Below are 288,358 nucleotides of genomic sequence, written 5' to 3' on the forward strand. Positions count from 1 at the left end.
TCAGTTACGATCACTTTAGCTCTTGCATAAACGATTTGCTGAGTCTGCCCTTCATTTCCTCTCCAGAAATATTTACCAAGTACAAACCAGAGGGACGAGCTTGCGAGCGGGGGAAAATAATTATTCTGCACATACCATTTTGTTGATATGCAAAAGTGGATGGTAGCATCTTAATTGTGGAATCGAACTCCTCGGAATATTAGGTTTATTGAGGAGTATGTAAAATTCAGGAAATAACTAAATAAGTTTCTATCTTTGAAATAATCGGGGAAATTACCCTTTAATGTTACTGTTTTTATTCCCCTCTATAAGCCTATTTGTCAGACCTTTTTTCTTGCTTTCTTGTCAACTCTTGCCTCACGCAGCTTGTAACTCATTGCCATGGTGCTACCTGTTGGGTGTAAGTCTACACTTTATAAATATGTATAACATAGTAGAACAAGAAAGCACAGGGCCAGAAGGAGTATATTATATTGGAAGATATTAAGGGCCACATTGCAGGTTTGGTGGTATTCCAGTGGCAAATCTGCTTGAATACTGCCAAATGGATTTACTGTTATTGCCACTTGGTGGCAGATCACAAGTGGTGATATGGTGGTGTTAGCCCCCATTTAGGGACTCCATAGGGATTTCGGTGGAATTATCGGCAGCATAAATTCCCTTGAAGTAGCCGCTTTTGTGGTAAGGCAGCAGAATTATCTCCAGCATTTTGATGGAGGTTTTTCCTCCACTTCACCACCTAATCTATAGCATCGTAGTGTGGTAATACGGCAGTAACAGAGTTGCCTCCATTTTACAGCCATTCTTTTACCTCACTGCCATACTTGCAATGAAGCCCTACGTTTGTAATGCAATTTATATGAACTTTAAGGAGGGAATGTGGATTTCCCAGACACATTCATAAAGATGAATAGAGAAGGGTTTCAGTAGGGACACTATCACACATGCATGTACATCTGTAAACCATGTGAAGGGAGAGCCTACTATTGCCCAAATTTAAACTAAGATTTGAGATACAGGTTTATGGCCATCTTTTTGCTATTCAAAATCAATGCATAGACTTTTCAGACTTATTTCTGACTCCCATATATTTGAATCCACAGTCATACAGAGAGAGCGATAGATTAGCAGTAATCATTTGTATTATTTATTTTGCTGAGTTTTTTTTATTGTACATAAATATAGTTAATCATATGTAAAGGCAATATGTATGTTTGTCTGAAGTTGTCATGTGCCTGCTTCGTCTGTTACAACTGCTAAAGGGAGCTGTTGCCTCATGCATAAAATAATAAGACTTCAAGTTCATCTTGCAGGCAAACAAAATGAGTATTTCAACAAAAATGTATATTTCAACAATAGAAATGGGATTTCAATGTGTATTACAACAACAACATTTTATATTGCAATAATAATACTGTACAATTAGCTACAAACAGAAGCCCAAGAGAGGGATACCACTTTAACAGCATACTTCAAGTTGCATGAAGAGAGTCATGCTGCACATGAATTGTATTACTCTGACATCCCTCAACATTATGTATTTGAGTCCAAAACCCATAAGTGGAATCCAAGACAATGAGGAGCAGATACAACAATTGGCCATATGCACTATGTTGAACTTTCAACAGATTCTGGGAGAATTTGTTTGCGGTTACTACTTCTCCACATAAAAGGAGCAAGATCCATCAACATTTCTATTAACATATATTTCATGAAAATACACCGCATAATATATTCACACTCTCAAAATGTGTTCATTTACGCACATTAGCCCGTATACACAGGCTTACATGGCCAACCTTATCCTCACACATAATCTTGACTTCATTGCCATTACAGAAACGTGGCTCCACCCTGCCTCCAGACCACTTCTCTCCCTAGTCATCCCCACAGGTTACACCATCATTAGAAGCGATTGCCAGTCAAAGGAGGCGGCATTGCCTTCATTCACAAACATTCTATCAACCTCCGTATCTCTACTGTACATCAACTCATGTCAGCGGAAATACTTACAGTCAGACCATCACATTCCAAATCATCTACAGACCCCCTGGTTCTATCTTGACATTTGCAGAAGATCTGTGTCACATTCTGGCCGGTAACACCAAAACTAAATCTCAAGTTATCGTGCTAGGTGATATCAACCTGGGCCTTCAAGACCCCAATGATGCCCCAGCCCTTGACCTCAATAACTTGTTATCCAACCTAGGCTTGATGCAATTTATCGATGAGCCAACACACTCAAAGGGAAGAATCCTTGACTGGATATCCGGCCTTAACTGTGAAATCAATGTCGATTCCAACCAACCTTGTGCTTGGACAGACCACCACCTAATCACCTTCAGCATCCCTACCAAAATTATTCATACCACTCCTGACATCGCACCTGCTACCTCCACTAGAAACAAGAGAGACATAACCTGCGAAAAACTACTCCTGCTTATCCTCCCAGCCCTTAATGAACATGCATCCACAAGCTCTGATCCAACTGTCTTGGTAGACATGTTGAATCAAACTTCACTAAAAGCTTTAGACCTCATTACACCCATGAAACTGAGAAAACCTAAATCACAGGCTCACCTCAACTCTTGGTTTACACCTCATTTAAGAATCCTACGCAAACAAAAGGGGACCTTGAAGCACGATGGAAAGGCAATCCCACCGATACGAACAAAGTGAGCTTAGCCCTAGCCATGCAGAACTACAAAGAGGTTATACTTCAGGCAAAAAAAGACATTTATAACAAGCGCATTGAACAAGCCAAATCAAAAACCAAAGAGCTCTTCAAAATTCTAAAAGAACTGGAATCCCCAGTCTCCTCTCCAGGTACTTGCATTAAAGATAGCTCTTGGTGCGCCAATATCCAAAAGGCACTCCTTGGAAAAATAGCCACCCACCAAACTAAAATTAATAATAAAAACATCAGTTTGCAGCTTGACCCACAAGACAAATCTCATCAGACAAGAACTAATACCAACCCCCACTGCCAGAAACCATTTAGCTTCTCACCCCTTACTATCACTGAAGTAGAGAATAGTATCAACAACCTTAAACCTTCTATCTGCCAAGGTGATTTATGTCCTGGCCCTATTATCAAGGAGGCTTCCCACAATCTAGCAAGCTTCATCACCACATTCATAAACTCTTCCTTCAGCACAGGGATCATCCCCAATAACCTGAAGGATGCCTGGATAATCCCGCTTCTTAAAAAACCCACATTGGATGCAAACATACGAACCAACTACAGGCCCATCACTACAGTGCCATTCTTACTAAACATCCTGGATCGAGCTGCCTATTTGCTGATCCAAGATTACTTGGAAACCAACAAACTCCTGGGATTTAGGCAATCGGGGTTCCGTCCATGTCATGGAACCGAAACAGCCCTGACTGATCACAAAACACAGATTGAGGACATTAAAGATTAGGGCAAACTCGCTCTTCTACTCCTACTTGATTTATCTGCTGTGTTTGACCTTATAAATCACCAAATCCTCTGCCGACACCTCAAACTCACTGCCCACTTCTCTGACAAAGCCACAGCCTGGATCAGCTAATTCCTGGACAATAGGTCTATGAGGGTCTTCTCCCCTTCAGCAGCTGGTGACCCCTCACCTGTCCCATGTGGGATACCACAAGGATCGTGGGTCTCCCACACACTCTATAATGTGTTTACAAAGCCACTTTTCGATATCTTAGATTATCTGGGTGTCACCTACACCCACTATGTGGATGACACCCAGATACTCATACCCATCACGGGTGACCATACAACTGACACACTTGCTGTCAACTCCATCTACCAAGTCATCCAAGCATGGATGGCGCAACATGAACTCTGTCTGAATGACGAAAAGACAGAGCTCCTCATTTTAGGCACCCATCAAAGACTTAACAAACTTGACCATGCGTTTAAATCCTTCGTCATCGATGGCCACATCATTAAAGTCACTAAGGACGCTAAAATCCTAGGCATTTACATTGATTCTACTCTCTCCCTCTCCAGGCAAACCAACTCAGTATCCTCCGCCGCAGCATATAGCTGCAAACTCATTACAGCCTGCCGTCCTTTCTTATCACCAGCCAACTGTACCACTCTAGCAAAGAGTTTGGTCATGTCTAAAATGGACTATTGCAATGCCCTCTATCTTGGTACTAACCAAGGCAACCCTAACAAGCTAAAGATTATTCAAAACAATGCTATCAGGGCTGCACTAAACCTACCCAGGAATCATCACATATCTGACACCAGACAGAATCTCCATTGGCTATCAGTAACACAAAGAGTATCACAAAAAACGCTAACACTCACTCACAAATGCCTTGCCAATCAAGCACCCAGTTACCTGTCCAACAGATTTACCATTCACACCTCCAACAGACCTCTCAGAAGCGCTCAGTCTAACTGCCTCTCGATACCCCACTTTAACCTATAGAGATCCGGAGGGATAAGTTTCCCAGTCTTGAGGAGAAACTCTGGAATTCATTACCCAATCCTCTCAAAGCAGAACCTTCCTTCCCAGCCTTCAAAAGGCAGGCAAAAGCATGGTTATCTGCCCAAGATCACCCCTGGAGTCAGATTGCTTGTTAACTACCGCTATGCGCAGGCCGAATTAATGTAATACTTATTCTCTGCTGTACATATGTAACTTTGATATCCAAATCTGTGTTTTTGTATCCTTCCTGTAATCCTGTTTACTATCTGTTAATTTGTACTACGTTTCTCTTTGTCAAGTGATGCGCCCGGATGCCTTTGGGCCAGGTGTGCTATATACAGTGTCTACCTAGGTGCCAATAAAGCCATTTTAAATATATTGCAGATCATGCAAAACAACGCGCTCAGAGCAGCATTAAATATTCCCAAAAGAGAGCACATATCAGAAACCAGAAAGCAACACAAGTGGCTCTCTATACATGATAGAATTGACCTTAAAATGATCTGCCTCACTCACAAAGCGCTTAACAACAAAGTCCCCCCCTATCTCACAGACAAGTTCACATGGAAAGTGTCCAACAGCACCACTAGATCATCCAACATACCATGTCTGGTGGTACCCAGATAAAATTTAAAAAGAGTCAGTGGCACTAGCTTCCCGGTATTAGCCGCCCAGCTATGGAACACCCTCCCTCAGAATATTCAAACGATTCAAGCATTCAACAAATTCAGAAGCCATGTTATCACATGGTTACTCAACAAAACGTACACGCCACAGTTTTAGATACCACTGACCTTGGTGGGACTGCATAATTTGTACATATGTTGCCCTGTACTATTGCTATGACCTTAATGTTTGACTGTATGATATGTATATATCTACCTTGTAATCTTACCTTTGACTGTTTAAACTGCATCTCTCATGTACACAACTGTCCATACTATGCCATGTAACCATTAATGTCCTACCAGCGCCAAATTACCTCTAGGTCAGGTGCGCGATATAAATAAAATAAACAAACAAACAAATAAATAAATAAAATACAAAACACAAAATATAATTAAATTTAACTCTGAAAGACAAATCACCTGCTCCTAATCCCTATTAATTTTTCACTGCACATACCTAACCTCATTACTACCAAACTGTTCAAATGTTCACATATCTGCATAAGACCACCCCTATTGCCTACTCTGTAATTGATACATAATATCATGCATTTATTTAATCCTTTCATATCTACAAAGACACATGTTATTGCCAGGCATCAAACCTAACTCTTTTGTTCAAAATTTCTCATCAATGCCTTTTGCCAGTCAAGCAAACAATTTTGTGGATTTTTGAAAAAAATATTAGTCAGTTTTGCAATAAGATGAGATCTTGAAGGAAGATGTGCCTAAAATGTTCCTAAGATTTTCCCAAAATAACTTATAGTAGATGTCCCATTATTAGGCAAACAATACACTATATTTAATTGTATAAAACAGAATTGGTGAGATTTGTCTTACTGTGGCAATTTGTGGCTTTTTTAAATGTATACAGTGTTAAGCACAAAAGAATACATTACAATACAAAGGAGTCTATTATTGGTCGTGAACATTCAAAATTAATCATTTGATCAACCGTGGGACACAATTTATAATGTATATATCTTAAAAGTGAAGATCTTTGAACATCTGAGAGCAGAGCAGGCGACAAACACCTACAAATAGTTGGAACATTTTTGGTTGACGCATACTAAATATTTGCAGATGTTGCTCATGTACCAGAAAATGAACAAGGTGAATATGTATTTGGGACACTAAAGAACTACTGTTACTGGAATTGTGCATTATGAGCGGTTTAAAAGGGTCTGAACACAGATAATGAACAACACGCATTCCTTGGTGAAGCATGGATTTTGAGATAAGAAATGTTCTGTATACGGTGATAATGTTGCCATGAAAAAATGCACCCTCCAGACAATCAAACATGTTCCCCAAATATTCTAGGATTGGAGGTAATAATATATAACTATACGCCTTCTAGAATATTAGGAGCAAGAATATTAGGGGTCAGGAAAAAAAAGTTGCCTCCCTAGTGACTTTTTCATGGCGACATATTCACATGGAACCAAATTGTCTAGGTGCATATCCCCCAGAACCTTAATGTTTTGATCTATTCTCACGATGAAGGTACTACAGAGTTTAATAATAATAATGCGAATAGATGTCACATTAGAAAATAACAGTGCACTGTTTATTATTTCAGACATCCATTTTGATGTATTTTAATTTGTATAATAAGTTCTTATGTATAGGTGATTACTTCATTTGAATTCTATTAATTGTGAATCTTAAATTAATTGGCACAGTTATTGCATAGCCATGAAATAATAATGCTGTAAAGAAATTGTTCACGTTCTGAACCACTGGTCGAGACCTCTTAGATGGCTTTAAGTGACGGCGGTTTCACAATGGTCAGCATTGCCGTCGGTTGTGGATCGAGGAAATCGTCTGACTCGAAAATGTCCTTTAAGGCTGACGTCAGTAGATGCTCATAGAGGCATTTCTCCCAGCTTCTTAAATGGGATTGTATCATACTTTTAGCTGGACGGGCCACAGCTGTGAAGTGTGTTTCAGGCAGCAGCCTTGTTCTTGGTTGTAGGTTAAGAGACCTTCTGGCACTTCCTATCCAAGAAGCTTGCTGCAGTGACGGCGGTTTGACAATGCTAAGTGACAGCGGTTTGACAATGGTCAGCATTGCCGTCGGTTGTGTATCGAGGAAATCGTCTGGCTCGAAAATGTCCTTTAAGGCTGACGTCAGTAGATGCTCATAGAGGCATTTCTCCCAGCTTCTTAAATGGGATTTTATCATACTTTTAGGTGGACAGGCCACAGCTGTGGAGTGTGTTTCAGGCAGCAGCCTTGTTCTTGGTTGTAGGTTAAGAGACCTTCTGGCACTTCCTATCCAAGAAGCTTGCTGCAGAGCCCACCAGGGTATGTTGTGTGCTGGCTGGGTAATTGTTTGGAGCGGCTGGAGGGTCCTCTGAGTTCCGTATCTCCCTCTGTTTCCTGGGAGATCTAGGAGTGGGATCTTCCTTCCCTCTTTGAATATCCTGTCCTTCCTTCACTGGAGGAAGATGTAAGGCAGGCTGTACCTTCAGCCAGGGTCCAAGGTTGAATTCTTCATACTGACTTCTTGTGAACTTTTCAGGTTATCTGCTTAAAGAGGAGCTCCAGCCCTCTTTTAAAGCCAAATGAGCCACAGTGATTGGTGTAGGCTAAGCCTACCTTAGTGAACCAATCTTGTCATCCCTACCAACAACCTCCTGTATGTGTGAGGTTATAACCATTGTGCCTTACAACAGGAGGGGTAAAGGGGTGAAATTAGGAGCAAGGTGTGCCCCAGAACTAAAATGGCATAACCCTTCTCTCACAGAAAGAGCTGTGGTCTCACTCCCGTGTGCTACTAAGTCCCACCCATCTGCCTGTCTGTTTTGTTGAACAAGTCTCTTTGGTCAATGGTCCTTACTGTGTGATCCCTGTTAAGCAGCAGGTCTACCTTGAAGTTGTGGTGAGACAGACTCTCTGGCTCCTGCAAACCACATTATCATAACTTATGAATAGGGTCCCCCTAGTGGGATGGCCTACTGTAAACAACAGATCCAAACATGACAGTTCACTTCCCTTAATACTGAGAGGCGGGAGCTTGTTTCAGGTTGACACAGTTCCATATGAAAGGTTGCTGAGTTTCCTGTTGTCATTCGTTAACCTCTGCAGCCAGGCCCCATGTGGGCCTGTTTGAAGTACACTCTGTCGGTATGTTAATTGCTGCCACCAGCTCTAGGGCCTACCTAAAGAGCAGGGTGGATACATGGAGCCTTTGTCAGTTAATCAGGTGGACCATGACAGAGGGAAGGTTGGTCCTTCCCCTTCCTGGAGATGACATTGTGTACTCCTTGCTGTCACATTCCAATTAAATATGACAGAAGCAGACTGCGCCTGTATGCTGTGCCCATGCCAGAGTTCACAGCTCTATGCTTTTTTCATGGTGTGAGCATAGTATAATGTGTGTGGATTAGCCCCACACTTTTTCCTGAGGTTGGTCTACTCACCAACCCTGTAATTAGTGAATGTTCAAGAAGGGCTTTAAAGAGCCAAAGGAAGATGCAAGAAACAGCAGTTCATGAGGAAAGCTCTTGGTATTTTACTTATGTTCCCCCTGGTTTCACTACTACAAAACAGTTCTAGGAATTGGTCTCTGATCTCATTGAAAGACAGTCACCGGTTCTAGGTATTGTCATTTATCCTCTCCACATGTGCTGAATCAGACGTCTTCTCAATTTGGCTTTCTAATCTGTGTGCAGAAGCATTTCCAGTTGTACAGGTTTATATGTCTACAAAGTATCCTGCTGTATTAGGCTGGGATGACCAGCGCCTATTGGAAATCAAATTAGGTCCCTGCTTTCACAAATAGGTGTTTTCAATGCAATGCATGCCAGTCACAGACCTTCTGGGAGGCCAAATGACCTTTTTTGATACACCACTGGCATTCTCAAGCACTATGTCCACAGGATTGTACTGCATCAGCACGCCTTACCATTAAAACAGAAAGTTTGTCCAGTACCCCTATCTCCACGCTCAGAAGTCAAGCAACTTCTTCTATCTCCATGCACAGACGTCAAGCAACTTCTTCTATCTCCACACTCAGAGGTCAAGCAACTTCTTCTATCTCCATGCATAGAAGTCAAGTAACTTCTTCTATCTCCACGCACAGAAGTCAAGCAACTTCTTAATGACTTACTGAAACAAGGGAGCATCAAGCCTGTTGAAACCACAGAGTGGTGGGATGAATCCTAAGGAATCCTCACAGAATCCCAGCCTAGAGTCTCCTCCCATGTGGCCAGGAGAAGGCGGTTGCTAGCTGATCCTGGCTCTGGGGGTGGTATTAGCCAGGTGGGTCACATGGGAGGGGAAGACCATCAAGTGAATGGACTCAAGGGAAGCGCAGTCTTTATCCTCTTTTGAGGATAAAGGTTCCCTAATGCCTGAATGGCTGATGATGGCTTGTTATGGTTCATAGTGACTGTTTCGACAGTCACAGTTTCGAATGACAAAAGTTCTGACACAAAAGTGTCGAAAAAAAAAGTTTCTAATTTGTTTTTTGTTTTTTTATAGGGGGGGTCCCAGGGTCCCACCCCAAACCCCCTTTCAAACCCCCGTTTTTTTTAAGCACTTATTTTACCATACAAACTTAAAATAAACCCTTTAATATAAAAAAATACATTCAAAACTTTTTTTTCGAAACTTTTGTTTCAGAGCTTTTGTCATTCAAAACTATTGTTTCGAAACATTGACTGGACACCCTTGTTATCATAGTAAAGCTTCCTCTCCCTGATTTCTTCAAGATATAAAGAGTGAAAAAAGCCTGTGGTAAACAGGGAAATGAAATATGTAAAAGTCAATGGATGAATACTACTTCTGATTGTCATAATTCTGCAGTATGTTTGAATTGTGAAAGCAAGAAACAACCATTAATGTCTTTGAGGACTTCCCCTAAATATATATCTTATGAACCATTTAACCAAAGTTAATTGAATAAGCCTAAAAAGAATACAAACAATATGGACTCCAAGTCCCATAATGCTTTGAAGACTGAGGTGAGGAGGAGGAGTGCAGAGGTACATCATTGTAGTATGTAGTCTAATGGTCATGATGACCCACACCTGAGTGGGACCTTTAAACGTATAAAGGCCCTTCAGGTGCGTGCGATTAAGAGAGAGAAGCCATGGAAGCAGCAGGAGCATGAGGAAGTAGTAGGAGGCAGAGCTGACACTGTTTTGGAAGTGGGACGCTGTGTCGAAGTCGTCACAGAGGTTGGGAACCCTGATGGATGCAGAGAATGCACATCAGGAAGCGGCCCAGAAATTAGCTGTCCCATGGTAGAGAGAAGCTCTCCTAATCCTGCGTGCTGTTACGGTGTGTGGTGTTCACTGGAGTGCGAGTGCAGCAGGGGCAGCTCCAACTACAGGAGGCATAAGCAACAGAAACATTACTGGAGCTGTCAAACGCCTGGGTTCCCCCGATGACAGAAAAAACAGGAGCAATGCGCCCAGCGGAGGCGCAAGGAAGGACCAGTGAGTTGGCCTTTGTAAGGTGACCCCAGGGCACTCCGAAACAGACCGCTGGCTCAGATAGAAGGCTTTGAATACCTAACTAATGAATTTAGGCAATTTTGGCACAACTCTTATCTAAAGAGTGAGATGGAAAATAAATATTGTAAAGTCAAAAAGGGAACTATTTAAGCAGAGTGAAAATAAATATCGTAACTACCATTGTAAAGTCAAAAGGGGGCAATATTTAAGCAGAGTGAAAAGAAATATTGTAAACACCACTGTTAAAGCCAAAAGGGAACAACATTCAATCAGAGTCAAACAGAATATTATAACCACCATTATCAACACCTAAAGGGAACACTATCTAAACAAAGTTAATGGGATTCACTGAAAAGAAGATCATGTATAAAAGAAGATAAGCATTGCCTAATCCAAAGAAAGGCAGTTACCAAAACCAAAGATGGCAGAATAGAAGCCCTCCTTATAGCAATTGTCAAGAGGGATAGAAATAGAAATCTGCATTGCCTGGGGCAAACAAACCAGTGTGAGAGACATTGACAATGTGTACTGTATCTTGCTAGAAGACGTTATAACCCTCTTGTGGTTGTGGAAAGTCAAAAGAGTCATTCATGAGGCAGTTGTTGATTTAACCTTCAGCATTAAAGATGTGAATGTGGAAGGATTGAAGCAATCCTCACCACAAAGTACTGGTAGTAGTGGCAGGAGTTTTTATATTGGCAGGTGAGTATACCAGGAAAGGGACATTTAATGGTTATTCCTGGCAGGTAGGTGGATCAGGAAGAAGAAATTGAAGTACTGTGATGTGGTAGGAGGTTGTGTTGGAAACACAGTGGTATATCCATTTATATTTATTTATTTTTGTTGCTTATATGGCGCGCCAAGCCCTAGGGCATCTGGGTTCTTTCTTACAGAGAAGGTTACCATTGCTGATCAGGTTACAAAGATACAGTGGTCACAGTACATGTAAGGCATAGTGAGAGTATTTCAAATGCATTGATATAGATACAGTATTTACAGAATGTCATGTGGGAAAGCATGTGTGGGTGCAGGCTTTAATTGCCCATGCCTAGTGTGAAGAGGTGCGTTTTGAGTTGTCTGCGGAATATCGAAAAGGATTCTTGTGCTCAAGTTGGACCGGTAAGATATTCCATTTCTTGCTGGCAATTGTAGGGAAACTACTCCCACCTGGTTTTTGGAGCTTAAATCTTGGGGTTGTGAGGAGGTGCAGCTGGGCTGTTCTTGTAGGTCTTGTACGATAATGGGATTGTACACACCTGCCACCCGGTAAAGACTTGTGTCTGTCAAGGTTAGTGGTTTGAATGTGATTTGTTCTTGTACCGGTAGCCAGTGTAGTTTCTGTCTTATTGATGAGATATGCGCTGATCTGGGATGTTGAGCGTGGCTCTGATGGCGTTATTTTGCAGGACCTTGAGTTTGCAGATTATTTGGATCTTGGTGCCTGTATATAAGGCGTTACAGTAATCGATTTGGGACAGGACTAGGGCTCTGACCAGAGTGATACAGCTGTCAGGAGATAGGAATTGTCTGCATGCATTGATGAGTTTGCAGGTGTAAATTGTGGCTGAGGTGGTAGCGTTTATTTGTTTATTGAGGTTAAGTGATGAATCCAGGTAAAATCCTAGTGTTTTTACCTCGCTGAAGACTCTGATCGCATTGCCATCAATGCTAAAAGATTTGAATGCATCATTTAGTTTGATAAGTCTGAGTGGAAATCCTATGAGGAGCATCTCAGTCTTATCGTCATTCAAGCATAGCCCGTGTTGTGTCATCCAGGCTTGAATGGTGAGGTAAATGGCATTGAGAGTGGCGGTGTCTGAGGTGTGGTCTTCAGTGATCGGTATGAGGATCTGGGTGTCATCTGCGTAGTTGGTATAGGTGACACCCAGATCATCAAGTTGGTGAAAGAGAGGCTTTGTAAAGATATTATACAGGGTTGGGGGGACACACGAACCTTGGGTTACTCCACAAGAGACTATGGGGGGTGGAGCTTGCACTTTTGGGGAGAAAACGTTCATTTTTCTGTCTGTTAGGAATGATCTTATCTATTGGGCTGCATTTGGTGAGAACTGAGTGTTTGCAGAGGATGTGGTCCACAAGATTGAATGCAGCCGAGAGGTCTAGGAGGAGAAGAAGCGCTAGCTTCCCTTTATCTTTCAGGTTGTCCATTTGGACTGTTAAATCAAGGAGTGCTGTTTCTGTCCCATGTTTTGGACTGAATCCAGACTGTCGCAGCCCCAGGATGTTGTTGGCTTCAAGGTGTTTATGAATTTGTAGATAGGCTACTCTGTCTATCATTTTAAGTAGAAATGGTACTGTCTTTATTGGGCGATAGTTCATGGGAATGTTTGGATCGAGGGTAGATTTTTTTAGTAGAGGTAATACCCAAGTTTTCTTTAGGTCCAGGGGATGCAGCTGTTCTTCTGCATTGTAAGTGATTTCAATCCAGCACCCAACCAAGTCACGCCCAGCGTGTAGTGCACAACTGAAAACCTTATTTCTTTTATCTATAAGTTCAATATACTGAACGATATACCACTCATATCACACCCTTCTCCTGAGAACCCCCCCCCCCGGTCACATTGAACCAGGAATCAGGCTAGTTTGCAAAGGTAAATATTTATTTATGTATTTAGAATTTAATCACAATGTATTTTAATAGGTAAACAACAATCCCCAATGGGGTGACAGAACACTGAATAATACCTTCAATACACTAGGAATCAAAATAATGAACACGAAAACAAATGCAAATGCAGCACATTGGTATAGATAGCACTATGGTCAAGGGGTCCCCCTGCAACACCCCTCAACCCCCAATAGGCAATTAAATAAATGTGAGGAGAGAGCAGCTATTCAGGAATAGCACAAACAGAATATCACTCCCACTTATCCCCTTCAAACCCAAGAGAAAACGGAATTGACTTTTCACTGTCAGAATGGCTTTGCAATTGTCTTTGGAATTGGCTGAGCAAAAACACCAAATGTGGTCAAAAATACTTAAATTATTATAAATTCTTATGGGAGCCGCTTTGAACAGTTGCAAACAAGCACAAGCAATGATTTAGACAAAAGAAAATTTTTGAAATCTCAAAGTCCAAGTGGGAAATAAATTAGAGCTATTTCACATGCGTACATTTTCTCAGGATGTAAAATCACTGCAAATTTTTCCTTGTGCTATATTCGCTATAATGGGAGAATCCCATGGCTTGGGGTCCTATGGATAGCTAAGGATGTTAGGTACAAGTAGGAGTTGAAATCTCATTTCTATCATACAAACTGAGGGAGTTATAGAGGTTTTAGTGAGAGGCGTTTTTGCAAAATAGGCACGAGAATGGAAAACAGAAATGCACTTTGAAAATGAAAGATGGGTTTGGTTACACTATATTATGACTAGGAAAAGGAGGATGCCACACATGAATCTCCACAGTTACGTGGCCGGCATAACCCTTCACGTAGTGAATACTCAATTTCTTTCTGGGATTCACTTTAGTTACTTAAAATCACTAATGACTTATGATTTATCTAATAAATGGCAAAAAATCAGCGCAAGAAAGGTTCTGACAATACTATGATTCTGAATTACAGATAGGATGGGCTGAGATTTGGATAAAACAATGCAAATAAACTATGGGTCACTGTTCTTCCTATTAATACTTACAGTATAAGTTATTAAATTGGACCGTCAGTTCTGGTCATGGATTCGATCTGGTCTAGGAAGAACAGCACATCAGGCACGGGAATGGATCAGCTAGGCCGGTCCCAGATTTGCACAGTATCTGCCCTCCTTGTTTGTGGGTATTTCAATCAGCTGGATAGCGAGTTCCTCAGGCAAGCCTTGTGGTAGCAAGCCAGAGAATTTCAGCATTCTGGTTCAAAAGGCCTTCTCACACCACAGCGCTTCACTGGGTTGCAAGAATATGTTTGAGGATTAGGCCTTGCAGAAAGTCAATAGTTGTCTACTGCTTGCAAGAGTCTTGACATCTGGATCTGGAAGGATGTTAAAGCTGGATGTAGAATGCTGGATCAGAGTGCTTCTCCGGAATCAGGAACATGAGTGGATCAGTGAGTCCCTATGTGTTGTCAGCTGTCTCTATTTATCATTTCAAATGACATCACAAAAAGGGTGTCTGGGCCAGCTTAGCTAAGCTTGCCCCTGTGAGCTGGGATTGGATCAAAACTTCATCTCCGCCTTGCATTTGAGTGATTGGATCACGGCCGGGTGATGTCCCATTTTATGGTTTGCTTTACATTTTTTAGAAACCTCCCTTTAGCCACTAGTCTCAAAATCAGATTTTATTCTAAATGCATATTTCTACATTTGTCACCTCTACACAAATCACACACAAAGATTCCATATTTTATGTAGCATCTGTTCCTCAAAACCCTGCAGCTGTGTGATCTTGTTTCAACTTTCTACAGACTTTTGTCCTTTTCGCTATGAACACAATTTCCAAACTTTATGCACATTTCCACAAATGCGTGTGTTTAACATAGGGATGTGTGTGTACATTTTCACAATTCTAGGATTAAGACATTTCACATAAAACCACATATATTGCCATTCCTGTCCAGAACATGTCACACAGTTCTACCGCCTTTTAAAACGTGCAGCCAAAAATTAGACTAACAGATATGTCCTTGGTATATTTTTCACCACTTTGAATCACAAGTTATGAGTCTCTGAAAATTGTTCATTGTTCATTCTTAACAGAAAATGGAACGACCCTTTTTATTTCCCTGGAGTCCAGGAGCATCCCACACCTTGGGAAAGTTCCTTCCAGGAGCCATTTCTGACCCTCTCACACCTCCGTTTCCTGGGCTGAAGGGTCTGCTATTGTTCATTCTCTTTCTGTAGACAAAAGTCTGGGTTAACCCACAATTATTATCTCCCCCGTGAGTTTCTGTTGAGAGAATGTCCCTCCCCCTGGAAGAAACCTGTTTGTCCACTTCCAAAGGGTTGCAGCTCAGCCAAGCTAATTTATTCTTAATTAAAGATCCAGGAAAACCCAAACTTGTTGCATCAAACATAAATACATTACTTTCTTAGGTTTAACTGTGTGGGATAAAAAGCAACTGAGATCTGTATTCTTTTTAAACACAATACTTTTTATGTTTGCTAAACCGGCAGATTTTTAGTTTAGATCACTTTAAAGTTTCATCAAAAGCCTTTCTGACAGCTGTCCTTCACAGGTGGCCAGGGTACTGCACCCAGATTCTGACAGGGGCTGTCAGTTTACAGACAATCCAGTTTTTCTGAAGAATGTTTTGCTCTTAACATTAGGACTTTGTATGTTCGCAATGCTTCATTAGATTACATGAATTTTAGCGCCAAGCAAGATTTTGAATATTGAGAAGTGTTGTGCTATTTTGAAGTTTTTAGCAACAAAGCAAATGTCATTTATAGGCACATTTTGGAGTTTCATTGGCAAAGCGCTGCTTCTCTCTTTGCACTCTGTTTGCTGGTCATGGTGCCCACTGGCACATTTTCTGCAGTGTGTGCTTTATTCCACCACACATGCTCCATGGGTGTCCGGTTGTGCATCCATCTTTTTGTATGTTTGAGAACGCGGTTTTTGTAGGTTTATGGCGTGCACAAGAGTTTTGCCGCATTGTTGCACTTCCTTGCACCGTACTATCAGAGTGATGCCGCATAGCATAGCGGAGTGCATCAATGCATCCCACAGCATTGATGAAGTTGGTGATGAAAAGAGTGAGTTGGGGTGTGCAGTCTTTAATGACTGTTGGTGGGCAGGGGTCACCTTGGCACCTTGACGGTTTCAGGTGTGAGAACATTTTGAGGATTTCTGCATTTGTGACCTCTGTGAATTCAAATTGAGGCACTTCATTTTTGTTGGGGACATTTTGAAGCTGTTTAGGAGGATCAGGAGGTTTAACTAGACTTATTCTTTTAGCTTCGATTTTAGACTGGAGATGAGTGATTTTGTTTTGGAGAGCGTTCTGTATTTTCAGACACCAATTTGCATCCTTATTGCAACTTTCCACTGGGGGAATCAGGGTTTCTAGTTCCCTAAGGATAGGAAATAGTTCATTTGAGTTAGAGTTGGCCTTGGGGATTCTGTCATTATATAGCATACTTTTAGTGAGGAGCACTTGTTTTTTGTATTCCCATGCGGCACTGTGAAAGTCATTTTTATTTAGTGCAGTTGGTGATTTCTTCCAAAGGGATTCAGCCTTCCTTTTAGCCTTTCTTAAAGCTATTAAGGAGGAAGTGAAACACAGTTTAAGTGGGCAGGTTGTTTGTCTTTGCGTAAGGCAAGATGAGCACATTTATTTATGGCTGTGTGTATGGTGTCATTATACTTTGTGGCCATTATTGTCGGATCAGAGTTATTCGTGAATTGTGATGCAAGGACAGGTTGAAGTAATGGGAGTAAGTTATTGGTCGTGATATTCTATTTGTTTCTGGACGGAGCACCTGGGGCCAGATTTGGGAGATTGATCTTGCTGATCTTGGTATCGATCTTGAAAGTTATAAGATGGTGAACTGACCATCGACAGGGAGAGTTTGATATGATGGCCAAGTTGCAGTTGATATCCGCAAGCCAGTCGAGTGTTCGCCCCTTCACATGAGTGAGATTCTGGATTCTATGCGCGTATCCAAGTGCTGACATGGTGTTGGCTAGAGATAGAACGTTTTTGTCAATGGGTCGTTAAGGCCTAGGTTAAAATCACCCAGAATGATAGTTTGTGATTTAGGTTTGGCATCGGAGAATAGGATTTGAGTAACCTCATTCTAAAAGGCGATTACAGGTCCTGACGGTTTGTAGATGAGGTGGATATTTTGGTTGGCAGTTGGAGACAGGGCATTTTTACTCATAGAAGTTCACTTGATGTGAGAGGAGTGACAGGTGTCTCTCTCATGTTCAGGGAGCTTTTGCGATTTTGGCTACTCTTCCACCTTTGTCCATGAGTCTGTCCATCCTACAGATAGAGTAGCTGTCTGGGACGTTGAAAGAGAGGGCTGGACCAGCTGCGGCATGAGCCAGGATTCTGTTATGGCTAGGAAGTCTAGCTTATGTGATGGTGTCAGGGATGTCTAGAGCATGAGCGGGTAAGGATCTGGCGTTGATAAAGGCTCCTAGAATCTTGCTGTCAGCGTGCAGAGGTTGGTAGGGTGGTGATTGGGTGGGTGTGTGATTGTACGGGTCGTTCTTAATGTTAGGAGTGAATTCCTTCTTAGGGTGGTGAGGGTTTTGGCATGGGGGTGTCTCTGGTGGGCTTTGTTCTGATTGCTAGGTTGTTGTTTCTAAATATCTGTGGGCATGGGTGACTGGTAGTGTGATTGAGGCATTGGTTATTTGTCAAGGAGCCCAGTCTGAGCTTGACGCTGTGCATAGGCAGCCTACGGCTGGATAGGGTGAATACATGACTTGCATGAATAAGATTTTTGAGTAGTGTGGTGGACATGATGGTCAGGTGGTAGACAATAATGTTTGCAAGTACTACAATGTGTATCGATGGGGCAATGGGGCAAGGCTGCATATAGCATTACAGATCATTTCGCAATTTTAGGCGTGAATGCACATGGTTATCACACGGTTAACACAGTTCTACAATCAAGGCGTGCCTCAGTGTCTTTTGGGTGATTGCGGGCGACTTTAAATAATAGGGCAAGGCAGCATATACCGATGCAAATCAGATCAGCAGGTTTTTCAGCATGATGGTACATGGTGACCACATAACAGGACACAACAATCATATGGTTATCATATGGTATTAATACCCCATTCCAAGGGCTGGAACAGGGGTTAACAGCCCAGCAGCCCAAGTTATTGGCCCGGGAGAAGTGAGGGCGGTTAACATAGATGCCTGGCCGTTGACCACCCCCCATTCTAGCCCTTGGAACAGGGGATTGGTTGAATTAGCTCCCCAGGATGCCAAAGCTGTAACCCGGGGTGCTGAAAAAAAAAGTATTTTCCTTCGTACAACGGGATGCACGCAGCGTCCCGTTGTACAAAGGAAAACACTTTCCCAGGATGGCCAACATGGTAAGAGAAGAGGGGCTCCATTATGAGCCCCTCTTCCCTTTCCATGGCAGCATGCAGGAGCGGAGAGGAAGGTGCAGCGGCAGCAGGGAGTGCTGCGGCCACAGAAATTCGATAAGTGGGGATGGGAGTTGGAGAAAAACAAAATAAAGGGGACGGAGGGTGGGGGGAAGATGGCAGCAGGTGAAGCCGGCCATCAGGTGGGATGGACTGCTGGCTTTCACTGGCGGTTCAAGCCGCTTCCTATCCACCTGATTGGCTGGCTCCCCCCACCAAGGGTGCTAATGTGTAGTAAAGAACTATTGTGGAATCATGCTGACAAAACTGTGTTGCTTATGAAGAAGAAATGTGATTAATTGAAAAGTGATTGGCCTTTCAGAGGAGAGAATAATTATATTGCTTATAGAATTGATATATGATGATAAAATATTTTTGGTTTGTCGAACAGCAGTTGAAGAATGAGAATTGTTACTTGAAACTAAGCCAGTTGTATTGCCAAGTGAAGGACCTTTGTGTGAATTTAAATGTTCTTTTATGAGTTTGAACAACCAAATAGCCCATGTGTGATTGTATTGTATGTATGAGGGTGAGGGACAGAGCTCTTTGGATATTAGGCCATTTTCCTTTAGCCTTAGTTTGATAGGGAGGGAAGCCTTTGTTAGTTTTGGGAAAGATAGGCGTTTGTCTCACCCTTATTCTTTAATAAAATGGCTACTTGTGAGAAAACTCTATCTACTTATCCGTCTTGCATGTCTGCCCCCTCACAGGGGTTAAACCCAGTTGTACTTACAAACAAACAAGGCAGTCAGAAACTGTGACTGTGGACTGCCCTATGCAGCCTAAATAAGCGCATGCTCATGGACTCATACCCTCTTCAGAATATCACAGCACTCCTACGTTTAGTGCAAGATGCGAGAGTGCTTACCAGCAAATCCAACTGCATCAAGAACCAAAAGCACTCACAGCCCTCGTCACACCAGGGGGCACTTTCCAGTACACCAGAATGCTATTGGCGCCTGGAAGCACTTTCTGCTGAATAGGCGCCATACAAATGTTCAATAAATAAAATAAATATTCAGGCTGTCCTCAGCCACAGCTGTCTTTCAAGGACTCATCGCAGCCCTACTAAACAACATTTTGAGCTTAGAATGTTTCCAAGATTACATCGTAATATATGGATGCGATGCAGAATCACATTGTACAACCCCTCAGCAGAGTATTAAATTGGCTAGAGGACAGGACATATCTTCAGAAAAGAAAAATGTGAGTTGTACATGTAGTATACATGATTTCAGCTGCTGGAATGCATCCTAAACTATGGTTAGTAGATGCAATTGCAAAAGCTACCAGGCCCACTAATAAAGAGCAAGTGAGATCATTCATGAATATTATGCAAAGTTCATTGAGGGCAGCTCATTAAAATCTGAACCGCTTCGTACCATACTAAAAAAGAACGTGTCATATGAGTGGAATACATGCATGACAATCTGCATTCGACACGACAGAGGAGAACATCCTGAGTGCCCCATGTTGAAACCATATGCTCCAAACAACCCCACCATAATACCACCTCCAATGCCAGAGTGTATGACCTGGGCAGGGCCATGCTGCAAGAAGATGAAAAGGGCAAGTAGTTGCCTTGGCCTCTCACGTGCTCGTGCCTGGGCCAACGGGCATGGGGTCGGAAATTCAAGCTTTGCATCAACCATAAACCCCTTATGCCCACCGTGACATGGCGGAACACATAAAGTAACATCGTGACTGGCACAACTCACAGAATATCTACAGGAAACTCATATTTGAAGGTGAGTATTCCGGAATGGCAAAACACTCACGCTGATTGCTTGTCATGACTTCATTTGACACAGAAATCCCATGACTGGTAGATACAGATGATACGCATAGTAGCGGCAGTACACAATGCTATTTCCTGCATATCCACGTCGGACTGGCAGCAGTACATTTATCAATATGCCACACTGCATGTTTTAGCTAAAACACAACGAATGGATAGCATCCTGAGAAAGGCCAGACTTCACAGTTGTTCAAGGTCAGTACAGCTAAATCTCTGCCGAAGACGGCTTGCTGCGAATACACAACAAACATTTTTCCTCCCTCCTCTCACATCATAGCGCTGATGTCTCCGGCACATGAAGCCCGCTTAGGCAGTGCCTTGTGTAAATAGCGATTGCGAGACTGCTGTTGTTGGCCAGGCATGGACAGTGACACAGCGAGACACATTGCAGCATGCTCAACTAGCAATGAGACAAACTAGAGGCTTGTCGTACGTACACCTGCCGATGCAATCAGTAGAATGAACTGGAGTTCCATGGCAGAAAATTTGCATAGACTTCATTAGCCCAATGGAGCACATGCCTCTGCAGCACACATGTGCTCTAATTATCAGAGGATAGGAGTAGAGTATATGAAAACAATTCCGACAACCACTACAATTAAATCTTAGACAGACATATTCCTAAATGAAGTTGCCCAGAAATCCTAGTATCAGATAATGGGGTGCAATTGTTATCAAATGAGATGGTGGTTTTCCTTAAACGAAACGGCATTCGTCATTCAAGAGCACAGTGTACCACCCAAGAGGAAACGGACAAATAGAAAGACCCAAGAGGATGATGATAAAGGAATCCATACAAATAACCATAGATTATTGATCAGACTACCATGAAGCAGGCCAAACAACACTGTCAGCAAATGCACAACATCATTGAGCTGACCAGGCTGAAGCCCCCCACAAATGTTAGCTGAGGGGCGGGGCTTCTGTGCCCCTTTAACATTTGAAAGGATCAGGAGAATACTTCTGGGCGCATTTTGTTTCTTCTGAGGCAAATCTACTATCTGCTCTGCTCGGATGATCAAGCACTGCATGTTTCCCGGAGACACAGCCCCCCGAGACACACAGGTTGCGTCCCTGGCTCTGCAGCCAGTGCCCTGATGAACTCGACAACAAGTTTCTTTTGTAGAGCCTTTCTTATGCATGATGGTGAATTTCCAACTGAAAGACCACCAGTCACCATGCAAATCTGTGACAGTTAAAGCGAGCAACACAATAAAGCACCCTTTGAAATATTTCACTAACGGAATTGGTCCCCAAGCACTCAGGTGGATCTGCAAGCGAGAAGGCGGGATGGTAGTAAGATGAAGAGGGAGTAGGATAGTGAGAATAGTGGTGTCCTGTTGGCAGCTTCAGTTCGGTATACACCGTGTGCAGAGCTTTGGTGCGAGTATCGGATCGATGTCAGTCCATGTGTGCTGTTGGTGCATCTTAAGTGTTGTTTGTTTGTTGTTGCGGTGTGGTGAAGTGGGTGTGGCATGCTGGGCGAGAGGTGGTTGTGTCAGTCTTTGTGTGAATTAAGTATGCAGACATTTTTAGCTTTTTGGTTATTGGGTTATATGTCTCGCAGCTAACCTTTGCAGCGTGGCTAAATGCCTAGATTTGGGAATCCTGTGTAGTGGGGGGAGGACCAGTTCTCATTATAAACTACACTTCACCATACAATAGACAAAGATATAGGCCACACTTAGATTTGAGTGTCCTGCAAGTGGTGAAGAGACCTAGGTTTCATAATACTTTACGTTTCACCAGATAGTACGCAAAGGTGGAGGCTATTAATGTTCACTCTAAGCTGTGCGCATGTGCGCTTGCCCAGCTCCCTTCTGGATGCCGCTCAGAAGAATTTAGCCGCGCACACAGACAATTCCCACCTATTCAAATAAGATTTAATAAGGCACAAGCCACAGAAGTTACCTAATATTTGCTTTCTCTCAAAATGAAGCTAACTTATACTAACTATTCTTGATCTTCTGGTGTAACCTATTGACATTGCCCTACTATGGAAGCTTGACCTTAAATACCTAAATAGTCTAAAACTAGAATACACCCACACAAGGTTAAAAATGAATATGAAAAAGTGGTTCCATGAACAGAAGATACAACTAAGATATGCCTGCGCACATTAACTAAATTATCTTCCCTCCCCACCCAAGATCCTATTCTTGACTCTACCACACTTATACCGTATGACTCGAACTCTGCCCCAGGCCACATTCGGATATTACCAGACAACCTTGACTCTGCCTATCTTAGCTCAGCAAAAGGTTACCACACTCAGATGCAAGTCTTGGTTTATGTTATAATATAAATTACGTTCAAGCACAAGAATTTCTGTTACTCATGGTGCCTTAGTAAAAGCATTACCCACATTATGTAACCCGAGTGTCAGCTCAAATATCGTGTACTGACTGTAAGCAAGCAGGCTACTAGGCTATTTAAACTCATCCCATGGTTCCTATTTTTTGTACATATGTCACAAAAGCTCTTTGAGGAGTCCTCCTTGCAAGTTAACGCATTGTAAATCTCAAATATTAATTTTTGCTAACATTACCCTATGATTGGAGAGCAACATTGCCATATCATTCACTTGGTATATAAGGGCTAATTGGTATGGACTCTGTCTGGCATTATTCATATGTACAATTAGGGCAACAACATTCAGATAACTAGAATGCTTTTCACACAATTTGCAAGCTTTCAACATTTTCAGAGTTCCATGGGGGACAAATGGTAACTCACTCCTATACAAAAATGGTTTCACTGAGAGCTTGTCAAAACCTACTTAACAATTGGAAGGTGGGGTAGGGTGCAGCCAATCGTGTATGCACTTCATAGTAATTTTGCACGTGCAGATTTATGACATTTTCTTAAACTGCACATAATATCATCGTGAGGCTTTACAATGGATTTGCTTGCAAAGTATTGTGGGTATGCAAATATCCCAGTAAGAGTTTTACTTCTACAATCCCTTACTTTTTACAGAGCCCTGTAGCTAATATTGGAGGCTAGCACAGGAGCCCGGGAGGGGGACGGATGGAAGGGAACAGGAAATCCTTCAACGAGGCGCGAGAAGAAACTGTGTTGATTTTTATCTTGGCTGGGGTGAGGAAGGCTGAACAAAACTATAGACTGTATTATGTGCCCTGTAATTTCACTTCCTATGTCAGGGTAACAATCAGGGCTCCGATACAATTTTACTCCATGCTTGGAATGAAAAGATTTTTCGGAGAGTAAGAAAGTAATTGGCTTTGCCAGTAGGGATATTTCATACTTATTAAAATATGTTCTTTCCACTTGGAATTCCTCTTGAGATCGGGCAGTAATATTATTTGAGTTCCTACCAATGACACTGCTCGCTGATCACTGATTCGAAAAGAGATCAGTGAAACTTTATGGGTAGAAGCAGGTGGTAGATTCCTATATCTTCATTGTTTCCTGTTTTTGTTGGGTTCATTGTCCTGTTTTTTGTAAAATAGTATATGCCTCCAAGCTGTAAGGCTGGTTTTGAGTAAATGTCACAACTCACAGAACAACATAATGTGGATAGTAAGCAGAGGCCCAGGAATTCAGATCCTCATATTCTGTGGTGCAGTTATTCTGATGCAATTATCATCCTTACATAAATTATGAGAAGCATTTTCTCCTGGCCCTTGAATTACTCCATTAAAGGGGCACATGAACTCCTAATGACATGTTTTCTGACACATTCCTTTCAGTTGCAATTATTCCATTTACAAAAATGGTATAATGTTTGAATTTTTTGACAATCACATCAGTGATTAGCGATACTTGTTTTTTGTAATAAACATGAGTTTTTTCCAAATGGCATTACACACTTTCTGCATTGTCTCTGAGCAGTGTTGATAAAAGAATAGCCACAACTAAACCTATTGTTTATCCTGAGCAGGCAGAGCATTTTTGTGCACACACGGTTTTCTCTCTGCGCAGGAGAACTTTTGGTAGGTACTAGGGCATATCTTGAAGTCTTGGACTGGTTGATGAGCTCTCTTTATAATCACATATAAAATATTTGATTTTGTTTAGCCTATATGTTTGGAAAAGGAATTGTAAGATGCTCCTTTTAAACTCATTTGTAAAGCATTCCGGTGGTTGGGAAGGGGAAATTTAATTCCAAACTTTTCGGAGATGGTATCTCACTAGCTACGCATCCTCACAAGGTGGCTCACATCATTATTCAGTTGCGCACCTGTAAAATAATGTGCACACAAAGGCTAATCATTTCCACACACAGGGAAAGATTATTAGAGGGAACATTGATGTAGAGAGGCAGGGCTTTCTGGGTAGAGTGATTGCTCTACTCCCCACCCATGCCACACTTACTTTGGCAGTTGCTGCTGGCCACTGGCTTCCCCTGCTGACATCCGAAGACACAATCTGGAGCCGCCTCTGTTGGAGCTGCTCTTTGCCATGGGGCCCTTAGTCGCAGGGGCTGAACGGGCAGGGGGCTGCCCAGGTCAGGTCAAGGATAAGGAGGAGATTAACAAATGAGGGCCAGGGGGAGGGTGTGGGAGGCGGGACTAGGCAGGGGAAGACTGGAACGCGGAGTCCAAGGGTACGATGGTCACGCTAGATAAAGAAGCACAATGAGAGGAAAATGGAGGGCAGGGGGACCACCAGACCCAAGCTCACCTGTTTGCCAAGAGGGAAATGGCCCAGGGAGCAGGGGTGCACAGGGTTAGGCCCTTGCAACACCAACAGACAGATTAACCAATGAGGGTCAGGGGGAGGGTGCAGGAGGTGGGACTAGGCAGGGGAAGTCTGGAACGCAGAGTCCGCGGCCGCGAGGGACACACTGGATAAAGAAGTGCCATGAGAGGAAAATGGAGGTCAGGGGGACCACCAGACTCAAGCTCACCTGTTTGCCAAGATGGAAATGGCACAGGGAGCAGGGGTGCACAGGGTTAGGCCCCCGTAACACCCATGGACAGATTATGCTAAAAAGTAAAGTTTGCTTTGATGTCCTTAGTTGAATGTTCTTAACACCATACATACCAACAGGCTGGATGTTTGTGGCGAATCTCCTAACCTAAGTGAGTTTATGGCACAATTTATTTTATTGTGTGTCTTAAAGCGCTGAAAATAAAGTGGGTAAGTAGATGTTTTGCCTTTTGCATCTTATAGTTTTCCATTCAGGATGTGGAAAATAAAGGTACACTGATATTATTTTGGCCCAACATGCTGCTATAAGGATTTACATGTCATGATGCTTTACTATGCAATTTGTGTATTTTTAAAGTAAAATCTATAGGACAGTATTATTGTAGGTCTTGACACCCAAAACTTAAATAATTGTTCCAAGTAAAGCATGGAAGGGAGCTGAGCCCAAACTGCAGAGTGGGTTAAAAACCACTGCTTTGCTGTTTAGCCTAAGTGTGTCATCCCAGACAAACAATGTAATATCACCCTGACTTCAACTACACAAATTGGAGTGCTTATAAGTGATTACGTTTACACCCTTACAATAGGACAGTTTTAATATGTGTAGGGACAAATTGGTGGACCCTGGTGCTCCTCTACTAATGGCTCCAATACTGTCACATAGAATTGCATTATTGCTGCGCTGACCCTCCCCCAGTCTCGTAACACTTGATTTGACAGGCAGGCATAGGGCCGAATTCAGAGAAGTGTTTCATAATGGCAATACCCCATTGGAGAACGTTCTGTGAACAAGGGCCATGGTCTCACCAGCCAGTCAGCGCACCAGAGATTCTAGCATACTAACTGTGGTAGAACCAACATTAAATGTTCTCCCCTGTTGCTCTCAGCCCCTGAAGTTGCTTGGGCCTTCTAGAGCACTGCCCCACACTGTTATGTTATGGCCTGGTATGCTATGATATTGAGTCTTTCATTGGACACCATTTGCCATTTTCACACTTTCTAGGACCTTCAGGATCTGGAATAAAAGTGTGTTTTCAGACTTCAAGGAGAGAGTTACTGATTGTAACTGAGAGTTAAAATTGTATCAAACTCGTCAAGATTTGTTCAAACCAAACTTGGGCTCATAAGCTCCTCCTCGTTCAACTTGAACAGAAGTCCCGGTTTTTCGCACGAGCCTGTTGTGTTTTTGGAAAGTCCGCCCTACCGTTCGGACATTTTTAAATTGTTGAATTTCTTTTTTACGGTGATTTTGTATGCAATGCTTATTGTAAATGCTTGTAAATATATGACAAAACACATGAAAAAGGCACGTTAATCAACACTGCCCTCCTGTGGCCCTTTGTGAAAGTGCCTATTGCAGACTGACGAATTCCTCTATCACTGGGTTCTGCAGGTCGGAGCGGGTGCAGCAAATGTACCACATGATGGAATGATGGCTGTACTTGTAGAGTTTAGGGGTGCTATTGAAAAGGTAGCTGAGCGCCGATAAACATGGGCTGAATACACAGCGTTGATTAAGTGGGCCAAACGCTGCACGGCAGACTCTAATATTTCAATAACATGTGGTGCGCCCTCCCCATCCTGTTGAGGCGCGTTGACAGATCAGTACTGGATCAGCAGGGCGTGGTGCATGTTTCACTCAACATGTCAGGAACGCGGTGTGCTTGTTGCTTGGGGTGGGTCGAAATGCACATGGGCGTAACGAAACTGGTGAAATTTGCCTCCAACTTCCATATTTCACAATTTACAACCTTTAGGAGAATATCTCCCCCTCCCCAAAGAAGTGTAATTTTTTTTGCCCAAATTGTTTTTTTTTGTGTAATTATATTTTATTCCACGACATTTTTGTTGTTGTTGCCTGAATGAGTAAAAAATGAAATTTTGTGCAAAACTTGAAATTTTAGCCAAATAAAAACAGCTGAGATGTCACGAGAAAAGTATAGTTGTGTCCAGGAAAGTATTTTAAAATGGCCAATTTCGTTCTGCAGGCAAAATTGAAGAAGCTGGCGAATTTTGCCAAAAATGTGCCTTTTTGTCTGCAGACCCAATTTCGAACATTTCACCGCCCTTGTTTGTAGAGCTCTGTGTGAGCCGAACACTGTAGCATCGGGGAGTTTGGGACAGTTGGGAATTGTACTTCATGCAGTGTGGGCGAGACCCAGGCAGAGGGGTGGCGAAGGGAAGTGACGGGGAACACGGGAAGTAGTCAGTATGCTGTTGGAGTTGAAATAAAGAGGAGGTAGGAATTGATACTCTGCTCCCCCACCCCCGTCTCATTGAGGGATATGCCGTGAGGACTGTGTGAAGGCAGGTGGTCCCAGCCACAGGCAAACTACATTGGCGACGAGCTGACAGCTCGCGCGTGCAGTCTAAATACGGAGACCAGAGTCGGGTCTGAGAGGGAAGGCCACACCGGGCAGTTGGGTGCGGCAGTGACGGGTGCGGCCTACATACCGCTGGAGCACGTGGCCCCAGTGAAGGAAGCATGGCAGATGTTCTGGCGCCACGGCTGATCCATACAGTGCACAACCTACCAGTCGCAGGCACACGTGTTCCCCGTTGCCGCATCAGTGATTTACGCTGCAGTGAAGATGACCGCGGAGGCCATTAGACGGCAGCGTTAGTGCCAAAAGGTGGCCGCCATCTTGGAGACAATATGCTGCTCGTTCAGCTCAACGGTGAAGGAGGGAAGACCCCACATGAACTGTTTGTCCATACTGCACCCTATATTCACTGATACCACACCAGAACGACAGGTGCATTAAAAGCCTTGTGTCATCAAGGCAGGTTCTGTCTCATTCACCGTGTCTGATCTAGACATTCCAGACACAGTCCCAGTGACCCCACAGATTCAAGCACAACAGAGAATGCAGGAATTTACAATTGCCCTAGGTATTTGATGTCACTGATAGAGGCTACATGGGGCCCGGTGGGCTAGATAGATCAGGGATTTTAACCTGTATGTGGGTGCCATGGGGCCCATGGAAGACAATAGACAACAATGTCTACTAAAGCTTGCAGCAGGTCCCGCCACCAGGGAAATTATTGATGAGCTACCACCTGACTCCATAGAGACAATTCAAAGGCTCAAGACAGCGCTAGGTGCATACTTCACGCCACACACAAATGTGAATTACGAACAAGTGTTTCACACTACACGACAGCACAAGGGTGAAACCATGGATAAATTTGTAATGCGGCTGCGCATTAAACTGAAGCACCGTGATTTCAATATTCAAATATGGTGGCTTTGCGATCCCAGATCATAGCAGGGTGTGTGTCACAAAATTTCAGGAGGAAGCTACGACGTTGGAGGAAATACTAATGCTGGCCAGAGCGGAGTTGGTTGTGGAATCCCAGGTGGGAGTCATGGGCAACCCGAAGTCCACACACATTCATCGGGAAATGATACACATGCTGATGGAGGTGCAGAGAATGCAGGGAGAGCCGTCCTGTTACAGATGTGACTATGAATGTCCCTGTGAAGGCACGTGCCCAGCAATTGGACAGAGGTGCTCTGCCTGTGGAGAGGAAACCCATTTCATGTTGTTGTGTCAAACGCACAGAAGTGGAGGGAAAGGAGATGGTGAGGGAGGTGCCTCCACTAGGTTCAAAGAGAAGGTGTCAACTACAGCTTGTGAAGCATCGCAGATTGAACCTTAGGTATATGGGAAACTTTGAGAAGGGGGACGACGTGACCACAACTCAAGGCGGGGGGGATCTGGGAAAGACCGGAGAGTGGATAAACCAACGAGGAGGAGATACCGCATATGATCCACAAGACCAGAGAGACGACCCAGACGTCATGTAAGATACTTGGTGGAATAGTCCCCATTGGAGACACAAATGAGCTCATCTGAGGGAGAACAACAGTGCAAAGGATATCTATATGCGCTAGGTAACAAGCAGGCCACAGAACACAGTCCCACATTGCGCATGCATCTCAACAAACGGCAAACAGAGTTTCTGATAGACACATGCACCACCGTGAATGTTATAAGTGAACAAGTATACCGAAACCTATCCCCGGCATCCAAGCTTCGCCCAGCTGGAGTGGGCATTTACCTCTATGGGTCCAAAGCTCCTTTGATGTGCCTATGACAATTTGAAGGAACCTGCCATTACAATACACAAGAGAGGAGAATTCTGATACATGTCATCTCCATGGCAACGGAATGTGGGTGTATCTTAAGTTTCAAAACCGCTATTGACATGGGTCTGATCCATATTCAATACAGACTCATGGTAAACAAAAACATTGACACCGTGGACAAGATTGATCAGCTATTCCTGACCCTCTTCAAGGGCATAGGAAAACTATGCAACGACAAATAAAACTTCACATTGACGAGGACATACCACCGGTGGCACAGCATTATAGGGGCATCCCGGTCAACATACAGCATCAAGTGGAAGAAGAACTCCACGAGTTACTGGAATAAGACATCATTGTACCAGTGGTGGGGCACACGCCTTGGGTATCACCATTGTACCTGTCCCAAAGAAAGGCTCAGAAGCCATTAGGTTGTGTGTTGACATGAGCAGACCCAATTAGGCCATCAAAAGGGAACACCACCTGGCTACCCACATCACAGACATGCTCAATCATCTAAATGGGCCCAAAGTATTCTCAGAATTGGACCTGAATAAAGGTTATCACCAGTTGGTACTAAACCCCAAAAGTCAGTATATCACGACCTTTGTAACATACTTAGTATTATACTGTTATAAATGGCTAAGCTTCGGGGTCAACTTGCAAGAGTATGCCTGACCTTAGAGGAAGAGCATCTCACCTTGAATCAGGAAAAGTGTGTGTTTCCCATGGGGACCCTCTGATTTTTTGGGCACATCTTCTCAGAGAAAGGCATGACCCCAGACCCCGAGCAGATTGCTGACATCAACGAGATGCCTCCTGCAACCAATGTCTCAGAACTTCACTCTTTTCTGGGACTAGCAAGTTACTGCACCAGATATATCAAGGGCTCCACTACCATCAGTGAACTATTGAGAGCCCTCACATAGCAACAGGTGCCTTTTTTTTTATTTGTTTATGGTTCATTTACAAAAATGTAGAACCTTTACAAAACACAGTTTAAGAACAATACAATATTTAGATTTACATTTACAACAAGTAGGCTTTACATCCTGTTATAACACAACTTGAGATATAGGATATCACGTCTAACGCTTTATCTCCTCTAAGTCTTGAAACCGAGAAGCAACAGGTGCCTTTCCAGTGGTGGTCAGCATGCCAACAGGCGTTCACCACAATTCGTGATCGGATATCTGATAGGCAAACATTTGGCATACTTTGGTTGCTGGGAGGGAAATGTAACTCACAGTGGATGCAAGCCCAGTAGCTTTAGGTGCTATATTGGCCTAAAAGGCACCGGATGACTCCCATCAGAAATGACTCATCTCATATGCCAGCAGGAGTTTATCAAAAACAGAGCAGGCATATTCGCAGGCCAAAAAGGAGAGCCTGGCGGTCGTCTGAGCCTGTCAACATTTCCATCTGTTCCTTTATGGCAAACCGTTTACTATCATCACGGATCACCGGGCCCTGTTGCTCTTATATGGAAATCCGCAAGCGAAGATGCCCCTCGCATTGCTCGGCGGGGCCTATGGCTACAGGACTACGCATTAAAAACTGTGCACCAGCCTGGTAAGGAGGAGAATCCAGCTGATTTTGTCTCACGCCATCCGACAAGGGTGTCTACTCCTGAACCATCTGTGGCAGATAGATACATCAGCTATGTGGTCCAACAAGCTACACTGCAAGGGATAGACATGGTGAAGCTGACGCTTGAGGCGGAGAAGGATGTGGCCATTCAGATCATTATCGAAGGTTTGAGGTCGGGAAGGTTGAGGAAAGCCAAGGAAAGAGGTTGGCTCGAGTCGATGGACATACGGAGGGACGTGGACAGTTTTCTACAGGTTAAGGAGGAGTTGACTGTGTCAGAGGATGATGCGTTGCTAAAAGGGAACAATGTTGAGGAAGCAAGTAGTGGAGTTGGCCCATGAAGGACACCGGGGCATGGTGTCCACTAAGCGGATGTTGAGACAGAAAATATGGTTTCCCCTTTGATTGATTGATTGATTGTTTATTTATATAGCGCCTATACACAATGTGTTTCAAAGCGCTTCAAGGAGGGAGGGAACATAGGAAAATACAGTTACATTCAATAAAAGTCCTTGAAACAATACAGAATGTGAAAAATAACTATTGTAATGGCCTGATGACATTTCAGATAGTGCAAGTGCATAGAACAAATAAGGCAAAGAGGGAAAGGAAAAGAAGGAGAACAAAACACGCAGTAACATTACTATGTCTGACGACAATTGATGTAGTGCAAGAGGTAAACAAGAGGAGGGGTGGGAGGGGTATACGGGGGGGATAAGGGAGGGGAGAAAGGGAATAACAAGACACGCTACTGTGGAAATTTGTCAGTGACAAATTAATAGAGCAGGGGAGGGGGGAGTAAGGAGAAGACAAGGAGGGGAGGAGGGGAGACAGACAAGTTGCTATCAAAAGTCACGGGAACAAATGATAAGAGTAAGTGCTAAGTGGGGGGAAGTAAGAGAGGAGCGAGAAAGATAGTGGGGTGAGGTGTAGGAAGGTGGCGAAAGAAAAGAGATTAGTGGAGGGTGTAAAGGGCAGAAAGGCAGTTTAGGGAGGCAAGGGGGCACACAGACACTCACAGTGGGGCAAGGGGGCACACAGACACTCGCGGGAGGGTAAGGGGGCAAACAGACACTCACGGGGGGAAGGGGGCACACAGACACTCGCGGGGGGTAAGGGGGCACACAGACACTCACAGGGGGGTAAGGGGGCACACAGACACTCGCGGGCGGATAAAGGGGCAAACAGACACTCACGGGGGGATGGGGGCACACAGACACTCACGGGGGTAAGGGGGCACACAGACACTCACAAGGGGCAAGGGGGCACAAAGACACTCATGGGGGTAAGGGGGCACACAGACACTCACGGGGGGCAAGGGGGCACATAGACACTCATGGGGGGCAAGGGGGCACACAGACACTCACAGGGGGTAAGGGGGCACACAGACACTTACGGGGGGTAAGGGGGCACACAGACACTCACAGGGGGGCAAGGGGGCACATAGACACTCACAGGTGGTTAAGGGGGAACACAGACACTCACGGGGGGCAAGGGGGCACACAGACACTCACGGTGGGGGCGAGGGGGCACACAGACACTCACGGGGGCAAGGGGGCACATAGACACTCACGAGGGGCAAAGGGGCACACAGACACTCACAGGGAGCAAGGGGGCACACAGACACTCACGGGGGGCAAGGGGGCACACAGACACTCACGGGGGTAAGGGGGCACACAGACACTAGTAAGAGCTCATCATACGTGATGTCATATTGTGTGGCAAATAAGAAAAACCTACGGGGGATTGTGGTTGACTCAAAGGGAACATCTAAGTATACTTTCTATAAGGCGTCGGGTTGTGGTTGGGTCTCTACAGTCCGGTGGACAACTCATGCCCACCCCTAGTGCAAGTCATCTTCATCAGTTATTAGGAACACGCTACTCCATTGGCTCTCAAACTATAAGGCCCTTTGTTATACGGCCCTCTACAATTGGTTGGCACGCTCGTGCCCTTCCAGAACATTCGATCCACTTAGCAGCATGTGAGCTCAGACCCAGGTGCCAGGAGGTGGACTTGACTGTACCTCCCCACCCAATTAGCCCACCATCTTTCATCACCCATCTATTGAGTCCTTCCAGATCTTTAGGAAACATGTTATCGGTTGGCTCCTGAACAAAGAGCAACACCCTAGATAGGAAGTCACACATCCCATTACTTAACCATGTCGGTGAAATTTTGCCAACTGCTGTATCCTGTATTTTTGTAAAATGTTTATCTTGTAATTGTATATATCACAATATGTAACGATCTTCTTTAAGCGCCCTTCTACCATTGGGTTTGGAGCGCTATACAAATAAATAAAACAAACAAACAAACCCATATCTTCTGCCATGCCACTGTCTCTGGGAATATAAGGGAGTGTGTGCACACACTTATCAAAGTTCTGGACTGCATGCCCAACTCTATTCACATCCTTAGCTCACGTGACAGGAGACCACAATTCGGCCCACTTTATAGCATTTAATTGTCTTGAATTAATAAACTTGGCACTCATGGTGTTCTTTCTTTGCACCTTCACGAGGGATAATTCAGCTTCTCACGCTCACTGTTCTTTGAGCATAGATAACCAGTTCTTGGCTGCCTTCAGTCTTGACACCTGGCCAGACAGCCCTTCTCCTTTCTTCTATACTCCCAGCTAATTATTTGCTGCAACACAATGGCGGCTTCTTCTGCAGTCTGTTTGCTACGTATAGCCAGTTTCTATGCTCACGTAGTCTACTTGCGATGCTGCATCTGTACATTTATTAAATGGCTTGCATTTTCTACAGTGTTTTTCACTCGATTCTTTACTTCATCATCAGTTTCAATAAGGCCCAGCCTTCTCACGCTCGCTTCTTGTGACGTCACCAACTTTTCTTTCTCTCTTTTTCATATCCCATCGGGGATCTCCTCCAAGAGATTGTCATCTCTTCAGGGATACATCTGATCGAAAACTCGACGCGGAATAGTCACAACTGCTAGCGTCAAAAATGGCACTATTTCAGGCTTCCAACATACAAGTAGTATGGGGGAGGGACTTCCTGCAGAGGCAGTTGGATGCTCCTCTACAGAGAAAAAGCACCTGTGTAATCAATATGTACCTGTTTTAAAAAAAGGGTGTTACAGTTGAGATGCTCAACCTTTGACACTAAATACCAATAAAAATCATGTTAATAGTACAAATAAATCATTAAAATACATAATTCAATCAGTATTACTTAAAATATATCATGATTGCTATTTACGTGCTTTTATCAACACTCAAAGCCACACATTTTTTATGCAGATACTGTGGGAATGGAGGCAGGGGGTGGATGGCGAGGTCAGGTTAAAGGTGTGGGGAGGGGCAAAGAGGGGTGAGTCCTAATTTTATGTTCTTGGCTGTCCAGTTTTTGTCTTGGAAATCCTGTCACCCAAGATATGTGTGTGGGCACATGTCTGTGCTGCAGACATGGGCCAGGGCTCCAGCCTGAGAATCACATACAGCATCTGGGCTGAAATAATGAGATGGTCTTCTCTCCAACTCTTAAAAGTGTTTTTTACCACATGCATGCTACAAGCTGACACTGCCCGCTCAGTGAACAGTGACTCTACAAGAGACCCAGTCGCTCAAGCATGCAGGCCTGGCCACAGCGAAACACTCAGTCTCATCAATGTTGTGCTCTTCAGCACGGCCCTTCTCCCCAGTATCACCTTAAAGGAATGAAGCGGCAGTCAAGTGCACAGCTGAGCCATGTCACTGGCCAGAGTGGCACAGGCGATTGATATGTCACGCAGCCAGAGCTTGCAAGAGAATTGCGAGCCAATACCAGGAGTATTGGAGTATAGGAGCTCACCTTTTGTTGAGAGTTGCAGAAGACCTGAAAGCTCCATCCACTGCATTCCACATTTGCTGCTTCATATTTTCTAAATTCAGTGGACCATATTACAAGTATGGTTTAATTTCAAGTAGACATAAACTCAGCAGATGTAGGTGGCTGCCTCGTGTTCAACCACTACCAGATTTGATATGATATTATAGGTTATTTATAACGTGCTTAATACCCAGAGGTTTCTAAGCGCGGACCCGGTAATCGAACCTGTGTTGCTTCGTGTCATCTTGCTTCCAAGGTGAGCACGTTGCCGCTGAGCTATCCTCCCGAGACTATATATGCTGTGCCGAATGCATGGCAGGTCGCACCTTGAGGGAGTGATTCAGATATTTCCTAGCACACTGAAGCCACATCAGGGCAGCAGCTTGCTGCCCACGCTGCCAGTGCCTATGGCTGCTCCCCACAGTGTTGACATATTTGCATAGCAAGCACCAGACAGCAGGTGTAGTGCATCAGACTCATGAACCGCCCAGGAAGGCAGAGGCATATAGCCCATGCACACTGCTGTTTCATTGTGGTTACTTCCACTGACTCACCGTTAAAATAATAAAGTTATTAAAACACTGTATCATAATTAAACTGTATCTGAGAAAATGAGTCCCAATGCTCAGAAATAAGCCCCGGTGCTCAGCTCTGGCAAACCCCTTTACAAATTAAGCACTGCCTCTGGGGTCTCTCAAGGCTTCCCCAGCCTTGTTTTTTTAAATACCTACCTGGTCTCCTTCTTTAACATCATAAGGACACATCCAGCTTCCATTCAATGAAATGCTGATGTTACACAAGGCGCTATCACCCCATTACTGCACAGACCATTACTGCACAGACCATTACTGCCAGGTAGAAAACCTCGGTGTAAAAACAACTAATTTGGCTCCCAGAATATACAAGGGCAATGGGTAGTGGTATTTATTAAAATGGGAGGATGTGGCGCAGGTTGCGGGGGTCTCCTCTCCGCATGTAAAATACCTAAAATGGGTTGTTTTTAAATTCGAAGTTTTCGAACTCACAGTAAAAAATTCGATATTTTCACATAGATCCCTCATCAGCTGCTGGCGGCATTTCAAAGTGATGCGGCATAAATAACGAGGCGAAAAGACACTTATCAGCAGGCACCACGAGAGAGCCTGAAACATCCCGTCAGTTTGAAGGGGTCCCCTCCTGCCCCTCGTATCCCCGCAAGAAAATATGTTTAAAAGTTGTTCTTTTTCTAGTTTGTTATAACAGACAGTTCTGAAAGGGAGCACTGCCATACGCCAATACGATATGATGGGTTATTTATAACGCGCTTAATACCTAGAGGTTTCTAAGCACGGACCCAGGGATCGACCCTGTGTGGCTCCATGGCGTCTTGCTTCCCAGAGGAGCACCTTGTCATTGAGCTATATTGCCGAGTTGAATACTCCAGAGCCCGCTACAGTACCCAAAGCATTATTAATCCGCTGCAGCAAACGCTGCCCCAGTTTGTAGACTGCCCCGAGCAGTAACACACATGCCTTTGATATGATATGATATTTTATTTATAGTGCGCCCATACGCAAGTGTTTCAAGGCGCGACGAGGCAAGGAATCGGGAACAGAGGGGGGGGGGGGGCAAGAACGATCTTACTAGCTCCAGTGACATTGAGATCACGCAAGTGCAGGGGAGAGGGAAGGGGGGAAGTGCAAGGGGCAGGGGAGGAGGAGGAGCAAGTGCAAGACATGACAGAGAAGCACAAAGACGCAAGCGCAGAAGGAAAGAGCACGGGGGAGGGACAGGAATAAAGAGGAAAAGTATGCAAAGAAATGAACTGTACATTTCTGTATATATGTTTAAGTTTGAATGTTAATGTTATGTATTTATGGTTGAAAATGCAATAAATATGTAAATACAAAACAAAGAATAAAGAAGGAAAGTATGCAGATGTAGAGGGGTCAGCGGCAGTCAAAGATTCAGAGAGAATGAGAACATGTGCTGGTGTGTGTAAGTACCTGTACATATATGACCAAAAACACGGAGCTGACTCATTTAAAATGCAAGGGGATAGTTTTATAAAAAACTGTTTATTTCCTGTATACTCCTCTCAACTATTCACTACTTGAAATGCATACGTGTGAAAGAGGTAGCAAAAGGCAAAAGATATATATATATATATATATATATATGTATATAGACACTGTTTATAGCACCCATTAGAGCTACATTTAGGGTAGGCAACTCTGAAATGCATTGGGTCAGACCTTGATGGAGAAAAAACATATATTTAGGAAGGTACATAAAGCCTCATCCTACTGCTGCATCTATGAACTTACCTCACTAAGAGCAATACTATTAATAGATACGGGTTGGCACGGGTTAATGGGTTTCTTGTGGTTTCAGTGGGGCATTCTAGTGGAACTCATTCAAAGCAGATTCGCATATCTTTCACACAATCTGTCTACCATGACTTACATACAAAGACATGTGCACTGGCCTGGAAATGTCTATAATCACTAGTGCCAGCAGCCATCAATAAATATAACTTCGCGTCCAAGAAAAAGAATAAATGATCCAACCTAGATATGACTGGTCTGAAACTGACAGGAAGACTATTGGAGAGGAAATGATGCCATTCCAGGTAACAGAAAGACGCGGTACCCTTGCCAAATACATGCCACAGGCTACAAAGTAGCCATTCAATGAAGTAAACCAGAGTGATATGCAAATATTGTAGAGGAGCCACCCAACAAGACAAAAGAACTCTTCTGGATACCCATTGAACTAGCCACGTCATACCAGGTAACTTCACACATCCATCTGTCTCCCGAGAGCAGAAAACATTGCAACCTATTACAAGGAGAAAGCCACGTCAACCCAAGCTACCATGAACTCCCAACCCAAGAACCCATCCCTCATAAACCCAATGCCCAATTCAGAGTATTTAAAGACCGATCTGGAAACAAGCAATTGAGAAATCATCAACATGGTGAGAATGACAAACACTCAGACGAACGACGCCCATTCAAGGTAGACCAGCAGTCCTCATTCGACTGTCCAGATGTGCCAGAGGTGTGGTAAAAAGAGGTAAGCCACACTTGTGCCAGTTTTTTCCCCCGGTTGGCCTCTAGGGGTTCCTGCATGAGAGTGCGTGCGCGCGTTGGACCGAAGCGCCTCAGTTTCCTGGGAATGAGGTAAAGGACCATAGCCTGAGCTTGTGTTGGTATCAGGTAATAATATCCCCATATATATGGTCGCCGTAAATAAAATCGCCGGGAAAATGTCCTGGCGATATTATTTGGGTGACCATATATATGGGGAGAGGGGCAAAAAAAAAAAAGTTTGGGGGTTGCGGGGGTGTCCCCCGCATGTTCCATGCAATAATGTCGACATAAAAAAATGGCCATTTTACGGCAATATTTTTGCATGGCGAGATTTTTGTGGCGACATTATTACATGGAACCCTTGTGTTGCCCAGGTAACATCTGTGAACACATTTCTGGCCTGGATAGTGGAATAAAGAACTTTAGCGCAAGCAGCGTGCAACTCTCGCATTGCCCAGGCAACATTTATAAACACAGATCTAGTATTCATGATGAGTGAAGTGTTCAAAGGAATTGTTCGCACAGGCTTAGGAAGAGCCTAATAAGCTGATTAAACCTAAGAGTGATTGAACATGTTTCGAAGCAAAACAGTGGTTGGACATGTTACACCACTAAGTCATCGTTAATCCTTGAACTAACTAGTCTAAATAATTAAAGTAAGGAACTCCCCCAGCAATTGCCTCCGGGCCTTGGTTTTGTTGCACTTTACAAATTTAAATACATAAATACATACATTGTCACACAGCTGTGAATTTCAAGTCTGAGCACCAAGCTTTGCGGAAAACTACCCATTCCTCACTATGTAATCTCTTACAGTCCACACACCTGAGGGTTTTTTTTCTGAATCCAGGTGAGCCCGCCATTTCTTGGGTGGAATGGAGAGAAAATTGGAAGATCTGCTTAAGTGCAGTAGAACACGAGCGACTGTGTACGGAAAAGACGAAATCCTTTCTTCTCCATGCCCGCGGCCCTGAAGGACAAAGAACGTTTAGATAACACCACCTCATTTAACCACCGACCTCGGTGGAGGAGACACACATTTTTATGCAATGGCCTTTAAACCGCTGGGCACTATTACACATCAAAATCTTTTTTTTACAATTAACAGAAGGACTTTCGATTCAAGGAAGCAGAAGCTAGAAGGATCGGCTGATGAATAGGTTTCGACTCTTCGTACTATTTCCATTGACCGTTAATTTGGCGTGGGCATAACAACTGATGCACTCATTAGGGATCAAACCCAAGAGCAGCTATGGATGTGTGGAGACCCATCACTAGAAGAAGCTCTGGTTGTCATGGAAAAGGTTGAGCACAGTTTCCTCACACCGTGCAATCACAAATTCTCAAGCTGTGGCCTAAAGAGACATTTTCGCTGTGGTGTGCCAATGGAAAAAGAAGGTGGCAGCTGTACAAGAAAAGGCTCGCTCAGACGAAGAATGAGTCATGGCAATCGGAGGTCCAATGGAAGACCATGCAGCCTGAAATGACCCACTGTAATGTTTACATTGACTGCTTTGCTCTCTCAGTGATGGTTGACAGTTGTTCCCCTCAGTCCATTATCGCCAAAACCAAAAGATTGGGAAAATTAAAAAAACGAGGTCTCAAGTAACATATGTGTAAACTGACATTAACATCAAGGGGGAGGAGGGTTGAAGGCAGGCAAATGAGCTTCCTAGAATATCCACTGTCAAGTTATACATGCACAAAAAGCGCTTTGAATTGTTGGAGTGGAGAGACCAAGCCGCTTTGAACTTCAATCGGGATCCTAACAAGGAAGAACCAAAGTTAAGCCTAAAACCAGAAGTTTCGAAGATTAATTGCTACAGGAGATATTCCCACGATATTATCCTCACATCCAGGGCTACCTTTATAACGCACATGCCAAGAACCTTCCCTTAACAGTGAGAACAGCGTAGGGAAGGAATCGGAACATCTAGTAACATTAGTGAGCCTATAAAGTCAGTGGAATAGATAAGCCTAGGTGAAAGTGGATCTAGGTCCTGTGGCTATGCCCCACCCACATATCAATCACTGCTAATCTGTTGGTGGCTTCTTGTTTTGCTACCCTTTGCCCTACATAAGCAGCCCTCCAGCCTCTTTTCCTTTACAGTTGGTGAACAGGTGCAAGTGGATTTAGGCCACATGGCCCAATCCACACCCACCCACCCACTCGTCAATCACTGCTAATCGGTTGGTGCCTTCTTGTTTGAACGCCCTTTTTCCCCACTTAAGCAGACCTCCAGCCTCTTTTCTTTTACAGTTGGTGAGCAGGTGCAAGTGGATCTAGGTCTATGGGGCTAAGCACCACCCACCTTCTTTGCCCCGGCTCTTTCTTTCTGCACTTACATCTTAGATCAAGGGCAATATCTATTTGGACCTGTTCAGATTAGGAGGAACCCGGCCGGAACCCCAGACTCCTTGAATATGTGTTTCACGGCTCTCTCTCAACAACCCATTCCAACCATCACCACTCATCGGCAACCACACTGCTCACCAGCAATATCATGTCACCAGAGATCCCATCACCACTCCATCATCCACCATTACACGAAAATGGATGCTCATCAAAGTCCGCTCAGCAATCAACCATGCAGCTGACATCGCCAGCCTTATCACCACACATGAATTGGATGCCATCTTCATTACTGATACCTGGATGACATCCACCTCCACCCACATCTTAGAAGTCCACACCACCAACAGCTACAGAATTCTACAACAAGACCATCCATACAAGATCGGTGCAGGCCTCGTCATCATTCTCAAGGCATCATAAGCATGGACCCAACTAGACGTCACCACTTTGTCTCTTTTGAAAACCTATCCTGTCACTAACCACTCTGCCCAATGGACACAGTAACTTTTCATCATCTCTACAGACTACCCAAGCCCAAAACTTCGTTCATCAAAGACTTCACAGATTTGGTCACTATCATGTATCTCACACATTCCAACAGCATCTTCCTCAGCAACCTCAACATCCCTGGCAGCCCAGCAACCAAATCTTTGAAGAAAGATCTCCATTGCCTACTTGACACACTCAACCTCACACAGCACACGTGGGAAGCTACTCACAGGAAAGGTAATAAACTCCACCTTATCATCACCACACTGCCCACCCTTGATCACAGCTCTCCTATTCCACTCGACTGGTCGGACCATCTGGCAATCTCCTTTGAGATTAGTCACATCTCAAGCAAATCCATTGGAAACTAAGTAATCAAGCCTTTAGATCCTACAAGAACTTTCCAGTGGATGCTCTCACAGAGGATCTCACCAAACCACACCATGGGCTGATGTACCTCTGACGAACCAGGACTCGCTTCTCCAAGAACTCAGCACCACCCTCACAAACAACATCCACCACCATGTTCCAGTGAAACGGTGCACCCTCAAGCCTAAACCTTCAGCACCCTGGTACACTCAAGACTTCAACAAACAAAACATCAGAAAACAAGAAAAGAATTGGCAAAACTCCTGCAGCACATCCGTCCTCACCCTGCTCAATGAACTTTGCTCTACATACAGGTTACTGATCAACACTGCCAAGGCCAACCACTACCAAAACACAATAGCCAAGGCGAACAATGAAAACAGAGCCCTCTTCAAAGACATCAAGCACTACATCAACCCTCTGCCCCACCCACCCGTAGCACATTCCATTGAACAATCCACTGCCAACAATTCTTTCTTCATCAACAAGATTAACATGATCCACCAACACACAACCAACGCCACAACTGACAGCACACTACACATCCGGTCTCGCAAACCACAACTACCTGGACAACTTTCAAGACTCTAACTATGGAAGACACCTCACTGCCACCTCAGCATCCCTCAATGCCACATCATATGGGGATGACATACTGCCATCCTCTTATTCAAGACCCTTCCGAATGAAGGGCTCCTCCCTTACATCACAATCACCAACAGCTCTTTTACTGAAAGGCACCATCCCCTCAACCCTCAAAACTGGACAAATCCTCCCACTTCTTAAGAAACCAACACTGGACCCCGATGATCTCCGCAACTACCGCCTCATTACCCATCTTCCCTTTCTAGGTAAAATCCTTGAGGAAGCAGTAGCCACACACATCGAAGCCACTAACCTCCTTCAGTCCTATCAGTCTGGCTTAAGACTCAGATGCAGCACAGAAATGGCTACCATCAAAGAGATTGACGATGCCCTTAAAATCCTCAATGTCCATCCTTGCCTCCTAGTTCTCCTTGACCTCCCAGCAGCATTTGACACAGTAGACCACGAGACACTCAACGACAATCTACATCACCGCATGAGATCAGCAAGATCATCCTCAGCTGGTTCAAATCTTACCTTGCAAACTGCCACCAGTTTGTACAAATGGATTCTTCCAGATCACCAACTCTAACCATCACCTGTGGAGTTCCACAAGGATCCATCCTGTCTCCTGTGATCTTCAATCTTTACTTGTAACCGCTCGGAAGCCTCCTCTCGTCACACAACATCCACATTCACCAATATGCAGATGACACGCAGCTCTATCTCAAGGTATCCTCCATCGAAGACACCCACATTGATCAAGTCCTGAATGTCCAGTGCTTACCTGAAGGTCAACCGCCAACAAGACTGAATTCTTACTGCTGACCAACAACACCGAACACCCTAACATCAACACCTGGCTCTCTGCTATGAACCTTGAAGGAGTCACATTCCCGCTGTCCCTCTGTGCCAGTCCCTTAGGTTCAACATCAACAGACACCTCACATTCAAAAAGCATATAGCAAGGAAGACACAAACAGCCTGGTATCAACAATCTCTCCTGTGGAAAATCAAGCCCTTCATCACAGAAAACAACGTGATGGTGGCAATGCCCTTTTGGAAGGCCTTCCAGTGACTACCCTGGCACCCCTAAAATTTGTTCTGCTTGCTCCAGCAAAGCTCATTAAAGAACTCTGCATATTCGACCACATCACCCGACCCTCATCGAACAGCACTGGCTCCCACTGCAAGCCTGTATCATCTTCAAATCCTGTTGCATCATCTACAATGCTGTCATCATGAAGTCCCCAAGTTACCTTGCAGAGAAACTCAGCATCTCCACAGGCCACCGATCCACCAGAAGTAAGGAAATGTGCAGACTTGAATCACGACAGTGCAGGAAGGATAGAACCAGAAGACAAGCCTTCTCTGACTACGCTCACAGACTCTTGAACCTTCTCCCAGACAACATCAGATTTGCCCCATCTCTTCAGGAAAGAGATCAAGAACTTCCTTTTCAAAGAATGGCTCCTCCCAAACACCTAGGTCCACAGGCCTTGCACTCCCCACCCAACATGAGACTTGGTGATCTTCTCCCCACTGTCTTCCCCCATGCTGCCAATTGCCAACCCTCCCCTGTTTGCTCCCGGCTACTTTTGCTTCCCTCACAGTGTTCTTCCCCCTATAATTGTAAAGCACTCCGTTACATCCTGAAGCTACTTCCACGCTCAATAAATACCCTAATAATAATAATAATAATAATAATAATAATAATAATAATAATAATAATAATAATAATTGTGGTGGTTCTAACATCGAGAGCCAGTGTAGACCTGAGAAACGTAACAAATGGATTTTAGTGGACAGGTTAGCTTTACAAATCACCATCACCATCAACATATGTTTTGGTTTTGGCTGTACCACCAAAAAAGTTCTACATCAACCGCAATAATAAAAGAGCATACAAACTGCAAGAGCCACGTCAGGTGAAGTAGTGAACAAATAAAGTAATAAAAGCAGACGTCACGAATGCAGAACTGTGCACATGAAGCAATCCCATTTACTACTCTAGATCGTTTTACTTTACTTTACTTTATAATATTTATAATGCGCAACCATGGACCCGTAGGCTTAAGGGCGCACAATAAAACACTTAAAGACTAACGAGATAACATGGACTATAAAACAAACGTCTCGGGAGAAAAAGACAGGCACTGGCAGAGGAGTCTACGAAAATAGGAATGATTTCAGTCTTTTCCTAAAAACTTCTGTAGATGGAGAATCTCTTAAATCCAGCGGGGGGGGGCATTCCAAGCCCTTGGTGCAGCTTTATCAAAGGCCCCTTTCACAGCTTTGCTGGTGTTACATGTAGGAGCCTTCAAATTATGCACATTTTTAGATCTAAGAAGTCTGAAATTGTAATTCTCAATAATCAGTTCCTGCAGATAGACTGGCATCCGTCCTGCACGCCATTTAGAAATGACTAGTTATTTATAAAAGATCTGTCTGTGGCATATCGTCAAATACCTCATATATTATGTCCTTCGGATTATATCGTTATCGCAGAACGCTCTTCGTTTGGTCTGGCTTTCTGCTCCAAAATGTACGCAGAGATATGCAGTACAACTTGGTGGCATAGGAGAGTATGATTGTATGACATATTAATATCTTTGTTCTCTTCATTAGTTGGACATCTGGCCAGGTTTATTGGGCCGTGCAAAGTTAACAATATCATTTTTAATGGGTGCATTTGCATTTTAAAACTTGCCATGAACCTGCGCATCTGATCAGCTCAAAAAAGAATCTGTCTACCCTGTTGCAAGTGGCCTGTTCTTTAGTACACTTTGGCCCTCATTACGACCCTGGCGGAGTGGGTTTACGCCAGCGTTATTCGCGGCGGACCCGTCCGCCCTACTACGAGTTCCTGTAGCGCCATGGAGCGTTTTCCGCCTGGTTTTTCCGGGCGGAGAAATCCATGGCGCTACGGGACCTTGTTGTTAATTACGCCACCGTATTTTACGGTGGCGTAATTAACGCCTTCCCCACTCCCATTATACCCTATGGGGCAAAAATGGGAATGGGGAAGGGTAAAATGGGGGATGGGGATTTACCGCCCCGCCAAGGTCGGCATGGGGCGGAAAATCCGCCAACCCCCATGGCGCTATCGGCAGCTTTCCGCCGTGCTCCGCGGTGCATTTAGCACCGCGATTTCCGCCAGGGTCGTAATGAGGGCCTTTGTCATTTTCTTTCCAAAGATATGTTCAAAACACTTCCAAAAGTTGGGATGGATATTGCTCTGAGATTAATCTAAGTTCGTGTTATTCGATCCCAATACACAACACAATACTTTGCCATGTACATAATAGGGGATATGTAACTCAAAACACATCCACTTATCAGTAAGCACTGCTACATTTAAAAGCAAGAAACGTGTTCGTTTAGAGAATCATAGGTGCCTTTCTGTTCTTTGTATGGCATCTTATATTTATCTTAAAAGATAGCAACATGCTGGGAAATCCTGGGATCACTTACTTAACTTTAACCTTCAAAAGAAATGTTTTTGCGGCACGGCTGGGTTCTTTTGCTAATAATTACATTTTAGATATTTACGAACTACAAAAAATCTACTCCAAAATGTGTGTGGAAGATTAATGAGAAACCGATAAGAACTAGTTTGATGCTACAAATATTTGGGTGTTCTAATTGACGATTCTCTGAAATGGACCTCCCATTGGGAACATACCAAGGTCAATTGCATGTGGATCGCATGGACAATGAGCATATTTATTAGTAGACGGGGGGGATATTCAATCAAGACTGTTCTGCAGTTGTATACTGCAAAGATTGTGTCATGCATACTTTATAGAGTGGAAATATGGGGGAATACATATAAGAATGACTTGATCAGGCTGGAAGGGGAACATCTTGCGACTATTGTTAAGAATGCCAAAGACTTAACTGTTGAATACATATGGCTTGAGTTTGATCTGATGAGCATTTGGGTAATGACCCTCTATGTGCTATGATAAATTGTTAAGTTTGAAAACGGCACCATAACAGTTCAGGTCTGCCAAGCCTTCTGGGGAATGTGTGATTGCGAGCAGTGTGGCACTCTAGGTAGACTGCTGGGAATATACAAGACTTGGATGGCTGGAAATGAATTAGGTGCTAACATGCCTTATGTGGGGTCATGAAAGAGGGCTGCTAAGCAGATGCTAACCCAGTATAGCTATGAGGCTGACACGATGATGTTAGCCTTGAATGTTAATAGTAGTCCTTTTATACATTATAGATTGGAGTGAAGCCTCCCCCCATATACATTGAGGATTATCCCAATAGTAATACAGTCAGGCAATACCTTTTGATCAAATTCAATATGACCCAGGTTTTAGAGATTGTGGGGGCGAAATTAAGAATACCAAGGAGGGAATGTTATTGTAGGGTTTATAGTGAAAAAACCGAATTACAAAATCTCGAAAACAAAAATCTCGAATCCAAAATCTCGAAAACAAAAATCTCGAATTTTTTTTTTAATGTTTTTATTTCGAAATGGGGGGGTTCCCCCCCCAACCCCCCTTTTTTTTTTTTTATTTTACCCTTTTTTTATACTTACCTGAACCCACAAATACATATAAATAAATAAATAAATAAATAATTCGAGATTTTTTTTTTCGAGATTTTGGATTCGATATTTTGTTTTCGGTTTTTTGACCGACCACCGTTATTGTAGACTGTGTGGAGAAATGGTTATTGAATCCACTGAACACATTATGTTTACTTGTGGGAGCTTGGATATTATAAGAGATACATACAAGTAATGTATAAAAATAAGATGATTTGTGATGATCGGCTGCTTTTATGTCGAATTATATTAGAGGGGAATAATGTACATTTTATGTACAGATATTTTAGGGGAGCTGTCGCAGGGAAATATTTAATGATTGTAAGGTGTCTTATTCATGGTGTTATTTATGTGGTTATCAATGATAGGACATTTATTTTATGGTTATGGTTGAGCTACAATGTTTGTTTGTTTGTGTATATACAAAACCTTGTTCTGGTTGTAAGTATATTAAATAAATAAATACATTTCAGATATTTGGGCCTTTATACTCCTTGGATGTGTGGCTCCATTGCGCAATCACAGTTTTACTATTTTCTGTGCTACCTCTCAAGGGAACAATTGAGTGATGTAAATGTATATTTATTTAAAATAATGGGTTCTTACAGCACCACTATTTTTACATTTGAGCCAGTCTCCACGTCTTGTGTTAGGTGCAGTTCATTATAACAGTTTAATCAGATGTGTCAGACTTGAAGAAGCAGTGCAACGTTTCAACACCTCTCCCAGTATTCCCTCGCATGCTTCATTTGCCTTTGATTCTCCACAGAGACCGAGGAGAAAACTGCAGAGAAAGTGTTCCATCAGAGCTCAAAAATCTTTGTTTCTGCGTGTCGATACAAGGTTGTTATTCTTTCCTCACTTGATCTGTTCAAATACACCTGACCCTTGACTCAGTTGTTTTTGTTGTTTCTTTTATGGGCTAAAGATACTCAGACTCCCACCCATTTTCCTTTGTTGGGGCATGCGGTTGACAACCTTATCCGAGGCCAGTTTCTTCACTCTGCCACATAGGAGTATGGAAGGAATGCTTAGTTATTTAATTATAGAAAGGGGTAGAAAGGCTGGTTTGGTATGGCATAATGACAAGGTTTTATAGTTTTCAGCTCCCTTATTTCCTATTGTCTACTCTAATCTGTAGATCGATTTTCAAATACTTTTATTTTTGTTATAAACATTACCGAAATGTTCATCCCTTCATCTAAACATTCTTCTTCACCTTTTACATAGGTATCTTCTTGGTCAGAGGTTGTCTTAACAGGAGAAGGAGCTGATTCCTACATCCAATGGCGGGCATTCCAGGAATTGTAAGTATTCAGCTTGTTGACGTGGACCCAATGTTTCTCTGTTTGTTCCCCTTTTGGACTATTGATCTGCTATACAACAAGGGAGATCTTATCTGGGATCTTGTATGCCCTGCACCAGCTGGGAAGGAACTTTCATTCCTTAGCTTGATTCCTTTGGAAATTATAGAGGTAAACCTGATCTCCTACTTCGTACTCCTTTTCAGATGTCTGCAGATCATCAAAGGTCTTTGGTTTTACAGCAGAATTCTCCAGGTTCCTGTGCTTATAAGAAAAAGCATGTTGGTGTTTGCATATTTCCCATATATTCATGAGTGGTAGAGGCATTGATCAATGTCTGCTCCTGTGTTAGGTAGAACAGATGTTGAGAAAAGACAATTTTCCCACTGGTCATGAGTTCAAAAGGAGACATCTTAGTCACAGAAATGGAGGTTGATCTCTGGGAAATCAGGACTAGTGGTAATCACAAGTCCTAACTGGGTCCAGAATTCAACATTAATTTCTTTATGATTCCTACTATGGTTTTATTGTAACGCTCCACCCACCGACTGGATGCCGGGTGGTAGGCGATTAACATTTCCCGTATATTAGTTCTTGCTTCGCTGGTGGGACTCCCTGGTCAGACTCAATCTTTTGAAGGAGGCTGAAATGAGAAAAGATGTGGTTTATCAATAACATAGCTGCTGTTTCTGCCTTGCAATTTGTGGCAGGGACACATTCTATTCTATTCACTTGTTGAAGAGGCACATAATGGTCAACAAATATTTGCTGCTGCGTACAGAACGAATCACTGGTCTAATAAAGCCCATCGGAATGTTATTCCTCTTTTTTGGAGGGGAGCCCCATGAGTAAAAGAGCTCAGTTGAAACTGACTACACACCATAAACCCTTTTAGATAGATATTTAGGCCCTATCCATGTCTGGTGTAATGAACTCATGGTGGCAACAGTAAAGACAGACACAAGTGATCACAGTTCAAGGGCGTTTATTAAAGTGTAAATGCAGGGTGGCAAAATCCCAAACCTAAACCTAAATCTAAGATGGGATCAAGCATCGACCATCAAATGAAAATTAAGGCTGTCCTTGTGGCATCTTGTCAAAGTAAAAAGGCCTATACTAAAAAAAACTATTGCCAAATTCTTACAACTAATTGTAGAAAGAGTACGGGACAGGGTTTTCAATAAGTAAAGAAGTGTTCACAAATAATAAGTCAGGATGTGATTGCCAGGGGTCTCCCTTCCCCACGTTTTCAGCACGGGACAAGGTCGGTCTCCAGAGCACAGCACACACTCAGGCTTTCCCAACACAAGCCGACAGTTCCGTGCCAGCTATCAGGTTCTCCGATGGTTTAGTCTCTTTTCAATAAAAAGTCACTTGCTTTTGAGGGCCTGATATTTTCATTAAATAAACCAACACAAAGTTCTTGGTGCCCGTATGGCTTTGGGTGACGGGTTCCCCCATGGGTACACCTCTTCTGGACGCAGACCCCTCACAGTCTTACTCAACAAATAAATCAAACAATTCCTTTCTCAGTGAACTTTGGGTGTTGACAATCCATGCCTGGATCTCCCTTGGCCAGGCTCGGACCCTAAATGATAAGCGGGACACCACTTACCCTTATCTTGCAATACTTCTTGCTTACTTGATTCTTAATGTCTTTTTAAACAGCAGCACAGGATTCACTCCTGTTTGTCGGCCTCCCTCTGCCGGGTTCACTCTGGCCCCCTTTTGTAACACAGTTCCCCTTGAACATTGCTCGGTAGGGTTAACTTCTGTCAATACACTGCTCATAGGGACTTCAGGCTTTGCCCCTTTTTGTCAGCATCCCTCCGCCGGGTTCACTGTTGCCAACCCTTATGAAACAGTTCAATATGGGCCTTTTAGACTTTGCCCTTTCTCGTTAGCTTCCCTCCGCCGGGTTCCCTCTTGCCAACATTCTTAACACTGTTAATGCACTCCTTTTACCATGCAGGATGCGTTCCCCTTTGTTTTCCAACCAAGTCAAAGGGCCTCATTACGACCTTGGCGGATGGACCATGGTGCTAATAGCACCATGGTCCATGCCGGTAACTTTCCGACTCCGCCATGGCGGAATGGGGAATTACCACCCCATTCCGAGGTTGGCGGAGTGGTAATTCCCCCTTCCGCCATGGCCCTTCCCCATTCCCATTTTTGCCCCATAGGGCATAATGGGAATGGGGAAGGCGCTAAGTACGGTGCCGCAAATTGCGGCACCGTACTTAGCACCAAGGTCCCTTTGCGGCATGGTTTTTAACGCCTGCAAAAAGCAGGCGTTAAAATCACCAGCCCGCAAAGGGACCTTGTAATAAGGCGTTAAGGGTCAGCGCCGTTTACGGTGCCGTAAAACCCTTAACGCCTGACTTGTAATGAGGCCCAAAGACTTTCGACTGTACAGAGGATTTGACAAGACCCCTGTAGGACCACTTTGACCCCCTTCTGCCTTTTCCTAAGGCTTTCTGGTTACTGTAGTTCAACATCAGGGTAATCACCTAGCATTTCTCAAGTGACCACCCACGTGGCATTTGATTCTGTTATGCTGGTTTCCCCTCTCCTCATATCAACAGTTCTTTGTTCATTCAAAGTTCAATTAGCCACTTGCTACTTTTGTTCAGCACAGTTTGGTTTCTTTATCGGCTCTCCCCTCGACTCACCGGCTGTGATTAAATGCTTTGCTTTCTTGTCTTTAGAGTCAAGGCTGGTACCATTGGGCCATGCGTCACTCGCCGGCTTGGATGTCAGCAGAGGAGGCTCCTGGGTACTGTTGACATCTGCTGCAACACACAGTAGCCATTGTATGTGGTCTTACGATACCTTCTCTTGAGACTTCATGGGTCTCTGTCGATAAGGGCAAGGTCACTTCTCCCCTGGGTAGCCTCTTGACTTGTGCCGTCTTTCTCCTTCTCTTGAACTGATGTGCTGAGTGAGCTCTCATGTAGTGTTGTCTACCTTGCTTGTAGTATGCTGTCATGCTCCACCTTGTATCCCTGTGGGGAAGGGAAAGGGCCATCAGGTGTGTGTGATTCTGATCAATTGCCTGACTTTGCCTGACCCTTGTATTGGGACATGTCAGGTAAACGGCTCTGGTGTTAGTCCATTGTCATTCGTGCTGTTCAAAAGTGTTCATGTCAGAGAAGGGGGGCAGTGTTTTCGAATATCCCACATGGTAGGATGAGGAAAAGGTGTTTAAAGAAGGGGTATACCGTGTCTCACCCGTCAGTGTCCCACTCCCACTCCCCAAGGACCCCTCATTCAGGTGATCCTCCCGCACTGGTCCACCCCCAGGAACTGGATCCAAAAGCTATGGCCTTGTCCTGGCCACCTGGATGACAGATACCTGGGGAGTAGCCTGGGAGACACCTTCAGGTTTCTCACATACCCTTTATGCAAGGCGGATATACCTGTTCTTTTTACAGGTTTCCATTTGTTCGGACCTGAAAGAGAACAGGGATGAGAGATATCCGCGTACTCTCACATATCCCATTGTTTGGTGTTATTTGGTTTGTGTAGAGGTCTAGACATTTTATTAGTCTCTCTGCAGAAGCCTACAAACTGGGTTTCAAGGGTTATTGTTGGTTTCTCCCAGTCCCATGTAGGAGGATTTTGGGAGTAATAGTCTGCTTACCAGCTACTTTGGGGTAGAAAATCTCCAAATGGAGGTGGACAATATTTCACACGATTCACCCCGGATGTTAACAGGTATTGTGTGGTATATCTCGTTGTCGCCATGCGCACAGGTGACTCTAACTAGGGAGCCATTTACTAGATCCTTGGCTGAAACTAAATTGGCTCGGATAGCAGTTTGCTTCCTACCCGAGTCAATCAAGGCTTTACTGGTCTTCCGTTTATCCAAGCCTTCTCATAAATAAACTCTGTAGAGGTCTGGCATAAACAGATATTAAAGGTTTATAATTCCTCTTCGGGTTCTTCCCATTACTCTCCCTTTAGGCAACCTATTTCCATAGGTTCATCCCTTAGGTTCTTTGGTCAATATCAAGCTATATGTCCTGTTTCTCTACCTGTGAAACAGATAGGAGGAGATTGTCTACTCCCTTTTACTTCCTCCTTATTACGTTCCTCTTTGGCTCTGGGGTCAATTCTTTTAATCTCTACTCTTTCTCATGACTGCCCTTCTTTATTGTGGTATGATCCCCCAGTCTCTCTATTCCCTGAGGTGGAGGTCAATGTATCGGCCTATGATCCTTTCGTTCCTCCCAACTATATGTCGAATGGAAATGTTTCGCTGCATCTGAGTCGTTTTGTGCCGTTACGATGGCCGTACCCAGGGTAGGCTGGTTTAATTGTAGAACAGCTTTTGTAGAAAAGGGGGTAAGGAGTTTATACAAATGCTCCAGGGTGATAATTTCCGTTAGCTCGTCTAGAGATTTACTATTGATCTATAGGCCTACAGTATTTGTAACCCAATCTCCCATTTCTAAGGGGGTTTCTCCTGGGTTTTATAGTTCTTAATTTCTGCCGATAAAAATTGCATGTTTGCCCCACTGTTTTCAACAGCCCCTCTTTGATGGATAGAAAGGTGGCCCCTTGAGCCAGATTCAGTAGTTGATATGATGTTTGTAGCTCACCGTTCAATGGAGGGCCTAGATAACATCTTTTAAGGTTCTCCTCCCATCCCAGTTGCACAGCTATTTCTTCTAAGTTTAGGAACACATTTCCAAAGTCTTTGCCATCCAAATATGGTTGAAGCACCCCCTGTGGCAGTAGGGGTCTTGCTTGTAAGTCAATTAGTTTAGCCACATTTTCTTGGAGCCTAACCTCTGCTTGCATCTGATGGACCGCTAACTGGGCAATGACGTTGGCTGGATCTGCAATTTCCTCTGGGGTTGTAAGGGTCCCTTGTGTGGATGGTTCAGAATCTGAAAGACAGCAAGTCTCCATCCTGCCGGATAGAGTTTCAAAATCTTCTGACTCTTCTGAGTCTCAATCTGCCGAAGGAACGGACTTTGATAAATTAATCTCCAACCCTGATGGTCCCCCTCCAGATGGTGATGGTATTGGGGCATGTCAGGTAAACGGCTCCGGTGTAAGTCCGTTGTTTTTCATGTTGTGCAAAAGTGTTCGTGTCAGAGAAGGGGGCAGTGTATTGCAATATCCTACGTGGTAGGATGGAGAAAAGGTGTTTAAAGAAGAGGGATACCGCGTCTCACCCGTCAGTGTCCCACTCCCCAAGGACCACTCATCCAGGTGATCCGCCCACACTGGCAGGGAGGTCATTTAGGGGTCACCAGAGGTCACAATTGTGACCTATGAGGTCTCCCTTACGACCGCTAAAAAAAAAGTAGTTTTTTTTGTTTGTTTTTTTGTTATGCAAGCACCTGGGCTGTGGCCAGCACCATGTTGCTCTTTTAGTTCTGGAGTGGCTGGCTTGTTCAGGCTCCTTAAAAAAATAGGAAAAATAAGAACAAGAGTACCACAAGTCTAACACTTTCAGCACTGACTCTAAATAAGAAAGAATAGGAATACCAAATCACTTCCTGTGATGTCATCAGGGGGTCCAGGGTCGTGTGATGTCACTTCCGCTACCCCAGGCATTTTGGTGAAATGACATCCCTGCACACTGGTCCACCCCCAGGAACTAGTTCCAAAATTGATGGCTATGTCCTGGTCACCTGGATGACAGATTCTCTGGGACTAGACAGGGGACACCTTCAGGTTTCTCACAGTGGCCAATAAGTGACTTCACATAGGACCTCCATTGTCTTTTGAAATCCCTGATGGCCAGCTGTTGCTGCGTCATTGGCATCGATTAATGTTATGCTTCAAAATGTGGTAGGTACCCCCACATTTGATAACCAGAAAGGGGGTCTCCTAACCAAAAGACGATCTTGAATTTTGAACATTTTCTGAAATTTCATTAAGACTCGAAGATCTTCCTTTCACTGCCAATCTGTTTCAGATAACGGCAAGTATTCTGGGGCTGCCAACGATCAGATCTTCTTTTTGTGCAGTAATTAAACCTTGATTGAAACATCTCTATTCCATTGCAGAGTAGAAAGCTCACTGTCAGCTTTGGATTGTGATGAGTTGCTGTTGTTATTTTCATTTCTTCCATGTCACAGGATTGCTCCAGTTTTGCTGGTTAATCAGCCAAATAATTTCCTGTTTCATCAGGACCTTCAATTTTTTGAGTGATCCTTTATTTTCTTCCAAAAATAATGTTATTTGATGTGACTAAATCATCTATTATTTGAATTAACTTCCTAGGTCTATTGTTTACACAAAGCCTCCCTCTGATTTCCAGATGACTAAGCGCTAAAAAAAATCAATTTCATACATAGGTAAAATCAGTTAATATTACCAGTTCTTGGAGCTGATGATTTCTGGCAGCAAGAACAGCTTGAAATATGGCCATCAGTTCACCACCTGAGTACTCCGTGGACCAATTTTATAGCCTGCAGAGCTACCACCTTTAACGAAAGGGCTTTAGGGTTCCCTGAGCGACAAATACATATTCTGTGCTCCCCCTTACAGTCATTCATGCTTTGCCAACCCTTGACCAGTACATGTTACCATTCTGTGCTCATGACCATACACCTTCAAGGAGGGTGATTCATGTGTTCCCTGCCTAATGTCTGCGTCATGTCAAGGTAGGGCCTATGGCCGTTGGACGTCAAAGCTCTGCTGCTAGTGTAGAGTGACTTCAAACCTCTGCTGCCAGTGTAGAGTGACTTCAAACCTCTGCTGCCAGTGTAGAGTGACTTCAAACCTCTGCTGCCAGTGTAGGGTCCAGTTAGAGAGGTTTCACTTGCTCTAATGCTTGGGCACAGCATTCACCACCAGAATGGTCCCTTGGCCCTGTGATACACAGGAAGAATATATATATATATATTTTTTTTAAGTTTTGTTGGTTTCAAACTAAAAACATAGTAATAGCAAAAGAAACCTTTAAGAGGTTAAGAATTGAAATAACAGAAATCCACAGATTTTTCTTTCTTTCCGTTACTGTCGCAAAAAAACTGCGAGAGACATGGGATCAGATTTCCATCTAGCGACAATCAGATATTCTACTCAACATCCGCATCTTCGATATGGATCTCAAGACCCTAGATTTCCTTTATCGGCCGGGTCTTGGTGCCCCTATCCGATTTTAACCCAATTGTTGAGTCTATGAATTTAAGCGTTGCCAGCACTTGGCCTATTTTATGTCCCATACGGAGCCAATCACAACATTCTTCCAGAGTTGGACATCCAGCTCCCTCCAAATAACTTCCCATATATGGTGACCTTTCCATGGACAGTGCCTCACATTCCACTGCAATATGAAAATATGATTCCACCTGTTCCTTCTTCTTACAGAAGCGGCACAAGTTATTATCAACGTCTCTCTGGTGCCGTCTAAAATCTAGTTGACGCGTGGGCATGATGTTCAGGTGGCAATGCATGAGGAGGTCCCTATATAAAAGGCCTTTCTTTTCCACCCACCGTCTGAATGTTAGGGGGGCAATTGCTCTGGCTTCACAGGGGTTAATCCAGTCTGCCCTTTCCAATATATTCTTTACCTCGAGGGGATGTGCCCTTAACGGAAGAATAATTGCAATAAGGCAAGCCTCATTTTAGCGGAAATGAATAACATTATTTCCGCTGTGACTCTCCAAAATATTTGCCCAGTCCACTGACTTTCAATAGGCAGTTCAGGATGCCCAGGCATCCTGTGCTTGAGGGCCCTAGTACAACTTTAAAAGTTGAAGCAAAGCAGATGTTTGCAGAATAAGCAAGTTAGAGGAAAAACTCATGGAACCCCCTGCCACCTGAGGGGTTTTTTACTGGTCTGTTTGTTTTGTTTTTTTTAGACGGGCCGCCCAGCACATGTGCCATGTGGGATCCCTTTAAAACATTAGCCTACCTATAGTTCTGATCGGTGCGAGCACAGGGCCCTCTGTTGGAAACAATTGGATTCAGCCGACTACCACATATGAGAGTGTAAAATATATTACCTGCCTGATCCTGCCTCATCCTTGATGTGGCGCCCCATTGCCATTAAGGGAGAAGCACATGAAATCATTGCTGCTGCCCAGCATCAGGTATAGAAGGTGCCCAATTGCCAGCAGGGGTGCCACACTCAGGGCCGGCCTTAAGGGCAGCAGCGTCCTGGGCGGACTGGCAGACCCCCCCTCGCCCACCGCGCCCCCCTGGTTAACAGGGGGTGGGGCGGAAAGGGCGGGGCCAGGATGGGGAACTTTTTTTTTTTTAACCTCCTCGCTCTGGTTAAATAGGTGCCGTTAGCACCCCATTGTCATTGAATGAGCCCGCCATCGCGGGTTCATTCAATGACAATGAGGCGCCTGCCACACCTTCTGCCACCACGCCAGCTCGGGGGAGCGCTTGAAAGACTCCCCGCAGCTGGCGTGGTGGGGGGCTAATGGCACCTTTTCTTGTCAAAAGTGTCCACTGCGGCGGGGCCCATTTAAATGCACCCACCCCTGCGGGCACCTTTTACAGTAAAAGGCCGCCTGCTGCGCCTTGTCCCACAAGGCCAGCTCGGGGAGCCCTTGAAAGACTCCCCCGAGCTGGCGTGGCAGGGGCAAAAGGCGCCCTGTGGGGCGTGGCGCCCCGGGCGGTCGCCCGGCGTGCCCCCCCCAAAGGCCGGCTCTGGCCGCACTAAATGTCATTGCTGCAGCCCGGCCTTGCTGCTAGCGCTCCCCATGTAGACGGGGAGCGCTGCCGTATCTCTAGGGCCCCTCCATGCTGCTGCTGGCTTGAATCAGCCATCAAACTACACAGGAGCACTTTAAAAGAACTGATGCAGTCACGTGGATCCCGAGACAGCCCAGGCCAGGCTATCTTTCAACTAAAGATTGTTGTACATTTTCTTTAATATTATTATGTGTACTTTATAGATTCTATGTATTTGTCTGATGGGCTCTTATTTTTTTCAGATGCAGATTTGTGGGTAGAATAATTGTTTATAGTGTGTAGTGTGTTATCCCACCTTTTACATACAAATACTGAACTGCTGGTGCACGGCATACCCTGTAACACTTTACATAAAGCAGGAGAGCATGTTCCACCCCAGGAGAAAAGAATCCATGTAGTGAATGCTACCCAAGCAACTTCAGCGTAGCTTGCCAGACTTGGATCTCCTGCTCAGATGTGCATGCGTAAGACCTACAACGATTCCAAGATGTTGGACTGGCCTTGTATAGGCTCGTTCCAGTAGACGTCGGAAGACGCACAGTACTCAAAGTAGATGCATCTGTAACAGAGAATCAATTAGCAAACTTCCAATCCAGCACCAGTCACGGAAATCGTACACACATGCCAAGGGGAATGGATAGGTGCATATAAAAGCACAAAAACCAGAGAGTGCATGTGAATGGGTGTTTCCATGAGTTTGGAGGTAGGTGGAGGGAGGAGAGATTATAGACAAAGTGGAGGTTGGAGGTTAATGAAATAAAAGAGGTGGTGGAAGTTAAAAGATTTAAGGAGTCGAAGGTGAGAGGAGAAGCCAAGAAGTTGGTAGGAAGAGTAAGAGTTAAGGAGGAGGAGGTGAGAGCATTATTATTATTGTTATTATTAGTATTATGGCATTTATTGAGTGCAAACCTAGCTTCGAGAAGCAACAGAGTGCTTTACAGAGGTATACACCAATAGAGATACATGACGGAGCGCGTTACAGCGGTATGCAAGAGAACAGATATACAGCAGGGGTAGGATACCGAGGGGGACAGAGGAGGGGTATAGCTGTACCAGGAGGCGGGGAGAAGAGGGGCGGGCAATGTCTAGCAAGTCAAGTGGCACGGGAGTGGCATGATGGCCTAGGTGTTGAGGAGGAGAGACTCCTTGAGGCGGTGGGTCTTGAGTTTGTTTCTGAATTGTAGGAATGTGGGGGCAAGTCTGATGCTGACGGGGAGGTGGTTCCATAATATTGGGAGAAGGCTTGTTTTCGGGTCCTTTCCTTTTTTCAGAGTAGAAGCAAAGAAGGTGCTGGAAGGAGAAAGACCTATGTGGGTGGGAAAGGGAATGCTTAGTGGGTGGGAGTTGGCTGCAGAGTTGCTGCAATCTGCAGCAGTCGAGAAGCCCTGCTCGCTATCCACGTGTATACTGACTTGCCTGCAGTCTGTCTACCATTGTGACTGCTGAAGGAGGAGTTTTGCTCCAAAACATTTTTGCGCAGCGGCCGCGAGTTATTGCAGTCTACAGCAGTCGAGAAGCCCTGCTCGCTATGCACGTGTATACTGACTTGCCTGCAGTCTGTCCTGCTGAAGGAGGATTTTTGCTTAAAAAGATTTTTGCACCGCAGAGTTGGCTGCAGAGTTGCTGCAGTCTACAGCAGTCTCTAGCAGCGATGGCGATGAGACGCAACACGGAGGTCGAGGGCTGCCGTTTGCGCAGTTAATGTTCAAAAGGAGACGACGGCGGCTTGGAACACAGAAGCCCATTGAAATCCCCTGTGAGGACAAAAGGCATTTACAACATCAAGCCAATAAAGGTGAGAAGTCCATTAGAGTTAATGGTCCAATTGTTTTAGTAACAAACATTTCGGAACCTTCAGGACACTGCCCTTGTACCCCTACCGACCCCTGTAAGACGCCTAACATTAGTGAATTACGCAAAAGTGCATCCGACCAAACATCAGTAAAGAATATACTTAGTATACCTGATGATTGTGAGGTGGTGGATGTGGTGGAGGGATCTGGCGATCGCACAGAGGAACAAGGGAGACAGTGGGGGTTGACACTGTGAATGGCGTGCAAAGCATGAAGAGAAATGTGGAAGCAAAGGAGCCCAGCATGGTGGAAAAAGTCACAGCAAATGCTGAGTCTAGGACAGACTTTCTTCCCCTACCTATTGAGCAAATTAGCGAGACTCCAGTGCACGATTTAGTGGAAGACGACTTGTGCACAGACCCGGGGGTAGTTTTCTGTGAAACATCCCCTGTTCGATCCGAAGTGTCTAGTGGTCATCCACTTTCATTAAAAGAAGAGATATTACAACGCTCCACACTAAATTAAAATCGAACATCCTCGATCAGAACGAGGAGCTTATGGGCGTGTCCCATGACAAGCAAAACAATCTAATACAAAAAGACGTGAATGGGACCCAAAATAGAGATCAAGTTATCGAGGGAAGTAGTCTTAAAGTACTGGCACAAATCGAGATTAGGCCATCAGCGAGCCATGACAATCATAGAAGCCCGTCATCTCATGCCTTTGAGACATTGTGTAAAGAGACAACTGCGGAGAACACAGACAGTACCGGGCAAAGGGGGGATTCAGACACAGAGTTTCAATAAGTAGAAGATCAAAACGAATGTATGATGGATTTAGACAATCCAATAAATTCTACGGGCTTAGATGGCAAATTTTCTAAACCTGAAAAGAAACAACAAAGTGATGCAATAAGCAAGCATATCAAATAAAAAATCATAAAAATCTCCAAGCAGTTATTGAAACAAGGAAAAATGGGGGGCCTTCCAGTCTCCAATCAAAGAAATATTTTCCTAAAACATGGATCAAAGGAGTCCAAAACAACGAGAACGTTTAGGAACATAACATCACAAAGACGACCGACATTGTCCGTAGCAGGCTCTCTTCCATTCTTCTTTAAAAAAAACGTGCCACCAGCACGAATAAACCTGGGTGAACTCTCTGATGCTGAGATATTGGAGGGCGCTCAGGTCCAAACAACTGTAGCAAAAAAAGGGACACAGCGCTTTTTTTTGGTCTGGTATTTCTCCAACTTTAAGAACAAACTTGGATCACATGACAGGTGTTTGTTAATTTTAAACAGCAACAACAATATCGGGACAAACAAACTTACAACATAACTACTCTAATATCCATGACAAGAATCAAAGCGTCTATCCACAAAACCCATGATGATGAGATCTAGCCTGATGTTGTATCGGAAAATAATATCTCTGGATCGTTTAAAAATCTTTGAAATCATTTGTATGGAACTTCAGAAGAAAAAACAAACATCGCTCTTGTAGAATGGGCAAAGAAAAACCAGGCTAAACTGGAAGTAATACAATCAAAAGAAGAAGAATTGATAAATAACCCAACCAAAGTGAAAACTAAACTCAAAAGATGGGAATAGATATTGACACTGGAAAAAGCTGCAGGTTACAAACTGGCGTCTCATCTCTTAGTAATACCCCAAAAAAATCATGAGATGCGACCATATCTGGAAAAATTCCTGAAAAGAGCAATCCGGAACATCTTTATGAGAGCAAAGCTAAATCTCCTTCCGACTAATGAAATTAGGGCGATAAGAGGATTGTCGCCTAACAACAACTGTCGCTATTGTACCCTCCCAGAGAAAATCGAAACAATCAGACATTTGCTCTTATCTTATAAACGACGAAAGGATTATTTACATAGGCCATTTGTATAAAGACCCATGACTCTATAACGAAGAGCATTGGTGGCATTGATTAATGGGAGGAGAAAGAACGGGTGATGTTATAGCAGTAGTACAGTTTCTACAAAGGGTTAACCTGAAATAGGGAAAGACTTTGGCAGGAAAAGGAAAAATCCATGAATTTTCTTTTTGTAAAAATTGTTTGTACAAGTAAATCAAATTTTTTTAAAAAAAGGGAATGCTTAGATGATTGGAGTGAGTGGTGGAAGGAGGACCTAGAGAGAAAGAGAGGTTTGGGGAACACCAGAAGAAATTGGAGGTGAACCCAGAGAGAAGCACTAGGGACTAGCTCATATCAGGGCAGAAAGGACGTTAGTGAGAGGAGGCTAATGGTTTGAGGAAAGACGACTCTGGACAGGGAGGACATTGGAAGCCTAGACATCAGTCTGTGGAACCTCAGAACGGCCTCCCCTCGTGGTAGAGATTGTGGGCACTGCAGACTTCCTGTTCCACCAACAATGAGAACTGGAATCTGGATACAGCAGACAGTGAGGACAAAAGAAACAGCTATTTCCCACTTTTGAGGAATGCTTGGACAAAAGGACTGGGGTTGACATCGGGGAGAGACCGAGACAGACTTTTGAGAAACAGATTAACTTAGCCTAAAGGACTCGGAGCAACCAAATGAGATTTCCATTTTGACTGACTTCTTAGAGTTAGCCTTTGGCTGTATTTATTGTGCAACACTCCATTACAACATGGTTTTTTCAACTTATTATTGTCGCTATGTCATTTGTAGCGACCGCTCGACCACATGATAGTTAGAAACAAGTAATGTAGACTCTACTAGACAAGCACAATGTGCCGCTGATCTGTGCATATTCATCTTTTGAGGTACAGGGTTTCCATGATTTGCACAAAATTCAAATATTTTGATTACCTTTGGAGTAAATCCAGATCTACTTCCCTGATGTTTACAATGTCACTTTCACCTCAACCTGGTCTCTTGCGCATATGTGTATGTTTATGATAGACTATTTTATGTAAAGATTTGCCTCATATAACACTTCCCTGGTGATTGCTCTGTTTAATGTCTGGAAGGTATCGGAAATAAAATTGGAATTTGGTCTGGCTGTAGATAATTAACATTAAGATGTGGCATTTGTTTTTTTATAACTAAGCTGTATGTTTCACTTTTGGTCTTAAATGTGAATAAGTGGCATAAAGGTGTTTGTCCCTTTGTTGATTGTATATGTATATGTGAAATAGTACATTTGAACTAGTTGACACATTATATTAAATAAAGTAAAAGTTTGCACCAGTTACAAAATGCAGTAACATCATTTTGAACTTTTTTTATTTTGCTTGATTGATAGGGATTAAATCAATCCAATAACAGCTTTGACCATATTACATAAGATGTTAAAACAAGGCATACAACGCAGCAAATGAATTTGTACAATTATTGCTGTTTAGGAACGGAACTCCTCTAACATATGAGACAAGAGGGATGTTAGGCAAGTAACATGAGGCAGATGGGACATTAGGTGAACAGCAGACTCCTGTTCATCCATTTTTAACAGAGGTTAGTAGTGGGTCAGGTATCCTTGTGAAAATGTCTATAACACACGGTTGATCTGAAATAGGTGCTCCATGTTCAGAAACTCTTTCTTCAATTTTTGTCCAATTACAAACATCTTTATGCATTATTGACTGAAGCAGAAATCTCTTTCCTCAGTCAGTATCGTAGAAGCAGAAAAAAGGGCGCAAAACAAATCAGCACTGTTTTTCTCCCAGTGCAAACTTTATTTATTAAGACCCTGATATTGACGACAGCATTCCTTTTATTAGACTCAATGCATTACCAATTTAAAGCTTTCTTGTAGGCATCTAATCTAGGGGCTTGTAACCTTTCGCTCTCCAGATGTTTTGGACTGTAACTCCCATCAGCGCTAACCAATGTAGTCAATGGTAAGGGATGATGGGAATTGAAGTCTAAGACATCTGCAGACCCTGGATCTAATCGATGCCAGCACCATGGCTAGAAATGTATTTAGTAACTACAAAAAGGAGTCGAAAGGTGCTCGCCTCCCATCTATACCTCAGTATTTTAGCACATAAATAACAGAAGGCAGGTTTATTAACAAAGTTATTCCTAACGCTGAGTCCCTAACACAATTTAATTAGCCCTATCTGTGAACAATCTCGTATCCAACCTTTCCCGGCCCTAGTTAGTGCTGGTGTGCTGGCTACAAGGGGATGTCGAGATCCTAACCCTATCCTCTCTAAACCACTTTCCTAATGTCTAAAAGTAAGTGCACACCAATTGGGGGTCGGTATCTATATTCAATGTTTCCGCCTCCAAAGTGTGTGTCTTATCCATCAAAACACAAAAAGAAATAATTCTATGACGTTATTAGTCAGAGGAAGTATATAGAATTATGTAAAAAGCTCATTCACTCTATGTTATATGCAACTGTAGGGAGAATGAGTAATGATAACTCAGTTAGTTTCTTTATACGAGTCCTTTACTCAATATGTCAGGGTATCGGAGTATGGGTTATCAGCCAGTACTACTTTAGAAACAGTCAACCGGTTTCAGCGGGATTCATGAGTGGCCGCTTTCTTCAGGACGAATACTTTTGGATCTAGTATTCTTTTAATGATGTTCAATTTTATGAATTTTATGAAGAATCTTTTGAGGATGTCTTCAGGTGTCCAATAGGGCTATTTGGATCAATCCCTGAATGCTAAAGGATAAAAACAAGAGAGACAAAGGGACTATCATCAGTCTCAAAGTACCTCTAAACTCTACTTAATTGGGTATTTGGTTGTTACGGGGCAAGACTCTTCTTACCTCGTTGTGCCCAATCTCTTGGTCGTGCCTGGTATTCGCCGAGTGTATCTTCAACTCAGCTGCATCTATTCTTAACAGGAATCTGTAAAAAATGCGAGACACCTGCTATAGTCCCTTTCTGTTTGTTGTATTACCAAGTTGTATATAAATAAGGCCTAGTCTGTCTATTCACCTGTCTTCACTGATTCTTCCTGTGGCTGAGCGAAGGCAGTCAATCCCTTATTTTTTTCTTTTTTTCCGAAGTTTTCTTCCTGTGAGAGAAAGAGGGGTCCTTAGATAGTATTGTGTGTTGTTATTTAAGAATATACATTCTTCCTGCTGGTCACTCAACCATTAGTCATTATGCTCTCCATTATGAGGTGGCAACTGTGGTCATAGCTGTTGGCTGTGCATCACAGTATCTCCCAGCACACCGCTGTTGCCATAGCAAATATATGAGGCTTCTAAGACTCGCCACTGTTACCCTCTGTTTAAATGTGGTCCTATATTCCTATTCCTTTTCCAGCATAAATTTCTGCACGGGCCGGAATGTGACCGTTCAATGGGACTAAAACGCATGCCAGATAACACGTTATTGCGAACGCTTACCTTGCTGTCTTAACTCGTTGCCACCTCTCCTACCGCGGTCTGATTACGCGCCATTTTGGCTCGATGTTTGTTTATGTAGTTGCGTCGCGATCACATGATCGCGCGCAAACTACCAATCAGTCCCAGGCAGTGCTGGGCGTTGTAGTAGATAACCAGTGTTCTGCTCGATGTTTGTTTATAAAGTTGCATCGCGATCACATCATCGCGCGCAAACTACCAATCTATCCAAGGCAAAGCTGGGAGTTGTAGTAAGTGGCCAGTATTCTGCTATGTGTTTGCGCTCGCATTCCAAGTGTGGAATATTAGACGATTCTTCCTAATGTTTGGAATTTGTAGTTCCTACTTATTTACTTGTATTATGATTCTTATTTTTTTCCTTCCTTCTTTTGCTATTTTTTCGACTTTTGCTATTTTTCGAGATATGTGTGTATCTTCAACTCAGCTGCATCTATTCTTAACAGGAATCTGTAAAAAATGCGAGACAACTACTATAGTCCCTTTCTGTTTGTTGTATTACCAAGTTGTATATAAATAAGGCCTAGTCTGTCTATTCACCTGTCTTCACTGATTCTTCCTGTGGGTGAGCGAAGGCACTCAATCCCTTCTTTTTTTCTTTTTTTCCGAAGTTTTCTTCCTGTGAGAGAAAGAGGGGTCCTTAGATAGTATTGTGTGTTGTTATTTAAGAATATACATTCTTCCTGCTGGTCACTCAACCATTAGTCATTATGCTCTCCATTATGAGGTGGCAACTGTGGTCATAGCTGTTTTTTCTACCTTTACCCTTTCGAACATACACTTGAACATGCTCCAAAAAGGACTTTCGTTCGTACCAATATCTTCACACGATCCGTTCCAGACGAGAATTAAGATCATACAATTGATGAGGAAAATACGTCTCAAACAATTTTTCTCAAAGAACATCTACACAGGACCATCAGACGTAACAGGATTGCACAATAAATCTATGTATTATCCACCACCACATGCAATAACTGTGGAATCCCAGAGGTTCAAAAAATTGATCCTTAAAAAACTTGAAGAAATTGAAGCAGATGATAATGTTGGTAGTTTTCACAACATGACCAAGTTGGAAAATATAGCCCTAAAAGAACTACAAACAAATGATGATATAGTTATAAAACCTGCGGACAAAGGGGGAGCCATCGTCATTATGAATAGAACAGACTATGACGGTATGGTGAACACCCTGAATCAAGATCGGACCACATACCAAAAACTGGGAAGTGACCCAACAGAACGGTTAAGAAATATGATTAACCCTATCATCGAAGAGGCAGAGGCAGAAGGCCATATAAGTATAAAAGAAGCAGCTTTACTGAGCCCATTACATCCTAGGTGACCCGCCTTCTACGCACTGCCCAAAATACATAAGGGAATCCTCCCAATACCTGGACGCCCGATTGTATCCGGAATTGGTTCCATTCTAGAACCATTGTCTCAGTTCACTGACTTTTTCTTAAGGGAGGAAGTGAGTAAAATGCGTTCTTATACAAAAGACACAACAGCGATCCTGATATATCTGAATAACCTTACACTTGAGAGCCAAGACATCTATATTGTAACTATAGATATAGAGTCACTCTACTCCAACATTCCCCAAGGAGAAACTTTGAAAGTCATCGAAAGTGTACTACATACAAAAACTATCAATATGCCAGTTACATTGATAATGCAGTTGGCAGAAATAGCTTTAACTAGGAATTACTTCTTGAATGGAGAAGACTACTATGAACAGATAGCCGGAACGGCCATAAGCGCAACATTTGCACCCACCTTGGCAAACCTGTATGTCGCAGATTTTGAGGAGAAACATATATATCTTACAACCAATCCCTTTTCCAGCAACATTGTGAGCTGGCGCCGTTACATCGAAGACATTTTCTTACTGTTCGATGGAGACGGCGCTACTTTGACCAGATTTATAGAGTGGATCAATGGACTTAACCCTTTCCTTAAATTCACATATGAGGCAAGCAAAACAGGAGCAACTTTCCTTGACATGAAAATCATGAGGACTGGCCAGACATTTGAGACTTCAGTTTTTCAAAAACCCACTGATAGAAATTCTTTACTGGACTATACCAGCTTCCATCAAAGTTCACTAAAAGAAAACCTACTATTTGGTCAGTTTCTCCGATTTAGGAGGAACTGTACAACGCGATCCGAGTATGATCAACAAGCGGAAAGACTTTGTAATAATTTAAAAGAGAGAAACTACCCACACAGAATAATTAAAGAAGCCAAAAAGAGGGCGAGAAATATACCTAGAGAGATAACCCTCAACCAACATGGCAAAAGAAAGAGAGATGATAATACAATTACAGCAGTATTTAGTCACTCTCCAGTTATTAACCGCTTGAAAAAAGAGATTCGGAAAGCATGGCATTTATTGAATATTGATGATAACCATCTAACTGAGCCATTGTTTGCCATAAGAAGGAGAAAAAACCTAAGGGACTCATTGGTCCATACTTATAAAGATATAACTCTTACTACTGACACAACAACCCTGTGGAATACATCTAGGCCCTTGGGCCACACACCATGCGGGAACTGTACTGTATGTAAATTCACCCGATGCACTACAGCCATAGATATAGGCTGGAAATACCCCTGGGAGCAGCGGGATTTCACCAACTGCAATACCACCAATGTAGTGTATTTAATCCAATGTCCATGTAACAAAAAATACATTGGAATGACGACAAGAGCTATTAAGATACGCATTGGGGAACATAGATCCAACATCAGGACTAAAAAGAGAACCGCCCCATTAGTTGAACACTACATAGAAATGAAACATACTGAAAATTACCTAACTTGGACCATTTTGGAAAGGGCTAAAATACCTAAGAGAGGGGGGAACTTATCAGCCCTATTACTGAGAAGAGAGCAACAATGGATCTACAGGACACGTAGTCACTTAACAGGGTTAAATGAGGAAATATGTTGGCAAGCTCTGGCAGTCCTATGAAGACATTCTAAGACATCATTGAAGTATTGTGAATAACTAGAAAAACCTACACTGTGTGAGCTAGTAATTGCACAAAATTACCTCTGGAGTGCGACTAGACCACCACTGCATGAAGATGACCTTCTGACAGCAATTACAATCATGGCTCATAGTCTTTAGGAACACATGAGAGTATCTGCAAAATAGTGCATATATTGTGATAAAAACCAAGAGAACAAAATGATCATGAGTGACCAATCCTAATAATAATATCATTAGGAACTGCCGCGTAGTGACCATCTGGTGACGCAAACACATATATAACAATGACATGGCCATCAACTATAAGTCACTGGAGTAACACCTGTCCAGCATAAAACGATCAGATGGTAGATATTAGGACATGGCTCGTACTCACTAAGCATTTTTGTGACCAATTGCGAAATAACACACATATCTCGAAAAATAGCAAAAGTCGAAAAAATAGCAAAAGAAGGAAGGAAAAAAATAAGAATCATAATACAAGTAAATAAGTAGGAACTACAAATTCCAAACATTAGGAAGAATCGTCTAATATTCCACACTTGGGATGCGAGCGCAAACACATAGCAGAATACTGGCCACTTACTACAACTCCCAGCTTTGCCTTGGATAGATTGGTAGTTTGCGCGCGATGATGTGATCGCGATGCAACTTTATAAACAAACATCGAGCAGAACACTGGTTATCTACTACAACTCCCAGCACTGCCTGGGACTGATTGGTAGTTTGTGCGCGATCATGTGATCGCGACGCAACTACATAAACAAACATCGAGCCAAAATGGCACGTAATCAGACCGCGGTAGGAGAGGTGGCAACGAGTTAAGACAGCAAGGTAAGCGTTCGCAATAACGTGTTATCTGGCATGCGTTTTAGTCCCATTGAACGGTCACATTCCGGCCCGTGCAGAAATTTATGCTGGAAAAGGAATAGGAATATAGGACCACATTTAAACAGAGGGTAACAGTGGCGAGTCTTAGAAGCCTCATATATTTGCTATGGCAACAGCGGTGGGCTGGGAGATACTGTGATGCACAGCCAACAGCTATGACCACAGTTGCCACCTCATAATGGAGAGCATAATGACTAATGGTTGAGTGACCAGCAGGAAGAATGTATATTCTTAAATAACAACACACAATACTATCTAAGGACCCCTCTTTCTTTCACAGGAAGAAAACTTCGGAAAAAAAGAAAAAAAGAAGGGATTGACTGCCTTCGCTCAGCCACAGGAAGAATCAGTGAAGACAGGTGAATAGACAGACTAGGCCTTATTTATATACAACTTGGTAATACAACAAACAGAAAGGGACTATAGCAGGTGTCTCGCATTTTTTACAGATTCCTGTTAAGAATAGATGCAGCTGAGTTGTAGATACACTCGGCGCATACCAGGCACGACCAAGAGATTGGGCACAACGAGGTAAGAAGAGTCTTGCCCCGTAACAACCAAATACCCAATTAAGTAGAGTTTAGAGGTACTTTGAGACTGATGATAGTCCCCTTGTCTCTCTTGTTTTTATCCTTTAGGATTCAAGGATTGATCCAAATAGCCCTGTTGGACACCTGAAGACATCCTCAAAAAAATCTTCATAAAATTCATAAAATTGAAGATCATTAAAAGAATACTAGATCCAAAAGTATTCGTCCTGAAGAAAGTGGCCACTCATGAATCCCGCTGAAACCGGTTGACTGTTTCTAAAGTAGTACTGGCTGATAACCCATACTCCGATACCCTGACATATTGAGTAAAGGGCTCGTATAAAGAAACTAACTGGGTTATCATTACTCATTCTCCCTACAGTTGCATATAACATATAGTGAATGAGATTTTTACATAATTCTATATACTTCCTCTGACTAATAACGTCATAGAATTATTTCTTTTTGTGTTTTTATGGATAAGACACACACTTTGGAGGCGGAAACATTAAATATAGATACCGACCCCCAATTGGTGTGCACTTACTTTTAGACATTGTAAAGTGGCTTAGAGCGGATAGGGTTAGGATCTCGACATCCCCTTGTAGCCGGCACACCAGCACTAACTAGGGCCGGGAAAGGTTGGATACGAGATTGTTCACAGATAGGGTTAATTAAATTGTGTTAGGGACTCAGCGTTAGGAATAACTTAGAAATGTATTTACTCATACATTTGTAAAGTCTAAAGTTTCTTTCTGTTACACTTCGAAAGCATCGATCGTTCTTCACATGAATCTTTTTCTTTGATATGCAGCTTCTTTTTCGATATACAGTTTTCGATATACAGTTTCTTCTTCTACAATGTTTTGTAAAAATAATTAATTTGATTAAACCAACTAAATAAAATAAAAATAAAATCTAAACTTTCTAGTTTATTTTAGGTTGTACTTGCCATCAAGTCAGATGCCCATGTACAAGACAGCTGGCTTTCTTCCATAATTACCATCTGATGTCCTCCACTTATCCTATTTTATGTGTGTTTTTTAGCAATTCGTAATGTAGCACCTGCAAGTGAATCCCTTCTGGGTGCATTTGGCACCCATTCCCAGATAGGCCGGCATTCCAGGACCTCGCCCAGAGGATGAAGATATGTGCAATGCTAGTAACAGAACTGGGATTGTTCAAACTAAAGTCTAAGTTTGGTTCTACTGGCCCGGTTGAAAGGCCTTCAATCTAGTCAAAGGCATGTTTGAAATGCTCGATCCTGAGGGCCTTCCTAAACTTAGTGAAGTTTTCCAAGATTCTCAGCTCCAACATTAAATAGTTCCAAAGCAGGGACCCTTGATTGGAGAGAAGTCTTTCGTAGGTTCTTGGAGTCCTATGAACCCCATGGAATGGGGAACACCATATACTTACTGCCAATTGTAATCTTCCGGTAATTCCAGCAGACCAAGTGGTAGTAACGGTAATACCGTTTGGTGGTATCCTGACGGAATTACTGGCGGGACACCACCAAACCTATAATGAGGCCCATTAACTCTCAGAAGACTGCTTTGAAAAAACATTGGCAGGCACTGCGAGTGCACAATTTAATGGCAAGGCTTGATTAAAGCTAGCTCCAAGGGACTCCATGAGGGTGTGTTTTGGGCAGGGAGGGGCAGGAACTGCGTGGGAATGGCCATAGATATTAGCATGGCCATGGGCAGTCAATGGGTGGGCAAATAACCATACAATATACACAAAGTGTATGTCCCTCCTCATATGCCATTTCTGCCTATCTGTACTCTAATGCAATCGCAATAGTTTCCGCTTATAAGTGGTCCAAGCACCACCTAAAGCCCAAACTAAAAAGGGTCTCTGGAATCCAAAAAGCAAGAAGAGCTCAGACACAAAGACTGGTCACAACTTTCCATTCCATCTATGGCTACCCGCGCTTCAGTCTATCTCCTTTTCTGTTCTCTGGTCCACAAGGCATACCTCCCTGCAGTGCCAGGTTAACCCCTATTTGTGCTGGGCATGTTTGCTGCCATTATTCCATCCTAGCGATCTCTCGCAGCGGTGAGCCCTAATTGTCTTGTTGGGCATTTGTGACTGAGTGTGTGCTTTTACAACTGTGTGAAGTGAGCTTTCTGTCTGGAGGATATTGTTTTTGCCCAGTTGGGCTGTTCACCACACGAGACCTCGAACTTCTTCAAGATGGCCGATGCCACTTTCTCTCTCACATTCAGGCACAGGTGTGCCCCACCCCGCACACCACCTGGGCAGTGATTGACTACTCACCCCTTCTTTCAGCCCCTTGGTGAACCGGTAGGCGAGAGGTGGCCAACCAATCAAGGCCCAGAACTAAGTCTCCTGTCTGACCCTGTCCAGCACTGGAGGGAGCCCCTTCGATGCCGCCACACCTGCAAGCCTCCCAGCACTTGCTACACACAGAACAAACTAACTGCATCCCTGCCTTCAGGACCATGTGCCAACACTCTGCACTGGTAAACACGCCGGATCACCTGCCTTGATCCAAAACTCTCCTTTTGGTCACCTGCTATCTCACAGCATCACTGCTAACTGCTTCCTCCTCCGACTGGACATGGGTAATTTCTGTGCACCTAATTCATAGCCTGCTTCTGCTGCTTACTTGTGCCTCACCTATTTTTCCTCATAGAGTGCCTAAACTTCTTTATCCCCTCTTGTATGCTGCACTGGTGCTCTTTGGCAAAGTTAAATCTAGGTGTTCTTTTTAAATTGTTGCATCCTCCATTGTGTGCTATTTCAGTGCTCTTTGACAAAGTCAAATCTAGGTGTGCATTTAAATTGTTGCATCCTCCATGTTGTGCTACTTTAGTGCTCTTTGGCAAAGTCACATCTAGTTGTGTTTTTTAATTTGATGCATCCTCCATGTTGTGCTATTTTAGTTCTCTTTGGCAAAGTCAAATCTAGGTGTGCTTTTCAAATTGTTGCATCCTCCATTTTGTGCTAGTTTAGTGCTCTTTGGCAAAGTCAAATCTAGGTGTTCTTTTTAAATCCCCCATTACTTTTAGCTGCTAGGCCACCTGGTGAGTCGTCTCATGTCTGTGCAGTGTCTAATCCTATCCCTTTACTACGCTCTATACCACCTCTATGGCTCTCTCCATCTCTCCTATCTACTCCAACTGCTATTCAATAACCTATCCTCCCTCTCTCACAAAGTCTGGAAGGAAAAAGCTCAAAAGAGATTTCATTGCTTGAAATCCTGGCTTAACTATTGCAGACACCTATGTCAGCACTACTTCCAGAAAGGTTCTCACTGATATCCTCTTTTCTGTCCCCATCTCCAGACCTATGGACTCCACATCTGATCTCCAATCTCTCTTCTTTCTCTTCCTCGCCCGTTAATTTTGGCTCTAGATGGGAAGAACTCTTGGCGGGCTTCTCATCCTCCGAGTGCATCATTAATGTCTATCGCGATGGCACTATTATGGCTCAGGGTCCTCAACCCAATCTCCTCCTCTTTGACCAGAGCCTGCCGTCTCTCATCAACTTCCTTCCCACTCTTGCTTCCCCTCCTTCCTCTCTCTCTGCAACTCCTTCACAACCTCCGACTGGTGTACCACCCCCCGCACCCCACCTCAAAAAACCTTCAAAGTTGATTACCGGCTCCACTTAGCCATGCATAATGCTAGCTCTGCTGTCAAACACTCTTCTGTCACCTGCTTCTTCCGTCAAGACTTTGACCTCGACATCCTCGCTCTCGCCGAGAAGTGGTTCAATGTGTAACGCTCACGTGATTCCCTCGGAGGCGCAGGTCTGGCTCCGAGTGCTGATGCTTCTTCAATGGTGAAGCGCAGGACTCTGAAGATGGACAGGAAGGGCCCTCTACTCTGGCTTCTCCGGCTCGCAGGAATATTCCCCTGTGCGTGAAAAGGGAGTATTACCTACTGACTGAGTTATGCTCAATCCTCCCACTCTCTTCCAACCCTCCACGATACCCTTCCACGATTCCCCGTGAAGTCTCACCTTAGGGTCAGGAAGGATGAGCTCTCCATCCTGCTTCTGATGCAGGGGCGCTTTGAAACCCAGTTACTTCACTGGATTGAGGATTGGTGGGAGTTCAGGTAAGCTTGACTATTCAGGTAAGGCTCTGTAAAAGTTCTGTTGCAAGTTCAAAAGTCCAAGCTTAATAATAATGTTCATTGGCCCTCATTACGACCCTGGCGGAGAGGGGTATACGCCAGCGTAATGCATGGCGTACCTCTCCGCCAGATTAAGACTTTCCGTAGCGTCATGGTGATTTTTACGCCCGGATTTTCCGGGTGGAAAAATCCATGGCGCTACGGGACCTCTTGTTAATTACGCCACCGTAATCTACGGTGGCGTAATTAACGCCTTCCCCACTCCCATTATACCCTATGGGGCAAAAATGGGAATGGGGAAGGGTAAATGGGGATTGGGGACTAACCGCCCCGCCAAGGTCGGAATGGGGCGGTAAGTCCGCCAACCCCCATGGCGGAGTTGGCAGCTCTGCGCCATGGTCCATGGTGCAAATTGCACCATGGACCTCCGCCAGGGTCGTAATGAGGTCCATTGTCTTTTTGCAGCAAGCGCTAATGCTTATGTCTTTTTTCCCCTTAGGGGCCGGGGTTCGGAATGCCGGAGATATGGCTCCGACCCGAAGTGAAACGTGCTGTTCCAGTTCCAGTAAATGGCAGGTTAGTTCTGGATGAGCGCTCGGCAACTGTCTTTGCATACGCTCATTCAATGTCTTTGGCCCTCATTACGACCCTGGCGGAAATCGAAAAACGATGGCGGAAATGCAATACCGCCATCGAATAGCGCTCGGTGCGATTATGACCCGTCACCGTAAAGTACGATGCCATTAGCGACACCGTAGTGAACGCCAACGCTAACTGCACCAAGTACGCGCACGCGCGCCATGCCAAACCGTAATTACCACCATGGCGCAACGGTACGCGAATTCTGACCCTAGCGGACATGTACCTAACGCCATCAAGCATGGCGGAAAGTACCATTCCGCCATGGTGAGAAGTACGGCATCGCGAATCAACCGTAAACGGCCCTACTGAGTGCCTGTACACCACTCCCTGGCCACATTGCACAACTCCTCGTAGGTGCAATGAAGACACACAATGCAACCAGTGAAATGTACAAGTCACCCATGCATGCCAACGAACAAATGAATCCAGGGGCTCCAAGTGCCATGTGAGTGGGCATCCATATCTGCCATGGCACCATTGCCGCACTGATGCAGCACAGGCATGTGAAGGTCCAAGTACAGCAACATGAGCAGAAAAATGAGACAAACAAAAACAGGCCCCCCCCATCGACTGACACCAGTGTAAGGCAACATCCAAAGCAGTATCCTGAGTAAGACTGCACCAGCCCTGTACTCCTGCCAGTAAACAAACCAACCATCAGCATAAGCATGTACCACACAAGTTGGCAGAGTGACAGAGCAGCCAGGCTCATCTCAAGAGGGGCCAATGGGAGCTGCAGGGCACAGATGGCACGAATACAGAAGCTATTCCAATGGACATGACCTCAGTCTCCCTCCAAGAAACGCACGCAAACACAGGCACCTGTGACCAGCCATAGTCTGATAATCACATCATTCCACCAATCCACCTGGCTGACCGGCATCTGTTACACAAAAGCTAATCCCCCGCCCCTGAGCATGACATCATTAAAACAGTCATAATGGCAGCCCCTATCCCTGACCTCACTGGGCTTCGTAGGCAAACGCGGCCAGTACAGTACCACGCAACTATACTCAGAAGCCGGAACCCAATGCAGATCTCCTCACAATACAACCCTCCACCAATAGGAATATGCTACATTACTTGCAAAGAATAACGCCACACGGTGAATATCAGAATAGAAATTTAATGCACCACAAAATCACCAAGCCCATACAGCCATTAGGTCATGAACTCCAAAATACATTCCAGTATTGTGGGCTGCATCCGCAATAAATGACCAGCTCCTGCTTGTGTGATGCCCTGTTCCATCATGGTACACAGGGGCTACATTCACGTTCAAAAAGGCAACATGGAAGCGCCTAGAACTGCAGGGCCGTCCCATTAGGTAGGCACTAGTCCAGCTGAAAGGACGATATGTTGCTCCTAGCCACTAGTACTGCGTAAGGGCATGTGGCCCATTGGCGATCGTCCCATAAGATCGTAATGGTGCTCCACTGATTAACACGAAGCAGCAGGTGTCGGGAGTAAAAGCCATCTGCAGGAGTGGCATAAAGATGGCAGCGGCAAAAGGGGAGGAGATACCTGTCACCCAAATGAAATGAAAAAGAACAGTATGGCCATCAGAACTTCATTAGTATTACTCACTTCAATGATCACACTAAATCTACAGCCATATGCATGCTAGCCCACTCAAAAGGATTATTCCCACCCAAAAATCACTTGCGAATCACAACTATAAAAATCGAGGTGAAAACACCATTACAAACGAGTGTTTGTGTGCATGCGTCTGTTAAGACAGAATCCATAAGATGGGATTAGTAACGTGCATAGACACAAGTGTCTGAAGGCGCGTCGAGACAGGGAGGGTTCTACAAGGGCAGAAAGACGATGGTCCCAACATGGCAGCCCTGCATCACATAGCGCAGGGGAAGGGGATAGATTCCAAAAAGCCCTGTACATGGCAAACTCTCCATCAAATCATCTGTCCATGCATCCATACATCATTCCCTCATCCCGGAATGAAAACGCCTGATTATATACTCACATAACATGTGAAATTTCCATTCAGTCTGTGCGTAATGCAGTCTGCAAAATCCACTGTGCTCCAGGCCGGAATTCTAGTGTTGTGAAGTAACATGTATTTGGGAACGTCCTGCCTTATCGTCCACTACGCTATTGCGCATCCCATACTATTCATATCAATCAATGCATTCTCGCCATGGCCCCTGTCCCAAGGACATTAAACAATAGAACTTTACATCTGCAGTCAGACCTGTGGGCGTCTCCTCGCCGCTAGTTGAAAACCAAAAGCGCTGTCCTTCGAATTCCTCATTTGCAACATCACGTCGAAAAGGCATCTGTGACCGCTTGAATTCACAAATACATCTATGTAGTGCGGCAATGTGTGAAAATGCAAACTGGCTTCACTCACAAATGGGACGCCCCGCCCGTCGGTGAACCGCGGTACAGTGCTGCATGAGGGTCCACCGTTAATCGAGTACTACATTCCACTGACCCTTCACAAGTTTGTTCGCGACTGCAAAGATGGTATGTGAAGCAATGGGACCATAGCAGAATGAACATATGAACCAATATCTCACTGCCATCGGGATGAAATACATGATTGTAATGGCAAGATGCCATGCGTCGAATTGCAGCGTTGTGTGCGGGACGTGCTCGCCCAAAGGGGATTGCAGCTTGCACAGGTGGAATGAATCACCACAGGTGGAGGCAATACAGCTTGAAAACACATAAATTGCACACCCAACCCCCTCCCACAACTACACCCACTCCAAAATGCTACCGGCAGGACTAGCGATGTTGGCCCTGGGGGACCTGATAGCACTGCAAGTACTACAACTTCAAGAAGAAGACGAACGCCAACTACTACAACAACCGGCCGCACAGAGGAGACGCAGGAGGAGGAGGAGGGCAAGGCAGGGCCAGCAAGGGCCGCCAGCACAGCCACTACCACCACGCAGACAGCCCGCTATCCCACGCCTCCGAGCACATCCGTTCAACCTCACGGATGAGCAGATCCACACCCTCTACCGTTTGGACCGGGACACCATAACCGCCATTGTGGACATGACACAGGCTGACCTTGTCTGCATGATAGATAGCCCAACCGCCATCCCACCCCTACTGAAGGTGGTGTCTGTACTCCACTTCCTGGCCACAGGCACCTACCAGCACACAGTCGGACAGTTGCATGGCATTTCACAGCCAGTGTTCTCACGGACACTATTGCAAGTGCTCGATGCCCTCCTGAAGCACGCAGACGACTACATCTCTCTACCACGCTCGGAGCAGGAAATTACGAACACAAAAGTGGGATTCCATGCACTTGGCGGCATACCGGTTTGCATTGGTGCCATCGACTGCACCCATGTTGAACTGGTCGTCCCACATGCCATGGAGGCCCAGTACCGCAACCGAAAACAATTTCATTCCCTTAATGTACAAATGGTGTGTGACTCCAACAGGATCTTTACACATTGTTGTGCCCGATTTCCTGGATCAACCCATGATTCTATGGTCTTGAGGAACTCTACTATACCACGCTACATGGAGCGACACGCAGGGAACAGATCCTGGCTACTCGGTGAGTCTCATTTCATGCATGATAATGTGGGGTATGTGATGCGGCAATGACCTGGCAGGAAGGGGGGGGGTGCGTACGTATCAATGTCATTCCACAAACATCCTTTATTGTCCACATACAGGTGATGCCGGGTATCCACTGAAGAGATGGCTCCTTACTCCACTCCGGAACCCACAGAACCAGCATGAGGAGGACTACAACCATGCCCACTCACGTACCCGTGTAGTCATAGAACAGGCATTCGGCCTACTGAAGACTCGTTTCCGCTGCCTCAGCAGGTCTGGCGGGGCACTCCTGTACCGCCATGAGAAGGTTGCAAAGATGGTCATGGCATGTGTCATGCTACACAACATGTGCGTACGTAGAAATGTGCCCATGCCCCCTGACGCAGAACTGCAAGCACCTGAAGATGGTCATGATGAGGGTGGGGATGTGGCAGCACCTCAAGGAGTCTGCGAGGCACAGGAGGGCCGTGACATTCGTCAGATTCTCATAGATTCATGCTTCTAGCACTCACGCCTGGTGGCTGATACATGGACCCGGGACTTGTGGCACTGTGTGTGTCAGGAACATGCACAATATGGACTGTACGCCTATGAAGGCCTCGTACACAAAGATCAATGTCCACACATCTCATTGGATGATCGTGCATTGTTTATAGCATATGTGAAATTATGTTACACACCCCATCGACCCGCCACCCAAGTGAGCCCAACACACCCCCTCCACCCTCCTACCTCCCCCCCGAACACCAGTGTCCGAAGATGCTCATTGTCAGTGGGCAGACGCTATTGCAAGCCCCCTCTCCGGGTATCAGGGGCACCCCTGCCTGTGGAGCGCAGGTTCCTCCCAGATCTACGTTGGGGGCTGCCCTGGATGGAACTTGCAACGGATGATGTCTCTGCCTGCTCACGTCCATGCATGTCCCTAAGGGTTTGTGAGAGCTCAGTGAGCACACGGCGCACAGCGGCAAGTTCAGCACATACGTCTTTGGACGTCACATGCAGTTCCCCCCTCAGGCTCTCGGTGCTTCTCTCCATTTGTACTCTCAGGCTCTCGGTGCTTCTCTCCATTTCTGCCCTAAGTGTCTCAGTTGATGTTTCTATGGCTGCCTTGGTACCCCCACATTCATCAGCATGGTCCTTGAGGAGCGTGGCCAGTTGCTGCTGTTGCACGATCACCTGGTCGAGGGACTGTTGCCTCTGCTGTGCCATGGCCATTTGCGGTGGTGTCACAGAGGGGCTGGTCACCTCATGTTGCCTTGCCACAGGGCTTGTGGGGGATGGCCAGTCGTCGTCTAGTGGGTGCCCCTGCGTGGTATCCTCATGGTGTACGGGATGAAACAAACAGGGGGATTGAGACAGGTCATGGATGGATCTTACTTCGACATCCCCGTCTTCTGTGTCGGAGCATGCTGCCATTAATGGAGTGTCACCTATGGTGCTGCTGCCACCAGAGGCAGTGCCTTCTGTGGCATCCATTGGGGGGACCTGTGGTGGTGCTGTTGTGGGCATGCTGGCTGCTGGGGTGCCTGTTGATGTTCCCTCCTGTGTGCTGCCACTTGATTTGTGCTGCTGCCGTGTCTTGATGCGTGCAGCTGAGGTGGAGGGTCTTTGGCCGTTGGTCTTGGCCCTCTTTGCAAGAGTGCTGGTAGGGGTGTCCTGGAGCTCGTCGTTTGAGTCGGACCCTGTGGTGGAGTAAAGGAGGGCGAGCGTTATTAATGGGTCTGTTGAAATTGGAATGGCAATGTATCACATGCATTGGGGTGGTACCTGAGGGTGATTTGGGTCGGGGCCTTGGAGGTGGTTTCATTTTTGTGTGGAATGAGGATGCAGTTGTTTTGCAGCCTGCAGTTAGGGTGTGCCTGCTGCACGTGTAGAGGGTGTTTTTAGGATTTTTAATTATTTATGTATTTAATGTGAGTTTTAAAGTGCGCTATCAGGCCAATTTATGTGGACGTTCTCCTGGACATGTGTTACTGTTGCACTATGTGGACACATGGTACTTCACATGATTGGACATTGTGGATTTGGCATTGTTTTAGTTGGCCCACCTACCGGATTCTTCGGATGTCTGCACTCCTTTCTCCATCCCTCCGACTCCCTCTATGCTCTCCATTCCAATGGTGGAGGCACAGATTTCTTCCCAGGGGGTCAACTTGATGGGTGATTCCGATCCTCCCCCGGTAGCTGTGGCAATGTTGCGGTTGGCGGATAGTATGCTCCGTACGCGTATCCGCAGGTCGTCCCATCGCTTTCTGCATTGCTGTGGGTTGCGGGGTGCGGTCCCCACCGCACTTACCCGCTGTGCCACCAGGGCCCATATGGCCTTCTTGTTCGCAAGTGCCGTCCTGGTCATTTGCGTCGAGAAGACGACGGCAGCATTCTCCTGGAGGGTCTCTGTAAGCACGGTGAGTTCCTCACGGGAGAAGTGGACCTGCCGCTTGCGGTCGCACGCTTTTTTTGCTACTTTTCCCATTTCTATTGCTTTCACTAGGGTGGATGACGGGTTGGGATGTGTCTCAGGGTAGTATTTTTAATGGTTGTGTGGGAATTCTGATTTTATAGGTGTACGGCGTGCTGTTTCCCGTTCCGTGCCCATGTTTTTACTTCCGTTTCCGTATATTTACGGTCACCGTACTTTCCGGTTGCCGCTCATTACGGTGACCGCTAAGATGGGTGGCGGAATTGCACCTAGGGCGCCGTACGACGGCGGTGAGGGGCGTTTTGGGGTCATTTCCGCCGTCGCGGACTTTGCACTTCCTCCATGGCGTAGTGCTCGTGCCCGATGGGTCGGAATTAGCCGCACTTTGCTCCGTCGTGCAATGGCGGAAACGCTATTTACGCTATGGCGGTCAGGTCAGTCACTTTCCGCCAGGGTCGTAATGAGGGCCTTTGTCTTTTTTCCCCATAGGGGCAGGGGTCCGGAAAATGCCTGGAAGCGGCAAGACCCGAAATGAAATGGGAATGACCCAGCAGGTAAGTCTTATTCCCTTCCTTCTCTCACCTTTTATTTCTTGTCTTTTTCTCTAGGCTCTGGGAAGTGGCTGTGTATCCGGATGATCGCTGCTGAAGATGGAGGAACCCAGGAAAGGTGAGTGAAATGCAGCACTGCAGCGATCGTAACGAAATGCTTTTAAAAAATAATGTCTTCCCTTTCAGGATCGTTGGTGATGTCTCCGTGGTGCAGATTTAGCTGGTAAGGTCTCTTGTCTCCCTTTGCAGGTGACCCAGGATGCTGACAGGCGTGGCTGAAGTCCAGATGCAGGAGCTGACACGGTGAGCGTCCAGCTGCGAGGAGCAGAACAACGCGAAGCGTGAGTTGCTGATCGGGTGTGGTTTAAATAGCTTTGGAAGAAGTTCCCAGTGTGTATCCTTCCACCGATCAGGTATGTATCCTTCCCCGACCACACCCAGGTGGAATGTAGTCCCACAGGTACAGTAGTTCCATTCAGGCCTCAAGAGGGCCTGGATGTAGCAGCATGGTCTGCATCAGGTAAGTGCACATTAAAACACTTGAACACATGTCTAGCTTTATGAGCCTGGCGCCTAAGGCGCCAGGACAGGGGTCCAACATGAGCCTGGCACCTAAGGCGCCAGGACTGCGTCCAAAGAGCCCCAGCTTGGGCCCGCTGGCACTCTCCTGGGGGAAATGATGCCTGCCTCTGGGGTTGCTGGGTCGGACCTGGCTCCTTGGAGGTAGGCATCATGACAGTACCCCCCCTCAAGGCCCCTCCCAAGGTTCTTCCCTCCGGGGGTTTGGGCTTGTTCGGAAATCTCCGGTGAAACCTTTGCACTAATCGAGGTGCGTGGACATGGTTACTAGGCTCCCACGATCTCTCCTGAGGTCCATATCCCTTCCAGTCAACAAGATAGAAGAGTTTCGACTTTACCACCTTGGAGTCTAAAATGTCTTTAACTTCGAATTGTAATTCCCCTTCAATTTGAACTGGATCTGGAGGCTTGGACAATCGGGTTCCTGGTTGTACTGGCTTCAAAAGTGATGCATTAAAAACTGGATGAATACGCATGTTGGACGGTAGATCCAGTTTAAAGGCCACTGGGTTGATTATAGCTTTGATGGGATAAGGTCCTATGAATCTGGGATTGAAGGTTCGGGGACCCTTGAGGGGTAAATGTTTAGTTGCTAGCCATACCTGGTCTCCTACTTGGTAAGGAGGAGTTTTACTTTGGTGCAAATCAGCGTTTTCTTTATACTTTTTCTTGGCTTGCTGTAAATGAGTTGCAGCTTCTTTGAAGGTGTCACGGCTCGGGGAGCCTGGAAGCTCTGGAATAGGTGGAAGCGGCGTACGGATATCCCGATCACGCTTCCTCTACCCAGTGCAGCGGTCTAGTCTTTTCAGCAACGTATCCCGACACAGGTTATAGCCCGCCCCTTCCTGTGTTCGGGTGCGTTGCAACGCTCCTGTTTTTCGGCTGCTGCTTGTCTTTCGTGCTCGTGTCCCCTGCTACCGTTTTGTTTTCCGTACTCTAACCCCCCCTTCCTTGTTAGTTTTCTTGTACCTTCTCCGGTCACCCCGCTCCGGCTCTAGGTACTCTCCTTCCCAGGTTTCTCTTTCCGGAGCTCGCTCCGATTCTTGATTCCTCCCTCTCCCCCCTTTCCTCGCTCCCGTTCTCCATTCCCTTCCCGTCCTACCGCCTAACTACTTTCCTTCCTCCACTCGCCTTTTCTTGTTTATTGGCTCCTTCTGTGTACCGTACCCAGTAATACGCTTCGGATTTGCCTTGCCTAGCCCTCTTACCTTGTTGCTGATACTTCGGACTTCCGATTTCTTACCTGCCTCTGCTATTCCTCCTTGGAGGCCTGCTGCCCAGTTCTGGAAGAGGGTGTGCCTCTTCTCCAGCAGATACTCAGCTCCTGCAAGTGTCAAGTGCTTCCTACTACAGACGATTCATCTACAGATCTCTGGGGTTTTTTCAGCCTCTGGCTTTTTCCCCCAACTCCGCGGCCGCGGAGGGTCACCACCGCTCACCCTTGGGGTGTCGCGGTGGCGGCCTCCTTCGGCCGCTCTCATCTACAAAAAAAAGGGAAGGCCAAGCCTAAGGAGAACCAGACCCTGAACCTACGCCGGGGAATACGAGGTGAGGAGGAAAGGGAAGTAAGGGAGGCCGAGATCCTACAGGATCAAGAGGAGATTCTCGATACCCTTGACAGTTTGCAACGCCTAAATACCGCCATGGCCTCCCCTCAACAGATCCAAGAACTGATAGCTGCAGTTCAAAACCTCAACCTAGAAGTGCAAAATCTTAAAGGGGCCAATGCTACACTACAGCAACGGATCGCAGAACGAGATCTTCCGTCCACCGACCTGCCTCCCTTACCTCTTGTGTCGGGAAAATTTGATGGAACCCCCAAGAAACTCCAGGAATTTTTGGATGCATGTCATCTGCATTTTTCATTCCGTACACATACTTTCACCTCTGGTCACGCCAAGGTGGGGTTTATGATTACCCATATGTCCAGTAACGCCTTGGCCTGGGCCACTCCTCTAGTGAACAGATCTGATCCCGTCCTCCTAGATTACGAGGCCTTCAAGACTTTGATGAAACAGACGTTTCTACGTACCGAGAGTACCTACTTGGCATCCGAAGATCTGCTAGACATCAGACAAGGAAACAATGATGTTATGTCATATATCACCTCCTTCAAGCAAATCGCTGCGGAAGCAGGATGGCAAGAACAAGCACAGTATGCCATCTTTAGAAGGGGGCTGCGTGAGGAGTTGAAGGACGAACTAGCCAGGATAGAACGTCCTCTTACCTTTGCTGACCTGATCTCGGCTACTCTCCGGATAGATTTCCGACTGGCAGAACGTCGAGCAGAACGCCGCAAGACTAAGAGCAGTACATCAATACCCCCTGGCCCTTCTCTTTCCTTCCCCCCTACCTCCACTCGTCTCACAAGAGAAGAGCCTATGCAGATCGGAACCACACGTTCCCCTCTCACCGCAGAGGAACGTAGAAGAAGACGAGAAGGGAACCTGTGCATGTATTGCGGATCGCCGCTTCACCTGCTCAGGGATTGCCCCGACGTTCCACCCAGGCGTTCGGGAAACGAACACCCTCGGTAAAGCTGGGGACGCATTACCGAGGGAGCGAAGCTAGTCCCTTTGTCACCCTTTCTGTTACTTCTCCAGAGTGCACCGAAGACCACCGTCTTATGGTTATGGCTGTCACCTTGATCATCAACAAGACTACCATTCAGACACAAGCCCTGTTGGACTGCGGAGCCGCAGGCAACTTCATGGACACTCTCTGGGCCGAAAGGCAAGGCATTTCCCGTGTTGCCAAGGCCGAAGACCAAAAGGTAGAAGGCGTGGACGGAAGGCCTTTGAGCTCGGGTCTCATCACGCACACTACAGAAGTCCTTGCCTTACACATCATGCAACATTCTGAACGTTTGTCTTTCGACTTGATCAGGGCTGCTCACTTCCCATTAATCCTCGGGATTGGGTGGTTACGAAGACACAATCCTACCATTCTCTGGTCCGAGAACGTTTTGAGTTTCCAATCCACCTTTTGCAAGACCAACTGTCTACCTCAAACAGAATTCTCTACAGTACACACCTTTTGTGGTGAAGATCCCAAAACTATCCATTGTTTGCCTGCTTATCTCGCTGAGTATGCCGACGTAGTTACAGAGAAGATCCCCCTGGATCTTCCTCCGCATAGGCCAGAAGACTGTGCCATTGATCTTCATCCAGGGTCCTTGGTTCCGTTTGGTCGCCTGTACCCGCTAACCCTCCAGGAAAAACACCATTTGAAGGAATACCTGGACAAGAACTTAGCCAACGAACTCATTAGACCTTCTAAATCCCCTGCCGGTGCATCATTGTTTTTCATCCCCAAGAAGGACACCAAAGAACTTCGTCCTTGTATTGACTACAGGGGTCTCAACAAGGTCACCATCAAAGATCGCTATCCCATGCCCCTCATCTCCGAGATCATTCAGGCCGTACATTCTGCCACTGTCTTTACTAAACTGGACCTGCGCAATGCGTATCACCTGCTCAGGGTACAAACCGGAGACGAGTGGAAGACGGCTTTTAGGACACCTTTTGGGTTGTACGAGTACCAGGTGATGCCGTTTGGGTTAGTCAACGCTCCATCTATCTTCCAGCGCTTTATGGATAGGCTCTTCTCGGATCTCCTAGGCAACTCGGTCATCGTCTATCTCGATGATATTTTGGTTTACTCTCGCACCCAAGAAGAACACTGTCTACACGTAGGGGAAGTTTTTCACAGACTCCAGGACCATCAACTCTCAGTTAAGTTGGAGAAATGTGTTTTCTCAGCATCAACTATACCCTATTTGGGATACATTCTTTCTTCGGCAGGGATAGCCGTTGATCCACGCAAGGTCAGTTCCATTTTGGAGTGGCCATCCCCTGCTTCTGTGAAGGACATTCAGAGATTCTTAGGACTCTCGAACTTTTATCGGAAGTTCGTTCCGAACTTCTCCCAATTGGTGCTCCCGATGACCTCTCTCCTCAAAAAGACCTCTTCGCCATTCCGGTGGACTACCGAAGCAGAAAGAAACTTTCAGCTGCTAAAACAATCCTTCTGTGTGGCTCCTATTTTACGTCAACCCAATCAAAACCTTCCCTTTGTGGTGGAAACTGATGCCTCTTCAGCCGCTGTGGGAGCCGTCCTACTTCAGGAATTCCAAGGGAAGGAACACCCGGTATCATACTATTCCAAGACTTTGAATCCCAGTCAACGTAACTACTCTGTGATTGAGAAAGAACTGCTGGCAATGAAATTGGCCTGTATAGAGTGGCGTCATCTACTCCAAGGGGGAATGCACCCGTTCACACTCCGAACGGACCATAAGAATCTCCAGGTGTTACGCCAGTTTGAATGCTACAACACTAGACAAGCAAGATGGGCGCATTTCTTCGCGCAGTTTGACTTTAACATCACATACATTCCGGGCAACCAGAATGTAGTAGCCGATGCCCTATCATGACGTAGTGACTTTCTTATGGAACTGGAGACCAAGCCTGAGCTAATGTTTCCTGAGTCCCGTACCATAGGAACGTTATCCGCGTTCCTACAACAAGTCAAGGAAGACTCTACCGGAAGGTTTGAGGCCGATACCGGTCTAAAGAAGAAGAAGAATTATGTTATCCAAGACGGCCTATACATTGTGGACAAGAGATTGTATCTACCAACCCCTTCTCTCCGGGAAAAAGCTCTTTCCTGGTGCCACAATGCCAAGGTGGCAGGTCATCGTGGCATCCACAACACTCAGGAACTCCTACTGCGCCATTTCTTCTGGCCTCGAATAAGGGAAGAAGCCAGGCTATACGTCCAGTCATGTATTACCTGCCTACGCAATAAAGCCTCCACTCAAAGACCTTTAGGTCTGCTTGAACCGGATTCTATACCTACCGGTCCATGGACCACTGTCTCTACCGACTTCATCGTAGAGTTACCTGAATCCAGTGGTTGTACCTGTATCATGGTTGTCGTTGACTCATTCACCAAGATGGCCCATTTTTCCCCCCTACCAGGCATACCAACCGCTTCAAGTATGGCCGAGGTGTTCCTAAAAGACATTTTCAAACTGCACGGGATTCCTACTAAGATCATCTCTGATCGTGGCAGCCAATATACTTCCCGATTTTGGTCCTCTCTCTGCGAAAGACTAGGCATCGAGAGGGCTTTAACGTCCGGGTACCATCCCCAATCAAACGGCCAGACTGAACGTCTAAATGGTACACTTGAGCAATACCTAAGGTGTTTCGTCAATCAACGCCAAGATAACTGGGTTCAACTGTTGCCGACGGCCGAATTCTCGTACAACAACTGTTGTCATTCAGCCCTCGGTATGAGTCCTTTTTTCTGCACCTACGGTTACCATCCCCGTGCCTTACTTCCTTTGACCGGCATTGAATCCACAGTCCCTTCTGTAGAATTCATTGCGGAAAGCCTCCAAGAAGCTCATCGTAAGGCCAAACTAGGGCTCCAGGAAGCTCAAAACAGACACCGTTACCAGGCGAACAAACATCGGAGATCAGTTCCTGAATGGGACGTGGATTCCAAGGTTCTGCTATCAACCAAATATTTGCCAAGGTGGGTGCGCCCTTCCAAGTTGTCTCCCAGATACATAGGGCCTTATAAGATAACCCAGATAATTAATCCAGTGGCCTTCCGCTTACAATTACCCTCTCAATTACATCGTATACATCCCGTTTTCCACTCTTCTCAGCTTAAAGACTTTCATGAGGACAAATGGTCTCGTAGGAAGACTGCCTCTCCTGTGCCAAAAAGTCCAAAGACCGACATCTTTGAAGTCTCTCAGATATGCGATTCACGTTATCACAAGGGTCGTCTAGAGTATCTGGTCCACTGGAAAGGATACCCACGATCAGAAGACTCCTGGGAACCTAAAGGACATCTGGACTCGCCCCTCTTGTTACGCAAATATCATCGTAGTCACCCTGGCAAGCCAGGAGGGGTGGACCATAGGAGGGGGCATACTGTCACGGCTCGGGGAGCCTGGAAGCTCTGGAATAGGTGGAAGCGGCGTACGGATATCCCGATCACGCTTCCTCTACCCAGTGCAGCGGTCTAGTCTTTTCAGCAACGTATCCCGACACAGGTTATAGCCCGCCCCTTCCTGTGTTCGGGTGCGTTGCAACGCTCCTGTTTTTCGGCTGCTGCTTGTCTTTCGTGCTCGTGTCCCCTGCTACCGTTTTGTTTTCCGTACTCTAACCCCCCCTTCCTTGTTAGTTTTCTTGTACCTTCTCCGGTCACCCCGCTCCGGCTCTAGGTACTCTCCTTCCCAGGTTTCTCTTTCCGGAGCTCGCTCCGATTCTTGATTCCTCCCTCTCCCCCCTTTCCTCGCTCCCGTTCTCCATTCCCTTCCCGTCCTACCGCCTAACTACTTTCCTTCCTCCACTCGCCTTTTCTTGTTTATTGGCTCCTTCTGTGTACCGTACCCAGTAATACGCTTCGGATTTGCCTTGCCTAGCCCTCTTACCTTGTTGCTGATACTTCGGACTTCCGATTTCTTACCTGCCTCTGCTATTCCTCCTTGGCGGCCTGCTGCCCAGTTCTGGAAGGGGGTGTGCCTCTTCTCCAGCAGATACTCAGCTCCTGCAAGTGTCAAGTGCTTCCTACTACAGACGATTCATCTACAGATCTCTGGGGGTTTTTCAGCCTCTGGCTTTTTCCCCCAACTCCGCGGCCGCGGAGGGTCACCACCGCTCACCCTTGGGGTGTCGCGGTGGCGGCCTCCTTCGGCCGCTCTCATCTACAAAAAAAAGGGAAGGCCAAGCCTAAGGAGAACCAGACCCTGAACCTACGCCGGGGAATACGAGGTGAGGAGGAAAGGGAAGTAAGGGAGGCCGAGATCCTACAGGATCAAGAGGAGATTCTCGATACCCTTGACAGAAGGCTCGGGTTATTGTGGAATGCAGATGATTTACTGCGGGCATTTCCAGGTTCAGAGGTGGATCTAGGTCAGAGGTCCGAGGATGGTGACCATACAAAGTATAAAAGGGGGTTTGTCCGGTTCCAGAATGCACTGAATTGTTGTATGCATATTCTGCGATCCAAAGGATGTCTTTCCAATTTAACTCGGATTGGTGTAACATGCACCGAAGATATTGCTCGAGAGTCTGGTTGGTTCTCTCGGTTTGTCCGTCGGTCTGGGGGTGGTGGCTGGTGGATAGCCGCACATCTATTTGTGCTAGTTGGCAACACTTCTTCCAAAAATGTGAGATAAATTGACTTCCACGATCCGAGACTAATATGGAAAGGAAACCATGTATGCGAACTATATTCTCCAGGAATTCCTTGGCCAGGGTGGAAGCTGAAGGCAAACCCTTTAAAGGGATAAAGTGGGCCATTTTGGAGAATAGGTCCACAATTACAAGGATTGTGTTGTAACCAGCACAAGGAGGCAGATCTGTTATAAAGTCCATTGACATGGCGCCGGTGGAATATCCAAGGGTTGAAGTAGGCCGGCTGGCCTTTTCTTTTGAGCCTTGTTTTGGGCGCAAATTCCACAAGACAGTACAAAAGACTTTATGTCTTTTCTCCAAGAAGGCCACCAGAAGTGGCGTTTGATTTTTTCCTCCGTTTTAGCGATACCAGGGTGTCCTTCCATTAAAGATTCATGATGATGGGCAATAACAAGTTCTTGCAATTCTTTACTTGGCAGAAACAACCGCTCCTGGAAGTAGGGTAAGTCATCCTTAACGGTGTAATGAGGACCCTTTTGACTCCATTCCAGTAGGTTGAAGAGTCTAGAAGTTGTTTTACTTGCGTTTGGATATCCTCAATAGTTTGCAATGAAGTTAAGCCTAAGATTCTTTGCTCAGGTATGATGGGCACAGGTTCTAAGCTCGAATTAGGTTCTTCCATGCCAATCCGGGATAAGGCGTCCGCTTTTCCATTCTTGCAGCCAGGGCGATAGGTAATTACAAAATCAAATTCCGCAAAGAATAGAGCCCATCGGAGTTGTCGTGACGATTGAGCTTTGGCCGTTTTTAAATACTGTAAGTTTCTGTGGTCCGTAATTACGGTGAAGGTGTGTCTTGCCCTGAGTAGGTAGTGACGCCAAGCCTTGAAAGCAGATTTGATGGCCAGTAACTCTTTATCGGTAATTGCGTAGTTGATTTCAGAAGGAGAAAATGTTCTGGACCAAAAGGCCACTGGGTCTAGTTGGTTAGTTTTTGGGTCACTTTGCGACAGGACAGCTCCCATGGCCGAACTGGATGCATCGGTTTCCACTATGTACGGGAGATCTGGGTGCGGGTGCTTCAATACAGGTGCAGAGGTGAATTTGGTTTTCAGGTCCTGGAAGGCTTGTTCGGCCTCAAGAGTCCATTCGAAGCGTTTGTTTTTCTTTAGGAGAGCGGTGATGGGTTGGACTGTTCGGGAAAATTCCGGGATGAATCTTCGATAGAAATTGGCAAAGCCGTGCATGCTCTGAACTCCCTTCACCGAGCTTGGAGATGGCCATTTGAGGATGGTGTCCACCTTTCGCGAGTCCATTCGGACTCCTTGAGGTGTCAGGATGAATCCGAGAAACTCAACTTCTGTGGTATGAAAAACGCATTTTTCGAGTTTTGCAAATAATCTGTGCTGGCGCAGTTTCTCAAGAACTGCCCTAACATGTTTTCTGTGATCAGATTCTGAAGAAGAGTACACCAGGATGTCGTCAATGTAAACAATGACACAGTCATCGATAAGTTCCCGAAGAACATCATTCATAAAGTACTGAAAGGCGGCAGGTGCATTGCACAAACCGAAGGGCATCACCTGATATTCGAAGAGCCCAAACTTGGTGCGGAATGCAGTCTTCCATTCGTCGCCTTCTTTTATGCGCACCAGGTGATAAGCTCCTCGGAGATCTAACTTGGTGTACACACAAGCGTCTTTCACCTGGTCGATAACCTCAGGGATCAAGGGCAGAGGATAACGATTCTTAATCGTTATTTGATTTAGGGCGCGATAGTCTATACACGTTCTAAGGTCGCCTTCTTTTTTCGGCACGAAGAACAGAGCTGAAGAGACAGGAGACTTGGACGGGCGAATAAAACCATTGGCTAGGTACTGATCTAGATACTGACGCAAATGCAGGTTCTCAGGTTCCCTAAGAGCATAAATCCTACTACAAGGTAGTTGAGCATTGGGTACAAGATCGATTTGGCAATCATAAGACCGATGGGGAGGTAACGTGTTAGCCTGTTCTTTCTGAAAAACGTCTTGGAATTCTTGGTATTCTGACGGTAGCTGTACAGGGGTGGAAGTTGCTGAGGCTAGACCCATAGCTGGATTTCTTGAATAACAAGTTGGTTCACAATCAGGAAAACTTATCTTCTTTGCTAGCCAGTCAATTCTGGGATTATGTGTTTCTAACCAAGGAATTCCAAGAATTACTTGAAATTGTGGGGCCTTGATCACATCAAACACGATTGCTTCCCGATGTCCATCCTGACCCACCAGTGTCACTTTAACAGTGGAATGCGTTACAGGCCCTGAGGCTATTTCGGTTCCATCTACTGTAGTAATGACATCTTGGGTTACTTTCGGGCGGAGAGGAAGCTTAATCCTGGAAGCCAATTCACGGTCTATGTAATTTCCAATAGCTCCACTGTCGATGTATGCTTTTATAGCATGCAACTGCTGAGGCTGTTTTGGGTCCACGAGCACCATTGGCATGACAAAATGCGAGGTCAAACAGTTAGTTTTCAAGCTCGGCAAGCGGACCCCTACGCTTGCCGGGCTAGGTCGTTTCCCGAATCAGGTGTCACTAATTCGTTATCAGTAGCTCCAACCACCTTCTTAAGTGGTTTAACTGGACAATTCCGAAGAAAGTGACCGGAAGTCCCGCAATACAGACAAAGTTGCATTTGCCGCCTTCTCTCTCGTTCTTTCTGCGTTAATGGTCCTTTAACACCACCGATTTGCATAGGTTCAGATACGTCGGTACTCTTGGAGTTAGCGTGGGTTTTGATCGGTGCTCGGTTTTCATACTTGAACCGATCTGCTTTTCTATTTTGAAGTCTGTGATCAAGTTGAACCACCAAGTCAATGTAGTCTGCGCAGACCTGGGGTGGGTTTGCTATCTGAGCTAGAACATCCTTAAGCTCTCCGCGCAGGCCTCGATGAAACAATGTGATACTTTTGCTTTCTGGCCATCCAGTTTCCACAACCAGTCTGTTAAAGGTGGCTATGTAGGACAGAAGATCCTGATTACCTTGTCGTAAGGATAGCAGTTTGTTATCAAGGGCCTGTCCTTGAGAGTGTCGAGCGAACAATCTTTCCATGCTGGCCTGGATGCCCTGAAAATTCCAGAGAATGGGATCATCCTGATTTACCAATGGAATAGACCAATCGGCAGCACTGCCACTGAGGTAAGATAGTATAAAGGCTACCTTGGTCTGGTCGTTAGGGAAGGCTCCGGGTCTGCATAGAAAGTGTAAACGACATTGGTTCATAAAGATGGCATATTTCTTGGGATCCCCCGCAAAACGTTCAGGCGGGGCCAAAGGCATGTGTCCAGGTAGATTAATTTGTACCGGGTTACTCAAACCCATTGATGTGGAAATGTCTCTGGAATTAGGTAAAGGAGTGTGCCCTGCCTCGGCCTGTAATAACCTTTTGGCTAGGTCATCTGTTCTTTCCTTGGATAAGATCAGTTCTCTTTTGAGAGCGTTAGTCTCCTGGCGGGCTGAGTGCACCTCTGCCCGTAATTCCCCCAAAAAGCTGGGCCAGCTGGTCAGTCTCGGAAGTCTCCATAGCACCCGGGAGGGAAATTGTGGGTAGGCTTCGCGTTCTGTAACGCTCACCTGATTCCCTCGGAGGCGCAGGTCTGGCTTCGAGTGCTGATGCTTCTTCAATGGTGAAGCGCAGGACTCTGAAGATGGACAGGAAGGGCCCTCTACTCTGGCTTCTCCGGCTCGCAGGAATATTCCCCTGTGCGTGAAAAGGGAGTATTACCTACTGACTGAGTTATGCTCAAGCCTCCCACTCTCTTCCAACCCTCCACGATAACCTTCCACGATTCCCCGTGAAGTCTCACCTTAGGGTCAGGAAGGATGAGCTCTCCATCCTGCTTCTGATGCAGGGGCGCGTTGAAACCCAGTTACTTCACTGGATTGAGGATTGGTGGGAGTTCAGGTAAGCTTGACTATTCAGGTAAGGCTCTGTAAAAGTTCTGTTGCAAGTTCAAAAGTCCAAGCTTAATAATAATGTTCATTGTCTTTTTGCAGCAAGCGCTAATGCTTATGTCTTTTTTCCCCTTAGGGGCCGGGGTTCGGAATGCCGGAGATATGGCTCCGACCCGAAGTGAAACGTGCTGTTCCAGTTCCAGTAAATGGCACGTTAGTTCTGGATGAGCGCTCGGGAACTGTCTTTGCATACGCTCATTCAATGTCTTTGTCTTTTTTCCCCATAGGGGCCGGGGTCTGGAAAATGCCTGGAAGCGGCAAATGAAATGGGAATGACCCAGCAGGTAAGTCTTATTCCCTTCCTTCTCTCACCTTTTATTTCTTGTCTTTTTCTCTAGGCTCTGGGAAGTGGCTGTGTATCCGGATGATCGCTGCTGAAGATGGAGGAACCCAGGAAAGGTGAGTGAAATGCAGCGCTGCAGCGATCGTAACGAAATGCTTTTAAAAAATAATATCTTCCCTTTCAGGATCGTCGGTGATGTCTCCGTGGTGCAGATTTAGCTGGTAAGGTCTCTTGTCTCCCTTTGCAGGTGACCCAGGATGCTGACAGGCGTGGCTGAAGTCCAGATGCAGGAGCTGACACGGTGAGCGTCCAGCTGCGTCGAGCAGAACAACGCGAAGCGTGAGTTGCTGATCGGATGTGGTTTAAATAGCTTTGGTAGAAGTTCCCAGTGTGTATCCTTCCACCGATCAGGTATGTATCCTTCCCCGACCACACCCGGGTGAAAAGTAGTCCCACAGGTAAAGTAGTTCCATTCAGGCCTCAAGAGGGCCTGGATGTAGCAGCATGGTCTGCATCAGGTAAGTGCACATTAAAACACTTGAGCACATGTCTAGCTTTATGAGCCTGGCGCCTAAGGCGCCAGGACAGGGGTCCAACATGAGCCTGGCGCCTAAGGCGCCAGGACTGCGTCCAAAGGGTCCCAGCTTGGGCCCGCTGGCACTCTCCTGGGGGAAATGATGCCTGCCTCTGGGGTTGCTGGGTCGGACCTGGCTCCTTGGAGGTAGGCATCATGACACAATGCCAGTTCAGTCACTGCTTATGACTCCCTTCTCCCTGATAGCTACACAATCATCTCTAAGCCTCGCCCTAACCCTGCTGGTGGTGCGGTTGCCATGATCTTCCCTGAGTGGGTCCCTTCTTCCGCCATACCCACACATCCCTACTTCTCCTTTGAAAGCCTTGCCTGCAAGTTTGGCATCTCTCCTACTTCCTCTCTAGCCAATGCCACCATCTACAGGCTGCCCGGCCCTATCTTCCCGTTCTTCCCAGAATGGGATGATTTTTCCTGCTCTCTCCTGACATCTACCTCTAAACTCCTCCTCCTGGGTAACTTCAATATCCGCCTTGACTCATCAATCACAGCTTCAAGTCTCTTCTTTGATCTCTGCACCTCTCTCTCCCTCTCTATTCTCCCCTCTGGTGCTACCCACTCAGCTGGACACACTTTTGATGCCTTCATCCATACTGATCTCTTGTTCTCTGCCCCACTCTCCACCCCGCTCTCCTGGTCAGACCACTCCCCCCTCCCGCCCACCTGGGTCCTCACAGCCCTCTGACTGCACCTCCCCCAGCTCTGCAAGCCTCCTTCACGTACACCTGTCCAATGAAACAAGTGTAATTTGCTGGTTGCTGCCTTCGCCTCCACTTTCACCCCCAGCCCCACCTCCCCCTCCAATTGCTGACTCGACTTCTGACTCGGCTCTCAACAACTTCCATCTCGCCATCAGTAACATTCTCAACATTCTTGTCTCAGTCATGAGGATCCGCTTGAAACCTGCCACCAAGAGTAACACTTGGTACAACTCTGAGCTAGCAGCCCTGAAGAGCTGCTGAATGGAAGTAGCAGCCCTCATGCTCATCCTCTGACAAACTGGTCTGTGGCCTTCTCCAAAGCGAATATTGTCTCTCTTTTTGTTCTAAAAAGAGGACCCACATCCAGGCTTGCATCTCGGTAGCATCCAACAACACAGCTGAACTCTTTAAAATCTACAAGGAACTAGCCAATCCTTCTGCAGTCTCCACCTCACCTCTTCCCTCCCAGGCCCTCTGCACTGCCCTGGCCACCCACTTCACTGCAAAAACTCAGGGCATCATGAGTACTCTTTCTTCTTCCCTTTCCCCCTCACCTCCTCCCATCTCCCGGCCACCCCTGGCCTCTCATCCTCAGTCATCCTCTCTCTCCTCCTTCTCTCCTATCACATTGTATGAGGTCACTAGAGTTGTCCGCTCTATGATGGTCTCCTCCAAACATGTCTCCCCCTGTTCTTCCAGAACTATTAAGGATAACATCGGCTCCTTTGCCCCCTGCACTCACTGATTTCTACTGTAATCATTCTCTTGCTACTGTGTCTTTCCCCTCTTCCCTCAAGCACTCCCTTGTGAACCCCTCCAAAAAAGCCTTCCGCCGACTCCTCCTGTCTGGCTAACTACCACCCCATCTCTAACACTCCCTACCTTGGAAAACCTCTGGAGATGTTGGTCTTCCCCCAGCATACAGGGTTCATAGTGAAAGGGTTGAATGCAATAGTTTTGAAAAGCGATTGTTTTGAAACAAAAGGACGGAAAATAAATAAGAAATGGCCTTTTTTTTTTGGGGGGGAGGTTCCCTCCCAAGCCCCTGTTTTTTGGGGAAAACCCAGTATTTCTCCCTATACGAAAACCCAAAAAAATATATACATTTTAAAAAAGGCATTTGATTATATCTTTTTTTTGTTCCTTTTGTTTCTAAACTATTGCATTTCAAAACAATGTATTCAAAACTTTGACTCCAGCATACAGAGCTTGTTGGTTGCCTTCACAACCATTAATCTTGATTTCGAGCATACAGAGGCACAGAAAGTGCTCCCCTGAACATCTGTGAAGAAATGCTCACATCACTTGACTCTAACTAGCCCGCTGTTCTCATTATACTCAAACTCTCCTCTGCTTTCGATACAGTCAACCGCTCTATCCTCATAAAGCAGCTTCATGATACCCTGGGTATCTCGGAGCAGATACTAGACTGACTGACCTCCTTCCTCACTGACCGTACCTCCCAGGTTATCCTGGGTTCTTTCTCCTCCCCCGCATCTATCTCCACTTGTGGTGCTCCCCAAGGCTCTATCCTCTCGCCTGGTTCTTTAACATCTATCTTGCACCCCTTGCGCACCTTATCTCTACTTTCTCCCTGCACTTCCAGTGTTATGCAGATCACACCCAACTCTTTTCAAACTTCTCTCCGAACCTCTTCCCACTTCCTCTACTATTCCTAACTGTCTGCAATCCAGTCTTGGAGCGCCTCTAATGATCTCTTTCTTAATGCTAGGAAGACTGAGATCCTTCCAATTGGGACTCCTGTTCCTTCTTTCCTCGCTTCACTCTGGCCACCCTCTATAGGCTGCCCACCCGCTTCTTCATCTGAAGCCAGAAACCTTGGAATCATCTTCGACTCCTCTCTCTCCTTCCTTCATTAGATCCTGGACCTTGCCAAGATGGCCCATTTCCAAGTACACCTCCTCAGAGGTACCCTACCTTTCCTCACCTTTCCCCAGAAACTCAATGTCTATAGAGCTCTGGTACTCTCTAGGCCAGACTATTGCAATAGCCTCTTTCTTAATGTACCCTATTCTCCTCTCCGCCCCTTCCAGCTAATCCAGAATAGGGCCACAAGACTTATCCTTGGCCACAAGCCCAGAGACACCATCTCTCCAGCCCTAAAACCTATCCACTGGCTCCCGGTTGCTGCAGGGATCAAATTCAAATCCCTCTCCATCATCCATAAGGCTGTCTGGGGCCTGGGACCATGCTATCTACAACTTACTCTCACCAAATACTCTCCCTCCAGATCTATCCGATCTTCCGGCTCCAACTCTCTGCTTTTCAAGTGCTTCTCTAAGCTGCGAGCGGGCGGCCGATCTCTTTCCTCGACTGTCTTCCTCCCCTGGAACAGCCTCCCCCTTGCTCTCCTTCTTGAGCCGGATCTCCTCAAATTCCACAAGATCTTCAAGACTTTCCTCTTCTCCTTCTCCTTTCCCCTCTCACTTCTGTGTTAACCCTCAGTCGTTGATATTGGTGGCCTAGGGCATTATGTGTCCTTCTGGGCCCTAGCCTTTTGTCCAATCGCTTGCAGCCTCCGCCATCAACTTGCACTTGACTTTGGGCACCCACTGGCCTGTGTTGTCTCACAATACCGCACTTATTTTACCTGCAGATAACACTCTCCTACCTAGTGGTCACTGCCTTGCACTTACCAGTTGCCCTGCAACTGGCTCTCTGGCACTTCCCCCTCTGTGGAACATCTAGCACTTAACCCCCCTGTCCCTTCTCTCTCTCTGCATTTGCATGTTCTGAATGTTCACAAGCAGGGCCGGTCTTTGTGTCAGGCAGTGCAGGCGGCTGCCTGACGTGTGAGCCTCTAGGGGGCGCCGGCCGCACCAGCAGTCCAAGAGAAATCTCACACAAAAATTAAGTTAGTGAAAAAATAATGTTAGACTAGTCTGACTGGGCATAGAGCGCATTCATTCAGACAGCAGTGTCTGCATTCCATTCCGTGCTTGCGGTGCTCCTGCAAAGCCAGGCCGCACCATGTTGATTTTAATGTAATGCTAGCAAGCATCCTCAGCTCAGGGCAGCAATGGCAACAGTGTTACTTTCACTCCCCAGAAGGCGCCAGCCAGCCATGCCCCAGGCCTGGCCACACGTGCCCTCCTTCAGCACATGTGCTACACTAACAGTCACACAGGGGGTTAATTGATTTGGCAGCCTGCCCTGCTGTGACCCTGTGTCAGTTGGTGTGCAAAATTGCTGGAGGAATCGCGATCAAGGGAGGCCCAGCCAGGCAGGACGTAGGTAGGCAGGTGCCCAGGCCAGCCAGGAGGAGCCCGAGCCCAGAGAAGCCATCCTTGTGCCAGCTGCCAGTGCCACTGCCAAGATTGACATAACGGTGTTGTTGGTAAATAACTGAACTCTAATACCAAATGTATATATCCTATCTATTATCCTTACTGACCATTACCTCGATGAGGTGGTTGTGTCTGTGTGTGCCTGTTGTGCCACTCTCTGAATTCGTCCCAGATGGAGTGTCCCGGTCCCCTCCAGGAACCCCGGTCATCAACTTGCAATACCGACACCCCCACGCTGCCCAGCCCCCACATGAAGCCTGTGGGGAAGGTGATGTGGGTGAACAGCTGGCTGGCTGGCTCTTCTTCCCCGGCAGCCGCCTCTTCGACCAGCGCTTAGGCGAGGGACTCCTGGATACAGACCTGCTCCCTGAGTTCTCCGGCAGCCTCTTCCCTTACAGCCGCTTCCCGGGCATGCAGTTCCCTAGAGACTGGGCTATCAGCGGTACGTACCTTTGTGAACGCAGATTCGTCATCAGCAACGGGTAATGATATAATCTGTGAGTTCATGCAATGCTAGGCGTATTGATAGAAAGACGAGTCCCCGACCTTTTAGCCTCCCATCAAAGTTACTTACAGCAGTATTGACTAGTTGAGCTATACCACTGGGCTTCACCACATTGGTCTAATAGACGGTTATAGACACATCGCTGCAGCAGTGCATCAACCCATTGAGCTATATTTACAAATACCTCTGCCGGCAGTGTTTTAATTTCAAAGTTGTATAAATTCGAATAAATGGCATAAATTGTTGTAATTTTCTGCACTGGCTGTTTATTATCATCCGTTAATAGAACGTGCACTAGAACTGATTAGTGTCATGTGTTAAATTAATGGTGGAGTGGCGTCTATTCGTCTGGACGAAGGATAGATGGGTCCGGGGTGCAGAATCTGCCTTTTTCACAGACAACTCCATGGTACTTGTTTAACCCACTTTATCGACCTCAGGTGTATTAAACGTGCGAGTCGGCTCTGATGGGATGGATCCTGCGACATGCAGATATAGCTAGACATGTGGAACAAGGGCATTAAGGGCAGTGTTGTGCCCTCATCCCTCAATACAGTAGACCTATCCCAGAAGGGCAAGGCGTATCCCCCACTCCCTCCCCAGGGGGACGGAATGATGTCCGGTGGGGGTGGGAGGTCCTTCATAAAGGGAGTATAGTGTCTGCTTTCAATAGAAAACATGAGCAGATATGCATCTAGTAGGCAAAGCAACAATATTTTCACTCAGGTTGGGGCTCTGCACAAAAAGGTTTGAATACCACTGCCCTAGTGACTCTGGCCGGACCTCTGAATCACTGTGTCCAGATGGGTGGGGTGGGATCTCTTGACAGCCACACACCTTTCCCCCAGTGACGCTCCCAGTTTTCGCTCTAAGCAGGGGGCCCCCTATAATCATGTTGAAATGGGCCCTCACACATTTTCAGTCCGGCCTGGTTACCACAGTAAGAAAGAGCTACACTTGCTGCCCCAGGCCGGACTGAAAATGTGTGAAGGCCCATTTTACTTACCACAAGGCCACAGCATGACTTTTATTCTGGGCATCCTGTCCTGGACAGCAGTGTTTCTGTATGCTCCATGTCCCATTCTTGTCTGAATGTTGCAGGGAGAGGGTACAGAGTCATCATATGGGGGCAGGAACAATTGTGTGTCAGTTCAGCATTCATTTTCCAATGTGTATTTGGGGGTGGCAGGTAAGTAGCTTATTTTGGGCTTGTCCACCCCCCCCCCAATGCTGGAATGCTGGACACTGCCGTAGCCATGGGTATTGGGTCCAACTCTAATCGTGCACAGCCCCTGAATGTGGAAAAACAGACATGCCTGGGACAACAGGCACAAGGCCCTGCTCCTGCCCCTGCCAGGTGAGTACCTCTGCATCACTGTGTCCAGTGGGGTGGGCTGGGGTCTCTTGACAACCACACACCTTTCCCCCAGTGACGCTCCCAGGGCATCCGGTACAGTGTTGTCTCATCAAAAGTACAGTAGTTCTGCTTACAAGGGTTGGCTCTGTCCCATCTTTGAAAAATGTTAATACCCGTCCTATAAAATGTACAATAGAACTCCAGCTGGTTTTGACTTATTAAACATATTGCATCTGAAATACTACGTTCATGTCATGAGAGCATTCTCGATTAATGGAAGACTCGCCAACAGTAAGTTCTCCTCTACTTAAAAGATGGTATGCTTGTAAGTAGCTATAGGAAGAATGGATTTCAGAAAAGTGCTCTAAATGGTTTCTGAATGTCACTTGTGTGTTTATTGTGTGATGTTTTCTGTCTGTGCCATTAAGCCTCCAGCCCCCTGGTGCGCATTGTACATGGATTAAAGTAAAGGCAGCAGGGCAGGATGTAGGCAACAAGTGCCAAGCTAGGAGAAGCTCAGCCCCAGAGCCCAGAAGCCACCCTTGGCACCCGGGACAGCTGCCTCTGCCAAGATTGGCATAACAGTGTCAGTCGGTGTCAAGTTAACCATTATAATTGGTAAATTACACAGATTTGTACGGAATGATTTGCTCTCTGGAAAGGATGCACCCCTGTGTCTTTCATGCCGGATAACACAATTGTCAGTAATTAATAAACACAATCCTGGGGAGCCACTTTTACCCTTTGGACAAAGTGCTTCTTACTCACCGCAGTATGTGTGGTCTGTGGCATTTCGTGAAGGGGAAAGCTGAAGACTTGTGGTGTGTATTGCATGGACCCGTGGTTGGTGGCTTTATTTCTGAGCTTTAACAGTTTTCTCATTCGATATTTGGAGCCTGCAGCTTGAAGAGCTGTGTCTGCCATCTTGATTTTGGAGTCAGAGGGCACCTGCGCTGGATGTCTGTTTCCAGGAGTGGAGCCGCGGTGGCTTTGCTCATGAGTGTATGTTTCTGAGCCACATTGAGTAAGTGAGAGAGATAAAACAATGGCTGAGTTTTGTGTGTGTGCGTGTGTGTGCATGTAGGGGGACACCTGGCCTTGAATTATGTGTATTGGAAAAGGCAACTTGAGCAGCTTTACCGCATTCTTAAGCCCATTAGGGCTAAAAAGCCTTTTCTGTTTAAAATAACTGTCCCCACCTTGCTAGAGGAAGCTAAGTATGGGAGACCAGGGGACCCTTCCCAAACTGCCAGCAGTTCCATCATCCACTGCCTCAGGCAGGCCCCCTGAGTCACTCATTCCCCAAACAAGGCAGGGGACCCCACCACAAACGAATAGGAGGGTGCTATGCTACTAATGGAAGAACATCAGACATTATTTTCAGAAGGGCAAATATGTACATAAGCACGCGTCCAATGTGAAACGCAAATGAACGTGAGCAACGATTTTGAAAACGGCATACAAATAATTGAGGATAGGTGGTGGCCAGTGTACCAGATGTCATTTAGTGGACTTTTTGAGAAATCAATATGGTACGATGTTCAGTTACTAAAGGTCAGATTTAGAATGGCTTGTTCAGAGATGATCTGTTGATAATTGCAATTGTGCTGTGTACTTTGAAGCAGGTCACTGCTTTCAAAGGAGGTGGGGATCCATTTTGTAATGAACTCAGAAACATTGGCTTCTCTATCGTACATTCCCATGGGTGTCATTTTAAGGGGGGTAGAAATATGTTCGCCCCCCCAACCTTCATGGCACATCATTTTGTCCCCCTCATTTGGCAAGGGTCCCTTTTCATTGTACAGTCCCTTATTTTGCCTGGCTCACAAATCCTCCAGAGGGAAGGTCCATAATTTATTAGGTCCACAACTCTCCATACAAAATTATCAGGGGATTCCAAACGTGGACCATTCTGTGCCAAGAGAGACAGCCTCACCTGATGGGCAAGGAGATGAGAGGACCCTATTTATGATTCTCTGGGAATTGTCGCTGCTCTAGCACCTCCTGAAAGTATCGGGGCACTTGTTGGAAGCCATTATGGATTTGTTTGCCATATTCTTGTAGAAATTATGGTCTTTGAAGTTTCTTTGTGTTTCCTCAAACCATAGCCATTTTGTATTTATTATCACTACAGAATTACCCCGTCTTCCAGTCGTATTACTTAAAGGATAGTTCCGGGACTTTTTTTTTATTGTCCCTACGGTTCGGCCATGTGTTTTTAAGCATAAATCGGTAGATCGTAGAAAACTTTCCTATGGACCTTACCCGACTTTTCGTCCATTAACGCACTCGAAATCAGCCGCCATTTTGTGATAATCCTATCATTTCCCCCCATCGACCTGGCTCACCTGCGTTTGTGGCACTAAATCAAATCCCCCGCCCCTGAGCCTGACATCAGCAGACGCGTACCGCCCATTTCCCAACGCCAAAGCACGTTTCGTGTCAACAATCGCTGCGCCTCAGCTAATGAAGTGTCGCCATGGAAATGGCAGGACGCCTATTTCCTCAATAAGTATAAACACACCGTTTCACAACACACAGCAGCAGATTTTCGATTCCATTCCTCTCTCTGTGTTACTTTGAGTATTCTGTGACTCGTTTCTGTGCTCTGGTCAGCTACCTTTGCCGCTTCTAGGCCTTGTGAACACCTGTACCATCTCTGTAAATTATTTTACTTTCTTTACCACACAATGGCTAAAATAATGCCGTATATGTACGAGCCCGAGTACACCGAGGAGGAACTACTGGAAAGGCAAGCACGCGAAAACGATGGGGATTCGGACGGCAGTTGGGAGGACCAGTCAACGGATGAAGAGCCTGGACCATGTCGCATGGACGGCGTCTCCACCTGGTGCACGTGCAATCGGTGCGAGCTAATGCCAACTGAGGAGGAGAACTGCTGCTGCCGTGAAAATTCCGGGTGCTTGGCCTACATTTCGGAAGGCGAGCCAAGTCCGCAATGCATCACCGAGCTGCCAGAGTTCAGGGAAGCCTGCCTCTCACGGACCGTGTTGAGGATGATGATGGTGCTTATGCACGAACTTCGCGGCACTGTTCGTCCGCGTAATCCAAGTAACGAGTAAGTATACTCTGGTTGTGATGTCAGTGATGCCACTACTATTTCATGGTCGTCTCCCACATATAAAATTACATCTACATATCATTCGAACGCATGTAAATTGGTTCCATATTGTGCATTTTCTAGATAGAATTTTTTTCAAAGCAGAATGACATTTTTTACCTGAATCGACATTGATAAGAAAGTTTTGTCATTTTAATACAGTTTGCATCTTTCTTTTTCACAGGTGGTACAGGCTGGTGGCCTATCGTTGCTTCACTTGGTGGCTTCACGGGAGGCTCGGACACCGCGTTCGGAGAGTAATACCTGCCTGTGCGGTACTTGCCATTAGACAACATTTCCCCAGCGACAGTGGACAATACCGCGGATTTTCCCTGGATGTGCTGCAACCGGAACTTTACAATGTGTAATGTTTATTATTTATGTTCAATTGAAATTAAGATCTAAAATAAAACCCAACATATATTTTAACAATGGTTGTTTTGATTTTTTAAATGAATCTAGTGTGTCTCCATTGAATAGTCTTCCTGTGCCTTGTCTTGTCACACCACATGTCTCCGGCCAGCATCCTCCCTCACGCTGGCCGCCCACCTTCAATCCACATAAGTGTGTCTCCATTCACGAGTCTTCCTGTGTCTTGTCTGCACGACCACCGCCCCAATCCACCCCCCGCCCTATCAAAGGCAGTTCGCACCGGGGTACTTGCGCTGGCAAGTGGAGCTGTCAGGGTGCGATAAAGGCCAAGAGGTGCCAAAGACCATGTACACTTCAAAGTGGTCTATAGAGCATGGGTTGTTGTTCCCATGTCTACCTCCAGACCCCGTGTCTCCTGCCAAGCATCCTCCCTCACGCTGGCCGCCCACCTTCAATCCACATAAGTGTGTCTCCATTCACGAGTCTTCCTGTGTCTTGTCTGCACGACCACCGCCCCAATCCACCCCCCGCCCTATCAAAGGCAGTTCGCACCAGGGTACTTGCGCTGGCAAGTGGAGCTGTCAGGGAGCGATAAAGGCCAAGAGGTGCCAAAGACCATGTACACTTCAAAGTGGTCTATAGAGCATGGGTTGTTGTTCCCATGTCTACCTCCAGACCCCGTGTCTCCTGCCAAGCATCCTCCCTCACGCTGGCCGCCCACCTTCAATCCACATAAGTGTGTCTCCATTCACGAGTCTTCCTGTGTCTTGTCTGCACGACCACCGCCCCAATCCACCCCCCGCCCTATCAAAGGCAGTTCGCACCAGGGTACTTGCGCTGGCAAGTGGAGCTGTCAGGGAGCGATAAAGGCCAAGAGGTGCCAAAGACCATGTACACTTCAAAGTGGTCTATAGAGCATGGGTTGTTGTTCCCATGTCTACCTCCAGACCCCGTGTCTCCTGCCAAGCATCCTCCCTCACGCTGGACGCCCACCTTCAATCCACATAAGTGTGTCTCCATTCACGAGTCTTCCTGTGTCTTGTCTGCACGACCACCGCCCCAATCCACCCCCCGCCCTATCAAAGGCAGTTCGCACCGGGGTACTTGCGCTGGCAAGTGTAGCTGTCAGGGAGCGATAAAGGCCAAGAGGTGCCAAAGACCATGAACACTTCAAAGTGGTCTATAGAGCATGGGTTGTTGTTCCCATGTCTACCTCCAGACCCCGTATCTCCTGCCAAGCATCCTCCCTCACGCTGGCCGCCCACCTTCAATCCACATAAGTGTGTCTCCATTCACGAGTCTTCCTGTGTCTTGTCTGCACGACCACCGCCCCAATCCACCCCCCGCCCTATCAAAGGCAGTTCGCAACGGGGTACTTGCGCTGGCAAGTGGAGCTGTCAGGGAGCGATAAAGGCCAAGAGGTGCCAAAGACCATGTACACTTCAAAGTGGTCTATAGAGCATGGGTTGTTGTTCCCATGTCTACCTCCAGACCCCGTGTCTCCTGCCAAGCATCCTCCCTCACGCTGGCCGCCCACCTTCAATCCACATAAGTGTGTCTCCATTCACGAGTCTTCCTGTGTCTTGTCTGCACGACCACCGCCCCAATCCACCCCCCGCCCTATCAAAGGCAGTTCGCACCGGGGTACTTGCGCTGGCAAGTGGAGCTGTCAGGGAGCGATAAAGGCCAAGAGGTGCCAAAGACCATGTACACTTCAAAGTGGTCTATAGAGCATGGGTTGTTGTGCCCATGTCTACCTCCAGACCCCGTGTCTCCTGCCAAGCATCCTCCCTCACGCTGGCCGCCCACCTTCAATCCACATAAGTGTGTCTCCATTCATGAGTCTTCCTGTGTCTTGTCTGCACGACCACCGCCCCAATCCACCCCCCGCCCTATCAAAGGCAGTTCGCACCGGGGTACTTGCGCTGGCAAGTGGAGCTGTCAGGGAGCGATAAAGGCCAAGAGGTGCCAAAGACCATGTACACTTCAAAGTGGTCTATAGAGCATGGGTTGTTGTTCCCATGTCTACCTCCAGACCCCGTGTCTCCTGCCAAGCATCCCCCCCTCACGCTGGACGCCCCCCTGCAAACCGCATAATGCCACGACATATACACGTCATTCATTCACAAACACACCCCTGTTTCGAATTCTTTATAACCCACTTCATATTTCTAATGAGAACTTCTTTGCGCTTTGCTAGTCAACCGTGAAGGTGCTGGTTATCTGCTCTTCGTCTCTGTGAACTTCTGTGACCACTTCGAGCAAACTCGTCAGTTTGCAACCTGTGAACTGCTCCCTGTTCTACGACAAGAAACTACTCTGATCCCTGCATCTAACTGTTTGTTCGTCAAGGTAAGGCCATGTACCATAATCATTTTGCGTCCAATTTTTTAATTTATATCTATTTGCTAGTAGTCATCAAATTGCATCCATGTTTTCTTTTCGTTCAAGACAGTACATGCAAGGAACTAGTCACATGTTCTGAGTTTAGTCAAATTATTTTTCTACTTTTTAAAAGTTATTCAAATACTTATCCGCATGTGAATAACGTGTATAGTTCCAAGAACCAAAACGAACCTTGCATTGGACCTTTTATGTGTCATTTAATTTTTTAACACATTGGTATTCATTGAGAATTGTTGATCTTTACTTTTCAGAACTTTCCACAATGCCTGCCTGTTCCATTGGCGGTTGCCCTTCGAAGACCCATAATAAATCTGAAGGTACTATAATGCATGTTTTCCCTAAAACAATAGATCAGATAAGAGAATGGGTCCGATATTGCGGATATCCACCGTCTGAGCTTGAAAGTAGAGTCCTAGAAGTCTTTGCGGACAAGAGGGGTGATCGATACCGCATCTGCAGCAGGCACTTTAGCTCAGACATGTACTCCACATCATTGCTAATAAAGAAGAAAACACCGAGAGCGACGTGAAAATTGCTCTCAACCGCTATTCCCACTCTATTCGTCCACATCCCTCCACTGGTGAGTCAAGTTTACGGATTTAGCTCTCGGCCTTGCGGTAGTGTGTAGCATTAGCTAACAATAATTTCCCCATTTATGTATCCACTCAATATGAAGGCGGAAGATTCTCCATCCGTGTCGTTATTGCAGTCATCAGCCACTTCAAGCGCCTATCGGGTAATCTTACTTAGCTATTCTGCCACTGACTTGTTTTAGGCATGTAAATCAATAGTTTTAATTTATCGTGTAATTATTTTACCTAATGGTACACCCTAGTACTCGTCCTCTAGTCTTTGTTTTCAGTTATAATTATTGTTATCCAAAATAATGCAAGTACTGTCTTTCAGGGAGATGCTGAGGAGTCCAACGCATTGACGACAACCGTTGATGTCACTCAGATGCTCGAGGTACGTTTCCGGACAGTTCCATCGATGGAGAACATCAGATCTTGCATTCTTGTAGCGTGATTGTTACACACAATGTTTCTTTCGTTTTTAGCCATTGATATGTCCTTCTGTCGTCGCCCTCCTATGTGTCTTCTTTTTTCAATATTGTGTTCATTACTAATGAAAGTCCTATGTTTCAGGGAGTCGATGGAGCATTAGTCCAAGAAGAAGGGGGAGCATGCAGTTACGGGTCGGCGCAACAGCTTGCAGAAGTGTGCACCGCAGTTACAGCGTCCCTTGATGTTCTTATGCATTTCGAGGTATGGATACTGACAGTTCGATCAAGCGAGATCATATGACGTGATTACATCCGCTATACTTCCTTCTTTATTAACGCAAGTACTATGTTTCAGGGAGATGACGGAGCTTCTTCTACAAGAACATCACCCCTAGTAGTGGATGCAGATCTCTGGGTGGTGACACTTCCTACGATCGAGCAAATCGAATCATATTTAGATATCCATTATTTATTTTAGACAACTGATCATTTGTGCAGGTTTATTTAGATGAGCCGTTGACGCCTGCACAAAGTTTATGTTCTTTTTAACAAAATAGAAAACCATACTAATGCAATTACTGTGTTTCAGGGAGTTGCTGAAGCGTCATCTTCAATAATATCATCAATGGAAGTCTATGCGGAGCCCGAGGTATGGATCTTGACAGTTCCATCTAACTAGATCAACAATGCGTGAATAATTGTCGTTTGAATGTTCTACACAATGCGTTCATTCGTGTTTTGCTATTGAGATGTACGTGGGTATTGGTCCCCAAGTACATTTTGTGTTTTCAATATTATTATACATACTAATGAAAGTTCTATGTTTCAGGGAGTCGATGGAGCGTCAGTGCGTGATGGATGTGCTTATCATGAAAATATAGTCGTTGCAGCGCAAGAGGAAGTGGAGACATGCACACACGAGTCAGAGCAACAGCGTCCAGATGTTGAAGTTCGAGGCAAGAAAGTTTCAAAAAAAAGAAAGCAAAAGAAGGTTAGTGTCCTGGTCACTATATTATGTTGTTTTTCACTGTTAATAGTTCAATACTGTAAGTTGTGTTTAAACTGAACATCCCTTTTCCAATCGGTCCTCTAGTTGCGAGTGGGTGTACGAACTAGATCTACACAGACAGTGAAGTGAACGAGAGATGTTGCTTGTCAAACCTTTTGGCAGGGACTTGAGACTGGAGATGCATCGTGCCAATGGGAAGAATATGAAGTGATTGACAACGGAGCTATACCACCACCAGCCATTGATAGTGAATGTCCTCCTGGTAGTTCGGATGCAGTCGGAGATCAATTCACAGAATCCACACCCGCAAAAACTAAGACCGCGAGAAAGTTGAAGAAATTGTTTTATTCTCCCATCGCCGGAGAAGGAACAGATGTTGCAATGGAAGAGAATGAAATGGACGACAATGAAACACCATCAATATCACTGAACATAGCGGAAGACGATATCAGAGATTGTACCTTTAATGTGAGTGACATGTCCTCAACGTTACAGGCCGAACCAGCTGGGATGCAGAGTGACAGTATAAGGAAAGAGGCCAAATTCATTGTATTCGATAGTTGTTTGATTGATATTATTATTCGGATGAAATGTGGGCATTCGGTTGGTGGGGAAGTATGTGGGGAGCCATTGATTAATGTGACTCGTGCAATTCGAGGCACTAACCTTAAAATACATGCCACCTGTACAAAATATAATCCTTTCTCATGGTCTGCACAACCCATGCTGGGGCAACTGCCAGCAGGCAATCTACTTTGTGCAGCGGCCGCACTTTTTAGTGGTTCAAGTTTTAAAAAGTTAGAGTATTTCTTTCAGTTTGTGGGAATCCATTTCATTGCGAAAACTCAGTTCTACAAATACCAAACCGATTATCTATTTCCAGCCATTAGCGAAGCTTGGAGAATGGAAAAAATGTCTATTGAAAGTACATTCGCGGGCAAACGGTTCAGGCTAGCCGGTGATGGACAGTGCGACAGCCCAGGATTTTCAGCCAAGTACTGCACCTACCACTTTCAGGACATGGAAAGTAAGAAAATTGAGAGTTCGGTGGTCGTGCAGGTGTCACAAAGTACATCCTCAGAGGCCATGGAGAAAGTTGGCTTTGTAGCATCATTGCAAGAACTACAATCGCGGGGAATGGTGATCGACCTGATAGCCACGGACAGACACGTTTCAATTGCCAAGACAATGAGAGAAGAGTACAAAAATATAAATCACCAATTTGACGTATGGCATCTTGCAAAAACAATCAATAAAAAAATGTCGGCTGCAGGTAAAAAAAAAGATATGCAAGGTATTTCACAGTGGTCCAAGTCAATCAGCAACCATCTTTGGTGGAGCTCAAAAACATGTGAAGGGTCGTTGGAAATTCTACTGGAAAAATGGCGGTCAGTAATGCTACAATGTAGCAACGTTCACCGCTGGACCACAAACCAACATTTCCACAATTGTGAACATGGCCATTTGTCCACAGAGGAGGCACGGAAGAAGAAGTGGTTGATTCCTTCATCACCCACTCACAAAGCCATTGAAAAGATTGTATTTGATAAAACTATAACAAGAGATTTGAGGGGACTCACGGAATTCTGCCACACAGGAGATTTGGAGGTGTTCCACAATATGTGCCTAAAGTACAGGCCAACACGATTGCATTTTGGCATGGAGGGCATGATAAATCGGACTCTTCTAGCGGTCTTGGCACATAACCATAATGTTGGCCGTCAACAAAGTAGGACGACCGGAACTTTAGGGACGCTTCGCTACAATAAGGCCTTCACTAAAAGAAGTAAACAATGGGTGATCAAACCAGTGTTTCAGGATATGCAATATGAGTTTATTGAGAGACTTATTGTTGATGTCCTAGATAGGCACATACATGGAGTTGTGAACGAACCTGTGCAGGGGACAACTGCATTGCCACCCAACATTGCCTCTGTTCCATGTCCACCTAAAGCAGAGCTCATTGAGAAATACACATCACGGTTTAAATGATTGTAATTTGATTGTCTGTTCTCTCGAGTCTCCTCATGTTGCAGGCCCATTGAATATGTGTATCTATGTAATGTGTAAATAAAAGTGATTGCTCAGTGTACATGCAATGTGTCTCTCCACCCTTGCCCCTCCCTTCACCGTGCAGTAGTGCGAACCACCCGGGTGTCACCTGTGACTTTGCTCTCGAGTCTCCTCATGTCGCAGGCCCATTGAATATGTGTAGCTATGTATTGTGTAAATAAAAGTGATTGCTCAGTGTACATGCAATGTGTCTATCCAACCTTGTTCATTTGCGCATTAAATTAAACCAAACAGTAATATAAATCATTTTTCAAAAAATATAGAATGTCTCCGTATTTATGGTTCTCTGGGGCTGCAAAGCACGCAGACAAAATGCAAAGATGGAGTGTAAATTTCAAGTCCTGTGAGATGGCCTTACACTGAATGTAGCTAACTAGGAATGTGTGCTCGTTCAAAGTGAAGGTCAGCTGCTTTGATTTTTTGCTCGGGTGCCGGAATGGCCCACGACTCAGTATAAGGTTCTATTGTTATTTGACCTTGACAGGCCGGGACCATCCCGAAAGACTTCTTTTTGGGGGTGTGGTGCAATAACGTAAGAAACGATAATGAATAAAATTTCAGAAACGATAGCCATTTAATGTTCGTTCATTAGAAGAAATAACGTCGGCATAGAAGGAGTGGTATTTCGGGGCTGCCCTACGCACAGACACAATGGAAAATGCAAATATAATGTAAGTAACTCTTTAGATGAGTTTATACCGCAATTTAATTACTATACAGTAGCTTTAAAGACGGGTTAAGTTGTACTTGTTCGTTCTATGTGGCATATTGTTTTGTACCGCGCACTATCTTGAGGAGAACCATCTCCTTTTACGGAAGCACCTCAAAACCTTCCTCTTTGCTTCTGCTTTCTCTCTCCCTCTCCCCTGCTACAACTGGTCCACTGTCTGCGACCTCGGTCCTGGGCCCTTCCACTCTCCACCTGCACTGCCTCCCTGTCAACCCCTGCACTGGGGGACTTTCTCAGTATCCTACAGCCCCCCCTTCCCAGCACTTGTTCTGCACTTAACTTGCACTCGCCACCAGCTGGCCCTATGTATTTATTATTTTATGCTACTTACCTTGTACTCCACTTCCCCCTTCCCCTTGCACTTTTACCTTCCCCCTACCCCTGCACTTGCGCGATCTGAATGAGACCTGGCCGCGTAGGAGGATCGTTGTCTGTCTTCTCCTTGTTCACCCCCCCTCCCTGCCTCGCCACGCCTTGAAACACTTGTGTATAGGCGCGTTGCAAATGCCATATTATATCATATCAGTGACGAAGTGGTCCACTGGCGCTCAGGTGGCTCTGAAAAAGGCGGAGGAGAGGGGGTGGGTTACTGGAAATGACGTATAATACCCAGTTGCACTGTCCTAGCTATGAAATAATTTCCTGACCTAATATATAAAATGAATAATTTTAATAAAGATCTGATGGTGAGACTAATTTCATTTTTTATGTTTTTAAAACAGGTACATCCTTCATTATTGTCTGTGTCACGAGTACCAGACACCGGCGGATGGCTTTTACAACCGCCAGTTGCTTCTCCGCGTGAACAACGTTACCACCCTGACCATTTTATGGGACGATCGCCAAGTACAAGTATGCCCTTAAGCAGTACTAATGGCTAGATGCAACATACATACCGTTGTGGTGGCCTAGTGCCTCGTTGTTGGAACAGCCATGCGATTATCAGTGCGACCTAAGAGCTTATTTTATCGTAAACCAACACCCTGTGTACTGCACACGAACATCGCTTGCCTCAAGACGAACTATTTTGAATCGAGAGCAAAGAAAAATGCAAATCGCTGAATATTCTCTAAACATTTGATGTCCAATAAATGTACTTTGCCAAATGTACAATCTTGCGGTTTGATTTAAAAGTACAGTTTCATATTCCGAATTGTGGCGCGCTGTGTTGTGAGCTGATCTGTGTTGGTTTCCGGGTTCAGTGTGGAGTCGCGTAGAAGACGCCTGGGCGCGTTTGCCTACGCAGCACAGTCACGTCACGGATAGAGGCGGGGAATATGAATGTTTTGAAAAAGTCTGTTTCAGGGGCGGGGGATTTGATTTAGTGCCGCAAACGCAGGTGAGCCAGGTCGATGGGGGGAAATGATAGGATAATCACAAAATGGCGGCTGATTTCGAGTGCGTTAATGGACGAAAAGTCGGGTAAGGTCCATAGGAAAGTTTTCTACGATCTACCGATTTATGCTTAAAAACACATGGCCGAACCGTAGGGACAATAAAAAAAAAGTCCCGGAACTATCCTTTAATGGCCATTTAGGTGCACCGTTTGTGGCATCAAACATGCAGGCAGCCCTTTTTATTAACTTAGGCCTAGTACAATGTACTTACCGTCATCACCTGCACTTTCATCCAGGCTCGCGTTGCACCTTTTGTTTCAGGTCTGCTTGTCTGAACTGCCTCATCCCCCTTTCTTGAATCGCATATGGCCTAACTCAACAATTCATACTTCAGGGGTCAATAGCAAGCCTAGCAAAATGTGTTATTCCAGTGCTTGGCAATCAGGAATCTGGCATGAAGCGCTATACATACATGGGCTATTTATGTATCATTTCAATTATTAACACAAGACAAAAGGGCCTATTGGGTATATCAGTTCTCTCTAACACATCAGTCTTGCAATATATTAATTTCTCAATTTTCTTTCTGGGGCTTTAAATGAGCGCTTTGCAGCGCTTGCATTACGAGCTGCATTCTCTCTTCCCACTGGATATACAGAAGTGCCTTCTAACAATGCTTCCGCCACAACAGTCATTTGCTGACAAAGAAGGGTTTAGAGCTGTTCAGTGGGCATTTCGTGTTTAGGCTGCCCGGTGGCTGTCCGTCTCGTGATAATTGGTGGCTATTTACCTTATCTTTTTCACCATTGTAATGTATGTATAATGCACCTCACGTTTGCTTCAGACTGTTTTTACTTTGAGGGAGCCGCCAACAATCATGTTGAAATGGGCACCTACACATCTTCAGTCTGGCCTGCTTGAGTAGAGTGATCACCACCAATCGACGGTGTGGGTGCCTCTATTTCATAGTGGCATGACTCAGCCTTGCACGAGAGCACAGTGTTCTGTATGGAAGTTTTGCAAATGCAGTAATGATAATGATTTGGTGTTTATATAGAGCTAATTCTGTATCGAGTGCCCTATTTACAACATTTGTAACATACAATTTTTGTTTTCATTTTTGGGGGGGGTGCCAACGATGCTTCTTGCTTGGCGTGCAATCTGGTGTAAGACCAGCCCTGTTCACAAGGCTTAGCAGAACCGCCGCTGTCTTTTGCTCATCATTGTTATTTTATTCCATTGTCTTGTTTTGTGCCCTTGATTCCTCTCCTTTGCCCTGTGGCCGCTTTGAAACACAATGGGCCTCATTACAAGTTTGGAGGTAGACATGCCCGTAATACAAGCAGGCTACCTCCAACCCTGCGAGAAAATCCGGAACCCGCGAATGGACAATAACGGGCCATGACAAGTTTGGCGGACCCAGTAATTTCCCATTCGTGAGTGCTGGTAATAAGGGACTCTCCATCCACATTCGGCCCCACATGACTGATATAACGATAACGGTGCTACCATCATGTTCTGCTCGCAGGTGCCGGTACGGCCACTAGGTCAGACCTGGTGGCTGCAAGGGCACCTGTGAGCAGAATTCGTAGTATGGCAGTACGGTAGCAACGGTGCCGGTAGCGATACCGGCGTTGTCGTTGCTTTACCGCCATACTTCTAATGAGGCCCAATTTCCTGATGTATAAGTGCCTTACAAACGCACAATAAATAATCAAACTTCAATGCCGTTAGCCAATAGTTTACTAAGAATGCTTAAACATAATAGGCATTTAAATATTCAGATCAAGCATGACGGCCACTTACCTCTCCAGATTAGTTCAAGGACAACACTAGTGCATAGTCCCAGACATTATCACAGACCCCCATTACAGGGACCTGAAACAGTTGTCATTGCACAAAATACAACACATTCCATGACCCATTTCTGCCAATTCCCTTGAGATGCCTCCACAGTACATATCACCATCTCTCATGAGTCCATCCGTCATACTTCAGAATTGGTCTTTTAGAAATACTGTCAAATATAATTGACCCCTCTCTCAGGTGTCCTAAACATGAACCCTTATAACAGGTAAAGGTGAGCCTGACCTTGGACGCATCCCCTACGGTCTTCTCCTGGTGGGTGTATCATCAACAGGGGTCCCTATTCAAACAACCACTAAGCCTATTTGATATGATATGATAGGTTATTTATAACGTGCTTAATACCCAGAGGTTTCTAACCGCGGTCCCGGGGATCGAACCTGTGGTGCTCTGTGTTGTCTTGCTTCCAAGGAGAGCATGTTGCCCCTGAGCTATCCTTCTGAGACAAAACAGGAAAGGTTGAACTTTGGAGCTCTTAAAAGAGGCAGCCTCCAGCTGAATCTAAAAGAGGCCAAGGGAAGGGAACTATATTCCTGTTTACGACACTGATCCACATTCACAAAACAGAAACAAGGTGATAGACTACCGCGCATGCCTCATTATTATCCTAAAAAGGTGCTCTACTCAAAACTCTCCTCCCCTCCTATGCATTGCTGCAGCACCCACACTGCTGCTAAACGCCTTGAAGCCCATCCCCTCAAGATTAAAACCAATATCTTAGTGCACTGCTCTCAGGACACTGAGCTCTGTGTCTGAGGAGGAAACCCAAGACTAAATGACTTTTCCAAGATGAAAATAAGCAAGGTTAAACAAATATGCAGAAGCACTGAATTCTCAAACCACTGAACTCCGGGTCTCAGGAGGAAACCCAAAACTAAATTACTTCTCCTAGAGGTAAGTAACCAAGATTAAAACAAATATGCAGAAACACTGACCTCTCAGGCCACCGAACTCTGGGTCTGAGAAAGATATGCAAGACTAAATCAACTTGTCCAAAGGTGAACTAACTTCCTGGGGCATCTCCGAGCTAGAAGAGACTTGAATGTAAGAGGGGCTTCCTGCTGCTCCCCTCATGATTTAGTCACACTCATGCTGTTTCAGCATTCACGCTACGCTTCACCCAGCATGTTAATTACCCACCCACAATAAAGGAAGGACCCTAGATTGGGAGCTCACCCACAACATTACTAACAGGGAGGTTCTAATAAACCCCTGTCCCTGGTCAGACCATTTTTTGTGGATTGCAACATGACTACTCCAAGCTTTGTCAGAAGCAGATCTACCAAACAGTGGAGCTCCATTCGGAATTTGCTTAAACTGACTCCATTTGCAATGGCGCCCTATAGTTCCCAAATCACTGACAATCTATCTAATCTTAACTCAGCAGAGGAACTGGCTAAGGCATATCAAGATACACTTGAATCTGAAGTTCATAGCTTGGCCCCGGTAAAATCACGCCTTGTGGGCACTGGATGAAGCCTGGTTCTCGGCAGATATTTGCAAACTGAAAAAGGCAAAGAACACAGCTCTGAAACTACGGATAAAAAACAAACTCCCTCATGATAAGTTCACCTACTCTGTCGCCTCCAGAGCCTACAGAGTTGCAATCTATGAGGCTAGAAAATTGTATTTAGATCAAAGAATCTTTGCAGCTTCTTCCAACTCTAGGGAACTGTTCAGAATCCTTAAAGAAATGGAGGACCCCTGCCCTTGCCAAATTCAGATAACCAAAGACACGCGCGGGAGCACAAATATTCAGATTACCCTCCTCAGTAAGCTGACATGCATACAGATGGATATTGCAATAAAATAATCCCAGACATAACCCACAAAGGAGGAGTGGCCCCAGTGGAGAAGACACATCTGTCTACTAAACGTACATTTTAATTTCAGTCGGTGAATGAAGAGCACATGATAGAAATGATCAAACAGCTGTAAGGGGTAGCCCTGCCCGGCTTTCCTTGTGAAACCCTGTGCCCCTCAATTGATTTTGCTTATCACCAAATGTATAAATGCATCATTGTTAGTGAACCATGTTCCATCCTGTATTAAGAAAGGTTGGGTTTCACCATTGATCAAAAAACCCTCACTGAACCTCAATGTGCAAGGTAATTATCGGCCTATTACAAATGAGCCCCACCTGCTAACAATCCTCGATAAGGTGGCTCAGATACAAAAAGAGAATTTCCTACCCTAATCACAAGATTCTTGGAGAAAAACAATCAGGTTTTAGGTGTGCACATAGTACAGAATCCCCCTTACTTGACCTAACTAATAACAACTTTAAATCATTTGAGTCAGGCAATACGACATTGCGCATTTCCCTGGACCTGTCCGCTGCGTTCAATCTAGTGGATCACTCCATACTTACCGATCACCTGTATCATGCAGCCTCCTCTGCTCTATCAGCATTGGATTGGATAAAATCCTTCCTCTCGGATCGCAGGGCCAAAGTATTTTTCAAAGACGCCATGGCTGAAGAGTTCTCAGTAACCTGTGGGGTACCTCAGGGATCATGTGTATCACCCACATTGCTCAACATATTTATGTTACCATTGTTTGAACATCTGGATAGGGAAGGCATTGTGTGTGCTAATTATGCTGATGATACACAATGCCTGATCCCCCGTTACTGGGACCTTCCATGCTGACAAACTTCCCATCAACGCTATCCATGGCCAGTTCCAAACCTGGATCCATGACAACAGTCTGGCATGGAACGATTCCAGGACTGAGCTTATGATCATGGACAGCTCGGTACAGCTTGAGAAGCTAGGCCCAGAATTGAACATTTTAATATCACAGGTTGCAGCATTCCCACCAAAACTAAAATCAAAACGCTGCGAGTCACCCTCGATCCAAAGCTTACCATCTCAAACTACTTGCCCAGCTTGGACCATCTCAACCCTGCCAACTGTGATGCCATTGCACGTGCCATATTAGGAGTTAAACTTGATTATTGTTCAAGCCTTCTGATGGGCGTTGCTAAGAGTGAAGTAATGCAGCTAGTAAAGCTCTACACTGGCTCCCGATCAGCAGTAGAATCTCTGTAAAGTCCAGTGTAATCTCTGTAAAGTCCAGTGTAATCTCTGTAAAGTCCACACAAGCATCTTTATGGCGTGAGCCCAAAGCATCTGACCAATTGCAGATCCTGGATCCAGGCACGCAGGGTGCCGAGATCCAGTAATGGTTGCCTTGTAGACACTCCACGGGCAAAACTGTCCATTGCAGCCCAAAGATCTTACTCTTACGTGTCCCCCAAAATGTGGAATGCTTTACCACCAGGCGTGAGAGCCTGCACCACCCTCCCTGATTTCAAAAGTGGACTAAAAACAGCCCTCTTTAAGTGATCACCCGTGCTCCTGGGCTCTCTCTCCTTTCTACTGTCTGTGACTCGTGATGTCCTGTCCAGGTGCTCCTATGCCTATGGGCTCTTGTCCATGCACCATACAAATAAAATAAATAAATAAAATGAATAAATTGATCTTGCTCCCTGCAGTCCTTTCAACATGCGCCGCTGCAGGAAATTGAGCACACAAATTTTTTTGGGTCAAATCATTTCGAGGGTTTTCGAGGGTTTTCGAGATTTCGTCATATTACAGCAGCGTTGGGTACACTTGACAGGTTTTACTTTTTATGTTTGATCCCTCTTTTTTTGTCTATACAAATGCATATTTTAGTCAGTCGGAGTGCATTTATTGGGCCTGATTCATGGAAATGTGTATGGAAATCCCACAAGGGCTGCACGCCGAGAAGGACACTGCGAGAGCCTGCGTGCAGATTTAAAAATGCACGCCCCGCCTATTCATGGAATTGTTCGCGCAAAGTAACTGTATTCGCAAGTCGCGGCTGGAACGACGCCCACACGCACAGCATAAACAGCCAGATCCACCACCTTTGCGCACTCCACCGGGCACGAATACACGCACCATTCAAACAGTCAAGAGGGTCAGTAAGAAGTGGCTTTGCAAAGGATACCAAGTGAGGGCACCCCCTCAGGGCCACCTCCCTGCAGTTTAGGGTGGGGGCTTCACAATAAACTCTTCCCTCTCATAAAATGTGTGAACATACTCCCTAACTATGTGTGTAAAACTCCCTAGGAAGAGACTGAGCACCCCCTTCCCTCAGGGAGATCAGATCCACTGGGAGGACTTGTGATCTGCAGGTCGGAGATGCTGCCAAAGACTATACAAGCGGCGACAGAAGGATTCCTGAGGCAGAGAACTTAGATACTCTTCAATGCATCAGCCACCCACAGTCCCACAGTGCAGAATACTATTAACGCTAATAAAAGCCACGCACCTTACGCAGATGACCGAAAGGTTAAAAATGGTCCTGGTACCAGGCTCCCTCAAACGCGTATTATGTCTAAAAAAAGCCAGCTTATTTTAATAAAAAATAAAGGATCCCCCTAAATGAGGTCATGTTCTACACGCAATAGTATATATAAATATTTGGTCGACTAGCACAAAATTAGTCGGTCTAAACTACTAGGGCGCAGTGAAGTTGGTTTTAACCACATAGTACACTTTACAATGTGTGGTTGTGTTCCTGCCCCCAGAAGGGATGAGTCTGATATCACAGAATGAATAGTAATTATGCAAGAGACCATGAAAGAGGTTCCTAATGGAAAAGACGCATGGCTCCACTCGATGGCTCGAGGCAGGCGGATGCACTGTACTAACATCCGTGACACGAGAATCCGTTGCACCTGGGGCGGGCTCGTGCAGTAACACAGGCTCGTGACACAGAGGTGCTGCTGTAACCCTCATAAAAAGGGGTTATGGACACAGAGGTGCTGCTGTAACCCTCATAAAAAGGGGTTATGGGCTAATCCGTAGTCAGATACTGGGCAAAGGCCCTTAAAAAATGTAAACCGATGTGGCTGAGTTGTGTAGTTTAAAACCAATAGAATTAAAAATAAAGTTTCTATGTGGATTCTAAAAAAGCTTAAAGAAAGCAAACTCGACGAATTTCTGCTGGAATTCTGTTGAATTTCTTTCATGACTGCTATTTAAGTTATGTCATTTTCATTTGTTTTGCTGGTTGCTTTCTCCTATATTAATGGCTTTTTAGTTTTGGCTTTAGGTGGCACTGTACAAGCTGCATATACGCCACATCTGTTGGCACATCTGTTGGCATGGGAAGTGAACATCGGTGAGAGTTGGGATGGGCGGAGGGACACACAGCCTCTTGGTGCGGTTTGACTTTTTACCAACGCATTGATTCTGACCATTCAGAAGCACTGCCTGCCCCTACCTGCCCAAAGCACACACCTCTGGCAATTCTTTGAGCTGGATCTGTTTTTTCAAGGTGATGTTATTTCTGAAAGGTCATGACTTCATTTCAGCTGTAAACCAGCTCCCGGTGACATCAGGTGTGCCATCAGCCTTGTGTGTCGTTTTACTGCTCCTTCCATTCAAAAACAAACTTAAGTAATGGCAATTGTTTTAAATTATTGTGCCTCTAGTTCATAAAAACGTGTACACATCAATAAGCAAAACATCACAAAGCAATTCTTTCATGTTTGGCTTTCATATACAATCTGGTTAAAAATCCAAAGGTCACCCACAATTCATCAAATCCAAACAAGCAACTACAATAAATGACCAATAAAGCAACAAACACAACACACACTATAAAACATAAAACTAAAAACAAAAGTTGCAGTATAAGAAATTCCTATATACATAAGCCTATAGGTGCCCCTATTGAAAAGAAATTAAGAGTTATGTGCATTCTCACCCAAGAAGGAATGAACAGTTAATAATCAGGTACATCTGGTAAGCGTTTAGTAAACTTACCCAAAACGTTTCGCATGATAGTGCCTCTTCAGAATGAACAAAGCGCCTAAACACATTTGATTGCGCGTCGTACGTGGCCCTGCAATGAATCAAATATGTATCAGATTTTCCAGAGCCGACTTATCATATGTAACCTGCAGAACTTCCTGGCAGTTATGAAGTTTCTAATAGTACAGCAGATAGGTGAAACAAGTGTTTCAAGGCGCAACCAGGCAGGACGGGGGGAAAACAGGCGAGAACAAGACAAACGATCTTACAAGGCCTAGTAACATTTAGATCGTGCAAGTGTGCAGACAAGAACAGGGGGAAGAAAAGGGGAGAATTGGAACAGTGCCCTGGCTTAAGTGCAGAAGGCAGGGCCTCCAAGTGGAACATGCTATGGAAGTGCAATGAAGGCCAGGTGGCAGTGCAGGAGGGCCCAAAGGCAAGTGCTAGGGACTGGGAAAAGGGGGGGGGGGGCAGGTGTCCTATATGATTCAGAGGAGCATCTGGCAGCCAGTCAACGTAACAGCAGGAGGAAGGGAAGGGTATCAGAGAGAGTCAGAGAGAAAGGGAGGTGGGGAAAGGTAAGCACGGGAGAGGCAGAGAGAAGGATGCAGAGAAAAGAAAGGTCTTGAGGAGCTTCTGGAACTTAAGGAGGTCTGGCTCAAGGCAGGGAGGCCAATCCAGAGGGAGATACCGCAAGAGGAAAGAGATCTACCACCAAGTCTCTGCTTGGAGAAACGACTCACCCGTAGAGAATTGGAGGAAGACGAGCAGAGGGCTCTGGAAGGAAGGTACTTAGGAAGAGAGCGTTGGAGATAGTACTGGCCCCAACCCCTGAAGGCCTTGTGGACAATGCAGAGGGTCTTAAACGTGATCCATGCAGCCATCGGCAGCTAGTGGATGAATATCAGAGCAGGAGAGATGCAGTCCCTGGGCTTAAGGCCAAGGATAAGTGTTGCGGTCCTGTTTTGGATGAGTTGTAGAGGTGGGGATAGAGTTAGGAAGATTGAGAAAGAGTCTATTGCAATAGGCAAGCCTAGAGAGAACCAGGGCTCTGGAGACAGTGAGCTTCTGGGGAAAGGTGAGAAAAGGTAGAATACCTCTAAGGAGGTGCCGTTTCTAGTGGGCCTTCTTGAAGACGTCCATGATGTGGGGAGAGAAGGAGAGAGTGGAATCGATGATGACCCCAAGGTTTTTGCCTCACTAAAGGGTGAGGGTTCAGGGCCAAGGGAGGCCGGCCAGAGTGAAAGGGGAAAAGCAGGAGCAGGGGTCCCAATGAGATGAATCTCTGCCTTACTGGCTTTAAGGCAGAGATCATTAGTGGCACACCATGCCTGAATAGCAAAAACACAGTCAGGGATTGGCGAGGAGAAGGAGGCCGAGGGTAGCCTCAAAGAGAGCTCTGTGTCATCTGCATAACTCTGAAAGTTAGAGGAAAAGGTAGAGATCAGTTGGGAAAAGGGGGCCAGGCAGAGATTGAAAAACCAGGGCGAGAGGATAGATCCCTGGAGAACACCCCATGTGGAGAGTGTGATGAGGAGAGGAAGGGCCCAAGTTCAACCTGGGAAGGTCGGTCCAAGAGGAAGAAGGATAGCCATGCCAGAGCCTGATCCGTGATGCCCAGGGTTTCTCAGGAAACGGGAGATGTTGTGTTTCACTGTGTAAAAGGCAGATGAAAGGTGAAAGAGGATGAGGACAGAGGGAGAGTTAGAGTCAAGGTTAGAAGTATGAAAAAAGCATGAAACCTAGGGCACATATACTCCATATGGAAAGGTTTTGTTTTGGCTATGAGGCCATTCCAGATTTACCCCCTAACAGCATTGGTGGACATTCACAATGGCTAAGTTGAAAAATTGTTACTCTGCTCTTTCATATGTTATTTGATGCTGTTACTTCCATATTAAATGTGATTTTCCGTTACGTTATGTTATGTTATAAATATGTTTTCAAAACATTTAATCATTTATAAAAATGCATACAAACAACAAGGGTGCAAATAATGTGTAGTGTAATATTATAATTTCTTTTGTTCACAGATGAAGGAGTTTGTATGACAATTTAAGAAGAAGAGAAAGGACATAAACTGGTGAATACATTCAAACCTAATACTTCTAGACGAATCACAGAAACAGAGTGGAACAAGTGTTTCATCTGCAAAAAAGACGATTCAGAGGTTCTTTGCTGTCCAGCAGCGACTAAACGTGAATGATAGAGAGCTGGTTATCAGACAATATCCAATCTGCTTGTGGGGTTTAGTAGTGTTGGGTGTTTACCAAGTACAAGTAATCGGTCACGTTAGGTTGAAAGTTGAGGTATGGAGGCAACATTGGTACAAGGTAAAGCTCAGTTTCATGAATCATATAGATTGCACTTCAATAAAACAAAACTGCAAAGAGCTGAGAAAAGAAAGATATCACCAGCGGATAAGGCTGATAGTTCTGTGAAATCCACTCATCAGTGTTTAAGAAAAAAGTTCAATGTATACAAAACCAATATGGCTTTTTTTGTGACATACCTGCCCCAGCTGGACAATCATTGTGTACAGCATCTACATTCAGCCTTGACATTCGCGTTCATCACTGTGCCCTTAAAATAGAAGGCAAACCCCTGCTTGATAAACTTAGTACAGGTGATCTTATTACAAAAGATCCTGAGCTTATGGCACTTGGAACGTGCATCTATAGCTGGATGGGATTGGACCAGAATAATTCTGACTCCAAATAACCGGACAAACTCAAGAAGATGGCAAGTTGCTGTTTTATTAGCAATTATCTAAAACAGGGAGGTTACAACGAACATCAACGACGTACGCTCAGTCTCTCAGTGATTTCCACAAAAAATACTATATACTTCTTTTTGTGTTATACTACGTGGCAATATTGAAAAACCTGTGAAGGGTTGGGATTGGTTAAGGGGCACATCTAGCTATACAATCATAAAGGAGCTAGGTCTGTTAGTGGCTGTCCTATATCAGGTGGACAACTTATACCTACCTCTTCATACGTGTCATTTAAGAGAAATCAGTTACACTGTGTTGCATTGGTTTCTTAAGCTATAAGGACCTTCGTAATACTGACTAATACAATTGGTGTGGCACACGTGTGCCATGTCTGGAACATTCGGTTAAATTAGCAGCATGGAGGCCAAGACCCAGGGGCAAGTATCAGTGCCTTAATGCCCCCCGGACACGAGGCTGCCCTATCACTCAATTAGCTCAGCATCTCTCATCACCAATGCCTTCTGCCATGAAATTCTCTTTGTACTTGGCCTTGCAGTGTATTCTCATCCTGCGAATGCAACAGGAGTGAGGACATTCACTATCATATCTGGAACTTCAAGCTCAAGCCCTATTTCCATCTTTGACTCACGTGACAATAGACCACAATTCTACTAATTCTGCAAGCTTTTAAATGTTTTAAATTCATTAAAACTTGGCATCCTTTGTGTTCTTTGTTGCACGTTAACATGAGAGGATTCATCCTCTGCACACTCGTTCTTCTTCAGAGTAGATAGCTGACCTCGACTTCTCAGTTCTTGAGTTCAGGCCAGACAGCCTCCCAACGCAGCTCCAACAACCTGCTATTCTATTGTGTCACAGCCTTCGATTTATTCCCCATGATTCTTTGTCTTATTATTTCATGATACCAATGTCTATTTTCTGTCCAATGGTGGCTTCGACTGCATTCTATTCACTACTTATACCTAGACTATATGATGACTTGATGTATCTTGCGTTTCAGCGCATGTATATTATTCATTCTTCTGATTTCTGCAGAACTTTTTACCATGTAATCATCTTCTTTTACACCTTAAAGTTCACCTATTTACTTCGTCGTTACTCCTCTAAGATCCATACATTGCATTCATTTAGCATTTCAGGACATTGCGCACTCTTTCTTATGACATCATCAGTTAATTTTCTTAGCTCTTTCTCATATTCCTTCAGGGAGTTAATCCTGCAGGCTGTCATCAACTCGAAGATACATTCGGTATTGTTGTCTTAATGGATACTGTCTTCCATATGCTTGCTGTACTATTGGTACAGTAACTGAGGTTAGACTATGCATGGTCTCATGACTCCAATACAGGGGAAGTTGAGGGGTAGGATCTCCTGCGGATATGTACGTCTGCTCCTCTACATTCCCCCCTCTGGTCAAGTCCTTGACCGGCTCCTCAAGTGTGTCTGCTTCTTTGAATTTTCTCTTGAAGAAAGGTTTCTTTGGTATTCATATCTTCATCATCCTCCACAGGGTGCCTGCATTTTTAATATGAGCGTTCACACTCCAGGTCATGTAACTACATTCTCCACTCGGGGTACAGAAGACCCAATATCCCATGTAATTCTTAGGATCTCTTCGATACAGGAACTTCATTCCCTCAGGTGCCACCATCCTTGCTTTTATTCGGTCTCTAATAGTACTTGCAGTCACTGCGTTGTCTTCTGTTTCACCCTTTACATCAATCATGATCTTCATTCCCACAATTATAGTGGCACTCTGGATGCAGTGATGCAAGGCAGTTTGTGTGCAAACAAGCTTTAGCAGTTGCTGCTTTTGCAATAGAGAACATTTCTACTATTGTAATGGGCTGTTTAGTAACATTGTATGTGAACCATTCTTTGTTTGCTATTCTACCCTGACTATGCAAAGGTTGTCTTATTAAATCTAATGGTGGGAATCCCCTTCTTCATAAGCATCTGGGGTAAGGACTATCACATATAAACCAAAGGTGAAGCCATATGGAACTAAAGCATTATTTTAACATAATAGTAAAGAACACTAAAATGTGAAAGCCTGGACTGCAACTGATAGACAAAAACTTTATGAAGTCATTCAATTTTATTAATATATCATTATAAAAACATCAAATTTCAACAATAAAAAATTCAATATAAAAAATACATCAAACCTATTTATACATATGTTGTTCAAAAGAGCTATCACTTCAATTAAAAAAACATTTCATTGTGAGGGACATTTTTATACAACAACAAGGGGCAATATGTGCAAATTGTGCAAAATTAATCCAGAACATTTTCGAATTACAATGTTGCAGTAGTCTTAATCTGAGTGGTGAATCCACTGCGGCTACCCACTCGTAATAATAGACCTGCTGTCCATACTTCCAACAAATAACTTTCACTAATAAATATATGGGGATCAATTTACCTATTTTATGCTCTACTCAAACTTTAATAATTAAATCTCTGCAACAAACAATTTGCATTCTCACTTTTCAATATATACGAGATGCAATTCACCTATTCTTATGCTCTGCTCAAATCTTCATGAATGAGTCTCTGCATTAACTGACCCATTTCCATCCATGCATTGACATTTCCATATACTTCGGACAAATCAATAGTCGAAGAGGGAATTAATTCCATTTAGAAAAATGTTAAAAACAGGTTGCCAGAAACCCAAACCTTGAGTCAACCAGGCTGGAAGCATTTATATTTTAGAGGGAACAGTTGTTTTCTTTTATAGACGTATTGCCCAAGGTCGGAAGATGGAGCGGAGGGGGATACTAGCCAACTCGTATGGATGTTAAATTTAGACATCAATAATTTTATGCCACCGAACGATCAGTGGTGTACAATACTTATTATTTGAATAAATGAGGAACCCTGTTACACAACGGAGAATAAATGCATCTGCTCCCCGCAGTAATTCGTATGTAGAATAGCAGTAGTCTTCCAACTCTCTGTGTGCTAGCACGATTAAAGTATATCGGTCTAACAAGGAAAAGAAGATTCTGTTATTAGTTGCGGTGCCGTAGATTAATACACACCAGAGCCACTCAAATTCAGTTTATGCCTTAATTTGGAGTATGAGGCCTCTCAAGCAGCAAGACTTAAGGCCTCATCACGACTTCGGCGGTAACCTTTAAATCCGGCGGTAGCTCTGAGCTGGCGGGAAATCTGCTGAAAATTCACGCTATTACCGCCGGCAGGAAATCCGCCGGCGGTATTAGCGCGAAGATTCCCGAATGGGCTCAGTGAGGAATGGGGCATTCCCGAATGGGCTCAGTGGGGAATGGGGACTTACATTACCGCCAAACTCGTGATCCGGCGCTATTAGCGCCGGGGAGTTCGGCGGTAGGGCTAATAGCGTTACCGTTACCACCCAAGTCGTGATGAGGCCCTGAGTTGAGTCTTTTCCTGTAGCATTTCTTATGCAAGATGCCTCTTCTCTTCGTGCTCTCATCATATCTGCGGACTGACTGTGCATGATTCTAACAGAAAGAGAGGAAGAGACATTCTATCTTAGAGGAAAACATGAGTTAAATGAGCCTGCAAGAAGCTCTCCTGTTTAAGTAACGTCTCGTTGTCCGTCCAAAGTTCCAAACGGTTTAGGTTTCAAATACGAAACTGCTCTGGTGTTTTTCACTTAATTAGAAATCGTGAAAAGCATCATAAAAACGTGACTACCTCTTGTGTATAGCAGTCATAGAAAAAGAACTTGCTCCCAAAGGTACCTCGAGGCTACCTCTTATGTTTACTAATCATAAAAAAGGAACTTTATACTGACTGAAACGGTCATAGAAAAGAAGACTACCATAATGACTGAAAAAACAATCATAAAAAGAGCTTCATTGCATAAAAATAATCCATAAAGTATTATAGCATTATTGCCTATGATAATAATATCTATTCATTTATTTATCTGCCTGAATATTATTTAATCAATAGCAAACCTCAATATGCTTTAAACTCTGATGGATGCTCATCAAAAATAAAGCTCTTCCATAGATATTATCTAATACGCTGATTCCACTCTTCTTGTAGGATAAGACCATTCTTATAACTCTGAGTATGTATGGTAGAGCCACCATTGTTCTCTTTGAGATAGTCTAATGGCAGTCTTAAATCGTCACAGCTGTGATTTTGCTCAATATAATGTATAGCAAAGGGTGCATTCATTTGTTTATTCCTGATCTTAGATTTATGTTCTGTTATTCTCAATTTTATCGCACGAGATGTCTTCCCAATATACGTTCTTTCACATGGGCATGTTATTGCATAAATAACGTTGTTACTATTGGAAGTGGTATGATTCCTTAATATCCATTTTCTCTTATTATTGATAATGCTAGTGCAGGCTGAAGTGGAAACACAATTGCTACACCCTCCACATGGGTAATGTCCCAAAATAGGCAGCATGCCCCACGTGGTGGTAATCTTAGGTTGCTTTTCTTGTATACAATTCCTGCCGCTTTGGACACCCAATCTTTGAAATTGTCTACATCCAGTGTGATGAGAAGGTCACAGCTCGTATCATACGGTAGATATTTTATTTCTCTGATGACGTCGGTAGTATCTGCAAGGTAAGTTATAGTCTGTCTTGCCAAGGGTTTAAGGAAAAAATTTAAGTATTGCCCAAAGGGACACAATAGGTCTACCAGGTGGATTTGTAGAATTCTTGTGTATTTTCGGCAAAACATAGATTAATGGCATTCTAGTTTTAGTTAGAGTAAGGAATGTTAATTCTTTCTTAGTGAGGATCCCTCATTCTAAAGCTGCATTACTAATCCTCTGAATTTCCTTTAATATGGTATCCTTTAAAATACTACCTTTCCTCTCCTTCACACACAAAACACTCACCATCGTCGGCCTCATCATGTCAAGTATCGACTATGCAAACAGCCTCTACCTCGGTATACCGGAATACCTACTGAAGAAGCTACAACGGATCCAAAACACTGCAGCCAGACTACTCCTCAAACTATCCAGAAGAGACCACATCACCCCGGCCCTAAAAACACTACACTGGCTCCCAGTAAAACAGCGTATCATCTTCAAAACAATGTGCATAACGCACAGGGCAATCAGCGGACAAGGAGCTGAATTCCTACAAAAAAAAATAACAATCTACAAGCCAACGAGACCACTCAGGTCAACCAACGAAATCCGACTGGAACAAAAACCTTACATCAAGAAGAAACTCGGAGGCACCGCTTTCTACCACCTAGCCGCGAAAACCTGGAACAACATCCCAAAATTAATAAGGAACACCAAAGACCACCTTAAATTCAGAAAATTACTAAAAACCTACCTCTTCAACACCGGAGAATAAAACCAAAACAACAATAAGACAAACGAATCATCAAAAAAGGACAGTGACAAACCGCTAGAACCGACAGAAGTACCCGGGGCACCAACAGGGCTGACGCTGGACACAGGGGTCCACCCGCGAGACACAGAGAAACGGATACAACTACTCCAGCCAACCCTTACCATCCCCCACCGCCCTTACAGCCACAACTAGGTCCCACGAGGCTGTGGAACAGACAATATACCACCAATCACCACACAACCGGGTGTATGGACACTAGCAGCGGCGCTAGTCATGTGGAGGGGGGGAGGAGCATGCAAGGTTATTAAGGGAGCGGGCGGAGGGGGCAGCTAGATCCCAAACGGCCTCGAATGGAAAATCGGGCACATACCTCCTGAGGCTCAGGGTGTACAAGCATCCCGTCGGGTAAGATTACACGGTTCAGTCCAGGATAGAGATGACTAACGAATACCACTAACAATTTCCTTCTCTGCATACACCTCTCAAACTCCAAACCAAACACAACCACAAACCTCTAGCGCAGCAAACCGCACGAACTTCACTACACTGCAACAACAAAACAAAAAAAACACATAGACTCGCACATCAGCACACGACGACTACCGGCCGCATACACCCCAGGCCCAGCCGACGGAACCACCGGGCTGAGGCTGCCAACAGCACATCACTGCAATCTTGCACTTTTCCAGCCTCCACCCACTAACCCACCATCCCCCCCCTCTTTCAGAGCCGCCAGAGCGCCAGGGGACCACTCCGGTGGTGATAGTGCGCGGTACAAATGACCTTTAACATTAACATTAACATCTGGCGGGTCTCCTCTTAATTTAACATAGACATCTGTGTTATTCAGTTGTCTCATTATTTCATGGTCATATTTTATAGCATCCCAGACCACTACACCTCTCCCTTGTCTGTTTTTCATTACCACAGAGTTATCTTCTTTTAGATTATTCGAGACCTTCCACTCTGTTTTAGAAAAATGATAGCCTTGTGTCATGGCCACAGGCCCGAGAACACAAAAACCACACCATCTAGTGATGGGGGCAATGGGTCACTTGACTCACTTATGTCCCTTGGGGACCTATAATCACAGGGGCCTTGGCGGGACTCAGTCGTGGCGCCTTTGGCACCAGGCTCATATAGAGATGTGAGCAGGAACATTTTATTTGGTGTGCAGTCATAATGTCAAAAATAAAAAGTCGAATGACAAAAATGTCGAAAAAAAAATGTCAAAAAAAAGAAAGTAGAATCTATTATTTTTTTATTTATATGTATTTTTTGGGTTGGTAAGTATAAAAAAATGGGTAAAATAAAAAAAAACTAAAAAAAGGGGGGTTTGGGGGGGAACACCCATTTTGAAAAAAAACGTATTGAAAAATAAATGCGACTTTATTTTTTTACTTTCTTTTTTCTACATTATGACTTTCGACATTTTTGTTTTCGACCAAATGACTATAAACCATTTTATTTCAGTGCAGGAGTGCTTTTATTTTACAAGAACTTCACAGGAGCTGAAAGCCTTTATTCCAGAGAACTTCCTCATGTGCTGACTCATCGGGTGTGGCTCCCTAGGCCTAGTCTTCATGTGCTGACTCATCGGATGTGGCAGGCAGGCTGAATCTGGTGGGCGTGGCTTCAGAAGCTCAGCTATATAAGCTGCTCCATCCTTAAGGCCGGTGCTTCGCATTACTGTGCACTCACGTGCCGCTTGGACCAGTTCACTTACCTTTGAAACGAGGCGTTCTCCTGCATACTGACTTCCAGGATCCCGGTGCTTCATCGCTTCATCTGCAGACTCATCTCCTGACATCCAGTGATCTTGATCTCGACGCCGCAGCACCGCACTCCACATCCATTAACTCGGACCCTGTGAAGAAGAAGAAAGACAAGGTTAGAACATCCGTCCTAGGGCCGTGCTGCACTGGAACCCTGCGCGCCCCCTAGTTCACAACTTACCAACTACTGTACCACTGCAGCTTTGTTCCTCATTCCCTCTGGCTGTCGCCTCGAGCTCCGCAGCTTCTGCCGGGCCGGCAACATCACTTGCAAGGAAAGAAAGCAAAAGAGCAAACATCAAAAGTGGAACGGACTGCAATACAAGACAATGAACTTTACAATGCAACAAAAACAGACGAGGAAAGATAAACAGGAACACTTACCTGAAGTATAGTGGCTTAGCCGTAGCAGGACTGGACTACCACGTGCAAGGGACCAGTGAAGGAACTCAGTCCAGATCATACAAGCACCCGCATCAGGATGGAGTGCTCGCCAAAACTAATCAAAAGGTGAGCTTTCCAGGGACAGCGCATCCCACGGGTACCACGGTTTGGGAGAAGGAGTCTGGAAGGGGATAAGGCGCACAAGCTGGCCTACTCACGCCCCCTATTCTCCACGTAGGAGCAGTCCCAAGCAGCATCACCTATTAGCACCAGTCACCACATAAGCTCAGAGGGTGAAGTCAGACCCGAGTAACCTCACCCCCGGGAGGGCTGCAACCGTGCCCCAACGCCTTCATAGAGACCAGGTGAGCGTAACACTTTGTATTTATTTTCCTTGTTCATATCGTCATAGATTGTATTAAAATCTCTCAAAACAGCTTTCTCAAATGTTGCAATTTCTTTTGAGATCAATTGTAACGTTGGGGTAAACACTGATTTAGGTTTAAATCGTGTAATAGGTTCATTAAGACCTATATCTATCCTTTCTGATCCAAAGAAGTCCTTTAGTCTTATTTTGCGGAAGAAAGAGCATTGCTCAATTTCAACTACAATCCGACTGGGATTCCTCATTGGAATAAAAGAGAAACCTCGCTATATAAAGGTTGTCGGCATATGAGATCAAAATCGCTAAACTCCATATTCATGTGGTTAGGTGTAAGACAGTGAATCCTGCCACCTTTTTAACAGGCACGCCTACTACAAAGGACCTGACAGTGCACAATTGCGCCACATTTGAGGAGGAGGAGGACGACGATACTCCCAAAGTAAGGGACTGTGCACTGATAGAGGGTGAGATATTTCATATTGACAGGTCATCCACAATTGATCAGGAGGATGGACAGAGACGGACAGGGCAGCAGTGGTATAAATTGAGGAAGGGGAGTACAAGGCGGTGGCCATGAAAATGTTTCCTATGCATTATTCTACACAAGAGTCAGAACCTGTGGCGCTAATCGAAGCACTGTGAGCATTGCAACGGCGTTATATCATGATATATTCATACTCGTCGTACGTTACAACGATGGTACACACCGGTCTCTCCTGTTGGAAGAGAAGGGGGTTTTGGTGAGCGGATGCATCCCTAGTGTAGCATGCAGTGCTGTTAGAAATGCTGATAGAAGCATTATTGCAGCCATCTGTTATGGCGGTCATCTAGTGTGCCGGCCATACTCACGAGACAGACAAAATATCGAGTGGGAACAGAGCCGCCGATGCGACAGCCAAAATGGGGCCGTATCTGCCAAATTAAATGCCCATCTCCCAGATTATTGAACTACAAGGAAGGGTACACGAGAGGGAGAATGAGTTATGGTTATGGAGAGGGTGTAAGCAATCTCTGACAGATCTGTTATGGAGGCAAGAGAGCTCTGGGAAGACAGTGATGCCCCGGGAACTGCTTGCAGTAGCATTTGACCAATTGCACTACCCGTCTCACAGTTTGAAACAACACATAGCCGCAGACATGCAGGAGTGCTGGTCCACACCAAACATCCACGAAAGAATTACTGATATGGTCTTACATTTCACCACATGTCAAGGTTTTAGTACACGGATGACACTAGAGACGTTTCGGGGCACTTTTGCCCACCCTACAGGCCATTCCTTGAAATACACATAGACTACGCTGATATGGGTGAGCGTTGTAATGGAACCAGGTATCTCATTGTGGTGGTCTGTCCTTTCTCAAGGTGGGTGGAGGGTGGACCCTGTGCGCACCAGGATGCCATGTGTGCTGCAAGGTTTCTGGTGCAGGAAGTTTTCCTGCACTGGGGTGTTTGCGAGGTTTTAAGGTCAGACAAGGGCACACATTTCTTCAGTGCGTTATTACAACATGTTACTGCACTTCTGGCATCAAACATCAGATGTGTTCAATTTATCACCCACAGGCCAATTGTGTTGTGGAGAGAATAAATGGCCTCCTCAAGAGCAAGTTATCTAAGTTGTGCACCACATTAAAGAGAAACTGGGTTTACTGTTTTCCCCTGGCCCTTTACAGTTTATGCATGCAGCCAAATAAACATCATCATCTGTCACCTCACGAGGTGGTCACGGGCAGCCGTATGCATATCACCATATCCCCTGTGAGAAGGGCTTCTGATGCACACAGGGATGCAGCGGTTTTAGGAGAGGAATTCAGGGAATATTTGATGACACAAACCCGGGCCTTTAAATATGTCTCCTGACAGATTGCACCTCCCAGGATTGTGACTACGGAGATGCCTGAGGCTGCACAGATAACAGGGACAGGTCCAGAGCATATAACGACTTGACCACTGCTGCCGGGGGACTATATTTACATTCACAATTTTGTGCGCCGGTGGAACAATCCCCAGTTCCAGGGACCGTACGAGGTGGTGTTTTGGATCCAAATGTATGCTTTTTGGTTACAAAATGTAATGGACTTACCAATCGACATGTTGGGGTGTGCTTTTATTTGGAGCCCATGTATTTGTGAATGTGGCAGCAGCTTCAGCCAAGCCAGCAATCTGTTCTGTTTGCATTTTGCAACATGATGATGGATGGTTTCAATGTGTGTGTTGTTTTAAGAGTGTTTTGTCCGAGGCCTGACTAATCATAATGGGTGATGTGCCCATGGTTTCAAAAGGCGTGCATGAGATTTGATTGTTCGTTGGATTGCTTTGGAAGTGTGTGAAGGCCAAGGTGGATTGGAATGCTGTGTTCCCTGTCTCTTCTGCATGACTTTTAATTGTTCCATGTCATTTATGTTTCTGGGAAGTTGGAAGTGCTGCCCCTGTGTTGTCACACAAGCACTGTAAGGGTGTGAATGGTCTGCTTGTGTATCTGATTGTTCTGCATAGCAATGCTTGCATTTTGTGACAGCGTATGGGCACACTATTGCTGTTCATGGAGGTTATTTTTAGGGTTCATCTGCTTCCATATTGTGGAGATAGTTTTGTTTGTTGCTTCGTATATTCCTTATTTTGTTCTGCCCCTCTGACCATATGCTGAGTGGTATATTTATTATTTTTTTTGGTCTCTTTGACCTTGCTCTTGTTTCTTTGTGAGTTGTATGATTTGGGATGGTGTATGCTGTGTGCTTACTTTTGTGTCTGAGTTTTGTTTTTACTGTTGCATGCTGTAACGCTGTATGCACATTATCTGCATGATGTGTTGGTGTGCGGTGATGGTGTGCTCTAGTGTGTGGGTGTGAATGTGTTGTCATAGAAGTTTTGCTTTTTGCATTACATTCTTGTGTATGTGTGTGTATGTTGATGTTGATGGCTGCTGATGTCACCGTGTGTTTTGCAGAATTGTTTTGATTTTGTTTTTTCTCTCTGCACACGCATGCTGTCCTTACTTCATGTTCAGTGTGCCGGATCATCTTGCAGGTTTTGTGGAGCATGTTTTGCTTTTGTAGTATATTTTTTATTTCGTTTTGTCCCTTTGATCCTACTGTGCATGACTGAATAGTGGTGTGTGAATTTGAAACTGCAGATAGTTTTGTGTTTTGCTGCATATGTTTTGCATAATTGTTTTTATTTTGTTTTGTCTCTCTGATATTACTGCATATGTATGGTGGCCCTACTTTGTGTTTGGTGTGACAGATCATTTAGGAGTACATCTTCTTTTGCAGTATAATTTGTATTTGGTTGTGTCCCTCTGACATTACTGTGAATGACGGAATAGGGGTGTGTGTCTTTGTGGATCCAGATGTGTTAGTGTGCTTTGCTGCATATTTTCCATTCCGTTTTGATCCTCCGTACTACCTGCTCATGCGATCATATATGAACTCTCTGTTGTATGATGATTTATATTTTAAGGTTCATTTTGGTTCCATGTTGTTGATATATTGTTGTGGTTGGTTTTGCTCACTGTGTCCTTTTTCTCATATTTTGCATGATATGTTTTTGAATTGTTATGGTCTCTGTGGCCGTTTTGCTGTAGAGTTTATTATTTATGATTGTTTGGCTGCATATGTGTGTATCTTTATTTTTACATTTAGATGTTGTGATGATGTGCTTTTGTGATGGGTGTTTTCCTTTTTTAAACATGATCCTCATCCTCCTCATATATACATATATTCAATAAAAAACATAGTTAAGGGGCCATTATGGTTAAGTTGCACTGATAAAAACCTATGAAATTCAATGGAAAAATGTTGTTACAGGGACGTTATGGTTACAGGTAAAATCAAAATAAATTCACCAGTTATGGTAAGATAAGCAACCATAACTTGCGCCACCACCGTGCACTGCTAAGACTAACATCCAGGACATCAAAGATGACATCACAAATGTCATTGATTACATCACTGATGAAATCACATATCTGGCTCACTTATTTTGGTTCACTGAAATATCTAGGCCAGGTGGTTTTGTGCACTGACATTCAGAATATTAAAATTCAAAAGGTGCTGTATATCTAGGTGTTAACCTTGTCATATGTCCTTAAAGTACTTTCCTCAGGGTTTGTCCTCAGCTCACGGTGCACATCCATGGGGCAATAGCAGGCCTCAAACACACAATTCGTTTGTATACATGAAGATAAACTTTAATGCTATTAACATTTTCTGAGGATGCTGTTTCTTTCTTCCTTACCTAGTTTCCCTGTATGTGCCTCTGATTTGTATGCATTGTGGTTCTTCATATGTATTGATATGATATGATACTGCATTTATAACGCGCCTATACACAAGTTTTTCAAGGCACAACGAGGCAAGGGAGGGGGAACAGAGGGAAGACAGAAAACTATCTTACTAGGCAAAGGGTCATTCAGATCACGCGAGTGCAAGGGAAGGGGGAAAAGGAAAGTGCGGGGGAGGGGAAAGTGCAGTACATGGGATAATAAATAAGATAAATAAAAGAGCGGCCAGCTGGTGGCAAGTGCAGGGTGAGTGCAGACATAAGTGCTGGTGAGGGGACTGTAGGGATACAGAAAACAATCCCTAGGTGCAGGGGTTGCCAGGGAGGCAGTGCAGGCGAGCAACTGGCAGGGCTTGGGCTCGAGAACAGATGGGTGGCCAGGTAACCAGTGCAGTATCAGTATCAGCCAGGACTTCAGCAGAGGAGAGTGGGAGACAAAGTAGAAGCAAAGAGGAAGGTTTTACGGTGCTTCCGGAACCGAGGATGGTTCTCCTCAAATTTCAGGGAGGCAGGGAGGCTGTTCCAGAGGGAGGCCCAGCCGAAGAGAGAGATCTACCACCAACTCGTTGCTTGGAGAAGCGACTGACCCTGAGGGAGTTGGAGATGGATGAGCTCGAGAGGGAAGATATTTAGGAAGAGAGAGTTGAGGGTATTGCGGCCCCAGGCCCCAGAAGGCATTGTGGACGATGCAGAGGGTTTTGAACTTAATCCTCGCAGCCACTGGGAGCCAGTACAGAGATTTCAGTCCTGGAGAGATACGATCCCTGGGCTTGAGGCCAAGGACAAGTCTCGCAGTCCTGTTCTGGATGAGTTGCAGAGGGTGGAGAGTAGGAGCAGGAAGATGTAGAGAGAGGCTGGTGCAATAGTCCACCCTAGAGTGAACCAGAGCTCTGGAGACAGTGAGCTTCTGGGGGAAGGAGAGGAAGGGAAGAATACCTCTGAGGAGGTGCAGCTGGTAGTGTGACTTCTTAAAGACGTCAGAGATGTGAGGAGAGAAAGAGAGTGTGGAGTCAAAGATGACACCAAGGTTTTTAGCCTTGCAGGTGGGAGCAGGAAGAGGGCCAAGAGAGGCTGGCCAGAGATCTACAGGAAAGGAGGGAGTGGGTGTGCCGATGAGGAGAATCTCAGTCTTACTGACATTAAGGCAGAGGTCATTGGTGGCACACCACTCCTGGATAGCAGATATACAGTCAAAGATGAGGGACGGAGAAGAGGTGGCCGAAGGTAGTCTGAAAATGAGCTGAGTGTCATCCCCATCACACTGAAAGTTGGGGCAGAGAGCGGCAATGTGGTGGCCAAGGAGTGCCAGGTATTGGTTGAACAGCCAGGGAGAGAGGTTAGACCCCTGGGGGACACCACAGGTAGAGAAAAAGATAGCAGAGAGGAAGGACCAAAGTTGGACCTGGGAGGGTTGGTCAGAGAGGAAGGAAGTCAGCCATGGCAGGGCTTCACCAGTGATACCTAGGTTATCACAGAGACAATTAAGCAGGATGGCATGCTTGCAGTGCCAAAGGCAGAAGAGAGATCAAGCAAGATGAGGACACGGGGGGTGTTAGAGTCAAGGTTGGAGAGCAGATTTTCACGGATGTTCAGGAGAGCAGTTTCCATGCTTCTGGCACCTCTGAAGCCAGACTGATGGTGATGAAGACAACCAACAGATTCATTGTGGAGATTAGTCTGGGAGATGGCCAGTTTCTCCAGGTGCTTGCCCAGGAAGGGAGTGATGGAGATTGGGTGATAGTTAGCCGAGCAGGCGGGATCAGCAGAGGGTTTCCTAAGAAGAGAGTGCACAAGGGAGTGCTTCAGGGGGGATGGGAAGGATCCAGTGGCGAAGGAGTGGTTGCAGAAGTCAGCCAGGGCAGGAGCCAGGGTGTCAATGTGGTCCTTGATGGTTTTGGAGGAACAGGGATGAACCTGTTTTGAGGAGACTTTCATAGATCAGACTTATCTCGTCAGCAGAGAACAGGGGAAAAGGAGAGAAGGAGGGAGGAGAGGTGGCTGCAGAAAGACCAGAGGAAGAGCAGGGAAGAGCAGGGAGTATAGGGAGGGATGGGAGAGGAGGAGAGTGAGGACAGGATGTCCTGAGTTTTAGAGATGAAGTGAGAAGCCAGTGTCATGCAGAGTGCCTAGGAAGGTACAGGAGAGGTAGAGACTGCGGCAGGATTGGCCAGTTCCTTGCAGATTTTAAAGAGTTCAGCCGAGTTGTTAGATGCCGCTGAGACGTGGGCTTGGATATGAGCTCTCTTCTTGTTGAAGACAGAGAGCCAGTATTGCCTTTGGAGCAGGCGGCAGGCAAGTTTGTCAGAGGATGTACAAGAAGCACGCCATTTCCTCTCGGCCACCCTGCACTTGCGTTTTCGGGTGACGCGGTCTGAGTCGTACCAGGAGTTGCACTTTGCTTTGGGCTTCAGGCGGATCCTCATGACAGGGGCAAAGATATCAAGAGTATCAGATATAGCAGAGTGGGGCATGGAGAGGGCTGTGTCAGGGTGAGAGTCAGCCATAGAGGGAGAGGGGGGTGAGAAAGTGACAGTGAAAGCCTCAACTGATACGCACTTCATGGGTCGGATGAGCGAGAAAGGTGAGTGGCAGTGATGAAAGTGGCTTGGCCTGAGGGGTAGAGAGGGTGAGCTGGGAGGAAAGGGAGAAAAAAGTTACTCCAGGAGAGAGGAGTGGTGAGAGGGACAGAAAGAGGAAGGTCTGAGGAGATCAGAACATCCAGAGATAGTATCCACAGTAAGGGAATGGCTAAAGGGAGAGCGAGAGCCTGCAGATGAGGCATTCAAAAGAGGAGTAGGCCTGCGTAGGAATGATATAAGCAGGAATCCACTCGGGGAAGATGAGGGCTACACCCCCTCCGGAGCGGTTGGACCTAGGCGCGGAGAGGATCTTGTAGCCATCGTGGAGGAGCGTGTCAAAGCTTGTGACAGAGCTGGCCATGAACCATGTCTCATTGAGGCCCAGGACATCTAGGTCAAGTTCTTCCAGGAGGCGGCAGATGTCGAAGGAGTGTTTGACAGCTGATCAGGAGTTAAGAGTGGCAATGTGGAGAAGGTTGCCATGCTTGAAGGACTTCCGGGGAGGGGTACAGATCAGAGGTACGCCCTGTGGAGGTGTGGAAGGAGCCCGAGGGGGGGCAGAGAGGGAATAAGAGGACAAGGAAGCTGAGGAAGAGGCAGCAGGGGGAGGCGAGGAGGCCATGGAGTGGGGAAAGGGGACAGAAGGAGAAGAAAGGAAATTGATAAGGCGCGAGAAGCGTCTATCAAAGAGGTGAAGGTTGGCCTGAGGGTCTTGGACCAGGACGGTCCCATTTGAATAAACATTAATGATGACCTTAGAGGAATGGAAGGAGGCCAGGTGGGCATCATTGCCACCATTAATGGGAGAAGAAGAGAAAGGAGAGAGCACAGAGACCATATGTAGAGTCCATAGGTCTGGCGAGGGAACAACAAAGAGGATGTCAGTGAGAGTTTCCTTAGAGGAGGTACTGGTATAGGTGTCAGCAATAGGCAGGCCTGGGTTGGAGACCAGGATATCCTTTTTAAATTTCTTCCTATCAGATTTAGTGAGGAGGGCTGGATAGTCAATAGAGAAGCATTTAGAAAAGATAGGAGAGATAGAGAGCACCATAGAGAGGAAGGGAGAGGGGAACACAAGGGAAGGACACCGGGTAGGTTGTAGGCAGACGAGACAGCGAGAGGCAGGAAGGTTGAGCAATAGGACAAGACGAAAAGAGTCAGGATTAAGAACTAGCAAATAGCACATTTATTTTCAGGGGGAAAACCACCTGAGTTTGAGAATCCTGAATAGAGGGAGAAAGGCCTAGGTTTCACAATGCAATGTTCGGTCCTGATACAATGCAAATTATAAACAACAGGGGGGTAAACTACCTGTAGGTGGAAGGGGGGCTGGGCAGTGAAGTCAGAAGGATGGTGACTGGCAGCTGGCATCCCCTGCGGACACCTGCAGACACTAGAGGGAGCTGCTAAGGTAGGAGCTGCCTTTTGCCTAGGGGGCCTTAGCCGTAGGGGCTGCCGGGCAGGGGCTGCCCTGGGAAAGACAGTGATAGGGGAGGAGAAGCCAATCAGGGGAAGTGGGCGGGTTGGGAGGCAGGTGGGAAGGAGGGGACAGAGATGGAAGGGAAGCGGGGGGACAGGGGACAACGGGCACTGTGTTAACAACTTAACACAGCTCTTCCAGAGCCCCAGGAGGGCAACAAAAGTTACAATTTGAATCGCATCACTCACCCGCTGAACCTCGGTGAAAAATGGCGAGCGTGGGCCACAGCTGCACACTACCCTCGCCACATAGAGAGCAGAGAGCCAATCAGGTAAGGTGGGCAGGAAGGAAGGGACAGAGACAGAAGGGAAGCGGGGGAACAACAGTCACACAAATTAACAATTTAACACAGCTCTTCCAGAGGCCCAGGAGGGCAACAAAAGTTACAATTTGAATTGCAGCACTCACCCACTCAGCCTGGGTGAGAAATGGCGAACGTAGGCCGCAGCTGCACACTACGCTCGACACACGGCGAGCAGAGAGTCAATCAGGGGGGGTGGCCAGTTTGGGGGGCAGGCAGGAATGAGGGGACAGAGATGGAAGGGAAGCGGGGGAACAGGGGACAACAAGCACACACATTAACAATTTAAAACAGCTCTTCCAGAGGCCCAGGAGTGCAACAAAAGTTACAATTTGAATTGCAGCACTCACCCGCTCAGCCTCAGTGAGAAATGGCGAGGTTGGGCTGCAGCTGCACACTACCCTCACCACACGGAGAGCAGAGAGCCAATCAGGGGGGTGGGCGGTTTGGGAGGAGTGGACAGAGACGGAAGGGAAGTGGGGGAACACGGGACAATGGGCACACAAATTAACAATTTAACACAGCTCTTCAAGAGGCCCAGCAGGGCAACAAAAGTTACAATTTGAATTGCAGCACTCACCCGCTCAGCCTCAGTGAGAAATGGCGAGCTTGGGCTGCAGCTGCACACTACCCTCACCACACGGAGAGCAGAGAGCCAATCAGGGGGGTGGGCGGTTTGGGAGGAGGGGACAGAGACGGAAGGGAAGTGGGGGAACACGGGACAATGGGCACACAAATTAACAATTTAACACAGCTCTTCAAGAGGCCCAGGAGGGCAACAAAAGTTACAATTTGAATTGCAGCACTCACCCGCTCAGCCTCGGTGAGAAATGTCTGTACTAGCACAATTTCACACCAGTGATGTCATCAATGACATTTGTGATGTCATCTTTTGATTTCCTGGGTGTTAGCCTTAGCAGTGCACGGGGGTGGCATGAGTTAAGGTTGCTTAGCTTACCATAAATGGCGAATTTCTGAGGTTTTTTCTGTTTTACCTGTAACCATAACGTCCCTGTGACAACGTTTTTCCATTGAATTCATAGGTTTTTATTAATGCAATTTAACCATAACGTCCCCTTAACTAAGTTTTTTCATTGAATTTCATAGGTTTTTATTAGTGCAACTTAACCATAACGTCCCTTTAACAAAGCATTTTCATTGAATTTCATGAAGCGTTCTTTAATATGTTTTTACCGCGATGCCCGTGGACACAGCCGCTGTCGCAAATCCAAAAATCTGACGCACTGCATGATTTTCACCATCCAATCAGTGGGTGCGATTGATGTCCGCGGACACCACGCTGCCTTTTAAACCAATCAGAGTCCGGTCCGCAGACTGAACAGGGAAATGAGTCTGCGGACCGGACACAGATATCACTAATTTATTTTACTTACTTTTTGGTTGGGAACCCTGGGTGCTAAAGCATAGATTTTTCTTCCTACAGCGGGACGCTGTGGCTTATCCTTCCTACAGTGTCCCGCTGTAGGAAGAAAAATCCTTTTCCAAGACGGCTAACATGGAAAGAGAAGGCGGGGCACCGTACACAATCCCTCTTCCCTTGCCATGGAAGCCTGCAGAACCCTATGAAAATATTACCACAAGCACATTTCTTTCCGTTTCAAACCTATCCTACCTTCGAATAGCTTTACCACATAGCCGGTCCCAGGTGGACATGGCAACTTTAACACCATTTTTCATCCCTCACGGTCATGGCCAGTAGCCAGATTGTCTGCGTCATGACCTTATACCATGACCCGGACAATCTGGCCACTACCCATGGCCACAGGCTACACCTCAGTCACCAAAGGTATATCACAATTTTTTGTACCTACGGTATGACAATTGTCAAAAAAAAAACAGGCACATTTGCAAAATCATGCTTTAATGTCCTTGCCAATACTCCTTACGCATGTTTGCTGGAAATTCACCCATGTTTTATTTTTTCTAAAGTTTCAAATGCATTCACATACAATAGTCGTATAACTTAGCCCCCACTTGCCAAAATCGATTCAGACTTTACAAAAACATTTAGATCTAGATCTAACATCTTTTGCAAACATTTATGTAGATTTGTCAAATTGCACCACATTTATAAGCCTTTACAATATTTTGGGATCCCCCTCTAATTGTGCCCCGTCTTGACAGAATACCACCAAACTTTGCAAGAACAGTTATAGCTAGATCTATAATCGTTTTGCAAACCTTTGTGTAGAATCGTCAAATGGAACCACATGCATAAGCCGCAATATTTTGGGACCCCCCTATAATTTTGCCCCCGCTTGACAGAATCCCACCAAACTTTGCAAAAACATGTATACCTTGATCTATAATCATTTTGCCAATGTAAGTGTAGATTCGTCAAATGGCACCTCATTTTTAAGGTTTAACAATATTTTGGGAACACCTCTAATTTGCCCCTACTTGACAAAATCCATTCAAGCTTTACAAAACCATTTATATCTAGACCTAAAATCTTTTTGAAAACTTTTGTGTAGATTCGTCAAATGGCATCTCATTTATAAGCCTTTACAATATTCTGGGACCCCACCTCTAATTTTGCCCCCTCTTGACAGAATCCCACCAAACTTTGGAAACCCATTCAGGATCGGGTTAAGAATATAAATGCAAAGTTTCATGCAGTTTCATTAAGGAGCGCCAATGTTACAAGCCATCCTAGAACAGCTTTTCACCAACCCTGTAATGCAGAGGTGTAAGCGAACTTCACAGGACTGTTTGCGAACATATGCACTGTTTGCAGACTTTCATGGCAAAAAACACCTGTTATTTGTGCTTCTTGCAGCCATATCCCACCACATCCTCATCACTCCTCACCTCTCCAGTGATTATTTGATAAGTTTGACAAGTGCAATGTTGTGTTTTTTAATATGTTTTTCCCGCAATTTAAGAGGACACCGGCCGCTGTCCGCGAATCCAAGATGGCGGGTGTTTCCAATAATCTGACGCCCTTTTCACTATCCAATCAGTGGGAGAGTCCGATGTCCGCGGACACCACGTTGCCCTCTAAGTCAACCAGAGTCCTGTCCGCGGACCGAACAGGAAAATGGGTCCGCGGACAGGACACAGATATCACTCATCTTATTGACTTACATTTCGGTCATTTTAAAAAAACTACTGGACGGATTTCCACCAAATTTACAAAAGCACGCCTATGGGACCAAGCCGCCACTCCTGCCACAAGTTTTGTGAAAATCCATCCAGAGGTTTGAGTTGTAGGCGTGAGCAAAGTTTTTCTCCATTCAATCTATGGGTAAAAAAGAAATTTTGGGACCCCACCTATAACTTTGCCCTCCCCGCCCTTGACCAAACTTCACCAAACTTTTAAAAAAGATTCAGTGTCAGCAATATACTTTTTTTTGCAACGTTTGGTGAGGATTCGGCAAGGGGGAGCGAAGTCATAAGCCGCCCAAAAAGTGCTCTTCCTATGGGTTTAGCAACTTAACCATAACTACTGGTCCGCTACCGCAGGCCCAGTAATATATATGTATCACTCCATCCCTCATATATGTATTCTTCTAGGTTCTGCCTGTCTCTTTACCTTCTGTGATTGACCCATGTAAGGTGCAACTCGTGTTGTCTGTGCAGGAATTGCACATGCAATTGTTTCAAACTCAGTCAATATCTGATGGCATACACTATCATGAACAATGCATTGGGGCATTGCGCAATGTGTTTTCTTGTACCAAACAGAAGTAGAGTTTGTAGGTAGAGTAGGGTGTCCATCATCCTATCCCGTCGATGCAAAAGCCTGTGGATATCTGTGCACGTGGGGATGTGCACATGTACATGAAGTTGCCCTGTAAGCACGCGTCTGCACATACCCATACCCACACCACCACAGCCTGGCAGCCCCTGTGCACCGCCACAACCCCAAACCCAGGAGTAGAGCCCCACTGAGCTGAGAGTTTCTAATGGGTAGTTAAAAAGGGCGCATGCTGTGGGCCCCACCCTCGCAGGAGCCCCCATTTGACTCTTGGATGCATAGCCATTGCTGTACATTTATATTATAAAACATAAATAACGAGTCTGCCGGTGTGCTGTTGACATCTAAAGTAAGTTGATCTGATCAATTCGTTCCATGACAGTTCTGTGTTCACTGTAGCGCATACATTTTGTGTGCGCATTCATTATAGTACTACTTGTATAGAGTTTCCCCCTTTCTTTGGGCAATATATTAATAATGTGTGATAACCGAAGTTGAAATTAATATTGAGCGGTTTCAGTGCCATGATGGTTAAGAAGATTGCTCAGTGGGTTAGGCACTTGTTGCAGGATCTACGTTAATATGTCAGATCGCAATACTAAATACAGTAGGGGAGACCCAGCCATTCCTCTCTCTGCGATTGCTAAAATGGAGTATTTAAACTATGGGGATAGTAACTCATGCTGTGCTACAAAGCAGTGGACCTGTGCCAAAAAACGCCAGTCATAAAAACTAACATAGCGTGAATAGGGTGCATGTCTTTATCCCCCCGCCCCCCAAACGAGGGTTATAGTAATGGCTAGCAGGGTCCAGCATGGCAGTATAGGGTCCACCCCAAGGGAAAAGCGTAGGGTGTTGGTCGGAAGAGTAAGCTGTTGTAAACAAGGGACTCAAAGGGTCGATTGCCTTTCCTAAGAGCTAGCATTCACCGAAACGGTTGACCTATGAACACAGTCACACGGTGTGTGCAAGAAGGAGCTAGGATTTAACATCAGACTGTCCAAAAATCCTACACCACTTACATTCCTGGTGCTGTAAAGTGAAGCTTAAGCAGTATTTTAGCTGAGAGTCAAGCTGCTGTAGCCTTCTGCCATTTCTCTTAGGCTGTGGCATCTCTCCTTCAGCCCTATACCTATGGCATGTGTCCATGGAATTGAGAACTAGAAGAATGTGAACCCACCCTTGAAATACAGGCGCCTGCAGAGTCCAGCTTCACATGAAGCACGGGGTTGCCTCTTCCCAGACAGTCTTTCCTCTGCTCTGCCATCTTTGTTGTCATCCATCCAATGAGTGGAACTTTGCACTGTGTACTTCTTGTCGGATTGTAGTGAGATTTTAGGTAGCACGAGATTAATTTCCTACTTACAATAAAAAATGCAATGAAAAAGAGGTTAAATAATTCTAAACTTTCCCAGCTGCTCATTTTGGTAAAAGAGGACTTATGCAAAATAAAATCCTGCCTGCGGGCCATTCGCGGAACATCTAACATTTGTAATGTATGGAATGTTTAATAATCTGCTTGTCCTTCGTGTTTATATTATGATATGCAGGGCTTTAAGTGGGGTAAGAAATCGAGAGGGGGGCCTCATTTGGGGGCGTGGCTTCTGGGAGGGGCGTGGCCTAAAAAGCACGCAAATCGTAAGGTCTGCACACAAATATATATATACATGTTAAATATCTATGTGCGTACCTTACTATGGTTTGTGTACTTTGCAGGCCATCTTTTCTAAACATAGAAATATGTTACATATGTTACATATTTCTATGTTTAGAAAAGATGGCCTGCAAAGTACACAAACCATAGTAAGGTACGCACACAGATATATAACATGTATATATATTTGTGTGCGTACCTTACGGTTTGCCTAGTTTTCAGGCCATGTTTTCGGGTTTATAAAGATGGCTTTGAAAGTACACAATTCAAGCCATCTTTTATAAAGCTTTGACTACGGACAAAATTGTCCATCGGCAAAGCTTTATAAAAGATGGCTTGAAATGTGTACTTTCAAAGCCATCTTTTATAAACCTCGAAATATGTCGAGGAATCCCCAGGTTCGCCGAGGGTTAAAGACGCCTCGGCGACCTGGGGAAACAAAGGAACAGTAACTGCCTCTGATGACCCCTCGCGCGAGAGGTCACCAGAGGCAGTTACTATGACTGACAGAAGTGGCAGCCAGGCACAGCATCGCTGTGGTTGGCTGCCACTTCTGTCAGCTAGCCTGACTTCATGGCAGGCGCATCTCCGCGACGGGATAATGCATCCCGCCAATGTTGCGTGCGGTGGGACTGTGGGCCCCGGCAGGGCCCCGGCTCAGCCCCACTTTTTGGAGACTGCCGGGGCCCGGCCCCGGCAGGCCCCGGCCCACTTAAAGCACTGAGATATGTGCTGCTATTCTTAACCTACGATGACTGTTAGTATGTGCTGTGTAATTGTGTATAGTTGTTTTAATGTGTGAAGCGTCCATGGAAACTATAGCACACAATAAATATGAAATGATAATAAAGGTGCCTCAAAGGGGTGAAGAGGTGAAGTCAGAGAACATTCACAGCTGAGGTCGAAGACTTTATTCCACCTCCTGACAAAGGGGGGGTGGGAGCAGAGACAGGGCTCCAAGGGAGGACAGTAAAGGATTAAAAAGGGAGGGTTGTAGTCAGGAGGGCCAATTCACAGTTAGATCCGAAAGCTGCATCCCAGGTCTTTAATAAGAGAGGAGAAAAGGGTGACTGGCCTTGGAGTACAAGGAAGAATCATTTGGCTAGCCGGGGCTGAGCCTTGGAAGCCTCCATATATTGTGTTTGATCCAGAGCCCTCTGAATGGATTTACCCGACCAGATTCCTTCCCCTGCAGTGAAGCAAAGAAAGACTATGTGTGGCAATACTGGTTTCCACCAGTAGATGTCACTTTGAGCCCTGTTTAGAATCCCAACATCAATTCAAGAAATTTAAATTCGTTTGTTTGCAAACACGGAAGGGAAACTATGAGACAAAACATTGATTTTGTTTGTAATCATTGCGATTTATAATGATTAGAATTTGTTCATACGAATTGTGGATTTCGTTAAATAGAACTGTGGGATTGCATGGTGCACTGGTCTATTTTGATCAGATGTTCCATTTTATATTTGATCAATATGTTTACACACATGAATGATATTTTGATACATCTTTGAAAGTAGAAGCATTGGCACGACCTCGTTAAGTGCCAAGGACGAGCTATCTCCTCCCTGGGACTACCACCCCGGTGCCAAGGACGAGATAGCTCGTCCTTGGCACTTAAGGGGTTAATGAAGGAGAAAATGTTAGAAGGCTTTGAATGGTGAAATACCAAAATCTGCAAAACAGGCCTTGGCACTGTGGGGGAAAACCCATGGCAGTTAAAAGGTGTATTAGGTGCTTTGGCTTTGAAGCTGCTGAGACACTTTTTAGGCCCGACCTCCAAATATTACATAATTTCTTTATTTTATTTATTATACTTTCAGTTTTACCATATAAAACCTTTGTTTCACATCCACATTCCAACCAAATAGAAGACATCAAAAGATACATTTTTCAATCCAAGTGCATAAAACACAAATAATTAATCTCAAGATGCTATTGGTCCCAGTGTAGAGGGTCTCCATTGACCAGAGGTTTGAAGAGAATCATGTTAAGAGGACGTAACGTCATCTTTCTCTTTTTCCTAAATTCTTCCAATTCAAGTAAGGTAGTCAACTCTATAAAGAAACATCCAAAGGACCAATTTAGATTATTTCTATTAGGTGCTGTCTGTAATCAGTGGTCAATCTGCTCTGCCAGTTAATCCTTACATTTATCCCTGAAAATTCTCTCAAGGAATTCCACCAGATATCTGGTTAGTGCTGGGCTTGATCTTCCATAAAGTCTCTCCTGCTACGCATCAGCGTCTCTGCCTTCCACCTTTTTCATCTTCTCGTAAAGGAGCAAAGTTTTGTCGGTCCTTAACTTCGGACAACAGGGGATCAAGTATTGCAGAGTTTCTTCTTGTAGATTGCAAAGTCGACAGTTTTTATCAGAAGTTTGTTTCCATAACGAGCTAGAGTAGATCTGACCAGTCAGTTGCCAATAAGGCTCTTTCAACCAAGAGAGGATTCTCACGCAATGTTTTCACAGAGAAGCCTAGTTGGACTGGAATTTCAGAACATTTGAGGTACCATTGGATCAAAACCCAATTGTTCATGCTTTCGTGTCTCATCGTAATGATGTTATATTGAGGAGGACAACACAGTGAGTTTATTTTTCCATAGATAGTTAAGGTTTTCCAGATAATTCTTAACATATAAGGATCAGAGACCCAGCTCATGCCTTATTACCGCCATAGGAACCGCATTAAGCAGTCTTGGGATGCGTTTCCAATATTTACTTTCTAGCTTCTCCCAAATTTCCCAGGGCAAACCAAGGCCAGCTTCTCTTGCATTTAACAATGCTGGGACCACCTTTTGGTTAAAGAAATGGATGACCGGTAACAAAGAAAATGTGCCATACTTTCTTCCAATCACTAGGCCTTGCAATGTCAATTGCTTTGTCTTCAAGATCAAATGTGATCCATTCTGTTTCACCCTTACTGGCACTGATCATGATCACAAGATATTCTATGGAGGCCGTGGAGTGATTTGATTATTTGTTCTAAGGTGAGTGCGCACTACCTGTTGTTGGTAGATTGATCTTCTTGATCATCAACTTATTTTTACTAAATTCAGGGTGCAAACCCGCTGTGAGGAGTGCCTCCGTAGAATGGCACTGTGGGAGACTGTGTTCAATGACCTTGGCCGTGAAGCCAGCGGTGCGGGCTGCACTCCTATAGCCACTAGTAAGTGGAGTCTTTAAACTTCAGGTACGTAATCTTTCAAAAAAACAAACAAAAAGAATCTCTTTTCAAGTGTGGCTGTATTTTATTCTTAACTCTCACGAGATCTTAGGTCTCTTATTCCTGCAGATGCCTATACGGGTGGCCAATGCATTTCGGAATAAATTCCTTCATCAGGGCCTGGTAAAAATCAATGCAACACCCATTTAAGTTAAAAAATCACCAACGAGTTAAAGAGAATCCCCATTTTAGACCCAATGTTGTGTATCCATTATGCACCAGATTGCAAAGAACCCCATACATTTCACATATAAGAGCACAGTTCAGAAATGTGCGTGTGTATATATATCATTAGATAAAGCATTCCATAGAAATTACATTTATATCAGCATGTAAGTACAAAAGAAAAGTACATACGGTTAACGATGGAAGTGTGTAAAGACAGCCCAGCGATTTGGAAACAATAAGCAAGATCAGAAAAAACAAAACGAAAGGAAATCAAGAGTTAGCAATCGCTCTTTATATTAAACGCTATCTGTGTTTATCTTCCGTTCTAGCACAAGGAAAATTGAATCTGACCTGGTTTCCCTGTAAACGTGTATGTCAGCGTTTGTTTCGCTAGTCGTGTAATCACTCAGCTTAATCTGGTCTGTGAGTACGTGGTAGACTCGTGCTCGTCACAAATCCTATAGAAGACATAAGAACGAGTATCTTTAGCCTGTCTAACGGCTCAGCGTTACAGAACAACGCGGAGCGTTGTACTTCGCTTACCTTGTGTCAAATCACAGTGCCACAAAACTTACAGAGAATCGCGGGTGCGCGCGTTCCTCTGCATGCTCAGTTGTTAAAAGTTACCATGGTAACTTGATCATGTTAAACGAGAGACAGCGATGGGAGCTACCATGGCACCCGCGTATGCCAACAGCTTTATGTACATTTTTGAAAAGTAAATACATCCTGGAAAATGCCAGATGGAAGCCTCACTTGAAAACATGGGTGAGGTACATTGACGACATCTTTGGAGTATGGTCTGGAGAAAGAGAAGAATTGGATATGTTTTTGATATACCTGAATGGGATAGATGCACGGTTACAATTCACCCTAGAAGTTGGTGACCCTAACGTACATTATTTAGATGTGCAAACAGTAATCAATGGAAACAGGATAAACACTACACTGTATACAAAGCAAACGGATCGAAACAACCTACTACACCGCATGAGCTTTCACCCGCCGAATCTGTTACGTAATTTACCATTCGGCCAGATGCTGAGAATAAAGCGGATCGTTAGTGACACAGAAGACTGTGAAAGGCAATTGGAACTACTTCAAGAAAGGTTGAAAGTAGGAGGTTATCCTCAAACTGATTTACAAACAGCAAGAGAAAAGACTAGTACACCGACAAGAGAACAACTGCTCACTAAAAGAACCGAACGAAAAAATCCAGATTTGGTGTTTATCACCACATATGCGATACAAAGCAATAAAATCAAAGATATTATCAGGAATAGATGGAGTATACTCACAAGCGATGCACGAACCAAGGATCTGTTTCTCCAACCACCGGTCTTTGCCTACAAGAGAAGCAACAACCTATGCAACATGTTGGTGAATACGAGAGACAAGAACTCTAATAGAAAACCAGACAAACATCCGGGCACTTATCCCTGCATGAGTTGCAGCAATTGCAATAACGTGATCAAAGGCAACTGCATTACGCATCCCAAAACTGTAGCCAAAATCAAGCTTAGGTACCATGCTACTTGTTTATCAGAAAACGTAATATATGCAATTAAGTGCCCATGCGGTATATATTATGTGGGAGAGACATCACGGAAAATAAGAGTGAGGATAAACGAACACAAGTCCTGCATTCGAAACAACAACTTGACTTCAGCAGTAGCAAGACATTTTAAAGAAAAAGGGCACTCTGTGACGCAATTGAAATTCGCAGTACTAGAGCTACAATCCACCAGGAAGTGTGACAAGGATATGAAGAAATGGAGGGCTCAACAGGAAGCTTTTTGGATTGACAAACTGGATTCCCTAGCACCGGATGGAATTAATGAAGAGTTTGATTTGAGTTGTTTTTTGTAATTGTATCCATGACTAATTTTTCTTTCATTATGTACATTCACATGACAGATTATGCAGAACCGCATTCTACACAATAATGGAGTAGACCACGTGTCAAATATAGGGTATTTTGATTCGGAATATGCTTGAACCAAATTTATCAGATAAACTAAAGGTTTGAAGCAGGATTTGTGACATAAATGAACGTTAAAAGTGTAGACATACACATTGTTAACAGAAGTTGTTTAGAGAAATTAATCACAGTACCGGTCACTATATTCATAGTAATGACATGTTGCATACTTTCATTTAAATTTAGAGCGACCTGCAATAGTGGAAAGGTAATCACTAGGCTGCTGTGCTCAATTGTTTTATTGACCGTTTAAGTGATCAAGTCCATTACAACATGGCCGCCGTGTGCACCGGCGGTTCCTCCTTGTTTAACATGATCAAGTTACCATGGTAACTTTTAACAACTGAGCATGCAGAGGAACGCGCGCACCCGCGATTCTCTGTAAGTTTTGTGGCACTGTGATTTGACACAAGGTAAGCGAAGTACAACGCTCCGCGTTGTTCTGTAACGCTGAGCCGTTAGACAGGCTAAAGATACTCGTTCTTATGTCTTCTATAGGATTTGTGACGAGCACGAGTCTACCACGTACTCACAGACCAGATTAAGCTGAGTGATTACACGACTAGCGAAACAAACGCTGACATACAAGTTTACAGGGAAACCAGGTCAGATTCAATTTTCCTTGTGCTAGAACGGAAGATAAACACAGATAGCGTTTAATGTAAAGAGCGATTGCTAACTCTTGATTTCCTTTCGTTTTGTTTTTTCTGATCTTGCTTATTGTTTCCAAATCGCTGGGCTGTCTTTACACACTTCCATCGTTAACCGTATGTACTTTTCTTTTGTACTTACATGCTGATATAAATGTAATTTCTATGGAATGCTTTATCTAATGATATATATACACACGCGCATTTCTGAACTGTGCTCTTATATGTGAAATGTATGGGGTTCTTTGCAATCTGGTGCATAATGGATACACAACATTGGGTCTAAAATGGGGGTTCTCTTTAACTCTTTGGTGATTTTTCAACTTAAATGGGTGTTGCATTGATTTTTACCAGGCCCTGATGAAGGAATTTATTCCGAAATGCATTGGCCACCCGTATAGGCATCTGCAGGAATAAGAGACCTAAGATCTCGTGAGAGTTAAGAATAAAATACAGCCACACTTGAAAAGAGATTCTTTTTGTTTGTTTTTTTGAAAGATTACGTACCTGAAGTTTAAAGACTCCACTTACTAGTGGCTATAGGAGTGCAGCCCGCACCGCTGGCTTCACGGCCAAGGTCATTAAACACAGTCTCCCACAGTGATTTGATTATTTCCCAGCTTCCATCTAGGCGGTTTTCTCCTCCTTCCACCTGGGTTATGTGTCAGCAGAATCTCGGTTTTGTCCACATTTGTTTTTTGGTTGTTCTTATCTATGTAAGCTTGCAGGGCATCGATTTTATTTTGGAGGCCAATAGGTGTTCTGTCTATTAGCATTAGGTCATCCGCATAGAGAAGACTTCCCGCCGAAGTACCATTGATTCTCGGGGGATAAGATCTGGATAGATCAAATATATATCAATATATATTTCATGCCATTTATGAAGAAGTTATAAAGAATCATGGCCAAAGGGCGGCCCTGTTTAAGACCCCTAGTATTGAAGATTTTCCTTGTCAAGTTCCCTTCTTTGTCCAACTGGATCTGCAACGATGTTCCTGAATAAAGGTCTTTAATGGCAGACAGGAGATCCACAGGGCAACCACTTTCTGCCATTTTTTACCACAAACGCTCCCTGTCGATAGAGTCAAAGGCAGCCTACATAGCAACACAAGCAACATAGAGACTTTCTTTTCTCCTTAATGTATTGATCTTCAAAAGGCTAAGGAGTTATAGATTCAGGCCACAATCAGTGCGATTAACAAAACCCGTTTGCCTTGTTTCATAGGATTCCACGATTTTGATCCATTCCTTCAAACGCTTCAGCAAAATTCCAGCAAAAACCTTACCCAGGACATCAAGGAGAGGAGAAATGGGCCTATAATTTTTAGGATTGAGTCTGTCTCCCTTTTTCATGATCAGGACCACAATTGATCTTTTCCATGAGGACGGCATTCTTCCTTGTTGCAGTATTCATTTGAATAGAATCATGCAGAAGTCAGACCACAGGTTAGGAGCATCTTTCAGCATGGCATTAGTCATGCCCTCCAGGCCGGGTGCTCTTAACAAGCTGGATTTTGAGATGATAATTCTTATTTCTGCTTTGTCGACCTTAATATGCCTCTCAAAGTTCTTCTTAGGACCGAGCATGGATTCAAAGTAAGCGACCCATACCGATTCCTGTATGGGATTAAGTTGTAAATCACCATTGTTTTCTTCCTTGCCATTGAGTAAGGACCACAGGTTTTTTGCATTATTTAAGCAATATGCACCGAGCGGCAGGGGCATTATCAACTAAGGTAATGCCCCGGGGTCCCATAGTTATAGGTCCGAACAAAGTGAGGGCCTTAACGAATGCCCTAGGGCATTACCAGATTCGGTAATGCCCCTGCCGCAAGGGGTATGTAGCTATTAGTACCCCACCCAGCAATATCTGCGTGACCGGGGCACTAAAAGCATTTGTTTCTATCCCGAAATGCTTTTTAAAACGACCAAGAAAATGGCCGCTGGGAAAGGGAGAACAGAGTTTGTTTTCCCTTTCCATGGCGGCCATCGGGAGCAGACGCCCTGGGAACAGAAGTGTTCCCAGAGCATCCTTTCCCTGAAAGAAGACAGAAAAGAAGGGGGTTGGGAGGGCGGGAGGGAGGGAGGGTAACAACAAAAAAAAAAGGAAAATAAATGTACCTGGGTAACCCCGGCAGGGGACGATGGAAGCCTCCAGCTGTGTGGAGGCTCGGAGCAGGGATGGCCCCGCTCCAAGTCTCCACATGGCTGGAGGCTGCCATTGTCCCCCACCAAGGACAAAGGAACAAGAAGGTAAGTGGGCTGGGGAGGTCAGGGAGGAGGGAGAAAAGGGGAAGGGAAAAGCAAAAAAAATCCTTACCCGAGTCTCCGGCAGGGAGAAAAGGCAGCCTCTCAGCCGCGGGGAGGCTCAATGCGTGGATGGCCCGGCTTCGAGCCTCCTCATTGGCTGAGGGGCTGCCACTCCCCCCGCCGGGGACAATGGCAATGAAATCCCGACCGAGGGATTCCTGGCTGGGTAATGCCTCTGCGAGGGACATTCAGCATGGTTCTTTCGTTCTGATTGCACCCTCGCCGGGTACTAATAGTGGTTATCACCTGCATCATTCTTTCAGCATCTTTTTGAAATAGGATTGATTTATGTGATTTGGCCCAGTTCTGATATTGCTGCTTTAGGTGATTTCTCTCCTGTTGTCTTGTTGATCCCACTAGCATTTTAGTTTCCTAAGTGCTTGGTGTAATAAACGTGTTTTTGTTGCAATTATGTTATCAAAGACATGTTTATTCTTAAATGATGGTTTATCCAGGTTTCCTGGTCCTTCTTTGTAAATGGCCAGGCAGGATTCATAGTCCAAACTTTCTGTCGTGTTCTCTGTTCAACCATTTAGGGATCTAGTCAGAGCGGTGAGTGATTTTGCACTGATTCTCAATCTGTGGCAACCCGGCTCTAGTATCCCTTTGTGCTTCCAAGTAGAACCCCTTTTCTGTTTTTTCTCCATTCCATTAGGTCTTAAACATGTAAGAACCATAGGATTATGGTCACTTTGGTCTGAGTGGAGGATATTCAGGGTTAGAGCATTTGGCAAAATATTCCCAAAGACAAAGAAGTAGTCTAATGTGGTACTTGAATGAGCCGAGTGCCATGTTTTCACACCCTTCGATCTCCTCCTATACGGCCATTTAGCATATGCATGTCTCCAGCCTCGGATTCCTCCAACCACAGACGGCCTCTTGATGTTTTTGACTTTTGAGTCGTCTTCTCTTCCTTCAAATTTCTTTTCAAAAGAGGGGATAGGCAATCAATGTTCAAGTCGCCAAATAGTACTATCCAGGGATCAATCAGTTGGACTCTTAGCTCATCGATCCATTTAATTATTGTTGGAACAAAGCAGTCCGATGTCTTGCTGTTCGGATTCCAATAGACATTAAGGAGAACCATTATTCCTCCTTTCGAGGAAGATATCTCTACCAGATTAATTAGGAGGATTTGGATTAATGGATTAGGGTTGATTATCCTGATTACTCTTCCAAGGGAATTATTTTTTACCAAGGCCCTCAGCTTGGTCTTCCTTTCGAGCCCTTGGTTGCACTCTTCAAGTAACCTGTGTAGCCATCCAGTAAAGGGGTCTCTCTCATCCAAGATTCTTGGAAACACATATTGCATAATATCATTTCTTAATTTTTAACTGCACTTAATACCGAAGTGCAGAACTGGAATTCAAACTCTGCAATGCCTCCAAGACAAACACGTTGCCCCTGAGCTATCCTACCAGCACCATCCCTCTTAAAGCACTGAGAAGAACTGATCAAGAATAAAGAGGAGGCAGAGAGTCAAGGGGTATTTGCAGCAATGCCCAAAGACACATTCCAGATTCTGAAAAGCGAAGATGAAAAAAAACAAAAAAGAATAAGCAAGCCTTGTCAAAGCCAAATGTTTCAGCTTAGCAAACCGGAACAACTCCATGCATAAGAAGGCACAGACGTGCTGGGCAGAATATATAGGGGGGGAAACGTGGACCACTGAAGGTGCAGCAATATCAGTGGTTGTGAGGCAATTGCCAAGTCTTAGGGCCTCATTACGAGAGTGCTGGGCCGATTCATTGAAATGGGCTCTGAAATCCTGCAAGCGCTGCGCGCCAAGAAGGATACTAAGCAAGCCTGCGTGCGGAAAGAAAAATCACACCAAACGTATTCATGTAATTGACAGCGCAAAGTAACAGTATTCGCAAGTCATGTCCAGAACACCCCTGACACGCCCATACGCCAAACAGTGCATGGGGTCCCTCATAAGCAGGCCTGCAGCTCGGGGACCCTGGGCAGGGTCCCCCCTAACTGTATCCGGCACCGCAACAACATTTATATTAAAAACTGGAACTCAGGAAATCTGCATGCAAACCCACGTAAAACGTTCCTGCATCCCGCTACACCCCAATTGAGTACACTCACCCCAAAATCCGTCATGCAAGCCCACCTGTGTGCTGAAAATCCTACAAAAAGTGGCCTTACACCTGCCTTCAGGTGGCTGATCACATGAAGGACTTGAGTGGCCATTTCCCAGTCGCCTCATTCCGCGCAATAGTGGGCGTGCGAGGGACTGCATGTAGGCAGTCCCTCAGAACGCCCACTTTTTTGCAAGTTCTTCCCCATTTTTGGTGTTCCGCCCTCTTCCCAGCCCTCTGCGCAGGCCACGCCCATGCTCTGCTCGGAGTCTCACGCAAGGTCATCAACGTCTCGCACAGACGTGCCAAGCCAGCGCGAACTCCACGCAGGTCCAGGGAAAGTACCACGCATTTCGATTCCACTAATAACATCCATGGTGGTTCAGTGGCCCCCAAACACCCACCCAAAACAAAGTTATAATTTATTTTATTTTTGTTTTGCCCATTTCCTAAGGGCAGATGGGCACATGTGTGTGGCCATCTGCCCCTGGGGGGGCAAAACATACTACCCCAGGCTTGGGGGCTGGATCTGCCAATATTTGCAGTGGCCTCTCCTCCCCACCCCAAATGGATGGGGGCATCGCATGTACCCCTTCCTAGGGGCAGAATTTTGCCCCCAGGGAGGGCTACATAAGGTGCCCCCATCCACTTAGGGTGGAGGGATAGGGCCAACCCCCCTTTCAAACACAATAAAATCCTGGTGGTCTAGTGGGTCCACCCGGTCCCCCCACCCAAAACAAGTTATAATATATTTTTTGTTTTGCCCTTTCCCTAGGGGCAGATAGGCACATGTGTGTGGCCATCTGCCCCCAGGGGGGGCAAAACGTACTGCCCCAGGCTTGGGGGGGAGTGGCTCTGCCAATATCTGCAGTTGCCTCTCCCCCCAACCCCAAATGGATGGGGTCATCTCATGTACCACTTCCTTGGGGCAGAAATCTGCCCCCGAGGAGGGCTACATAAGGTGCCCCCCATCCACTTAGGTTGGGGGAGAGGGCCCCCTTTCAAACAAAACAAAATCCTGGTGGTCTAGTGGGCCCCACCGGGCGCCCCAACCCCACCCAAAACAAGTTATAATAATGTTTTTTGTTTTTGATTTTCCCCTTCTCTAGGGGCAAATGGGCACATGTGTGTGGCCATCTGCCCCCAGGGGGGTCAAAACGTACTGCCCCAATCTTGGTGGGGGTGGTTCTGCCAATATTTACAGTGGCCTCTTCCCCCACCCCATATGGATGGGGGGCATCTCATGTACCCCTTCCTAGGGGCAGAAATCTGTCCCCAGTGAGGACTACATAAGGTGCCCTCAACCACGTAGGGTGGGGGGGGAGATGGCCACCCCCTTGCAAGAATCTCTGGTGGCTAGTGGTCCCACCCTCACCCACCCCCACCCAAATCCAACCCCAACCCCACCCAAAACTACGTTTTAAAAAAAAATATATTTTTTTTGTTTGCCCCCTTCCCTGGGGGCAGATGGTCACCCATCTGCCCCCAGGGTATTGCCACCATTACTATGTAAGCAGCCTCACCCCCACTTCAAAAACAGATCCCTGCACGACACACCAAATATATTCTGGGGGATAAATGACATTACATCCCCCCACTTACAATTGTGGGGGGATTTGTCCCCCATGTCCAACGCCCATGGAAGCTGCCCACTCCCTGCGAAAACCTCAGCATCTCTTCCAATGCCTTACCAATTTTCACACTCATTATCTGTCGGCAGGCCCAGTGCCACACTTAATGCCCCATTGTCCAACTGGTTACCTGTTGCCAGCATCAATGCACCACCTATTTCACCTGCCCTAACTCGGAAACTGCTGGCAGCACTACCCACTGCACTACACCAGAGGGTAGTGCGGGAACAGCCGCCACCTGTACCAACATTTGTTCTTGTAAACTGACCGCTGCAACCTTACCCCTCGGTTGACGCACAGACCTTTTTCTTCATGGTTGATCTTTGGTGGCCATCTTACCTAGTGGGGGGGTGGTATGTTCATTGTTGTGGGTGGGCAGATCTGGGCCTCAACTGCAGACACTTCTTTCCACCTGACTCGCACACAGAAAACCTTACCAAGATTGTTCAGTTCTTCCTTTGTATTGTGACCGACCTGCCAATGGTCCTCTGCCCTTGCACGATATTATTGAACCTGTGTTAGCACATAAAACAATCCGTTATCACTAGAAAGTCAGATATTATCGCATTTGTCGCCCTCCCCCTGGGACTCCTAATTCTTGTCCTGCAACCTTGTGTATAGGCGCATTATAAATACTCGACACAATAAGTAAATAAATCAACATCCGCGTCATGCCCCTTATTGGTGATGCCGCTAAGTAACCCTTGCCTAATTTAACTTGATGGGCTTACTCTGTAGTTGTGGTAGTAAAGTCAGCGACACAAAACATATAACTGAAAATTAACAAGTGGGGGTGCAGCCAGCATCATGTAATGCTGCCCCAACCATTCTTACTGTAATCCTTGGTATGTAAACCATTGCTTGTGTGACATATTAAAATACTGAATTACCATTATCGCTAAAGACGCCATATCCCACCGCCAACTAAAAAATGTACTTGATGTAAGATGCGCAGCCTGAAAGGCCCGGCTGACGATACTCATAATTTTAAACTGATAGCTGTGAGAGGTACAACTAGAGTCGTGCTAGATAGCAAGCCAACAGCACAACGGTCAAGCGGCAGAAACTGGTGCACACCAGTTATTTTTGTTTTACTCAGCAAAACTGGTGAGCGTTAACTTTGTGCATGCTTTAGCAGGTTTTTACCAAAATACAATTGGTGCAAAATTTGCCATGCCCCACAACACAAATTCTTTCCCTGCACATTGACCCAGCACCGTTGCGCACCTAGCACCAGCAACCACTCGTTGTGCTATCTGAGCGGTCATAAAATAACATTTGCATGCTTTCGCAGGGTTTGCGCTAAAATATAATTGGCGCGAAAAATCGCCATGCCCCCTACAAGCAAAATCTGCTTTCTGCGCTTTGAGACAAAAGATCGCCTCTAGACATCTAGCACTGCTGCGCTCGGTAGCACAGCCCAAACAAAAGCAGGTGTACAGTGTCCGCCTTGTGAGCCCTGCACTGGTACATGGGTACCATCTCTTTGTGGCACAACCTGGACGCTATATATAACAAAGAACGCTGCGCATGTCTGGCACGTAAAATATGCCATCTTGACATCCTCCCTTTTAATCCCAGTCCATTGACCCAGCAAACCAGGCTCAACCTGCTGTCGGGGGGAAATTCTGCCGGGGTCGGCCGGACCGTCCGCAGACCTCCGGGCAGGGAGGCCCCAACTCCTCCCGTATATCCCAAAAGAGATAGAGTATGAGACACACGCAAGAAGCAAAGTGACTCTGCTGTTTATTAGACAAAACGGCAGGGATGGGTCAAGGAGCGTACGCGTCCGTCCTGACACACACACAATCGTGGGGCTCGCAGGCCCTTTTTCCCTTAGTATGACGCGCTACTTGCGTCATCTTACAAAGTTTATTAAAAACCTATTTCCACTCTGGATTGGTTACTCGAGTGGTAGGGTTAGTATAGCGCACATATAGAGAACGGTGTTAGTGGCTGAGGGTTAGTCAGGTGGTATACCTGGGCTGTCCCTTCAATTTGATACATGAAAATTGCTACATGAAGACCTCTGAGGATTGGTCAATGTGAATGGCGTCAGTGATAAGAGCCCCATGTTCTGATTGGTCTGCTCGCGAGCCTCCCAGTCTGGGACTATCGCTGTTCCCAGCTCGCGGTGCACCTGTAATTTGCAACAATGTTTTAATATGGGTAGGTGTAAACAATGTGAGGATTTATTCATATGTTGGGAGGTCGACTACTCCCACTGCTGCAGATGTCCAATGAGTCTTTTAATTGTATCTGCCTGTGTCTCGAAACGTGGGATTCAGGCGTCTCCTTCCTCCTGGGCTTGGCATCTTGTCAGGTTTGACTTTGTCACGTGAGGTGGGACCGTGTTTGAGGCAAAATTCAACATAATTAATATTGTTTTTCCTACTGTGTGCCTGGTTTATCTTGCAGGTGCGACCTTGGCGTTGGCTTGCAGCGTGCGAGATTGCAACATCGTGCCCTTGGCGGTGTGCTTTCGCCGGGCTCATTTTGCAGGGTCAGCAACCCAGTTCTTGCTCATTCAATGTTCATGGAAGCTTTTGCCTGCGGCCTACTTGGGCCTGGTGCATAGGTGGAACCATTTGATGCAGAGCGCTTTAGGTTACGGTATCATATTGCTTTATCCTCAGTATCGTGTCCCCGTTATATTCTTCATTATGGTACATGGCTCTTAGAAGAAGCGTGAGCAAGCCTTTTTTTATATAAGTTCATGATGCGTCTTGCGTTTCTGCATTTTGAGAGCCTATGTGGAAAATAATAAAGATGTACGTCCGTGAGTATGTCTGTCGCCTACGTCATAGCACTGAGTATATTCTTCGTGTAGGTTGGTGCTGGAGTGTCCGGTGTGTATATTTGCACAGGTGTGCTGACCGTTGGCTAGGTCGTCATGGCATCTCTAACGACGTGTAGGTTTAGTCGAGTTGATCCATGCGGCAGGTGTCGGCATGGACAGGGCGGGCTGCTGGGCAGGTAGATGAACACATCCGTATGTTCCTGTACCAGGGTATTTGGTCGTCCGGTAGATAGGCAAACTCCTCTCGTGGTGGGTGTCTGGGCCGTGATCCTCTAGGCCAAGCGCGAGAGGGGAAGGGCGGGAGCCTGGTCTTCCATTCTCCCACTTCAGTCCCCCCTCTGGTCGACTTGTCGACCACAAACATATCCTTTTCTTTATCTCCTCTTACTCTCCATATCTTAGTTATTCCTCCCAAATGTCCATAGTGGTTAACATGGTCTTCAAATGACCAATACATATATTCACAGGTTCCTCCAGGAGTGCAGTATACCCATTTCCCTATGTAGCTCCTGGGGTTTCTTGGGTTCTCGAGCTTCACAGATGGTGGGTCCAGGTGGTTGGTGATGATCTGGTTGCGCAACTTCTCTCTCTCTTTTATGATTGTGCCTGTGTGTTGGCCGTCATCTGTTGGCATCAAGAGGTGTATACCAACCATTTCGATCATCTCGTCTGTGGTGCGTGCCTTCCGGGCTTTCCAAAATCTTATTATGATCAGTGTAGCTCCAGCCAGAATAGTGCATCCAACTATAATCTTCAGTCCATCTGACAGCCACGATGGCATCCATGACCATAATATTGAAAACCAGCTCTCATCCTTTTTCACACCTTTACTTTCATCCATCATTTTTGAGTGCATCTGGGCCAATTGTGATACAGCTTCCGTGAGTGTACCATTGTCAGCATCGTTAGCAGGAATGAATGTGCAGCATGATTGTCCTATCTTTGCGCAAACGCCTCCTTCCATTGCTGTGAGGAGGTCCAGTACATATCTGTTCTGTAGTGCAACCATTCTTACTGCTCGCAATTCCTCTTTTATTGCGTTGAATTCATTTACTGTAGAGTTGATTGTCATCATTAGTTCCCACCTAGTTATCTGGAGCCATTTTGCGTTTGCGTAAGCCTGCAGTCCAGGATGTATTATTGAGGAGAAGAACATAGCTGCTCTGCTGAATAGTCTGTGTTCCGGTGGTATTGAGGTCAGTGCTGTTTCCGACCTTCCCCACAGGTAATTTCCTGTCAGAGGTTCTCATTGTCTTTTCCTTCTGTTGAGGACAGTGTTGATGTCGTTGCGTCTGTTCTCTGGCCCTTTCCGAGGCTGTGCAGATCTCTTCTTCCTTTTGTTTCCTTCATCCATCTTGGGGAAATTCGCCATATTCACATGCTTCTGGGGTACCACTAGTGATGGTACATTAACGTGTACTATAGTGCATACACCATTCCACAAAGGGGGCAGTGTGTGATAGGCCTTGTCTCCACAGGCCCAGTAATGGTCCATTACTACTGCTGTTCCTGCTCCCCCCTCAGGTAACTCCATCACGCTTTCACAGTTGGTGTTGTATCCTACATCCACCTCTCCTTTATGTTGGTAGCATACCTTAGGCGCAGTTAGCGGCAATAGTGTTATTGGGTCTTCATCCTTCTCCATCCACGTAAGCATGGGTACGTACTTGATCCAAGTAATCCAACATCTATGGTTATGTCCATCAATAGTTGAAATATTTTCTCTTGTTACCATGTTGCTGCCAACCACTCCTATGTCCCATTTGTTGTCCATGTACACCTTCCCTGTTATTATCATCAGTGGTCTTTCCCAACATCCGTTTTTACCAGGGACTTCTGCGGCGTACCAATCACATGGTAGGTACTGCAGTGTTACCTTCTTTGTTTCTCCTTTTTCAGACCACTTGTTATGTATTTGAATCCTTCAGCATGTAAACTGCTCTTGTGGTAACTCAAATAAGTCTTGAGGAAGTTGTTTTCATATGGATATGTATCTCGTGTTTTCCACACCAGGTGCACCACTGTCCCTTGAAATCTTCCTTTCGTCTGGAACAGTGCCAGGTATATTATACATCGTGCTATTTTTCCATCTATCTCCGTAGCAACAAATGTTCGAGAGGCGCTCATGGCGTATGGGATCAATGAGCAAACGTAGCAGCTGTCTCCTGTTGTCTGCTTGCCTATTTTGGTCATGTGTTGGTACCACATATTGTTAGAGACGTGTGCTGAATCTTGTACATAGTTGTCAATGCCTTTATTATCTGAGTATGTGCTGCGTTTAACTATTTTCCTGGTGTGGGGTTTTACTAGTACCACCTGACGTAACACCTGTTGCAGCTGGGGGTGGGGGTATATTAGGTTTGGGTACAGCAATAATATCAATAGCATAGCTGTACTGCCATACAGAGGCAGCCAAGAACCCGGTGATCATTAAAATCCCTATCAATTTTATTACAAATGCTAATTTCACCGGCATTTTGCTCTTACCTTGCTGCAGTCCGGCAGCTTATTCTTGCGATGTTACAGTTGCCCGCCTGAAAATTCTTAATATGCTCGTTATTAAGGTTAGTTATTGTTATTAAGCTCTCCCTATCAAGTAGTCATTCAGTGCCCAGGCGAAGAGCTGTTCCCACGCCAATCTAAGCGATCTATCTCTTAGGGCAGGCAAGTATGGTTGGAGGTGGGGCATTGAATGTTCTATGGCCAAGAGGAATGCTGTGTAGTAGACACATACCCTCCTTCCTTTCAGGTACGTTGGCCGTTTTATTTCATATACAAATTGGTGTGACAATTCTTCCGGGTAATTGTCGTCTGAGGGTACCATCTACTCCTGGGCAGTGAATTAGTTAGTTATCTACTTTCTTAACAGTACAATAATACGCTTTACCTGCATGTGCGAGAGAAAAGAAAGAGAACATTCAGGTGTTTACATGTGTATATGTGCAAAAACAATGTCCTTCAGTTCAGTTATTACTACAGTGGGTAGGGGGTCAATGGGCAGAGGGTTTGGGGCTCAGGCTGGCGGGAGTCTCTTTACCCTTTGATCGTGTAACCATGGGGTGGGCGGTATGGGGATCACCCCTTTCTTTTCTAATAGTTGTCTCTGGGGAATCTGGGGGGTGGCAGGGTATGGGGACACTTAGGCTGTTAGTTGTGGGAGAAGTCTCTTCCTCCGTTGGTGACGCTGTTGTTGTTCTTCCTGTGGCCCTGTCGGTGGCGCTGGGGCGGGTCTGGAGTTTGTAGATCTTTACGTCGTGTAGGTGGTTCCAAGCACGTTTGTCCTGTAACTTTACTGCTCTCGTTGATACCTCTTCTACCAGGTGGGGGCCAGTGAATCGTGGACTGTTCCACTTTCTGTTGAAATTGCGAAGTAGTACGTGGTCACCTTTAGCAACTTTGCACAGTCTTTCCTTTTCCAATTCTTTATCCACGTCTTCTTGTTGGTCGCTGTTAGACCCGCCCCGCGTGCGCTCGAGCTGTTGAGACACAAACACTACACTAGTAATCAAAGAAGACACATATTGGTACATTTCATCACCAAGAACACTCGCAGTACTCTCGTGGTCAGTAAATTCTCTTGATGTTGGCGTTAGGGGAAGGCGCATTTGACGTCCGGTAACCACCTCGTGAGGGGTGAGGTGGTGGTCGGACCCTGGTCTATTCCTTAGCTCAAATAGGGCTAATGGAAGGCAATATAACCAACTCTTCTTTGTTGTTTGCTGTATCTTTGCAATTGCCTCCTTTAATAGGCCGTTCAGGCGTTCACATATACCGTTGGCCTGTGGGTGGTATGCACATGCAAATTTATGCTTGATGTTCAGCAAGGATGTAATGTGCTGGAAGATTTCGTTTGCGAAATGTGGGCCATTGTCTGATCTTAATACCTCACACACTCCCCACCTAGGGAAGACCTCCCTCACTAGGAATTTAGCTGCTCTAAATGCATCTGGGTGTGAACAGGGCCCTGCATCAATCCACCTCGAGAATGGGCATACTACTACAATCATATACCTATTTCCTTGACATACGTTGATCATATCAACATAGTCAATATGGAGATGTCGGAACGGTCCCTCTGGCCGGGGTATAGTACCTCTTATCACCTTCAGAGTGTGTCCGGCCGTAAACTGTTGACATGTGAGACAGTTGCTGATAAAATTTGACACATGAGAATTTAACTCGGGGCAGAACCAGTCTTCCCTAATTCGTGCTGCAATTACTTCCTTGCCTGTGTGGGCTGGGTAATGTAGTTGGCTCAGGGCGGTGTTCAAAAGTGCCAATGGTATTACAACCTTTCCAGTGTCACCCTGGCGCCATAGTGTGTTGGTTGGTGACATTGTGCATCCTCTTTTTACCCATATTTCTTTTTCGGCCATTGGTGCAGCCGCTTGTAGCTCCATAATCTGTGTGGCTGGGAGATGGGTGTACCCTTCTCTTATCAACATCTCCTTAGCCATTCCCCTCCCTCTCCCTCTTTGTGACTCTGGGGGGTTCCATATCTCACCAAAGTATGCAGCATACTTCGCATGTGCGTCTGCTGCTGCATTCCCTTTTGAGATGTGATCTTCACCATTGGTGTGTGCGGTGCATTTCACTAAAGCTAACTCTTGGGGGTCATTTATTGCTTCAATTAGTTCAGCCAATAGGAGGGCATGTTGCACTGGAGTGCCATCAGCTCTCCTAAACCCTCTTATTCTCCATTTCGACAGCCCTGAGTGGACAGTGGATGTAACATACGCGCTGTCGGAGTATATGGTCACTCGTTTGTCAAAGCTTTCCTTCAACGCCAAGATCAGTGCAACTAATTCCGCTGCTTGAGCGGAGTAATGCTGTGGTAATTGTACACATTTCATGGCCACACACAGCGGTACCTCCATCATTTTTACCACTGCTGCCCCAGTCCTCCTTACACCAACCCTTTGGTCGATAGTTGATGACCCATCAATGAACAAGAGCTCACCTCCCTCTAGCGCGTTTTCTCCAACCTTTCTAGTACATGAGTACATGTCAGTTGTTTGCGTACAATCGTGGGCATAATCTCCCTCCTCAATTACTTCTGCTAGGAACCTTGCAGGGTTGACCGTGCTACATCTAACAATTGATAGTTCAGCTCTGGATAAGATGATCTCATACCCTGATGCCCTTTGCGTGGGAGGGTGGACTTAGGTTTATTCAATATGGCAAATAGTGCATGTTCCACAAACAGTGTAGTTGGGCACCCCATGGTCATTGCTGATGCCTTCTCTACCGCAAAAGCAGCTGCGGCGAGACCTTGTTCGCAAGGGAAATGACCTAGCATCACAGGATCTAAGTGGCCACTGTAAAATGCAACTGGTTTATAGCCCATGCTTGTTTTTTGGGCCAACACTGCTTTCATTACTGCTGAGTCGCAATGTGAAAATATAAAAAATTGTCGCTCATAGTCTGGGGATGCCAGTACCGGAGCAGTTGATATCGCATCTTTTAACTCATCAAAAGCCTCTTTCATTTCCATTGTCCACCCCAGCTTTTTCTCCCCTTTATTAGCTTCCTTTAACGCCTCAAGCAGGGGCCCTATGTATGAACTGTAATCAAATACCCATGCTCTACAGTAGTTGCATAGACCCAGGAACTGCTGCAGTTCCCTCACTGTTTGTGGCACTGGTGTGTTTGAAATGGCCTGTGCTCTTTGTGGTGCAATCTTTCTTCCATGTTGGGATATGAGCTGACCAATGTTAAGTACCTGTTCTTGACAGTACTGTAGCTTTTCCATGTCTACCTTGTAACCTTTCTCAGCCAATATTGTCAACATCTTTAATGAGTCCTCTCTGCATGTCCTTTCATTTGTACTGCAAATTATTATGTCATCGACATACTGCAACACTGTGCTTTCCACTTCAATGTTACCCAAATCCATCTGTATTACTCTGTTGAAAATTGAGGGTGATTCACAATACCCTTGTGGCAATCTGGTGTGTATCCACTTTGTGTTCCTGTAAGTGAAGCTAGTCAGATCTTGTGAGTCTGGGTGCAATGGTATTGAGAAGAATGCATTTTTAAGGTCGATCACTGTAAATCGTGATGCTTCTGCTGGAATGTCACACAATATTGTGGCCGGGTTTGCTGCTATGGGGTATTCTGCTTCTACTATGTTGTTCAAGGGCCTGAGATCCTGTATGAAGCGCCAAGAACCCCCTTTAGCCTTGCGCACTGGGTATACAGCCGTGTTACATGGTGATTCTGAGGGGACCAATATGCCATTATTTATAAGGGCCGTTATGGTTTCATATATGCCCTCATCTGCCTCTTTTGATAGTGGGTACTGTTTCACTCTGGGGAGTATTGCACCTTTTTTCAATTTTATCCTTACTCCCCCTATACTTTTTATGCACCCCACGTCATAGGGGCTAGTAGTCCACAGTGATGTGGGTACCTTTGTCATATCCTCCTTAAAGAAGGGGACTGGGGTGCATGCGGGTGCCTCAAGTGCCATTGAAATTTTCTGTGCTACTTGTTTGTACGCCACTCTTAGCCATATTTCCACACTCATCATAAACACCATTTCACCTTCCTCCTTTTCTTCTGAGAACAGCTCCTCATCTGACACCTGGGTGAGTCTACATCCTTCCGCTAGTGCTATCACTGCCCTCCATGCCCTTCCTTCTCTGTCTTGGGCATGTACAGCAATGTAATCAGCTGTTGCTATAATGCTCTCAATGTCCACTGGAACCACCTTTCCTTCTGGCTCATTGACTGGTGTTTCTGGTCTGAACAGATAGGCTACTGGCCTCCTCCACATTTTTCCCTCTATCCCTGGCATCCATGCAAATGCCATGTCTGTCCCGTACTCGAAGAGCTCGCCATCTACTGGCTCCGCCCTAATCGCTGTTTGTCCGCAGTATGCTTGCATAATCTGTCGTGCTGTGAGCATGTTAATCCCTGGAGTGGAGCAAATTATGCCGTCCTCAGTAAATGAGATCGTCATATTCAACCTGTTCATTATGTCTCTCCCCAGTATATTTACTGGTGAGGCACTATAATATAGAAGTGGGACTGACAGGTCATAATCTCCTATAGATAAGGGAATGTTATCAGTAAAAGGAACCAACCCTTTAGCCCCAGAGAATCCTTGGGTGTTCATGGCTTCGCCTGACATCTTAAATTTACCTTCCCTTATGCAAGACCGGGTCGCCCCGGTGTCAACAAGGAATGATAACTTTTTGTCACCTATCGTTACCTCTATGCGTGGTTCCTCCGCACTATTAGGTGTTACTGACAGGATGGGACACACCAAGGCCGTCTGTGGGCTGTCCTATTGAGGGTACAACGATTGACCATTTCCTGTATAAGGGTTGTGTCCCAGGACCGTCACCCTACCCATTTGTGTTTGTTGTACTTGGGGTTGTTGTGTTATCGCTACCTGTTGTTGTGGCAGTGAATATGTCTGTGGCTGTTGTTGTGTTATTAGTTGTTGCTGTTCATTTCCCTGTTGCAACGTCTGCTGTTGCTGTATGCCCTGCTGTTCCTGTGTGGGCCTTGGTTGTCCCTGTTCACTCCATGATGGTGTTCCTGGTCTTACTCTACACGTGTGTGACATGTGCCCTAATAATCCACAACTCCAACACACCGGTGGTTCCCTACTCTGCCATGGAAAGCTCCCTGTGTTGTCCTGGTATACTGGTTGCCCTGTGGGATAGGAAGTCCTCCCACCTGCTGTTGGGTATTATATCCGTATCCTCTCCCTCTCATAATTCCTCCTCTCCCCCTGTTGTAATTATAATACCCAGCTCCTGGCATTGGGTATCCTCCTCCCATGTTGGTCGTGTATGGTTGGAGTGGCGGCACCTGTTGTGTTATAGTCTGTGAAGGTGGAATTTGGGAGGGATCTTGTGCAGCCACTACTTGTGTGGGGCTTTGGGTCATTGTTGTAGGCGTAGTTATTAGTGCCCCTTCCATTGTGTATTTAGTAAGCTTTTTCTGTACTAGTTTAGCCTCTTCCGTTTTCCTGTCCTCTTCCTTTTGTTTCATTTTTCCTTGCCATGTCCTGCAATGATGCACTATAGTCAGTTGTATTTCTGGCCATGCTTTTGCTTCCATTCCCACTACTTTCTTCAGTTGTTTCTGAACTCCTTCCGGGAGCCCTTGTACTAGTATATGATAAAATATTGCGGGTGTTTTGTCCCATTGTTCTCTAGTTTCCATGCGCCACTTCTCTTGGATTTCCTGGATATAATCAACAGGATCTTCGTTCTCACGCATCTTGCGGGAGGTAATTGCTCCTATGTCTGATGTGTCTGGGTACTGTACCCTCAGTGCCTGCCATAGTGCATGTCTGCAGTTTGCGAATGGTGCCCCATCATGCGATGTGTTTGTTATTGTTACCCCAGGGAATCCCGCTCTCTTCCAAATGTCATCCGCTGCATCCCCTAATATCGATATTAGAAGGCCCTTCACATCTCCTACTGCCAGTTTCTGTCCAGCGGTGTTGTTTTCCATTTCATATATCCACTTACCCGCACCTCCACTTAATGATGGGAGCCTGCATTTTATATTTTCTTTGTCTGTATGCTTCCAAGGGACATACTGTGGCCTAACCCCTCCCCTCTCCAGAAGTGGCATTAAGTTATGTCTCGTTTTACCCTTTGTGTTCCATAAAATCGAGTCCTCACACCCTTCCTCTTCTTCCCTTTCTTCTACATCGTCAATTTCATCCGTATTTCCCCTGCTCGTAACTCTTTCTTCTCCATCTTTTCCCCTTCTTCCATCATTTCCTGTATTTAATGTGGGCATGTGTATTCGCCTTTCCTGCCTGCGTCTAGGGAGGTCCCTAAGCCGACATGCATAGGGTGTCAGTTCGTCTGTGAAGGGCGCAAGTTTTATTGTGCGTAACGAGCGTGAGGTGGTTGAGCATGTAGGGTGCGATGGGAGAGGGCGTGATGGGGACGGTGCGGCCTCATGTGTCTGTCTTTCCGCTATTCCTTGCTCATCCTCCTTACTTCTCTCCAGCTCATCCTTTCTCCTACGGATCCATGGCGAGTCTGTGTTGGTCCGGGTGATGTATAGTTTATCTAGGCTTTCCCTTTCACTGTTTCTTCCTTCCTTCTCCACTCCTTCTTCTTCCTCACTACAAAAGTCAGTCATAAACGGCACCCCCCACTCGGTCTTTTTCCCCTTTATTGTTACTGTTTGTAAGTCTACTAGGTCCAGTTCTCCTTTTTCTCCTTTATCAACCGCTCCCCTTTGCGCTGATGTTATTGCTACTTCTGTGTCTCTATATACATCCCCCCATACTTCATTCTCCCTTCTCCTATCCTCTCTTTCTCCTTCATTTCTCTCCTCCATCTCCCTACCATTTTCCTCCCTTTTCCTTTTTAATTCCTCCATTACTTCACTACTCATCTGTTCCAGTATTCTTTCATCCTCTTTCTTCCTTTCCCATTTCACCCTTTCCCTTTCTAATATGCTCTCTATCACCCTCCCTTCTTCGTATTTCTTAGTCGTTTCTGATAGTAATCTCCTCTTCCACATTGCCATTTCTTTTTCTTTCTCTTCTTCTTCCCTTTTCTTTTCTCGCAGCACTGCTCTTGATACCCTTTCTGCTGCTGCTTTTACCCTTTCAGCTTCTCTCCTTTGCTCCTCGGTTCGTTCCCTTATTTTTTCCAATTCGTTCTTACCTTCTTTCCTTTTCCTCGCTCTCTCTCATTCCTCCCTCTCGAGCTGTTTGATCAATTCATTCTGCTCATCCCTTAATTCTGCTAGTCGTTCCTCCAAAATCTCTTCCTTTTGCTGTAACAGCTCTTCCCCTCTCATTCCACTCTCCGTGGTATTATCCTCGTCTGTTTTCCTTACTACCTCCTTCTCTTCCCCTGTTAATGAACCTCATAATTTTAATAGTATCTGTGCAGCTACCCACTCATCATTTCCTATTTCCACAGTTTGTTCTTCTCCAGTCCTCCCCTCCCCTGCTGGCATCTTCCTATGAGCCACATATGGTGGAGGGCTGTATGCCGGGTTCGAGTACCCCTCAGCCGCCCTTAACTGACCTCTTTCTATTTCTCCTAACTCCCTTAAAGGGTACAACCCCCCTCCCTCCGTTTTCACTCCCTTTGCTAGGGGTATATCATTGCTCGGTTCCTTTTTTATTTCATTTGATGTATTATTCTTTTCTCCTCCCTCTTGTCCGTTCCCCGTGTTCTTTGGGTCTTCACTCCCCTTTTTCCCATCCTCTCCTTCCTCCTTAATCTCTTTTTCTTCCGGTATTTCCTCCACAGTGAACATTCCATTTGGTCCTGGTCGGGACCCTTGGAACATCCTCCATAAGTTAAACACCTCCACGTGGTTTGCCAACTTCTTCCCTTTGTATGTATTATGCAGATGGTTTAGTAGTGAATGTTGGGCATATGGATCGAAGCTACCATTAGGCGGCCACGGTGTTATCATTTCGTTGTCCGTGCCCTGGGTCCATTCTATGCTATACTTAATCAGTTTCTCCCTATGGGGTGACAGTGTTGTACATATGTGCTGTAGTGGGGTAGTGAGGGTGTTCCCCCACCCTCCCGATCCTGTCCCGTATGACATAGTAGCGCTCCACTTGTTACCCTTCCCCTATTTGGTAGCGGTTATCTCACTAGCAGTTTACAATATACAGCTTTATATCGTTACCTGGCCCCGTAAGTTTGGGGACTTGCGGTAGTCCGCTAAGGAAAATTATAAAAATATAGTATTTACATTTGTATATTTTCTTCTGTCTTTCTTCCTTTACACGACACCCTTACGGCCCCCTGCGGCCGAGGCGCACGTAGCCCCCTGCGGCTGCGTACCCCTTATGACGTTCTTATACAGTCGTCCTATTTTCACTTGCTCCTCCTCCTTCTTCTACACTTGCCGTGGCCGGCGTTCTCCGTGCGCAGCCACGTCCCCCGTTTCACCTTTCCCCGATCAACTCATTACCGTTTCCACTCCCTTACCACAATTCTCTTCCCCACCACTCTCAGAAAGAAAGATGCCTTGTGCTCGGGATATCCTATGAAAGCCCTACTGGTGACGTCACCGATCTCTTCGAGCTACTGGTAAGTTCTTCATATATTCTTTAAGTTCAAAATACACTTGCAATCTGCCCCCGTTAACCTCACAGCTGTCTTCCTGTCACTCCTGGAACAAGGTAATCAATAATATAATCGGACTGCGCACACTGCGTCGCCTCACGTGTGATACGCCCCTCGACAGGAGGGCTTAACCAGCCAATTATCTTCCGTATTGGGCAACTAACTAGCTACCGCCTACAGGGAAACGTCATCTACCTATCGAGTTTCTTGCTCGAACAATAGGGATCCTCATCTACTCATTGATCAATAAATGCCAAATCGTAGGAAACCACACACACACACACACCCTTACACGTAGTCGCGACCTAGGCCAATCAGTGTCTACGAGCGGCCGCACGTGATGTTTTCGTGCTCCGCCCCCCCTCGCGTAATGTAGCCGACTGCTCTCACACTCGTTCGGCTACCATTCATTCCATTGCCAACACTAAATTGTCAAACCTTTGCCGCGCACCTGTGCAACACCTCCCACCTCCCGTATTTAATTCCTCCCCCCTCCCTCACAATTTCACATTGCTTGTTGTGCGTGGCATGCTCACCAAGTTCTCTTGATGTGGGGCCGCTCGACTGCGTGCACCCCTCCAAGCGGCTCGCCACCTCCCCTCGTCTGGACCACGTCTGGACACTCGCCAACCGCGGGCGGGATACTTCTCCCGAGGGCCAATATCCGGATTGTGCTGTCCGGTCTTCTCGTAGCTCCGCGATGGTCCTGTAGTCCTCAGAAGGGGGCAACAGCAGAGGGGGCCGCGCTGCCGGGCCTCCTCGCAACGCGATTACCTGGAAAAAGTAAAAATAAAAAAGCAGATCTTAAACAGATCTCAGCAGTGCCTCCAACTTGTCGGGGGGAAATTCTGCCGGGGTCGGCCGGACCGTCCGCAGACCTCCGGGCAGGGAGGCCCCAACTCCTCCCGTATATCCCAAAAGAGATAGAGTATGAGACACACGCAAGAAGCAAGGTGACTCTGCTGTTTATTAGACAAAACGGCAGGGATGGGTCAAGGAGCGTACGCGTCCGTCCTGACACACACACAATCGTGGGGCTCGCAGGCCCTTTTTACCTTAGTATGACGCGCTACTTGGGTCATCTTACAAAGTTTAGTAAAAACCTATTTCCACTCTGGATTGGTTACTCGAGTGGTAGGGTTAGTATAGCGCACATATAGAGAACGGTGTTAGTGGCTGAGGGTTAGTCAGGTGGTATACCTGGGCTGTCCCTTCAATTTGATACATGAAAATTGCTACATGAAGACCTCTGAGGATTGGTCAATGTGAATGGCGTCAGTGATAAGAGCCCCATGTTCTGATTGGTCTGCTCGCGAGCCTCCCAGTCTGGGACTATCGCTGTTCCCAGCTCGCGGTGCACCTGTAATTTGCAACAATGTTTTAATATGGGTAGGTGTAAACAATGTGAGGATTTATTCATATGTTGGGAGGTCGACTACTCCCACTGCTGCAGATGTCCAATGAGTCTTTTAATTGTATCTGCCTGTGTCTCGAAACGTGGGATTCAGGCGTCTCCTTCCTCCTGGGCTTGGCATCTTGTCAGGTTTGACTTTGTCACGTGAGGTGGGACCGTGTTTGAGGCAAAATTCAACATAATTAATATTGTTTTTCCTACTGTGTGCCTGGTTTATCTTGCAGGTGCGACCTTGGCGTTGGGCTTGCAGCGTGCGAGATTGCAACATCGTGCCCTTGGCGGTGTGCTTTCGCCGGGCTCATTTTACAGGGTCAGCAACCCAGTTCTTGCTCATTCAATGTTCATGGAAGCTTTTGCCTGCGGCCTACTTGGGCCTGGTGCATAGGTGGAACCATTTGATGCAGAGCGCTTTAGGTTACGGTATCATATTGCTTTATCCTCAGTATCGTGTCCCCGTTATATTCTTCATTATGGTACATGGCTCTTAGAAGAAGCGTGAGCAAGCCTTTTTTTATATAAGTTCATGATGCGTCTTGCGTTTCTGCATTTTGAGAGCCTATGTGGAAAATAATAAAGATGTACGTCCGTGAGTATGTCTGTCGCTTACGTCATAGCACTGAGTATATTCTTCGTGTAGGTTGGTGCGGGAGTGTCCGGTGTGTATATTTGCACAGGTGTGCTGACCGTTGGCTAGGTCGTCATGGCATCTCTAACGACGTGTAGGTTTAGTCGAGTTGATCCATGCCGCAGGTGTCGGCATGGACAGGGCGGGCTGCTGGGCAGGTAGATGGACACATCCGTATGTTCCTGTACCAGGGTATTTGGTCGTCCGGTAGATAGGCAAACTCCTCTCGTGGCGGGTGTCTGGGCCGTGATCCTCTAGGCCAAGCGCGAGAGGGGAAGGGCGGGAGCCTGGTCTTCCATTCTCCCACTTCACTGCGGCAAGAGAAAAACTGCCACGCGGCACGGTGACCGCCCGGAGCACGTCACAAACATAAGCAGCACTCTGCAATATAAAGCCAACCTGATGGCCTGGGGAGAGCCAGGGCACAAACATAACTCGTGCATCTGTCCATTTGTACCCATAAAACATTATACTTGCTCCTTCCTTAGTTCCTTTCCTTTCCCCCTAGTAAGGTGCAGAATGAGAATTGTCTTCTTTTGGCATGAAAGGCCGCAGATCTATTTTCACAATCATCATAAAAAACATTGCACACATTAATGAAAATAGTTCTGAAGGTGCGGCGACTGCGCCATGTTCAATAACCTGCTTCCTCCTTTTTTGCACAAATTCCATAGTAGACCCAACTCTCCCAACCCTTCGTGTCCGAGCCTCGCCTGCCCTTGCAGGTGTTTGTGGGCAGGGAGAGCACCGTTTCTTAGGGGGGAGCTGAGCCCTTATTGTTACCACCAGACCTCCCCTCCGCTTAGGCTCCCAAGAGGCGCTGGTCCGAGAAGAGCAAAAACCCTTCTGGCTTTGTCATGGCTCAATCGGAGTCTGTCTCTTGTGCTTGGTCGCCCAAGCACTGCCACACCACCTCATCCTTCTGCGACATCAATGACCAGGCCTTGTCCAACCTCTGCTCCTCTTCTAGGGTTGGTTGGTGTAAAATGCAAATTTCTTCTTTCTTCTATGGCGGGCGTCCTTCTGCAGGGGCTGGTTGCTTCCTGCAGCAGGACGCCCGCCGTTTATAAAGGGGCATCCCTGCCCCTTTCTTTTGTTGGCCCTTCACAGGCTTTTGGGCATTTTGCCACACTTCGGCCGGAACCCTCGCCCTTATCCAGCGGGGAGGGAGGAGGAGGACTCTGCCCGAGTTATCGGGGTGCCTCCTCCATTTTGTGGTTTGCTCCGTCGTCACCTGCGTAACTCGTGCATAAAACATTATACTTGCTCATTCCTTAGCTTTTTCCTTTTCCCCCTAGTAAGGTGCAGAATGAGACTGGTCTTCTTTTGGCATGAAAGACCGCAGATTTATTTTCACAATCATCATAAAAAACATTGCAGACATTAGTGAAAATAGTTCTGAAGGTGCGGCGACTGCTCCATGTCCAACAACTTGCTTCCCCCCTTTTTGCACAAAGTCCACAGTAGGCCCAACTCTCCCAACCCTTCGTATCTGAGCCCCACCTGTCCTTGAAGGTGTATGTGGGCGGGGAGAGCGCCGTTTCATCGGGGGAAGCTGAGCCCTTATTTTTACCACCAGACGCAACTGCCTTTTAGGCTTCCAGGAGGCGCTGGTCCGAGAAGAGCGAAGACCCTTCCGGCTTTGTCATGGCTCCTTCGGAGTCTGTCTCTTGTGCTTGGTCATCCAAACACTGCCATGCCACAGGCGGGTTACCGTCCACCGTGGCTCCCCCTGTCCTTATTTACAATTCCAAGAGCTTGGTACGCACATTCCAATAAAAGAGCTCCATCCCTAATGCTGACAAATGTACTCCATCCTTTAGATAATATTCCGGGGATTTCAGGTTGACCAAGCCATGTCTGATCTGTGGAAAACCTCTGCCCCTGTAGAATTTTGACATTGCGCAGTTCAATTTTTTCCTTGATCTTTCCACTGCTGCAGGCTCTCTGCGTCCCTCCTTTCCTGCCTCGGAGTTATTTCAGACCAAACGATCTCGGTTTCCTCCAGCTGTGCTGACAGTTCCTGCAATGAGAACATTATTTCCTTCATCAAAGCCCCCCTCCCCATGCTTGTCAAGTCGCTATCACCCGGATGGATGATCAAGACCTCCAGCTTTTGCTGCTTAACCAGCAACCTGCACACATGCCCTTGCAGCTGTGCCCATTTCATCCCGGGCAACCCGTGCCACCATATCCGGTATTCGCCGGCCGTCAACTCCTCCTACTCTGCTGTCCAGCTTGCCCCGGCCCTTGCCACAAAGGAATGCCCTACCACCCAGACGGACCAGCTCCTCCTCTGCACTGCTGCTAGTGGGAAGGAGATGAGAAGGAAGCAGGTTGACTACATTTTTTCTGGTCTGACGTATCTTTTAAAACACCCCTATGTCCACCTCCCTATTTGCTTGATTTCCTCAGACCCTAAGGCCCCGGCTGCCGCCGAGGTGGCCTCCCCTATCCTAAAAGAGTGTGTCCCGAACACCCCCTCCGATAGCCTCATTTTTTCCAACGCCATATCCATGACCCTTTTAAACTGAAAGCGGCTCAAGGCAGACCCATCCCTGTGTAATAGCAGTGGAAACCCCTTGTCAGAAGGCAGCCTCTGCTGGAGATAGTTAGCCAAGGCAGCCACCGGGCAAACTATACTCCCCTGGATGGCCTGGAGTGTCACCATAGTCCCCTTCCCTTTCTGATCTGTTTTTGACTTTCTCAAGTAAATGTCTACCCGAGCCTCCGAAACCTGGATATCTCCTAATTGAGGAAACCCAGAACCCTTACCATCCTTGTTCTCAGGTACTAGCTTACTACACCCTAAAAGCCCCAAAGAAAGCTACAGCAAAGGCTGCTGCGAACAAAACCCTATCTGAATCATTGTGGCACACCACTTTCAAGCATTTAATAAAGACTTGCCGTTTCACAATGTCAATGGGCCGCCTTTCGTCTGGCTTCTTCACTGCCTGCTTTGCCCAACCTTTCATAGCCATTACAATGTAATGTTCTGAAGTGGGGTCAACTTCACCACGTAGCTTAGAATAATGTGCTATTGCTGCCAAGTGGTATGCCATCCAGGCTCTGGTTTTCCAAGACCACCAACACCATCCCACAACGGCCCGCACTGGTAAATCCTTTTGCCATTCCACAGAATCTCGTTTTAAAATGCCAAGAACATCTCCCAGCAGGTCTTGTATCTTCTTGTCGTGCCAGGTGCCAGTGCTGTGTGAATCAGAGAACTCAGATCCCCCCCAATCATGCCCCACCAGTGATCCTAGAATGGAGTCATCACCTTGTGTGCTTCTGGATAGTTCCCCCGGAATTTCTCCCACTGTAAATGAGAGAGAGAGTCAGCGGCTATGTTTTTGACCCCCGGAATATGTCGAGCCCTGACTTCGATGTTCAATGCAAGCAAGCTCTTGGTGAGCGCTCTAAGCAGTTTTAACACCCTTGAATTGCTGGATGACCCATGATTCATGATCTGGACCACCGCTAGATTGTCTGACCATGGCGACACCTTTTTGTTCTGCAACTGCTCCCCCCAGATTTTAAATGCTACCACAATGGGAAACAGTACAAGCAACGTGATGTCCCTGGTGATCCCCTTCTTATGCCCAAACCCATGCACCCCTGAAGAATCTGTGAATAGCCTGAGCCTATCGCTGCTGGCCCACTCTCCTCTCCACAGACGTACACCATTGAACTCATCCAAAAATGCTTCCCACATCCTGAGATCATCCCTTACTTCAGGTCCTAGCCGGACATGTTGGGCGGCATGTTGCAACCCCACAGTTTTAAGCTCGATACCTCTTGCAAACACCCTTCTGGCGGGGATGACTTTCCCAGCAAAACTGAGGTTACCCGCCAATGACTGAAGTTCCCTCAGGATTGCCTTGTTCTTACCCTTCAATACCTTGATCGTCTCTTTCAACCTTTGGACCTTGTCCTCGGGCAGCCTGCACTTACCCCTTACTCAGTCAACTTCGATCCCCAGAAATGTCAAGCTTGTGACCGGACCCACAGTCTTACCTTCCGCTAGCGGGACCCCCATAACATCAATTAATCCCTGAAATGTGCTCATGAGTGCCCCGCACTCCCTGGTCCCCTTTTTCCAAATGAAAAAGAAGCCATCAACATAGTGCAAAACCCTGCCCTTTTGCTCTTTTTGCCTCAACGCAAACTCCAGGAAGGTACTGAATGCTTCAAAGGATGAACATGAAATAGCACAACCCATTGGCAAGCATTTATCATAGAAATACTCATCCTGAACCTTAAAACCCAGCAAATGATGGCTCTCCTTGTGGATAGGTAACAACCAGAAGGCAGACTCAATGTCGGCCTTCCCCATTAGGGTACCCTTCCCCGCTACTCTAACCATCTGTATGGTGTTGTCCAAAGAGGAATAATGCACCCGGCACAGCTCTTCTGCTATGTTATCATTTACGGATTCCCCTTCCGGGAAGGAGAGGTGGTGGATCAAACGATACTGGCTAACCCCCCCTACAGGGGCTCTGCTGGGCAAGGCAAACGCATGGCACACCCTGCCCCCGAGCCCCCTGGAGCCTGATTCATCCCTTGACAGTGTGCAATTCCTGCATTACTTTCCAATTGATTAAACGCATTAACATTCCCACTTAATACTTGACCATTTCCCCTGTTCCCCCATGCTTGCATGCACTGCATGAACATACCTTTAACCATCCCTAGGGATGTGGGTCCTTCCGCAGCTACTGTCAGGAGTAGGGTTGGCCTAAGGCCAGGTACTATTGGAGTTGTGGGGCCAGGGACCTTGAAGAAGTCCATTTCCAGAAGGGTACTGTACTTTAAAGGGCTGCTATGCCCTTTCTGCAGACAAAATGCGGCTGCAAACTACAAATCCCAGCGTTTGACTCGCCAGGACTACAATCCCCAGCATGCTTCGCGGGTTCGGGAGCCAATGGGAAGCCACGCTGGGTGTGGCTCGCGAATGCCCATGCGCAAGCCCCGAGGCACGGGGCTTGTGCTCGAGACGCCGAGGAGAGAGGACGTAAGCCCAGCAGCTCCCCGGAATCCATACGCGAGGGGCCTAGAGCCACAGGAACAACGATCCGGCCCCTCGCTGACACAAGATAAGTGCCGCTCAGCCCAGGCAGAGTCTGGGATCCTTGGGGAAGCGCAGGGGGCATAGCCCGACCCCTCCCAGAGCCCCTGCGCATCACGTAAAAGCTAAGTGGGCGGATTCACGGGAAAGTCATTTTTGCTAAAGTGAAGGAAGGAAGTGTGCATGGTTTCACGTGCATTCGTCTCATGGGAAGACGCCGGAAGGGCGCGTGAGATGAAGGAGCACCAGCTTGGGGAAACCGGTCTGAGTTTGAACCTGATTCGAACCTGAATCTCGGACTGCAAGGACGTGGCACAGGACTTGACAGCCTTTGCAGGACAGGACTTCAAAGACTAAAGCAAAAAGCTAAGTGTGCTAGTGCATGTGACTGTGTTCATGAAAATGTAAATGGGCTAATGTCAACAATTGTTTGTTGCTAATCCTGGTATGCTGCTGTAGTGCTCAAAGGAGCACCTTCATGTTTGTTCTAAGGGTAAGGGGAAGGTGACAACACCTTTACATGTAAAGGTGTTACGGCAGTTCCATCAGCCAGTTTGAGGAAAGTGTGCAGACATCGTTTACCCTAAAATCCCCAGTCCCATCCATAACCTCTTCCCAACCCTCAATCCGGTTATCCTAAAATCCCTCTACCTATCCACTCATCGAGATCCTAACCCTCCTTCCCCGCTCTGGTTAAAGAGGTCTGTGTAAGCTCTGTCTTGCAGGCACTGAAACCATTGAGGGGGTGGTTGGTACTGCGTCGCTTCTGCGCCTAGGACCTGAGCATCTCTGACAGCTACTACCACCGGTCTGGTTACAGGAGTGCTGGGGGTACTACCACAATTCCCTGGAGACTCAGCGGTAAGGATACAGCCTCCTGCGCCCTCCTTTTTCCTCTGGGCTTCTTGCTGGTGCTGGCTTGCTGTTTGCTTGCCTTGGCCTTCTCCGTCATGGTCCTCTTTCTTTTTGATGTTTGCATCTCCTTCTCGCCGTGTTCCTCTTCCTCTTCTTCCCCATCTTCTCACTCTTGAATCTCTCTTAACCCTTCCTCATTGAGATTGTCCTGGAACATCAGAGGGGAGTCCACCCTTTGACTGGGACCAGCTGCATCCAGCCCATGCTCGAGGACCATTGTGTTCATCCAATTGGGCCCATGAGTGGCTGCTGTCAACCTCGCCATGGCCAAAAAGGGCTCCAGCTCCATTCCTACAGTTAAGCCTTTAGTGCCACACCCAGAAGCACTTACAGCGATCAGCAATTTCACCCAGGCATCCCGCTGTATCACGAGTTCTTAAATGTTTCGCGTTGTGCTGGCGTAATAGTATCCCCCAGTGATCACTACTTTCACCCAGGCAGCCCGCTGTATTAAGAAGTCTCAATTGTTCTGCGTCGTGCTGGCGTAATAGTATCTCCCCCGCGATCAGTAGTTTCACCCAGGCAGCCCGCGGTACTACGAATTCTCAATTGTTCTGCGTCGTGCTGGCGTAATAGTATCTCCCCAGTGATCAGTATTTTCACCCAGGCAGCCCGCTGTATTAAGAATTCACAATGCAAGGCTCTGTTTCACCCCTTGGCGCCCCGGTTCTAACTCCCTCCTACCAGGTCGATGCCTTACCTGTGAATGCAGGCTTTTTTCCGTCTCGCTCCGCAGTACTCCCCGCTCGCTGACTGCTCTGCTCTGCTGGCTGCACCTTCCGTTTGTCCCCTTGCTCCAGCGTAGCCTCACTCCGGTGCCGCCGCTCCTTCTGCACTCCGATCGGCCGCTCCAAGCTCCTGGAACCCTGCTGTCCCGGACACCTTCACCGCATCTCCTCTGTGTTCTTCCTGCTCCTGCCTCACGCTTCCTGGACGCTCTGAGCAGCAACGGCTGCTTCCACTCCACTCCTGCGGCGGCCCCAGGCACCAGCACCGTGGCTTCGCGATCATCTCCTTGGCGAGATTGTAGCCCGTCAGCTGCTCCATTTCTCCACTCGTCCTGCAGTCCTTAAATGAAAACGCAAATAAAAAGGCAAATTCCTTCTTTCTTCTATGGCGGGCGTCCTTCTGCAGGGGCTGGATGTTTCCTGCAGCAGGATGCCGCTGGTTATAAAGGGGCATCCCCGGCCCCTTTCTTTTGTTGGCCCTTTGCGGGCTTTCGGCCATTTTGCCGCGCTTTGGCTGGACCCCTCCCTCTTACCCAGAAGGGAGGGAGGAGGAGGATCCTGCCCGAGTTATCGGGGTGCCTCCTCCATTTTGTGGTTTCCTCCGTCGTCACCTGCAAAACATTAAGCAGCAAAAAACTGCCCTGACAGCACGGCGACCGCCAAGGGCACATTAAAACATCCAGCAGCATACTTCACTATAAAACTACCCTGGTGGCACAAACAAAACAGAAGCAGCAAATATTGCATAAAAAATACCCTGGCGTCACTCGACCGCTCAGCGCCCAGATCAAAAAGTACACTCAGTAAACAAACAGCAGCCTTCCCGCAAGCAAGAATTTCGGGTGCTATCTCCACCAGTATGATCCCAGGCCGGCGCCACCCCACACTGCCGCATGGTGCCAGAGCACTGAAGTGGATTGGGGGAAACACAAGGAGGAGAGACGAGAGTTTGCATGTCGTATTTAGCGGTGCCTGTTTGCAAGCAGGGTTCATATCTACTTAGGGGTGTGCGTAAGCAGTGTAGCAGTGTAGCAGGGTGCAGGAATGGTTTACAGGGGTACGCACGCAGATTTTTCTAGTTTAGACCAAGTTATGATTTTTCATATGCATGTTGTCAGGGTGCCGGCGACAGTTACGGGGGACCCTGCACAGGGTCCTCGAAATGCTAGTCTGCTTGCGGGAGACCCAACGCACTGTTTGAATGGTGCCTGTATTCACGCCCGGGTGAGCGTGCAAAGGTAACTGTTCTGGCTGTTTATGCTTTGTGTGTGGGCATGTCGGGGGCCTTCTGGGCGCAATTTGGGATTACGGTTACTTTGCGCAGTAAATTGTAAATTCCATGAATATGCAGGGCACGCATTTTTTTATTCTGCACGCAGACTCACACAGGGTCCTTCTCGGCATGCTGCCCTTGGTTTCCTACGTGCATTTCCATGAGTCAGGCCCACACTGTATGCAGGAACAGCACGCGCACCCCAAGTCTCAGATTCTATGTATCTGATTGGGGAGTGCGGTTCATGTGATGAAGATATAGCTAGAAAAGAACCTCTACAGATGATGCAGCCAGATAACACTTACATTATAGTCCGTGGTAGATGCTTCATTGTGTAGTGTTTAAAAATGTCTCCCTGTCTGGGGGTTGATGAAGTTCAGTTTCCACTTGTGCATAATGAAATGCACACCATTTCCCCGTGGCATATTGTTGCAGTAGAGGACTTAAAACGAGTGAGAAGAGTGGAGTAGTTGTTAAACTGCCAACGATGGAACCAGTAGACAGGACTTCTACTGCAGACTTTCCAATCGACTAATCCTGGGCAGGCACACTAGTTTAACTTCCCACGCCTATCTATTGATTTTTACAGCTCTTGTGCACAGCCAGTGCCTTGCCCACCGTCAAAATGTGAGCCCTAGAAATGGGTTAGATGACGTTATTTAGGATTCCATGCCATGAACTGCCAGCAACGCAGCCCAGTAATGAATTAGCACACTGGGCTTACTTGAAATAAATGTAAACCTGTGACCTGTAAGTTATAAAGTTACCTTTCAGCAAGTGAATCGATCTGCTGGGCTGTTACATTGTGATTCAAAACGGTCACTGGCAGGTTGAATCTGGTCTCTAAAGTAGGTGCCTGAACTCAATGAGCTATCATGTTGGGATTCAAATATATGACCTTCAATCTACAAACACACAAACGCATACCTGAGTAAGAGGTTGGTGTAGTGGAATGAGTCGGCGGTGCGAGTGAAGGGGCAACAAGTGGCCACCTGAATATCACCCTGCAGTATTTCACCAAGCGCATGCCCATAAACCTTTTCCCTGAAAGGAAAAATGCATCATTTGATTTGCTCTCTGGTATCAGAGGAATGAGGAAATGGCAGTGAGAAAATGAACTTGCGTAAAGTTTTTAATTAGAAATTCTTGGCAGGACTGTATAGTCACCGGAGTCCACGCATTCACTTCTGCGTCAATGGAAGACGTGAATGGATGCTACCTTTAGCACAGATCCATGCAGTGAGCTCATGTTTTAAACTGTTACTTGAATTCCGGTACCAATTGACTGTCCTCCTCCTTACCTCAGTAGTGGCTAGTTGTCTGCAGCTGCTGCTGGCCTCCTGGCCTGGCCACTTGGCTGCCTGCTCACAGTCGGACTGGAGCGGGCGGGCCTCCCTCGTGTCGGAGTCGGTGAAGGCATGCGTTGCAGCCTGCCTCCATCTTTCTTGCTACTGCTACAGTTCTGTGTGCAGTGGTCACAAGGTGCGCCAGCCCCCTCCCAGATCCGGATCAGGTCAGGTGGTGCCTCGGCCTCCTCATGCCTGCCTGCCAGTGCTTTGCCCTGGTTCCTGCCAGACCCAGTCATCCAGCAATGATAGCACTTTGCTCGTCAGTTGGTGGCATTCGCTTCCTTTTGAATGCAAATTCAAAAGTAAGCTAAACCGAAATACTGAATGCCAAATGGGCTGCTCTCAGTGCTGGTGGACCACATGGGCACCAAGGTGTGGCAGGGGCAGGGCAGAGAGGAGGTCTTCTCTGGATTGGTACTCGGAGAGTGAAGAGAGTGCAGATCACTGCTGCTGTGCGGGGGCAGGGTGGGTGGGTGTTTATTGGCTGAAGCCTGTCACAGCGCTTGCCTGTTGTTGTAACATTTAACAACAAATTAACCAAAATATTAGGCCCAGGCACCCTGCGGCAGCACTATCACATCAGGCATCTGAGAGCCTGGCTGCCTGGAAATTGAATTTGAATGAAAATGTGTGAATTTATTTCAGCCCCAGACTCTGTAAATAAAAAACACCTCACACCCATTGAGATTTGAATCGGCCGTGGGCCGAATGCCCGACTGGTCAGTCTGCCGCTGCTGGTGAGATAGAACGAATCAGCTATGTTACCAACAGTCTTTATGTGATGTTATTTGTTGGTGCAGTCTCGGAGTGCTGTGGAGTAACAATAAAAGGGAGAGGATGACAGGATGGATGAAGGAAGTGATTTCTTGTAAACCTAAAATAGGTTAAAATACTACCAATAGAATAAATAAATGTATGCCAATGAAAAAGAATCTGGGGATGTACACTTTGCATTGGGGGAAATATACTTTTCAATGTGCCTGGTTTGCCTTTCTCACTATATTCCGCTCCCTCACCGCCATCATATCGGAACAGTAAAAGAAGAGCAGTAATGGGACCCCGTGTATCGGTCATCTAGCGCATCGAGTGTATGAGAGACGTTATGCGGTCAGACAGCCATACAGAATGTGCCCTTGCACTGAAAGTATGGAAGGATGCTGCATGGAAGAATGTCAGCACGTACCTATAACATCCTGAAACGTTAAAGTAAAATCTGATGAGGGCAGAGTGATGTCATGAAGAAGATATATAAATCTTTGATGAAACAATAAGAAAATACTTAAGAGTGATAATGTAATTGAAGCACTAAGAGAAATATGTACCTTAAGGCTAAAGTAATCGTGAATACAAAGAAGATGATGTAACTTACTGGTCAATAAATACGCAGTATCACAAGGTAGAAAGGAAGCATATAGAGGCTTGCTATGGAGGAATATATAAGGTGGCAAGGACAGCCGTGATAGGAAAAAGGACGCCGGCTCATGTCAATATTAAACCAAGCTACCTCAGAGACAGACCAAGGTTGCAGAATCAGGACAGGCTGGAAAGCTCTGTGTGCAGAACAACAGGAAGTCTATGTTGGTCTAGGATCAAGGATGCTATTTTAAGGAATAATTGCAAGGCACAAGAGGAGTTGACCAGGATAAGCTATGAACAAACAGCACATTTATTTTTGAAAAAGAAGAAGAAAACATCTGCAAAGGCCTAAGGACCACACAATTTAAAGTGTATGAAGTTTCTGCAAGGTAGAGTGAGCAAGTCTCTAGAGATCAAGAGGAGTAACATCACCCTGCATAATTGAATCAAATAAGGTAAATAATAGGCTGAAATTGACAAATGTGTGGCCTCTTCACATGTGACTCAGAGGTCAAAGACAAGGGCTATTCATTAGAGCATCAGACTCAGATAGTGGTGTGCTCACACTCCCTTGGATGTTCCAGGACAGTGAGCAGGCTGCAAGGTCAACTACAGACGGAAGACTTTGGTTTATGGCCGATTGATGAGAGATGATGAACTAATTGGGAAAACAGGGAGTAGTCTGACAGGATTCAAACACATAAGTTTTGTTTCATGTACGTGCTGCTAAAGAGCTGAAAATCCAATATTGGGATAGCATGCCAACCAATCATTGCGTCTAAGGGGCAAACTTACATACAATGTTGCATAGACCAATCCACTGCCGTTTTGTCCGCTATAATCAGTACTAAACCTATTTAGAGGTAGTTCAACGTGTGCTCTACAGATAAGGGGTAGCCAATGATGTACTCATTTGTATATGTTCTATATGTAAATATGTTTACTTAACAAATCCCTTCCCTCAATAGGTTTTATAATTTGCCACGTAGAATGACATCATAGATTATGCATATTGGGGGTATAAGACCTCTATGTAATCAAGCTACTGTGTGAGTGTGCATGTACCAGTCCAATACCTGTCAGTTCTCCCTGCTTTATTAAATGAGAATAAAGTAGTACTTTGCCATATTCCTTGAGTTTATCCGATTATTTGGTCTGAGATCATTATTTGTAATTCCTTCTAGCACAAAAAAGATGCTTCAAGGTGCTAGAGCACACGATTTTCTTATGTGTGAAAAAGGGAGGCAGATAAACTGGAGCCTCAAGTGAAGTGAGTCAATTTTTTTCATAGGGAATTAAAACAGGAGGTTGCGTATTTTTAGTGTAATGGTACCCAGAGTTGCCAAGTTGCCCCTCTGCCGTGTTCAAAACTTTCAGCGAATCCTTACTTTGTAGCAAACAGTAGTATCCCCGTCTGGCCCTCTGGCCTCGAAAACACTGGTGATTGGCTGACACAGTCACATGGTATATATGTTGGAGGACTCGCATATGCCTGACTCCAGATGAAGGTACTTTTAGCATGTGAAGAATGGCTGGCAGATGTAACTGCAAAGATTACATGAGTCAAGGATCTCTGCCCAGTCTCCTCAATTGTAACAATTAAAACGCCACGTTGTGCTTTGCACAATTTGTTTGTTGATGAAATAATTCTCTTTTACTCCCTAACTTCTTTAGGTAAACTGACTTGTTAATTCTGACTGTTTCGGCCGACAGGTGTTTCCACCCATGTTAATCTTCAATTACACAAACACAGCCTCTCATGAACAGGTGCAATAATACTGTGCCCAAGTACAGCCTTGAGTACCCCTAGACTGCCTATCATGCCTAAATGCAACCTTATTTATACAAGGCCCGCCCCAATGCCCACATTTCACCATAATCCCCAGGGTAAGCCTCCTGCACCCAAACACAAATGCCAAAAACTTGGCATCATATGCTGGTTGCATCAACACCCAGATTCAGCCTGAAAGGGACATGAACTGACTTGCATGACCAGATTCCTCATTTGTGACATTAGCATGCCTTTCATATACCTAGGAACTGGCAATTCTAAGAGTTATCCATATAAGCCCTGGGTTACGCCTTATATGCTTGTGACAGGTTCTTCTCTAATGGCCATATTCAGTCTGATTTGCTGAGACATTGCCTCAATGCATACAATTGGCCTCATATGCCCTAAGCAAGGGCCAGCCTCACATGTACAGATTCCAACACATGTGACTACTGACTTCTTCCCATGCCTTTGCCTGCCTCACATGCTCAGGGTCTCCTTGCTTCATGTGCCACAGGACTGCAGTGCATTCACAGTTTCAGTCGAATTTCCCAAGCACGGCTTCAATGACTATCCACCTGTGTATGTCTACTTCAGGATCCATCGCAAGGGAAGGAGATCAGACAGGAGACAGTGAGGCACAGACGTCATTTCATCAAAATTCTAGGGGTAGCAGAAGTGACATCACATGGCCCTTGACCTCTGATGACATCACAGGAAGTGATGTCATTTGATCCCACCCTGCGTGACATCATGGGAGGTGATGGCACATGACCTTCAGATGTTTCTAACACCAGAGTTTCCAGGTGCTCTCATTTCAGCCAGATATAAGAACTGAGGGACAGAGGGAAGTGAGATTTGTCCACGATCACACATTTGGCGAATGTCATTTTCCAGATTCGACATGGAGCCTACATGTAAAACATTCATAATGCAGTATTTTTAACAGGGTAGGCAAAATCTCTAATGCAGGCTACAGCTAGTGTATGAAAATTCTATAGATCAATGGACACAGAAGTACTCGTTATCTGTGGCATTGATGTGTGGCAAGCCAAAAAAAGCACTCACCCGGGGAGGTGAGCGCAGTCTGTTTACCCAGGAGCAAAATGCTGCATGAGCAAGGCCTGAAAATGAAATCATTGACCAGGATTCAACAAAATTCCCTTGTTATAAATGTATCTAAGAGTCAGCTACCAATACGATAGAAGAAACTTATTGTGCAGGGGTAATCTGAGGCCATCTGCCTCCCTGTGCATTTATCATTAAGATATGTGACAAGCAACCACATGTTGCCTCCCATTACCCAGAGCCAAACATATCACCTTAATGTTTAGGCTTTGATACATGATTCTTCAATCGTTCTTATGGTGTGAGGTGTGGCGTGTGGGGGGGCTGCACTTCTCTCAAGAGTGGGGCTCAATGCATCTACAATTTTCAGAGCTCTATGCACCAGGTGCGTTATTCAGTGACCCTCCCAGGACCGGCCCATGAATGAAGCTTCACAAAGCCCTTTCCAAAAAGGAGGAGTTTGAGTGGGGAAGGGTTGGTCAGTCCATGGCTCTCTCACTTCTGAGACTCTATGTCCAACGCTTATTTTCTTAAACAGCATTAAACCTGAGTAGGGTCCTGGTCGAATTTGTGGCCCCTCTCAACCATTCACATCTCACTTCAACGCGTTCAAGGTGCTCAGAGCCCAATCAGTGGCGTAGCACAAAATTCGCCCCACTCCCCAGGGCCCTCCCACCCACAAGCTCCTTAACAAAGCACAGGGTACGTCACACCCAGGCCAGCCCAGCCACCACATGTGTGCAGTGCCCAGGATGATTATGCTGATTCAGGGGCATGCACTACTCCAAGTGAAAGAAGTAAATATGTTTTTTAATCAATGCTTAAATATTTCAACTAGCGCAGAAAGAAGGTGCTGGTGCCTGGTAAATAAATATACCAGCCACCTGTGGTGACTGGTGAGTTGTTTTATAGGAGGGTGTAAATATTTGCAGCTAATGTGCGATTGCAACCAAGCATAGGTAGGGGGCCTGAACTAACGAAAACAGGTTGGGGGCATCAGTGATTCTTCCTCATCCCATGAGAAAATGTTTTGAATAATGGGTTAAAATGGTGCATTACACAGCACACTTTCTGTGAAAATGTTGGTAGACGGTCAGACAGTTTGCAATCGGTTTTTTAGGGTGCAAAGTAACTCATGGAATAAAGTACAATAGATGAAAGTAATAAAAAAACATGTTCATGCTGTCTGTGCCCATACATTTCCATGCTGGCTCCACCAACATATGTTAGTATTCCGATATAAGAACATACTCATGTTTGCTTTGAGATGTCTTTTTATAGTATCATTACTGGCACTAGTCACAAAGTTGGCTCTGCCAATATATGCCATTACTCCTATTTAAGAAAATACTCTTGTTGGTTTGGCCATTAAAGGTGACATATCACAATAAGAAAACATGTCCAAACTGGTTCCAATGTAAGTCAGTCTAGACCAATAACAACACTCATCAGCCTTGCTTCATCATACATGCTCAGCTAATAAAAAGTCATGCTACAGTAAGAAATATACAGGCCACTACACCAAAACATTAGTCTAGCGAGGTAATACTACTTATTATACTTGCTTTATCAAAGATGCCGAGTAATAAATGTTGTGCCATAGTAAGCAATGGCTACACTGGCTGCACCAAAATGCCAGTCTAGCCAGGTAATGACACACATGAACTTGGCTTTACCCGAAAATACAAGTAAAACATGGAAAATCAATAAAGGATGTGTCAAAAATGCTCTAGTGATCCCCAGTCTCCCAGGGCTTTACACACACACACACACACACACACACACACACACACACACACACACACACACACACACACACACACACACACACACACACACACACACACACACACACACACACACACACACACACACACACACACACACACACACACACACACACACACACACACACACACACACACACACACACACACACACACACACACACACACACACACACACACACACACACACACACACACACACACACACACACACACACACACCCCTCCTTTCACCTGCCAATACATCTCCTCTCACATTCATTCACACTGCATTCACCACACAGGCATGCACGCACTCACACAGAACATTTATACACACAGTCACATTCCTACTCACTCACCCACCATTCACTCACCCTATACACCTCTCACGTCTACTTGCACTACAGTCTACTCACAGGAATGCACACACCCACCAAGAAAATTCAAGCACACACTATCACATTCCTACTCATTCACCCACCACTCATTGACCCATACACCTTCTCTTGTGTCCACTCACACTGCATTTTCCACACAGGCAGGTACCCATCCAGAACATTAAAAAAAAAGATCACATTTATACTCATTCACTCATCAGTCACTCAGTCACACACCTTCTCTTACATCCACTCTCACTGAATTCCCTACACAGGCACACACCCACCCACCCAGAACAATCAAACACACACACTATCACATTTCATCTCATTCGGCCACCACTCACTGACTCATAGCATATACATCTGACAAGCACTTCATACATGCAAAATACACATCACATTTTATTTTAAAAGCCTTCTTACCTGTTTTTCCAGCTTCGGTATGTCAGACCAGGACACCCGCGGCTCCTCCATGCTGCTCAAAAACAGGAACCAGGAAGCTGGGAGAGCTTCCTGGTTCCTGGATATGAAACGGGAAGAAGCTGGAGGAGAAGAGGATGGAGCTAAACGTGGCATGTGACACGTACCACATGTCACGGTCAGCTCCCACCCCTACTGAGCTCTTCCTTATCGTGCTGCATGCCCCGGCTCAGCCTTCACCCTGATGAGTGAAGGCTGCACCGGAGCACCTCTAGACCTGGTGTGGCGGGGCCCCACTATTCCAGGAGCTTACGTTTCCAGGGGTAGCAAGGGAGATTGCAGGGGTAGCAAGGGAGAACAAAGGGGTCGCAGCTAGGACCCCTGGCAACCCCCAAATTATATCCCTGCAGTGAGGCCTTGCGCTACCGCCACTAGGGAGAGCTTTAAGACTGAAATTGCGCATGGCCATACACAGGTTGGCTCTGGCAGCCCTGATCTACTGTGTCAATGTTGTCATCATAACAGCCATTCTCCAGGTGCACACGCAGTAGTGGGAGAGACACTGGGCAGCATATACAAAAGGCTGAGAAGAGGCCATTTTGATATGTATTTGTGCAGTGGGCGTCACATTCTTTGGTTCGATACAGCGGTGGGTAGGTGCCTGGCCCCAATATTCATGTGTCAATAACACAAACCTGGGCTGCACCTGTTTCTCTGCTCCATGCCCACACCTGCATACAACTAAGGAAAAACAATCTTGAACATAATTTTAAGTTTCAGGAATAAAGTTTAATCTATTCAAGATGCTCACTAAAGTATTTTCTTTATTTGTATGACATATTTGGATCTGGGTTGTTTGTGCGTGCCGCATTTGTTAGTGGCTAAACTGCCCGCAGCCTAATTGCTCGAGCCCCGTTTTTTCGTGATTTTATTTTGTCCCCCGCTGCCAATGCTATGGAAGTGGGGGCCACCCCTGAACCCACAAAATACTGAACATGAGGAGCGGGGGAGAACCACGCAGTCCCCGCTGATCATGTTCGGTTATTTTGGTCTCACACAAATTGGTAACACCCAATTCGATCAAAACGTCCATACGGACAGTTTTTTTCGATTAAATTGGGTGTTACCACATATTTAGGGATGTTAACCATTTCTCAAGTGCAAACATGTGAAGGCAAACTAATTTTTACTATATGCATTCAATATCACATGCTTCAATGGAGAGATATGTAAGCGAAATTAAGCAATAAAATTGTCTGGCTAATAGCAGGATAGTTTTACCTTACATCAGGAAACCGAAATCGCGTTCAAAGCGGGTCACACTGCGCCATGGTAGAAAAGAAAGACAAGAGAAGGTCACGTGATCATACACGATCTACGTCACTCATCCACGCTATGCCTGATCGAAGTAACATGAGGGAAAGAATGCACCATGCTCTAAATAAAACAAAATAATGACTAATTAAGTTAATATACACATAACTTAATTACGAAAGAACAACATGTTTGCCCTGTTAGAATTTTAATTTTAAATTAATCAATATTGCTAACTGTTAACTCTTGTCAATTATATTAATGGAGCAATGGTCATTAAACAATGTGGCTGTGATCTCTGGGCCATTCATATGGATGGCTTAAGTAGTTTAAGCGAGGCTTCTGTGGGAAGCCACTGCGTCCTAGGGAATGAAGACAAGACACCTACACATCCAGACTGGCTCTGGGGCCATTTTGTACAAAAGGAGTGGCCACTAGTGTTGAAGAGGAAGCTAACTTAGTTGTGTCTACTACAAACTGTTACAAACACCAATGATCGCCATACACTATGTCTGTCAAGTTTTGTATATGTCTTAATTGTGAACTGTGTCAGCGGTGGCAATTGCATGATGTACAGAATCCACATGGAAAGGGGAACATTTGGGGTCCTAGCGGTGTGGGCTTAATGGGAACCATCTAGGATTCCCTCTTTAACACAGGTGAATCGCTCAATCTAGTACAGAATCTCCCTACAGCCAGTGGTGAGATCTATGTTACACAATCATTAGTGATTAGTTAGCTAGAAGGTAAGCGAAACATCCGAAACAGCGAATGTAAGACTGTAGGAGGGAGATATAATAGAGCGGAATGCCCCTATTTCTAAAGACATGTCCCGTGAGTTAGCTATAAGAGATATTGGCGCTTAGTACACCAAGAAGCCGTTTAAAGATCACGCAGGCGGAATGTTTCAATTTTTAAAGATGCACCTTTTGTTTTTTGCTTCTATAGATATCGGCACTTAGAACACTAAGAAGCCGTGTATAGATCACGTGGGAACCCGGGACGACTGAGGTCGTAACCATTGAAGCAAAAAGAGGCATTCATCTCGTACAAAGATCAATGAAGGGTCGGGATAAGCTGGAAACAGCAAACATGGCAGACTCTAACATGGGAAGTCCTAATTAAGGTACATACCCTAGAACTAAGTGTAACACCAGATTATGCTTATTATACATAGGATATGTAGTACCAGTTTAACCAGGAATAACTGCAAGTGACTTTTCTGTATTGATAGATGTTGCAAAAGGTGAACCCACAAAGGCAGTACACAAGTGTTGAGAATTAAGAAGCACCTAGAGATAGATACCTGGATGGATGAAAATAAACAACCTGCAGGTAAAAGCCAGAAGGTAAATAGTGTACCATAACAGTAGGGTGAGAGCGTTGGGAAATTAAATAAATTATCAAATGCCCCTTTTTTAAGAACAGGGGAATTACAGTAAAAAATAGAGAGGGTAGGTCACTAGAAAAACGGTAAACCACCTTATGAAAAGACGTTGTGTCGTGATAATGTCCTTTACCAAGTAGTGCATGTCTAGTACTGAAGAATTGGAAGAATATATTCTCTCATGGTAAATTGTATACCCCGAATGTAGGAATAAGACTGCATAGAAGTTGGGTTAATAATTAAATCTATTCTTCATACACTTGCTTCTCACAGATACCTTCTTGTGGAATTCTGGCCCAGAAATGAAACAGATGTGAACCGAACACATGAGCCTTGACCAAGAAGTATAAAGAATACAAGAAGACCGAATGGGCACTACATAACAGACTGTTGCTATACAAAAATTAACCCCTGAAGAATTTCCTGAAATTATGAGAACTGATAAAGGAAAGAAACATGTTGGGTAGTGTGGATTGTAGAATGAAAGAATGTATGAATGACATAAGTGTGAATGAGTAGAGCACGATTTTTATGGGGAAGTTAGAGTACCCAGTGAAGAAAGGAGAAGATATAAAAAGTAAATGAAAAACTAAAAAATGTGTCTTCTACTGATGAACTATCTAATAACAGAGATATGTATTAGAAAATAGAATGTTATGTAGAAGTTGTCTGTGGTCAATGATACCAAAAATAGTGGCAAATGTGTAATAATTGAACTTAGACAAAAGTGCAAGATGCTGTCTTTGTTGAGATAATTGTGAATGTATTTTTTAGTGGTGTTTTTACTGAGAGTAAATAAATTGATATTTTTGATAAAAAAAACTGTTTGGAATAAGTATGTTGTAATTTAATGAGTTAAACAACATGCAGGACTGAGTTAGAAGAAGGTACTGGAGAAGCAAGGGACCCTTTAAGCATTAGTGTGGTATGTTTAGTGGTTTTGACGTTTTGAGGGTTGTCTTAAAGAGGTCCAGATAAATATTCCCTCTAGTCTCTTAAAGTTTTTTCAAGTGGTTGGACGTTCGGTGGGCCGTGAGACTGTTTTTTTGATAAATTCAGTGGATGACATTGCATCATACTTGGGAGGAATAGATCACGCACGACAGAATATAAAACATGGCAGCTGAAAGGTGCAAGAGTTATGATGATGGATACATCACCGAACTACTTAGCAACTCCACACTGTTTGGGGGAGAATTGGGGGATACCTCAAATCTGACTAGCTGGGACGAGCTAACCCAGATAAAGAAAAGATTAATTAGGTCGGAACTACATGGTAGCATAATGCTAGAATACCTAAGAAATGGGATCCTGCCACAGGGACTCGTGGTAAGAAACGAGCCAAGAATCTTTCTAGACAACAAAGAATTTTTGATCCAATGGAGTTATATTGGAAACAAATGTGGCAGGGATTGGGTAATACTCATAATAGATACCGCACGCCAGACAACAGAGAAAATAGCGATAGACCTGCAGAAATTGGAAGAGGAGATCAAAAAGATAGTCCCCATTGAACAATATAAAAAGAGACTAGACAAACTCATGAATGAAATGAAAATATTCAAGGAAGATCTTACAAAAGAACGAATCAGAAGGTTGAAAAATGATATTCAACAATTCACACATGAAAAAGCCTTTACATACACGCAAGAAAATTATTTCACCAAAGAAAAAGATGATTTAGGAGCATCTAGAAACCAAAATAAGGGCAAAAGAAGAGTAAGGTTTAGAGGTACATCGTATAGCTCAAGCGAAGAAAGTGCAGGAGAAGGAACTAGCACAGGAAGAAGGGGACGAAATTCCGAATTTAATTCAGGCAGACGAGGTTATAGAGGATCACAGGGCGGTGCAAGAAGGAATGGCAACAGAGGAAACCCTAATATACAACAACATTTTGTAGGACGGGACCAGCAGGAATGGGAGCCAGACCAAAGAGTCACCTGCAGTATGAAAGCACTGTGGTAAACCTTTCCGAATACAACCTTAGCCAAATTGAGACTCAAACATTGGAAAAAGGACTTGGTTTTGTGACCACTAATAAACATGATCGGTTTAAGTTTAGGGAAGAGCTAAAAGAATTCATGAGGAAAATACACCTCAAACAATACTTTGAAGATAAAGAGGACTCCACCGAACCAGATAGTGGGTTGCATAATAAATCAAACTTTTGCCCCCCAATACACTCTCGGACTGCAGAAGCTTGAGTTTTTGAAAATAGAGTATTACAAGAACTTGCTATACTAGAGAAAGACACAGAAAAAGAAAAGATCTTCCAAAATCTAAGTCGAAAAGAGAAAACCACCCTAAAGGGACTACTATTCAATGATTCCATAATAATACGAAAAGCTGACAAGGGAGGAGCCGTCGTTATCCTGAATAGAAAAGATTACATCGATGAATGTATGAGACAACTGGAAGATGGCCAGAGTTATCAGAGATTAGATGAGAATCCCACACAAAAATTGGAAACAATGATCCATCTGAAAGTGACAAAAGCAGAGGAAAGGAGATGGATCACAAAGAAAGAAGCAGAATTTCTACGAGCAGACAAACCAAGGACACCACAATTTTATATTCTCCCGAAAATTCATAAAAGTCTAACTAGGCCTCCAGGTAGACCAATTGTGTCAGGCTGTGACTCGGTATTAGAACCTCTATCAAGATTTGCGGACCATTTCATGCAACCAATGGTCAGAGAGATGTCTTCCTTTATAAAAGATACCACACAAATTATAAAGGAAGTAGAAGGGAGACCATTTAACCAAGTTGAAGAAATTCTGATATGCCTTGATGTAGTATCTTTGTATACGAATATCCCACAAAGGGCCTCACTTGAGGTCTTGGAAGAAAGACTCCTGATGGAAAATAATAACACTGAAACCCCAGCTTCTTTCATACTGTGGTGTGCTGAAGTAGCACTAACGGAAAACTATTTCCATTTTAATGGATGCTACTATAAACAAATACAGGGAACGTCTATGGGGGCTACACTAGCCCCGAGCATCGCAAACCTCTACATGGAGGCTTTCGAAAAAAGAGTGATCTATGGTGACAACAACCCTTTCAGAAATAATATCCAGGTCTGGAAGAGGTACATAGATGATGTGCTTTTAATTTGGAAGGGCGATGAGAGTGAAGCAATTTCTTTCTTCAAATGGTTGAATGAACAAAATCAACACTTAAAGTTCACTGAGAACTACAGCAGAGAGGAAGTGAATTTCCTAGACGTAACAATAAAGGTTGATACCAACAAAGGAGAACTCTTTGTTAAACCGTACAGAAAGCCAACTGATCGGAATGCATTATTACATTATACTAGTTTTCACCCGAACCACACACGGGATAACCTGCCCTTCGGGCAGTTTTTGCGGTTGAAAAAGAACAGCACGAACAGAGAAGACTATAGAGAAGGGGCCAATAAATTGAGAATGAATTTATATGAAAGAGGCTACCCTAAAAAACTGGTAAACCGGGCGATGAAGAGGGCTGACAATAATCACTGGGAAGCCTTACTTGAGCAACAACCGGTATTGAAAAGAAAAGATAATGACAAATTGGTGTTTGTGAACACGTATAGTAATCTGTCAAATCGGATCAGGAAAATCATATACCGAAACTGGACAATTATGGAGAAAGGAAAAAGCCCACTGGAAAAACCGCTAATAGCTTTCCGAAGAAGTAAGACTGTGAAGGACCAAATAATGCGCAATGACATAACAAAACAACATAAATTTCAACCAACACTGACAGAGAGTTGGGGAATGAGAATACTAGAGGGACATGTACCGTGCGGCATTTGTACGTGCTGCTCTCAAACTAAGAAATCAACTCAAATAGATCTTGGACTGAGAAATGAGTGGAGACAGAAAACACTAACTAACTGCAATTCCAAATTTGTGGTATATGTGATATGGTGTCCCTGTAAAAAAATCTATATAGGGAAGACTGAAAGAAAAATAAAAACCAGGATAACGGAACATAAGAGCTGCATAAGGAACAGAATTCATTCTGCACCTATGGTAGGACATTTCGTTGAAATGATCCATAAGGCAGAAGAATTAAAGTGGTCAGTGGTTTACAAGGTGAAAGAGAGTAATGATATGAACATCGACAGGAAGAAATTATTAACAAAAGAAAAAGAACTAATTTTTTTAACAAAATGCTGTCAGACGGGTCTCAATGAAAAAATCGAGTGATACAAAATAAAGTTATGCTACCACTTGAACTGGATATAAATTTGCATCAAAATCGTATAGTGTTGTCCAAAAAGCGATTGATGAGAAAATACGATTGAAATTAACGTGTTCAGCTTTGTAGCTGAATACAACATTTACATGTTGAAAAAAGCATAGAGAAACATATGTGAAGAACAACTTTGATGGGTCAGGAAATTAGATCCTTATCTATGGTGCAGGAAAGGCAGTACCAAAGAAGAAAGAAATAAATACGGAGTAACGAAGGCAAGAAAAAAGGACCTGTAATTCCGGAACGATGACGTGACGGAATATCATTGGATAGATGGAACCGCGCCTAACGACAACAATGTAGAAAAGAACATGGAAATGGACAAAAGCCGGAAGGAGGAACCGACTGTGACGCGGGCAAAAACATCCGGGTATGCGAACAGAGACGACGGAAGTCAGAAGAAGCGAGAGAACGCCGACAGCAACCCGCGAGGCAGATGGATCAAGCCCTTTAGCTAGAAGGTAAGCGAAACATCCGAGACAGCGAATGTAAGACTGTAGGAGGGAGATATAATAGAGCGGAATGTCCCTATTTCTAAAGACATGTCCCGTGAGTTAGCTATAAGAGATATTGGCGCTTAGTACACCAAGAAGCCGTTTAAAGATCACGCGGGCGGAATGTTTCAATTTTTAAAGATACACCTTTTGTTTTTTGCTTCTATAGATATCGGCACTTAGAACACTAAGAAGCCGTGTATAGATCACGTGGGAACCCGGGACGACTGAGGTCGTAACCATTGAAGCAAAAAGAGGCATTCATCTCGTACAAAGATCACTGAAGGGTCGGGATAAGCTGGAAACAGCAAACATGGCGGACTCTAACATGGGAAGTCCTAATTAAGGTACATACCCTAGAACTAAGTGTAACAGCAGATTATGCTTATTATACATAGGATATGTAGTACCAGTTAACCAGGAATAACTGCAAGTGACTTTTCTGTATTGATAGATGTTGCAAAAGGTGAACCCACAAAGGCAGTACACAAGTGTTGAGAATTAAGAAGCACCTAGAGATAGATACCTGGATGGATGAAAATAAACAACCTGCAGGTAAAAGCCAGAAGGTAAATAGTGTACCATAACAGTAGGGTGAGAGCGTTGGGAAACTAAATAAATTATCAAATGCCCCTTTTTTAAGAACAGGGCAATTACGGTAAAAAATAGAGAGGGTAGGTCACTAGAAAAAAGGTAAACCACCTTATGAAAAGACGTTGTGTCGTGATAATGTCCTTTACCAAGTAGTGCATGTCTGGTACTGAAGAATTGGAAGAATATATTCTCTCATGGTAAATTGTATACCCCGAATGTAGGAATAAGACTGCATAGAAGTTGGGTTAATAATTAAATCCATTCTTCATACACTTGCTTCTCACAGATACCTTCTTGTGGAATTCTGGCCCAGAAATGAAACAGATGTGAACCGAACACATGAGCCTTGACCAAGAAGTATAAAGAATACAAGAAGACCGAATGGGCACTACATAACAGACTGTTGCTATACAAAAATTAACCCCTGAAGAATTTCCTGAAATTATGAGAACTGATAAAGGAAAGAAACATGTTGGGTAGTGTGGATTGTAGAATGAAAGGATGTATGAATGACATAAGTGTGAATGAGTAGAGCACGATTTTTATGGGGAAGTTAGCGTACTCAGTGAAGAAAGGAGAAGATATAAAAAGTAAATGAAAAACTGAAAAATGTGTCTTCTACTGATGAACTATCTAATAACAGAGATATGTATTAGAAAATAGAATGTTATGTAGAAGTTGTCTGTGGTCAATGATACCACAAATAGTGGCAAATGTGTAATAATTGAACTTAGACAGAAGTGCAAGATGCTGTCTTTGTTGAGATAATTGTGAATGTATTTTTTAGTGGTGTTTTTACTGAGAGTAAATAAATTGATATTGTTGATAAAAAAAAATGTTTGGAATAAGTATGTTGTAATTTAATGAGTTAAACAACATGCAGGACTGAGTTAGAAGAAGGTACTGGAGAAGCAAGGGACCCTTTAAGCATTAGTGTGGTATGTTTAGTGGTTTTGACGTTTTGAGGGTTGTCTTAAAGAGGTCCAGATAAATATTCCCTCTAGTCTCTTAAAGTTTTTTCAAGAGGTGTATGTTACACAATCATTAGTGATTAGTTATAAGTGACTAAAGTCATGTTAGAATATGTTAAAACGCTTTTATACTGCGCCAATCACCAGCAAAGTGGTCTTACGCCGGTGGTAGCTTGTCCAAGCAAATGGCGCATTGTGGCACTGCCTGGGTTAACAATACTGTACTCTATAAAAGAAAAACAGGGAAAGGAATGGTTGGGGGGGAAGTAGCAGGAATAGGATAGGAATGGACATAACTAACAAATTAGGAAGATACAATCGGATTGAGGTAGAGGGTAATTGACAGAGTAAATTGGGGGACAGTATGATATGGTAGGCAGTGGAGCAGACAGAATTCTGATCTACAAAGTGGGAAATTAGAAAGCGTGTGCTAACAAGCATTTTCCAGGGATGACCGTTTTGGAAGAGGTAGTGAAATTAATGGCAACATGGCTGTGTGATGGCCCCGAGATGTACACGGGTAGCCCAGGAAGCATGGAGGATAGAATTGTTAGGTAGCGTTTTCCAGGCACGCGCTGCAAACCAGAAGTATAACATTTAGGAATACCACGCTGACCGAGCCAAGGATTGGCTGTGTGAAAAGGTGACTGCAGGAAACCCCAATAGGAGGAAGGGAATCGGGAAGAAAGAAGGGAACACCACACTGCAAGTGCCATACTTCGATGGCAACTCCACTTCCATAGGTCAAATGCCTCGTGTAAGCGAGGGCGCCACATATTATTAATGCCATGTTAACAGACATTCCAGGGCAACGCTGTGCAATGGAGCCCAGAGTACAAACGAGTCTTCAGACACATGAACTATATAAAATCATGCAAGCATTATAAAGAAGCCATCCATAGGCATGACATAAACATAAGTGCTTGTGTGAGACTGGTTCATCCCCTGGAACTAGCCAGTACCATCCAAGCCAATGTTTCCCCCTAAAATATAGGCATTAGGACCTGCAAGGTCCTGCAATAGTTAAGTATGAATGGTCCCCAAAAGAGGGTGCATTTAAGAACTTGGTAAGTAATAACTACATCTATGCGATATATGTAATTAGTGTGATTTATCTCTGCCCCTATATGTGAGGTGAATATGGTTGGCGATTTCAGACTCAGCATCAAAATTCCCTAAAAGAATATACTGCAATTGCTGATATTGCCTCAGGAATCCCTACCATAGGATCTCAAGGAAGAGCTTCTGTAGGCGCACAGCCATTTCGAGGAGAAAGGGGAACTAACGTTAATGATATCACGAGAGGCTGCAAACTAAAAAACAACTAAACAGTATATTCATTGGCCACTTGTAATAGATTTGAATCCTTAGAGGATCTGGATTGACAGTGTGCTCATGCTACTTCCCCAAACAGGACTCTCTATAATGGGTAAAACGTCCTTTCATCGCGGAATGTTTTTTTGCTGTTTTTTTTACCACACATTTTTTTATCGAAAAAAAACCATTGTATTTTTATGGGGGGGATAAAAATTCATATGTATGGGATGTGGGTTTTTGGTAATAGATATAAACTGAAAGAGAATGGGGTGTTGGAGGAGACCCCCTCAATTTTTTTTTTTTAATTCGATGGGTTGTTTCAATAAAAAATGTGCGGTAAAAAACCCTGCGAAAAAACATCCTGTGATGAAATGACATGGAACCCTATAATAATCCCAAGAAACCAGCAAAACTACACCATCCACTGACTGTTTGTCCAGGCAGTGATTGTTCTAAATCAGAGTTTGTTTGGGGAGGGATCTCAACTGTCTGTGAACAAATAAATACAATACAATAAGGGCAAATTATTTAGGGGATGCAGCAATCAAGGACATGCATACAGGAAAATACCTATGGAGGGATACACATTCTGAGGTGGAATAGTGCTGGATTGAATGACAAAATAGAAAAAGAGGAGTGGGTTTCTTATAAATATCCACGTTTGATATTTGTGTTATATCATTCCAAGTTTCCAGACCTTTTAGGTAAAAGCAGGCAAAGGCTCAGGAGGTGTTCTCCTGGCGTTTGACTGCACAAATAATGAACCCAGCATTTAGGAGATGAAATATTCCAGTCCACATCATGCCAAGTGTGTGGGTGTCAGATTACACGTCATTATGCCCACAACTGATAACTACATTGAGAGTATCTCACTAAATAATTTGAATTTTGCAAAGCTGTGCTTTTTGTGTGTATTGTAGGTATGTTTCTGTACTCAGCTGATGCAATTTATCAGTGTTAGGTTGCCCTCTGCTGCCCTTCCATTTCAACAACAGCTATCATTTTAACAAACAGAGCAAAACGCTGTTGGACATTCGGAATAATTGCAAGTTACTTCTTTCCACCCCCACTTCTCTTCACACAGGGCAGGGCAGTTCCAGTGTCAATGAACAGTTAATTATTGGCTCAGCGTTTCAGTCTCTAAAGAATGAAATGCTGTAGGACAAATGCCACTGCTAAAAATGAAAATAGGTGCTGTAATTATGCTACTACGCAATCTTATGCCATTACGGGGACTCTGCAATGAACAAGGTTGACAATTACACGTCTACAAAGACGCATCACAGAGGCCTGTGTAATCAATGGAACTTAGATACTGTTCTTATACCGCGCATACCTCTTATTTCATCTGATACAAATATTCCTTTCAAATTCAAAAGAAGACAGTTACCTATATGTTTAGCCTTTTCAATGACCATTAAGACGTCACAGGGACCTAGGATTTGGCTTGTTTTACCAAAGTTGAAAAGTTTGCGACAGAATTGATTTCAATTTCCCTGGATATGGAATCTGGTAAAACAAATCAAAAGTACTTCACCTACCCTAATTCCCCTTTATACCCGCTCTGGTCCCCCGACTTCCCCTTTTCCTGTCTGCCACTGCCACCTCCGGTACCCTTGCGGTGTCAGTTCTGTCCCTCTAATGCGGGTTGAATCTGACGCAGGGTCCTTTTTTTTATATATTTTTTATTTTGGTTCCCCCGCTTCCACCGTCAAGAAAGCTAGGGACACCCCCGAATTAGAAAATGGCAAACATAGGAAGCGACCGACACCCCCTCAGCCCCTGCTCCTCATGTTTGGCATTTTTGGATTCGTATGAATGGTACAGGCCATTTTCAGTCTTTTCTACCATTCGTACAAATGGATGCAGTCTTTTGGGGTATTTCCAGGAACTACGCTCCCTTCCTAGAAAGTGATCGTGGTGACCATTAATAAGTCACAGGAACCTACGCCCCCTTCCTGGAAGTGATTGAAGGTCATTCTGATATTTAAGAAGGGGGACAGAAGTGACCCTATGAATTAGAGACCATTATTGACCTTTAAGATATGCAAGCATGGCGTATGTTATGCCAGAACGGCCAGCACTATTTAAATGTACTAAATGACATTATTAAGCATCAATAGAGGTGGTGGTGGGGTTAGGTAGGAAGGATGAGGGAGAGGGCAGGGGGAGCTCTCTCTTTAGCAAGTAAGTGAAGTTTAAACCAAGCTTTTGAAGAGTTCCAAAGTTGGGCAGCTTTTCTTGTTTTGGGAAGTGGGTTCCAGTTTAGCGGGGTGAGCAGGGAGAAAGAGCGGAAGTGAGAGGAGGCACAGGGAGGGTATGGGACATTGAGGTTAAGTGCAGAGGAGGATTAGAGAGAACCAGATGGTGAGCAAAGTGAGATAAAATCAGACAGGTACTAAGAAGCAAGACCATTGATTGCTTTGTAGACTAGAAGAAGTAACTTGAAAAGTGAGCAGTTGAGTATGGAGAGCAAACCAGCATGTTTCTGGTAGGTAGACGTGCAGGATGATTTAGGTAGGTTCTAGTGAGTGCAGGTAGCACATTTGCAGACTTTATCTAGAGAGAGGAAAGGGTAGATAGGAAGGCTAACAAATAGGCTTGAACAGTAGTCAAGTTTGCTGAGCATGAGAGTAGAGATTAGAGCTTTTGTATACTTGTTAGTACAAAAAGGGCACATTTTCTGAATGTTGAGAAGTTAATACGAGCAGCAGAGGCAGTGGTAGTGATAATTTGTTGTATAGTAGGTCTTTAGCAAAGAGGTCTCCAAGATGTCAAACCTTGGGTGAGGAATCAAGAAGGTCAGGTGGGAAGGTGACGGAGAGACAAGGAGAGGGATGGCCTTGTGTACAACTGGTTTCCGGTCCTCTTCCAAGTAAGGGTGTCCATCTCCCTAAAGCCAGAACAGAGCAGTCCCCAACCCAGGCCAGGGAACACTCCTTCCCTGCCCAGGTCAGGGATAGTTCCCATGGGAACCATCACTCCCACACACCAGGCCAGACACACAGGGAGGGGTTCTGCACCTAATAAAAGAAAATCGAAGTTAAAAGGAGATGGACTACACCCCGAGTTCTTACCTTTCTTCAATGGGGCACAAACACAAAGGTGGATTGTATAGGGATCCCAATGGGGGGCCCTCATTATTTATAAAAAAACAAATAACCTCTTATTAGACATTCTGTTTCTAAAATTCCCCATGAGTGAGTTCCTTCCTTAAGAAGGGATCTGCTCTGTCAATCCACTCTTCCCTGGAGGGGTCACAACAGACCCCTTGCCTAATTCCTGGTACCTCCGCTGATGCATGAGGTGAGAAGATGGCCTCCCTGGGTGGACCCACTCCCAAGGTGGCCATGGCTGGCCGCTACTTTCTTCTGCTACCTGACTTCGGGGTCCTTACCCCCTGTGTGGTCTTTCCCACTTACTCTCTTATATATACACCATACATGTAACCCACTTAACAAATCTTACATTACAATTCCCCCTCCCAATAATTCTAAAATATAACATTCCTACATGATGTTTACTTTACAATTAAATATATATACATAAATATACACAAATATACACAAACTATGACATATAACATAGAAAACATTTCTTTGTAGAAAGGCGTGACTGCTACAGTCAGCCACCCCTTTCACAGTACCTTCTTGGGTCTGACTCACAGTGGTTGGGTGAATGGCTGGCCCTACAGCTTCTTTATTCTGGGTGGCTCTTTGCACCACATGGAGCCACTCAATCTCACCACGCAGCCCGCACTCTGGAAATGTTTTTAGGCGTCACCCTGCTTGAGTGGGGGCTTGCCCAACAACAGTGCTCAAAACCTGCCTCTTGCTGATCCAGTCATGGATTGCCAGTGCATACTTGAAGTTCAACCCCTCCAATACCAAATTCCTACTCCTGACCAACAACAGCGAACACCCAGACATACAGACCAGGCTATCAACCATGAACTTTGAATGCTTCACCCCTGAGCTCACCTCCTGCGCCAAGTCCCTCGAGTTCCACATCAACAAACACCTCTCCTTCAAGCCACACATAGCTAAGAAAACTCAGATAGCTTGTTATCAGCTCTTCCTCCTGCAAAAAGTCAAGCCCTTTCTCCCTCCCTCCGGAAGCTATAGATCCACCATTCAAGCACTTCCTATCCCACCCGGATGGAGGAAATGCACTCCTCGAAGGCCTCCCGTCTTCCTCCCACGTGCCCCTGAGAAGTGTCCTACATACAGCTGCACACATCATCAAGGGTCTACGCAGATACACCCACATCGCCCCAGCCCTCATCAACCTTCACAGGCTCCCATTGCACGCACAAATCACCTTCAAGTCTTGCTGCATCTTCTATAAGGCAGCCGCCCTCAAGTCACCAAGCTACCTTGTGGAGTAGCTCAGCATCTAGGCTGGACAGTCTCTGCACCACCAGAAGCCAGGACATTTGCAGATTTGAAATCTGCAGCTGCAAGATTGAAAGGACCAGAAAACAAGCCTCAAAACCATGGAACCTCCTCCCATCAGCATTAGACTTGACAGCGCACTCTTACAATTTGGAAAAGAACTCAAGACCCACCTCTTCAAGGAATAATAATAATAATAATAATAATAATAATAATAATAATAATAATAATAATAACTGCTGCAGCCCTGCAGTAATCTGTACCTTCTTGTTGAACTCCTTGGGGGCCACCCAACATCACCCCGATGTCCCGCAGCCACTGTGTTCTCTTCTGGGTTCACCCTGCCCTGGGGAGACAGCCACATGGCCACCAAACTCCTTGGCACCATCCTGAGTCCAGGAGGCATCCCTGTTCCCCCGGGGATGCTGCTGTGATCACTGCCATGCCTGCAGCACCAAGATGTTCCTTGTGACCCCACCCGCTCTGCTTCACATCGACAGATACATGGGGCAGACTGCATCATCTTCACCCAGGCTGTGATGACGGAGTGGCCTGGGACTTGTCTTCACTGGGCTGCAATGACAAAGCAGCCTCAGGCTTTCCTTTTCACCTGGGATACTTTTGTAGCCCAGGGCTTTCCCAGAGTGGCCCTGGGATTTCTTAACCACCTCACCCACCAAGTGTGCGGTGGATTGCAACTCTTCACACCCCCAGCAGCATGGCCAACATGGCACAGGATGACTTCCCTCATTGGGCCCATCCGACTGGGCCCGGGCGGGCCATCGAGGGACACAGCTGGGTTTCCCGTTTAGGGCTGACCCCAAATGCACCCTGTTCTGGGCAGCGTTTCGGCCCAGTCTGCACCATGCACACTGCCCCAGCTTTTTAATGTTAATGGGCCCGTCTGATCTGGCCCCTGTGTGGGGTGACAGACACTGAGCCTGTGGGTGCCTGGGCTGTACTGGCCATGCAAACTGGGTTCACAGTTCTAATGGCAGGTCACTCCCCTCATGCAGACTGGCACACAAGTCTCTTTCAACCACTTCTTTTCTTCTTCTTTTGCTACCTCCATTCCTACTCTCTCCTCTTGTCTCTATGCCTTTCTTCGACTCTCCTCTAAAGATTTTCCTCTTCCGATCTCCTTCGTTTTTTTAATCATCTGCCCAGCCCTATATTTTCTCCTTCAACTTTCCATACATCCCCATAGTTGGCTGGATGGACTAGTCCACAACGCTTACCACAAACAAACACATAGTACTCCTAAGAAAGTATTTTGTTCAAACCCTTGGTCTCTGACTTTATTCCTAGGTTTTCTCTTATGGGAAAAGCATGTACTCCATTCTATCCAGGACCTTTTTGGGTCACATGCTACAATTGGGAGCTGGGAGAAAGAGAACTTCCGTTCACCAAGTGGCAGTGGAAAGCAATATAGTGCTGAATTGCAAGAGGACAGTTCCTAATCCGTACCAAGATGGCTCGGGTGAAGGAGGGAAATTAGAAAAATATTTGAGTCAGCACAAAGGTGAAAGTTAAAGTTGAAGGATGTGATAAGTCATCCTAGGGTATAGGTATAGAGGGAGTAGAGCAGAGGTCCGAAGACTGAACTTTGGTTTGTGAGTTCCAAGAGATTTTAAAGGATTGACCTTCCAGGGAGGAGGGGATCCAAACATTTGAAGGAGACAGGGACGAGTCCAGCAGACAGAGAGGTTAAAGAGGTTAAAGAGCTCAGAGAGGTATTGGCAAGTGAGTGTGTCTAAGTCTTCGATCATTTGGGGAGCAGAAGGGCCGAAGGGAGCACAGGATGGGTTGGCACTGCGAAGAAAGAAGCTGAGAGTGAAAGAGGTGAGAGGGGGAGGTGGTTGAGAGAAAGAGGGTTTGTGTTACCAACCCTGTCGTAAGAAGAGCGACCTCTGAGGGAGAGGGAGGAGTTGATGCCATTTAGGAAGGAGGGGGGAGAGTTAACGGAATGTGTTTCAGTTCTAAGTTTGTATTGAATGAAGCTCCACGTATTTACTGAGCTACGGTCGTGCGTCCTTTTATACAAGCCAGTCCGGGCAAAAACTGGCGATGAGGTGTCTCCAGTAGGACCAGAGGATTTTCCTCGGGCGGGTGATCTCACCGCGCCCTTCCAGCTCCTCCGGCTGGTGATTCTCACCACGCCATGTCTGTATGAAAAAGAAGACGGAATCCGCAATCCGCGTATCTCTACCAAAAAAGCCGGTGATCCTGCTGTAATGACCCGAACGCTCGTTCCTGAGCGTGCAGAAGCTATCCTGCTGCCTCCTGACATACGATCCCACGTGGGGAGTGACTGAAGTCACCCCACGTGTAGGCTGCGTGGCAGTCCGCCAGCGGTTCCCCCTCGCTCCCTGGCCAGCAAAACAACGTGCTCAGTGAGCAGCGTGTACATGAAGGTGGGTGTTGTCTGCCCCTATGCTCCCTCACCTACACTACGGCCTGCTTCCCACAATGCCTGCATGTGTCTACCATCCAGCACTGCAGAACTGCAGTACTCCAAACAGCACAGCGACCCTGCTCACCACATGTTCCATTGCTGATACCAAAGGATACAAACTCTCACCACGTTACAGAGAGGCCCAGCGAGGTGCACACTCGCACAGGTGGTGCTGCAAGTACTTCAAAATCACTACACAATACTTTTTCACACAGACAACGACCATCTGGCTGGTGTACACTTGCACAGTAGGTGCTGCAGGCACTCCTGAACCACTATGTAGTACTCTTCCACGCGGACCACGGCCATTTGGCTTGCAAGGCCCTGCCACCTCTGTGTCCCCATGACCTGCACCACAACCGCAGACTCTTGATATCCTCACATCGCTGACCATCTGATCATTGGGCCTGTCAACATAAGACACACTGCTCGCTATGGGCGACTCCGTCACGCCTCCCCCTGTCCACTGGGCCCAATCAGTGATGTTACGCATGTCATGTGGCAGGCACCCAAAATCCTGAAACTGGTGGGGCCATCCCGGACTTTGGCCCTTTTGGGGGCTTATCAGGCCCCAGCCAGGCTCACCTGGAGGTGTTAGTTACATGGTCCATTAACTTGGCTCTGAGAGGCTGAGCCCTTCAGTTCAGGGTGTGGCCTGGAACTACTTTACCTGAGAGAAGGGATATGGAGAAGAGGACTATTTTCTTGGAACTACTTGCAAGGCTATTTAAACCCCACCGAACAATCTGAACACGCTTCACGTTATTCTGCACTGCTGCAGCGTAATGCTCACCGTGTCAGATCAGTTCTTGCTTCCTTCTGCCACGCCCGTCCAGAGTCTTCCATCCATTGGCACCTGCGAACAGAGAATAACAGGAGTTATTTAAGCATCGAAGGCCTTACCTGCAGTACATCCAGATCTCATCTCCTGCTTTCCCATGGACCTCCGCATCGGCAGAACAGAACGAAAAGCACCCTCTCGGGTAGCTACTCACCTGATCGGCCTGCTCCAGGAACTTCATCGGACAGTTCTTCACTCAGCAGCGCGCCGCAGCTTGACACCGCCACACGGATCTTCTATTCTTCTTCCTGGACTTGCGCCGTACCTGCTGAACAGAAAAGGACAAACAGGTTAGTCGCACGTAGCAAAGGAAAGCTACAGAGGCGAACATTTGCGCGCCCAGCACAGCGCAATACTTACCGGCAGGAATCCTGAGCATCATTGTCAGGAGGGTCATCCATCATCCGAAGGTCACTTAACGCCGCACCTGCAAGACAATAACGGACATTAGTTATCTTGAACAGAAAGACTTAAAGGCAGTCATTCCAAGCAGTTACTGGAATATGAACTTACCTGCTTACTTCCGGGCCTTCTACTTCAGCAACTTCCTTCGGATCAGTGACGTAACTCGATCCAGGAAAGACTGTGAACCGCGCCTCTGCCAGAGTGTGCAGGACGGAGAGCTCGCCCATTAAAAAACAGAGGTGAGCCAGAAGAAGTGAAGGATAGACCAGAAGGAGGTGAAATCACTGACCAGCTCCCTTTGGTAGCTAATATCTTGTTTCGACTTGCAGGCTAACATCTCCTGAAGCAAGGACTAACGGGAGACGCAAGCTAGCAACACCAGCCAAGCAGAGCAGCATCAGGACAGACAACACCCTACGCACACGAGCACGCCCCCGTGGAGACCAGGTGAGCGTGACAACAAATGCCACTTCCATTCTCAATGATTCCGCAGGCTGACAAAGGACCATGATGGACCAAACGAATTGAAGATTTCCCTCACTTCGTGAGGGCTTCGGGGGAAGGGGACTCACCCCACCTATGTGAGATATTCATCAACCAGGTCGGCGCTGAGATCCAAACACTCGTCAAGATGTTTCCCGCCGCAGATCAACCCGATTTTACCAGACTCATCGCTGCTTTGAACAGAAAACTCATGATTGAGCCGAACAGGAACTCCGAGAGGTATATGTTCAATCAATGCCGAAGAGACTGTCAACAAGTTTATTATCCGCCTGAGAGTAAAAGGGGCCCACTGCAAATTCAACACATTCTCCCTCAATGAGGCCATACGCCTGAGAGTCATCGAAGGTTGCCTGTCTCCTACCCTCAAGAAGCAGTTGTTAAAAAAGCCCCTCTCGATTGACGAATCAGCAAACTTGCGAGGATATTCAAAACGGTTGACGTTCAAGCGGCCTCCATGACAGGTGCCCCTGCATCCAAACACGACAGTGCTGACCTCATTGCTTCTGTACAGCAGCCGTCCCAGCGACCAGGGGAAAGAGGCGCTCAGCCTTACAAATCACCAGGCCTACTCGGGTCCAATCAACCGAGGCAGTGCTATAGATGTGGCATGTCATGCCCTCACTCAGGGTCCTGCCCAGCCCTGTCACAAAGGAGTGCCAACTGAGTAAGAGAGGGGCACTTCCAATCTGTCTGCAGGGAGGGAAGGCTGTTCCCTACGCAGAGGCCCCAGTGGCCCAACAGGTCGTTCAACGGACCACCACAACCACAATACTTTCGGGGAAGGTCCTACCGACCCAACCAACAATGCTACGTCAGGGCTGTAGAGGACTACCACATATACGACTACCCTCAAGACAACAGCCATTATGACCAGCAATCCCGCATAGTTGATGAATGCGAAGAACCTCCTCGTGACTACCAGGAATATGAGGACTCGATTCAAACCTTGCCACACCAGAGCACTACCTACTATGACCAAATGCCCCACGATGAATATGTTACCCTCATCCAGGACGACAGAGAGGCAAGAGAAGCCCCGAGGATCCCAGTCAAAATGGGAAACATCCTGTTCCGCTTCCTAGTAGACTCGGTGCCACTGTTTACATCATGTGGGAGCAGAAGTACCTGAAAATCCCAGATAGACCTGCACTTGAGAATCTTCAAGTGGGGAGCAGCATCACCTCTCCACACAATCTGACATTTCACGCATCAACTCATCCACAAAGGGCTGAAGCTTGACACAATCATCCATGTCATCAGGAGCCCAACAAAAGGCTGGTGTCTCCTCAGGTACTGCACAGCTTCATGTTTGGGACTCAATGACATCCACTTCTGCCAAGGAGACATAATACACTCATCTGCTGGGAGTGACAGGCTCGAAGACACCATGTGCGCAGTTGACCTGTCCAAACTTCATACCCTCATCACCAAGGATGATGTTAATGCGACATTTCCTTGACTCTGCACAGGACTTGGAAAGCTGAAGGGTCCCCCCGTCAAGCTCCACATTCACCCGTCGGTGAGACCAGTCCCCCAGCACCCTAGAAGTTTCGGTTTCCATCTCCAAGAGGTGGTCTCCAGAGAGGCTAGACCAACTACTCACCGACGGCATTATCGAACCAGCCATGGGTCTCCCCCCTAGTCATTGTGCCAAAGGAAGGGGGCGGTTATGCCTCTGTGTGGACATGAGAGTAGCGAACACTGCAATTCAAAGGGAGCGACACCCTGGACTGTGTATCGAGGACATGATAGTACAACTCAACAAATCAGTGATGTTTTCTAAGCTTGATTTGATCCAGGGCTACCACCAACTAGAACTCCACCCTGAGTCGAGGTGCACCACGATGTTTGCCACCCACGAAGGTCTGTTTTGATATCGGCGCCTGAATCTTGGCATTTCGTCGGCTGCTGAGTCTTCCAGGAGACGATAAGGCAGATCATCAGACCCATCATGGGTGCGCTGAATTACAGCATTGACATTCTTGTGTTCGGTGTGTCATGTGAGGCGCATGACAATGTGCTCTTTGCCATGTGCACTGCAATACAAGAACCCTGGTTGACCCTCAACATTGAGAAGTGCCGCTTCAGCAAATCCAAGCTGAAGTTCATCTGCCATATCTTCTCTGCCGAAGGCATGACTCCTGACCCGGACAAGGTCAGCACCATTACCAGCTTAAAAGAACCACTGCAAGTGGCGGGCGTTCAACCCTTTTTGGGCATGGCCGGATACTGCACAAGATATATTCCACACTATGCGTCCATCACCGAGCCTATCCGGAAAGTCCTTCAAAATGAGACACCATTCATCTGGTCCTCTGCCTGCCAGAATGCTTTTGATTCCATCAAGAGGGCCCTCACAGAAGCCCCCCACCTGGTGTATTTTGATGCCAGCTGTCACAATGAAATCACAGTGGATGCCAGCCCTGTTGGCCTAGGGGCCATCCTGGCACAGACGAGTGGCACAGGCATTACCCCCAGGCACATCGTTGCTTATGCAAGCCGAGCCCTCTCTGGCACTGAATGTGCATATTCACAGTCATAGAAAGAGAGTCTGGCAGCCGTCTGTGCCTGCGAGCATTTCCGCCATTTCATCATTGGGAAAGAATTTACACTAATTACGGACCACCAGGCGCTACTCTCACTGTTCGGGAACCCACGCACGAAGATGCCCCCAAGATTGAAAGATGGGGCATTAGACTGCAGGAGTACCACTACAACATCGTCCACCGACCTGGTGGTGACCTAAATCCGGCAGACTACCTGTCCCGCCACCCCAAGATTCTCCAACCACCCGCTCTGGAGACGTTTAATATATCGACTATGTCGCAACCAACTCATTGCCTCCCGCACTGTCTCTCGAAGCAGTCGCAGCCGCATCAGCAGCCGACCCAACGATGGCACTGCCCATTAGCCTGACCAACAAAGACAAGTGGAAGAATTACCGAAGCGCGATTCTGAGCCACACGGGGGTGGGCAGAGAGAAGCATGAAAGACTGTCAAGAATTCATACCAAGCTGGCCGTCAAAGACCACACCGTTCTGTTAAGAGGATGCTGACTCGTCATTCCTGCAAAGCTCAGAGCTGGAGTCATCAAGACAGCCCACAAAGGGCACTGAGGGGCTGAAAACACAGAGACAACTGCGTTGCCATGTATGGTTCCCCTTCCTAGATGCACTGGTCGACAGGTGGGTTAAGAACTGCCTGGCCTGCCAATGTACAACAAGAGCAGATGACCCAATACCACTGCAGCCGACACCCATCCCAGATTGGCCCTGGGAAAGAGTGGCCGTTGACTTTTATGGACCGATGGAGTCAGGGGAGTACTTTCTACTACTGATAGACGAATATTCGCGATTCCCCATCATCAAAAAGGTAGCCACCACGCTGTACACTCAGGTAGCAGCTACGTTCAACGAAGTCCTTAGTGAGTGGGGCATTCCAAGGGTCATCAAGTCGGACAATGGGCACCCTTTCAACAGCCAAGAGTTTGCAGCATTTGCCAAGTATTTGGGTTTCAAATATCTAAAGATAACCCCTAGGTGGCCACAAGCCAACGGAATGGCAGAGCGCTTCATGGCCTCAATCAGGAAGACGATGCAAAGGGCCCGCATCGAAGGCATCAGCCCCCACCAGGCGCTGTGCAGGCTGTTGCGCGACTATCGCAATACACCACACGAAGCCACCAACAAAACCTCGGCTGAGCTGATGGTACGATATGACATGCACACTCGGATGGTCAGGGATTCCAAAGCTCTCGATGAAGATGATGTGGAAGCCATCCGCAGAGACACTGAGGTGAAAGAGAGGAACAAGCAATAGTCGGATGTGCGGCGAAGAGCAACACCCAAGGAATTCCAGGTTGCAGATGAAGTCCTTGTCCAGCAGCCAATGATCAAGAAGACAGACTTGCGTCGTTCCCCGAAGCCGATGAACATTGTGACCATCAAGGGAATAATGGTGATAGCCCAAAACGAAGATATGGAGGTCACGAGCAATAGTTCCCTATTAAAACACCTCGTCACTAGAGAGGATTGTGAGCCACTTCTGCCGGAACCTGACCCAGATCTGAAAGAGCCACGAGATGGCACATGGGTTCCCCCAATGGTGCCGGCAGACCCAGACAACAGAGGCTCCTGACATCTGCTCCTGATTCGGAAGCCAACCCGCTGGATTGAAGAGTGTTGACCCAGAGGTGTGGACATTTGTTCGTGGCGGTGTTACCAGCCCTGTTGCTTTAAGAAGATTGACCTCTGAGGGAGAGAGGGAGTTCATGACGTTTAGGGACGAGGGGGGAGAGTTAACGGAACTTGTTTCAGTTCCAAGTTTGTATTGAATAAAGATCCACATATTTACTGCGCTCCGGTCTTGCGTCCTTTTGTACAAGCCCAGTACGGGCAACAGTTTGTGGAGGGAAGAGAGAACGGCTGAGAGAGTGTCATGAATTTTAGAGATTTTAGAGGAAAAGTAGTGCGCAAAGCCAAAAGCAGAAATGGCAGTGGCAATGGGTATTCGCTTGGCTTGGCTTGGAGGTGTGAACAAAGATTGGAGGTTAGGTGACATTTTGTGGGGGTGATTGTGAAGGGAGGAGATTAGGTTTGATAAGTAGGAGGATTTAGCAGTGCAGAGTTTAGGGGTAGCAAGGGAAGGCTAGGAGCAGGGTAGGTGTACATATTTTGCATCATTTCATTGTGAAATAGTAATAAAAATCTACCTTTGGCCTACCCCTAGTGATGACCATGCATCAGTCTTAGACAATCTCCTAGGCTGGTGTGGATCACTATGCCCCCCGGTCTTGTATCACAGGGCCTTTGTGCACGGTGTTACTTCTAGATTACTCCTACCTTACTCCAATGGACACATTAACATAGGACACAAAGAAAACACATGAATCGATTCAACAATAGAAACACTTTTATTCATACATAGCAATGCATCATGCAAACACTACTATAATGCAAATCTCTAATTTGCACCTTTTATGCTTTTGTTGCAAATCTACCATGCAATGCAATTACTATAAGCCTTACAGGCTTCTAATGCAAGCGATCTAATAGTCACACCATTCCTCTCCATTCCACTCCATACTTCACTCTCTCTCTCTAAGACAAACCCTGTCTGATTACCCCGTCCATAGCTCTGTGTGAGTGTCTGTTCTAATTCCCCATGCACGTGTCTTATTCAGCAATACTCCCCTTTTCTTGTTTTGCTCTGTCTCTCCTCTCCTGCTAACTCTGCAACCAGCCAGTCAGACAGGGCCAGGCCTCTCTCTGCCAAGCTCTCAAACTCTGCTCTCATCAGAATGCTCCCCCAAGCTTCCGAACTCCCAAAGCCATAGGATTCTGCTCCACCATAAACACTTCTCCCTCAATGGCAACTTACTTTCATTCGCCTCTTGATCTCATGCCAACGAAACTTCTCTCTCCAATTCATCTCCATCTAAAACCTACAATCTCCTCACCTCTGGTTATACTGTTCAATGACGTACATAAATCTCTATGGTTACACTTGTCTCTCTAAGCTAAAATGCCTCTCTTTCTGTCTGTCAGCGTTTCTAAATCTGAGCCGTGCCTAAATGTCTGTGTTGCATGTACTTGTACTTTTCAATCACTGCGTGTTCTGGTCAATGTGACATTTTCTACATAGCTATACCATATCTATCTTCTGTCTGCCTTACCAAACACCATCTCCTCATATTTCTCCATTCAAATCCCTCTATCCTTGTGCATGTCTCTGCCTACACAAGCTCTCCCTATCTCCATGTTGCTGCCTACCCCCACCTTCCTCTCTTTCTGCGAAGCACCAGCCAAGCTGATAAGGCACAATGCCTTCTCCCTCTCGGACAAGGGTCATGTTATCTCTCTGCCAAGCAATTGTTTACGCATACTTGTACACTGTAACTCATAACAATCTCTCCGCACTCCACGGCGCTTCTGTGTGTCTCATTCAGTGGAATGGCTTCATGCTTTCTCTATTCTCGAATGTAGTGCCTAACACATTCATTCATACCAAGCACTATACTCAAAGCTCAATACATATTCTAAGTGCACACTCAATGTGTGTCTCTCTACAATGCATACATAATACATAACAACATATCTCTACATGTATAACGTGTCTCTACATGGCACTTCAAATATAACAGGCCTCATTCTATAGAATAATGTGGATAGTCTAATGATACTACTTCATGTCACTACTAATCAGTACTAATCAAAATGTATGATTGATAACTAAACAGGATGCAATGATGTATAACTGATCCCTAAATGGGTAATGATTCTCTAACAATGGGCAATGATTCCATAATAATGGGTTATGATTCCATAATGATAACAAACCAGGCTTCTCCATACTATCAGTTTTCACATTCATGGCGCATGGATGTTTTGTGGGTCTGAATTTCTGAGGTGATCCAAGGCTGAGGATGGGAAGGTATGATGTGTGAGCAGGATAGTCTTGGTCAAATGGAGTCATAAGTGCATAGTGAAAGTCAGAGAAAGCATGGTCAATGGAAGAGGCATGAATAGGGGAAACAGACAAGAGAGAGGCCCTCACATCACCAAGTTAAGAGGCAAGCAGTGCTGTCTGACTTTTCTCTTAGCCATTGACTAGGGAAAATGATGAGTAGAAGGTGGAGGGACCAAGAGTACAAGTAAGAATGGAGTGATCAGATGGATCGGGGTCAAAAAAGAGGTCAGAGGAGGAGAGCGATTTAGAGAGAAAGACAAGATCAAGACAGTTCCCACCATAGTAGGTAGGCTGTTGTGGCAGGAGTAGAATGAGTGGTCGGATAGTTCAAGGCAGGTTACTGCAGAGGGCATGGGAAGGTTAAAGTCCACTAGCATGACAATGGGAATGTCGGCAGTATGAGCAATCTGAAGGTGTCTCCCTGACTAGTCCCCAGGGATCTGTCATCCAGGTGGCCAGGACATGGCCATCGCTATTGGGTCCAGTTTCTGGGGGTGGACCAGTGAGGGAGGATCACATGGATGGGGAGGGGGTACTCGGGGAGTGGAAGTGGGACACCAATGGGTGAGATGCGGTATCCCTGTTCTTATAACATCTTTTCCGATCCTACCACGTAGGATACTCAGACACTCTACCATCCCCCCTTTTCTGACACCAACACTTTTGCACACCACGAAAGACGATGGACTAACATCAGAACCGTTTACCTGACATGTCCCAAAACAAGGGTCAGGCAAAGTCAGGCAATTGACCAGAAACGCACACACCTGACAGCCCTTTCCCTTCCACACAGGGATAAAAGGAGGAGCACAGGGGGCGTGGCTAACTGCCGAGCGATGCAGACGTAGTCCTTGCAGCTCCCGTTGCCGCCAGCCAAATCCTGGTTAAAATATCCTGTGACCGTAAGATAATTCCACCAAAATCGACACAAGTGGCGAAAATACCCGGCGAACCCTGTGATCCAATTCTGACCCGAAACCGGGCACTGACGATGGAGATATCCGCACCGAATATGGGGACCCAACGGCGCGGGCGGCGATAGTCAAAATGGCCACCATGCTGCGGTGTTGAAGCGGATGAGTCCCTGCCCACGGAAGACAACTCATCCTGGAAGATCCTGTGTCCCACAGAGAACACAGATGCAGCACTGACACCGGAGTTCACCCCCGCCATCAGTAAAGAACAGTGAACTGGCGCCACCGTGACAGCCACTTGGGAAAGGCCGGTGCAACAGCCCGGACAACTCCTGCAGTCCCACGCGCGGGCTTGTGGAGCAGCGCTCGGGTCAATCTGGGTGCCACAGTGACCTGGACCGGGAGTGCCAAGTTCCAGCCCGCACAGACACAGACAACGACCCGCCTTTGTCGCAGTCATCGGGAAGAGGAGCCGGAGACCTCCTGCATGAACACTCTGGAGGGATATTCCTCGTACGAAAACCCAAACCCCTGAAGTGCTGCTGGATCTACTGCAATGGAGGAGGAGGCTCCCTCGCACAGCAGCAGAGCCACACCACGAGACAGCCTGAGGGCACAGAACACCGGAGGGAAGGTACACTCCCACCCTCTTGTACCAGAAAAAAATAAGGTATTGAGTGGCACTGTACTCTATACGAGCGCCGTCTGCTCTCTCGCCTGAATAATATCAAGATACCGTCCTGGCCGAACGGCGCCGTAATCTAAGCCCATCTATTGAACATTGCACGCCGCGGTGGATTGGTCAGAGAGCGGGGAAAACCTGCCGAAGCAGCACGACCCCCACCGAGGCACTGACATTGTTTGGAAACACCCATGACATATCTCTCAGAAACAATACGTTCACTCACTGATAGTACTGGGGCCTGGACTGATTGAACCTAAGATATCTAATGAGCACCCGAGGCATGAGCCGACAGGAAGCTCCGATGCACTTGAGCTCCTCCACGTGCTGAACCTTCACACACGCAGGTGGGATACCGCACTCCGCTTGCAGGTCAAACCAAACGGAACCCCAGCACAACCTGCAAGATACCTTTTGGGTGAGTCAGTGATGCTGATGCCTTGTGGAGGCAAAACTAACACGCATAGACCCCATATTCCAACCTGGGCACGAATGAGCGCCCTCGTGGTGCCCCAGGTGGACAGCGAATGATTGGGGACCGGATGAACCCAGAACAATCCTAGCAACTGAATCCTGCAAAGCATATTGACAACGAAATCGCCCCCAGGAGTTCCCAGACACCGGTGGTGACCGGCACGCACGCTACGACCCTATACACAGCTGGCAAGACCCAAAATACGGGCACGGGCATTCCGCTCTGCGTAGAGCACCTGCTGATTCTCCTTCATAGGAGTGGAGGCGGCCCTGAGGGCTCAGATTTCGGGGCAAAGTTAAGGAGAGGGGAAAGAGGGTAACAGTAAGGGCATTTAATGATCACAGTCCGCCGCCTGCCCTCCTAGGCCTAGGGAGCTCGCAATCTAATGGCGAGCTAATACTACCAGTCCCCCCCACGAACTGAAAGAGAGCCCAGCAATACAACGGCGTCAAGGCAATATGGGGTAGGATAAACCCAGGAAAACCATCACACAGAGCCGGATAGAACAATACGCCATCACACCAATCTCTCGCTCACTGTAACGGCCGGCATCAACCAAACATGACAACATGGAGGATGACATCTCCCTCAGAGAGGTGATGAGTGCCATCGCCAGCTCCAGAACATCAATGGAGAAGAAGATGGACAGTATTGGTGCGGACGTATTCCTACTGAGACACGACCTCCAAAAGCTAACCTCACATACTGGTGAGGCCGAAGCGCGCATCTCTCAAGCTGAAGAAAACCTACTTTGAGTCAATCGAGGCATGTCTGGAATGCTAGACCGTATTAAAATCCTGGAAGCAAGAGTGGATGAGAGTGAAGGAAGATCCAGGCACAATAACATCCGCATACTTGGCCTCCCCGAGAAGTCAGAGGGAGCAAGTATGGAACTTTTTCTTGAAAAATGGCTCATGGACACTTATGACGCAAAATCCTTTCCAAATTCTTTTCCATAGAGCGGGCGCACCGCATTCCAATGGGCAAGATTACACCAGGAGCGCCACCGCGCACGGTCATCGCGAGATTCATAAATTACAGGGACAGAGATGCTGTACTACAGATGGCAAGGGCGAAAGGGACTGTCACTTACAATGGATCTAAAATCGCCTTCTTCCCTGATTTTACCAGAGAAGTGCAAAAAGCGCGCCAGTCCTTTGATCGACTCAAAAAACTACTGCAGACTATGGGTTCGAAATATGGCTTATCTTCCCCGCCCAGCTCCAAATTTTCCACAATGGCACAGCAGTATATTTTACAGACCCAAAAGAAGCGTGGAACTGGGCGGAAAACAACATAGAAGGCGATTGGAATGCCAGAAAGAAAACAGGAGGCGAACGCAACAGACCACATCCTGAGTGACCACCAGACATCAGACCCCAGCAACAACAGGACGCAATTCCGCCACAAGAAACGAATAATAATGAACGGCAATATTTGAGAATAGCACAATCATTGTAAACCGGAACATAACGGAACCCCTGCTTCAAACGGAAGCTAGTATCATAAGGCTGGCGGACAAAACTCGAGCCGCCCCCCCCAACGAGGAAGCGACCACACAACAGCGAGCAAGAGTACTGAGCTCCCAAGCTCCATTGTACATACACAAACTGTGAAGCTCAAACAGTACGGAGCTGATCTACGATCGAAAGTTTATGTTTTAGTTTAAGCACAAGTTAGGTTGTATTTATGTTTGGGTGACAGGTACTTCGTGTTGGGGTAGAGTATGGGGTGGGGGAAAGGGGCAGTCGATGTTGTTTTGGTATTGAACTAAAGTAATGGTGCATTCAAGGGTTTACTGAACCACTCCGACCAGCACATGTCGCCCTGTGCTACCCCCGAACGGCAACACACCCTCTCCGCGACCAGCCCCCGCATAATGCCCCTATGCAACAGCTATCAAAAACCTGTGAATCCGACCCTAGAAGTTATAAATGACACCTACAAAGAACCATTCATCACCTCATGAGCGACCCAAATCCCTCAAACTGATCACATGGAGCGTGAACGGGCTAGGCTCCGGAATTAAGAGATGTCGTGTGATGCAATTCTTGAACAGACACTCCCCAGACATCGCCTTAATTAATGAAACACACTTAGCCGGAACTAATTGCACCTTCTTTCGCAGAACTAATTACCGAGTGGCATTACATGCAGGATATACTATGGGATCCAGAGGGACTCTCATACTGATTCACAAACGCCTTTCATTCGAGGTATTGACAGTAGAACGGGATCCCAGAGTTCGCTATGTGGTGGCAATTGGAACACTAGGGGAAGAAACTTTAGCCATAGCATCAGTGCACTCTCCGCCGGGGCTCGGGGAGGAGTTACTAAAAGACCTGGTTATCCTCATGGCAAAACACCAACCCGACATGTGGGTGTTGGGGGGCGATTTTAATGATGTTATGTGCAACAGTAGAGATCGCACTCACATCAGAGACCGCAATCCGAGCACCTCCACAAATTAAGCTAAATTTCTGTCAGCCCTGGGCCTCCGAGATGTGTGGCGAAATCTTCACCCTGACACCGAGGCTAACTCATTCCACTCGGGTGCACATGGCTCCATGTCTAGATTGTATTACTGCCTCCTCCCAAACACCGTCGTAAACAGGGCGACAGCCGCGGACATGCTCCCCCGTGGCATCTCAGGCCACTCACCCCTGATAATGGTGTTGAGGATGCAGGGTATTTCTCCCCCTAAGTCATGGAGATTGAACAGTTATTATCTGGATTTCCCTGAGTTTGTAGACCGGATCACGGAAACAACAAATGAATATTTTGAAAACAATACCACCACAGTGGATGACCCTGTTATCATTTGGGAGGCGTACAAAACAGTGCTGAGGGGGGGGATAATCTCCTGGACGGCAAACAAAAAGAAGGAACGGCTCTGGAACTAGCAAAAGCAGAAACCGAAATGAATGATTGGGAGACCAAATATGTTCTCGACCCATGCTCTGAGACCCTCAGATCCTTCAAGGGCGCTAGAGAGAGGCTTTGGAACATCGAACTGGACAACGCTAACCATGCCCATCGAGAGTCCAGAGCGAGGGTCTATGAACAAGGTGACAAGGCTGGGAAAATGCTGGCTTGGCTTGAGAGGAGAGACAAGGGTCAACGCCTTATCAGAGAAATTATAACTCCGCAATGAGAAGGATGCCACGCAGACCGCAAAATAGGGAAGGCTTTTGCAGACTTCTATGCCGCGTTGTAAGGCACCCTGGTGTTTCCGCTGAACCCTTCTCTCCTGGATAACATTGCACTGCCCCAGCTGTCAGAACAGCAAAAGGTGCAATTGGACTCGGCTGTGACCGAAGCAGAGATAGCTGAGGCCATAGCCGAATTACAGTCTGGGAAAACACCGGGCCCCAATGGATTCCCAGTTGAGACATGGAAGAAACTGGGTGGGGAAAAGCTAGCACCATACCTCCATGGGATGTTCCTCGGGGCTCGGGACCAGGGTGCCCACCCGCCAGTCTTGCGCAAGGACACGATTGTCGTCATTCCCAAGCCGGGCAAACCACCTGAGCAGTGCGCCTCCTACAGGCCCATCTCATTACTTAACACTGAAACCAAAATCCTTGCCAAACTCCTAGCTAACCGGCTACAATGGGTCATTGCCTCCTTGGTCCATCTTATGCCACACAAATCAACACGGATGAATATACGACGCCTCCACCTACTATTAGAAAGAGCCCCAGTCATAGACGGACCGCTAGCACTACTGGCCATAGATTTTGAAAAGGCGCTCGATTCGGTTCACTGGGACAGCCTCTGGGAAACCACGCGGAGAATGGGCTTTGGAAACAACTTCCTGGGCTGGGTACAACTCCTCTACACAGATCCACACGCAGAGGTGAGGGTAAACCGGTGGCCCTCGGAGTCCTTTCCCCTCGGTAAAGGCACACAACATGGTTGCCCCTTGTCCCCCCTCCTTTTCGCTCTGGCAATAGAGACACTCGCTTTAGGGCTCCGCCAAAACGAGGAGTGGACCGGATTTAGATGGCCGGAAGGACATGAGGATAGGCCGTCTCTTTATGCTGAGGACCTTTTGATCTATCTGGGTGACCCGATACGAACCTGCCCCATAGTGACGCAGATGCTTGTTCGCTCCGGCGAATTTAGCAGGTTGAAAATTAACTGGAGCAAGTCTGTCCTCTTCCCGGTGAAGGGCGGTACACAAGCCATCCCCCAGGTTTGCCCGTACAAAGTAGAAGCAGGCAGATTCCGATATCTGGGGATTTGGGTATCAGAGGACCTGACTCGTTACACGTCCCATAATCTCCAACCAATCATGGACCGTTTTAGAGACGATGTCTGCCACTGGAAACTTCTCCCCCTGACACTCATGGGCAGGGCCACCCTCTTTAAAATGATTACTCTGCCCAGATTTCTTTATGTATTACAGAATGCCCCGCTTGAAATCCAAGATTCTGAATTCAACCGCCTCGATAATCTCCTTAGAGAACTCATATGGGGGGGATCAACCCCACATTGCACTGGCCACACTGCAGAGATCGATCTTGGAGGGAGGAATCAGCATGCCCCGCCCTCGAGAATACTACTGGGCCTCGCAACTAGCTGTAGTCAACGACCTACTACATGGGGACGGGAGCTACCACACATAAGGGCCGAAATAGCAGCCCTGCACGATACAGAACCACTACACTTGCTCTATCAGCCCCAGGGAAACCCCCTCCCCCCACAAACAATAGCAGCACATGTTACTATGGTTTGGAAACGAGCACATGCTTTTGTAGGTTGGAAAGACAAGATCACTACTGCGCAACCCTTGTGGCATAATAGTAACCTGAAGGAGCTTGGTAAACTTAAACAATGGTCCAAATGGGAGAAGGCCGGTATCACTAAGATCAGGGATGTCCTAGAGGGCGGGGAAATCGCCTCATTCGAAACACTGCGACTAAAGTTCCAGCTCCCAACAACTGAACAATATCACTATACTCAGTTGGCTCACGCTCTACGAATACATATTCAGTCAGACTCTGCTATTCCCGAAAACACACCCATAGAGCGCAGCATACTCCCGGCATACATCCCCACCAAATGCACCTCCATATTGTATAATGCCATGGCCTCATTCACCACTCTGGTACTCCCTCACCTTAAATCCAAATGGGAGGAAGACGTGGGTAGCATAGACCTGGAGGACTGGATCCAAATCCTAATGCACCCCAGGGAAATTGCAATCTCTTCCAGGCTCTGTCTGGTGCAACTGAAAATCTTATACAGAATATATTATCCTAGAACCATGATATACAGATAAGGGCAAGCCCCAAACCCGAATTACCTACGATGCGGGAGAGAAACTGGAACATTTATACATATCCTTTGGGAATGCCCCCGAATCCAGACTTTCTGGGGTGAATGCTGTGGGGAGCTGTCCAGAACACTGGGTCGTAACCTAGCACTAGACCCCAAAATTCTGTATTTGGGTAAACCCGATGAAACCACTGCAAATAAATGGGAGGGGTTGCTCCTGGCAATGGCTGCAGGACTGATGAAACGTAATATCGCACAGAAATGGGGTGCTCCGGAATCCCCAGACGATATGGGCACTTGTGCAATGTTGGAACATAGAATCTACAAGGCACGGGGCTGCCACACCAAAGCTTCCAAAATCTGGGGCAAATGGGAGGAACGCAATTCCCGGTAGCCTCTGACTTTTTGCAGGAACGTGTCCTGTGAACACATGGAGCTGGCTAAAGAGGGGACTCATCGGACTCTAATCATACGTTACTATTGATTTATTCTTCGAATGCACAAGTTTTGATTTTTGATTTTGTTTCTTTGTTTGCTTGTTAATTGTGATTGTTGTAGAAATCAATAAAATATATTATTTAAAAAAAAGGAGGAGCACGAGAACACACAAGGAGCAATGCATACCGCACAACAAGACAGCTATCCATGTACGGCAGTTCAAGAGGAGGACAAAGGTGTCAAGAACCGAAAGGGTGACAAGGAGAGAAGTGACCTTGCCCTTTCCGACCCAGACCCGCAAAACCTCAGTGGAAGGAATCGTAAGACTGCAAACAATAGCCATTGTTGCAGCAGATATCAATGGTACACAGAGCCCTCCTCTGCTGATAACCAAGCCAGGGAGAGACGCTTGCTACCGTGGTACTGTCCTTGACTCCAGTGACAAGAAATGTCAAGCGGCTCATCACAGCCGGTGAGTCGAGGGAAGAACCAATAAGAAACCGAACTGTGTTGAATGAATGTTGCAAATTGCAAAATAAGGGAAGATCAACAAACTGTTAACATTAAGGGAAAAACAGCTGCAGAGGGGTCCAGCACCATGCAGGTGCTCATTCAAGAGACTCTGGTTGATCCCACGTTTCTTGAAACTGCAGATACCAGAAGGCCCTAGGAGAGCCACAAAGAAAAGGTCAAAGTGGTCATAGGGCGGTCTTGCAAAATCCCCTGTACAGTCGAAAGTCTTTGAGCAATAAACCATTGAAAAGCCAATGGAAGTGAATCCTGCATCATAAGAAAGTAGAAGGAACTGAGAAGTTGGTAAAAGGGAACCCGACGGAGGGATGCCGATGGAAAGGGGTGAAGCCTAAAGTCCCAATGAACAGTGTGTTGACAATAGTGAACCCGACAGAGGGATGTCCACAGTGAACTGTTTAAAAAGACATTAAGATTTGTGAATGCCATACGTGAAATTGATTTGAGGAAAGCCGCTGTGAACATTCCAGAAGGGTCTGAACTCGGAAGAGGGGAATCCAGGGGTGAAAATGCATAACCCAATGTACAAGCAGAAAGGAACTTTTGTTTATTATGTGTTAACACAACAGGTCCTCAGGTCCTCAGAGGCAAGAGACTTTTTGTAGAAAAGAGACTTAACCACCGGCGGTCCTGGTATCTGAGAGCGGAACTGTAGTCTCGTTCTCGGAAAACTCGAGTGTCTGCTGTGCTCAGGAGTGCTGCCTTGTCCCGTGCTCAAAACGTGGCAAGGGAGACCACAGCTACCACATCCTCACTCATCATTTGTGAACACTTCTTTCTTTCTTGTGAATCCTATTCCACACCTTTTGTATTTAGTTTTAAGCATTGGCAATAGGCTTTTCTTAGTATAGGCCCTTTTATTTGACAAGACGACACTAGGACTGCCTTATTATTATTTGAGGGTCGTAGCTTGCTCCCATTTTAGATTTAGGTTTAGAGTAGCATTTTTTCCAACCAGCATATACAGTTTAATAAACACCATTAAACTGTGAGCACTTGTGTGTCTTTATTGTTGCCACCATGAGTTCCTTACCGTAGGAAGTGACTGAAGGAGAAAGGTCAGATCAGGGAAGAAGGAGTTGAGAGGACCAGTGGATCGATAGAGAGACTGAACAATGAGAGGAGTAGGAGGGAGGAGTTGAATAGTTGCATATTGAAAAGAGGAAGGATTGATGTCAGACAGGTATGGAGGTGCAGTACTGAGGGACTTATTGATAAGAAACTACACACCTCTTCTCTTCTCAACAGATTGGAGAGAGTAGGAGAAGGTAGCAGAGTCGTTTAGGGGAGCTGCTACTGTAGCTGAGTCATGAGGTGAGATCCAGGTTTCATTGATAACAACAAGTGATATTTGAGGGGGAGTGTTGTTGGAAAACCTGTTGCAGAGGGGTTGTGCATTCCAGAGGCCAAGTGAAAGAGTGATAGGAGGTAGGGGAGAGGATCAGGTATTGTGCAGTAAGCGAGGAGGATAGATGAAGTTGGAGATCCAAGGAGCATGGCAGCATCTTATTTGAGGGGTGCGGTGCAGGAAGAAAGGAGGAAGATGGGGAAGCTAAAGAGTGATGCAGAAGTTACACCGAGTTGAGGCTAAAGGCTTTGAGAGAAGGGTAGGAGAAGAGTAAGCAGATGGAGGAATGGAGCGAAGTCAAGATGCACGATGAAGGGTAGAAGAAATAGGCAAGTGAAGACTATGAAGAAAAAGTGCTGCCCAAGAGAGAGAGGGTAGGTGGGTGAGAGGGAATGGAAGGGATTTTGGTTGAGGAGAAGCAGGTGTAAGTTCTGAGTACAGTCAGAACAGAGCTATAGACAACCAAAAAACAGTTAGTATGCCAAAAAAAACAATGTTTCTTGGTCCTATGAGGTAACAGAAGCTCTGCATGTGAAGGGATAGTCAATGAGTGGAAGGATCCTTATGTGCGGAAGCAGAAGCTTGATAAAGTGTGTGTTCAGCGAAGCAATGGTTTTAGCAGGAGTTCTGGCCCTAGGCCAATACCGGCCTTAATAGGCCCTCTGCTATTTTTGGTCCTAGGTTGCTTACACCTGGGCTGGACACCCAGGGGAGACTGAATAAGGGAGGCAGTGTGTCAATTTCCTTCTGGAAACCAATCACAGTGCTCCAGTGGCTGTCCTGGGTCTAGAGTCCTGGGTGTTGTAGCCCAAGGAGCTTCATTTTGCAGGCAGGACCCTCAGATGGTGCACTGGATCCTCTGGCAAAGCAGGATGTGGGCAAGAAAAATAAAATAATACAAATTAAAAACATTAATGCAAAAGATGTTGCAAGAGCTTTAGCGTCACAATTGTCAGGCAAGCCTTAATGCAGTTTCAATTGATGTTTATATTTTAAGCCTTCTTGAAGGAGTCCTAGGCTAACCAATTTATTTAATTGCATTTTGGATAACCAAAGCCTACCTCTATAATTGCACCCTAGTATATTTGTAACTCTATATTAAAAAGGGCCTAAGTTCCTTTCAGATTTCTATAGGCCACTCTATCTGCTTACCAGAACAGTAAAACTATTTGCCAAAGTTATAGCACTTTAGAAGAGGGGGCAGCGCGGACATGTTTTGCATGACACAAATGATGGCTTAACGATTGTTAGGAAAGATGTCTCTTTACTGCACCTCTCCTTCCATCTTTATGGAACCCCTAAACATTTTGCTTTTATTTTTTAATCTAACCTATACTTTTTACAGTGCAGTGAAGCATTAAGCTTCACTGCATTAACTTTTGCTCCTATGTTATGGGGCAACTGACATGTCCTTCAGGCTGCCAGTACTGGGAAACATTGTTTCCCTTAGTCGTGTTACTGTTTTACTACATTTGGTTACTTTGTATCACTTGTGGTAACTTTTTTATCATTGTTAAATGCAGTTTACACTGCAGTACAGTGGGGTACATTTTTGTTTTGCCCTGGACTAACACTCAGAGGATTTTTGGTTACTTTAGGTGTTCTCAAAGGATAAGGGAACAGTGACTTTTTCCCCACTTTTGGGGACTTTTCGTTTTAGACATACTACATTTACCGCGTTTAGCTACTAACTATGGCTACTGGTCAAACATGGCCGTGCCACTAGATTTTTCACTTGTCCTTTTGCCATCTTGTTCTTTAGCCTTCTTCCTGGCCTGAGAGGCAAGGAAAATCATAAGGACTTCCAGCACCCAGGAAAGCAGGAGCCTTTTGCGGGCTACTGGAGGGCTGTGTGTGTTTGCTGGCAGGATGTGGGCTGGGACTGTCTCGTCCTAATCCTCAAACTGGTTTCAGTCTGTCTGAGTGGTATGCATGAATGTTTCCGTCAGTGGTCCTGATTGAAACACTGCTGGGGTGTGTGTGTTGGCTAGTAGTCCTGTCATTGGCTAGTGAGGGCAACAGCTCTTACTTGGCTTTCAGGATAAGAAGAGGACCCCTGCACCCATTCATCAGAGATCCTGGAGAAACCTGAAGGGGCCAAGAATCCTATCCAGCTGCGAGACCTGCGAAGAAACCGGAGACCCGTCAGAAGGAGGCCTGGCTACCAAATTCTGATGCTGTCCTGGAGGAGCCCTGTCTTGCTGAAGATCTTTAGCTGTCCTGCAAAGGAGCTGTGACCCTTGGAGTGGAGGGAACATCCATTCCTGATGTCTGGTCAGTACCCTGCAACGAAGAGCCTCCAGAAGTGTCCCGGGATTGTCCTATGGCTGACCAGCTCCAAATTTTGGATGCTGTGAAGCCTGCATCACCGTTCCGAATTTCGACCTGGAACTTTGGGGATCCTCTGCTGGCCCTCCGAGACTCAACTCTAAGAAATGTTGGAATCCTAGCACCAAGGGGACCCAAGATAGGAGGGAAAGTCCAACAGCGGCAGTGGAGTCCCTTTGCGTCATCGTGCTGCGGTGACCACTGTCCAAAATCGCTTACCTGACCCGAGTCCAGTCCTGAGAGGGGTCCTGCATCAAGTTGTGATGCATTCTTCCATCGAAATTACTTGCAACAGTGAAAAACACCAACCGGATGTCAGCAAGAAACTGCAACCCCTGTGAATCGAGGACTGCGACTTTTGGCAGCAAAAGCAACCTCAGACCCTCTTCATTTGTCCTGCCAAGTCTGGGGAAGAACCAGAGTACGGGGTTAAGTTACAGAGCTTCTTACCTACCCCTATGCTCCCCTTATAAGTCAATGAGCTTATAATAAACCTTTATTATAGGGCCCCAGACAACTTGGGGCTGGACAATTTAAGTTAGGCATCATTCTCTGTGGACCTTGAGTGCATAATACTAATCTTGCCTTTCCTTTGCAGGAGTTTGTGACATGTATTATGCCCTATGATAAGTGAATGCAATAGCTCAGGGTATATTCTTCAAAATCCCTGGTTTTGGAATTTGGAGTTACACTAATGTAAGGAAAATTCAGAAATTGGAGAATGTGTTTCTCTCTTTTCTCCCGGGCAGTCCTAGGTCTATTTGCACCAACATTCATTAATATGGACGACGTTGCAAGACAACCACTTTTCTCATGGTTGAGATTTTGGCTGCTAACACAAGATACAATTAGAGACTTGCAAAAACAAGTCTTACAAGTAGAATTCCCTGGTTATTAAATAACAAATTAAGTTTGCAAGATTGGTTCTGGGATCCCAAGAACATTCCTGCATACTCCAAGATAGTTTCGAAAGAGAACAGAACTATAGCAAATAGAGATCACAGGGAGCTTACAACTTGGCATGAAACTTGTGTTGATACCGCCTTTTATCCCCAGGGTTTGGCAGAGCGGGCGCTTTGCCTGGTGTAAGAAATCAATATCAACACATGGTATTAGCTCGCTGTAGGTTGAATGTCTTACCTTGGCTTTCTACACTTCGGAGATGGTACGCTGGGATCATACTGAGATGATTTGTGCGGGCAATTCTGGTGATCTGGAGACCCCAAGGCATGCATTTTAATTCTGTGCATTTTATGTTTTCTAAGAAAACAATATTTAATTCCATTATTGTGCGAAAGGGGCTTTTATGAAAGCAGATCAGCTTTTTTATTTTTATTGTTTCTTCTGATGTGTATGTAAGTGCTTGTGTTGCTAATGGCATTATTAATGTTTTAAAGGTTAGAGCTAAAAAATGCAACAATTTTAAGAATTTGTCTTACTTTGTATCTCAAAATAAAATAAATAAAGTGTTTGTAAGCTATAGGAATATAATTTGTCTGACCCGTTTTCCATTAACTCTGCCTCCTCGTTAATTGTGGAAATTCACACTTTACTGAATTGCATACTAAGGTGTCATTTCTCATCAGTACACTGCACCGAGGGCCAGGGACTACCCTTGGAACTCTAGAATGTCATTTTGTATAGTTCTATGCTCCACTTATGTTATGCTGTATTAAGTTACAATGCACGTTTTGAACTTCACTGAATCACACCTTTGAGGTGTCCTTCCTCATTTGCACGCTTCACTTACAGCGAGGGGGTACTTTTGGACCTCTCAAATGTCATTTTACAGAGCTGTAACTGCTAATTGTGTTTTGTTACTCAGCTTGTATTGCACATTCTGAACTTTTAGGGTGTAGACCCTCACCAGTAGACTTTGCTGTAAGGAAGGGGCAACTTTAGGAGGTCTGAAGTGCTATTTTATAGAGTAGTATGCACTTTTAATGCTACAGTATGTTAAGTAACTCAAGCTTCAATGCTAATTTCAAACTTCACTGAGTCATCCTTTTTATGGTAACAGTGAAGGACTATTTCTGGACCTCTAAACTTACAAAGTTGTATATGTTATTTATGTTATCTTATTCAGTTTTTAATAAAAATGTTGAACTTTTCCCAATCACACTTATATGGCGTCCTTTCTCTTCTGTATACTTTGCTGATATTAAGGAACTACTTTTGGTAATGGAAAACGCCATCTTGTGGAGATGTGTGTGCTACTCATGGTATGTCTGTTGCGTTACTCAGCTTTTAAAGTGCATTTTGAAGTTCACTGAATCACACCTTTAACTTTAAGGTGTCCGTCTTCATCGATATACTTTACTGAGGGTGAGGAGCTATTTTCTTTATCCATCAAATTACATCTTAAAAGTGTTCATGTTATCATACGTTATGTTACTCGAATTTGAGAACACACCAATCCACACTAATGAGACATATAATAACATGTGGTGCTTAAACCAAGAGTTTGAGGCGCTTCTAGTACTGGCCTCTACAGACAGCTGCCATTGCACTTTGTCACTTGGTCACTGTCACTCTCTCTCGCTCCCTCAACTAGACACATTGCACACTGTGTTCAAGGAGGATCTGGGAATTGACAGATAAGTGCATGCAGGAGGATTCTGGAGTCTCTACTCTTCTCCATATGAGTTAAGGAAGGCGTGCAAGTGTTTCTACACCCTCTGTTTAATTAGCTACTCATTAGTACATGGTTGCTACTCTTTGGTTGCATATTAATTGTACATTCAATAATTCATTATTAGTGCACTTTAGTATAAATATTAGACTAATATATAAGACTAATAAGTCTTCTCTGGTCTTCTCTGGTCTCAGTGGGGCTTGGCCTGTTTTGGAATAGTCTGTGTGGCCTGTCTGGGAATGAGTCTGATTGGGGTAAAGGCACTAAGGCATCCCTTCTCATCTGTCCTTTAATCAACATCCCCGTCTGGAACTCTGCTTAATACGATGATGGTGCAGTCCCAATGGGGAAAGCAACACACATTTCTCTATGTGCCGCGAATCAGACTTACTTTCCCTGCTACGTCAAAGCATGTTTTCTGTCCGTTGCAGCAGTGAGGGTCGAACGACCAGCGCAAATATGCAATAACTGGTGCAATTTAGGCTGCAGGTATTGCGCTGCTAAAACTCCCCATGTCACTATCAAGGCGCATATTACGCCAAGAGAAATGCATCCTTCTCGAACATATGAATTAAGTATGTTTAACTTTTTAATTTGTGTGTTTGGTTTTACAATAAACCTTTCACATACATCATCATATTGCAAAATCTAAATACAACTATCCTACATACAATCTTAAAATGTTACTATACAGTATTTCTTCCATCTAGTAAAAAAGAGAGAAAAAAGAACAAAAGAAAAAAGAAAGTAAAGAAGAAAAGGGAAGAAAATCATACAATTACTTGATTCATTTGTAAAACATTACGCATATAATTCATCAAAGCTGTGTATATAGAAACCTGGTTTCCACTCATGGCATAATTGCAAATCTCATTGGGATCCTTATTTTTGGAATGTTTCAATAAACCTATAAAAATGCACAGTGTGTTTTTGCTTTAACTGAGGACAGATTACTCACTATACAATGTTCTAGAGTTTATCAACCTGTTCCCTCGTAATGTTCTAGAGTATAGCAAGCTGGAACCTCATAATGTTCTAGAGTTTAGCAAGCTGGCCTCTCATAATGTTCTAGAGTTTAGCAAGCTGGCCCCTCGTAATGTTCTAGAGTATAGCAAGCTGATACCTCATAATGTTCTAAAGTTTAGCAAGCTGGCCCCTCGTAATGTTCTAGAGTATAGCAAGCTGGAACCTCATAATGTTCTAGAGTTTAGCAAGATGGCCCCTCATAATGTTCTAGAGTATAGCAAGCTGGCCCCTCATAATGTTCTAGAGTTTAGCAAGCTGGCCCCTCGTAATGTTCTAGAGTTTAGCAAGCTGGCCCCTCGTAATGTTCTAGAGTATGGAAATCTGGAACCTCGTAATGTTCTAGAGTTTAGCAAGCTGGCCCCTCATAATGTTCTAGAGTTTAGCAAGCTGGCCCCTCATAATGTTCTAGAGTTTAGCAAGCTGGCCCCTCGTAATGTTCTAGAGTTTAGCAAGCTGGCCCGTCATAATGTTCTAGAGTATAGAAAGCTGGAACCTCGTAATGTTCTAGAGTTTAGCAAGCTGACCCCTCGTAATGTTCTAGAGTTTAGCAAGTTGGCCCCTCGTAATGTTCTAGAGTTTAGCAAGCTGGCCCCTCATAATGTTCTAGAGTATAGAAAGCTGGAACCTCGTAATGTTCTAGAGTTTAGCAAGCTGGCCCCTCGTAATGTTCTAGAGTTTAGCAAGCTGGCCCCTCATAATTTTTTAGAGTATAGCAATCTGGCCCCTCATAATGTTCTAGTGTATAGCAAGCTGGCCTCTCATAATGTTCTAGAGTATAGCAAGCTGGCCCCTCATAATGTTCTAGAGTATAGCAATCTGGCGCTCATAATGTTCTAGAGTATAGCAATCTGGCCCCTCATAATGTTCTAGAGTATAGCAAGCTGGCCCCTCATAATGTTCTAGAGTATAGCAATCTGGCCCCTCATAATGTTCTAGAGTATAGCAAGCTGGCCCCTCATAATGTTCTAGAGTATAGCAATCTGGCCCCTCATAATGTTCTAGAGTTTAGCAAGCTGGCCCCTCACTGCAATACCTAAACATAGTGGGTGCATCTACTGATTTAGCGCAAATACTGGTTCTTTCCTGAGTCGGAAATCGATTGAATCCTAAGTGCAAACATTCATATCTCCATTTTCTGTTCGGCGACTTCCTTAGGATAAGTTGGTAAAAAGCCTACACCTTTCTCGATAGCTAGAGCCATGCAACATATAATTCATAGAACGAGCACTGGTTTTGATCCAGTCCTTCAGCTGGAGATTTATTTTTGTCACGCAAATTGGAAATCCTAAATTCCTTTGCACTACTATCCACATTCTCCAGTATGTTCTGCATCTCTCACACCCAGTTTTTTTTACAGCCACTCATGACTGCCTAATCATTACCTCGTGTAGTGTAAAGAACATGTAGCCACCCGGAGGCATAAGCACAAGCCTCCAAAGAGTCAATTGGTACCCCTTCCGGCAGGTCCCAGACAGCTGCCAACACGAGCATACCATCTATTCCAGCTCACTGCACCTTGGCTGTTTTACATTGAGCTCTATATCTCAGGCACGGTACTACTCTATCTTTGTAGTAATTAATAAGAGGTAGAACTGAGCATTTTCCATATTTAGTCTATTTTTTCATCTGCGCTACAAAGAACAGGCTTTTCATCTGCAGTCCCTCAAACGTGCCTGACGGTGACAGATGCTGAGTGTAATTACTACCCAGATGATATTCCATTTCCTTACATGCTCTAGTTGTAAATTTTTTAAATACCAGGAAAGGTTCCTCTGGCTTCATCTTTTGGGGTTGAATTTCAACATGTTTGTTTTTGATACATGTAGTTCTAACTCCAAGTCATTCATGTGCCCACAGAAAGAATGTATAGCCCTCTGTCAACCTATCTTAGTTTGTCTATCAATATAGCGTTATCCGCATCAGCCAAATATTTGACATGCATGTGGCCCAATTTAGTGGGAGAAGTTCCCTGCATTGCTAAATCTGTACCCAGATCAACAATATATAAATTGATCAGTGTGGGGGCCAGAACGCACCGCTGCCAAAGACCTTTATTAGAGGCAAAAACATCTGTTAGGCCTCCTTTAGATTTAAAAAGACCTGTATTTCTGTGGGCAGATCAGATATTAATCAGGGAAATCCGGCAGCCCATTTATCTCAATTTGGTTCTGTTAACTTGGTGGTGTTCACTTTATCAAAGGCCTGTGATAGGTCTAAGAAAGTCATATGAATGGTCTGTCCAAGATCCTTTGATTGATGTCCTAAGAGCGACAAAATATGAGAATTTAGTGATGTATCCAAGTCCTACCGAATCCCTGATTGGTTCTCATCCCATATATTACAGCGCTCAATCCACATTCAGACATTCTTTAAGACTATAACTGAAAAGATCTTGCCTACCGAATTGAGCAACGCTATGGGTCTTTAATTGGACCCTTTCTTAAAGATGGGAACTAGGATTTTCCATGACTCTGGAGTCTTCCTCCTTTGTATTATATCATTAAATAAGTCAAACAAAATCCCAGACCACACTTGCGGCTTATCCTTATATACCATTATGGGAATCCCATATGAACCAGTGGCTCGCAAAGAATTTGCCTGCATTATCTCTTGATTGATATGTTCCGTTTAAAAAATGTACTCCAATGTTTTCCAAATCCCAAATGTAATAGGGATTGCATAAATCCAAGTGGGTTCCTCAATCAGATTTATTTGAACGCATGTTTGAGCTTGTTCCATTTTACCAAGAAGGCACCAAAAACGTATTGACTTCCTAGGATAAAGAGTCCTTAGCACAGTTTCTGTGTCTCTTCGATACATAATGGTTTTATGGGACTTTATCCAATTCTTGTATTGTTGTCTCGGGTGTTTTATTTGTACTTTTAAAACTGTAGGGGTATTATTCCATCTTGGTTTTCGTAGATTTTGTTCCAATTCTTTCTTTCTAGAGACAATATTCTTATCAAATCATGGGAGTGTGGAGTACGACAAAAAAAAGTCCCATTAGAAGTATAGGGACTTTGACAAAAATAGCCTTTCCCCGGGGGTGCCCAAACCCCGGAGCATCCACGTACTCGGCACCCCTGCTTACCCACACGGTTACAACACACGGGGCCAAAACAATGCTCACATGTCAGTGTCTCCTGGTTCAGAAGCTATCCTTTCATCCTATCCCCACTAACACACGCAGCCCTCCTCTCTTGCAGAGCCACGTGAGCGGCTGGAGACTGCCCTGGGGTGGTAGCGGTGTGCGGTATAACTCAACGTAACATAGCATTAGATAGATCCTGGATGAACTTAGTGACATTCACCAGCCAACGATTAAAACAGATGTTCACAATTGGATAGCCATACATGAATTAAATCTCGTGTCTTGTAGGACATGTTTACAGCTAGCAAGTCCCTAGAGTTTGCATTGCACAGTTCGCATTTCCTGTTAAATGAAGAATTGATAGAAGTTAATAACCCACCGGCCCTTGTCACCTGTTAGCTTGAGTGTGGTATTCCACATACCCATCCAGCAATGGCTTGTGTGGTAACCACGTTTCCTGAAGTAGAAGGCTATCAACTTTCTCCTGAAATAACTTACTCATGTCTGTATTAAGAAAGTGGAAAACAGGGTCGGATTGGCCCCTCGGCCTTTCGGCCCGTGGCCAGGACGAAATCGTCCCTGGGGACAGTGCTTTAAGTGGGCCGGGACCTGCCGGGGCCGGGCCCCGCCAGTCTCCAGAAAGTGGGGCTGAGCCGGGGCCCTGCCGGGCCCCCCCCCCCGGTCCCACCACGCCATGGCAGGACGCATTATCCCGCCACGGCCGTAGCCGCGACGGGAGATGCGCCCGCCAGTTTAACGTCAGGCAAGCTGACAGAAGTGCCAGCCAGGCACAGTGTCGCTGAGGCTGGCTGGCACTTCTGTCAGTCACTGTAACTTCCGTGATGACCCCCCATCTGAGGGGTCATCAGGGAAGTTACAGTTCCTTTGTTTGCCCTCTCCAGGTCACTGACCCTCAGCGAACCTGAGGGCTCTATGATCTAATATGTAGATTAAATCACGGAGCCCGCGGGTTCCCAGAGGGTGAAAGACGCCTTGGGCTCTGTGATCTCTGCTCAGAGCAGCGATCACTGAGCCCGAGGTGCCTGTCTCCTTTGGCAAATCTTTATAAAAGATGCCTTGAAATGTGTAGTTTCAAGCCATCTTTTATAAACGTAGAAATATTTCTACGTTTATAACAGACGGCTTGAAACGTACACAATTCAAGGCATCTTTTATAAAGCTTTGTCGACGGACAAAAGCACCTCGGGTTTTGTCCGTCCTCAACGCTTTATAAAAGATGGCTTGTACGTTTCAAGCCATCTTTTATGAACATAGAAATATGTTACAAATGTCTGTTTATAAAAGGTGGCTTGAAAAGTACACAAACCATAGTAAGGTAAGCACACAAGTGTGCGTAAATTACTATGGTTTGAGCACTTTTCAAGCCACCTTTTTATAAACCTAGAAATACGTAACATTGGTATGTTTATAAGGCTTGAAAAATACACAAATCATACTAGTACGCATAAAAATATATAAATGCTCACATACATTTATATATTTGTTTGCGCACCCTACTATGATTTGTGCACTTTTAGGCCACGCCCACAGCGGATGCCACGCCCGCAAACGAGGGCCCCCCCTCAATTTCTTACCCCACTTAAAGCACTGCCTGGGGAGTAGAGGCCGGTTTCTGGCCATGCCTGGGTCGGTTTGGAAGAAAGAAAAATGTAAAAAAAAAAATATTTTTCTTTTCAATTCTTTTTTCTTTTTCAAAAAGCCTTTCATCCTTCTTAGGTCGATAAATGAGTACCAACACAGGTTGGGTGATATTGTATGCATATTTGTTCTATAAAAAATAGATAAGCGTAAATGTGATACAATAACATATAATCATTTGTCCTTGGACGTCTGCTTGGATTCACAGTAAGTTAATGTACTTAGGAACAATGTTATTTGATGCCACTTACTGTTTTGTCAAGGGGTGAAAGGTCGTGTTTCATCGCTTCCTGCGATGTCACTTTGGGGTGGGGTGAAATTACATCACTTCTGGTGATATCATCAGTGTTCAAGGGTCGTGAGGCGAGGGGTGGGCCACTTTGGTGTGGCTAGGGGTGGGCCACTTTTTTTGGGTGACCGGACCTATTTCTTGTCCCAGTCCGACCCTGGTGGGAAGGGCCGGGCCTGAACATGAAGAAATAACATGTGAGTATTTATGTGGTTTGCCCGAGATAACACGGATGCACGTCCACACCTCCACTTCCTAGGGCACGGTGCTTTGCTCCCGTCGGCTAGGTGTGAGGCAGCATGGAAGACATTGCAGTCATGAGTTGTGAGACTGGGCTGAAGCCTCCTCGTGACACTCGTGACAGGGCTGCTTGTCACAACACAGTAGTCAATGGTTCAAAAGATGCAAATAGCTTAACTTTGCTGGGATGGGCAATGGCCATTCACCCGTGGTCGAACATCTGCTCTTGGGCTTTGTCATTTGAAGTCATAGGGTGGCTTAGTAGCTAAGCAAGAGGCTGCAGAGATGGCTCTGCTAAGACTTGTCTTAAATTACATGCGGGGTTACAAACAATTACAAAATGGGGTTTCAAATGATTGCCTCTTTACACTAAATACATAACGGTGCACGCGTTCCAAAAGCTCTTCTCAGATATCCCTAAAATGCAATTTAAAATCTTTTACATTAAGCAAATGACGTGTCTGTTTTGCAGAGCCCTCAGCGGGAATCAGTAGCAGTGCTAGATGCATTCCCAACTGACCAGGCAGGATTCATGCGAACGTGCAGCATCACTAAAAGGGCAGAATTGGCAATCCTTATTCGTGATTCCTCAGGAATCCAAGGATTGGTCATTACCAAACTACTGTGAAAAAACTTTTTAGTAGGAATTTATCTTCCTTCGAGGACAATGGTTCCTCTGATCCTCTCGAACTTTGAACGTCCTCGCCCCCCCAGAACTACTAATTGGGGAAAATGGTTCATTACTGTATTATTATTATGTTCTTTTCCTCTGTTGTTTTTCAAAAAATGCTGCTTCTGAGTTTCACTAATGCACCTCAACAGCCTCTCTCCTTTCTTTCTTTTTTGAACTTATTGGTTTGTTCATCTGATTGTAAAGTAATGTCCTTTCTGTTTATAGGAAAATTATTCAGTTTGCACAACTTTGAGAGCAATGCTCAACTTTGATGCACATTTTCAGATACATGCATCCTGCTTTTGTCTGTCCTTTTACCTATGTTGGCTACATGGCATGTATCACCTTGATTGCCCTACTACCATTGTGCTAATCAACATGTAAATTAAATTCATGTATTTTTGATACTAATGAGATTATGAATTGTCCCGGCAGGATAGCTCAGCGGCAGCGTGCGCGTGTGAAGCAACAACAGGTTCGATCCCTGGGTCCGCGCTTAGAAACCTCTGGGTGTTTAAGCGTGTTATAAGTACGTAACTAAGACAAAAAAAAAAAAACACAATTATGCAACTAAGAAAAACAAACAATTCCTGTAACAGCGCCTCGATGCCTGCGAGCTGTGTGAGCCCTTTATAAAGGTTAAATAAATAAATATGAATAAGACTGATTCATTCCAAACTTGTCTAAGCAATTCATTACATTTGAATTCTAACAATTCTTCCTTTTTGGGTTATTGGTGATTCACTAAGAACACCGAATTATTTCTGTTAGAACAATATAACATACAAGGTATGTTCCACAGTAGTGGGTGACTTGGGTGTGCAGGGACAAAGGGAGAAAGGGGTACCAGCCTCAACCTTGTCCACATGGGTACCCATATCACAGTAGCCAGATGTGTTCGCGGAGCTGCAAGGACCCACTGTGACTAGTGTTTGGGGGACCTGATGTGGATGGCACTCCCTTAGTGACCATCGCACCCCTACTGTCTAGCAGGTCGAGTTTAGCATGGCATATTCCCTGGAAACGGAAAGAGCCAATTTGGGAAGGGAATATTTCAACATATTTTAATTAGTGTCAGTAGAGACGGCAGGTCCAGACATTACGGTTAGCAAAGAGGAAGATAAGAAGAGGTAGAAAAGAATAGAATAGAACATAACTAATTGGAACAAGGCATTCTCTTTGTTAGCAGCAGTATTGATGGAAAATATCCAGAGCAGGGGGCTGCATTATGGAAGTACAGGGACACTATTGTCAATGAGCAAAAGAGGTATGGCTCCACTGGATGGATAGATTATGACCGGGATTTTAGATCCAAGGTGTCGATGGTTCCGGATATGACATGAGATCAGAGGACATGGGGGGTTGGGTGTCCTACATGGGTAGTAAGCACAGGGCCAGTCAGGCAACTGGTGAGGTGGTAAGGGGTACACGGAAGCCGTGGTACGGTAAGTATGAGCCCAACCAAAAAACATGCTGGCGGTCCTTTCATCATGGCCCCTCAGCACCGAGGGGAAATAAACAGGCACACAAGAATAATGGTCCAGGGCAGGGGGCAAGTGCCACAGAAGTGGCAAGAACTCTGGGACACAACTGCAGATGGGTTGTGCAGTTGTGGTACAAAGTGCTGATTTGCACACAAAGGCTCAAAACGTGGGGTGTGGACACCCAGCTGCAAAAGGCTACAAATCCAGGGGGGCCAGGGTAGAGGGCAACACAGAGGTGCCCAGTATATCCAAGTGGGAAAGAGGATCCTCCCCAGGTGACAGACTGGTGCTGCAGGAATTTCTAAATGCTTATCCAAAGGACAGAGAGCATGATTTATTATTTAAGGGCTTTCGTGATGGTTTCCAAATTCCTTATGGGGGAGCGCTGACGGTCCGGGTTGCAAAAAACCTTCCCTCCGCGCTTCAACAGCCAAGAGTAGCAATAGAAAAAATAAAAAAAGAACTGGAACTGGGTAGGGTGGCAGGCCCCTTTGCCTCCCCCCTTACGAATTTCATAGTTTCTTTATTGGGCATTATGCCCAAGAAGGAACAGGGCAGGTTTAGGTTGATCCACCACTTGTCATACCCAAAAGGAGACTCTGTCAATGACTAGCTCAACCCTGAGCACTGCTCAGTACACTATGCCTCCTTTGACCAGGCCATGGTTTTGGTGGGCAGGAGGGCGCTCCTGGCCAAAGTAGACATAGAATTTGCATTTTGGCCACTACCGGTGCATCCCGATAGTTTCCACCTGTTAGGATTTCTGTGAGAGGGCAGGTTTTACATTGACAAATGTATGTCCATGGGTTGTTCAGTGTCTTGCGCACTATTTGAAGCTTTCAGCACTTTCTTGGAATGGGCTGCACGCAGGGAGGAACAGCGGGGAAGCATCATACACTACCTGGATGATTTCATTTTCATAGGCAGGGAAGGGTCAGCCGACTGCGCTCATGCGCTGCCTTCCTTTCAGAAATTGAGGTCCAGGATGAGCCTCTCGCTAGCACCGTGTTGGCCAAGTTGAATTTTGCTTCCAAGGTTATTCCTGCGGGCAGGGTGTTTGCACACAGGTTGGCAAGGGCAACAGCAGGAGTTACGCAGAAGCACCATCATATTGGGCTTGACCCTAAAAGAAGACTTGTGAATGTGGCTGTCATTCCTGCCAGGGTTTAAAGGGGTGCAGTTATGGAGAACGTTTCAGGGTCATCCTGCCGCAGGAATGGTGTACTCAGAAATGGCCGACCCAATGGCACAAGAAGTGTAGGACCAAGAATATGATGGCACTAGAGCTCTTCCCTATCGTGATGGCACTCATGTTATGAACAAGGGAATTGGGAAACAGAAGGGTGCATTTTTGGTCAGACAATAAGGCAGTGGTTCAGGCCATAAACTTACAATCAGCATCTTGCCCTGCTGCGCTGAACCTCTTGAGTTCAGGGCATGCATTTAACAGGTATTGTGAACATTGCTGCTGATGCACTTTCTTGTTTTCAGTGGAACAGGTTCCGTAAAGCCCATCCTACAGCAGGGAGAAGGGGGTGCTGTTCAAGAGCAAGTGGTGGCAGCTGGTGTCATGGACAAGACGCTCTGGAACTTAAGGGAGCAATCGCTCACACCAGGCATTCGGTCCAGGTACCAGCAGAGCTATGGTAAGTTTTCTAGCCGTGTCACATGCAATGGAAAACCCAGAGAGTGCACTGGAAGAGCAGGTGCCCTCGTTTTTAGTGTGGGCACACAGGAAGGGGAAGATAAGGAGCTGGGCGGTGGAGCATCTGGCACAGTAGTCTTCTACAGCATGTTACTGGGTAAAGGTGACCCTACAAAGGTTTTTATAGTACGCACAGCTTTAAAAGGATGGAGCCGGGTAGAATGGCCCAGGAATGATGCGCGTAAGCCTATTGATGTTATTACAGAAACTACTTAAGGCCATGCCAGACGTATGCTCTGATTCCTCTGAGGTCACTGTTTGGGGTTGCGTTTGCACTGGTATTTTTGGAGGTTTTCTGAGTCAGCGAATTAGTCACAGCCAGCAAAGAGGGTCAGTCTGGAAAGGCCCTCTCAGTAGGTGATGTTGCCTTTGTCACCAAAGACACAGGAGAGGGGTTAAGGATCAGGTTGAGAAAATGTTAGACCGATCAGGACGTAAAAGGAAAGTGGGTCGATATGTACGGGTCCCCCTGCAAGGACAGCTGCCCTGTCCAGCTATTGAGGTTCTTCCTGGCGACCAGGCCCAACGGGGTGGGTGGCTACTAATGCATGCCGGGCGGAGCCTCCTGACCGTTTACCAATTCTAAAATATCTTGTCAGCCTCCTTGGGGGCAGCAGGAATACACGGGAAGGGCTGGTTTTCACACAGTTTTAGGATAGGGGCCGCCACCACTGCCTTTTTTTGCGAGGGATGACTACACTGGCAATCAAGAGAATAGGCAGATGGAATTCCGACTGCTACCGACTATATGTGAAGCCATAGGACAACCCTGACCTCCCTTGTAAAAAGGAATAGAGGGAGGGGCAGCCACATTTGTAAATCATTTTTTGAACTTATAACGGACGACCTGTGGTTCTACGCAGGAGAAATTGACTTGGTTTGATATCTTGTGACACAATTTTCTGGTATCGACAGATGACGCAGTATGGATTATGGGCCATCCATTTATAGTTTGGGCTGAGAAGAAAGCACAGCAATCGACTAGAGGTCCCAACCTGGGACTCCACAAGACGAAAGTGATTTGGTTGGGCACGTCGGGGATGAGGTGGCATTCCTTGTTGTCCGCAGTGCCACATTGAGAATGGGTCGCTTGTTGGCTCAGATACAGGTGGCACTTTGGATCTTGGCAAAAGACTTGCCAGGCACATACATATTTTGTACTGAAATTACGCCCTGGCAGCAGTGGGCTGGAACCTCCGCCATCACAAGGATGGAAAAATCTGGAAGAAGATTAAACAGGAGCATAGAAACATTTGAAAAATCCAATGGCCTGGGATTTATCATGTTTGAATTCGCACCCATTCCATTTTGAAGCTGATGGGGTGCATTTATCCGACAAGGGGATGGACGTCTTCCTCACAGAAATACAGCTGGAAATCAGAAGGAGAGGGTGCAGATAGGTTCCCTGGTGAGCATGACTTACTGTTTTGGGGGCATTGGCGGCAGCGGGGGAACCACACCCAATGCATGGTAGGTTACGGGGTGGTCCTAGCCGGGGAGGAGCTTTGACGCTGTGGTTTGGGCGGCGAGCGATAGCTGAGGGGCGCACTCCAGCTAGGTTCCGCCAACGGGCACTGACTCTCTTACCGACAGTTGAATCTCCTCGTCAACTGAATGCAGTGGTCCTGGGTCTATTACTGCCTGGCAGTTGATAATTAGAGCACTCTCTGTTTCACACTTTTGTCTGCCCTAAACCTGTAATAAAAGCTAAGGCTTCAAAGAAACAGACCTGGGGAATGTCCTAGGGCCTGTGAAGCCCTGCTTTGACTTCAGGATCACAATATATACATCACAATATGTAAAAGACCTAGATAGGTGCCAGCTTGCGTACACAAAAAAGCAACCCTTTTGTTTGTATTTCACAGAGGCAGATCTCTGTGTTTTACACTTGAAAAAAGCACCCCTTTCCTTGTTTTCAGGGACGAAGATACATACCACACAGCCATTTAAGTACCAGTAAGATCCTTGCTCTGCACTCCAAGCGGCACTCTTTTAGCCTGCAAGTCTGCACTCTAACTCCAGAGTGGAGGTGTTTGGACTGTCCTTGCCTTGCCGGCTTTGATTTACCATGAGCAATGTTATAGTTGTAGCATGTCATTGGTCAGGTCAGTCACATGTGGGTATAATTGTAAATGAATCATACGGGGCATGAATTAGAGATGAATAAATGTATGTCTGTGGCACTAAGTTTGCAGCTCCCTCCTATGCCACATGAGAGCCCCTTTCTGGCCGTTGGGTCGCTAGCTGGCTCTACTGGTGTTGCAGCGTGCGTGTACACAGAAAACTGAACATGTTCCCTTTTCTCCTTTGAGCATGTTCATTGTGGGCAGTGGTGGAAGTGGGAAAAGGGAACTAGTGGTACTCTGGCTGCATCCAAAAAAGAGGTAGTGGGATGGTCAGACAGATAGGTAGGGTAGGGTGCGAGGGGTGTAGTGGTGTCCAGGATCACATACCTTGTCCTGAATTGTTGGATTTCAAGGTCTACCCAGTAATAATGCCTTATGGAGTTTACTTCCAAAAACCACAAATCGCATAATAAAGCCACATAACAGCATGTAAATCCTTATAGCAACATGTTAAACCAAAAGCATATCATTGTGACTTATAGTTTACCATTCAGGATGTGAAACTTAAAGTCCTAGAATGCAAGATAACGTCAACCTGCAAAATGTAGTGTAGAGGAGCAGTTATATGCATCTGCAGGAAATCTCACCCCCCCCCTAACTCCTACATGTTGGAAGCCTGAGATTGTACCATGCTTGAAACCAGCGGTTGTACCAATACTGCAGCGAGTATTCGAACGAAGGTGCCCACTGAGAAAACCCTATTGAATGTATCCCCGAAGAAACGATAAACTGATGGAGGAACTCCCTGAAGGATATGAAAAGGAGCAAAAAGAGGAGCTGGTGATGCCACGAAAGATGAGCGTGACGCCCTGAGATTTTTGGCTAAAGAGAATGCATGTATCTTACAGACACTGATGACAAAGTTAAGAATCAAGTAAACTTTAATATGCAAAAAGAAGATTGCAGGTGTGCGAAGCACTGAAGAAAATGCAAGCCGTTCAATAACTGTATAGTTGCTATAACGCAAGTAGATTAAGTAATCTTAGAAGCTGCCTATATCTATTGGATAGACTACTGGACATCAGTGTCATGAATTTAGTAAGCCAGGACCCATGGAGAGAAAAGGCGAGAACTGTGTTGCAGCAAAAATAAGCAGAGATCGTGGAAACGAATGGCGAGGCTGTCTGGCCTGGTATCAAAGCTGAAGCAGCTAAGGTTTGTTATCTATTCTTGGAGGCAGTGTATGTGTGAAGCTGAATCATCCCTGTTAAGGTGCGAAGAAAGAACACCAAGTGTACCACGTTTTATTCATTTAAGATTTTTAAATGCTGCAAAATGGACCAAATCGTGGTCTCCTGTCAAGTGAGCCAAGGATGAAAACAGAGTTGAGCATGGAGTCATAGAACAACGATCGTGAAAGCTCGCACTCACATATATTTCCACAGATATGGATACTTTGCAAGGCCAAGTTCAAATACAATCTCCATTGCAGAAGGCATGGGTGATGAGAGATGTTGGGTTAATTGGATGGGGAGGTAAAGTCAAGTTCACCTCCTGGCACCTGTGTCTGAGCTTACATGCTGCTAAGTGAACCGGATATTCCAGAAATGGCATGAGCGTGCTAACCAATTATAGAGGGACGTATAACAAAGGGCCTTATAGTTTGAAGACCAATGATAAACTGTGTACTTAATAGTGTTGGAGATAGCATGTTTTTAGTAGTTGCCATAAATTGTCCACCTGACACTAGATAGCCAATCACAATCTGAACCCTTATAGAAAGTATACTTAGATATTCCCCTTGAACCTAGCACAATCCCTCGTAGGTTTTTCATATTTGCCATGTAGTATGACATCACGTCTGACGTATTTTTTGCATATAAGTATGTTTTTATGAGAAATGCACTGAGAGCTCGAGCGAACGTCCATTGATGTCCGTTGTAACTCCCTGTTTTAGAGAATTATTACTAAAACAACATCTTTGTCATCTTCCTGAGTTGGTTTGATTATTTGGTGTCAGCCTTATTCTGCATCCCCATTGATTGCATGCATGTTACTAAAAGGGCCACATGATAACGTGGTAGTGGTGCGGCTGGTTGGAAAAGATCCAAACTAGTTTGTCTCCAGATTTGCGGACGATCAGGCATTCTCTGCCATTAGCTGGAAGATAGTGCGGTTTCCTGTGGAGAGCGGCAGATAGAAATAAACTTGCAAGAAGAACAGAAACAGTGGGCAGGTCCCCCTTTGACCAAATCCCTTCCCGGTTTCCACGAGCGCTCTGTGGACAGAAGGCAAAGTGGTCGGATTGGAGGAAGAGTCGATAACGAAGGTCTCGTGTCGATAAACAAACGAATGGTGAGTTGACTAAGGGGATTGCCAAATGAAGGGGATGGGATTGTGATAATTTTTTAAGTAACAGGAAATATTAAGAAGAAAAGGTAGCGCCTAGAAGTCCTGTCTCAAGGGGGTTTCAGAAGGAGACGTTTCAAATCCCAACATGGGTAGAGCAGAAACATATAACGCGTAAACAGGTGACATCTCAAACCCTGTATAGGCTATAAAGTAAAGGCAAGAGAGAAAAAAGGTGATCACTCTGTTGACTAGTCTGTATGTTGTTTGTTGAGTAAAAATATCAAAGAGCGATAGAAGTTGTGAAATAATTGAAAAAGTTGAGGAGCAATAGTGATTGATCATAGCGAAGTGATTGGTACCAATCAAAAGGTAGAGATAGCTAATTAAGAAATTAGAGGCTTGAGCGCTGATTGATGGTGCGTGCTCATCTTTGTTGTTTTAAAGGCGTCTGGACATATCCATCGATCCTGATTACTGCTTAACCATGGTGAGACCCCCAGATTGGCAGATTCACTCTCTTCTGCCCCACAAGTGATTGTATCCCACCTCACGCATTGCGGTGTCTGTGTTCATCTCATCTGAACTTCCTGCCTGCTTCTAAGATGGCGGGCGCTACACAGCGCCAAAATGAGGCTGGCTTCTCTCAGTTGCCAGGAGTCTAGAAGCTGTATCCCCGTTCCACATCCTCCGACAGGCGGTAACGCCGGTGCAGCAGAAGGCCAGCAAAAGGCCCTGTTTACCCTGTATGCCTTGTGCAGACAAGTGCCTCCAACTTTCGTTTTACTCCATCACCTCACATCCTATGCCCTCATAGCTAGCTCTCCATGATGAACATTGCCTTCTCCTAACATCTGCACGACCGATGCTGCAACTAGCAGAACTCAGTAAGTCACCATCGAAACGCTACTAATCCTCTCGCCTGTATTCTTGCCATGTCCCCTGATATGTAACAGCTCAATCAGTACGCACGTGTCTATCGACCACTGTATTGGCGTCTGCCCCATGCCCCTAGGCACACATCTCTACAAATCCCTGACTCACACCACAACCAGCACTATAGTTGTACTATATCTGGCTCGTCCATTCTTTTGTGCCGATTCAACTGTATAATGCAAAGCTTCTAGCCTTGACTACCATGTACCACCTTACACTGTTATCCTCCAATACCTGTACTATTATAGCAAAATTGTATGTTGTTCAATTTCTTAATCAATGTCAGGTAGCTAGCCTAGACTACCGTGCGCCAAACAGTCCGTTTACCCTCCATAATATGTGCAATATTATAACTGCTCTGTATTCTGCATGCTTATCTGTACTGCGCTCGCTCCTATGAGTAATGTTTGGCTTTTAGTCCATACTGCAGCATACCCAATTGCTTTGTTTTTATTATATAATAAATCTACTATAGACACACCATTACAGCGATTGGCCTCCTGAATATCTGTATCTCTTACTTACGTATATCACGCGTGCTGTAACTTAGCCCTGTAACTCTAAATTGTGACAAGTCCCCAAGGTGTATCAGTGCATAAACTTGCCTAATTGCTTCAACCACTATTAGCAAACTATATCAAAGATTGTCCGTATTGCTTAGCCAGACCTCCAGCTACTCCTCCATCCTATGAGTACAGCAATGCTGCATCTAGCCTGCCTTAAACTCCACTACGTCTTAGCCAAGTGAATAAACGTTTGCCCTGCACACTCATGGCGATGTACAAGAAATCTCAACTTACACATGGAGTTGCAGCTCCCTCTTGGCTTCTAGCCTTGTTGCGCATGTCCCTTACACTAGTCCTCACCATATACTTCATATCAACGACCCTACTACTGCAACACAACTTAGCTAGCCTACCTCCTAAACGGTACGCTAAACCTCTCCCAAATTACCGCCACACCATGCCTGACATGCACTACATTTCTAAGGCCCCATGCCCAACTCCTATCAGAAATGTAAGACTTAGCACTCGTACAACTACAAGACTCGTCACTAAAGCTTAGTCCCTTATGAGCAATAAGACGAGCACTTCTATCATCCCACCTTCTCACCCCACACAGACACACAAGACAGCTATTTTGACACCACCTAGTGAAGCCACAATCATAAAAGGAGCCCTCATCAACGCCAGGACGCTAGTTGCCCACGCATTAGATATGTCAGACCTCATCACTTCCAACAAACTAGACCTGCTAGAGATTACAGAAACCTGGCTACACCCAGCAGCCGGTCCAGCTCTGATGCTAGCAGTCCCAGACAAGTACACTATCTTCAGGGCAGACAGAACTTCCAAGAAAGGAGGAGGAGTGGTCATCATTGCCAAAAATACCTTGGCAGTTAGAGAATGTGCCAGCACCCAGTTCACCTCCGGTGAACTCCTCTCAGTGAAACTCCCACTCTCAGCAGAACGAACGCTTCTCATTCATACCATCTACAGACCACCTGGTAACCTATCCTTCATCGAGGAGGACATAACTGGCATCCTCTCTCAAAATACTAAACCTAACTCACAAATTTTACTTCTAGGCGACTTGAACTTAGGCCTGTACGACACTGCAGACACATATGCTCTAGCTATTCAAAATACCAATAGTAGGACTAGGCTTCTCACTGAAGATACCAGACCCTACACACTGCAAAGATAGAACCTTAGATTGGGGCGCAGACCTCAATTGCAACACCAAAATATTATCTAATTCTTCTTGTGCCTGGTCTGACTATAATGTCATATCCTTCGAAATCTCTGACTCCAAACCACCATCGCCGAAGGACATCCTGGCCCCTCAAACACTAACTAGGAACAACCGACTAATCACCTTAGAAAGTATCCGACTTCTAATCCAACCTATTATTCAGGACGAACTACCCCCTAAACTTGACCCCGTGGAAATGGTGGAGATCTACAATCAGAACCTACTAGACGCTGCAGCCCAACTAGCCCTGCTTAAATGAAGGAAAGCCAAACCGGTTGTACATCTCAATAAATGGTTCACCCAAGAATTAAAATCTTTGCCTAAAATTAAAAAAGAAGCAGAAGCATCCTCGAAAAAAAACTTTCAACACAAAATAAGGACACATTCTCAACTGCCTCCACCTCCTAGAAAACTGCTATCCTAGAAACCAAAAAGGAGAGCTACAATAAGAGAATCTCTAATGCCAACTCAAACACAAAGGAACTTTTCACCATCCTTAAAGAATTGGAATCTCCCATCACACCTCCGGACTCGTGTATCAAAGACATTCCATGGTGTACCAACATCCAAAACGCGCTCCTCAACAAAATCAAAATGCTCCCATCAAAATTCAAAGCGAAAAGAGTTAGCCTATCGACTGCAGCCAAAACCAGCTCCCCCATTCCTTTGCAATCCATTACAAACCCTCAAGCAACCTTACCCACCAGCCCAAAAGCGTCCTTTAAATTCACTCTGGTTACTCCACTTGAGGTGGAAACAATCATCACAAGCCTTAAACCATCCAGATGTCAAGGTGACATTTGTCCTGCCTCCATCATAAATGAAGGTGCCAAAGAATTTGCCACTTTTACCACCTCTTTTATAAATGCTTCATTTGCCTCTTGCACTGTCCCGAATAACTTGAAAGATGTGTGGGTTATGCCACTCATCAAAAAGCCTAATTTTACATTGTATTGATTGGCTGTGTGTTTATTGGATTATTCATGTTCATGATTGTTTATGTAAAATAAAAAATTGAAAAACACAAAAAAGCCTAATCTTGACCCTAGCATTCCTACTAACTTTAGACCGATCACCACAGTGCCTTTCCTTCTAAAAATACTGGATAAGGCTGCTTACATCCAAACAAATTCAAAACCACCTCAAATCAAATGACCTTCTAGGCTTAAGACAATCGGGCCTCAGACCCAGACACGGGACAGAAACAGCCGTCTTGGACCTGAAAATCCAAATGGATGAGGCTAGAGACAACGGCAAACCGGCTTTACTCCTCCTATTGGACCTATCGGTCGCTTTCGACTTGGTTGACCACAACATCCTAACAAATCATCTCGCCTCAGCTGCCGCATCTCCAAGCGCCATCTTGGGTCAAACCCTTTCAGGCAGACAGATCCATGAGGGTCTTCTCGCCCATAGCCCCAGCCAGCCCAGCACTTATCATATGTGGAGTACCCCAAGGTTCATGCGTATCACCTACCCTCTATAACATATACACAAAGCTACTTTTTGACCATCTAGATGAGCTAGGCATATCATAAATGAATTACGCTGACGATACGCAAATTCTCATTACTCTATGAGGCAACTACCAATCTGACACCACCATACTAAACGCAATTTACAGCAAAGGATGGATGGCCAATCAGGGCCTTTCTCTCAATGATGATAAAACTGAGCTCCTCCTCATTGGCTGCAAATTAACACTCAGCAAATTAGGCCCTAACTATTCTGCATTCATCATAAATGGTAACATGATCAGAGTAGAAAAAGCAGAAAAAACTCTAGCATTCTACCTAGACTCTGCTTCAAACCTCCAAAAACAAATGAATGCCACTGCCTCTTCAACGGCCTACACATCAAAATAGATAAAGGCCTGTCATTCCTTCCTTAACGCTAACAGCTGTCTCACCCTTGCCAGAGCTCTTATAATGTCCAAACTGGACTATTGTAACCCTCTCTACCCAGATACCAGCCAAAGAAATTTGTAGAAACTACAAGTTATGAAAAAAAATCTCTCAGAGCGGCCCTCAATATTCCTCGCTCTAGCACATCAAATCAGACATACTGGTAACTGGCGCCCAATCCAAGGCAGGATTACCTTCAGATCACCCACAAATGCCTCTACAACTCAGCGCCTAAGCACCTGATAAGCAAATTCTCCAGAAAAGAATCATTCAGACCTACCAGATCCCCATACGCCCACTGCCTTAACATCCCGTCCTTCAAGCTGAAGAAAGCAGGAGGCTCAAGCTTCCCTGTGCTAGCTGCAAAGTCGTGTAACAATCCCCCTCTTACACTAAGAACTGACCCTGTGTTCCTTTAATTCAGGAACAAAACAAAATCTTGTTTACTCGAGCAAACTAATTAAAACCCACTTCGCATCATCTCGTTCCACGGATCTTGGCAATTCTCTTGACCTCGCCCACTCTTCGGATAGGAGCCCGTCTTGATCTACCAGGCCAGGAATACTCCTACCCAAGAGTTATTATCCTATGTGCATTTTGTATAGTTCATAACCTGTATATATGCCTTGCTCACCTGAACTTTTGAACCCTCCTTTGTATATTCTATAATATGCCATGCCATTTATATATGCATTGTCAACGTAATGACTACGTTAACAGTTGGAAATATTCCCTGTAACTCTTATTGTCTGTAAACATTCTATGCAACTATGCACCTAAGAAAATGGGCCCAGATACCTTCTGACTTTGTGCGCTATATAAGCAAATAAAACAAACAAACAAATAAGGGGGAAGACGTTGAGCCCTCACCTCCCCTTACCTTGCCTGAAGCAGAGTGTTGCTGCGGCAGTGATAGGAGTATATCCTTTAAAGGAATTGAAAGCAGCAAGGGGGTATAGTAATCCAATATATGAACCCCACGCTTACAGTAGTGACGATAGTCTGGAAGAGAATAAAAGAAAGGAAGACATTTAGAAATTCATACAAGATAAGGAAGAAAGAAGCAAACCGTCAAATTTGTCAACAGATATAGACAGAGAAATCAAGAGATGGAAAGGAGAAAAAGATAAGGCTGACGAGGTAGCACTCGTGCAAAACAAATGGACGGCAGGCCAGATATTACTTAAGATAGATGGGAAAAGTATTGAGGAAGTTAGGCAAAGAGAAGATAAGGACAAACAAGAAAGGAAGCATAAAGCACGAGAGAGGAGATAAATGGAAGATGAGTAAAGAAGGAAAAGCAGAGAGCGGCGAGAACAAATATATCAGGAGGAACTGGAGAAAGATGAAAAATGGGCAGAGGAACAAAGAAAGTATGACAATAGACAAAGAGCGATAGAAGAGAGGGACAGGAAGGAAAGAAAGAGAAGAGGAGCATTTGCCTTGCTAGTTCATCTGTCCGCTCCCGGTTCACAATTTGATCCCTCCTTAGGGCATTGGTTTCCTGTCTTGAGGCATGAACTTCAGCCCGTAACTCTCCCAGTAATCGAGCCAACTGGTCCATTTCAGAAGTTTCCATAACACCCAGGCACAGATTCGTAGAGGCTTCGCGTTCTGTTACTCTCACCTGGTCTCTCGGAGGTGTTGGGGCACAATTGCAGCCCTCCCGGGGGTGAGGTCGCTCGGGTCCAACTTCGCCCTCTGCGCTAATGTGGTGACTGGCGGTAATAGGTGATGCTGCTCGGGACTGCGCCTGCGTGGAGAATAGGGGGCGTGAGTATGCCAGCTTGTGCACCTGATCCCCTTCCATACCCCTTCTCCCAAACCGTGGTACCCGTATGATCCGCTGTCCCTGGAAAGCTCACCTGTTGATTAGTTTTGGCGAGCACTCCATCCTGCTGCTTCTGGCAGGAGCGCTTGTATGATCTGGACCGAGTTCCTTCACTGGACCCTTGCACGTGGTAGTCCAGTCCTGTTGCGACTAAGCAACTTTACTTCAGGTAAGTGTTCCCGTTTGCCTTTGTCTTTCCTCATCTGTTTTTGTTGTATTGTAAAGTTTGTTTTCTTGTATTGCTCTCCGTTCCACTTTTGATGTTTGCTCTTTTGCTTTCTTCCCTTGTAGGTGATTTCCCGGCCCGGCAGAAGCTGCAGAGCTCGAGGCGGCAGCTGGAGGGAATGAGGAACGACGCTGCAGTGGTACAGTAGCTGGTAAATTGTTAACAAGGGGGCACACAGGGTTCAAATGCGGCGCAGCCCTAGGACGGATGTTCTAACCTTGTCTTTCTTCTTCTTCACAGGGTTCGAGTTCGTGGATGCGGAGTGCGGTGCTGCAGCGTCGGGACCAAGATCACTGGATGTCAGGAGATGAGTCTGCAGATGGAGCACTGGTTTCCTGGAGGTGACTATGCAGGAGAACGCCTGGTTTCAAAGGTAAGTAAACTGGTCCAAGCGGCGGTGAGCGTCACTTTGCACGCAAGTGCACAGTAACGCGAAGCACCGGCCTTAAGGATGAAGCAGTTTATATAGCTGAGCTTCTGAAGCCAAGACCACCAGGTTCAGCCTGCCTGCCACACCCGATAAATCAGCACATGAAGACCAGGCCTGGGAGCCACACCCAATGAGTCAGCACATGAGGATGTTCTCTGGAATAAAGGCTTTCAGCTCCTGGAAAGTTCTTGTAAAATGAAAGCACTACTGCACTGAAATAAAGTAAAAGCACTACTGCACTGAAATAAATTGTTCCTGCTCCCATCTCTATATGAGCCTGGTGCCAAAGGCGCCAGGACTGAGGTCAGCCAGGGCCCCTGTGTTTATGGGTCCCAAAGGGACATAAGTGAGTCAAGTGACCCATTGGCCCCATCACTAGATGGTGTGGTTTTTTGGTTCTGGGGCCTGTGGCCATGACATATAGATATATGTTCAGCTGAAAAAGTCTCTAGAGAAGACGTAACACTTGCTATTAGTCTCCAGATGCTAGGATGGTTGGCCATGATGCCATGCAGTCAGATTCATTTGCTGTGTCATCTCATTGAAACAGTCGTCTGTCAAGATCAATACATGGGTACAACGTCCTTTCATCGTGGGACATTTTTTTGCAGGGGCTTTTACCGTGAATTTTTTATCAAAAAAAACATTGCATTTTTGTTGGGGGGGGTTAAAAAATGATATATATGGGATGTGGGTTTTTGCTTATAGATATGAACTGAAAGGGAATGGGGCTTTCCCTCAAAAAGAAATTTAAAAAAAATTCTATGGGTTTTTTTCAATAAAAAATTTGCAGAAAAAACCCTGCGAAAAAACATCACACGATGAAATGACATGGAACCAATACATGTTATAAGGGCCTGACAAGTAATACTGAAAAAAAGTAATATTGGGGTTTTTTTTGTGAAGAATGTACGTAAGCTCTTCAGCCTCTTTTTAGTGTACGTGCACATTGGATGTATTACGTGCAGCGTGGTCACATTATTCAATTCAATATTTATTTAGAACTTGTCTCCATGCTTAAATGGACTCATGTTGTGTGTCTTGAATCAGTATTAATTACTTATCACATTTTAAATCTTTGTTTGACGTCATAATTTAATACTGGCACGAGTTATATTATACCAGTATCGGCTCAGCATGCGCCCACAATTCTGCACATTTCTCAAAACATGGCTCTTTCAACAAAAAGCTGACCAAAGACTAATTCCAATGGACACACGCACAGAACACACAGTACTGCGCTACTGCTAAAAGATGTCAGTCCAAATGCTGGCTACCCACACTCTGTACAGTGCACTGCTGCTCTCAAGCTAGGTCTGCGATTTAAACAACAAAATAAAATAAAATAAAAATACATTTTGAGGCATGTCTTGTGAGTTTCAGATTTTCACCAATTTAACTATGTTTATTTGTGCTTCGTCTTAATCTGGTTTACCATGTCTTTGTTTATTTTATTGACAATTATTGCGTAAGCTAGCTTAGTTGCTCTTAAAAAATGTGTTAACTACTATCGCTAACATCATGACAATCTTCTTGTATATTGAAAAGTGTTTCGAGGTCATACATTTGACTGTGCACTTGTTTGCTTCATTTAATGTACATATTGATGTAACTAACCATATGTGATGAAACTATCTTTACCGAACAATAATAAAGCTAAAGACAGTACTATGCACATGGTCCAATTTTCCAAAATTAACATAAAAATCGCTGTTCCTAATTAGTCTTTTTTTGCAATACCCATTTTATAGATCCATTTTGCTTCCTGTTGACGTAATAAACACTCCCTGTTTCCACCTCAGAAAGGAAGTTTCATCGGATAATTGATGTGGTTGTTCTTGATGGTTCTTGTGTGTTCTTAAAAATCTTTTTGTGGACAGCTGGTTGATTCTGCTAGTTGGGACAATGATAAGGTCCTCCAACTTGACAGGATGGTTTTTGTTTTAATGTTTTTAATATTTTTAATATTTAACATGTCTCAGTCCGGCGCTGAGTCTTAGGGTACAAGACTCTGTGTTTTGCTTGGAGCCTTTCCTGTTGCCAGCTGCAGCCTGCCAGTCCTCTTTCTGTGGCAACTGCTTTATTCATTCAAAAACACCTTGACTCCGCGGAGCGGCCGCAGAGCCCGGTCGCTGAGTCTTAGGGTCTTGGGGGCTCTTGGAGATCTGGACTACAGCGCTGCGTCCATGTGACATGGCTAACCTCTACTCTTTACATCGACTAGCTGAACTGAAGATGTCCAATACAATCGGGCCAAGAATCAGATTACGTGGAAAGAACGGAATGGCTACATCGTCGTCGGCCAAGCAACGATTGAACAAACCATGCCCAAACTTCAATACCGGAAGAGAGAACTTGCTGATTCCAAGGTGCGCGATTTGGACCTGAGGGTACAACAGGGTCCCCTCCCTCTCCCTCTCCGACCTGGAAAGCAGAGAAAGCCATAAACTATGTGAGTGATCCTGCCCCCTCTCCAAAGACGCCTGTGTTAACAACTAATGATGTTTTAGTAAAAGATGACAAAGTGGCGCAGATCGAACACTCAACCCATATAGCTGCGCACAGCCAAACACAGATCAGCGAACATTCAATTCATAACCCATATGCACATGACCCTGAACAACCCAGTTCCCTGAGTCTGCGGGGAACACATGAGACTAAAGAAGATTACCATTTACGAGCAGCAGAAATTCTGATGCCGGTACTACAGATACCTTTGGGAAGCAATGAACAATGAGATTCGAATACTGAAGTGAAGGCCACTGAACGGTTGGGTGTAATGACTCAGTTGGAAGTTCCTCTGGTGATGGCACCTCCACACGAAAAAGAAGTAAACGAATCAAGAAGCACGGAATCACACACCAACGACACACAACCGCGACATGCTGAATCATCGCCTCTTACCTCGTGTCCTATCATTCAAAACATGGGTAGACAACCACCCCAAGTGCTCCTTCTGCCTCAGAGACTCCCCACAGAACTGTCTTACCGAGTGACCAGCATCGTGCTCAGTTGCTCAAATGGCCCGAGACAGGAGGAAATGTGACAAGAAAAGAAAAAGCTTTCCTGGCGAGGCAAAAATGGTTACTAATACAGGCAAAAAAAATAAAAATTGAAGGGTCTACGCCCCAGATATCTCAACCACTGAACCCATGAGCAGCAGGGTTATCACAAGGCATAACCGAAATTGAATACATAATGAGCAGCCATGAAAAAACGAGAAAAGTCTTTGGTGAGATGTGTGACATAAGGAGGAAAGACCCCCCAACTGACGTCAACACCGGCTTAAAGAGGATTCTATGGCAAGACCCAGATTTCCTACCAGAGGGCTTTCTGGATAAGAGTGAGAGGTCACATTTACCTTTCCATCATGAAAGTGAATTCCCAGGGGAATTCAAGACAGAACAGGGAATCAAGGTCCAGTACGAAGAGAACAGATGCCAATGCGAACACCCAGAGGCCCGCAAACACAAGCATATTCCCACCACGATGATCGACTTACAGAACCTGCTGATTGCAACGACTTCACAATCAATTATACCATTTCTAAAGCTACACGAAACAAATGCAGAAGCTATTAAAGACCAGACCAGGCTTTAATACATACAAAAAAGATCCATATGGAAAACTTTATCATGTTGGTCCAGAAGCGCCTGGACATAGAAGCTGAAGCTAGCCGGAAATGGCAATCAAGATTGTTTGACATTGCAAATGCAGACCGGGCTGAGAAAACACAATTAATAACTTCTATGACGGCTTGGATGAAATTGTACAGAACCAAATCAGCTACAGATGAGACACAACGTAATTGACAGCAATGCATCCCTAAGCTCTGAGAGAGAGACGCTGCAAATACAATCTATTGGAAACCGAATATTAGAGCCGGAAAAGGGTCCATATGCTGAACTGATGATCACTCCTGCAAGCCAACTGAGGCTGATGACAACCCCAACAACTAAGAGTCCATCAGCAAATCAGGCAGTGAATTTTGAAACCTCTGCACAACATAGGCAGTTCTTTCCAGCCAATAAACCCAAAGGAAAAGGCAAAAAACCTAACAAAAGACAAACAGGATCTCGAGCGTTCTTGAGAAAACTGCCAATCCCTCAACTGCCATGATCGATTTGGTTGACTAACAAAGGCACCATCAAACAGATCGAATCACCAATGTCTATTTCGAAGGGAAACCAGACACATGCACACACCGACACATACCCAAGAAGCTCTAGCTTGTGAAGAAAGATTACTACAAGAAGAGCTATTGAAACCATCGACACATATGCATGACCCAATGATGCCTACAATTGATACAGAGATAGATCCTAATGATTCCGCTCTGATAATTTTAGATCAATATCATCAAGACCCCTCAATGCAGTCAACCTCAACAGATGTTTCTTATGAGGCGAATTCAGTGCAAGCAAATTCAATAAACCTCTCTTGTGAACCTATTTCGGATGACGATTTAGAATGCTCTTCCAGGGAACAACACTCAGTGATAGATCTGAGAGATGATTAAAAAAAAGAATTGGCACATGACCAACAATTCGACCGAAACAAACACAGGAGAGGCCAGGTAGAAGATGTGCAATTAAACAGAGATAGAAAGCGGACCCGTGGAGATTTGCAACGACCAGTATTTATGGACCCACTGATTCCTAAAGAGAAATATATTGTGTATATTGTGTACCTAGCACAATTTGACATAGGAAAAGAAAGATTGATACTGAATAGAAGAAACGTTTTACGGTTGTCCCAAGTGATACATCAACTGAAAAGTATACCGTTAGAAGATATTAAATTAGTATCATTTGTGGATGAAGATATCCTAGACAAGGTAGAGATCAAGCTACAAGATAAGCAAGCATGGAACCTTATTACACAATTAAAGTTCCATTGTGTCGAAGTAAACTCGATTTCTCCAATAGAGCAGGAAACACAGCGTCCCATGAAACGAGAAGCTCAAGAGCCGCGTTCCGAGATGATGACGAATGAAGAAATGTCGAGATGTTCAACATCATCATATGAAGAGTCTCAGCTGTCAGCAACAGCCTACCAAAACAACTGGAGAAGAGCAAATATGGGAAGATCAAGTATTACTAAACATTATATACGGAAGATAAGCTAAAGAAATGGTCATCAAGTAAGCGAAATCTCTCATAACCATCAGCCCCTCCAGGAATAAGTGAGTGGCAAATTTGCTCATGGACCACCCGAGGGCACGGGTATCTATCCCAGCAAGCAAACACTGAAGTCGAGAAAATTCACATTGTATGTTTGCAGGAAACATGGATTGTCACTCAACCAATCTGTGAATCTATATCACCCTCTTGAATCCTGCTATTCAACGAACGCTTGGAAGACCAGCTGCAGGCCTGCTGACAATGATTAAAAATGACTCAAACTGGAGTATACTTACATAAATCTAAACTCTTGGGTCCAGTGTACCATCTTACAAAGACTGAAAGCCTACTTAGAGAAAAAATCCAATCAAAAGAAAACACAAGTAAAAAACATCTTAGGAATATGAAACTTGTACTGGAATCCCATAGCCATAAACGATGAGACCTTTATTGACGGTGTTTTCACAGCCATTGATGAGGCCAGGGATAAATACTGCAACATGGAATTCATCCTCTGCGGTGACCTAAACATACACCTATATGACAACAAGGGAAGCATGTTGGAACAAAATAAACTGACCAACAGAGCAAGAAGATGGTCCAAAGAAATTGCAATGAGAAACCTGACATTAATAGGCAAGGGTAAAAATGAGAACAATGAAATGATACCAACTTGGACGCGGGGATCCTCCCAAGCAATCATTGATTATATATATATATATATATATATATATGTATCACCACCACCATAAACTGACACTCACATGGGCAGGAATCGGTCCCACAAAACAAAAAGACCAGCTTCCTGAATTGGAGCTTAACTCAGCGATGAATAGGCTGCGCTTAAAATCAAATCAAATCACTAATATCTCTGATCAGTTTGAACAGACAGATAAAGAAGGAACCGAAAAACTGAACTATGAATGGTTACTGTGCCCTGTTAAGGGACTTCAATTCAGTACTCCAACTAAATCAGTGCCTAGTCTGGGATGCTCAAGGGAAGCACTTAATTATATATTTTTATGACAAGTTCATGTATCTGGATGATAAACCCTTGTATAACGCCCCTCTCTTTGAATCCCCCTGACCTCACTGAGCCAAGAAGTAGGTTTGTTTCGCAATTTACACATTTATTGGAAAATGAAACAAGATATATATCACACTTTTATAAATAAATTAATATTTGATAGCACACTTAAGAATATGACAGTGATCAACAATGGATAATGTTACACTAGCACACTTTCCTAATCACTTAGGAGTTGGTATAGAAAGGATAAGGTAGCTGAGAATGCTTTTATGGTTTCAAGGAAAAACAATGATGGAAGAATGCAGCACAGAAATAAACTGATATGGTTTTCAACAAGAGAGAATATAATCACTTTTTCCCTTGTGGCAATTCACTCCCCCCTATGCAGTATAAAGAGATGGAAGGGGAGCACACAATTTTCAGGGATACCATCAAATGCAATGCCAATTCAGTTCCCCCTAGCAAGCTTAGAGCACAGGGATGATTTTAAAACACAGGCAAAAATACTTTAAATGTGATTTGCAAAGAAGTGAAAATATGCTAAAACTGATTTTAATTCCCTATAGGAGATTCAGGGTAGGTGACAGCTACTTTGAATTAGTTCAGGTCAACACTAGCAATGATTCATGAGGGATTATCAGGTTGAAAACGAATTTCAGCAATGCAAGCAAAAGACAGCTATTTTTGACAGGTGAAGAAGTTTGAGCTAGTTTTCAATTCGCAGCACTTTTTCCGAATGCGTCGAGCGTGATTACGGAAAAACTATAAGGAGTAGAAAGTTTAGGGCCGGTTGGAAAGCTTAGATTCTTAGCTTAAAAATGAAAGTTAAATCTCGTTCCTAGCACATACGGATCAAAAGATACGGACGTCTTTGTGGAGCTAGTTTCTCAAAATTAAAGTAAACTTCAGAATGACAAAATTACACTTTCACAGGTTTGAAATCACAGAATGGACACACGATTTCTATGAAGCAGTTTTAAATAGGTGGAAATGGTTTGAATTAGATTCTTTTTAGACTAAGAGATTGGTTTGCACAGTTCTCAGGATACTCACTCCTAATTTTGGAAGGAATGGGCTTCGCCACAGATCTGGTCAACAGGTTTAGCTGCGGTTCTCTCTGCTCTGCTGGTCTGGATCTCCGGTTCTGGCAAAAGTTCTTGGCACTGCACAGCGATCTGGTCTGGGTCTCTCTGGATACAGCACTGCTTTCTGGGTTCTGGCACAGGGTTCTAGACAGAATCAAACAGCTCGCTGTTGAATAGTTTGGTTAGGTGGCTGGATTCTGAGGCCTGCTGAGAAGGATTCAGCTTTTGGACTAGGCCTCTCTGCTGCAAGTTCTGAAGTCTGGATTCTATGTGCTGGATATTGTCTGGTCCGGCAAAATGCTTCGCATGAAATCAGTTTGAAGTGGAAAGTGAATGTCCCTACCTGGGTCCTTTTATGTCTTTTGAAAGTGGGTGGGAAGGCTAACTTTCTATGCCCAACCCTCTGAGGATCCTGATAGGTGAGAGAATCTACCGTCCTCTGATTGGGGAAGAAATGAAGTGTCATCGTGATGAGGTAGGTTTATGGGTCAGAGGATCCTCCCCTTGCCAATTTGCACACAAATCTATTTTTGATCCAAATAAATATTTATCTATGTACAATTTTTCTAATATTATATGTCCAGTTAACATATTTTCTGTAGCACCAAACCATCCGATCCCTGTCTTTGTAAGATGTCGTGACCACTCTTGACAGAATTCTGCCCTTTTCATCCAGAACACAACCTCTAAACTTTTCCAGGATTTACACAAACGTGCGCAAGGAGTATGGGCATCAGATGATAAACTGTCAGATTTTTAACATACAGACATTTGGAGTAATACCTTATTTTCCGCTACTACCCCCCAGAACATACCACCGAGTCCTAACACCTCATAAAATGTGCACAGAAAAATCACAAGAATAAATGATATTGTTATATAATTTTGACAATTTTGTACTATGAATTATCCATCTTTTGAAAATTATGCTCTGGCCCAGATGGGTGTGGTTTAGGTTCCAAAGCACATGGGGGGATTTCTGTCTGTCCCCGCCTCCAGCTCAGGTGGCTCCCAGAAGCACTGCTCCTCCCAGTTTCTTTCAAGAGGAAGCCATTTACGACCCCCCTAATTTAACATTTGCCTGAGCCAAGAAAGATTCATTGTTCTGTTTCCTTTGCAGTCCCAGGTGCCCCTCCTCTGATTCAATTAGAAAGGTGTGATCTCCTTTTGGTGGTGCTGCGGAAGGGAGGCCAGGCCAGGCCTGGGAATGCAGTTGCTGAGCAAGTTTCCACTCCTGTCGGGGGTAGTTGTCAGGCAGAATGCAATCTCCTTAAGCCAGGCTTCAGCTAAATGTCACTTTTGTTCCCAGTTTTTCTTCATTCAAATCAAACGTACAATTTTTACACATGCAGCTAGAACACTGATTCTAAGTTCAAAACTATGACATTTAAACAGTTGCAACCTATGTGACACTCAAAAGTAGGTCACTCATTTATTTTAAACATTTCGATTTTAGTGGTTTTAAATCCAATTTCACTTAAGCTGCTGACATCCACAGCTCAGCCAGTTTTGTTATAAACATTGCTTTAGGCTCTTCATCTTTCCAGATTTTGTATGCACACAAGACTACATTCTGCCAAATGTCTGCTGGTGTTCAGTGAGATTTTTGAATATCTTGCAATGTTTAAAATAGGCATTTTTAGCTTGCATTTCAGAGAAACAAATGCGCTTTTTGAGCTAACAGGCACTGCTGTTTTTCCTTTGGCACCACGTTTCACTCATGGCGCTTCTGGCCCATCACGCTCGCACTGGTGGATGGCAGGTTAGGCGACCATCTTGGTGTGCGCAAACTGCGTGGTTTTCCTGGATTCTGGCGCAAGTGTGGGCTTCTCGGCCATCTTGGGTTTTCTAAGCCCACAGCACCAATGTTGTAGCATAATAGCTCAAACGTGGGTCAAGACACCTGACAGCCCATTTCATTAGAAAGTGAATTCAAAGGAAAGGCCCAACATAACACAAACACCAATATAACAGACAAATTACGTGAAAAAGAAAGAACTAAGGAAAAATCTACGTATGTAGCTCAAGTCAAAGAACGAAGACCGCTTCAGGTTAATAAAACGAGAAAAACAGCGATATAACAATTGGCTGAAAATAACCAATTCATACCATATTACAAGCTGGATAAAAAGACTAGCGGGCTACAACAAAGCCTGACGATGATGGAACAATACATGAGCAAAAATGAATTAAAAGTCAATACAGAAAAAACAAAAATCATGTCTCTCACGAAACTACAAGTCAAGAAAGTGAGATGATTAAATCTAACCCTGGAAGGGAAACCTCTCGCAATTGTTACTATGTTTAAATACCTAGGAGTTCTGGAAAACCGCTCAAAAGCAGAAACAGAGTGGCATGGCTATCTGATAACAAAAACATAATCTTTAGCACGACAAGGAAAATACTTACATTCCAAATTTGGTAAATTTTCCTTTAAACCCATTGTTGCTTTTTATAAACAGAAAGTAGTACCCACCCTGACTTATGGAGGCGAAACCATGAAGCTATTCTGAGGAAAATGTTGACGTTGCCGTCATCTTTCCCTATGCCAACAATCAGGTATGAAGTAGCTACACAATGTATGGCATTGATGGTGGTGTGGAAACAAATAGACCTATATCGGTAACTGCTGAACCCATATGCATGCAACTTGTACTGGCCGAACCCTTACCCTCACCAGAATATAAGACAGAGCACAAAGTTTGTCAAGTGTTGGCAATAAAAGGCCGTAGGATTTTATTGTGCAGATATGGTTATGGAAATAACAATAATCGCATATCATAATAATCATACTTTTGGGCACCAGGTCCTGAGGTACCCCCTCTGGTCCGTGCTGCCACACACGGGTAGGTTGCCGGCTGACCGTGTTCCCCCAAAAGTATCACTTATATGCATCCCCTGGAGGCTAGGGTTGCAGACATTTCTCGAAAGATATGTTCCATGCCCTGGTTTTATAGGCGGGTACTGTCTTTAAGAAAGAGATCTGGTTCACTCAAAGTGATGGCCGGGTGTTTTATGAAACCCAGGCCTCTTGCTATACAGAATTTCTCAAGCCCCCTGTTCAGTTTCCTTCTGGAAATGTCTATTGATTTGTAACAGGTGGCCCCCTGTCATTTCTTTCTGGGCAAGATGGGCGAGAAGTATATTTCTGTGTCCCTCCAGTTGTGTGAAATGCCAGCTAACGAGGAGCAAATTTCCTCAAAAAGTTTTCTCCTTCCTGTGGTCACCAGGCCGTTGCCCCCTAGGTGTACTATCAGGAATTCTGGCGGGTCTCTGTATGCGACAAGCTCTGCCAGCGTATCGTGGATGTCAGCCCAGAGGAGTCCTCTGTAACCCCACCAGGAAGCTATGGTGTTCCTGAAGGATGGGCTCTCTTTGGTTTCTTCTGCCCATCGACCTGCCCTGAAGACGAATGAGTGTCTGACTATCCATGCTGATCGGAGTGGGATCTTGTCCCTGTCTTTTGTTTCTGGAGGGGTGGAGAGAAGAAAAAAAAATGGGTTTGGGGGTGAAAGGCTATATTAGCTGTGGTCTGATGTATCTTTTGTAGCAGTCTGACTTCCAGCCCCCTATATTTTTTAGCTGTTGTGTTGCTAGGCCTCCTTGCCATGCCGAGGTGGCGGCCCCGATTCTAAAGGAGTGGGTGCAAACTCACTTGGATCTCATCCTGCTTTGCGGATTGCCTTCATCAGCACTCCTTTAAATTGGTAGCGCCTTAGTGCCGAGGCATCCTTTTGGATTAAGAACCTCCCCCCCCACTCTGGGCCTTTGTGCGTAGTAAAGGTTGGTGATGCACACCGGGAGGTTTGCTGCATCATCAATGCAGCAAATGTTGATGGTTCTTTTGGCTCCCGTTTTGGACTATTGGATGTCTATGCTGATGCTGTCCTGTCTGAATCTGGCCTCCATAATGCCTAACCCGTTGTTGGCTTTGGTGCTAGAGGCAATGAGTTCCCCTACCTGGAAAGCCCCCAAGTATGCCAGAAAAAATGCTGTTTTAAATATCATGCTCTCATATGGGTGCCAGCATATGGCCTCCAGTTGTTCAGCTATTTTTACCAGTTTGTTGAAGTCTAGGGGGCGTTCTGGGTGGGGTCTGAGTCTCCCCGTATTTTTGAAAAATATGAAGTTGCTACCAGGTGTCCTTTTGACCCATCTCTCTTAAAACCCTGTTCATGTGCCCATTTTAAAAATATTTATATTTATTCAATTGTTACTAATTCTACATGGTTCAGACCTGTAGCTTTGAATACTGTTTGTAAGCACTTACTGTACTGAGCTGCAGTAGTGCCTGCCAGTGCTTTCGCTGCCATCTCTGTTAGGAACCCCGTGCCAGAGTTCATGTTCTCTGTGGGTGTGTTGTTGGCACCCGTTTTTGAGGTGCCTGGTTTTTGTTGGGCATCCCGGCCTGGGCTCTCTGGCACTGGCGTTGATGCCATTTTTCTTAGTTTCCCATTATTGCCCAGCATTCTGCTGGTATTGCTATCATCTGTTCTTGGGCGTGCAGTGCTAGCTCCCGGAATCTTGGCCACTGAAAGTGAGATAAAGCATCAGCAATATTATTGTCTGCTCCAGCGATGTGCTTTGCTTTGACCACAATGTTTTCTTGTAGTGTGACTGCTGTAATGGCTCGTAGGACTATCAGCACTAAATGGCATTTGGTAGATCTTCTGTTTATGGAGCCTACCACAGCCATGTTGTCACACCAGACCAAGAGTTCCGTGTTAGCTAGCTGTCTGCCCCAGATGTGTAAGGTTAGTCAAATGGGAAATATTTCTAGGAGGGTGATGTTTTTTTGTCCACCCTGCAGTTTGCCATGATTTGGGCCAGTGTCCTGCCACCCATTCTGAGTCTAATATGGCGCCAAAGCCCCTGCTCCCGGCTGCATCAGTGAAAAGGACCCTCTTTGTCCATGTCTTCAATCGCGTGCCCCAAAGTGAAGTCCCGTTGAAGTTTCTGAGGAAATTCCCCCAAATTTCCAGGTCTTGTTTTACCTCTTTAACTAACCGGATGTGTAGGTGGGGTTTGGTGTATGATTTGATTTTTAGTTCTAGACTTCTGGAGAAAATCTTCCCCTGGGGGATGATTCTGGCTGCGAAGTTGAGACTTCCCGCCAATGACTGGATTTCTTTTACTGTGCCCTTGTATTTTTTTCAGGAGTTGAGTTATCTTAGGTTTTGGGATTCTGCATAAGCCTCCTGCCGAATCTATCTCAATGCCTAGAAAGATTATGTTGGTGGCTGGTTTGGTCGTCTTTTCTGCCGCTACGGAGATGCCCCACTGTGCGGCCATCTTTACCAACTTGGCCACGGCTCTTATGCATTCTTCAGAATTTGCTGGTGCCATTACCATAAAATCATCAAGGTATTGTACCACTTTGGCCCTGTCATGATTCCTGCCCCTCATGTCCCCAGCCCTCCAAGATGTCAGGCTGGAGCCAGGCTACGATCACCTACATGGCCCTCAAGGGCCTCTCCATCCCTCCAAAGACCCACTTGGAGTCAGACTTGGTGCTTGTGGCACCAGACTCACTCACTCCCATAGGATAACAATGGGGATTGGACTTGCAGTGCATTGATGGGGACAAGATGGATGCCCCCACATATTTCGGTTCCAGAACTGCATGTGCAGTCTAGTCTTTTGGGTGTGGTTCAGCCCAGAGACACCTGGAATACCCAGAGACTATTTAAGCCACTCCCAGGCTGAGAAACATGCTTTGCGATTTCTGCACCTGCAGCGTGACACTCACAGTGTTCGGATCGGTCTCCAGTAGGCCTGCATCTTTCTTCTGCGCTCAGCTCCTGCAAGAACAAGAACACCGTTAGGACAGCCTTACCTTGCAGCACCTCTGCCCATCATTCATCGCTCCTTCTGTTCTGCAGGCATCTTCGGCGGTGTCTTTCCCATCCCGGCACGCCGCTTCCTAAGGAAAAGGGAAAAGAACAGAAAAAAGGCATTAGTAAGCTTTCTGCAAATCTTCGCTTATTTTTAAATACTGTTTGAGCTTCAAACGCTAAACTGAATCCCAGCCGCTCTGGGGGAACTCTGTCTCCGGAACTTCTCATCCATCTGCAAGAGGGGAAAGACACTCCAGGTTAGCGTGGAAACATCTAGAGGCGTCGCATACCGCGCTTACTCACCGCATTTGTTCTTCATAACCGGCATCCACGCTGAAAACGTCGCAGCACCTAAAAGACACAGAAAAAGAACTCAGTTCAATACAAATACGAAAGGGGTGCATCGCGCATCACGCATCGCGCTCTCACTCACCTTCAGCGTTACTCATCTCAGCAGCACGCCGCCATCCCCGAACGCCAGCCATCATCTAAGGAAGGAAAGGAACAAAGTTAGAGAACTGTTCAAAAGACTCATTATACTTACCTGTCAGACTCTTGCAAGTGAAGTAACTAGGCAGCAACGAGTCCACATCAATCAACGCGCCCCTGCGCCGAAAGCAGGACGGAGAGCACCCTATCCAAGAAAACAAGGTGAGCTGTGGATCAAAGGGAAGGTTTGGACCCCGGGAAAGAAGGGGTTCAAGCACACAGAGACAATAGGGAGTTAAACTCTACCAATCTTGTGTTTCAGGCCCAGTCTCCAGTCGAATAGCCTCCAGAGAAGGGTTCAAGGTCGTAAGAGGTCAGAACAGGCTGAGTGACGTCCCCGTGGATACCAGGTGAGCGTTAGACTTAGCCGCCCATGGCTGGTTCTTCTGAAAGGGTTGCCCCTTCTTGTGCTTTTCATTTTCTGAAAGTCTGGGGCCCTGTGAATTTCTGTTGTTTTTGGGTATTACTTCGGTGGCCTCTTCTTCTAATAGATGCTCGGCGTTTAGCATGTATAAATCATTTTGTACCTCGTCCCATTCTATGGCTGGCCTCTCTGATATACTCCGCCTGAATCTAATATCATATGCTAGCCAGGTTTTTCCCCTTTGAGATATTTTTCTTCTCTGATCGTGTCCATGTATGCCCATAGTTTTTTACCATCCTCTGGGAATTTTTCCTCATAGATAGTTGCCAGGATGGCAAAGGATTGTAACTTGTTGTCCCAGTTCTGTTCTACCTGGGCGTTTCTGGCTATGGCTTTTTCTTCAATCTTTTTGGGATCCCTAAAGCATCACTCCCTTTTCGTTGGGCTTCTATAAGTGAAAAGATTTCGATGAACTCTTTTGCCCATATGGCTTCTTTGATTGTGATGTCAATGTTCCATAATAGACATCTTTTGTATCTGTTCAGGATTTCTGTTTGGAAGGATTTCAGCTTTTGGTCTAATTGGGAACTGCTGATCATTACCATGTCTGATGGGCTGTTGCTGTTTCCCCCTGTTTGCCCCGGTGTGTTTGCACTGGGGGTTGCCCATGTTTTTAGTGCTCCTGTCTGGTCTGGTGTAGCCGCTGTTGGCGCAAGCGGACCTGTAGCGGCTGCTGTGTGTGGCAGGGGTGTTGCTGGGAGTGGTAGCGCAGGTGTTGTTGATGTTGTTGTGGGTGGCGGGGGGTCTATGATGATGACAGGTTCTAGTGGTATGGTGGGGCCTGAGGGTCCCGACCCGCCTGGGGTGAGTGGTTGTTTACCCCTGATTTCAAGCAATTATTGTTGCATTTCACTCATGTTTTTGCATAATTTTGATAGTTTTTTGTATGTGTTACATTTTCCCATGCCCTCTGTCGACTTCGTTTTCTTTGTTGGTGGTGGGTTGTCCTCCCGGCCAGGTGGCAAGGGTACCCCTTCTTTTGGTAGGCCATGTATGTTTTCCCTAACCTAGGCGCAACCATAATGTTCAGCTGCCTCAATTGCTGCCAACAAGTGGGATGATTTGGGTTTCTGTGGCGGGGTTGTGGGTTCCTGCGGTTTTCGTTTGGGGGCCTTTATTCTTTGCCTGTTTGAGTCAAAAGAATTGCAAATATTTTATTCCCCTTTGTATTTTGTGCAATAACCCAACTGTCTTTGCAAAAAACGTGACAATTAAATCACAAGATGGCTTGTTGGCCCGTGCAGTTGGAAAATATGTATGCAAAACTTTATTATGCTGCTGTCCGCTTTTGGTAACTGGCTGCTGTTATGCCTATATACCTCCAATTCTATATTCTTTGTTGACTGTACTGTTTAGTAAAATGCAATTCCCTGTAATGATGTATCATAGGTTTTGTACAATTTAGCATTTATGTAGCGTTACCAAAATATCTGACCACTGCTTATTATTGTCCACCATGCGTGGTTTTCATTTATCAACCTCGGGATTTTTTTAAAAGTGTTCCGATCAGGCAACCACTTTAAATACTAAGTACTGTGACGAGGAAGAGCATGCATGTGTGCAATGGAGATTACTGGGAAGTAAGAGCAGCGCTTTCCAAATACTAAGTACTGTAATGAGGTAGAGCATGCATATGTGCACTGGAGATTGCTGGGAAGTAAGAGCAGCGCTTTCCCGCTTTTACTGTGCATCATCACGACAACCAACGAATGAGAGGTTGAATTTGGCCCTGCCGGGATTCGAAACTGCGTCTGCCGGCTCCCAGGGTGAGTGCTCTGCTCGTTGTGCTATTTGACAGACTGCAGTGGTCTTTAAATTATAGCCTGGCAGATAAACTGTCAATCTTTATTCCCTGATTGGTTAATTGGTGCGCTGTCAATTGTAGCAACAGACTCCCCGTACTCCTGCAACAAAAACTATTGGCCTTCCTTTTCCATATTCATTGTTGTTTAGTAATTTGGGAAACTGATGTTTGGGCATTTAAAAACAGCCGCGTTGTAGCAGACCATGTTGCTTTGTGCTGACTTGCTTCCAATGAAGCGAAGTCATCGTCAGTTTCACCCTGCTGCGTTCTTAGCCCCCCCTCCAGGACCCGGCCGCATAAGTAGCGGGCCTGTTGTTTTGTGTTGATTTATCTAAGAGGGGGAGGCTGAATCTATTTTGCTCGGCCGCTCTGCTATGTGCAGCGGCCCGCGTTGCATCTGCCCGGCGCCGCGGCTGACTTACTTGAGATAATGTAGCAATGTCGCTACGCTGCCGTGTTCCTTTTCTTCAGCGTTCCAACTCCAGAGGCTCACTGTAGTTTCACGATTCCCTGGTCTTCAAGATGTCTTGTGTTCCGTGCACCGCTGGGGCCTCCTTAAACTGTGAAGGGATATGTTTGTTGTTCTTACGCATTGCAGCACGAAGCGCGGCTGCCGGGGGTTTAAAAAAGAACAGTAACAATGTTCCAGGTAAAGGAAAATGATGCTGCGTGTACGGCGAACATGAAAAATAGTTAACTACACGATGCTGAGCGCACAGCTAACGTGAATATTAAAAGAAAGCTTAAAGAAGCAAAGAGTGGAAGACACTGAGTAAACAGCGAACCTCCTGTTTGTTTGGTTCCCCATTCAGGATCCACAAACAGATTGTGTTTTCTTAGAGCATGCTGCTCTTATTTATAAGACCCAGGGAAGCCCTAGGTCTTTGATGTGTATAGTGGTGGGGGCTGTGGTCCAGCCCCCAGGCCGGTGTAGCCGACTGTCTGGCCCCCTGAGGGGGGGAGCAGATCTTTGAACCTGTGCCCTGCCTGACTGTTGGTTTCTCCTAGGTGCTTAGCACCTTGTTGCTTCATGGAAGGGTGAGGTGATTGTTCACACCTCACCCTTCATGGGCTTTGTGTGGCAAAGACTGATTGTATCTGAGTCTTTGAGGGAGAGGAGCGGAGCAGGCTTGGGGGTGGGGGCTGCCCCTCTCCCTGGCCTGCAGATGGTAACAGCAGTTACCCAGCCTCGCCTAGGGCGGCCCTGCGGCATTGCCCAAAAGTGATGGACGACTAGGAAATTCCAGCAATCGAAATCCTACGGAAAAAAGAGAATGCATTGTTTAATAAAGCATTGATTACATGGAAATCTGAAATGTAAAAGACACTAAGAAATGAAGAAATACCATTAGAAATATTGCCAGACCACCCCCAGTATGCCAAACGTAAGATTCAACAAAATGACTGCGTCAAGACGCTTACAGAAAAATCAATGTATTACTGGAATCTGCATTGCGACGCTGAGATAAGAGCCTTAAATCAGCTTCCTCCCTATCTCATACTGTTTCCCGACAACATCATTTGAGATACATATTTAAGATTGCATCTTAATATCCTGCCAAAAATGAAACAACTGCCATCATCCTTACAGCAGCGCAGGTTTTGCAACAAGACAGAATCCATAGAAACAATCCATCACATCATCATGGAATGTCCTGCATTGGTTGAAAAGAGATCTCTCTTTAGAGACTACGTCAAGATATCATCAAAACAACTGGACCCACAGATGAGGTGGGACCAGATACTCTCAGGAAAAGACAAGAAACTCATATTCACTATAATCCACTTCTGGTCCAATATAATGAAGGAATCTGTTAAACAAAGAGAACGAGACTGAGGCTCTAATGAGACATTCGAAAGTACACTGTAATGAAGACAAAGTATAAAACTAATGAAAAGTTTAATAACTAAACTATAACATTTTAAATTTAAAAAAATGATTTTAAAAAATCTTTTTTTTTTACTTTTCTAAATGTACTTACAATGAAGTTGGAGACGATGAGAGGAGTTTATGTGGAGTGACAGAAACCTGATTGTTGGGTGTCTTGAGGGTTGTGGATGTCTGAGAAATTAATAAGACAGTTTAACGCTACCAAAACATATAAATGCCTAAGGTTGGTTGTCCTTAATCTTTGTATGTCCACTTATGTATTGTCTCCGGTGACAGTTCCATTTACTCCCCTCCACAACCTGATCAAAATGTCCCTCAAACTCACCCCATTGTAAGAAGCTCATTGTTTCCAGTCAATTGTGTATCCTTATCTATTGTACGTTTCTTTGTGATGAAAGAGCATTGCTCCTCACTGTATAAATAAATAAATAAATAAATAAATACATCCTTTTCATGCGCTCATCCTCCTCAACATCTAGGGCATCATGTCGCCCCTGCGCCACCTGAGTCGCTAGACACCATCCACCCCTCTCCACCTCACCACCCTGTACAGCTGTACCTCTCCTCTGTGCCCCTCTGAATCCTACCCCCGCTGTATATTTCTTCTGTTGTTACCTCTGCAAAGCACTCCGTTAGGCATCTGTATTGTTGTATACCTCTGTAAGGCATGCCGTTGCTTCTCAAAGCTAGTTCTGCACTCAATAGATACCATAATATCTTATTTTTTTTTAAATACGCTGGCCAGGACCAATGACCTTGTGATTTTATAAGTGGTCCCATCTCTGCTACTGCGTAGGTAGCACAGCAAGTTGTCATAATGTCCTCAGAGGAACCGTAGGCCATGCAATGGGAACCATTCACATGCTAGAGCAGGGGCGTTGCTAGGTCTGGAAAAGATCCGGGGCTACGCTAATGTCGGTACTGTTAGGACTCAGGGCTAGCTAGCCCTAGCTAGCCTTTAGGTTGTAGCCGCTGAGCTTCTATCCGCACCTACAGCAAAAGACCTGGGGTGGTGGTTTACCTAAGGCCTGGGCAGAGTCATGTAGCTGTCAGGGCAGTGGATTGGTCTGAGCCCATCACTCAAAGTAATCACGTACCCGCCCACCGCACAGAAAGACTAACTACACCACACACCGTGGGTAATAACAAGCAGAGCTCAGATACATGAGGGTTCTTAGCGCTATATAAAGAATGCTAAATTATTATTAATTATTATTATTATTATTGATTGATGTGTTGCATGCTTTGCCCTGGGCCGTTCTCAATCAGCCTGCCTTAGGCATAGCTCTCAACCTTTTTTGTCAGCAAGGCGGGTGAAAACAGCCAATATTCTTTTTGGCGGGTGAGAGGCCCATAGAAGTGAATGGGCGTATGAGGGACTTGGCGGGTGATTCCACTGCTTTCAAGGTGGGTGACACCCGCCAAAAGCGGGTGAGTTGAGAGCTATGCTTAGAGTCACATAAAAGACCTGCCCCTGTAAAAAGCAGTAGGATCTGTCACTGAAATCTGTAGGGGTTAGGACTGTTTATAAAACTGAAGCCTACTGCCTAAATCAGTAGCGTTGGCAAGTATCAGTTAGGCCAGGCTGCTGCCAGTTTCAGGACGAAGAATGATGTTAGAATGGCGGCCATACAGTTGCTGACTACCATCCCTTTTAAATCCACGCCATTTTCCTTCCCTCTACCCGTGCCGGGTATCGGACGCTAGGGTTACCTAAGGGCAGACCCAACGTACTAGTGTGTGCCAGCTTTTATAGTGAAATTGAGCACGATTTTTTGCCAAAGTGGACCAGTTATTCGGCCCAAGTGGGCCAGTTTGAGTTACTTCCCAATGCCTATTCGTTTTGAACAACTTTACTGAACAAATTCACTAAAATGCAGTTTGCAACACGTTACTAGAAACTCCCCCTTGGGTAGTTAGCATTCAACAATCCGTCACACACGGAATGAACTGGCCTGTGTGCCGCCTTTTGATTGGTTTATGCCCCAGTTTATGCCGCCTTTTGATTGGTTTATGCCCCAGTCGGACCCTGGCTGTGAAGTTGTGCACCTCGCAGCTGTTAAAATGACAGGACATGATGGCCTCTCACTCACGCTGTTGCAGACGTCAAAAGGGAAGCACCTTTGCTGTGTAGATATAAGGTAGCTCCCCCTTTAGATTTGGGCTGTTGCGGATGATTGTTGGTTTTAATCAATAAACATTTATGAATGCCAATGATGCGTCATTTATATAGCTCTTTCACCATAGCGCTTTACATAGAACATATTTACATACAGTTTCTCCCACCGAAGTTGGGATTCATGTATCACCCTGAAGATCACTCAATGATCTCAGCAGCAAGCGCTGAACCCGCCGAGCTATCTCACCGGCTATAAATGTGCTCTTTAAGGTCGGGCTGCTCTGGACCATGTTACGTCTCTCGGCATGCGGAAACAATCAATCATTCACTCACCTCGCGCGGCCACCCGGCACACAGGAATCTGTCGCTGAGCCAGGCTGCAAGCTGCATGACAGCAGCTGTGGATCCAGGGAATGCAACCACTGGCATTCTTTACATTCCACCACTGAATGACGGGTAAGCTGGCAGGCAGCTGTGGCGCCTCAGCCAGAGGCCACACACTTGGGTCTGCGGATTTAGGGTAAAGCCAGCTTGAATACCAAGGCATTGGAACTAGTGCTGCTGGGGCCCTCTGGGGCGCTGGAACTAGTGCTGCTGGGGCCCTCTGTGGTGCTGGAACTGGTGCTGCTGGGGTTCTCTGTGGTGCTGGAACTAGTGCTGCTGGGTCCCTCTGTGGCACTGGAACTAGTGCTGCTGGGGCCCTCTGTGGCGCTGGAACTAGTGCTGCTGGGGCCCTCTATGGCTCTAGAACTAGTGCTGCTGGGCCCTCTGTGGCGCTGGAACTAGTGCTGCTGGGGCCCTCTGTGGCTCTAGAACTAGTGCTGCTGGGCCCTCTGTGGCGCTGGAACTAGTGCTGCTGGGGCCCTCTGTGGCGCTGGAACTGGTGCTGCTGGGGCCCTCTGTGGCACTGGAACTAGTGCTGCTGGGGCCCTCTGTGGCGCTGGAACTAGTGCTGCTGGGGCCCTCTATGGCTCTAGAACTAGTGCTGCTGGGGCCCTCTGTGTCGCTGGAACTAGTGCTGCTGGGGCCCTCTATGGCTCTAGAACTAGTGCTGCTGGGCCCTCTGTGGCGCTGGAACTAGTGCTGCTGGGGCCCTCTGTGGCGCTGGAACTGGTGCTGCTGGGGCCCTCTGTGGCACTGGAACTAGTGCTGCTGGGGCCCTCTATGGCTCTAGAACTAGTGCTGCTGGGCCCTCTGTGGCGCTGGAACTAGTGCTGCTGGGGCCCTCTGTGGCGCTGGAACTGGTGCTGCTGGGGCCCTCTGTAGCGCTGGAACTAGTGCTGATGGGGCCCTCTGTGGCGCTGGAACTAGTGCTGCTAGGGCCCTCTGTGGCGCGGGAACTAGTGCTGCTAGGGCCCTCTGTGGCGCGGGAACTAGTGCTATTGGGGCCCTCTATGGCGCTGGAACGAGTACTGCTGGGCTCCTCTGTGGCGCTGGAACTAGTGCTGCGGGGGCCCTCTGTGGCGCTGGAACTAGTGCTGCTGGGGCCCTCTGTGGCGCTGGAACTACTGCTGCTGGGGCCCTCTGTGGTGCTGGAACTAGTGCTGCTGGGGTCCTCTGTGGCGCAGGAACTACTGCTGCTGGGGCCCTCTGTGGCGCTGGAACTACTGCTGCTGGGGCCCTCTGTGGCGCTGGAACTAGTGCTGCTAGGGCGCTCTGTGGCGCGGGAACTAGTGCTATTGGGGCCCTCTATGGCGCTGGAACGAGTACTGCTGGGCTCCTCTGTGGCACTGGAACTAGTGCTGCTGGGGCCCTCTGTGGCGCTGGAACTAGTGCTGCTGGGGCCCTCTGTGGCGCTGGAACTAGTGCTGCTGGGGCCCTCTGTGGCGCTGGAACTACTGCTGCTGGGGTCCTCTGTGGCGCTGGAACTAGTGCTGCTGGGGCCCTCTGTGGCGCTGGAACTAGTGCTGCTGGGGCCCTCTGTGGCGCTGGAACTACTGCTGCTGGGGCCCTCTGTGGTGCTGGAACTAGTGCTGCTGGGGTCCTCTGTGGCGCAGGAACTACTGCTGCTGGGGCCCTCTGTGGCGCTGGAACTACTGCTGCTGGGGCCCTCTGTGGCGCTGGAACTAGTGCTGCTAGGGCGCTCTGTGGCGCGGGAACTAGTGCTATTGGGGCCCTCTATGGCGCTGGAACGAGTACTGCTGGGCTCCTCTGTGGCACTGGAACTAGTGCTGCTGGGGCCCTCTGTGGCGCTGGAACTACTGCTGCTGGGGCCCTCTGTGGTGCAGGAACTAGTGCTGCTGGGGCCCTCTGTGGCGCTGGAACTAGTGCTGCTGGGGTCCTCTGTGGCGCTGGAACTACTGCTGCTGGGGCCCTCTGTGGTGCAGGAACTAGTGCTGCTGGGGCCCTCTGTGGCGCTGGAACTAGAAAGATGATATGAAATATTAGCACCCACTCCATCTCACCACTAACTCCACTAGGCTACACTAAACCCGTAAAACAATCCAAGAACCAGAAAATAGGGCTCCAACATTATGGCACAGAAGCAACAAACACGCTAATCCTGCATATCCAGTACCTAACCTTAAAACAAAATTGTTTCTAGCTGTTTCTAGCTGTCTTGCCTGTTTCTAGCTGTCTTAAGCCATTGTCATGTGGATTGACTAGAGTTCATTTTTGTCATTGTGGCCTTCTAATGGCCAGTAGAATCAGAAACAGTAATGCTTTTGTAACTGTAGGTTCCTGTATATACCCTAAGGTATAGCTTTAAGTAGGTTAGGACACGAGCACACCTGCAGGTCCGATGTCTCTCTATCTCTGGACTTTTAAAGTTTATTGTTGGATATTTTTGTCTTTTACACTACTTTTACAGGTACCTCATGTCCATTAGCATGCTATTGTTGTATGGTTTGCCCAATTGTGATGAGGGCATGATTTTGCTCATTCTGAAAAAACGATTGGTTGATGGAAGGGCTCTTGTCCATAGACATATCCTCCCGTGGAGTCAAGAATCTTGATTAGACCAACAGTTAATATGCAGCCCATGGATGCCCAAAATGTCAATCGTGCATGCTGTGGAAATGGACCTGTAGCAAGGGGTCTAAATAGGCAAGAGGCCATCAGTAGCCAGGTAGGCAACAACCTGGATGCTGTAGATTGACAAATCCCTGCCCACGAATTGAAGCAACATCCAAAGGAGAGAGGAGTTAGATTAATCTCCTGGAACAAAGCTGGCCCCAGGAAACATTTGATAGATCCCGACTGGTATAGCTTCATTCGGGGATATGATGTGGCAAGCTTCCAGGAAAAATGGGAACTGGATTCAATTATATTCCAGGGCTATGAGGTATTCCAGGTGCCGGCCACAAAGTGGCATAAGGGCAGGCCCTTTGGTGGGTTGACAATATGGATCAGCACTGCCCTTGACTGGCAAATTTCTAATATTGAGTCTAGCTCCCCTGATGTTCAGTACTCGGTGCTTAGTTCACCAGGCGCCCAATCAATTTTATTCTAAATCTGTACAACCAGGGTTACAAATAAACATATGAATCATTGGATTGAACTGGCAAGGAATCTTACAGAAATAACAGAAACACACGAGGGTTTGGAATATAGAACCATACTTGTTGATGACCTGAACCTGCGATTGGAGCCCCTCCCAGATTTGGCAGGGGCTTGGGATGACTATGATGAGCTATGGGATATTCCTCCCCTGAACTCATCGATGCCGGGCAGGGTTTGTCCGCAGGTCCTTGGTTGTGCTGCTACTCTCCTAGGTATGGGCCTGAGGACTTAAAATGTGTGCTTCCGAAAGGATCGGTCGGCATAATCTACCTACCAAGGGAATAACAGCACTTTGCACATAGATTATATCCTTTTATCTATGAAACTGTGGGCCAACGCAAACGATTTTATGGTCTTGGAAAAACAGGGAAGCAATCACAAGCCATTGTCCCTAATGTTGACAAACTTGTTTAAATATGTAACTAACCATCAAAGTAGCCCTAGTTAACCTGTCCAAATCCAGGGACAATCTAAACAAAGAATTAAATGGACCTTGACCAGCAGTGATTGAGACCAAACATCTATGAGTCGATCCTGCCTGACTTGGAACGGCTCTCGCTAATGGATTCTGATGTCTATTCCTTGTATGACAATCTGGTTTTGTCTATACAACTTTTTGTCATCAGGCTCAGAAAGAGCATAAAGAAATGCGCCATAGAAAATAACATCTGGTTCGACGAGGACTGCAAGATAGCTAAGCCTATTATCTTGAATTGCTTAAAAAGACATTGGACAGAAAGGAATTGAGATGCCTTAGGGAAAAGTACAAATCTCTGATAAAGACCAAAAAATATAATTATGTCCAGCGAGAATGGGATAAATTGCAGGAAGCCTCTCCATCTTGGGATATTTGTACATTCTGGAAGATAGTGGGAATAAAGAAGGGTGTGGCAAGGACATGGCCATTAACATAAGCCCAAGCACATGGAGAAAATACTTCCATAACCTTTATGGAACAGAAGTTCCACTAGATACCCATGGTACTACATTGCAGGACTGGAATTATGGGAATGCCCCAGCCCCAATTCAGTTTGAATTATGGGATTTCCATAATGCTGATTGTTCCCAGAAGTAGGGAAAATCCCCCAGACCGGATATAATACCGATTGATCTAATTAAGGATGAATCAATCATATGGGTACTTTGCTATGGCACCTGTTTAATACAATCCTTCGATTAAATAAGTTACACCATCCTGACAAAATGCGACAATAATTCAAATATTTTAAAGAGGAGGGAGAGAGGATCTGGGAAATTGTAGGCCAATCTCCTCATTGACCGGAGTAGGGAAAGTATTCGCTATAATGAAAATTGCCCAGGCTTACAGCGCAGGGTAGAGTTGATTCTATTAATTCACTGTCTGGAGTATAACCAGCATCCTCTTCTTCCCCTGTATTGTACAACCCCAGGGTAGGGAGTCGAAAGGCTGGCACTGTCGTCCTCTTTAGAAAGGCTTCCTTCAGCCTGTTTACCAAGTCGACCCGCTCTTGGGGTCTCAGGTCTACCTCATCTGGATGACTCAGGGACATCATAGAGTTACTGCTCTTCCGAGCCTTCTTACCGCCCTGTTGGTCAACCCCTTACTGGGGGTGTCGTGCTGAGGTCCACTCGCCGGGGTTGAGCGACATCCTCTTCCTGGACTTCTGCTTATTAAGCATGGCTTCCAACTGGTCCAGTCCCTGTGACAAGGGTAAGACTCCTTCCGACACTGCCTGTGACAATGAGTCCCCTAGTACTCTTTTAAAACTGACGGAGTGGTTCTGATCCTCTCCTGTGGGCTCCTCCAGCCACTCCTCTGAGCTCCACTCAGGGGACGTGCTCCTCGACCCTCTGAGCTGTTCATAATGTGGCATAATGTATAAAGGTGCTACGGAACCTCAGCCTTGATTTGCTAGCGAGGTGTCTGGATAGCGAGCTGTTGTAGATATACGATATGATATTTTATTTGTATCGCGCTCGTACACAAGTGTTTCAGAGCACGATTTTATACTCACTATATCTTTTCCCACTTTTTTTAAATTTAATTTTTTAAATAATTTTTAAACAGTTTCCTCTTGTTCGTGCTGCGCCGGTAAAACACTTGTACTTCTGTGTAGTAACAGTTCACAGAAACGCTGTGGCAGCTGGGCCGTGACCACTGTAATAAGTGACCGCTCCCGGAGCTTATCTCGGTATAAGAAGACGGGCCGGCTGCCTGACGTGGGTGCGATCGCCTGTGGCTCCGGCAGCGGCTTCCTAGAGTAATATGTGTAGCTAAAACGAAACTCTGTTGCAAAAGGAAGGGTCGCGACTCGAGCAAATGTGAACGATGGTTCCCGTTCGGTACGCCCACGCGGGCATAGTTTTCTGTGGATGTTCTTGAGGTAAAGTGAAAATGCAACATATCACTAAATAAACATTAAATAGACATTAACGCGCTGGCCAACAGTACAAACATGGGTGCATTCGAACACTATATCTTTGTATCCCTCCAACAGAGAATAAATACGACGTTACCATGCCATCATAACGTTTTTATAAAAGGTACTTATCTTGTGGAGCAGCAACAAAGAAAAAGGAGTTGAGCTGGCAAGGGGTCTCTCTTATAGGTATTGCCTAAGCCTGATTGGGCAAATGGGACAGACCAGGACTACTCAACCCCAGAGGATTATGAGGACTAGTAGTTTATGAAGACATTTTCCTTCAGTTTTAAAACTATGCTACCCCCTTTTGTGTTTGGACCTCCAAAGGATCTCGGAGGAAACAAAAGTTGTGTTATCAAGTTTTAAAGGAAGTTGAAAGAGTTTAAAGTTGAAATGCTATGGAAGCAGTAATAAAGAAGTAAAGCATAATGCTTGCCTCCTGTCTCGACATAGAATTATCTATGAGCATCTCCAGGAGTGGGTGGTTCAGGAAAATGTGGTAGACCACCTCATGCAGGGTTTGGGTCTAAGTTCTATGGACCAGGCATTCCGACTACATCTGGTCACGCCGAAATATACGGCCCAGAGAAACATGAAGGTGTTTTCCGTGTTCAATCATCTCAGGACCGCTTTTGACTGCGTGTCATGAGAACTGCTGTGGCCAATATTGACAAAGAGGGGTGTACCAGCCGACCTACTGCGAATCATAGGACAACTCTATTCCAACAACAGCGTCTCAGTGTGTTCGAAGTGACATGAGGGGTGAGGCAAGGATGTGTCCTTGCCCCCCTTTTGTTTTGACTATATATCGATGAAGTAGTATGCCATGTGAGCTCGAAATGCCTGGATCAACCTAAATTAGGCCTTGAAGCAGTTCCAATGCTCCTTTTTGCAGATGATGCTGTTCTACTATCTAAATTTGCGAGAGGGCTTGCAACCACTCTTTAAGCTTTTGTGGAGAAATGCTCGGAGTGCCACTTTGAAATTAATATAGGGAAAACAAAATCATGAGTTTTTCTCCCAAAATGTAAAATGTTTATGAAATTCAAATTGAACATTAATGGATCTCCCTTTGAACAAGTGCAATGCTACGATTACCTTGGGGTAAGATTTAATGATCAATGTAATTGGAAATCACAGATGCTCAAATCCAGCATAACACTGGAAAAATATGGGGTGGCAATACAGAGATTTTATTTTGCTCATGGCCAGGACTTATTCTCCCCAGCTCTTACAATGTATGTTGCTCATGCGAAATCTGCAGCGCTGTATGGAGCGGAGATATGGGGCAATTCGGTCAGTCATGAATTGGGCTTGGTTGGAAGATCTTTTCTGAAAAGGCTGTTTGGGTTGCCAATAATGTGACCGGGCAACCCTGTCTATTTAGAACTGGGCCTTAGGCATATCCAGAGAGATGTCATTCCTAGACCGGTACTCTATTGGCTTAGATTATGGATAACGCCTGAATTTAAAATATATCGTGAGGCAATAACACACATGCTGGATATTGAGGGTGGTATTTATTTATTTATTTATTTAAATTTCTTATAAGCGCTTTTTGCCCATGGGCCTCAAAGCTCTACAAAGAAACATTACTTACAAAAGAAAAACAAAACATATGTGTCAAGACAAAAAAACAATACCAACTAAGCATAATTAAAGTCATAAAAAATACAATAAAATGACCAGTCAAAAAATCTAACAATTCAAGAAGACAGCTTGAAGCGGGCACATCGGGATCAGACTACAAGTCCCAAGTTCGAAGAGCCCATGAGCAGATATTTACAGAGGGGGGTACTAACTCCACACTCCACCACTATACCATCCCTGTTCCCCTGAGTGCACCAGTCATCCAGTTCTATCCTACGCAGAAATTTCAGGTCGAACAACCCCAGGCCCAGATCTTGCACGAAGCCAGGCAAGAACTGTGTTACAGAGAGTGTCTCTGGGTTCTCTCGTAGAGGCTTTTGTGACATTGGTAATAATAAAGTTTCTATGATCCAGATCTAGTGCAGCGAGGCGATGATTCGGTGATTACTTACTTCCAAAAGGGGAAAATAGTAGCAATGCTTCTTCCACAGGTAGTGCAGGTTCAGAACTGAGAACAACTTTATGGGCTCCTGAGGTATGTCCAAGATTGGCAACTTCATTTAATGACATGTCTGTTTGTGAGGAGCAACTCACTCTATTAATGGATGGATGACTCGCGAGTAGAGCATGGGCTGTAGGAAAAGTCTTTTCACAAGTGTGGCAAAAGTATTTTTCAGCAGAGAGGTCTAGGGACAGCAACCATGCATCAAACTCCAGAGGAGTATTACAATTATTCAGCTCTTTTATAAGGGTACTCTTCCAAAACCTCCACGTCTCGGCGATAGTTTGTCTCTCACTGCCTAACAAAGGGTCAGAGGGGGAGGTCTGATTAAATGTGGTAACCCCAGCCGTCGGAAAAGAATTTGCTGGTGGGGAAGAGAGTGACAGTTCACCATTATTTCCGAGGTCCAATAATGGAACCCGAGAGATTTTAGCAGCCCCCTCCTCCAAGGATGAGGCAGCCAGTGGTGAGGGAGTCAGCAGCAGCTCGTAATTTATGTTCCCGCTATTTACGTCGTCTCCTTTTTCAAATAGGTTCAACCACACACTTTTCCCTGTAGATCTAGCCGTCACCACAGTGTCTGGCTTTTCTCCTGGTTTCCCCTCATTTCAGCCAGTACTTATGTCTGAAATATATATTCATGAAACCAGTACTTATGGCTGAAATATATATTCATGAAATATATATTCTTGGGTTACCTATACGGGAGATGTGACTAATGCAACACGGCCCGCCTGCCGCTTTCATTTCATTTCACACCAAGATGGCCACCATCCATGCGGTCTGTTTATGAGTCCTTTTTTAGTGTCCACTAGGACCCACACGAAACCTATCACGTGACGCACTTCGCGTCGTATACACGACAGCCGAGTTGCCATTCCGTGTATCAACATCGGATTATGGTCAGAATCTCGAGGGGAACTCCTTACCAACTGGGAGGTAAGCAATAGCAGAAATGTCTAGGCTAATGCTGACTATGCACGGCTTCTTAGCCTCATTGCTGCCGCTTTGTGGCCGTTTTTGATTCTAGGTAACACATACAGTTTTAAAATATCCGCGTGATATGCAGCGAGACCACAGCTTTCACAGATTAGTTACGCGACCCCCAGCTGTGAACCGCGCTCTGGGTCCCCCTGCCTTTTGTGAAAAACCAGATGATGGGCTGAACTAATATCCCCATCTCAGGTCGCCTCATACATATTTTTCCTCCATATATTAGGCTGGCCTGGTACACGATAATGTGGTTCATTCCTAGCCCCATATGGGTTACAAACAACAGAAAATGAGTAGATGGGTTGTTTTTAATGACGACATGACATGGGGAATCTTGACTGGGCCTGTGAGCTCCACAGGTCAAACTCCTCAGGAGTCGACCTGTTAATTGAAAAAGCTAGTTTTTTAACGATTTTGAATTATAAATGCTCTCTGACGCTTATGCAGTCATCCTTCTAGTTTCATTCTTTCACCTCAATCTAAAAGAATATATTTCTTTTGTAGGTGAATAAGGAATGTGTGATCATCTCGGATAAGGGAATTGGTAAATAATCTACCTAACCGCACCCAGGATCCCAACATTTGGGAGTTGCTTCACCATTAATGGGTAAGATGTGTACACTATGCCCTTCTATGACTACGAGGCTATGCACGGGATATGTCTCTAATGGCACTTTCCCCTGTTTCTCTCTTTTCTCCCTCCCTTTTGCCCTTCCATATACAGGGCAATCTCCTATTCTGAATTTTGAGATTCACCACTACCAGCTGAAGTAATTAGACCACACACCAAGGGGTGTCCGTCATTAGCCCTGAAGAAAGTGGTCCCAATTACCTCAATACCACTGAAACCGGTCAGCTTCCTTGTGACTAGATTTGAACAATGACGGATCAGAGAAATCCTTCAATCAAGTCATATTTCTTGATCTAACACGAAAAGGGATCGTATAAATTTTACTAAAACAGTAGATTCGGAGTCTTCACCAAGAAATACATCTCCGAATCGAAAGAAATAGGAGTTGTTTTTGACTACCTCTGGTCCACACAATCCAAATGATGTTTTTTAACAAATATGACTTATGAAACAGCTTCATGAAGTCTACCTCTCGACTTATATAATTTTCTTAGTAGCTGAGAGATATTAGATCAACACCTCTAATTTTTTAATAAAGGTTGCATTCCAAAGAAGCGAAATAAAATTGTTACGTTTTATTTGGGAAACAACATATTATGTGAAAAACCTGGAAGGATAAAGAAAAATCAGGAACTCAACACTGTGGAGTGAATCCCCCATAAGAAAAAGCAATACTCGAATAGAATGTACTCAAACTAATTTGTGATATGGTACATCAAGCCCTCCTCACTGCCATGCAACACCAACTCAAAGAACGGGTCATAATCACTGATTCAGTTTAAGCCAGGAATGGGTTTGTGGAGCACCTGATTACTTGGAAAGATCAAGGCATGCTGTGTGCAAATAACAGACCACTCAAGTACCAGAAATTAATCCAAGCAATTGATGATCTGGTCACCTCTAACGAGATGGCCATCTATTAGAAAAAGATCAGAGGTCACTCCAAAGTAGAGGCACCAGAAAAAACTGGAAATGACTTGGCTAACCAGTTGCCCAAAACCAGAGCCATCCACAGGGATTTCCTAGAAACCGAATCCCTGTTGGGCAAAACCAGGTTACTGCTGTCCCCAGGTCCCAAACATATACCCAAAAATAAACTCTCAACTGCCAAGTGGAGTAAAGAAACCCAAGATGCAGATTTGATTACTGCACAAAAAGAGGACATGATTATTGAGAAATATTATCAAAATATTGAAGACCCCGTGAATCTTCCTCTGACAGAATCCGATTATATCAAGAAGGAGGAGCGCTGGGTGTTAATGAAGTTTTCCAAAATGTTCCGAATACAAGACGGTTTGTTGGTATGGAGATCTATATATAGATGTGACCAGTGGTACCTACCTCATTCTGAAGCCTGATGTTAGGTCGCACCTATGACGTGGCCGCTGCCGGTCATATGGGGTTACATAGGGGTTTTCATACAACCTTAGAAATCTTGCGAGAGGTTGCATACTGGCCACACATGGATCAGGACCTTGACCTAAACTTAAACGGGTGTGTTGTGTGTGCTCAGTTTCAGCCAAGTTCCCTCACACACAGAGCTCCCCTACAGAAAAGAAGAATGACATTGCCTTGGTCAGATTTGCAACTTGAATTCAGTAGGCCAGTGATTCACTCCTCTAGAGGAAACAAGTACATGTTGACTGTGGCATGCTTATTTACCAAGTGGGTGGATTGTCTTCCGGAAACAGCTGCATCTCTAATGATCAATCACATCTTCTCTTGTTTCGGCCTTCCTCAAAGGATTGAGTCAGACTGAGGAAGTAATTTTACCAGTGAGGTGATGACAGAGATGTGGGAGATACTACGGGTTAAGAGAAAACTCCACATTGCCTACCACCCAGCCTCAAGCAGGGTAGTTGAGAGGTACAATAAAACAATTGTGGGCATCTTGAAGAAGTTTGTGGCAGTCTCTGGACCTAGTTGGGACATCCGATTACCGTTATTCCTTATGGCCATTAGGTCTACACCATATTCTGCAACATAAATGTCTCCGTTTGAGCTCATGACTGGACGGAAAATGGTGCTACCTCCACATCTGCATCTGCTCTACAGAACTCAAGAGCAGACCCTGTTGAATGCGTCCACAACCCATGAGTTCATTGAACATTTACAAAAACACCTTCAGCACGCTTTTGCTTACCCTCAGCGACATTTAGAAAAGTCAGCAAAGGGGATGAAAACCCACTACGACTTAAAGACTACCAAGAAAGAGTACGAAGTAGGAGACAGGCTCTACCTGTACAATTTCCAAAGAAACCAGACCAAAGAGCGGAAGTTCCTCCCCTCTTGGTGCAGTGCTTTTGAAATTGTCAATAAAATCTCACCTGTTGCCTATAAGATCTGCATCCCTAACGGAGAACAGACGGAAGAGAAATGGGTCCATATCAATCAGTTGAAAAGCTGTCATCCCAGACAGACTTTGTGACAGATTGAAGAACCCAGTGAGGGGAGAGCCCAGAAACCATCTGAAGAATAAAAGTAAAGAATGGAAACCCAAATGCAGAAAAGTACACATTTACAGGGAGTAAAACAACCTATACTTATCAGGAATGTACCAAAGGTGAGGATCATGATCTGAATTGTATACATCAAGTAAAAAGTAATGCGTGCCTCGCTGTTTTGCTGTCAATTCATACGTCGATCATACCGTGGAAATGAACACTGTATAAAATACTTAACCTCTCTTTTATTCTGGGCAGATTAAATAACTCTTTGCCTCTTCAGGCCGGAGATGGCGCTACCAGAAAGGGAGGATCCAGGACCAAAACTCAAAATCTGAAAAAGAGTGGAGTACAGACCAGAGCGCCACTCCCTCAGGACAAGGAAAAGAGCAACAGGCTCTGGTGAGGAACTCCTGGAATTAACCAAGGCCACAAGGAAAAAGAAACCCCACACTCTCTTTGCTCTTCTCTCTGTATCATTGGAATCAAAGACCCAGGAGGGGCGACGTGTGAGGAAAAATATAGCCTATCAATTCCAGAAATAAAGAGGCCAGAGTGATTTGAAGGAACTGGCCATTGAAGTCTAAAGCCAGCAGAGAAATGGTGATGTCAGACATGAGGCCTATTGAACCAAAAACAGGCCCAAATCTCAAAGGAAGGAAAGTGGGTTTGGAAGTTCAGAAGTGCGAAGATATGGAGCACTGTTGAGCAGCCAAACAAGATGGCCACCTGAACATGAAGCTCCGACCCCAGCTATTAATCCTGAAACTTATATCTGCCTCTGCCTCAATTAACTCGGATTAAACTGGATTACACGGTGCAGGAAACTGCGGTGCACCCCTCTGCTGAAAGCGGAGAGAAATCAGCACCTGCAACGCGAGATATCTTGATCGGAAAACTTGCCTGGGGTGACGCCAGTAAAAAGGGCACATGTCCCGCTTGAGGAAGAGCCCGTGTCCTTAAGGCACCGTACCTACACGGAGGCAACCAGCCGATTGTGTCGGAAAAGAACACTACCATCCAGTGCTCACTGCAGGGTGGGGGCGGATGCGAGGAATCCCCCCCTGTAAGCGCACAAACCTGGTGTTGCCGACGGGCTGGAGGAGCTGTTGCCCGCCCAGAAAAGAACTGGTGTGAGAGCGGAGCCACAATCCCTGAACTGATTGCCTCACCGTGCCAGAGCGCTCGGGCTACTGCAATTGTGCAGCAGTGAGAGCGGTTAGGACACCCTGATCGCTGGTCTCCATGGAGCGTGCTCCTTCTGCTCATCGGAGCTGGTATCTGAGCCCCACAGGACCGTGCAGCAATCCCGGGAGGAGACTGCGTGCCAAAGCAACCAACACCGCTGCGGGCAGATACCCCCGACCATCAGGCCCGAATCAGTCAAAATCTGAACACGGAGAGACAAGGTAAGACGCTCAACCTTACCTACTCCCCAGCGTGCCACGATTGCCCTCCGATCATTGACACTCCAACAAAATGGCCCGCTTGAAGCAGGCCCTCACTGATCGACGACACCACAATCAGAACCAGTTGATCAAGCATTAATCTCTGGCCCTGGGATGCACGTAGGGTGAAGCTACGGACACATCTCCGGCCTAAAACCAGAATACCCAAATTAACTGCACTACCCAAACAGCTGTGGGCACAAATTATAGTATACCATAGCACAAACCTTTCATCCAGAGAGGCAAGACATAAGCAATAAACGGATTGCAGCGCCCTCAACGCAGACATAGCAGTGCAGCGCCACTGCACACTATACCCAGTACAACCCTTGCAATCGGACCTAAAGAGAATTACCTCCCTAGCTGACACTGCAGCGCCGGCAGCAGCATCAACCAAAAAACTAGAGCAAGAATATTGGCACACCAGGCCTAATTGGAATTACCCGGTAAACCTCCGGCCCAACGCATATTAAAAACCTGCAGTAACAATACAAAGAAGCGGTTGATATTCCACTGGTAGAATAAATTTGGGTGATAGGAGGATCCCATCATAACAATACCGTTGAGGGCTCAAACAGATATTAGAGAAGAAAATTGCTTGAGGTTTCTCCACCAGATCCACAGAGCCAACGTCTTGACCAAAGGGACCAACAAGAAAAAAGGCCCAATGGACTCCTTCATGGGCCCAGGAACCTCAACCTATGCAACCCCTCCACCTAACAGCATCACACCAATACAAGGAGGAGAAGATAACACAAAAGAGGACCAACTACTACAAACAATGCAAAATGGCTTCATAGCCATAAATGTCAAATTAGATTATATTGTTGGCACAATTGGGTCCCTAAAAGCGAAGATGGAGAAACAAAGTGGGCGCATCACAGAGGATTAAACACGAATACAAACGAAGACATGATATTACGCCACGACCGCACACTGAATATTATTCAAACAGAATTAAAGAGAATGATGAATAAATTCGAAGATTTGGAATCAAGATCTTGGCGCAACAACATCCGGGTTACTGGGGTTCCTGAAGCAGCAAGCAAAGGGCCCACGGAACCGTTCATAGAGAACCTCTTAAAAACGCTTTTTGATCCCTCCAAATTCTCATCGCAGTTTCTTGTTGAGAGAGCGCACCAATCACTCGTCCCTCCTCCACACCCAGGAGCCTCTCCGAGAACAATAATTGCCAGATTGTTAAATTATCAAGACAGAGAAACAATACTCTGACTCTCGAGGGAAAAGGGCTCATTACAGTTTGAATCCAACAACATACACATATATCCAGACTTTTCAACTGGTGTACAAACGCAAAGAAGATCCTATGACGCCGTAAAACGTCTCCTTCGGACCCGAAAGGGTCCGTACTCTCTAATGTTTCCAGCAAAGCTGAGGATTCAGCATGAGGGCAAAGCCCATTTTTTCGAAGACCCCGCACAAGCAATGTCTTATGTGGAAACATCTATACCTATGCCCCCACGACAACCGCATCCAGAAAATAATGCACCACGGAACAATGAGGAAGAATACCAAGACGAAAGGGATGATGAGGATGACGATACGGTATGGATCATCAACTTAAGTTGATATCGTGGAATGTGAGAGGTCTAAATAACCCGATTAAAGTAAGAAAGATCTGGGTATACCTAGACCGCCACGAACCTCACATAGTAATGCTCCAGGAAACCCATGCTCTAGAGGCCACCCACAGACAGATGGTGCATAATGGGGACAGAACAGATTCTACACAAACTACTAATCACAGGCGAGTGGAGTAATAAGGCTAATACACAAGAACATTGACTTCAGGGTTGGAACAACACATATAGACCCGGAGGGCAGGTAAGTTGTTGTATCATGCACCATCAACAACAGAGCGCTGATCCTAGTGAACACATATGGTCCCAATACTGATGACCCTGCATTCTATACTGAAATAGCAACTCTGTTAGGTCGGATCCTGATGTCCCTATAATGTGGGCAGAGGATTTTAATATAATATTAGACCTCTCCATGGACAGGTCAAGCATTAAACATAGAAACATGACCAAAGCCTCCATCATGGGAATACAGATCATGTCCCAATATGGATTAGTAGACATTTGTAGGACAGAGCGTCCAACCTCCAAGGAATACACATATTACTCTTCAGTGCATGATGCCAACTCACTAATCGACTTCTGGCTTATATATGAGTCCAGGTTAGACGGCGTGTTCGGAACCACAATATTACCACGCACATGGTCTGATCACCCACCAATCGCACTCAAAACAAGACAGGAATGTACAACCAGACCAACATTTACATGGAGAATGCCCCCAACCGCACTGCTGGACGATTCCTTAGTAGAGACACTCAGCATTGACATTGAAACATTCTTCACAGAGAATGAGAACTCTGTGCCCAGAATCTCCACAGTGTGGGAGACATTCAAAGTATGGCTCCGTGGACAGATGATAGCTTTGACATCAGTTATTTTTTTTTAAAACACCAGAAAGGAACTCAGGGAGACTGAAGAAGACCTTAGAAACCTAGAAAATTAATAAAGTAAAACACATGACGGGGCATTGTTAGGCCTAATTAAAAGCAACAGGATCAAGTACTGTGACATAGCTGATCGAGAAACCCGATTTATCACTAGGAGAGTGCAGGCTAGACGATATGGGGAAGTGGACTGCCCCGGCCGACTACAATCTGGGATAATTAAAGGGGAACACGAGGCACAACATATAAGCAGGATTACAAAACCCAATGGGCTAGCCGCCATCAAACCTGATGAAATAAACAACATGTTTAAGGATTATTATCAAACTTTGTATTCAAACAGAGATAGAGTAACGGTAGAGGAGGTAAAACAATACCTGATGCATACGAAATTACCCTCACTGGATAATATGTACAGTGATAAACTAAACAGCCCAATAACATTGGAAGAAATCGCTGAAGCCATTACTTCCTTAGCGTCCAGTAAAGCTCCAGGCCCCGATGGCATTGGCATTGAGCTGTACAAAGTTTATGAAGAGGTCCTAGCCACTAAATGACTCAAGGTTTGGGAGGAGGCGTGCAACACAGGTGCATTACCACCCTCCCTCACAGAGGCAGTAATAATGCTCCTTGCAAAACCAGGTAAACCTCCAAATGAAATGTCCTCATACCACCCCCTCTCTCTGATAAACTCGGATGCAAAAATATTTGCAAGAACATTAGCCAACAGATTACTATCTTACATGTCCGAATTAGTACATCCCGACCAGGCAGGATTTATACCGGGAAGATCAACAGCCCTAAACCTGAGAAGACTATTTGGCACTATGGCACAAACAAATCCTGAGATACCTGTGGCTGCAATGACACTGGATGTGGAAAAAGCGTTTGATTCAGTGTCATGGAACTTTTTATTCAGGTTCCTGAGATGCATACTGTATACCAACCCGAAAGCGAAGATACAAACCAATAGAAATGATTCCAAAACGATTAAACTGGCTATATGGACCTGACAAGGATGCCCATTCTCCCCAATGCTTTTCGCACTAACAGTAGAACCCTTTGTGAGTAGAATCCGTGAGCAACACAGTCACAGGGGAATAAACATATGGGAGCCCCCGCAGATCATATTGCTATACGTGGACGAAACCTTAATATACCTGAAACACCCAGAAGAAAATATAGTACCAAGCCTATCGGAAGTCGACAAATTTACCCTATATTCTGGTTATTGAATCAACACTACGAAATCAGAACAGTTTCCTTTTAATGATAAAACCACTAAACCAGCACAACTACATGGAATGAAGTGGGTGGGGGACTCTGTAAAATACCTAGGAGTCAGAATTGAAAGGTCGCACAAACTTCTATATGAACATAATCTTTCAAGCTACATCAACGCACTCAAAAGTAAACTCAATCTATGGGAGAAGCTCCCAATATCGTTAATAGGCTTGATCGCCGTCATGAAAAAGATATTAGCTCAAAAACTCCTATATTTTTTTAACAATATACCAATCTGGCCTGGTCGGCAATACTTTAACCCACTATGTAAATTAGCGGTGGGATTTATATGGGGGGCGTAAAACTGCCTGGACAAGAGGGGAATCCCTCACTGAGCCATATCATAGAGGGGGACTAGCTGCCCCTGACTTCGAGTTACTATCTTGCTGCTCAAGTCCACTTTGCTGGCCTATGGTATGGTCCCAATAACACATTTTCACATACTGATGTAGAAAAACTATCTGCAGCACCAAACGACATAAACACTGCTCTAATAGGCACACATAGGGTGGACCCCTGTCCACTTGATCCATTACGTACAACATTGGACGCCTAGAGGCACATAATGGTGAGACTTAAAATGACGAACGCATATAGCAGGGTCATCCCACTATGTGGTACCCCCAGCCTCCCGCCTACTATGGACGTGGATATCCAAATTGCATGGGACCCCGAAAAGATGAAACTAGGTGACCTATTCCCAGAGGGCAGATTTGTCACAATAAATGAATTTAAAGACAAACTGGGTAACAAACCATTGAAAATACTGCAATACTATCGGATGAGAGCGGCCGTGAGACATAAATGGCCTTCTTATCCAGCTGAATCTGATACTAATGAATATAACGAAATAGTGATACAAAATAACAATAACAAAAAAACTACTGGTGAGGTTGTATTCAAAGATACAAGACGGTGCTCCCCCAACAACCACACTTAAAGAACAATGGGAAAGGGACACAGGGTCCGCCATTGATGAATATAAATGGCAAAAGATGTGCATTTTAACCAGAGAAGTATCACTGAATGCACGACTAAGGCTAATTCAATATAAGGTTCTGAATAAGCTCCGTTATACCCCCAAACACATCACCAGATTCAACCCACAAAATGGTCAGCTCTGTCCAAAATGTGATGATGTAAATGCTGATATGATACACATGTTCTGGAAATGCCCACCGATAGCTGACTTTTGGCAATGAATAGCACAAACGTTATGCGAAATGGTGAACATCCCCCAGACGCCTCAGCCATTAAAATACCACCTGGGTGATATAAGTAAGACTGACATCAAAACCCATAGACTATTCAATACAGGCTGAATATTGCAAAAAAATGTATATTGCTTAGGTGGAAGGCGAAGGAGGCACCAACACTGAAACGATGGTTTATCGAAATGACACGTGTGAATGAAAATGAGGAGGGGTACATACAGACTGTGGTTGCAGCGTCACGTCCAAAAGACATATGGGCCCCATACCAGACATATATATATAACTATGAGAAAATGAAAAAAAAGTGTGTAGATATGCGCAATGCATTTCAGCAAGGAAAAGTAAGACGTGGCTGACAATGTTGTTTTACTAAATCCATGGAAAGCTGAACTTTTTACTTAAAGAGACAGATAGCAGTGGGTACTTTATCCTCAATAAAATACCAGATTGTGATCCAGAAATCTCAAGTGAAACCAAGGTTATTGTAATTATAAGAAATAAAAGAACTTTGTTTTCCTCATCCCAAATGACAGTATGCAAACAGATGTGCCCACTTGGTTTCAAGGTGAACATGGTTTTCTCCTATAACTGCCCTGTGTATGGCAACTGTGAGATTAAAGAAATACATTACACATGGATATAAGGCCAGGATGCCTTATAAAGTTCTTTATGTAAAATGCATTGTGCGTGAGTCAAAAGACATTTCTTGCAGAATTGTACGTGCAGCTGGGCATTTCTTCTGAAATGAAACTTTAACCTCAAAGACCTTTCCTCTGTTTGTCCCGGCGAAGGAGGTCTAGTTGTCAACAAACAATCAGGTCCATTTCTTAAAAATGCAAAGAAATGCACTGCCATTGATGGAAATAGATAAAGCCCTGCCTGTTTTTTCAGCAGAAGTGACCTTGAGGTCACAACTCCCATAAAATGTGCATTAAAGATATAGCCAGTACCATTGGCAGGCTAAGGAGGTATAGGCTAAGATAAACATGAGCCAGCATCTGGCTGGTCACATGCTTAAGGGTAAATGAAACCTAGAAAAAAAGTTGGGGGCTTTAATGAGTAAGGCATGTGAGGCTGGGGTGTGATTAATCGAAAAATAGATTTTATTGCAGAAAAAGGACAGCCTATATGCCACAAGGCTCATTCTAGACTTTTATTAAAGGTGACAGTAATCCCCTGTGAACCATGCCAAACCGATGTTTGTGTGATAAACATAACAAAAGTTATCAAGGAAAATTTGATATGGGCCTTCCCATGATTCCTAGAGATTTGAAAGTTGGTGCGAGGGTGAAGGACACAATTAACATGTGATCTTTGAAGTGTCATATTTTTCACTGATGCGGCTCCTGATTAAACAAAGAAAAACTGTATTTCTGCACAGGAACGGCGTGCCGACTTCAGATTGGCACCATCTGATTTGCCTTAAAATGTAGTTCTTAAAAATATATCCATACATGTAAAGATTTGAAAAATTAGGGTACTTGCCATGTTGATAGATTTTCAGAGTTTAAACATGCCAAATGCACATGTCAGTTTGGGATGACAAAGCTGTCTTGAAGAGGGGAGGCTGGAATCTACCTCTGCTCCCTTTCCCCCAGACGCGTGAACAGAAAGAAGAGCAGAAAGAATAATGAGAGCACTCATCATTGTGCAGCAGTCCCCAGTGCGCTCATGGGTGACAAACATGCTGAGAGATACCCACTCTGCTGACCTTTCAGCCCAAAAGCAACACAAACCTTGTGGCTGAAGAGCTTCTGGGTGCTGTCAGAGATACTTCAATTGACATTCTTGACTAAAGCACTACTCAGTGCCATTAGGGCCCTCATGACATAGCCACATTAGACATGAAGAACACATGCCATCCGCACACTGAACCACTCACACACGTCATTACATGAAGAACACGGATGCATAGTTCTGTAGTCGGAGGACAGATACACATACATACTGTAATTTCTTTTATTATTTTGTTACTAGTCTAAATGGAGCATTTCCGCCATGCAGAAGCTAAAAAGTGCAAGAGTTCCAGTTTCTGAGCGTGCAGATACTTACATGTTAATAACTCTATGGAAATGTAGAAATATTCAGACGACCTGACAGTGCTTTAACTAATTAATTCATGCATTATAAATGGCACACTGTGGAAGCTCTGCTACAGCATTGGGAAATGTACAGCCAAATACAGTTGTCCCAGTGAAGCAAGTGGCGCTGGGACTCCGTGCGAACAATGGAATACACCTTGAGATCCAGGCTCTCAGCCAAGGTCTTGTGCTAAGATAACATTCCCCACGTTGATCGGCAGTAAACCTTGGCACATACAGCATTATTAACATTTCATAAAATACGAGTAATTCAGAGCCGAGGAGACCCAGACCACGTTGGCAGCA

The sequence above is a fragment of the Ambystoma mexicanum genome, chromosome 6p (genome assembly GCF_040938575.1).
Source record: "Ambystoma mexicanum isolate Mex_15411 chromosome 6p, UKY_AmexF1_1, whole genome shotgun sequence".
Taxonomy (NCBI): Eukaryota; Metazoa; Chordata; class Amphibia; order Caudata; family Ambystomatidae; genus Ambystoma; species Ambystoma mexicanum.